The sequence below is a fragment of the Pseudorasbora parva genome, chromosome 11 (genome assembly GCF_024679245.1).
Source record: "Pseudorasbora parva isolate DD20220531a chromosome 11, ASM2467924v1, whole genome shotgun sequence".
NCBI lineage: Eukaryota > Metazoa > Chordata > Actinopteri > Cypriniformes > Gobionidae > Pseudorasbora > Pseudorasbora parva.
Window position 1 is genome coordinate 26048389 of NC_090182.1, and position 288358 is coordinate 26336746.

Sequence of the window (288358 nt, forward strand, 5' to 3'; positions counted from 1 at the left end):
TTCACAGGATTTGAATTCATGATATCAACAATACAATTTTCACAAGCTAAAATGCTATTCTTGATATCATAAAATGCTATTCTTGATAGCCAGCAGCCATATCACCCTGTAGCCCAAGACTGGTTTCCCACTGAAGCTAAGCAGGGCTGAGCCTGGTCAGTACCTGAATGGGAGACCAAATGGGAAAACCAGGTTTCTGCTGGTAGAGATGTTAGTGAGGCCAGCAGGGGGCGCTCAACCTGTGGTCTGTGTGGGTCCTAACACCCCAGTACAGTGATGGGGACACTATACTGTCAATGAGCATCATCCTTCGGATGAGACGTTAAACTGAGGTCCTGACTCTCTGTGGTCGTTAAAAATCCCAGGATGTCCATCGATAAAAAGTAGGGGTGTAACCCCGGCATCCTGGCCAAATTTGCCCATTGGCCTGTCCATCATGGCCTCCTAATAATCCCCATATAATGACTGGCGTAATCACTCTGTCTCCTTTCCACCAATCAGCTGGTGTGTGGTGAGCGTTCTGGCGCAATATGGCTGCCGTAGCATCATCCAGGTGGGTTCTGCACATTGGTGGCTGAGAAGATTCCCCACTTTTATATGTAAAGCGCTTTGGGTGTCTAGGAAAGTGCTATAAATATGTAATGAATTATTATTATTATTATCAACAATTGAATTTCAGCTATGTAAAAACGAATTCTTGATTTCGGTAATTGTATGTATTTTCATAAGTTAAATGTCATCATAGGCTGCCATTCAAATCCAGTTCTAATCCAGTTCTTGATATCAACAATGTAATTGCTATAGTAACAATGTTAATTTCTGATATCATGATTGTGATTGTTACTAGTAAGAAAGCCATGTTAGATATCTAAAATTATATTGATATCAACAATTAAATTATTGATATCAGAAATGCACATTTTTTATATGAGGAATTGAATTGTTCATATCAAGAATTTAATTGTTGATTTCAACGATTCAGTTCCTGAATGGCATATCTAATGACATTTCATTAATTAAAATACAATTACTGATATCAATAATTTATATCAATAGTTTTTACTAGTACTAGTTTCAATTGTTGATATCAAGAATTGAAATCCAGTGAATGAATAAAAGTCAAAACGGCTTGCCATATTTACAGCGCTATGAGAACTCTAGACTAAAAACTGCTCAAGCAAGCACTGAACAAAAAATGGTGTAAATGATTATATATGCTATTGGATGAAATAAACAATACTTATTTTATATTGTAAAGAAAACCATGATGGTATTAGGGATGATAATGAACTCACAAATGATTCATTGTAATGTGATATTTTTGCAAAGTTGGAGAGGCTTTCAGAATGAACTCTTTACAGAATGAAGTTTAAGGACAACCACTGAACTGAAGGTGGTCTTTGGTTGTAACTGATAGAAAGCCCCAGAAAAGAAAAAGAGTCCATTTGCACCAAACAAATAAGAAATCAACAGTAAAATCCACACATACTGTCTTCATAGTCTTCCCATGCACATAAAAGTTTATGAAGTTGCTCTTATTCCAGACATGCTGTCTAGCCCAACTGTTCTGTTCTGAATTTGTAGGATCCATACGTACAAAGAACCCTGTGTGATTTTCAGTGTTCATCTCTAGGCTATTTTATTTTATTTTATTTTTTACGTTTTAGGAAATTCTTCAACAAGACTCCTTATTAAATATACGGAATGACTGCACTGGGCTCTCTGAACAAACATTAATGACTTCCAATAAATATACTATGTAGCAATATTGTTATGAACAGCACGATGACATAATTCTCCTTGTGGAAATAAAAAATGTGAAAACATATATGAATCATAATTTAAACTATTTTAAGCACTGTCCCGGTTGTCGCCAAACCATTTGGGACACACATTTAGTTATTTTCAAGTTTCCAAGGGAAATGTTGTAAATCTGTCCCACTGACAGCATTTTCTCCTCAGATAAAACATAAGACAGTCAGACGAGATCTCACTCAGCTGAATCCTTTTAAAAACTCCATCTCTATCCATTGGAGACTTAGACTTTCAACAGACTCACATAACATGACGATAAAATACTAACAAATAGATTAATAAATAGCCTAGCCAAACTTAGAGAGTGTGATTTCTTCTTAAAATTGTAGCCTATGTTCTGGCAAATCATGAGGCTTTCTTTAGCAGGGCTATGGTAGGTTAGGCTATATAATAATTTAGTAGGCTAAATATCATGCAGAGGCTTTATTCTAAACAAACATTGCTCGTTTTATTCAATCATTAAAAGTAATTCACGTAAATGGACAGAAATGTGATGTTATTCAGTTTTGTCTTCAGCTGGTAGACACGACGCAAACAAACAATATAGGCTACATTACCTGGTGAATACTGCCCTCTAGAGGTATTTGTGTAATGGTGCTGATAATTTATAATGAATGCTGGCTGGCTGGGTATGATTAATCATTTAGTATTTAAAAAAGAAAGGGTAAAAGGAAAAGAAAAGGTCTGTGCCATATGTCAGAAAACGTGTTCGTCCAGCATTACCTTTAGTTTCGAGCGAGTCGCTCTTACAGCAAATCGACCAGCAGAGGGCGTCGCTGTGCTGTGCATTGAGTCTCCAAACCAACTTCTTCCTTTCTTTATTGCGTGCACCTGCAACAGCAACGCGTTAGCAGAACACATGGAACAAATAGGTATCATAATTGATTGCCTGTTAAATATCAGAGAAACCAACTGTAACAGTCATTCATACTTTCTTTGTCATTCTGAAAGTGTTTTAATTTGTGTTCATGCTTACATTTTACTGAACTTAGGCGTCTATCAATGATATCAGTCAATATAGAATTGTTCTGGTCATAAATCAAATATTCAATATATTCGATTTCTTGATGACATCATTCTTGATGATTTATACTTTTAATCTATCATTCAAAAATAACATAATTGAAGTAAAACTATTAAAATTGGGGGGAAATCACATTATGAAATAAATGCTTTTCTCAAAAACACATTGGCCATAATTATTGGCACCCTGTTATTAATTATTTCTTGCAACCTCCTTTTGCCAGGATAACAGCTCCGAGTCTTGTTCTATAATGCCTAATGAGTTTGGAGAACAGCTGACAAGACATCAGAGACCATTCCTCAATACAGAATCCAGATCCTTCTGATTCCTAGATCCATTTTGGTGCGTCTTTTCTTCAGCTTACGCCCTCCATTTTATATAGGATTCAGGTCAAGGGGCTGGGATGGTCATGGCAGAAGATCAGTGACACATTTGTGTGTTGATTTTGATGTTTGTTTTGGATCATTGTTCTGATGGAATTTTGTTTATAGGGCCCGGATAGCCCATTATAAGATTTCTAGCAGAGGCCGACAGGTTTAGATTTATGTATCTGTTGGTATTTGCTAATCCATGATACCATGTGTCTGAACGAGATGTCCAAGACCTCAAACAAAACAAAAAATCAGTGGTATATTTAACTCTGGACATGGACTACATTTTATTTCTGATGATTGCACCAAACCCATGGGTTTTCTGCCAAAAAAAGCTCCTTTTTGTAGTTTCATCTGAGCAAAGAAACAGGTCCCTTTTGAAGTTCCAGCCGTGTCTCTGAATATGCTTAAGTTTGTTTCTGGATGAACATGAATTATTTTTCTTGAAACTCCCAAAACAACATGTGCACTCTAAAAAAAAAGCCCAGTGGTTGGGTTAAATGTTTGCTTAAAACAACCCAATCACTGGGTTAAAGCAACCGAATTGTTGGGTTTGTCCACATTCAATTTATAGGGGTTGTTTGATTTTTTCCCCTTTTCTTTAGGCTTTCTGACCCCAAAACTCAAGCAATATGTTATTCTCCATCTGTAATCATTGGAGAGTCTTTGTCCACTTGAACTCTCCTCCTCGACCTGCATTAAGACAATATAGACACATGTCGTCTTCCATGCAGATTCCTAACATATTTAGTTGATTGTAACTTCTTAATTATTGCCATGATGTTGGAAATGGGGATTTTTTTAAATGCTTTAGCTATTTTCCTACAGCCACTTTCTATTTTGTGAAACAATCTTTTGCTGCACATCAGAACTATTCCTTGGTTTTACTCATTGTGATGAATGATTAAGGGAATTTGGCCTTTCCTTATATTTATACTCCTGTGAAACAAGATGTCATAGGTAGACAGTTTCATGTTCCTTGTCACCCAGGGTACTAAAAAAATAAATATTAATGGGAATATACTTCAGAGATATTTTACTCGTACATTTTTTAGTGGTCCCAATAATTGGGGCCAACGTGTTTGGGAGAAAAATGTTGTTAAAGTCGGCTATAGGTTACTTAAACTGTAGCAGATATATTTGTAATAAACTGAAGCAGTTATGATTATCAGTCTCACTGTTGCTGAAACATCAGTTCAAGGTGAAACACAGTTCCTTAATGTGTTCAAAGGTCAGTCATTATCACAGAGGAATCGCATTAAATATTGTTTTGGGATGTTTACTTTACAACGGTTGTAGCATAAAACGGCACAGAGCATAAAGGTTTTCTCTTTGCATAATCACAAATCTGTCAAAAACTGTACTTTTGCATATAGCTCACTCTATCATTCAGACATGAGATGAGACATGAATTTATGGATTGCCTCTTTGAAAACTGATTGTGTACTGTTTAAAAAAAGTAAAACATTATTGTTAATTGTATAATACATTTTTATGACATCATATTAGTTGAAAGACTTAATAAAATTATTGTTTATTTATATAAAAATTTATTTTTTAAATTACATCTTAAATTAGAAATGCTGGAACCCATTAATATTTTAAATAGACATTAATAAAAATGTTTATTTAAAAAATATATTTAATAGTTTTAAGTGATGTCACCACATCTAGAACAAGAAGTATTTACTGTAAACTACCCAAATATTGCCTATATATATATATATATATATATATATATATATATATATATATATATATATATATATATATATATATATACATTTTATATATGTTGAAAATAAGTTAATGCTATTCTTTGAATAATATAAAAGCCAACCTAACCAAAGAATAGCCAAGTCTGCTTATTTTACATTAATTTGTTTAGCACGTTTAATCAATTTTATATGGGCTTTTAATATATATATATATATATATATATATATATATATATATATATATATATATATATATATATATATATATATATATATATATATATATATATATATATATATATATTCTCTGTGTATTGAATGTAAAATAAATTCTGGTTCTTCGTAAAACATCTGAAAATTCTGACCATCTGAAAAGTCAATACGCACTAATTTGTACATGAAATGTAGCCTGTCCTTTCAAACATCCAAGACAAGACAGTCAAGCCTGAACAAGCTACTGTCTGCATATGTTAATGATTAAAATACCTCAGAATCCTCGCAGTAAAATGAATTAACAACTCGTTAAATCTTTCGACTACATGGCGACACGCACGACACACTGTCGTCGCATGGGTACTGTAGGTGATACCTGACATTTCCATAAACCGGAATTAGCTGTGAAGTGTGACCCGAGAGTGTCATGGTGTGAGGGATGCGGAATGTTAAAAGTTCGCCTTACTTCAAGACACCTTCTCCCGCTTTGCACCTCTTTTACAAGAGTATCCTTTAACAAATACGCCATGGACTCTGGAGGCGAGAAAGTGGCATGGGTACTATGCAGATGTGGCGTTCCCATATCCACAGGTTTAGCTTCATTAGAGAGACGAGAGCAGTAAAACTTCAAGCGACAATTAATGGCTGAATGATGCTGCCTGCCTAGAAGCACGTCCCAGATATTTCACTTTTATGATTGACAATTTTAACAATACAATTAAATGTTTATTATTGGTATTATTACTACTACTATAATTTTAACACAGTTATAATAGCCTACTTGTATAAATAAATACAATTATAAATGTATAATAAAATAAAATGCATTACAATTAACATTAAGACAAATGTTGTTACTATCAAATATAATTATAATAAAAGTTAAGTACATTTTGCTTGTTTGAACTTAAAAAAAACACGTCAAAATGAACAAAACAGGTTTCAAATCGACTGCTTTGAGAATAGAAAATTATATTGAACTGAATATTTTTCCTAGAATAATGTATTGCTTTGATTCCTTAAGTCATATAGGCTAGAGCAGGTATGAATATGAATATCAGTGAAGTCTGAGGTGATGCGAAAATCTGGCGCTAGGGGAATCTGTGAGGGCTTGGTTGTGTTATTGGCTACTCATTTGAATGCAAATCGAGAGGTTTTGAAGTCGTGGCTGACGTCAGGAGGGCTTGGTTATACCTTTGCCACCACCAACTTGACAACAGAGTCACATCATGTTTGATTGAAGCACGTCAAGGACTACGTCGCGTGACCTGGAGATCATTTTGGACTACCACCCTTGAGATAAATAGTAAAAGATTTAAGTCAGGCCTTGTTGTTAAGAGACATTTGGCTTGATGCATGGCTGGCATGTTGCCTTAAAAAAAGTTATTTTAGGGGTTTCTTTCGAATCATGTACGTTGGATACCTTTTGGATAAAGAGGGAAGCATGTATCACCAAGGAGCTGTACGACGATCTGGCATCAGTCTTCCACCACAAAATTTTGTCTCCACATCCCAGTATTCAGATTTTACCGGATACCATCATGTGCCCAACATGGACACACACGCACAGTCAGCAGGGGCATGGGGGGCTCCTTACGGCGCACCGAGAGAGGACTGGGGCGCCTACAGCCTCGGACCTCCAAACACCATTTCTGCACCTATGAGCAATTCATCCCCGGGACAAGTTTCCTACTGCTCGCCTGATTATAATGCCATGCACGGCCCTGGGTCAGCAGTGCTGGCTCCACCACCTGAAAACATTTCTGTGGCCCAACTTTCCCCTGAGAGAGAAAGGCGTAATTCCTATCAGTGGATGAGCAAAACCGTCCAGTCGTCATCAACCGGTAAGGGCCAACAGATGTCTTTAAAAACAAACAAAAAAACAACAAAAAAGAAGAAGAAAAGAAACAAACAAACAAAGAAATAGAAAAAAGACGGTGCTGTAGTTAGTGATAAAAACAACCTGAAAATAGAAAATGACAGACTTCGAAATATTTGCTTTCTATTATTTTGGTTTAGTGGCTAAATCCTGAAATTATAGGGGGAAAAATAATTGACACGTGGGCAAATCGTGCAAAATGCAACAAACAATGGTGAAACTATGATTATTTATAGGATAGCTACTCTCCACTAACTGCACATCTGACAAAATATTACGAAATGGCTTCTTTCTTTTTTTTCTTTTTTTTTAAGAACTGTCCTTCTGCCCTCCACAATAATTTTCGAAAAACGCGTTCCGTTCCAGAAACGGGAATATATTATATTAGCCTACATTTGTTTCATTTGGAAAAAATGAACGCATGGGAAATACTTGTGGCAAAATGAAGGTGTTGGGAATTGGCGCCAGGGTCACTTGTAATGCTAATTTGCGACTCCTGTAAACGAGATGTGAGGTCTACTTTTCCTGTTACATTGTCTCAGGTTTTGAGGGTTATCTGTCATATTCAGGCGGAGACTTTTTCAACACCTTTTTTTCCCACTTTGATATGCAGCAGCGCGTCGTCCTCTGCCTCTGTTCGCGAGGGTTATATTCCCTCAAATAGTGACACATTTCACAACAAATAAAGTTCTACCGTCTCCGGCGCATAGACGGCAAACAACTGCGGGGAAAAAAATCTTATAAAGAAAACAATCGCCTTAATGTAAATAAGTTAAATTATGCCTTTATAAATCTACAGTTTAAATAAATCAATGTTTTGGAAATGACACGTGAGGTTATATTGTCATATTTTACATTGGATGTTAGACTAAGTGTTCGCAGCTATATCTACCCTATCATTCAAAACACTATTAATTAGCCACGTTCTTTATTCGTTCATAATTTTTTTCAAAGGTAGCTAATCTGTAGTCTACAAAAACAAGTGTAGCATGCTCGACTTGGGGAAAAGATTTTTGATGTTATCTCCTTGTGATTCTTTGTAAGACGTGTGTTGTCTCTTAACACATCAATGGCGTTTGGGTAATGTCTTTGGGTCTCTTTGTTCTGCAGTTTGTTCAGAAACATCTCCTCAAAGAAGATCAGAAGCTCAATTTGAATATCTAGCGATGTAGCTAATCTGGTTCATAGCCTACAACTGACTAAATATTGCAAATATGATTATAGTTAAAATGTTATTGAGTGTAAATGCAACAACAAAAGTTGACTAAGAGATAGAAGTAGGCTACCTAAAAAATGTTAGCAAATTAAATAACACAATGCAAGTTTTTCCTATGCCTTAAAATGTCATTATAATGGCACGCATTTTACGCAGAATGATTACTTGATTTCACTTTGTCTCAATTGTCATTTCTTTTACGACATTACATTCATATTTTGAATGACTATTCGTTCATTTTAGGCAAAACGAGAACGAAGGAGAAATATCGAGTGGTTTACACAGACCACCAGAGACTGGAGCTGGAGAAAGAGTTTCATTTTAATCGCTACATCACAATCAGAAGAAAATCAGAATTGGCAGTACACCTCGGGCTTTCAGAGAGACAGGTAGGCCTAACATTACTTCCATTTAGATTTTCACTTATAGGAAAAAGATTTATCTCACAAACAATTCGACTTAGCCTATTTCTTTATATAACCGCAGCCTATCATTTGTCTTCTCAGGTAAAGATCTGGTTTCAGAACCGCAGAGCTAAGGAAAGGAAATTAATCAAAAAGAAAATGGGTCAGTCTGACGGAAGCGGAGGATCAGTCCACAGCGATCCAGGTTCTGTCAGTCCCCTACCGGTACCAGGGTCACTGAGTCCATCAGATATACACGGTTCTATGTACCCACCCCAAGGAATGAACGCCTTACCGTCTATGAGGAACATACAGCAAGTTACTGTCACTCAGTGAACTCGAACTTGGAACGTCCAACTTTAACTGAGCACTCCAACACGCTGAAAGGACAGAACCGAAGCGGACCACTCACGTGGTCAAAAAGGATTACTTTGTAATGAACTATTACATGACAAGCATCAAGGCGCGCGTTGTGGATTACCACAGATGAATCGCGTCTTAAATGCAACGAAATGCTGGAGGCTCTTCAAATATTGTTTTTATAGAATAGTTTTTAAAATTAAGAAACAAAAAACATACAAAAACCTTGTTCGTCTGACCCAGAGACTTAATATTTTAATGGTTTGTTTGTGTTTGCTCAATTAAGATATAAATATCATGTTCTGTATGTGGTGAGTGTATCTAAATGTTTGTAAATAAAATAAAAACTAGGCCTACAGTACAGCGTTTTTTTTGGGATGTATAAGGATCCTGACACTGGAACTGTTCAACTTTTATTGCCTGTGTAAACCAAATGACCTGCGATGGCAGGCTGTTCTATGCTCCAGTTTGTGTCCAAAGCGCACGTCGTTCACTTTCTCTTCACAGGGGTGATGTGCAGGTGTCACACCTGATACGGGTATAACGTTTGATTCCAGCAATGTGTAAATAAAATGTTTTGCAATAACTTTTATTGTGTCTTGATATATCATTAAACGAAGAGGCCCACTGCTTGACCGACAGCAGGTTGGCTATTTACTTTTAATTTACCTTTTAAATTTGAGAACTCCGCTTACAACTTTTGGGCTTGTAAGGCTGAGCATTTGAGCAATTTATAAAGTGCATATAAGCTATAGCCTATAGCCTAAACATATATTTCTGTATGAATGACGGATGTATTGAAATTGGATGATTATACAAACCCACCAAACAAAAAGAGGCTTTTGGGGTGGTCGTATTGTTTATGCAACCCAATTGCTGAGTAGGTTTTAGTTAACAATTTTTCCACAAAAAAACCAAAAGGCGAATAATGACTTTACAATAAATTGTGGAAACAGCTCTGTGTCATTTTAACTTATTTAGTTATCTTTTTCATGTCAGATGAAAAACATTATAACAAATCAACAGTTTGCAGTTGATATTCCCCTGCCTTGCATTAAACGGCAATAAATGACACATTTTAGCCTGGTGTTCCATGACTGTGATTTATGCACAAATCCCTTTGATATGAGACTTGTATAGCCTACAACAAACTATTGGCTACCGTAACATCCAATTAACCTGTAGCAAAAAGTAGCCTATGTCAGGAAAACACACAAAACAGGCATTTTAGCATACCTATCTCAGAAGACTTGACAGAAGGCCCTACCCAAAAAGGAAAATCATACAATGCCAAAATTTTGTTAAAGGCTATTATTCATTGCAGTAAAAACAGGCTATTTTTCCGTGGAAATGTTCAGTGTTGATAACATTCATCAAACTCAACAATTCAACAATGTTACCCACGAAAAAGAAAGAAAGAAAAAACAGGATAAAATATATTTTCCTTAATTTAGGCTAGCCTACTAGAAATATAAATCCCCATATTTGCTCACAAAACTACTGCAAGAAGACTTGATTTAGACTAAATTTGCAACTCTAAACATTCTGGTGTTTAAAATTATGTCTATTTGATCTTATAACCCCTATACGTGCCAATAGAATAGAAGGCCAATAGAAATTGCTCACAAATAAACTAGAATAAAATAGCCCCATTAGCCTACGTAATTTCTCCTCTTGACATTTGACCATCAATAAGCATTTTAAGCACCTCGCTTTATTAATTAAAACTTTTATTTAAGATGTTCGGGAGCTTATTTTGTACCAGATTCGTGTACAGTGCCAATGGACGCTGACCCTCGCGTGCAGTGCGATGACGCTCACGCTCCCTGTGCAGCACTGGTGGTGTGATGATGTCATCGGCGCTGTGCCAGAGACGTCATGAGCGTCCTACTGCCCAACATGGCGGACTTTGATACCATTTATGAGTTAGAAGAAGAAGAAGAGAGAATTGTGAGTGAAGAGCATCTCGTCAGATACTGTCCAGAGCCTGTGGTGATGCGTGGGGCTGGTCACATCACCGTGTAAGCGCATGAATGCGGCAGCACTGCTTTTAGTCACTGTTAGGTCATGTCTGTTTGTGTAGCCTCCATGCTAAGCTCACTGCATGTTTTTGTCGCTAAGTTGTGGAATCAAAATACACGTAGGTCGGGCAGGTCCAGCTGGATCCTGACAGTGATTTTAAGCGGAAGAATCATCCCTAGTTACCAGAAGTCTTGTTGTTAGCTCAGAGATTTATGGTTTTATTGCTGTCTGTGGATAAAGGCTGCCCCGTAACCACACTCAAACTCATTAGGATCTTCGCTTTAATTTGAAGTTGTGGGTAACTGTACTGTTGAGGTAAACCTTAGAGATAATATTTTAAATAAATCACTATTGTGGAACAGCGCAACTGTCAGTTATGCACATATTTCAGAAATGGTATCATCAAAATCTGGCTGTTTCTGCAAGGTTTGAGGTAATGAATTAAATAATGAGGTAAACAACATAATATTTGTACGTTACACGAAACAGCAGTGCAGCACAATATTGGATTATAATCAGACATCACCCAGTACAGTTAAACAGCTTTTAGGTTTCCTGGTGTTTTAAGTCAAATGTAGAAACTGAATTTTCTCACTCTGTTGTGTCTATGTGCTGTTTAAGTCTTTAAAGGGTCTAATTCAGCTGAACCCAACGTTCTTCTGTCATTGCACACAAAGCCTTTGTTTGGAAGCCTGTTTCTACCACATAAGAAAATAAATCATGCTTTGGTGATGCATAATTATGACATGGAAAAGAAAATATATAATTATGATACTTTTAAACTTTTTATTTCATAATTATACCCTTTTTTTCAATTTCAATATTACATTTCATAATTATGGCATAATATTATGACTATTTATCTATTTATTACTTCTGTCTCATAATTAACATCTCTTTTGATTTTATATCATAATCCCATTAATGATTTCCCAAAGTGTGACAGAAATGGGCTTCCGTACCTTTTCACCATAATTATAACCTTTTAAATATCTGTTTTCAGGTTTGGACTAAGCAACAAATTTGATTCAGAGTTTCCTTCTGTTCTCACAGGAAAGGTAATGATCTCTAAATCGTATCTATAAAGTAAATCATGCTTGTTGGTGTGAATAAAATATCTTTCCCCTTATACCATTATTCACCATGCTATAATCTTTTGATTAATAGAGAATCCTCTGATGAAGTCTCTTAAATGGTTTTAATTCAGGCATGCTGCGTGTTTGCCACAGAATCTGTCAATAAGTAAACCGTCCAGAGCTCCAGCAGGCAGGGATCGCAGCGCTGGGAGGACGCGGCTCCCAGTTACAAAATAATGAAAGAAAGACTGCCATTCACAAGAATGGGATGCTTCCTGGGTCGGACGCAGAAATACAAAAAGGCTGCAGGGGGAAGAGCAGGCCGAGGGAAGTGCGGGGCAATAAAACGGAGCTCCAGTATTGTGACCCAGGGTGACATGTGATGGATGAGGTCAGAATTATGATGACTGAAGGGAGCAGATCAGGCCTGCTGGGCTTTATTCTGAGTTCTTTTGCTGTTTGCAAAGAGACCTTTGCATCCTGTCATAAAAGATTACGACCCCGGTTTTATGGTGTACATACCCAGAGAGGAATGAGCAGCCATTCAGGTTGTTTAGACGGTGCAGCCACAGGCCACGGGCTTATCTCATCTTTTTGTCCTCCCTTTGCCCTGAGTGTGTCAGAGCTCAGTTGGCAAGTTTCAAGCGTGCAATTGCAAGATCACCAGAGAGCATCTGCAAACATTAAGTTTTTCTTTAAAAAAAATACATCCTATGACTATGGTATTCCTTTTATTTTTCTCATTAGTTCTTGTTTTAATTGTACTATTTATATTGCATAAAATGATTTTTGAATTTTTATTTATTACTGGTAATGCACAAAGAAACTATATGACATACTACAGTCTCTTTGTTTCTCACCCATCTACTCAAGGTTGCTCCAGAGGAGTTCAAGACGAGTGTCAATCGAATAAACGCATGCCTGAAGAAGAACTTACCGGTCAATGTGAAATGGCTGCTCTGCGGCTGCCTGTGCTGTTGCTGTACAGTGGGCTGCAGTCTTTGGCCTGTCATATGTCTCAATAAGAGAGTGAGTCCTTTTTTAGACACGTCCTGTCCTTCCCCCATTAATCCATATCACTTATTCCATATTTGAACAACTGAGAAATAAACCCGCTCAGTAAGGAGGCAAGTAACAAGCGTCAGCTTTTTAATGGAGTGTGAATTTGATATATGTCAGAAGGCATGGCTTGTTGAATTATATGCTGTGGAAAGGTGGTGATTTTACAGCTACAAATTTTAAGTTATTGGCCATGACGTGCAGCTTACAAGGTGCTTAACTACGAGCTCTGCTCCATAAATGGCTCTGAAGTCTTCATGCCCTGAGAGTTTTATTGCCATTTGTTAAACATGTGCTTGAAGAGTTTGACGGGTGATTAGTGTAAAGCCCTGTGTGCGTGCATCTATCTTTGTTTGTGTATTAATTATTTCTTTGCGTTCGTTTTTTTCAGACGCGAAGATCCCTTCAGAAATTGTTAGAATGGGAGAACAACAGATTATATCACAAGGTGAGTTCATTGCAGGACTGATCATAAAGATAAGAGCAGCAGACCATCTCCAATTTAGCCGCCATGTTAAGAGGTGTTTAAGTCTTGGTGTGTGGTGGATAACAATCATTAAAATGGCTGCTAACATTTGACCCTGTCAAATGCTTGTTGCCCTCGCAGCCATCTTGGTCTGATGCATTGATATAGTGCGCAGGCTGACCAGACTGTGGAAAGGTCAGCAGTAAAAAGCAACGTTCGTTTTTGTTGTGTCTCGAAGCTTTGATTGACAGGCAGTAGCGGTGCAGACATGTTAAGGAAAGTCCTCTAAGCGCTGGCCACTGCTTGACCTCCGCTAACCCTTGTGTGTAAAGTGTCTGAGCATCTGAAGTGCTTGCGTCTATGTTGAATATCTTCCGCACGGCTTTGTCTAACCCGTGTCTTCCTGCGTCTCGCCTTCAGCTGGGGCTGCACTGGAAACTCAGCAGGAGAAAATGTGAGAGCAACAACATGATGGAATATGTAAGTTCATGGCTGTTTTTTGTGAAACTTTGATAGCAGTAATTCAAAGAAAATAACGATTCAATTTGACCAAATTGCTTGCAAATGTGACACAAAATTAAATGTGCTACATAAATTTAAAATCTAGTTTTCCATCCGGAAAACTCAGTCAGTCAAAACAATTCAGCCTCAGACTTGCTTGTCAGTTTGTGATAAGAATCATAATTTATAGTATTGTTATTGTAATTAATTACAAAAAATATTTGGTTGTTTTAAAATATGAGATCCAATTTTAAGGTTGAATCGGCTTTAAGGGAACATTTGTTTTAGTGACCATAATCAACAGTATAATTATATATGTTTAGAAGGGGGAGAGGGTTAAACAGTACTTTCAGAACTGTGATATTTATATGGCACAACCATGTTTACAACCATGTTCATTATGGTTACAGCCAGTGACCACATCAAATAAAATATATATATATATATATATATATATATATATATATATATATATATATATATATATATATATATATATATATATATATATATATATATATATATATATATATATACTAAATACAAAACACCCTAGTTTATGCTGTCATTCAAAAGTTTGGGGTCAGTAAGATTAAAAAAAAAAAAAAAAAATTAAAAGCTACCAAGCTCTTATGTTCTGAAGTCAATACTTTTAGTTACTGCTGATTTGGTGCTCAATACTCTCTTTGTGATTAATGTGCTGCTTTTATATTGTGTGGAAACTGTACTATTTTAGGATTGCTTGATGAATAGAAACTTCAAAAACAGCATATTCTTTGGTAACAAACATTTTTACTGTCACTTCTGATCAATTTAATGCATCCTTGATAAATATAAAAAGTAAAAATGTATTTAAAAAAAATGTTTACTGATCCCAAAATGTTGAAAATGTTAAAAGCTAATGTAAACACAATGAACTGAAGCAATCATTATCAAGCAGTTCTGTAACTTGACACACAAAGACTTTTTCTATTTATATCAAGTTTTATTTGTTGTTTTTTTGGTCTGGTGACCTGCAGAGTATAAGGTTGTAAATCATGAGGCTGGTGATTTTTAACCCCCAATTGTTCTTGCTTAACAGTGTTTTTTTTCTACAGGTTATTCTTATAGAGTTCGTACCAAAATATCCTATATTCAGACCTGACTAATGGACTTTTGCTGGATCCTTGTGGAAGGCCCTTCATTCCTCTCCTTAGTGCCTTGTATATATGTTGGATTGAGGGTCTTTACTGGGTTTCTACAAGACCCATTTTCCCAGTACCTTGTACAGTAGAATTCGCAACACTGTCACTTTGCTTTAGAGCAGATTTTGCACATTTCCTGATGTAGTAGAAGCGCTCCTGTGTTGCACTCAGATGTTTTGTTATATATAACAAGAGTGATTGGAACAAAGCAAACTGATACTGTTTAAAAGTGCATTTACCCCAAAGAGCCATCAAGTCCTTCCCACATACTATGTTATGGTATTGTTGTTAAGAACAAGGCACCTTACGGTGTGAATTTGCCTTATGTTAAAGGACAACTGTTTTTAGCTGAGTCAGAAGTGTGTAGTGTGTTGTTTTCAGAGTGTAATGGCTAGCATTGGGACTTTTTGAAGCTATGTTTTAACTAGCTTAAAGGAATTGTCAGCACCATGATCTTCTGGCCCTTTTGCGCTCGTCTACTACACGGGGAAGTCAACAAACGGACTTGTAAATATCATGGACGGGATGTACAGTGTGGTATGTCATGTTTACATTATGTAACTTAGCTGGTTATTAGTTTTTCGCCAATATATTATTGTAGCATAATTTGTTTATAAGCTGTCTCTGTAACTTTACAGTTGATATGGACCTGTTTACCCAGTAAGCCATAAAATATACGTACAAAATGCCACTCGAGTTAGGGCTGAAAATTGCACTTGAGCACACAAGGACAAGCTAATAGTCCTGGAGGTTTTTGATATTGTTTAACAATGTCATTGTGGTGTGTTTAAAAACGATAACATTTGCCAATCAAGCAAAATTTGTTACCAAGAACAATGTGTCATTCATTTCACACCAAGTGAAATTTATCTATTCAAGTTTTTGTTGGAATGTTATTTTTACCCTGTATTTTTTCCTTGGTTTCGTTTCATCTTGGAGTGTGTGTTCATGGATGCTGTTACGCTCCGGAGTTGACTGCAGATGCAGCATTGTAAATGTAATGGTTACAACTGCCCCTCATGTGTTTTCTATACCTGCACGACTTCTTTGCTGCATATACTGTAGACAACACTGCATTAGTCGAGTGCCTCTCTAGATGGTCTTGAGAGGAGCTGAGCTTAAGAGGAATGATTCTTTGCCTAGCAATCAAACCGAGAGAAAGGAATCTGCTCTGTGCTGGTTCTGTTAAAGTACCTGTAAATGTTTGTCCCTACCAACTCATATGGAAAGCTTCAATAAATTCCTGATTTTGATGTTTTTGAAAATTCTTTCTATGTATACTGTGGGCATATTTACAAATAATAAAGTATGGGAACACATAATTATTGATATTTATATATTTTTACACTACATACTGTATAATGGTGGTAATTCATTATTCTGCAAATTGTTTATTTTTATGCAAGCCCTTGATATTTAAAAAAATGTTGCTGGTATTTTCTATATGCTTGCATTTAAAATAATTTCTTAATTTTTAAGGCTTTTTTACTTAAATTGATTGCTTTAATGGCTGACTAATAGTAGACATACAAATTAACTTTGAATTGACATTAATAAACAATCAGATTTGTACTGTACAGTAACAGCTCAGATCTAGAACCAAAAGTACAACAAAAACCCATTGGTTTACTTACAGCGGGGTGTGAAGAGGTGTGTGAAGAACTCACATTGAACGTGAATGAACGTTGCAGACAAAAAACAGCTACATTTGAGGAAATCTTTCCTCTTTCACTTGTGTTTTATGTATTTTAAGATATTAGACAAGTTTTGCAAAAATAAAAGCTTGAACTTTATATGGCCTCTAGGGGGCAGGCTAAGACACAAAAATGGACCATAAATGTATGAAATTTTAAAATGTGGCCTTAAAAATATCTGCAGATTTCTTCTACGTTTGGAAAATGTACATTTTAGCCACTATTTATTATTTGGTAATTATCTTTGAAATATGTAATCTGAAATCCAGTCAGTTAAATCAACATATCCTTTTGTGTGTGTCACAGATGTAGTTCACGTTCTCAGCAGGTGCCTGATGAGTTTTGCACATCTTCAAATAGACAATCAGAGTTTACCATCATGACAAAATAACATCTCACATCAAATTCAACAATGAACACACCACACATGCTATTCTTTCACAGCTGGCAACCTATTGCATTAGTTTAGCCTGTCAGCAGGAATTAATGCCATTTAATCCTTGGTTCATAGTTCAAGACTTAAATTCAAACAGCACAGGGTTTATTTATATCCTCCACAGGTCCCCTGTGTGACGGCATGTCATGCACTCGCCCTTCAAACTGCTCATATTGTGTGATACTCAACAAGCAAAGCCACTGTTATTGCCTAGGAATCCCAGAGGGACTATAATGAATGATTTGGAAGACGAGTGAAATATGGGTGTTTCACATAAACTCATGATTAACAGGGGGGAAAAAAGCTACAAAGTATAAGCCAAACAGGGTTCAAATGTTGAACTACATACTGTAGAATAAGCCTCAGCTGATGGCATGCACAGTTATACGAAATATTTGGAGATCTATAAGAGCTAATAAAAATAATGTTATACTGGACTCTATTAGGTCCATTATGCTATGGATCAGTTCAGAGATTGAAAACAGCCACTGCCTTGAACAAATACATACTAAAATAAAACAAAATCTTTATTTTGTCATCATAATAATCCTTTTACATTGCTTTGCTTATCCAAAGAACATCGCAATTCACTAAAATGCATTAAAAAGTAAAAGGGTTAAACATACAGATATCAGACGGAAACCAACAAAGCATTCAAATAAACATTCTTCAGATGATGAAAGGCCAAAGATAACGAATGGCATTTTTGGTATACAGGCAATTAAGGCAGGTGTAGATCAGTGTGTTTGTACATATTTATATCCAAGGCACCTAAGAGATACATTCTTTAAAAAGTCAAACGAGTTGTGGTTTTAAAAACTGTCCATACTATCACCCCAAAAGCGACTACATAGTTTTACACTAGTGTAACTATTCTCAAAACTTATAACAGTAAAAAGTGCCGGCCATCAACATAAAAATGTGATATGGTCCAACTCCAGGTTGTCAAAGTTACTTATTTATCACCTTGCTACCGACCACTTGATGTCAATCATAAACCATCTAAAAGATTATTACTGGTTAACAAGACGTCTTAAAGTTTCATACTAAAATATATCCAAGCAAGGGACATGATAAATATCCCAGTTTAAAATAGGAAGTCCTGTATCCTTAAGTGTGGTTCACCATCACAGCTCAACAAAAAGCTTTGTGAAAAACTAAATGCTTACAGTGGATTAAATAATATCAATCTTTTATCTGGATTTAAATCTAGATCAATGATTGCTAACAGACTTCCCATATATTTCACCCTGTCCTTAAGAGAGGATGCAATAACAGTCAATACATCTCTTCTCCAGAATTAGACTTGTGCATGTATCTTGTGGTAGACCCAGTAACAGTAATAGAGTTCAGGCTAGTCTTTAAACCAGGCTGCCGGGCCAGGAGACCACGGTCAATGTGACTTTGTTCTTCTGCAGTTTCAGCATTGGGATCAATGAGGAGTTATTCATGCCAACTGTAGTGAGTCCATTCACAGCCACAATCTCATCACCACACCTGCAAGAGAGCACGAGAGAGTCTCAGTAAACAAAGCATTTCATTTTATAGACTCGTTGCACAATTAAGAATGTCTTTCATAGAAACTTCTCAAGGAACAAAAATTAAATTATATCAAAAGCAATGCTAGCCCAAGAAAATGTTCATTTATGTGGTAACACTTTACAATAAGGTTTCATAAGTTAACAATATTTAACAAAAACTGTTAATTTCAACATTTACTAATAATTTTTTACATTTACTAATACATTATAAAATCCAATGTTGTATTTGTTACCATTAATTAATGCACTGTGAACTAACACAAACAAGCAATGAACAGCTGTATTTTTATTACCTAACATTAACAAAAATGAACAAATACAGTAAAAAAATGACCAGCTCATGTTTAGTTCATGTTAAATCATGTTTAATACATTAATGTTAACAAATAAAACCTTATTGTAAAGTGTTACTGAAAAAGCCACTCATGCTCACCCACGATACGTAATATGTGAAATATTATAATAAAAAACATTTTGATTATATTTCCAAATATAATTTATTCCTGTGATGCCAAAGAGAAAATTAATGATCTTTCAAAAATCATTCTAATATGCTGATTTGATGCCTAAAGAAACATCATCATCATCATTAATTTTGAAATAAGTTGTGCTACTTCATATTTTTGTATATACAGAACATATTTTAGCACTTTGAGATTTTGTTTAATATAAAGTGCATTATAAATAAAATTTATTATTATTATTATTATTATATTTTTTCTGATACATTATTTTCAGAATTGTTTGGTGAATAGAAAGTAAAAAAACAACAACAACTAAAAACATCCTTGCTAAATATAGGTATTAATTTGTTTAAAAAAATAAAACTGTACAGAGACCTTAAACGTTTGAACTGTAATGTGTATCAAATGTTGTTAAAAAAGAGGGCGAGAGACTCACTTGAGCCGTCCATCAAAGTGAGCTGGAGTTCCAGGCACTATGGTCTTAATGAAGAAGGGCTGCTGGCCATGACTCTCCTCATATCCTCCCACGATACTGAAACCCCAGCTCTCACTGTTGGTCTTCATCAGCATAATATCACGACACCAGTGGATGTAGCTTGAGATTAAAAAGAAATGCACAAATTGTGAATTTTGCCCATGTTTAACCCCATGAGCATAACTAGGCTAAAAGTTAGAAAAAGAGGACATCAAATTGAATATCACTTAATCATCGACATCAGAACATACGTAGAGGGCAAAGAAATATTAAGGCCCACCCTAGGAATGCACCGATACCCCTTTTTCCAGAATGAATCCATATAAATTATTAGTCTTAATTATTTTAGCAAATATACGTTTCCTTCAGTTATTTTAATGCTTGATTATGCCTGTTAAAATGTATTGTAAAAGCTTTATTTAGTTTTCTAAACTGTTGACATTTCATTAGAATCGCTCCATCATATTTCATCTACAGCGACACAGTAATCATATTAGTCTTTCCTGTAATGTAGGGAACTACATGTTATTTATAAATCATGTAATAGTTATGTTTTTACTTAGGCTACATATAGGGTTTAGTTTTAATCTACAGTGTTCTTGCAACAGAAGTGCGCGCACTTTCTCCCCTTACTGTCAAATAACAATAATAACATAATAATAATGTGCATCATTTTACTTTCTTTGCTATTGACATATCCTACCGAACTAGGCACTTTTCAGCGATGTCTGTGAAAAAGAGAAGTGTGCTCGACATGCTTGTGCATCTATGCTGCTGCTGTGTGCTCAGTCCACTTAGTGTGCTTTACTTCGCAGCTCGTGTACAGGCTTAAGTATTGAATTTATGCTCAATGTTCTGTTAATTAAATTCATTCACTTCATAGACACCTTTAAAATCTCTGATCTCTCCATATCTCTTTTGTCAGTGTTTCTTTGTCTGGACAAAAACGCCGTACCGTACACATGCTGCTTGGTATCAAGTTTTTGGAATCGGAGGACTTTATTGCGTATATAAGAGCATCCAACCCACATCCCTAGCCCAATACCTGGGAAGGCCTAGCCAGCGGGTCCAGAGAGGAACCCAGGTAACGTCATCCTCTTTGTGCACCTCCAGCGTTTCCATGTCTTCTCTAGTGCTGGATTCTCCATCTTGTTCCTCCTCATCCGTGAAGGTTTGGATGACTCGCAGTGTAACTGTGTTCTGAGCTGTCTGGGCCTTTAGGACGGTCACCGCCTCATTGTAGGTTAGTTGGGTCAGGTCAATGCCATTTATACTCAGCAGTACATCACCTGAGCAACCGTAGCCATGACAACGCACAGTTAACACAAGCATTTTGTAAGTTGCTTAGAGAAATAAGCATTTTACAAGGAGTCATGAGGAAAATGACCTGTTTTGACGGTGCCGTCTCTGTGCAGGCAGCCCACCGGCTGCACACTAGTGATGTAGACGGGCAAACGGCTGCGGCAGTCTCTCCCACCCGCAATGGTGATGCCCAGAGAGAGTCGAGGTTCCTTCTTTAGACTCACCGTCTTCTCTTGACTGGAGAACCCTCCTGGAGGCTCCTGAACCCACATAATGCACATTAAAACAATTGCACAATACAATACAAAAAAAAGGCAAAGCCATGTGTTAGTGTGACTTTGTACAATTGTAATCAATTAATAAATACAGTAAAACATTAATGTTGTAATTTTTTTTTTTTCAATTTTAGAAGTAACTTTCAAAATTCATATTTTAGTGTATTGTAAAATGTATTTTATTCCAGTGAAGGCAAAGCTTAATTTTCAGCATCATTATTCCAGTCATATGATCCTTCAGAAAGCATTAATATGCTGATTTGGTGCTCAATACTTAATTACGAATGTATTAATTACTATTAATATTGAAAACAGTTGTGTGGTTTAATATTTCTGAGGAAACGGTGATATATTTATTCATATTCTTGTACTCTGATATGAAGGAGATTTTTTTGTTTAAAATTTAAATGTTTCACTGTCACGTTTGCTCAATTTAATGTTTTTTTTTTGTTGAGGAATAAAAGAAAAAAAACTTTCTTAAAAAAAAAAAAAAAACACTTATTGACCCCACACATTCATATACACATTAAGGGGACTATGATTGGTCTTTCATTATGAGCATGGTCTGAAAGACAGAATTTATGTTTTAATCCTTCAAATATTTGACCAAGTATTTTGTGTAGACTGTACCTCGACTGCACAAAGACCAGTGTTAGCTTAATCATAGCTGTGTACGTAAGCGTACTTCATTAATAGTAACTGAGTGTTCCATATAGTTCAGTACTTGGGGGTTGAGTGAAAAGTGAAACTTTAAGACATGTGCATGACTCCTGCGGTGAAAACATTTGTAAAAACAAACATCCCAGATCCTGCTGCGAAGCAGAGAAATGTGTTAATGTGACGCGTTGCCATCGTAACTCATAGATTGTGGCAAAACGCTCTCCTTCAGCCATCTTCTCCCAGTCTCACTGGAGACCCCCAGACCTCCATAGGGGGAGGGGCAGCCTCTTCCTACCCAGCAGGGAGCCTCTTCCTCCCAGCGTGAACTCAAGCTTCAACTCCACAGGTGAAAGCTAACTGTCACCAGCTTTGATCCCCAGCTACAAACAAACACAGTGGCTGCAGCAGCTCAGAGAGCAGCACCCTAAGCCTTTTGATCAGGGACGAGTCCTAGAGAGAGAGGGGGGCATCTGCTTTCATCTCCCACTACCCAGCCTGTGTTTGCTGCCACTGCCTTCAGCTGGTGAGGAAGTGTCACAAAAGCAGGGTGTGACTAGTCTCTGGGTGAAAAGTCTCCTTGCGCGCACACACATACGCAGACTTCGGCTACAGTAGCACAACGAATGAAACATGCAACCCATTTTGCAAATGAGCACATACAACTGTATCTACAATACGATTATTTTTTGATGCTTTTTATAAGTCTGGGTCTTGTATTGTATAATAACCTCAAAGTATAAAATACAACCTTATAATATGCAAAACATTGCAATACATGTCATAATTTAATAAAATGCAAAGCATGAAGATATTATAATTCATGATAGTCACTGTAAAATGAATGAGAGATTCAGCATGTCAGAGAGACTTCAATTGAACGCTTCACTTTTAGCCAGAGTTGCATCTCAAAAATAATTTAAGTGTAAAATTATATTTATTACATTGTATTTATATATATAAATAAATGAATATTATATTTATTTTAGTGCTGTCAATTGAATAGAAAATATTAATCAAACATTTTCTGTAATTAATTGCAATTAAAGAGTTTTTAATATTTTTATATTGTAATAATTTCATAGTTACTCTCCAAATTAATGTGGAAACAACTTAAAGACATTATATTTTAAATATTTGTTATAATACCTTTTTTGAATGAAGGCCAGTATCAATGCTACTGATACCGCTACTGATGTCTCTAGGAAACATTAAATGATAGACATTCAACATTACAGTATAATTGAAAGCCATCAATTTATTAGGCGTTAAAAAACTTTTAATTTAAGTGAACTTTATAATGGCATACATTATAAATTAATTATAGATTTCTCTGTTATCTGATCTGATGTGCTGTGACACGCATCTCATTTTCTCACAACTCTTTAACTTCATTTAAAACATTATTTAACTCATTTAAAATACTCTGACGCCTGTCTGTGCGCATGGAACTGACTTGTGTCTTTCTGTGCATGGTGTGTCTCAGGACATTCATAGACAGTGCGTTCTCTTTCGCGCTTGAATGGTTTTAAAGCATTTGCATGAATAAAATGTAACGTTAACCAAAGGATGACAGAAAAAAAACAGATGCTGCGTTAATTGTGTTAAATATTTTACGCTAATTTTGACAACAAAATAGTTTTTATGCTAATTTTGACAGCACTGATTCCTTTTTATGATATATATTTGAAGAGTTCAGATGCAAAAGCCTCTAAAAAAACATTTAAAAGTTTGGTTTCGTAAGATTTTTTTTGTTTTGTTTGGAAAAAAACCCCCAAAATTCAGCAAGGATTGTTTTGAAATTTCTATTCAAAGAATCCTGAATTTTTCTTGGTTTCCACAAAAACAAGCAGAATAAGAAAACATGTTTCTATAGTACACAAATCAGCATATTAGAATGATTTCTGAAGGATCATGTGACACTTAAGACTCGAGTAATGGCTGCCAAAAATTCTGCTTTGCCTTCAAAGGAATAAATTACATTTGAAGATATATTCAAATCTGTTATTTTGAATTGTAATATTTCACAGTAGTATTGTTCTTATTTACTGTATTTCTGATCCAATTAATGGTGAACATGAGAAACTTCTTTCAAAAAAAAAATTAAAAATCTTACCCCAAATCTTAATTTTTATAAAAAAATATAGTATAAAAATAACAGTGGAGGCAGGACAGAAAATAATAGGAAGTGAAAATGGAATGGGATTGGGAGCAAAACTTAACTTGAATCACCCAAGTAAGCTTAACACTAGGCCACAGTTTAGTCTACTGCCTTTTACCTTCATGTATTCAGAGCGTCGTTTGAAATATTGTGTTTCGGGGACTTTCCTGGCCCCTCGGCTCTGTCCCTCACCACCCTCCTCGGAGAGATCAGGAAGTCTCATCACTACGAAGTTCACACGCATTTCACTTGCCTGCCACAAACATAACAATCTCTTACATTTACTACAAAACTTAAAATCCTCTGAAATAATTTGCAAGTAACCTCATTATTAGTAGTATTAGATTAAGACATCCACTTTTTCTCTCTAAAGTTTGTCACTTTCTGTACCTGTATGATCTGAGCTGCACTCTCTGGGGTGCCATGTCTCAGGTCCTGTCCGTTGATGCCTAGCACTTTGTCATTGTTCCTCAATTTGCCATCTTTTGCAGCCAGTCCTCCAGGCAGCAGGTCTAGGATGAAGACTCCTGGCTCCTCAGACTTACGGATAAGTTTGATTCCTAATGGTTCAGAGCGCTCACGCTTTACCAGGGTGACCTGGATGACGATGCCATGGTTCTGGTTTGGATTGGGTGACTGCGATGGGGGAGAAGCTGAGGGTTGAGCGAGATGTTCAGGCCGAGGCTTGAAGCCCTTCTCCTGCATGACAGTTAGCCTGAGGCGGGAACATGACTGCCGAAGCACAGCAATGGCACGACAATGGGGAATGGATGCCAAACTGACATCATTAACCTGCAAAGATCAAATTGTTAGTTTGAGGTCGCAGTGAAATAGAAGCAGAGGCAGATCATTTCTTAATCAAAAATCACATACATTTGGTGACATTATGAAACATGTTAAGATTACATTTTAAAAACATATACACTGATATATTTTGTTGGGTCCCCCTTCTTCTGCCAAAACAGCCCTGCTGACCCATCAATGTTTGGACTCCACTAGACCCCTGATGGTGTGCTGTTGTATCTGGCACCAATTTGTTAGCAGTTGATCCTTTAAGTCTTGTAAGTGGGGCCTCCATGGATCTGACTTGTTTGTTCAGCACATCCCACAGATGCTTGATTGGCTTGAGCTCTGTGGAATTTGGAGGCCAAGCCAACACCTCAAACCAAACCTAAACCAATTATGCTTTGTGGCAGTGCACATTATCCTGCTGAAAGAGGCCACAGCCACCAGGAAAGGGTGTACTGTTTCCATGAAAGGGTGTACATGGTCTGTAACAATGCTTAGGTAGGTGCTAAATGTCAAAGTAACATCCACATGGATGGCAGGACCCAAAGTTTCCCAGCAGAACATTACCCAAAGCATCACACTGCCTCTGCCAGCCTGCCTTCTTGTCATAGTGCATTCTGGTGCCATGTGTTCCCCAGATGAACCTAGCCATCCATGTGATGTTAAAAAACAAAAAAACAACGGATTTGTCAGACAAGGCCACCTTCTTCTGTTGCTCCGTGGTTCAGTTCTGATGCTCACGTGCCCACTGGTGGAGCTGTGGCTCGGCTGTGAACTGGGGACAACATGAGCACCCTAAATGGTCTGTGGCTATGCAGCCCATACACAACAAACTGTGATGCACTGTGTATTCTGACACCTTTCTATCAGAACCAGCATTAACTTCTTTAATTAGAGCTAAAGTAGCTCATCTTTTTGATTGGACTACACGGGCCAGCCTTCGCTTCCAGCGTGCATCAATGAGCCTGGGCCATCCATGACCCTGTCGCTGCCTCACCGGTTCACCACTGTTCATTTTTTGGCCCACTTTTGATAGATACTGACCACTGCAGACTGGGAAGACCACACAAGAGGTGCAGTTTTGGAGACACTCTGACCCAGTTGTCTTGCTATCACAATTTTGCCCTTGTCAAACTCGCTCAAATTCTTACGCTTGCCCATTTTTCCTGCTTTTAACACAACAATTTTGTGGACAAAATGTTCACTTACCAGCTTATATATCCCACCCACTAACAGGTGCTGTGATGAAGAGATAATCAGTGTTATTCACTTCGCCTATCAGTGGTCATAATGTTAGGATATACTGTAGTTTGGGTGTGTTTTATGTAAATGACTTGCCTCTGGCACGCAGTCGCTCATTTAGAAGGCTCCGAATTCATGAACATTAGAACATTGTTAAGAACAAATTCATGTGTGTACATAAATTCAGAAGTTTTCTTGAGAAGTTCAAATGTGCGTATAAAAACAAATAGTGTACGTTTTCACAAACAAATGATTCATCAGTGACTTTCGTTCTAAAAATTGTCTACTTTTTTTTTTTTAGGAAAAACAAACCACTCGTACGCAAAAAATAAATAAAATAAACATTATAAACATGCCTTATAAATATGTTACGATGAAATTTTAAACAGCTATAAATCCTAAAAAGGCCTCATTAAAAGAGTAAGAAAATGTGCTGTAGCTCAAGCTGTGAGAAAGTATTGCATAAAGACGCAGATACGCGCTTGTACAGCTGGCTAATCAGAGGTGTGTAATGTCTGTATAAAAGGTGTTTATTGTGTTTGAACTTGTTTTGAGGATGGCACTCTTAGCATTTTAAATAATTTTTAAAATAACACTTGATTGTATTCGTCTGAAAGAAGAATGTCATATACAACTAAGATGACTTTGGGGTGAGTAAATCAGGGGCTAATTTTAGTTAAAAGTTTAAATGTGCGTATAAATGTGAATAGTGTACGCAGTTATTAATGAATGAGACCCAATGTTTTTTTGTACACTCAATCTTTCTTTACTGCCTTGACAAGTCATGTTGACTTTGAAGGTTAATGTGTAACCTTTAGTCATTGACTTCTTTTAAATTCTAGGTCCACTTACAATGTTATCAAGATTTTTACATCAAAGAACGTCCTATTTTCTAACCCTCATTATTTTGAAAACTTCCAATGTTTAAAAATATCTTGTTATAAAGTCGAAACTATTTGTCACAACTAGGGCTGGGACAACGCGTCGACGTCATCGATGACGTCGACGCAAAAAATACGTCTACGCAAAATATGCGCGTCGATTCGTCAGACTCAAAATAAAGATGGCGGCGCCGGAGAGTAGTAGCAACCATAGATATACATAATAAAGTATATTATGTAATTAAGTATATTATCTATTATGTATATCTATGGTAGCAACACGAGTGGCTCCTCAGACTTTCAGAAGTGCAAGGCTTGCGGGTTGGCCACAGTCTATGGGGTTGGCGCGCTGTGCGCACGGAGCATCACAGGCATGCGCGCACGCGTTTTGTTGTCACGGCTACATAAACAAATTTCTGCACACAGGAAGACAGATGTTTTGGTAATATTTGATGTATTTTAATCACAAAAACAAACGTTTGCATCAAGTGAAAGCATCGGACACATTGGCTACGTTACCTACATAATAAGCTGTTTTAAATTTAAAATGTTCAATGTCTAATCGCGCTGATGTGACCGAGGGTGTCCATCCTCTAAGTGAGCAGTTTCATCCCAGGACTATTCCGGTTTTAAACGGAGTATTGGCGCCCGTAATGCACTCTACATGTAACTTTTTTCACTGTCATGCCGCGGATGCGCGTGGCGTTTCTGTTGCGGGTCAGCCACGGGGCTGTGTGGCGTTTTCTCTGCCTTTGCACACTAGAAGCGTGTCTGACGCGGCGCTGCTGCTGCTATTGATGCGGAGGGAAGCCCTATTCCTAATGTTAAACATAAATAGCCTACTGATACAGCAAAGACAACGTCGGGAGTAGCCCATATCTATGGTATTGACGGCAAAATAGGCTACAGAATATTTCGTTCTGTATTGACAGTTGCAATATTTCAAAATCGATAATTGTCGTTTTTTATTATTACAATTAGGCCTATATCTGCATTTATGTAAACCTACAGACTTTCAAACATGAAAATGTAATTTAATAATATGTATTCGTGTCAAAATGATATATAAACATCTTTTCCTATTCTATTTTGCCTGGAGACGCTCCCAACACGCGTAAAAATAGGCGCTCTTCTATTTCTAGCATGCACGCGTTTTCCGCGCGTCACAGTCAGTGTGCAGAACCTGTTAACATGGGAGCCGAAACAAAAACGGACACGCCACGCAGCCGAGACGCTCACGCTTGCAGTGTGTCCCTGGATTTGATTAACCAACTTGTTGATATTTAATCGATGGGCATAGCCTGTAGGCTGAGTTGCATACATAGAAAAATCGTATAATATGTTTCTTTGTTGTAGGTTAATACTTATTTATTTGTGTGTGTGTGTGTGTGTGTGTGTGTGTGTGTGTGTGTGTGTAGCCTACTTTATGTTTTCAAGGTTTTATTGAATGCATTGCTCTTGTATAGTCTTACTATGGAATTTTAAGAGCAATAAACATATATTGCAATGTTAAGGAATTCGTTTTTTCATTCAGATAATTAAATCAACATGCATAAATTGCTATTAGGCAATTAATGGGGAGATAATCGGTAATCGAATCGAATCGTAACCGAATCGGACAGGAAAAATGAATCGTTAGATTAATCGATGCATCGAAAAAATAATCGCTAGATTAATCGTTTAAAAAATAATCGTTTATCCCAGCCCTAGTCACAACCAAGGTTTATAAAGCATAAGTACTTGGAGTTACAAGAGTTATAGTTGACAGGATAACTTATGGTGTTGTGTAAACAGAACTATGATTGACTCTGTACCTGTAATGTGACAAAATCCAAAAATCTTTTGGCTGCTTGGTTTCAATAGAAAAAAAACATTTGGGCTAACAAGGAAGTTTTGAAACTTACAGGATATTTTTATAGTACAATGACCTTAAGTCAAAATATTTCTCATATAATGACCCATTTAAGATCCAACCAGTATGTTTTGTTCTCTTTAAAGAACACCATATTAATCCTAAATTAATGCTTTTATAAATGCTTCTGTACCAAAAAAGTCTTCCTGCCTAAGGCTTGGAACAGCCCTTTGTGATAATCAATGTCATGTTGAGCCAGAAGGGGAAAGGAGAGATTCCATTTCAAGAAATAAGATATGCAAGCCATCCACAGATCTCTTTACAGGGCATGGCTCCCTAAAAAAAAGTAAAAGGAGCTCCGCTTGGGATACAGATCATCCTAGGGCTGTCAGTTGGCCTTATTTAGATTTTCATATATATGATCTCAGAGAAATCAAGATGAGCTGGAGGCATTCATAACCAAGGTTGAATTTGAATGTGAAGCCAGTCATGCTGGTTTGCTTTCCTACACTGCATTCCAGGACTACCAGGGGAAGAAATCCTAGGAGAACGAAGGATTGTGGGAACAAGAATGCAAATTTGCTGAACTGAACTGAATTGTAATTGAGGAGCAATATTGTGTAACTTAGCTTTTTAAACGTGCCTTCATTAATTTGGTGCTAAATTAAAAAGTCTCACAAAAACAACAGCATCACATTTTGTGAAAATTCATCTGAATCATGAAATAAAGATTCTATTCAATAGTAAAAAAAAAAAAGTATGCAGGTCATTCAATGTATTTTGCCATGCCAAAATGGTGTAAAATGGGGTTTCACTAAATGTTGGAGAGAATCTTTGTGCTCATATTAACCATACATATTTTGATACACTTCCTATTACAGAATTTGTATACTTAGCTGCAAAACATTACAATTTAACATAGTCAAAAAAAAGATCCAATTTTCCCGACATTTAGGAAAGCAGGGTCCTGTGACCTATATCGAGCAATAGTAGTTTCAGAACCCCATCCACAGAACCAGAAGTGAGGGGTGGGGCTTAAACAGTCATAATTGTGTCTATTCATATATGTAATTTTGTCAAATATATGCTGTTTTCACTCAGACTGGGTAAACCCAGCCTGATCTGCCTGTGATTTGATTTTGCCCCGCAACTCAGTCTGGAAACCTGTGGATTCATTTTTTACTGCTTCTGTTATACACTTTTGCGGGAACCAATCAGAGACTGGCTTATCCACTTGGCGTGCTATTGGCGGGTTTAACACGATGACAGATAGAGAAACGATGGGTCGTTGCTCATTGATCACTCCTTTTGGGGTCTTAATGGTTGAAGGACTATCCAATTGAGTATGGCGTTATTTGAATAATGCCAGTTGATCACGCCTCTTGTCTTGTGCAGTAGAAAATACAGAGCAGACTCCCCAGACCAGTGTTAAATTTTAAAGTTGTCATGAACTGACTTTTTAAAATATTTGTATACTGTTGTCTGAGGTCAACTAATGATGTTCGTGCATTTTTTACATTCAAAAACATCATAACCAATAAGTAAAAGGCTATTTTCTACACTGGCTTTGAGGCTCTCTCCAAAATGTTGGGTTTTGATTGGCGTGCCGCACTGGAGACTTGGAACGCCCACGGCTAGGATTGGATAACATTTGCATATTTAATGAGCTTAAGATCCCCTCTCAGTCCACATGAGGGAGAAGCGGCAAACGGAATGATTTTCTTGATCACAGGGCTCGTAAACGTCTTTATCAAACAAACACAATGATTTATTTCTCATCCACCCGCGATTGATTGGACTATCAGTCAATATATGCGTGAACCGCGTGCACACACATACACGTGCGTGTGTGCAAATATCCCACAGTGAACTGAAGTGAACATGTCTTCCCCACGTGAGCTGGAACTTCATTAAAAATAACGTTCAACCACACATTCCTAATATTAGGATCCAAAGGAAGCTTATCCAGCGACTGTGTTCTTCCACAAGCAGGAATAGCGCAATATCTTGCCATTTTTTTCAGCATGTTTATTGTTGTTGGCTATCTAGCATGAGCAGATCACCTCCATGAGTCGGTGGGCGAGGCTACTGAATTAGACGTGCTGTAGAGGCGTGTTTCGTAGCGCTAAGACATAAGAATGAAGCACAGGACCGTTTTCTGGGCCTGGTGTCTATAAAAGCTTTTCTTTGTCTAACAAGGACGTTTTCAGCTCTTTTTTTTTAAACTTGAGGCTTTTCTTATATTACCATGACCTTTTATATATCAAAAGCTCAAGGGAAAGTTGATTTCTCAATTCATCACCCCTTTAAATTGAGTTGGTCTGCTGATAGCCAGACAAGTTTTCACATGAATTTTGATCGAATCGATGTCTGCAATATTTAATAAAAATACTTTTAAATAAAGTCACTTTTCTGTTCATATAATATACATGATTTACAATGATCAACATTTTAAAACATAGCCTACTGATCATGCTTAATATCAATGAATACAAAGATTTATGCTTCACTATATAGTTTATAGTTCATGGAAACTATACACGGTTTTTATTTTAAAAATATTAATAAATGTATAACGTTGTAAAGCGTTTCCAATTTGACTATAGATTAGTATAATATTCATGGTATTATTATACTGTAGTTTATTGTTACTTCAACAATACTACAACTTTTTTAACATTTTAAAAATATATTAGGCCTGCCTAATACATTTGTAACATGTTATAAAGTGTTTCCAATTTGACTCTATATTCAATCGTATTATTTTTATTGATAATAATAGACAGAGAATGTGACATTTCTATTTTTCAAATATCAAATAAAAATAACGATTTAATAAAAGGACTTAAAGTGAAACGCGTTTCTCTGAAAGAAAACAAATAGGACAAATAAAATATTTATAAAATAATAGGTTTAAAACTAATTTAAATGGCGCACAATAACAAATAAAAACAAACATGCAAAAAAGTTATTTTAAAACAAAAACTTGACTCTTAAGCCCATATCACAGAATTTCTGCAGAAATGCTTGAAGATTAAAGTGTTTTCATCCCTGATAACGAAATGAATACGTTTTTATCAATTAATAATAATTAATATTAAGACAAATAATATATTTTGACAAATGTAAAAAAGCTCTAATAATAAAAAGTGAAACACTTGAAAAGATTAAATTGTTTTCATCCCGGAAAACAAAATGAATATGCTTTATTAAATGATAATTATTTAATATTAAGACAAATAATATCTTTTGACAAATGCAAAAAAACTTTAATGACAAAAGGTGAAAGACGTAAACAGATTCAATATTCGTTCACCACATTTATCATGACAGAAATATCACACACAACTCAACATATTCTCCTTCATGCTTCTGTTTACATCTCACTGGCTTAAATGCATGTTTCTCTTGTTCAATTGAAAAGTAAATTTATTAGGGGCCAAGCACCGAAGGTGTGAAGGCACCTATTGAAACCGTTAGTGTTCCTATTCTTCTTCTTCCGCCATGGGAGTCTATGGCAGCCCATAGAATCGTATGGTAAAAAGTTGTGAAATTTGGCACACTCATAGAGGCCAGTCTGAGCACTATACTGAGACTATAGCAAATTTGGTGTCTCTAACTCAATCCCTCTAGCGCCACCACCTGTCCAAAGTTTCACTCATGTTTATGCTGATAACTTTTGACTCATAAGGGTTAGAAACAAAATTCACCCTACGACTAAGAATGACGTCATTTTCCAGTATGCAAATTTCCCCACCATTTTAAATTAACCGAAAAACCTACTTTTGCAAACTTGTCCTAGACGGTTCATCCAATTTGCACAAAAATTGAACCAGATCATCTTCAGACCACGCCGACAAAAAATCTTTCAAATAATGTTGATTCGTCAAATCTTTTTTGATAGACGCGCAAAAACATTTTACATAACGTTTGTGAAAACACACTCAAGGCAATATCTTCGCAACGCTTTATCGTATTCAAACCAAACTTGGTACATGTCATCACAAGCATGACCTGAGGCAACATGCAGCGTTTCGGTACAGCGACACCTACTGGTCCGGAGATATGAAAAATGCCTATTTTTGCTTATAACTTCTGAACCATTTATCCAAAAATCATAAAATTGGTCTCTTTAGATTCCAGGCATCATGGTGAGTCGAATGATATCCAATTTTACCATGTCGGCCATTTTGGCTGTCGGCCATTTTGAATTGTGTGCTAAAATGCTGTATTTTATGAACGCATGAACGGATTGTTACGAAACTTGGTATGGGTCACCACCACAATGCCTTGAAGTAGCCTGAGAAGTTTCGAAACAGCGCCACCTAGTGGAGATTTTTTTCTCTCCAAACGCTTATAACTTTGCGTGTGGTTGACATGTTTTGATGGGAGTATGTTTTTTGGTCTCCTGAATCCTTGCTGAGTCCAACGATACCAGGTTTCGGCATATGGTTTGCGCAGCGTTGTAATTTAGCGCTTAAAAAACATTTGCTGATATCTTCGAAACCGCTAGTCCGATCGAGACGAAACCAGTCTTAGAAGTTCGGAAACATAGGTCGACAACTAACTGCTTTTGCTCAAATCTTAAAATATTGATAGTTAGGGGTAGTAAAATCCAATCAAAGTCAGGTGTCAGTCATTTTTTTACGTGTTTTTTCATATAAATGTCTATAGCTCCAAAACAAAATGAGATATTTTCACCAAACTTGACACACATATGTATGGGCTCACTATGAGGACACGTAAAAAAATGGTGGGATTGTGCCTCTTGGTGGCTCTATAATAAAACAAAACATGAAATTCCCATTGACTTCAAAGCAGTATTATGGTTTAAAATGCTAATGCTATAATTTACGAATGCATTAGCGTATCGTTACAAAACTCGGTATGTGTCTTCCACTCCATGTCCTGAAGATACTCAAAAAAATTTGGGGCAGCGCAACCTTGTGGTCAAAAGATGTATTCAAATGTACAGAAATGCGAATAACTTTTGATTAAATTAACCCATTGTAATGAAACTGGTCATAGTACATTGAATGGCTCATGCCGAGAACATGGATACCAATTTTACCATATTTTGCAAACCTGTCTTTCCTCCATCTACTTTTTCAAACTCATCCTAGACCGTTTGTCAGATTTTCACCAAAATTGAACCGTATCGTCTTCAGACCATGCCGACAAATAGTTACGGATTTCATGTTTATATAGTTTTCATATACCACTGCAACAGAGTTGAGCCATGATGCAAAAATGACTCTTGAGGCTGCATCTCTGCAATGCTTTGACATATTGACACCAAACTTTGCATGTGTCATTGTCTCCTCAATCTGACTACACCACATCAGTTTCATAATAGTGCCACCTATTGGTCGAAAGTGATAAACCATTAAATCATTATTATAGACTGTATTTAAAATTGTACTGCTATTTTTCCTAAAATCAACTTAATTAGTCTTGTCTTCTTATTTGCGCTTGGCCCCGATAATGGCTGCTTGCAGCTATATTTTAAAAGTATTGTTGTCAAATATTGTAGCCATTGAGCAGATTCAAATCCATATGAAAACTATATGGTATATGGTATAGCACCGCTCACTTCCGGTTCTGTGGATGGGGTTCTGAAACTGGTGTGCTGCGGGTCTGCAGTTGGATATTTCTCAAATTCAGGGATGTGACTGCAATGTAAACGTAATGATGCTGGGGTATGTACACTGACAACATGAAAACCGGATGAAACGAGAGATAAAACCTGAGAAGAATATCTGATGAGTTTAAATCCATAGTGACTGATAAAACAGACATGGTGGTGTGGCAAGCAGAGATATGCCTCACCTCTAGAATATGATCTCCTGGAGCCAGCTTGCCATCTCGAGCAGCCAGTGAATCACGCACAATCTCCTGAATGACAATGTTTCCCAAGGGTGTGTCCTTTCCTCCCACTATCCGCAATCCCAAATCCTCATTTGTATCCTCTCGAAACAGCTCCACCACAGTCGCCTCTGCCACAAGACTGGACCTCAGATGAGTGTCTGGGAAAGCAACAGACCATAAGGAACCTGATTTACAAATGCTTACAACTACAATGCTTACAACTACAAAGTATTACAACATATAACAGTAACTCATGCAGTTTGTTTATAGCTGCTATGGAATTAGTCATTTATCTAAGGAAGCACACACATGTATGATGTAATTTTCCCATGAGATAATGCGATAGTTACTAGGCAACTTTATGACTAACAGCATTTCCATTAACCCAGACGACAGGTCGAGACACCCTCCAGGTGTTTTTAGAGAGCTTTAAACAGATACAAGTTTGATTGAATCTCCATGAGTATACCTGTTATCAGACAGTGACAATTGTTGGGTTTAATGGCATAATGCATTTCGCTGCAATATTAATAACGTCCTGGCACACCTCAGCCACAAAAAAAAGGGCCACATGAATATTGGTTTACCCAAATGTAAACACAGCTGCAAATCAATTTGCTCTCCCTTTCAGCTTCTGTGCTACATTCTTCTCACCTTTCCTCCCGAACTATCACAAACAAAAAAACTACCACAACCCCCTCTCCCCCACAAAGAATGTGCTTTATTTTTTTCCTACATCTAATCCTTACCAGAAGGTGTATAGTACAGAGAAAACAGATATTATTAATGTAGAGATACAGTGAAGTTACACTTTTAGCCATTACAGATAAGCCTAGCCAATATTTACTTTTTTTTGCAATAACCGATAAATGGATACCCAACTAAATTCATTGAAAATAAAACAAACTAAAAGCAGTCATTTCAAATTTTATTAAATGCTATACAAAAAAAAGTGGATATTTAATGTGAGCTTTCCCAAATAATATATGTAATAGTGTTTTTATTAAATTAGTCTTGTTAATGATAAACCTTAAGTGAGCATCAAGACAGCAAAACTAATTTAGGGGATGGGGTAAGGATACAAATTAATTATTAAAAAATGTGCAATGTCGTTCGATAACTGTTTTGGTTTGTTTGGCTATCACCAGACCAGACCAAGCTCAATCTTTTAAGACTGAAGGTCTGGGGAGCCTGCTATGTATTTTCTACTACAAGTGAATGTAGAGGTATGATCAATGGGCATAGTTCAAATGACTCTGTACACAATTGGATAGTCTTTCAACCAATCATACCAACAATCCATCACTTCTCTAGCCATCATTGTGTTAAGCCCGCCAATAGTGCAGCAGGTGGATAAGCCGGTTTGTGATTGGTCCCCAGTCTACATTTTGGTTAGCCTGACAAGCCAGACCCACATCAAGATGTTTGGTCTGGAAACTCACCATAGACAGGGCTCAATCCGAGGGGCGGGATAAATGGTTGTCTTTCAAACTCCCTCTGCACGCGATAGGATAGCGCTACACCAACCAGAGCAACGAAGGTGAAACAGAGCTCGTTGATAGATTAAACATTCACCGTATCCGGTCGGCTGAACTCCGAACACATCTTCCCTTTTTAAGAATGACTTCAGTGCCGTTCTTTGTTCTTTTCTCGGAAAAAAGCTTAACTCCAAGTCTTCCAGAATCGCAGTCAAAGCTGATTCGAAAAACCGCTGCCGTTTGCCAGTTTCTGTGTTTATTAGATTAAGAAGTACGCAAACGCAACTCGGCCGTCTTCATTATGGCCCCGCCTGCCGACTCTATACACGATGTGATTGGCCTGTCCAGATTGTGAGGAATACAGCTCAGAAGGGTATTGAGAGTTCCTAGACGACACTTGCGGGCAGATTAAATTTGCTGCCGCTAGGGTGCGTCTAGATTTCTAGGCTACGTTTTGGTACCAATATTCCCAAAACATTATGTAAATAATGCTAATTTGAATTGCACTTGATATATCATAACTGCTTACACATGGATCAGCTAAAGCTCATTAAAGGGTTCTGTAACAATATTTGATGGACAGGGTACAAGAAAAACAGAAAGTGATGCTATACCATCTTCCCCCTCCTCAAAGGCTGGGTTGACCAGTCCAGGTTCTGAGGGTCCACTGAGTTGAGCTGTGCGTGCAATTGTTGGGGTAGATTTCACGTCGGCTAAATCTCCATCTGATTTGCTTCCTTTAAACTCATTCCAGGAAGGTCTCTTTTTTTTCTCCGCCTCCTCCCTGAGTCGTTTGAAGGCAGGACATCTGAAAAAGAGAGAATTGGAGCACAGTAAAACAGAGAGAACTTTACTCTCATTACTCAGTGGCCTGCCGTTAATTAACCTACAAGACATTCATTACCAGATGGCAGCCGCGGTAACTAAAAATATCCTAAACATGCACCATTGCTGACTACTGCTGTGGATCTGCCGTATTCAGGAGTCAGCAGAAAACAGAAGCGAAAAACAAATCAATGCTTAATTGTTTCAGTGCAAAGCTACATAGCAGTTATCTGTTATGTTAGATGAACATGCTCAGGGAGTGGGAATTCTCAGTACAGAAACAAGACGAGCTATGCAGATGAAGAACTGAACAGGCTTTTCTGCTGCATTGCAGGGATGGTATTGGTCAAAAAATTAGCAGAATCAGGTCTAATCTACGTTTCACCATGTCAATACCTCCATTCTCATCCCACAGCTGCTACTTCTCTGTTTACGTTGGGCCGTTCCTGCACACATGAGCTATCAGCCAAATAACCTTTACTCCATGGCATGCTATTACATCACAGAAGATAAGTATGATAAAACGGCAAAAGGAACCCCATGTTAGGGAGATGAACGCTGAGGCACAGGGTCATACTAGTGTTCCATTAATGCCAAAGTCATGGATTTTACTCCCAGAGACTTTTTTTTCTTTTTTGCATACCATGTGACCCAGATCATCAACTATGGCTTTGCATTTAGTGGATAAACCTTCAAGCAAATTATTATTTTTTTAAATATTTAATCTTATAGGAGTGTGGAAAGGAACTAAGTTTGTACAAGGGAAAAGTTGTGAGTAGGGATGAACTCTTACTACTACTTAAATCCCGTACCTTAACAGACACAAATGAAATGTCAACTCCCATGTGTTTCTGGCAAACGGTGAACAGGTTGAACTATCTGCAGACATTTTATAGTAATCACTCATGTGGTTCCTAATTAACTGCATTATTTAAGAGAGTCACTCAGTTCTTTCAGTTAGTCTGTCATATGGTCCAGTTACGTCTATTCTTTAATCCTGTTCAGCTCTCTCAAATCTCTCTGTTCACATGAAACCTGGATAAGTGGAATTCCACAAATTTTTGAGCAGCTCTCTTAATAGCTACAGAAATACAACATGTGCATATTTATCCAGACTCTTCATAATTTATTTCATTTCTACAGAATGATATCCACATTATCTCTGTCTACATCTCTTTTCAAGTATGCCTTGGTGCCTTAGTGATATGTAAACATTTCCATTTCAAAAAGTTGTGGCACGCACTAACCTGTTGTGCAGATGGGGCTGCAGCTCACATCGCTGCATGATCTGCTGGCACTCGCTGCGGAACGGGCACAACACAGTCAGTTTGTCCAATAGGTTGCGCACCAGCAGACTGGAGGCTCGGCACTGTTGTAGCTGAAGCCTCTGGCGGTCAACTGGACAGAAGTCTTGGTCGTGCAGGAAGTTGCTGAGGCACTGGAAGCAGTATGTGTGGCCGCATGGCGTGTCCATGGGCTGCAATAGAGGCTGCAGGCAGATGTGGCACACCAGCTCATCATCCACTTCATCCTGATATTCAAACAGGTGACTGTCCTGACATTCATGACACTGTCCACATTCCTTACACACCCGCGCCCACGTTACACCACCTGCCAGTGGAGACGCCTTCGACTCCATCATGGCCTGAAGAAGTAAAGCTGGACGTCTGCAGGGCTGGAGAGTTTATGCCTCTTTCTCAGCTTGCAAACTCTACATCAGATTCATCAGATGAGAAGCAATCAAATATGTCCCATCCAAGAAGAGTACAAACTGCTAGCTGCTTCATCTACACCCAAGTTTCTGTTGGAAAAGAGAACAAAGAAAAACTGAAGCTCACGTCTGGCATTTTCTTTTTTTGGCTCATGCCGGCTGGACAGGAAATGACATGGATCCACTTAACAGTAACAATATGGGGAGAGGGCTGCAGCTGTATCCTTTCTGCGAGTTTCCTCCTCAACAGCAATCCGAGTTTGGCTAACTATAACTGTCCAAGTCATTAAACTGTTTAAGCACTGTAAAATCACAAGACATCAGTCAAAACTCACCTACTTGGTCAAACAAAGAAGCTGCTCTAAAAAAAGTAAGATCTCAAAATAATAGTGTAGAGAAATAAGATTGTTGGTAATAACTCCTGCATGTCCGATCTGCAGTGGGCGTCTTTCCTCTGTGAGCCAATCTCTGCTAAATCCATCTACAATGAATGTTTTTGTACTGTAACCTTAAATATATCACACATTCAAGATATCATATGGTGTGACTCCCTGACAATATTTATGAATAATCCATGATATTTGTAAAAAACACAAAAAAAAACACCTTAAACCTTGAAGAGTATACATTTTACAATGAAGATTAAACCGTGAAAATTAATTTTATTTTAAGGAAAAATACATTTTTCAAAAATACAAAAACCACATATAAACATAAATTAAAAATGGTATTTAAGTTTTTTAAACAAATACAAAGTTGTTTAATGGGTTTTTAATTAAATATTTTATCATGGACACTCTTATGTGTCAATGTCAGACCCTTATAATAATACTATAAAATAATCTCCTTTAGAACACAATAAATATTGTTGTATTATGGTAATAATACAACACCAAAAATTCCCATTCTATAAAAACAATTAATGGCACAATACAATGACAATTAACAACCGGCACTTCAAAGGATGAGCAAAACAAACACTGTCCGCCATGAATGTGAGGTAGTAAATCTTAATCATTATTCCAACCCACCTCAGACGGCAGTGCAGTTACACTCCCAGCAGCCACTGCATGAAAACAAGAAACTCAAGCCCAACAGCTGCGCTGGCCGCCTGCAGCCTGACTGAAACCAGAGCCCGTCATCTCAACAAGGGACAGAGTGTGTTTGTGCGTGTGAGTGTGTGTATGCAAGGACATGCAATTAAAGGGGAGCTCAACAGACTGGCGAGAAACGTTCCTAGTCCGGCTGTGTCGACTCAGGAGGAGGGGTTGAGAGCGTGCATTTGTGTGTGTGTGTGTGTGACGGAGGATGAGGGGGAGTGTAGAATGCTGATGTGGTACCAGTGCAGGCAGAGCATTCTAAGAACCAAGCTCAACCTCTGGCCAATTACAATGTATTATGCACGTGTGTGTGTGTGTGTGTGTGTGTGTGTGTGTGTGTGCGTGTGTGTGTGTGTGTGTGTGTGTGTGTGTGGTCTAAGGTCAAGCAGGACATATTTATCTCTCTTACTGCCCTTCTTCCTATTTTACTGATAACTGAAACAGTAATTCACATGCTAAAAATAATATTCCTAAACTACATTTAAATAAGTGGCAACTCAAGTAAAAATAATTACTTTACAATATATTATATTAGTCAACATTGGATACTTAATTTTTTTAAATATTTACATTTCCCTTCAAGTAAAGATCTTTATAATAAAATATTTTTTAATAACTGTTAAAATGCAATAATTAATAGTATAAATGTAAAAATAGAATAGGATTTAAATATTGGACAGATATGAATGTCAATTTACATAAATTCCCTTAAAGATGCACTATGCAACTTTCCGTCCGCTAGAGTCTCCGATTTCAAAACAAAGGTGGAGTATGATGACACCAAGTTTGAGCACAGCATCTTGGGACGTGGTCTTCACCTCACAGCCGGTGGAAAATAAGACTCGGGCACAAATCACGTTCATGGATGCGGTTATTAACGTTACTGTAGTATGAAGCAGAGCAGGACCGAGTGTTGTGGAGCTGAGCATGGCTGCTGGAGCGATTGTTACACAAACACCCGCCAACAGCGATATCATTTCACCGTCATCATCCGGGTGTAGAGCCAGAAGACGCAAATGAGAACTCACACGTGCTGAGAGAAGATTTATCGGTGCACTCATCCGAGAGCGTGCACTCGTCTCACAGTGCGAAAATATTGAGTTATCTTTTAAGTCTTGCGCTTGAACAGACAAGCTCACACAAAAAGTATGTCAACATGTCCATCTTGATGAGTATCCTAGCAGACATAGTCTGCATATGCCTTAAGAGAAATTTATACAGTCGAGAAAGATGATGCATATCCCTGCATTAGGTCTTAAAAGGGCAGTAACCTTTACTCTGTTTAATGTCAAACAAAAGATAAGGACATCACTCACTGCTCTTGATTGAATAGCTTGTGTAAGTTTTAATTTGTAAGTTTTAATTAATAGGATTAATCTTTAATTTAAACAGTGAAATATGCAAATATTTTACGTTTGATTACTTTATTCAATTTCTCTACCTAATTTCATTAGAATCTTTGCAAAATAGTATTTATTTGGGCTGCTGCTTGTTGCTGCTTGTATTTAAGTTATTTGTTCTTATTTTCTTTATTTTTATTTGACAGAAGTCCTTTTCTCCCTGAACAAAGCAAATACAAAATTGTACTGAAACTGTGAACCTAAAACCGTGATACAAACCGAACCGTGAGCAATCTGTACTGTTACACCCATAGCATAATGTATGTGAGAGGGTGCCTCAACATTTTCTAAATTTTTAAAGGCTGCCCTGACTGAAAAAAGGCTGAAAAAAGACACACTTTTTTGTCATTCCGATTGTAAGATTCAGTGGGCTGTTTACATGAGACGTTATATAAACCGATCTGGGATGCGTATTGCAGACCGGCCTTCTGGGTGCTGCACGCGCTGTTGTTTACAGTAACAGTGGCTGACAGGCTTGGAGGATCGGAGTGACGTGGAGCAAGAAAAATGAGAGATGGTGAAGAAAATTCAGTGCTCACGACCAGCTCGAAGGACACCGATATCGTTGACAAGGTAGTTCGCTCAACTTCAGTGGTTTGGAGATATTTTGGCTATCCCATCCAACATAAAACAGAGCAACGTACGTGGATGCTTATCATAGGTTCACCACGCGGAATATAATTATAAAATTATCGTGTTGCTTTGAAGTTCTTCCATATAACTGAGCTCAACACAGTGGTAAAGCTAAAATTATATCTACATTAACTACATTCACACACAGGCTTATCATCTTGTTAGTCGTAGTGGATGACTTACAAGCTTACTTTACCAAACTTTAATCACTAAAACATCGGACTTGTATATCGCTATCCACAGTTAACTGTCGCCATCCTAAATGAACTTGTCTCTTGTGTGATACCCAAAATTTTTAATATTCCTATCTAATATGATTTATGACTTGCAGGGTTGCCAGAATAATAATTATACACTGTTTAATAATAGGCCAGAGGAGAAATGGCCTTTTTCTCCATCATGCCCTGGTGGAGTTTTGGTTCCTTGCCACTGTCGCCTTTGGCTTGGCTTGCTCAGTTGGGGACACTAAAATTATGATCCAAGTTATTCAACTAAATATACAAATTAAATGTATTAATTCGTTCATATTTAATTCTATAAACTACACAAATCAAACTAGCCAAATCAAATTTTGTTGCAATATTGTCCTGTTTAACACTGTGAAGCTGCTTTGAAACAATCGTCATTGTAAAAGCGTTGATTGATTGATATATTGATTGTTTTCTACATCTTTCACTCAGGAGCAAAAATATGCCTTTAAACTTTGAATAAATAAAGATTTTACATTTATCGTGATATTTATCGATATCGACTGATATGGAAAATTATATCGCAATAATTTTTTGGGCCATATCGCCCAGCCCTAGGGCAAATTAATTGTTGTCTCAGTGCATGCATTGTTTTAGTTTGACAGGATCGCCTCTAGCTTAGCTTAGCTTAAGGAATGGAATCCTATGTTGCAGGCTAGCATGTCCCGAGTAAAAGTGATCAAAAAAAACCCACCTAATTTCTTCTTGTGGTCTGCATATTTACAACGAGTACAAATAGCGATCCAGATTAAGACTAGGCTATTTTCTAGGCAGATATTGACTTGGGATAATATTATATATAATACTATGAAGCACAGGCAAAGCACTGCTACCTCGGCGCAGAGATATCACGGCTCTCATCCGCACATCCTACAGCTGTTGAGCAATCGCAATGTGTTGCGTGATATCTTTGTTTTCAGGCCGCCAAAACTCTTTATTCATGTAAATGAATGGCAAAAACAGTTTCAGTTTTTCATTGGAAACTGTGTCGTCTAAAGTAAACCATACCTGAGACAATAAAATGTATTGTTTTCAAAAACATGCACTTTGAGAACAATTTTCAAAGTTTGCATTTTCAGGCCACCAAAATACAAAATGAACGGTCAAATTGCATACTGTTTCCAATTTATGGGGGCCACACTGATTTTTGAAAACGGTGTCGTGTAAACAGCACAAAAAGGAGCACACAACTAAAAACAGTGCTGGAAGATCATCACTCATCCACAAGAATTGTTATTACTTGTTTATTCTATGTACTTTGGCATTTACAAGTTCTTATGTTCAGTAAAATATATTTTTTTGGACGCCTGGTTAATTGTTTCGAAATAAATGGCTAGCCTACCACAAACCCGATTCCAAAAAATTTAGGACACTGTACAGATTGTGAATTAAAACAAGTTTAAGAATAGGAATGTTGTCCCATTCTTGTCTAATACAGGCTTCTAGTAGCTCAGCTGTCTTAGGTCTTCTTTGTCGCAGCTTCCTCTTTGTGATGCGTCAAATGTTTACTGACTTCTGATCTGGACTGCAGGCTGGCCATTTCAGTACCCGGATCCTCCTTCTACACAGCCTTGATGTTGTAATTGATGTAGTATGTGGTCTGGCATTGTCATGTTGGAAAATGCAAGGTCTTCCCTGAAAGAGACGACGTCTGGATGGGAGATTATGTTGTTCTAGAACTTTGATATACCTTTCAGCATTGATGCTGCTTTTCCAGATGTGTGAGCAGCGCATGCCACATACCATCAGAGATGCAGGCTTCTGAACTGAGAGCTGATAACAACTTGGGTTGTCCTTGTCCTATTTAGTCTGGATGACATGGCATCCCAGTTTTCCAAAAAGAACTTCCAATTTTGATTCGTCTGACCAGAGAACAGTTTTCCACAGTACATTTTAAATGAGCCTTGGCCCAGAGCCAAAACAACGGCTTCTGGATCATATTTAGATATGGTTGCTTGTTTGACCTATAGAGTTTTAGCCGGCAACGGCGAATGGCACAGTAGATTGTGTTTACTAACAATGTTTTCTGGAAGTATTCCTGAGCCCATGTTGTGATTTCCATTACAGTAGCATTCATACAGTAGTAGTGATTACAGTGCCGTCTAAGGGCCCGAAGATCATGGGCATCCAGTATGGATATGTATTTCCGGCCTTGACCCTTACGCGCACAGAATGTTCCAGATTCTCTGAATCTTTGGATGATATTTTTAACTGTAGATGACGATAACTTCAAACTCATTGGAATTTTTCTCTGAGAAACTCCTTTCTGATATTGCTCCAGTATCCCCCCCAGCAGCATTGGGGGAATTGGTGATCCTCTGCCCATCTTGACTTCTGAGAGACTCTTTACCCAATCATGTTGCCAATTGACCTAATACACTGCAAATTGATCCTCCTTATATGTACATTTCACTTTTCCGGCCTCTTATTGCTATCTGTCCCAACTTTTTAGGAATGTCTAGCTCTAATGAAATCCAAAATGAGCCAATATTTGGCATGACATTTCAAAATGTCTCCCTTTCAACATTTGATATGTTATCCATATTAGTATATGAGATTTGTAAACTATAGCATTCCTTTTTTCAATCACAATTTGTACAGTGTCCCAACTTTTTTGGAATTGGGTTTGTAAAACATTGCATGATTTGAAGACATAATACATTTAAAATACGTAACTACGGTGCGCTTGCTTTTTGTTGTGTGTATGCTGCACTTTCTGTGCTTGAACTGCATACACCTCAAAAACCAGAGCAAAATTGTGCACTCTGATGATTTTGCTTGATCAACAATCAATAAGTTAGCAATTCATTTATTATCGCCAATTAATCGATCTTTGATTATTGGTTAGCAACCCTTATTCTCCTTAACATGACTATAATTGTTTGTTTATTTGTATCTGCCAGAATTTTAATATTGGTTCTGTTCTGTTGTACATTTAATAATATGATGCACTGTGGAAAAATACTGACTGATGCTTGCCAATGTAAAATTCCTCACAACAATGCCAAGGGTGAGCTAGGCTGTTGCTATGGTATTCTGAATGGTAGCAACTGAATACATATAGAACAATATCATCACAAGATAAGGTTTGGGCAATTTCAGTGCAAATCTAAAGGACTTTGTTGTCCATTTTATCATGCCAAAATGTATAACTTTGGCTTAAGGTATAGTGGATTAGTAAACACCAGTAATTAACAGCAGCCTTGATAAACATTCTATTAGCATAAAGCCCTGAACCTTGGGGCAGAGTGATGTTTACACTTAAAATTATTTCCACACTTGTCCACTGAAGCGGTGACCCTGGCTAAGATAGATGGATTCACCCCATAGCCTCATGGGAGTATCTTACACACTGGAGACAAGCAGCTTGTCAATCTTTCCTGTCCTGTTATGATGCAGTTTGTGAACCTCTCAAGGTTGAACTCCACTACAAAAAGCAACAAAGCAAAACTTAGTTATTCCACTAAGTCCACACACCTCCCTGAGTACACTTACCTGTTTATGTATTGAACAGTCACATGGACCGTTTCAAAGTCCATATAGTTTTTTCCCATGTTAAGATTATCTGGGTGCTGATATCATAATAAATTAACACTATTCCTGTCCACTGCCTACACAACAAATGGTAAATCAAAGAAAATGTGAACACCCAGTCTGAAACGCTCTCACCTACCCAACTCAACCAGGGGCCATGAATCATTCAGACACACCCTCACATAATGAATACAACGGCAATGGCACAGCTCCGACAGAATGACTTAGCTTGGAAAGTATGAAAATATACTGCTGTACAGTCACCTGGAGTTTTTCTTTATTGTCCTTTAAGCCAATAGGAACAAGAAGGCTGATTAAACGTAGCCTACTTCATCTGTTAATGCATGCACTAAATCAACATTTCAAGGCTTAAAGAGGCAGTTCACACAAAATGAAAAAAGTTTAATCATTTACTCCCCTCATGCCATTCCAAAACTTTTCTTTTATCTGTGAAACACAAAAGAACAAGGAAAGGAGGCATAATACTAGGTACTGACAGCTTCAGTCACCATTCACTTTCATTGCATCTATGCTGTCAACATTTCATTTTCTGTTCTACATTTAAAAAAAAGTCATACTGTACACAACTGACGTACACTAAGAAGAGGAAATTATGGCAGAATTAACTTTAACTTCAGGACAAACTACCCATTTAATCTTGAACCAGATGTGTTCAACAGCCAGTAGAACAACACATAAACCTTCTTTGAGAAAGAAACAATCACACTATGTATATATATATATATATATGTGTGTGTGTGTGTGTGTGTGTGTACCAAACAGCCAGCAGAATAAAACAAACAGTACAACATTTTGTTTAGTATGTTTACCTTTAGAGGTCTATTTGCGTTGTTTCTAAAAGGAGACTCCACCTTCTAGAGGGGGGTAACTTCAGCCGTTTTAGTCTGATATAATAACAGCATTGTTTAAAGCACACATTATGTGAAACTTTAATACCACGTATCATCTGATATGAAATAATCTGACTTTTTTTAAACCTTCTGAAATTGGTCTTCGTGACCAATCTGACCTACACGTCGCAGGTAGATGTGACACACGAGAAAGCAGCCATAAATCATTCATCAATCAGCTGACGTGAGATTCTGATGGTAACATGGACAACCGAGTGCCCTTGAATTAGCCTAACATGTTCGGCGAAGAAGCACTACAATTAAAGCATTTGTTTCTTTACATAACTCGGCATCGGTACCTTCATCTCACCAAACAACCAACCTCCTATAAACACCTACAACGTGTCCGAGGTATGTCAGAAGCGGTGCAAATTAATGTTCGCTTTGCTGTCCTTTAACCTTCAGTGGTTCGCATTCAGTGATAATAAGAAACATAAGTAGCTTACAGCACAAGTTTAAGCAAAACATGTGAGATTAGTCTATTGTGTAAGAAAAGAGACGCGTAGGATATTTCGCGCTCAAGACCGAAACTCGTCTTACCTGTGCGGTTTTTCCGGAAGTAATAAAACAAAGACGCTGTCGAAATATAAAACAAACCGTCGCGACTTCGTCTAAACTCCAATATATGAATATCTCATAATTTCCATTCTCATGTTCTGATAACTGAACGCCAGATATTAATAAACCGTAGGCGACGCAACCATCATGAGTTTCAGACAAACAAGTCGGATCTGACGCCTCTTACACAGGAAGGGGAGAAATTCACCTTTGGACTCAGCGTGTGGCGTGCAGGTGCAGCAGAGGTGTGTAACGCAGGAGAAATGCTTAATTTGTCAAAAATGTGACGTCAGGATAACTTTAAAACGTTGTTTATAAATACAATACGCAGAAAGGCACAAGTTTTGCCTCAATGTGAGCATGTTGTTGTCCACCATAGCTAATTTGTCACAATGAGAACCTGTTCGAAACTGTATTATAACAACATTTAAACTTTTTAAAATAATAAACACAAAATATTTTTTAGCCAACGGTAGCAGTGGGACAGTTTGTGCAAGTGCACCAAACAATAGGCTATTCAAAATAGTAGCCTACTCAGTTAATACACAATTTATTTGGTAGCCAATACATTTTATAAACGTAAAAAATCTAAAAACGTATATAAACGGTCTCAATAAAAGTGTGATTTGAAGCTTAAACACCCAGTCCTGAAAACAGTTCAACATTTGAGTTGACTTTCATTATATAATCTAGTTGATATGATCTTTCAAAGATCATAGCTATGTTTTCCATCTAGTTGTATTGGGCTCACTTCTTGACTAAACAGCTGTAGCAAAATATGCTCGATTAGGTTTTATTTTCAATTGAATGTCCTAATATTTTTCTCAATCAAAAGAGTGTGTGAAAATTAGCCCAGCCTCTTATGTACTCAAATCCTCAATGGATTAAGTCATGCAGCTTTCTCAGAGATTTGGTTAATGTGCAGTATCATCTTTGTCTTCTGATTTACTGCAGTTATGAATTTTGTGCAGTCTCCAAATGTTTTGACAGTAGTGCTAATGTTTTGTGTCAGCAATTCATTTGCGGCTGTGAGTATAGCTGAAGTTTAAATTCGGAAAACACTTGTATGGGCATCATTCATTTTAGCATAATGCACTTGTTCAAATGTTAAGTGTCCTCGTTCAAACAATTCATGTGTATAATAGTTTTATGGGTGCATAATTAACAAATTAATCACAATGGCCGTTGCTAAATTCTCTGAGTGGTAGCAACACTCAAATGAAACCTTTCATAATAACTATACATTTACGTGAATAGCTTCTGTGTGTTAATTATTCTCTCCTACTAGAAATCAGAGAGTGGAAGAAGTCCCCCTAAATGATGTACAATAAAGTAATAATTCTTTGTTTGTGATCCTGCCAGTTAAAAGGTCTTTGACACTTGGACAGTGTTGGCCTCTACCCCCTGCAGGATGCAAGGGAAGTCTCCCCTCATAAAACCTCTGCGCTGAGGCTTGTTCCCTCTGTGATTTATACCCCTGTAAGTCCAGCACAGACAATGCTGATCAAACCAATAAGTGTTCAACTAGACGTTTCTTTGTTTCATCTATTCCTCAAAATACGGTACCAGCAGCCTAAACGTTATAAATTGATAAGAATCAGGGCCACACCTTAAGGTATATTATGACAAACAAAAGGTTGTTTAATGACATAAATGTGTTTAAATTGGCTAAATGTTGAATGTAACCCAACAATACACAATCTACATGGACAAACATCACATAACCAAATTAGATTGATCAAAAGCGAGCTGATGCAATAGGATCCAGGCAGACAAACAATGATGATGCCAAATATCAAATTTAATTAAGGAATAACACATTTATTAAGTAAAAATATAGAGATAAACTAAGTTTTTAATATCTAAAGTATATCTAACTGATGAAGATTGTGAAGATCAGAGTATAGAGAAAGAAGGAGTCAGAAGAAGTAGGATCTTTGCAGAATGAAAGGAGAGGTAAAAGAAACAAAGCAAAAGTAAAGAGCAAAATAAGAGCAACAAATATATATGCAGAATAATTACATCTTCTTAAACTTATGTTTTGGTCAAATAAGAAAATGTAAAACAGACTTATTCATAATGTCATATTTGGTGTAAAGACTAGGTTGGCAGGACTGGGGGAATGTCAAACATGGAAAATAGATGCAGGTTTTGACACCTTTAGGACCTTTAAGAGAATATCGGAGATCTTGCATTATCCCATGTCTGCTGAAATTTAATTTTAATACAAAGGTAGACCACCTAATGAATTCTGATGGAAAATAAACCCACTCAATCTTACAGCACAAGAGACACCAAATAATCATACAAATCAGAGAATAGCAGAATATAATAAAATAAAATAAAAGCCATACTGTAGACAACTGAAGTACACTAGGAAGAGGAAATGATGGCAGAATTAACTTTAACTTCAGGACAAACTATCCATTTAATGTTTAACCAGATGTGTTCAACAACCAGTAGAACAACACATAAAACTTAACACAAAAATAAATAAATATATATACACACACATACATATATACAGTGCCTTGCGAAAATATTCGACCCCCTTAAACTTTGCGAACTTTTACCACATTTCAGGCTTCAAACATAATGATATGATATGAAACATATGAAATGATATGATTAACAAATCAATAACTGAAAAATTGGGCGTGCAAAATTATTCGGCCCCTTTACTTTCAGTGCAGCAATCTCTCTCGAGAAGTTCAGTGAGGATCTCTGAATGATCCAATGTTGACCTAAATGACTAATGATGATAAATAGAACCCACCTGTGTGTAATCAAGTCTCCGTATAAATGCACCTGCACTGTGATAGTCTCAGAGGCCTGTTTAAAGTGCAGAGAGCATCATGAAGAACAAGGAACACACCAGACAGGTCCGAGATACTGTTGTGGAGAAGTTTAAAGCCGGATTTGGATACAAAAAGATTTCCCAAGCTTTAAACATCCCAAGGAGCACTGTGCAAGCGATAATATTGAAATGGAAGGAGTATCAGACCACTGAAAATCTACCAAGACCTAGCCGTCCCTCTAAACTTTCAGCTCATACAAGGAGAAGACTGATCAGAGATGCAGCCAATAGGCCCATGATCACTCTGGATGAACTGCAGAGATCTACAGCTGAGGTGGGAGACTCTGTCCAAAGGACAACAATCAGTCGTATACTGCACAAATCTGGCCTTTATGGAAGAGTGGCAAGAAGAAAAAAGTTTTGTCTAAAGTTTGACACAATCCACCTGGGAGACACACCAAACATGTGGAAGAAGGTTCTCTGGTCAGAAGAAACCAAAATTGAACTTTTTAGCAACAATGCAAAACGTTATGTTTGGCGTAAAGCAACACAGCTCATCACCCTGAACACACCATCCCCACTGTCAAACATGGTGGTGGCAGAATCATGGTTTGGGCCTGCTTTTCTTCAGCAGGGACAGGGAAGATGGTTAAAATTGATGGGAAGATGGATGGAGCCAAATACAGGACCATTCTGGAAAAAAACCTGATGGAGTCTGCAAAAGACCTGAGACTGGGACGGAGATTTGTCTTCCAACAAGACAATGATCCAAAACATAAAGCAAAATCTACAATGGAATGGTTCAAAAATAAACATATCCAGGTGTTAGAATGGCCAAGTCAAAGTCCAGACCTGAATCCAATCGAGAATCTGTGGAAAGAACTGAAAACTGCTGTTCACAAACGCTCTCCATCCAACCTCACTGAGCTCGAGCTGTTCTGCAAGGAGGAATGGGCAAAAATTTCAGTCTCTCGATGTGCAAAACTGATAGAGACATACCCCAAGCGACTTACAGCTGTAATAGCAGCAAAAGGTGGCGCTACAAAGTATTAACTTAAGGGGGCCGAATAATTATGCACGCCCAATTTTTCAGTTTTTGATTTGTTAAAAAAGTTTGAAATATCCAATAAATTTCGTTCCACTTCTTGATTGTGTCCCACTTGTTGTTGATTCTTCACAAAAATTACAGTTTCATATCATTATGTTTGAAGCCTGAAATGTGGCAAAAATTATATATATAATTAATGAATTATATAATACGAATTAAGACATTATCATAAACATTGACCATTTTGAATACACCAGAGCGAAAATAAAATCGTTTGCCTGTGCCATTGCAGAGATCAGCTGTCCTAGTGCCACATTTGTGCAGCTGTTCCCAGATGTTTACACTTACATTGGATAGGTGAATGAAAAGCTAATCGTCTGGGCTGGTAAGTGGTAATAAGCTTTTTCAATTGATTTCTATGTGTTTTATCTATAACCTGATTACCATTTAGTTGTATCTGATATTGGCTTAATACATAAAATGTGAATATAACAGAAATGCATTTTCCAGCATTAGTATAGCCTCTAAGGTCATGGAATCTAAAACATTCCAGTTGTGACCCTGGCAGTTGACGGGAAAGTCTGCCTGTATGAAGACACTAACGTGAAAGGACACGAAAAACAACAATAGCAACAATGAGTAACAGACTGACCCTTTTGCTGAATCAGTCCTATTGGCTCCTCTGTTTGAGCACAACTACCACAAATAAGAATGAACCTGTTTGTCTTTCCTGGGATCGGTAAACATCCTCAACACAAACAGCAGTGTGAGAGAAGAAAGTCACACCACCAGGGCAGCTGCACTCTCACTGTATGTGTCTTTTGATGTCTGTAGGAGGGAACTGATAATGAAGGCTCTTACGTCTTAATTCTTCTTAATAATTGTCTGTTGTTGGGCCATGAACAGGAATTAGACTTATAAACACATCAATATATATATATATATATATATATATATATATATATATATATATATATATATATATATATATAATTTTATTATCCATTCATCCATTTTCCAAACGCTTGTCCTAGAAGGATAGTGAGCTTATCACAGATTTTATTTTTTCCACTTTACAAACCGCTTTTCCTCAATGGATTGCCAGTCCATAACAGATATTTTATTTTTCATTGATAATTAAGAGCATGTTTTGCTTTGATTGCATGAGTGCCTTGTCATCAGAACAGAAATGTCTTTGCTAGATTATTGAATTATCACTGATGTAATTTGTGTGTATGACCTCTCTTTCCTGTAACAGTATAATGTGTGCAAACCAACATACATAATTACACATAAACATGTGCACTCATGGTTATCCACTGTGTCCTGCATGTCACTTAGACCTGGTGCAGGTGCAGTGAATATTACAGCTCTGTTGCTAGGAGGACCAATGAAAGCACATTAACTCCACAGGCAGTTCCCCCATTTTATTCACCAGACTCCCCCTCCTCCCTCCACCAGACAGCCAGGCATCTGTTACAGGCTGAAGCTTGCACCCCCAGACTTCAGGCTCTGTCTGGCATCCACATGCAGGCCCTAAATCAGTGCCTAGGGAGCACGCAGACGCAGACCACCCCCGCTATGCTTTAGTTTGACATTTGAGTGTCACTTTAACAATCTCCAACCATCAAATTGAGCAAATGTATTTAAAATACAGTCTGCTATGTTGGTGTAGAGCATGTTCTTTAACTGGTTATTTTGTCCTGAAGTTCTGGCAAAGTTAATTTCACTAAAATGAAATGTAGATTAGTTGCATGCATTAGGTAAATGGGAACATGATGATCTCTGTTTTCAAGCCATAAATAATGTCCTCTGCTCATGCAAAAAGTATCTAATTTGAGCCTAAAGTACTTTGCTCAGTGAGGCAAGTGTGCTGTGTTAACTTTTCACTCCACTTCACTCCAAAGCGAAATGGCTAATTGCCCATCTGCCATTCCTCCTGTAGCTATCTGGTTCTCCTTGAAGACATCACCTCCGGGGCTGTGTTTGCTTGTTTGTACCTGTCATGTGGGCCTGCTTGTCCACCCAGCATGCCACTTGGTAACATCTTATCAGTTCCTTAAAGATCAAAGACCCACGGTGATCTTTATCAGCTGATATACCTCCCCTCCTAATTCACTCTGCCTCAATCAAAGTTCCAAAACTGTGTATACCATGCCTTTAAGCACTTTAGCCTTTCCTCTTCTTATCAACAGAGAAGGGTTTTCATTCTTTACAGTCCAATAAGGCCTTGGAACAAGAGAAAGAGACCAGACTGACCTGTGTCTTCACAGTTACATAGAAGAGCCCATTAGGGTTAACAGGGGGGTTAATTCAACATTGTAAATCTGAGCATGCTATGTACACTCCTGGTCGCTCTGTGAAGTGATTCATGTAATTTGTTATTTATTATGCTATAAATTTGAACACTTGTGACTTTCTCCTAGTGGATGGAATTGTTTTCGTTTAATCTGCTGTAATTTTTCAACCATAAAATTTGAAATCAAATGGCTTAATAGAGCTTTTTTTATCCTCATTAAAGGCTTTTTAACTTTTTCTATGCTTGTATTCCCTGGCAGGTCCTCAAGTATGTTTGAAAGCAATCCAGACTGAACATTAATGCATTTATGGATGAGAAGACAGTGCAGACAGTCTAGGGGTAAGTTACCAAAGTCACGACCTAGCCCTGACCTGAGTTAAGGAAGTGGTCATGCAGCTTTGGACAAAGCTGTGGAGGAGAGAGACCGAGAGGCCAGGCGGTCGTGCCTGAACAATAGCTGCTGCACATTCAGCCTGGGAGTTACACAAAGGCCAGAGCTGCCCCCTTCACCCTAGTCACACCTCACCATAGAGCTGGCATTTCACACTCTTCTGTGAACAGCCATTCAATCAAACTACTGTTTAACTTGTTTTTTTTGTGTTCATCTCGATATCATCTGTTAGACCATGAACTATATTGCTATGTGCGTTCTCAATTATCATGTAGGTTTTGAAAAAACTGTTTCTTGGTGGTAACAAGGCGAAAGGGTAATTGCCTTTCCTTGATAATATACAATAGAAATGTTTTTACAAGCTTATATTATGTGCTGTTGTTTTGATTATGGTAGAAGTAGCATTTGATTCAGATTGAAGTATTCAAATGTAGTCAAGAAAATCCAATAACGCAACAGTTACCGTTTATTAAATACATTTTAGATTAGGTTTAATGTGAAGGTGTTGGGTGTAGTTGATGGGTACAAATAAGTACCGTTCAAAAGTTTGGGGTCAGTAAGACTGTTTTAATGTTTTTGAAAGAAATCTTGTATGTTCACCAAAGCTGCTGTTGTTAAAAAATTCAGTAAAAATAGTAATATTGTGAAGCATAATTACAATTTTAAAAACCTTTTAATATATTTGAAAATAAATTGTATTATTTTATTATTAAATGTTAATATATTTAACATTTTAATTTATTAAAGCTTAATTCTCAGCAGCCGTTACTCAGTCAGTGACACGGTCCTTCAGAAATCATTCTAATATGCTGAAGAAACATTTTTTATTATTATTACTATTATTATTATTCATTATTAATATAAATAATATATATTATTTTAACGTGGAACATTTTATAGATTTTTTTTTCATTATACTGTTATAATTATAATTATAACAGTATAATTTCATTACTTTTCATTAATTTCATACTGTTATATATGTATAGTGTATGGTCAGTAGTGACATGGTGGTCTTGGGGGTACTATTAAAATGGTGTATTACAAAGTACCACGGTATCACCATGTAATACAAAATTTAAAATAAGCTAAAAAAGTGGTTGATTTATGATTTATCTGTATCAGTACCAGGCACTGCATGCATAAGTCCCATTAGGACCACAGAAAGGCCCATATAAGCAGGTACTGGCGCAGACCACAGCCGTGAGCAGAAGATGCTCATAGTTTCATGGGGCCGACTGCTCTGTAGGGTGTCGGAGGCCCTAAAAGATTCTTTGTCTGGGTCGAGTGCCCTATGGCAAGACCTAAGAGGAGGACTCTACAAGCCCCCCCTCCTTGTTACTCAATGGACTACTCCACCCCATTACCTGTCCCGGCTCTGGATCAAGGTGTGGGGGCTGCATATCAAACAGTTTCTGACCTTTGATGTTCAGAGAAACACAAACACTGATCTGACCCGAGTCGTAACAGCTTATTTGTCCCCTTTAGTCATTCATAGCCTCCTTGTTGAATGTCTAAGCCTTCAAAGGCTCTTCTCTATTGGTCTGGCTTACAGTAGCCATGCTGGCTTTAAGAGGTCTGTGACCCACTATGTCGAAGGTCTGGAGGGAGGCCATCTGGCTTCCTGCTAGATTTGATATTGATTTATTGGTTGTACATGTGAAGATAGGAGAACAGCAGCTGCTAGGAGCCCAGGCCTATCTTGTACTTTGCAAGCCTGTATAACTAACTGGCTCTCCTGAAAGCTTCTCAGTGTTCAAGTAACAGTAATTATTCTTCGTAACCTAAATAGCCTATCAGGAAATTTTCCAAACTTTTTGTCAGCCAAACACTTTTGACCTAAAATATTTACTTCTGACTTTTTAAAGTTAATTTGAAAGATTTTAAGTTAATGTTTCAATCATTTAACTACAGTTTTGCCTGTTTTGGTATAAAATAACATTTAACATAAAATAGATAAATAAATAAATTCCAGTATGTTTTAACCCTGTTAAAATTAATATTTATTTTAGATTTTATAAAAATATATTTTATTGTAAGAAGAAGTTTATTTACTTCCTGTTCTTCTTAAAAAATATTTATTCATTCATTATTCATTGCAATTAGGCTGTATATTATACTTGCATATAATTATTGGAGAATCTTAATATACTTAAACATTATAAAACATAAAAATCAATACAGCCAATACATTAAAGAGATTTTCAGTAAAGAATATTTCCTTTCAGTGGAACTTGTGTTTGTCAACTTTCTGCAGTCTTCCCAGATGAAGGGTGTCAGGTTTTCCAGATTATCTCCACAACCCCTCTATCTTCCCCCTCCTCCCGTCCCACCTGGCAGTAGGCTGTGATGTGGCTGTGTTCTTGATAATGAGGTGAGAACTTTATTGCTCATGTCTCTGGTCTGGCACCAGTTTGCTAGAAGAGGCCTGCTTCCATTACAGCACTGACTGACAAAGAGCGCCCTCTTGATGCTGTACATTCACAACAGATTATATCATGCAGGGCGAGGAGTTGAGAAGACCCCTAAATAGTTTAAAATGACTTTACATTGTTTAAATAAAAAAGTTTATATTGCAGAGGACATTTAATCAGTCATTTATCAGTATACATTTTTATCATATATATTAAAGAGGATGAGAAAGAGAGCCTATTGCTTGAGTCAGTCTCTCTTCCTCCAGCACTCCATTTCAAAGCCAGGGATCAAGGGTAGACTTGCGCATGGCATACAGTGAATTACAATAGCTTTCCCCTCTGCTCGCAGCCCCCTTAGGTATAGAGAAGAGCAAGACAAAGGAGCTCTGAAAGTTCCCGGGTTAATAAGTCCAGGACACACAGTCAGTGCGGGAGTCAGGAAGGATACTGTGTGAATTCAGGAGGAAGTCAGTGCCCTATCCACTATAGTAGATGCAGATCACAGAGGAGGCGGGTTATGATAGGTAAAAGTGAATAAACAAAGGTGAGAACATGATTGAGAGACACATTAAAGGGGCCCGAAAAGATCTTTTCTCTCGGTAGCACACAATGTGTCCATCTTGTCAAGTGGCTCGTCCACTAATTGATAAGATCCAGCACATGCGCACACTTCACACCTGATCTTTCATAAGCATCACTCCATTATCTTGTAATTGGAGCCGCATGCATATGACAGGAAGATCAAAGGAGTCCTCCTTGTCACGTACAAAGAAAGTGCCGGGACTTTTACTGCTTCTGAGGGCTGACAATTCACTCATTCTCACTGCGGTCAGATCACAATGACAGTCAACATGACTGTAAATATTGAAAGTGTAAATATAGTAACTCCCTGAGAAGGATGTTTACAGGTCACCATTTATGCTGCAATATGATAAACCTTGGTTAACTTGAGTGGTGCTTGGTGATGTTGAATTGATACTGAACCGATTGCAACATGTCCCGCACTGTACCAGCCCCCCAGCACAATTCTGTAACATAGGGGCTCTTTTGAACAGACTGTCATTTCCTTCTCGGGGCACTGTTATTCCAGTAGCCTTTGTGAAAAAGCCAAGTGGCCCAGCTACAGACAGGAGGTGGGCTCTTCACAGGCAGCTGAGGTTGTCGACTCAGCAGGGGAGGGAGGCGCACATCGCAGGGGGATACAGGCTGAAAACAAACACTAGCCTGAACAGGAAAGGAACTACAAGAGCCTGCTGGGAAATTAGGGGGACTCATGTGCTCATTTTCATACATAGGGCAACATGCTACAATGTGGCATCCTTGATCGTGTTGTCGTAAAAGGGTCTGAAGGTATGACTGGCATGAAGTTGTTTACCTAACTCACAGTTTGCTACATTTGAAGACAAACCAGTGTCTGCTTTGACAATAAAGCACACCCCACTTTTATGTGTACTTTACTTGAATATTCTAAGCGATGCAATGAAAGCCATAATATTCATGAACAAGATGGGTTCACTTAACTGATACGGCTGTAAATACAATCAGTGCTTTTGTCATAAAACAATGCTGCTTTTTTATATTGTGAATTGCGCAGCTAATAATACTGTGGTGATATCCATGCACTAATAATAGCATATTAATAATATAAGTAAAAACATTTTCCTCATATGCATCCCCTTACTAATATTAATTATTTACATGCATCAATTCATCATAACAGATGTTAACACATTTATTTTTGTTTGTTTTAAATGAAGGTACTCTTAAACTAACTGGTTGTGGGTAAAGACTGCCATCTGTTGGCTGTCTGACTGTGGATCATCATAGGACATTGTTACCTGATTTTTTTCTATAGATGGAAGTATGAGTATATTTATTGAACTTCCTAAAAGCAAAATATATCATGAAAATTAGCATTTGTATTTACACAATGACAATTATATACATATATAAATACATATATAAAATTATTGTAAATTCAAATGAACAAAGTATGTTAATTTGTATATTGAAATATGCAGTTAAATTATCATTCAAAGGTTGGGGCAGTATATGCTTTTTCAATGTGTTTGAAAGTCTTTCATTCATTCATTCATTTTTCATTTATTCCAGGCAATGGCACAAAAAGTACAAGGTAGACAAATTATAATTTAAGTCATATCGTGCAAGGAAAACAAAAAACAAAACAAAACAGAATATACAGTATTCAAATATGACGATCGAATTCTGCCTGAAAGGGAGTGGGAAGAAGACTACTTATTTAATCCCACCCCAGTTACACATTTAGTGATTAATAATTAATCCTTCATTGTTATATTTCTCACGGATTACTTACAAATGTTATATCATGGTGGCGTTACCACAAGTAACAACTAATTTTTATAACACCAGTTTATACTAACAATGTAATTGGAATAAGCAATAGCAACAATAGTAATGGACAATATACCAACGATGGTAAGAAAACACTAAGCACATGTTAACACTATGAGACAGAGTACAACATCACTTTAACTATAATGTAATAGAAATAAACAAATAAAATTATCTTTCATGCTAATAAAGTCAGCATTTATATAAAACACAGAAATACAGTTAAATATTATTACAATTAAAAAACTCTCTTTGAATATATTCAATATTTATTTATATATTACAATGTATTCCTGTGATGGTAAATCAGAATTTTTAGCACCATTACTCGAGTTTTCAGACACATAATCCTGCAGAAATCATTGATTTGCTGCAATTTAATTTGGTTCAAATGAATGCATCAGGTTTATAAAAGTATCCATTTAATTTTAATAAATCTTACTGACCACAAAATAACATGGAAGTGTATGTGTATGTAGAGCTGTGATAGGTAGGCTAAATGTTTTATATGAACTTTTCTATGGAAATCTTTTATCTTGCATATTTCAATTTTATAATTTATAAAATACAGCTACATGAAACCACATTTTGTCAAAAATATAAGTATTAGTGTAATATGATCATTACTTAGGAAAACTTCAAAAATGCTGAACCAAACCATGCACACAGAAAAAAAATTGTGCTTCAGTGATACCTTATAAAGAACCTGTTATGCCCTTCAGTGCAAATAATACAAATAATCTGTTAAACCCCTGTATAGTTCTTTGAAGTTTCTCTAACTCTCTCTTAGTCTCTTAGTTTAGTTGGAGAAATTATTAAAAATGACATTAAAATACAGGGTATTTCCTGAAGATAACATGGTTCTCAACCTTTATGCCCCCAAGCCCATCTTATAAGGAAATATTCCAGGGCCCCCACGTGTGACTTTTTAAACTCGGAAAAGCATAAAAGTTAAAAACAGCTTTTGCCATTGTTGTAAATTTCCATAGCAAACATATGAGAGTGGAGTAACATATCTAAAATCTAAGGAGGAGAATGGGGTGTTGGAGGGATGCAATGTGGAAGGAGGAATACAAATGGAGAGAAAGATCATGATTGGCTGTAGTCTTTGGTTCTAGCACCATTTGACAGGTTCTGTGTAGCCCCTTTAAATATGTGCTAAAGAGTGAATTGAACCCCTTTTAGTGCTATTTAGCATCATTTTTATGTGGACTATTGCAAAGACTTTCATCTGTTTATATTTGATTTCATATAATTATTTGAGCTTTATTTTATGTACAGCTGATTTTTTATAATTATTAATCTCCAGTTCAACAATTGAAGATTCAACATAACAACATAACGTATTTTGGGGGGGCAAAGACTGCTATCTGCTGGTAACTTACTGGTACTTTTCTATTGCCACACTATATCAGGCAGTCACTGCCAGTATTAGCTACTACAATAAAGAATTCCTACAATAGCCAACAACAGCTACAATAGCAGCTTCAGGACCACAGTTACTATATAGGACCCTAGATTTTTTGTTGTTGACATTTTAAATATGTCAGCAGTCTCCAGTTATTATTTAACTGTCCAAAAACTATTAATTGTGCTTCTAGATGTTGTAAGCTGGTAGGTTTTTGTTTTAAAATCTTTTTAATTTATTAACATATTCCTACTAATAAACACTAGTTTGCAGAACAATTGTAGTGTCAGTCAAACATTAGATATCATCACATACACAGAAAATTGTCTTTCTTTCCAAGAAAACTGAATTTAAAACCAGAATATTGCTCATATTTAAATAAACTAGGTTAGGCTATCAATTAAATGTACACAATTAAACAACTAAATCATTCCTGAAAAATGAATACATTGAATAATAAGTGCTAAAAATAGTATAACTGATATATACATAAAAAGCAGTCTCCTGTATTACAGGAATTCTTTATTCATCGCTGCCAAGAACAGGTGTTATTCGGAAGAAACAGTGATCGGTTCTTAAAAAAATATATGCTCAGATTTACCTAGAATATGTGTGGGAGAGGTATTTCAGACATTGAGTTCTAGATTCCATGTTATCCTCCATTGCAAATTTCATAGTTTACAGAGTGGGATTGTCTGCATATGGTTTAAAATATAAATTATATCCCCAATAGGGAACCTCTTCACACCGAAACCAGCAGCACTCATTTCCTTCCATCTATAGCTTTTTGACGGCTATTGAATTGATTTAGGAGAAGGGGTTCAATCTTCAACTGGCTGGGAGGAGCCGCCACTGGGTGGTCATGTGACCTGTCAGTGGGTGGTGGGAGCTGCCAGTCTCATTCTGGGTGGTCACGTGATCTGCCGGTGGGCGGGCTGGTGGCTGCCAGTCTCAGCCGCTGCTGAGCTATGAGTATAAAATGTTCTCTTTCACTCTCGCTGCATGGAAATACAATATTTTAATATCATAAATATACTCTTAGGAATCTATTATTTTGTATGATTGATAAATTTAGAATGGTTTGTCACTAATAAGGCAGTCAAATGTGCGTGATCATGACTGGGTGCTGACGCTTGACTGGCCACGTCCAACCAGCGGCTGTCGAGCTACGAGTATAACGCGTTCTCTATCACTGAAACTACAATGAAAAACATACTTTTATGATCGTGAATATAATCTTAGGAATCCATTATTGTGAATGATAGACGTTTTAGACGGGTTTCTCACTAATAAGGCAGTCAAATGAGCGTGATCATGACTGGGTGCTGACGCTTGACTGGCCACGTCCAACCAGCCGCTGTCGAGTATAACGCGTTCTTTATCACTGAAACTACAATGAAAAACATACTTTTATTATTGTGAATATAGTCTTAGGAATCCATTATTGTGAATGATAGACGTTTTAGACGGGTTTCTCACTAATAAGGCAGTCAAATGTGCGTGATCATGACTGGGTGCTGACGCTTGACTGGCCACGTCCAACCAGCCGCTGTCGAGCTACGAGTAACGCGTTCTCTATCACTGAAACTACAATGAAAAACATACTTTTATGATCGTGAATATAATCTTAGGAATCCATTTTGTTGAATGAGCATGCAACCAAATATGCGCTTGCATAAACCCCGCCTTACCCAAAATATCGACCATGTGACCGGCCGCTGAACGACACATTGCGCTGCAGCTGGATGGTAAACAAAACAGTTAGTGTGTTCATTTAGTTATTTTTCTCTTTCGACGGCTGGAGAATAGAAGAAGAAATCGTTCTTATAAAGTATGGCCATTGTCAAAAAGGACGATCGACTGACTGGTTCTCAAAGTTTACTGTGCGTCGGTTTTGCTGGGATTTTTAGCAAAACTGTAACGTCACCACTGGAAGTCGTAAAAATTTTGAGCCAAATAGGAACATTTCACTGTAAACGCGGTTTTCTGCACAGTTTTGTTTTTATTTGTCAGAATGAGGGAGTTAGAGCATTTTGGAAGGGTAATATGGTTTCCTGTTTACGGTTATTCCCCTACAGTGCTATTCACTTGGCAACTTACAAAAGGCAAGTATTAGATATTATAATTTTTCATGAATGAATGCTTGATAATAAGCGTAAATGTCCCATGTGCATTGTTTAATGTTAGCTGTTCAATCGGTTGTGTTGGTAAACAAAGACAACAGGAAGTTGATGTGTTAGCTTGCTAGCGTTCAAAAGTTGACGAGTGAACATAATTTAATTATAAATGTATATACTAACAAGAGGTGACTCATTTAAATGTACGTTACTTAATAAATTACATTTGTCAGGTAATTAAGATAAATACTTTTACTTGAACCTCCTTGCTTCATTAGCATAGCTTTTATTTCTATAGCGGGTTTACATTAGTTCATCTCGTAACACATCACGCCTTCGTCTCCTAACCAATCACGTAGCTCAGAAAACTAGCGCGTTGATGTGGCGTCATCCTGAACCCATAACCAGAGGGCTACCGTGGGCGTGGCCTTAATTCTGTAAAATCATAAAATGTGTGCGTTTGTAAAAAACCATAGACACGGGTGCGGTGTCAATCTCAGCTGTAGTGTTTTCGTGGACATTGCACTTGGCAACGCCTTTCACTTCAGCCTGTGCCTGGCGGGCCTGTCCATAAACAGAAGTACATCTTGTCACGTGTATTTTCCACATGCTGCATGGATGAACGGAGACACCGGAAACAGTTTTAGATAGACCCGTACATAGTGTTCCAGTATTCCAGGAAAACGCGTGGAGGGTGTATTGCGACCTGTTTTGAACACACTATTCCTGTAAAAAGAATACGTGTGTACCTCTCGAATGCAAATGTATGTTGTTGGTTAATATTAATAATCATTGTGTTGTGACAATTTTTAGTAAAGGATATCATTTTCTAGTACTGCTGTTAATACTATCTATATAATAATGTAATAATGAACACTAACCTACATCTTAATAACACAAAATAACAATGCTTAACATGAACTGATGAAATGATAACAACTGAACTGACTACTTTTTAAATTATAATTATATTTGTAAAATTTACGTAAACTTTTCAGTAATTCATACACTAAGAAAAAAAATCGCACTGGACTAAAAAATGTACTGCCAGAAAGTTTGGCTTTTTAGTATAAATATGTTAGCCCTACTGTTACCTGTAAGCTACTGTGCTCCAAAACAACAACAAATTAAGTTCTCATTTACAAGATATAAGCATTCAAAATTAGTCTTTCACTTTCGCCAATATATAGATATGTTATTTTGATGAAATCGCTGTGCACAGCTCTTGACAGCTTTTCTGTTCAATCAAATGCTCTCTAGAATCTAAAGTGCTGCCCCATACATTATAGCACAGAGCAGATCATGTGCACAAGTTGGCACAGACCAGAAAACACATCAGACCCATTTCCATTTTGCCTTTAAATACTTTATTTTAAAGTGATATGGAGGAGAAACAGGTAGAAAGGGATATGGAGGAGAGACTAGCATGAAACAGATCTAAACGGCTTTGGCAGAGCTGTGATATAAACAAAACACTATTGTCTATTTTAAATAGGGGATGAGAGTTATATGTCCTGCCCTGTCTTCCTGTTTCAGTGGAAATTATGTCAACACATTGTTTCATTCTGCATATTTCAAGGCACTTATCATAGACCGTAACTTATTTATGTTCAAGCATTTAAGCCCATTTAGCACACTTTTATGCACTTTCAGTCTTGTGGACTTACAATGGCTGCCAGTGGGTGTCTGCTAACTTCATGAGACCGCAGTGTGCCTCATTTGTCATTTAAGATGCCCTTTGCAGTCAGTATGCACACTTGATGCTCACTTCTGCTGAGCCTGCACTAGGGCTGCATGATTAATTGAAATCGATTAAACGCTGCTCCGTCTGAAGCACTGCAAGTTGCTTTTTAATAACGTTTGTTTGAAAAAACAAAAAAGGCGTTTAATAGCATGCTTTAACTTCATATCGTCAGTCGAGTGTTTGATATTTCCTTTATGTGAGCTGATGTGGCTTCTTATCACTGAATGTGGCAGACGATTGTGATAAAGTCTATATCGATTAGCACTGCATTATAATACATTTTATTATTATGAAAATACCCGAGAAGGCTTGAAGAACTAAAATACACCGTTGTCACGATCGTGTCTCTGTTTAAACAAAGCATTTCTATCTTCTTTTTATTCAGCGGCATAGCGTTGACTTCACATTAGGGATTTCCTGTAGGGTAAACCCAGCCTGATCTGCCAGCGATTTACTACTGCTTCTGTTACACTTTTGTGGGAACCAATCACAGACTGGCTTATCCACTTGGCATGCTATTGCGGGTTTAACATGATGGATAGAGAAGCTATGGGTCGTTGCCCGTTGATCACGCCTCTAGTGGTCTGATTGGTTGAAGGGCTATCTAATTGCATACAGAGTCATTTGAATTATGCTTATCACGCCATGTGTCGGATTGGTTGAAGGACTATTGCATCCAATTGAGTCATTTGAATAATGCATGTTTATTTGTGCAGTAGAAAATACAGAGCAGACTCCCCAGACCAATGTTCAATCTTAAATTGTGCTTGGTCCATTGATTGCCAGACAAGGGCTGCGTCCGAAACTTCGGAGGACATTTCAAGGCAGGAAGGCATCGAGGCACGTCCGAATCTAATATTAGCTTCACTTCCTGTCTCCTGAGATACCTTCATCTGATCGATTTATGAAGGCAGGATACATGTATCCTTCGCTGCCTTTGATATCCCACAATCCTGTGCTATCCATTCAGTGACAATTGAGCTGGGGGAAAAAGATGGCGTCCAAAAGTTGCGTTTGCTGGTCAGTTTGTGTATAAATGTATGTTTTCTTCTGATGTCATTTATAGTGAGAAATCTCTAATGTAGTAATTAAATGTGTTTAGTTCTCACCAAAGCTCTCTCTATTTTGCTGTAGACCATTAAACCGTTACACTGCCCTAGAAGTCTGTCCGAAATTAGTTTCGTGAGGTGCCTTCATGCACAAAATGCTCCCTTACAAGTCATTGTCTGATAAAGCAGCAAGGCAACAAGTCAGCTGCCTAGGTTTTTGGACGCAGCCAAGCTTTCCTGCCATTATATTACTTCTCTCTTCTAGCTTCTAGTTTTATTTTTAAATTATTATTATTATATTTATTATCAAATAAAAACATTATCGTAATAGTGATATTTCATATATACACACACACACACACACACACACACACACACACACACACACACACACACACACACACACACACACACACACACACACACACACACACACACACACACACACACACACACACACACACACACACACACACACACACACAGTGGGTACAGAAAGTATTCAGACCCGTATTCACTCTGTTATATTGCAGTCATTTGGTTAAATTATTTAAGTTAATTTTTTTCTCATTAATGTACACACAGCACCCCATATTAACAGAAAAACAGAATTGTTTTTGCAGATTTATTAAAAAAGAGAAACTGAAATATCAAATGGTCCCAAGTATTCAGACCCTTTGCTCAGTATTTAGTAGAAGCACCCTTTTGGTCTAATACAGCCATGAGTCTTTTTGGGAAAGATGTTTTTCACACCTGGATTGGGGGATCCTCTGCCCTTACTCCTTGCAGATCCTCTCCAGTTCTGTCAGGTTAGAAGGTAAATGTTGGTGGACAGCCATTTTCAGGTCTCTTTAGAGATGCTCAATCCGGTTTAAGTCAGGGCTCTGTCTGCACCATTGCAGCTGAAAAACACCCCCACAGCATGATGCTGCCACCACGATGCTTCACTGTTGGGACTGTATTCGACAGGTGATATTTTTCTCCACACATACTGCTTAGAATTAAGGCCAAAAAGTTCTATCAAACCAGAGAATCTTATTTCTCACCATATTGGAGTCATTCAGGTGTTTTTATTAGCGAACTTTCATGTGTCTTGCACTGAGGAGAGTCTTGGTCGGGCCAATGGACTGATAGAGGGCTGCAGTGATGGTTGACTTTCTACAACTTTCTCCCATCTCTTGACTGCATCTCTGAAGCTCATCCACAGTGATCTTTGAATTCTTCTTCATCTCTCACCTAGGCTCTTCTTCCCCAATAGCTGAGTTTGCCTGGACGGCCAGCTCTAGGAAGGGTTCTGGTCATCCCAAACGTCTTCCATTTAAGGGTTATAGAGGCCACTGTGCTCTTAGGAACCTTAAGTGCAACATAATTTTTTTTGTAACCGTGGCCAGATCTGTGCCTTGCCACTATTCTGTCTCTGAGCTCTTTAGGTAGTTAATTTGACCTCATGATTCTCATTTGCTCTGACATGCACGGTGAACTGTAAGGTCTTATATAGACAGGTGTGTGGCTTTCCTAATCAAGTCCAATCAGTATTATCAAACACAGGTGGACTCAAGTGAAGGTGTAGAACCATCTCAAGGCTGTTCAGAAGAAATGGACAGCACCTGAGTTAAACTCACTCATATAGAGACACTCATATAGTGTTACAGCAAAGGGTCTGAATGCTTAGGACCATGTGATGTTTAAGTTTTTCTTTTTTAATAAATCTGCAAAAATGTCAACAATTCTGTGTTTTTCTGCCAATATAGGTAGGGTGCTGTATGTACATTAATGAGAAAAAAAAGACCCTTAATGGTTTTAGCAAATAGCTGCAATATAAAAAAGAGTGAAAAATGTAAGGGGGTCTGAATACTTCCCGTACTCCCTGTATATATAGGTAATTATATATAGGTAATTAGTCTTAATATATAAGCACAAAATATTCACAAAAGTATAACAAGACTGTAGTGTTTAGGGTGCCATTTGGGACAGGGCCTGACTAAACCTACCTTTAGATCAGTAGGTATTTAAATATCATGAGAATATATCAGTTAGATGTGTCTGGTAGATAAGTCTGGTACTCTACACTTATCAAAAATGCTTACTGTACATTTTATTTCTATTTTTGGCAGTATTGTCCACCTTCACATTGATGAACTGGGTGATATCTCACAATGGAGAGCCATAGTAGCCGGTGGGCTGGCAGGTATATCTGCCGCTCTAGCAACATATCCGTTGGAGGTGGTTGAAACCAGACTTATTGCTCAGAATTGCAAAGAACCAACATACAGAGGGCTGCTGCATTCTCTCTCCAGCATCTACAGAAATGAAGGACTTCATGCTCTCTACCGGGGTTTTTCCCTCACAGTGTTAGGTATGTATTTGTTCAGACACTGTTTAGACCTCAGAATCATTCATTTACGCTAAATCTGAATTCAGACATCAAAACCAAGCTCATAGCCTTCTAATTAATAAAAGTTTTACAATTGTTAAAAAGTTGATGGAACTTAATGTTTGGATTACTGTGGAATAGGCGCTGTTCCATTCTCTGTTGGCTGCTATGCGGTATATGTCAATTTGGATAAGCTGTGGCAGGAGCGTCATGTTCGCTTCACGTCTTTGCAGAACTTCATCAATGGCTGTCTTGCGGCAGGAGTCGCTCAGACTCTCTCCTTCCCCTTTGAAACTGTTAAAAAGAAGATGCAGGTAAGAACAGGTGTAGTGTTATGTATTACCACAAGGGGGCAATGGTACCAATATCACAGACGTCCTTAAAAAAAAGTATATATATCATTTATTTTTATGAATAGCCTTTGCAACAGGTCACACAGGACAATGTTGGACACCATTATGTAGGACAAAAGGCCCTGCAGCAGCTGAGAATGTACATAGCATCCAGTATCTGCCTATGCCAAAGATAAATTGTCTAAAGATATCTGACCTTTAACACACACAACAAACATAGTGGTACAGCTGATCTAGTTCCTATATGTTTTGATTTGCTTTACAAACAGCCAAACTAGAAATGACAAGTTCTACTTTTTTTCTTTTGCAAGTTAAATTGCATTGTCAGAAATAAACAGAACAAAGCTGTTAAATATTTTGAGACTTTCAGTTTGGTGCTTAAAAAAGTATCGGTAAAACTTTACAAAGAGGTTTCCACTACTTAAGTTAACATAAGAATTAACAATACTTCTACAGCATTCATTAATCTTAGTTAAAATTTCAACATTTATATTATTAAAATCAAAAGTTGTATTTGTTAACATTAGTTAATCCACTGTAAATAAACACGAGCAAACAATGAACAGCTTTTTTATTAACTAATTAACAAAGATTAATAAATAATATAACAAATGTATGGCTCATTGTAAGGTTATGTTAGTTAATACATTAACGAATGTTAACAAATGAAACCTTATTGTATAGTGTTACCAACGTTTCTATTGACACAATCAACACAGCCTACGGAAAACACATCAAGAAGGTTTAAGGGTAGGTGAGTGTAGGAAAATGTGTTTCCGTAGCGCAGTCATTGCAAAACAAATGTACATGAATTGAATACAAATATTTTAATAATGTCAGTATTCTCTTATCCAAGTATTTTTTAATGATTAGGAATGTTTCTCAAATCTTTATTTTAGGCCCAGAGTCTTCTTTTGCCCCATTGTGGAGGAGTTGATGTCCATTTTAATGGAATGATAGACTGCTTCAGACAAGTCATCAAGAACAAGGGTGTCATGGCTCTTTGGAGTGGCCTTACAGCCAACATGGTGAAGGTGATGTCTGTTTTATGTGCTTGTGTGGTGAGAGAGATAAATATAACCCAATCCCCGTGAAAATGGTCATGCAAATTTCGATCTGTCATTTACAAAAAAAACTGTCAGGGTTGTATATTATACAAATATATTGCTCCTTGCAGTCTATGAAATTAATACAACAGATAGTAACATGAGTTTCTTGAGCTGGCTCTGCATTAAATAGCGTGCTCAAGTGTCTTCGGTGGTTGTTTATGGAAATACTTTATATAAATAATGTATTTCTGCTATCTTGTTTTCTTTTATTCATTACAGATTGTCCCGTATTTTGGTCTGCTCTTCAGCTGCTTTGAGATGTGTAAGCAAGTCTGCCTTTACCGGAATGGCTATATCATTTCTCCACTAAGCTACAAACTGAAACCAGGCGTGGACCAAAGCCTGGGCCCATATGAACTGCAGGAGTTTAAGCGCTACCTGAGAAACAGAAAATCACAAAAAGCACAGGAATCCATAGGAAACCGCTGGTAACTAATCCCAAGAGTTTTCATGAATAAACAGTACTCTGAGAAGTGCATTGATATTAAGCATTTGTACTGCTGGAATGCACAGTGTATTGTTCAAAGTGGTACTTTGTGCAGTATATTTGATTATTACAAATGGTTTACCTCCTGTTGTATTTAACATCCGATATGGTATTTTAAGGATTCTGCACATACATACTTGAAGCACAGTCTGTTATGCACATTCTACAGTACCTCAAAAACCTCAGACAGGCCCTTAAAGGAAAGTAGTGCGTCTACGAGGTATTATTAAAGGTGCCCTTTCATTTCAACATTTACATGTATTGCTTTTAGATTTACACTCCATTAAAAAGTGTAAGAACCATCTAATCACTCAGGAAAATATGTTGAACATAATTTCAACCGTAAAGAGCAATGCCTTTGTCAAACAAAGTATTAGTCTTATACTGGATTTTAGCTCTTTGGCCTTTTTAAAGGTTTTCTGTTATTTATGAACCGCATGCTCAGGACCATACATGGTCATATTGTGCAGTTTTGGCATTGGCTCATGTGATCATATACAATGATTCTGAATCTGCATTGTAATGGAATATCCTGCTGAACTGGACACATGGTAACCCAACAATTAACAACTGATTTATGGTTTTCGATTATATCATTAAGATCTTAAAGCACATTGTAAAAAGTATTTGCAATAAACATCTTAGTCCTTGTTCAACTTATTGTTGTAAACTCTCTGTTGATTATATAATACAAACACAATTGAATTATATGAGAAGAAATGGCAGTGATTGAGATAGTATTGATTTTGTATTGTCTGCTGTAGTCACGTGTGTCCAAAATGGATCACTGGCTTTGCCACACAGTCAAAAGTCATGTGAAGGACTTTGCACTGACATGTCGGCCTGTTTCCTTTCACACACATGCCCTTGGAGATCATTAACTGGAGACGGACAGCAATCTAGCTGGTAAAAAACATGCATGCTATGTCACCTTGGAGAACTGCTTCGTGGCTTTGACAGCTGAAAGAAAAAAAAACTGGATAATCCTGATTCTCTTGCTGTATTGGACTCACATGTCAGTGTGTATCAAAATCAGTGCAGAATGTATGCTTTTTTTGTTGTTGTTACGTTATAAATAGTATTAGTCATGAATTATTGGAAACCAAACTTTCTCTTAAAAAAAAACTTCCTGTTGTCATTTACGCTTTCCACCTTGAAAAGGCTTAAGGTTACCTTTCGAGCCATTCATCTCCGTCATCACGCGATGGCCCCGCCTTCTGGAATTTGTGACGTTTGTCTACAGTCCAATCAAATCTTGAAGCGTTGGATACGTATTTCTCTCGCGAGACGAACCATTTAAAACCGTTGCTTCAACTTTTCAATCGGCCATTTCGAATCAGCCGGCATTCCACATTAGTCCTGTGGCAGAGCGGGATATACCTCTTCAAGCAACACCACTCTTAACACCATCAAACAATGAATGAGACCGCCATCTCTTTCGCCAAGGACTTCTTGGCCGGTGGTATTGCCGCTGCTGTCTCTAAAACCGCCGTTGCCCCCATTGAGAGAGTCAAGCTGCTGCTTCAGGTAACGTTATATGTGTGATGTGATTATCGGATTTATTATATAATCCCAGATTTAAAAATATTAGAATGGGAGAAAATGTAATACAACCAGCTCAGTGTAATCCTATAACTGATAATGGTTCAAATAAAATGTGATAGTATTTTCAGATTTTAAAATGCAGTTGTACACTGAATGGCGATTAGCCATATAACGTTAATAGTACGTTATAACGCATGTACAATAGTAAACGTCTGATGATACGGCGAACCATGTCAATAGCGGGTGTTTCTAATATAATTTGAGCCGTTTAATAACTGAACTGGTCGTCAAATATTTCGTTAGAGGATCGGCTAACGTTAGGCCTTGAGTGCTTGTAACCTTTAGCTACCCTCCTCGAGAGCAACTTGAGAAATGTCTCGATCGACAACCATTTAGCGCCCATACGACTGGAATTTAACAGCGCTAAATGAGCTTGTTGCTTTTACTGTGGCTTTGAGAAGAGACTTTATTTCTTTTAAAACTCTTCCGTGAAACACTGTGAACCAGCATCTTCACTCATCGCGCCAAGGTCGCGAGAAGGGGAGGCGAGGCCTGTGAATAGCTAACGTAGGCCTTTATTGCTAGCTTGCAAGCTAACGTTCGCGTCCTAGGACGAAACATCCGCTATTAGGAGGACACTCTGTTCTATGGGCGTATCATGATAAAGCTTTGATATAATGTTAAATAGTTCCACCTCATACACCATTTTAAACGAATTTAAGTTTTTATGTGAATGCCTCTCATTTTTACAGAAACTTTTTCCCGGAAGATATCGCGTGTTTCGCGTCGTCGGCTTCTTTCGTTTCGCATAATCACGCTTTAGCGGTTCCTCGTTTCTGTTAAACCATCGCCATTTTATACAATTTCTCGGTTAATTTAGTTTTATTTGCTTTAGTTTGACATTTGTAATCTCAGATGCTTGCATTAATTAATTCACGGTTTCATTGTGCTTACATTGACTTTCTCTTATGTTTACAGGTGCAACATGCTAGCAAACAGATTACAGCGGATATGCAGTACAAGGGCATTGTAGACTGCGTGGTTCGTATTCCCAAGGAGCAGGGCTTCCTGTCGTTCTGGAGAGGAAACTTGGCCAATGTCATCAGATACTTCCCCACCCAGGCCCTCAACTTTGCTTTCAAGGACAAGTACAAGAAGGTATTCCTTGATGGCGTGGACAAGCGCACCCAGTTCTGGAGGTACTTCGCTGGTAACCTGGCCTCAGGTGGTGCTGCCGGTGCTACATCCCTATGCTTTGTGTACCCCCTCGACTTTGCCAGAACCCGTCTGGCCGCCGACGTCGGCAAGGCTGGAGCACAAAGAGAGTTCTCTGGCCTGGGTAACTGCTTGGCAAAGATCTTCAAGTCTGATGGTCTCAAAGGATTGTACCAGGGCTTCAATGTATCTGTGCAGGGTATCATCATTTACAGAGCCGCCTACTTCGGCATCTATGACACAGCTAAGGGTGAGTCCACGCTGCGTTTAAGGCATCATATTCAGTGTGTGTGCAATTGATGCATTAATTACATCTGCTCCTTTGTCTTTAGGTATGCTGCCAGATCCCAAGAACACCCACATTGTTGTCAGCTGGATGATTGCTCAGTCTGTGACTGCTGTTGCTGGTCTTGCATCCTACCCCTTCGACACAGTCCGTCGTCGTATGATGATGCAGTCTGGACGCAAAGGAGGCAAGTTACTGCTTTGCTTTTAATGTTTCTAGTACAATTTGACTTGGTAAAGTAGTGAATTAATTTTTCTTTTTCTATTGCAGCCGACATCATGTACAGTGGCACAATTGACTGCTGGAAGAAGATCTCTCGTGATGAGGGTGGCAAGGCTTTCTTCAAGGGAGCTTGGTCCAATGTTCTCAGAGGCATGGGTGGTGCCTTTGTGCTAGTCTTGTATGATGAGCTGAAGAAGGTCATGTAACTGTTTCCTGTCCACCATTCAATGTGAGATGTTTAACTGTAACATATCTTGTACATTTGGAAGGACTCTCAAATTCCGCCTTATTTATAGGGACCAGCTAGTATGTCAGTACTAGTTGTACTGGGGAAATTGTTTTTGCGGTTTTCTTTTGCCCCATTCATCTTTTTCTCTTTGTTCCCCTCACCATACTGTCATTCCCAGAAAGAAAGAATGCCAGGTACTAAAATCTACCTGTTTTCCAGCCGGTCTGTTTTTAGTCAATGTATCAATAAAGACCCACTGAATGAACCTAAACCATAACTTGTCTTTTCTCGTTGTATAACAGGTGTTGTAAATGATTCTGCCACTTGGATTGCTTCTGCCTTGCTCTAAATACAAAAAACGGTTGAACTGTCACCGCCCTTTTAAAAATCCGCACCAGTTGTCATAAGTGTCAAGGTGTATATTCAAAGGCTAGACTTCACACATGCCTCTAGACATTTTCCCAGATGACGTGCAGTATTTTGTTTCTTTAGATGCAACCTCATACCCTGTTGGCCTTCCAGAGTTGTGCTTGAGTCTGAGCCAAGGACAGCTGAGGAGACACTTGTGCCACTCATAATTCACTCCTTAAACTCATGATTTATTTGAGGCCTACATGTTTTGGTGTAGTGTAATCCAAATGTCAATGTATAATTTGTGCTTATATCATGCCTCTGCATTTTTACATTTGAGATGGGTTTTTCTTTTTGAGGTTTTGGTTGCTAAAGTTATTAAGTATATCTGCAAAGCTTATAGAGCAGTGGTTCCCAAAACGTTTGAATACCAGTGCACGTTTTGCATGTATCCCTCATCTAACACCTGATTCAACTTAATAGCTCAGTGGAGACTGGAAGACTTGAATTAGGTGTGTCTAATGAGGGAGACATACAAAATGTGTAGTGGTGAGGGGTCCCCAGGACAGGTTTGGTTTAGTCACATGAAACTAAAAGGGTGAATTTGCTGAAGCTTAAGCTGATCAGAAGGTCCCAGTGTTGCAGGTAAAGCCTAATGTTAGTAACTAGAATGAAACTAACAATTTTGAGGCTAATGGCTCTCAAGTGATTCACTTGGAGAATGTGGCACAAGTATGCCCTCTTGTACTTAACCTTGGTGACCTCTTGGCAGATATCAAGCTAGTCGTAAATTAGCACACTAATCTGCCCTTGTATCACCTTCACTTCAAGTGTGTTGAGTTCCAGAGTGATATTTACAGGATGAAAATTAGTTTTTTAAAAACAAATCTAAATGAATTTACCACCTGTCCTGGCACTTCTTTTGTCAGTTACGTGCGAATTCGTTTAAAAGAACAAATTCAGTTTCCATAATGGATCGTGTATGCGTTAACACTGAGCCGATTACACAAGAGCCGGACTCGCCAATGCATGTTCACGCTTGGTCGTGACGTAATTCCGGGGAAGGCGGTTGAAACTTGCGCTGGCTGGCAGCAGGCTCTTCTACTAGCAGATCACATGACTTGTACAGATTCGGTCGTATGGTTCTATTTTTATGGGCTTAATCTCTGGCTGGCTTTGACAGCAACCTCTATTCCATGTGACTGTAGCGGTTTAATCATATGCCAGCTGTCTGAATTAACCTGTCCCAAGAATCCATTTCTCCTCTGCTAACTGGATCGTTGAGGCTGATAAACAAGGAAAGTGGTGGTACTTTACCAGAAACTATGAGGCTTTTGATTCGTCTCAGTGACCCGGTCACACACACACACACACACACATCGTTCAGTGGTCCTTTTTACAGGCTAAAAGGTTAAGACAATAACGAGTTGTCCGTTATGAATTTGGAATGTAATATTAGCACAGTGATAGTCTCTTGGCCGGTTTCACGGATAAGGCTTTAGCCTATAGAACTCCTGAGAGCAACTTGCACGGATATATCTTAAAATATGGTCGTGCCATTGTTTTATCTCAAGAACACCGGTAAACTACTACTCCCCCTCCCCCCTCGAAATTTCGAAAGATTTTAAGAATTTTATTGTTGGCAATAGCTTAACTTTTGTCTTATCTCACAAGCATGTGATCTTTGGTTATAATGTTAAAGACCAATGTTCAAAGGATGCTGATTTCATATCCACAAATGCAAGTTTAGGCTATAAATGGCAAGGCCAATTTCATAATGTTTGAGAAGGGAGATTAAACTGCAGATGTAAAGCCAAATCCGAATAACTGCATAACAATTATCTTTAAGTAGACACTAGATTACAAAATGTTTGATTGATGTAGGCCTAATAAGACAGGGTCTTTGAGGTGGACTCCCTCAACTTCAACGTGAAATGTAGAAAATCTCTCTCTCTCTCTCTCTCTCTCTCTCTCTCTCTCTCTCAATTCAATTCAGCTTTATTGGCATGACTGTCGGATAGTACAATGTTGCCAAAGCATTAAACATGTAACAAGTTATACAGGTATAGATATCTAAATACAAAATATAATTAAAGAAGAAAAAAAAACATATACATTGCTATATTGTAAATATATTATGACATAACTCAATCGGTTGTAAAATACAGGGTAAATGGCTACAGAGAGCAGTGAAGATACTAAAGAGGGTTCAGCCTTTGTCCCTCGTGATATGGCAGGGGGACACTGTTCTGCCAAGTGGATACATTTCTCTTTTTCTCCTAAGATATAACACAGTTTGGCGATGTCACTTGCTTGCTGGAGGCTCTCTCTCTCTCTCGCCAATGTTCTTATTCATTTTTTTTGTTAGCCTTGTTGCATGTTGTACAGGTGCTGGTCATATAATTAGACTATCATCAAAATGTATTTCACTAATTCATTCATTACATTTATTTTAATTTTGATGATTAACTGACAACTAAAGAAAACCCCAAATTCAGTATCTCAGAAAATGTGAATATTGTGGAACGGTTCAAAATTGTAGACACCTGGTGCCACACTCTAATCAGCTATTTACTCAAAACACCTGCAAAGGCCTTTAAATGGTCTCTCAGTCTCTGTAGGCTCCACAATCATGGGGAAGACTGCTGACTTGACAGTCGTCCAAAAGATGGCCACTGACACGGTGCAAAAAAGTGTACAAACAATATAACCACACTGTTTTAGAAATTTTAGAGCACTTCATGCGTCCTGCTGCTAACTTTATGGAGATGCAGATTTCATTTTCCAACAGGACTTGGCACCTGCACACAGTGCCAAAACAACCAGTACTGGGTTAAAGGACGCCTGCCTTAACCCCATAGAGAAGCTATGGGGTATTGTGAAAGGGAAGATGGCGACATGCCAGACCCAGCAATGCTGAAGGCTACAATCAGAGCAACCAGGGCTCTCATAACACCTGAGCAGTGCCACAGAACGATCGACTCCATGCCACGCCGCATTTCTGCAGTAATTCAGGCAAAAGGAGCCCCAAGTATTGAGTGCTGTACATGCTCATACTTCTCAGTTGGCTAGCATTTTAAAAATCTTTTCTTTGTATTGGTCTTAAGTAATATTCTAATTTTGAGATAACGAATTTGGGATTTTCCTTAGTGGTCAGATATCCTCAAAACAAAAAATACATTTGAAATGTATATCAGTCTGTGTGTAATGATTGATTTATAATCTACATCAGTGGTCCTGCAGAGTTTCAAATTGTCTCAAACTAGAAGTTTCTAGTATCCCTAATAAGACCTTTATTAGCTGGTTCAGGTGTTTATCTGGGGTTGGAGCTAAACTTTGCAGGACAATGGCCCTCCATGATCAGGATTGGACACCCCTGATATACACGCTTCACTGTTTGAATGGAATTGGTTAAACTTCTTGATGATACTCTATATCAGGGCTATTCAAATCTTACCCTGGAGGGCCAATGCACTGCGGAGTTTAGCTCCAACCCTAAACAAACACACCCATCTGTGATTTTCTAATGATCCTAAAGACATTGATTAGCATGTTCAGGTGTGCTTGATTAAGGTTGGAGCTAAACTCTGCACTGCATTGGCCCTCCAGGGTAAGATTTGAATAACCCTGCTCTATATGACCAGCACCTGTAGTCACATTTTAATGTGGTCGTCATCTTTCGGCTGTTCCCTTCAGGGGTTGCCACAGTGAATCATCTGCCTCCATCTAGTCCCATCCTCTGTATCCTCTTCTGTCAGACCGACTACCTTCATGTCCTCCTCCACCTCTCTAGACTTTCCTCCATCTGCTCCCTGCTCACTATCACCATGTCATCTGCAAACATCATAGTCCATGGAGATTCCTGTCTGATTCCTTGTTTCCACTACTCTTTCCCACAACTTCATAGTATGGCTCATCAGCTTAATACCTCTGTAGTTTCCACAACTCTGCACATCTCCCTTGTTCTTAAAAATCAGCACCAAAACACTTCTCCATTCCTCAGGCATCCTCTCACTCTCTAAAACCTTGTTGAACATGTTGTCATCAATATTATGATATTCAGATTTCATCCAATTTAATTTCAACACGTTCTATCAAGTCATGTCAAGTTTTATTGATAGCGCACAAGTTTAACACAACCGTAGTTGATCCAAAGTGCTTTACAATATACAATAAAATGAATCAATAAGATAAAGAGAAAAGGAGTCGGGGAAAAACAAAACAAAATAGAAATCAGGTATCAAAAACAATCAAAATGTGTATATACAGTACATTAAACACCAGATAAAGTACATACTACATACACAACAGCATCACTAAAAACACTGGATTTAAAAGCATCTAGTGATGGCGAGCCCCTGATGTTCAAAGGTAGACTGTTCCAGAGCCTTGGGCGACTACAGCAAAAGCTTGATCACCTTTAGATTTACAGCATGAATGAGGAACAGATAAAAGTAACTGGTCACATAGGGACAACGGGTACCACTATGCCACCCAGTGGATAGCGCGCCGCTATGGCACCCTCAGAACATTTTAATAGGGGTGGCCAGAGAAGGCCACAGCAAAATCTTGGGGAATCAAAAAATTCAGTGTAATGTGTGTTATACTTGTTTATGTTTCTGGTTAATGTAACAATATGACTTTAAAGCCACAGTCCGTAACTTTTTTGGTTAAAAATATTCCAAAATCAATTTGTCAGGTGTGAAGGTGATGGATCATTTGTAGCCTCTTCTTACAGCAGCTGGAATGTATTTAAATATGTCAGTGTGTGCAAACAACTGGTGTGTGTTGATTGACAACTCACACATACACCTCAAAACATTAGATTATTCTGCGCTGATACCGTAATTCAACACTGAACATTTTTTACTGAGGAAAAGTTAACTTATAACATACATTACTTCCCTATAAGTCACTACTGTATGGCATACATACAGGCCTGGTTCCAGAATCATTTCACTGAAGGTGCTTCTGAATTTACTGAGGGTGCTCTAGTAAAGTGCAGATAAGCAACGGCTCTACCAGGCTACAATGAGGAGTAATTTATCAATAATTGGAATTTCAAAAATATTATGCTACAAATTGCTTGAATGCGTTTTAACATGTAATCTTCCTGAGAACCAGATTTTTGTTTTGTTTTGTGAATTTAGAATATATAAAATATATAAAATATAAAATAAAAATATTTTTCCCCAGTCATTATTGTTTGGAGCATAAAACACAAATGTATTATTCTTTTTTTTTTATCCCTTTGCTATAGGCCCTATGATATATATCCTCTACCAGAAACACTTTATTGTTAAAATTAATAGACAAACAATGGGATTTTTTTTTTCATTCACCAATCAATTTTTATGCTTCAAGTTTTTTTTTTATCCAAACTTTGTATAAAGATGATTCTCAATGTTATGAAAGGTAGCCTACAGAATAATTTGATATACGATTTTATGCAATATGTAAACATAAATGCCATTTCCATAGGCAATGCATCTATATCTAATTTGCATGTGTTTTGGGACAATATGTAATGTTTAATAATATATTCATAAGAATAGACTTATGCAGACCTATGTTTTCAGAGAAAATCGCTTGTTCTCTATAAAGGCAAAACCTTTATTTTGGGTCTCGGGGATATTTCTGTCTCGTGCAAGTTGCATTCATATTTAGATGTCAATTCCGAAACTTTGCAGCATGCAATTGGCCGTCGAACAATTGTTTTATTTAATGAATAACTGTAGCCTCGAACGTGAGCCCAGATCTACGAACACTAAAATGGGGTTGCTTGTCAGTTCATCGCGATTTCACAAAGCTCCGTTATAAAAATGTTGTCAACAATAAATCTTACTTATTTGTGTCTTTACTTTGTTTGTTAATAAGAGGTTTCGCGTGCCGCATGAACTGAATAAAAAAGTGCTGTTTTTAGTGGTGAGATTCTGCGCGCGTTCGAGAGATCAACAACTATATATGTGATTGGCTGGCTACTCTCCGTTGCAGAAACACGCTGTAGATGCATTTGACGCTCTTCAGAACTCGGACACAAAATTGCAAATCTGCCAAAGGGCAGCTGAAACAGCTACTCTGGTGGCGTCAATCAATCTACAATCTGTGTTTTGTGGGCGGCTGCAGTGGGTGTTGCATTTTTTATTTCACTTCATAAACTAAATTGAATTTACATTTAGTATTCAAATTAATAGTAGCCTACCCGCTGCAAAATCATACTAGGGTTAGCCAGAGTTCATGGCCACCACTTGGGGGCGTCCCACCGCACTTCCTTTTCTGTGGCTGCAATTCTGAAACTGTGGTGCTGCAGCTGGACATTATTGGAGAACTAGAGTAAGCTAGCCTTCACAGTAAACGGTGTTTCGACACCTGATTCGTTCATAAATTGTACTGTAGCCTACCATTTATTGCATATAGAGAACAGATTAAAAAAGATTTAGCAGAAAAGTTTTTTAGGCAGGGAGTGCAAAATACTAGCAACGACATCTTCAGGTGCACCGCAAGTTCCTCATACCATAACCACTTGCCTTATTTTCCGGTAGGCTAGCCTATGCGGTTTGAGTCTTTTCTGTCTAAATGAAAGCGGAAGGAAAGGATGGTGTTGCGTTTAAAATGACGAATGAAGAACGCTAATGTGAAGGTATTTCTTTCTGAACCTGGACATTTTTAAAAATGTACACTTGGCGATGCTTTCTCGCCATTATATTTGTACTGGTTTACTTCTCCGAGGTTGGACAAATATGGACACAAGCTTTCTTTTGTATTTTATGCTTTTTAAACCTTCCTTTCGAAAAACAAGACCGTGAAGCAAGCACCCAGACGGATACACTTGAGGAAACGGCACGAGAGGTAACATTGCCTTCCTGTATGAGTAGGCTATGATGTGAGAATATTAAGAATCGTTCTGTCATTATTGTTATTATTACTTTGAACATGTGTATGGAGTGATTGAATTGTCCTGCTGGAAAATCTAACTTTTGGTACGTGTTTTAAAACATGTTTTCTACGGTGGTCATCAGCTGTTTGAGATATCATGTTCCAAAAACCAGCTTGGCTACTTTGGAACAAGCTGGACAAGCAGTGTGATAGAAGACATCTGTAATGGTTATTGTAAATGGATAAATAACAATAAAGTCAACTTTTAGGCAGACCTGTGAGAAGAACATGCGGCATATCGTCACTCGGCTCAGAATGATTAAACGCTTTGATTACTTATTCCGGTTCTCACGTCCAGGTCACTTTTTGCTACTTAATTCTGTTTGTAGGGTCTTCCAGAAAGCAAAAGGATAACCCAAAGCTCTTCCTGACCTCATTTCTGTATTCTGTATGATATCACCAGTTTAATCCCTTGCACCTTAATCCTCCTGTTTTAGTCGAAGAAAGATCGCAGTGTTGGTGCCATTGATGAGATTGATACCACCGGAACTGGACAAATTGTGTCTCATGCAGGGCAATATCCAAATGTAAAGAAGTCACTCCTCCTTGGTAAATCATGTTTTTCCACAAGCTTCACCCTCATTATGCCTATCTAGCATGTCTGGAGATTAATGAATCGGAGATCAGTTTTTTTTTTTCTTGAGCCATGACAAATTTTGATATTTGTTCTAAAGATGACACCAGAAATGCAGGATCAGAAAATATGTTAACATTCTTATAGGATCATGTGCCCTCTCTTTTAGAAAATGTAATTTTTAAAGCTAAAAAATATTTTTAATTTAAAAGTGATAAAAGCATATATGGCATTAAAGTGAGATCACTGCAGTTGTGCATGTCATGATTACATTTTGTTTTTCTTTTGTAGTGTTTAAAAGTGCCTATACTCACTTGGTCAAGCCATGGTACACTGCCCCAGAACTTGACAACAGTCAGCCCCTTTATAGGGCACTAGAGACGGAGTATAATTTAGTTGTGGAGAAAATTATTTGCAAGGCCATGAACATTGATCTATCTACTACCAGTGTGGGTTGTATTAGGATCTTTACTAACCACCTGCATAATGCAAAACAGTCAGACGGGTAAGCATGGTTTTCTTTAGCCTGATATACTGCATAATATTCTGGTGTGAGTGACACCACTGTATTGTTATGATTTTGTGAACTTCCTTCATTTTCTATTTTATACTTAAAGGAACACGCCACCGTTTTTAGAAATAGGGCTTATTCAACTTCTTTCCTACATTTAGATATGTAGGCAAATGCATTTTTGTCTCAGTACATGTATTGTTTTAGTTTGGCAGGGTCGCCGCTAGCTTAGCTTAGCATAATGAATAGAATCCTATGTTGCCAGCTAGCATGTCCCAAGTAAAAGTGATCAAAAAACAAAAACACCTGCCTAATTACTTCTTGTGGCCTGCATATTCACAAAGCGTACAAATAGCGATGCAGATTAAAGACTAGGTGATTTCCTAGGCAGATAATGACTTGGGACTATATTATGGGGAAGCACAGGCGAAGCACTGCTACTTTAGGCGCAGAGATATAAAGTAGCAGTGCTTCGCCTGTGCTTCCCCCTAATATAGTCCCAAGTCAATATCTACATAGGAAATCACCTAGTCTTAATCTGCATCGCTATTTGTACTCGTTGTGAATATTCAGGCCACAAGAAGTCATTTGGTGCCGTTTGTTTTTGGATCATTTTTACTCGGGACATGCTAGCTGGCAAAATAGGATTCCATTCATTATGCTAAGCTAAGCTAGTGGCAACCCTGCCAAACAAACAATGCAAGCACTGAGACAAAAATGCATTTGCCCACATATCTAAATGTAGGAAAGAAGTTGAATAAACCCTATTTCTAAAAACAGTGGAATGTTCCTTTAATCCTTTTTAGAGGCCATAAGCAGAACTCGGTCTTATGATTCTATTGCTTATGTTTTAAAAGCAATTCATTTCTGCCAAAACTGATCAACTTTACATTCAAAACTATGAGTAATGACCTGATGCATTTCCAGGAATACAGCTATTAAAATAAAAACCAACCTGTTTCTGTTTCAGTTCCCCAGTGTTCAGTTCAAGGTCAGAGGAAATGGCAGTTCTCAGAACTTTCTCTCAAGCTCTGGTGCGAAATCTTTTCCCTGAGTCTCTCTGGAAAGCAACTCTCTACCAGTGTGTTCTAACTGAGATTGTAGCTACCAAAGGTTAGTCCTACTTACCTTTGTGCTAAATACTTTCTAATTATCAGAACATTCCAATCAGCTATCTGGTAACAGCTAACTTTTGTAGCAGTAATTATTTGGTCTAGGACAATCTGAAACAAACATTACTTTTTTATTCATTGCATCAAGGATTGTCTCAACATGTCTTCACTACTTCTACAGACTTGTTCATCCACATTTTTATGTGTAAATACGTAGGGGATCGAAAGAAACTAATCTTTTATCTTTTTCTCAATAGTTATGACAACAGTGTTTTTTCGTCTAACTGCCTCCAATATCATATTTTAAAGGGTTGGTTCACCCAAAAATGAAATTTATGTCATTAATGACTCACCCTAATGTCGTTCCACACCCGTAAGACCCGTTCATCTTCGGAACTCAATTTAAGATATTTTATATTTAGTCTGGGAGCGTATACAAGTATATGCACACTATACTGTCCATGTCCAGAAAGGGAATAAAAACATCATCAAAGTAGTCCATATGTGACATCAGTTAGTTAATTAGATTCTCTTGAAGCATTGAAAATAACAAAAACTACAACTTAATTCAGCATTGTCTTCTCTTCCGCATTTGTTTTCAAACCTCAAATAAAGATTCAAACGGTCATGAATCGGCATTTTGATTCATGATTTGGATCGCGTAACAAACTGCCAAACTACTGAAACCACGTGACATTGGCGATCCGAATCATGAATGACCCGCAAACACATAACAAAGTAGGCGAGGCCACGGCGCAGTCATTACGCTGGACGCTGGACTTCGGGAGCAATGGTTACAATTTGTGTTTTATTCAGTTCCTGCTGATTAAAATGCAAATTTAGCCATCTGTGCTGCACATTTCATGGAAGACAGCTTTAAGAATCTTCAAGAGTTCAATACTGGATTTGCTCAAAGGCTCATACTAAAAGATGAAGCAGTTCCCACATTAAAGGCAAAAGCTGCTGTTTATGGGCCTAAACCTATAAGTACGTACATGTATTTTACATGTGTAGTTTCTGTGTGTGTTTTGGTTGCATCAAGACCAACGCGGGCTACGCTAGGCAGCTAACTAATTTGTTTCATACTTCTCAAACAACTGGCTACAAACACCAACAAACTTCTATGTAATCACACCCGCAAACATTGTTTATTTATTTATGTATTTTTGACGTTTCTGTTATTAGTGTATTCAGATACAGTAAAACTTTAACCAGAATATGAAAAGATAACTAACAGCAGTGACAGTGACACTACAAAAATACTTGAAATACGAAAATGCTTACCATTCACTAACGTCCATTAAAAGCCTTGCGTGCAGAGGTTCTGCTTGATCTTCATTCCGCTATTTGGGTCTGATTCGGGTTCAAATTGTTATGGCAATATTGACGCCATTATTTACCTTTTACAGTCTGTTATTTACACCGCAGATGTGACTTCTGCCCGTAATGGTAAGGGGTGTGGCATTTCCAGACAACCTGTGCTTGGCACATCAGCTAATAAAAATACATAAAGCTACATTTGGCCATTTAACCAATCTAAGACATTGCGTTTTTTGGAGGGATGGGCTTCATAGAACGGAAGCAAACGAGCCGTTCAAAGGACAGTGGAGACAGCGGTGTGGAATAAAGGTAAAATATAAGAAAAATACGTTTAAAAAAGAAAAAAGTATTAAGACATGTTATACTGCGCCCCATGAACACAACCAAGCCTGGAAAAACACCACGGAACCACCCCTTTAACCAATACAGCGTTTGTTTACACAAATATTTGATTGTTGGAGCCTCTAAATTGTCTTTCACAAAAACCTTTTAATGTTTTTGAAATGGGTCTCACACCAAGGCAGTATTTATTTGATCAAAAATACAGTAAACTATTATAACAATTTAAAATAACTAAAATTAAATAATGAAATTTACTAATGATGCAAAGCTAAATTTTCAACATCATTACTCCAGTCTTCAGTGTCACAATCTGTTAGAAATCATTCTAATATTCAGATTTAGTGCCAATTGTAATACATATTTTCAGGATTCTTGATTTTCATGGAAATCAATCTTACACTTTAAAAAAAAGGTAAAAAGCTGTCACTGGGGCAGTACAAAAATGAAAAGGTACATCTTTGTACCTTATTTACCCCTAAATGGTTCATAGTACCTTAGTTTTAGTTTAAATAGTACCTTTTATTACCTCAGGGTACTGCCTCAGTGACAGCTTAGTACCTTTTTTTCCAAGAGTGTATACTGACCCCACACAATGTTCATTTTGTGCTGTACTAATTGTATTGTGTATTTTCTACTAATAAAGTGATTCTTTGTTACTCCTGCTGTCCATGTCTAGCACTCGATGTGCTTGTGACATGCCTCTGTAATCCAGACAACCTGAATCAGATGGTGGTTTTGCAGTTGGATAGAGTAACCCCTAAAAGCTCAATAGGAGACCTGGTAAACTCGGATGTGGAAGGCACAACATCCTCTGTGGGAAGTGAAGAAGCAGGAAGGTAAGTCATCTAAAAAAAAAAGTCTAAGAATATTTATCATATCAATTTCATTTGGGGGCATCACTCTGTTCTTAAACTTGTGGATTGAAATTCCACAGACTGACAGATGAAGCAGAGGACGGTCGGACTGAAGACATAAAAGGAAAGAAGAAGGGTGATGCATCTTTCGCTTTCATCTCAGTCATTTGATTTATGAGCAGTATGTGTGCATAAATAATGTAATAAAGTGTAATTGAATTTCTTTTCTCTTTTTTCTAAGCAGTCAATAGAATCAAAGAACAGATTTCTAAATTGGTTAATAAGGTCAATCCAAAGAAAGCCTACAAGAAAAAATATAAGAATAAGGATCAAGTGCTTTTACAGAGGGCTTTATCAGCACGTAGATCTGCTGTTATTGAAGATGATGGTGCAAGCAGCAGAGAGGGCTCCTTTAAAAGCGGCTTGGACTCTGATAATGTATGAAATATACCATCAAATGTTAATATTAAATTGATTTACAAAATTTTCGGTGCGACTGATGCTGCCTGTGCTTTCTTTTAAAAGGACAGTGAAACTGATGTTTACCAAACAATTGTCCAAGAGGATATGATGGAATTTAAGCTTTCCTATGAGATGTGGCGGGTGGGAAACTGGGCAGTCCATGTTAAAAATGTAAGGCATATTTTAAAACAAAGAAAGCTAAACAATGTGCAATCTAAAGTGTTGAATATTTTAATAATAATTACGAAAAAACACTGTCTTAGGTTCAAAAAGAAGATGAAGAGCTGTGTTTCACGGTTCACCTGGAGGAGAGAAATAACCCTGAGAATCTCCACTGGGATGTGAAAAAGACCCAGTCAGATATACTTGATTTTCATAGCCTCTGGCAGGTGAGAGAAGAAATGGAGAGGAATCTTCAAAGCATCGGTTCTATGCTATTATAGTCATTTAATATTTGACTATTTTTTCTTTTTTGAAAGGATACTTCCACTTTACCCTCTATATCTGCAATATTAGAGAACACAAAAAAAGAACTTGATGAAGCATACGCAGAGGAAGTTCGATCAGCTTTTGAGCACTTTTTACAGGTAACGGCAGTCACACACACCATCTAGAATCTAAGAGGGAGTTTGCAGTTGAATGCCAGTAATAAATACCTGGAAATGTTTCCCCCTAATTTCTCTCCAGGAGCTGGTTTCTGATGCAAAACTTGGTCACACTCAGTCTGTATTTAAGTTCTTGGGCCCTTTTGCACAGCTGTGGAGTGATAATGCATATGAGGGAGGTGTTTGGAGTCTTCTGAATGGACTTGCAAGCTTCCTCACTCCTAGCCAAGAAGAGGAAGAGGTAAGAACAGATTTTAGGTCAATAGCTTTAAAACAATCTGATGATGCATTTAAAAAGTTTGGGGTCATATATTAGAATGGAATATATATGAATCTGAATGATCATGTGACACTGAAGACTGAAGTAATGATGCTGAAAATTCAGCTTACACTATCCCAAATATTTCCAACAATGGTTAACGGTGCTCTAGAATGAGTTGAAACAATATGTTAATTGTTCTCTGATATCTACATAGAGGGTATGTGGCTTATTTAAGGGCAAAAATGGTCCAGATACAGTTTTACAGGTCCATTTACAACCCTATATATCGTCCCTAGGATGTAATGCTCTGTTTTTGCCTTATTTGGAAGAGTCATGAATATTAATGTTGAGCTCTGCTCGGATTGGCTTATTTCAGCAGCTCACAGCAGTTCAGCTGTTTAGCGAAGCGGCTCGTGAGTCCTGACCGTCCTGACAGAACACAGACCGACTGAATGACACTTTAAGCAGAACATCTCAAATGGAGATTGATAAAATGCAGCCTACTTGTTTATTGGTGTTTTCAGATCATCGGCGCACGAGAAAGGGCACTCGTTTGTGCGGTTGCCAGATTTCAGTCATTTAAGTCCCCCAAACAGAGGTTTTCCGTGAAAAGAATACATCCGGTGTTTTACCTAAACATGTCCAAAATGGCAACCATATGCACAAGAACAAGCTCTCGCGCACAGATGATCTGAAAACACCAGAAAACAAGTAAGCTGCATCTAAGAAGTCTCCATTTGAGGTGTTCTGCTTAAAGTGTCATTCAGTCTACATTTTAGACTTTTTTCGTCAACGATATTGCATATTTATATAACGTTAGTCACAATGTAGGCTTCGCAGTGACTGTGATGTACTCTTAATACAAGCATGCAAAAACATCATACTTCAGTTCTCAAAAATATAAATGTATAACTTATATTTTTACAAAATTAATAGCCTTGTTTAAATGACTTATTGTTTAACTTATATGGTGGAAAAGGTGACGTTTGCTATAAGGATCGAGTGAATGATCTGTAAGCAACGTATCTATGGTTGTATTTTGTAATGCAAAATAATATTAACCTTTGTCATTAGACACACTATTTAGTTTTGTATGGGACTTGGTGTTTCCTATTTTTACTGTACTAGCATCTTGCGTCATCTAGACAATGCGGTCCCTCTAAGAAACTTTCAGTTTAATCAGAAATTGTTTAAACAACTAGTCAATAAGTTGATAAATAACTACTTACTGCTTGCAGGAATACAGTTGCCCCTTTCTTCAGTTTAAGACGCTGAGCGAAGCTTGCTTGAAATGGGCGAACAAACGAACGATTTGTTGTGGTGTCTGATTATAATAAACCTTAACCATGACTGCTGACATATGAAAAGTCCTCACGTCTCCTGCACAGCCTGGATCATAATGTGTCCGAGCTACCATTTTTGCTATCCTCAAGTGTCGTTTGATGATTCGGCTTAGTCAGTTCCGCCTGACAATGAACATGTTTGGACAGATGCAAATGTTGGGAATGTGCATATAAATGATCCCCAACGCTTGATTTCTCTGGGTTTAATCTATCTATGTGGGGGGCGTGGTTATGGTGGATTGTTTATTCAATAATTCAAGAAGGTCCTTGTACTCTTTCTAACTTGTACTCAGCCTTAAACTAACATATAGTTCTTGTAATTGTGTAACTATAGCATCTGTTACAATAAGGGTTTATGTACAAAGCAAGACCATAGACAGCTCCTCATTACCATGCAGGCCAATTTTTTTTTCTTTTTTAATCTATAGCATTTTTTTATGAAACATAGCAACACAGTTAGAAACTATAGCTACAACATGCAACAGGTGTAATATACATCTTTAGTGAAATATCTAATCCCTTAACTGATTATATACAAACCTAATTCCAAAAAGTTGGGACACTGTACAAATTGTGCATAAAAAAGGAATGCAATAATTTACAAATCTCATAAACTTATATTTTATTCACAATAGAATATAGATAACATATCTAATGTTGAAAATAAAACATTTTGAAATGTCAAATGCCAAATATTGGCTCATTTTGGATTTCATGAGAGCTAAACTAATTACCCGGCTAAAAATCTATAGGCCAAAAAAGAAGTCATATCTAAACTTAGGTGTTTTCTCTGGGCCAAGGCCCATTTAAAATGGACTGGCAAAGTGGAAAACTTTTCTGTGGTCAGACGAATCAAAATTTAAAGTTTTTTTTTTTTTTTTGGAAAACTGAGATGCCATGTTATCCAGACTAAAGAGGACAAGGACAACGCTCAGTTCAGAAGCCTGCATCTGTGATGGTATGGGATTACATGAGTGCATGTGGCATGGGCAGTTTAAATATATCTGGAAAGGCACCATAAATGCTGAAAGGTATATCCAAGTTCTAGAACAACATATGCTCCCATCCAGATGGTGTCTCTTTCAGGGAAGATCTTGCATTTTTCAACATGACAATGCAAGTGGACATACTGCATCAAGATCCTGTAGAAAATATTTGGCACATCATAAAGAGGAAGATGCGACAAAGAAGAACTAAGACAGTTGAGCAACTAGAAGCCTGTATTAGACAAGAATTGGACAACATTCCTATTCCTAAACTTGAGCAACTTGTGTCCTCAGTCCCTAGACGTTTGCAGTCAGTTTTAAAAAGAAGAGGGGATACCACACAGTAGTAAACATGGCCATGTCCCAACTTTTTTGAGATGTGTTGAGGATATTGATAATGATAAAAATCATTTCTGTTTGGCTCAGGGGACCAACCCACGTGTGCTGCATATTTTTATGACTCATCCACGCTGAATACCGAGCCTCTGAATGATCAATCGGGAGAAATGTTATACCTACGGAAAGCGGAGATTCTACTCTTTACGGTGCAGTTTACAGCATATAGATTGGATTAGCGGTTCAATTAGGTTTAACTTATGTTAAGTTATTAAATATTTTAGAACAATCAGGGTTTTTTTTAGCTGCGGACGGCTGTCTCTGTCTTTAAGGGTTAAGAGTAAAATGTAGATGTGCCAGTACTGTGTAACGGTGAAAACTGCCCCAATCTAAGCACTAGTCTAGATTACTGCAAAGTGCAAAAGCCTCTCATACCAGCCACTAAGAGAATGCACATTATAACATAACTTTCAAACCACTCAAATGTATTCCTTTACAACGGCTGTGGAGGTGAAGAGTCAAGACCCCAACTCCCATGATTCCACACTCATTCACGCTGTCATCAAGCTACGATTGTTTTGAATAAGCGACCTCTAGCGGCAAAACTTACATACTGTGCCTTAAGCATATGATACTTCTTTCAAAAACATTGAACAGTCTTAACCTCAAACTTATATCAATATTCTATATATTGGATCAACACATACTTCAAGATTTAATATCTTGTACAAATATCTATAGTTACAGTACACCTAAACAGTACCTTTATCTTCAATTATCAGAGTAGAGTGTAAATTATTGAGAATACTGCCACCCTCTGGTGATTTAGGTCATTTACTGTTACTATGTTTTTTTTCCCAGTGCAGTAACTGCAGAGAAGAGGGTAAACTTGATGAAGCAGGAGCCTCAACAGATCATGCTGGACCGACAGCACAGCCAGCCTGCATTGACTCAGTTGAAGAGCTAAAGGGGGGCATTATGGAAGGGCCATTGGCTACAAACATACAGTTTTGTACCCCTCATGAAGAGACTGACCCCTTAAGAAACAGAAAACCAGATATACAAGACACCAATCAGATCTCTGATCCTGGTTTGGGTTTTGATGTGCTTCCTGAGAGTCTAGCTGAGAGCTTAGATATCTTTGTTAATAGGTCAAAATTAGTAATTCCCACAGTACACTCCAGTGATATCTCAAGCTCCGTCGTGAGCCATGGTGAAGACTTACAGGCTTTGTCTATCTCAGGTGATGGCTTTAAAATTGCCCAGACTGGCGGCAAAACAAACAAAAAAGAAAAATTAACCCACAAAAAGTCAAATGGATCACAAAAGTTCAAAGTAAAAGAGAAAACTGGACAGTTCAAGGATGAGATGACAAATCAGCCTTCGGCTCAGAAAAAGGAAGCCCAGAGCAATTGGGAGCAGGTTGAGGCCACCAAAGCCATGTTTGATTTACTGAAGGAAATAACTGGTATGATGTAACTCCTTGTTCTGTTTGGCTTTTATGATGGCCAAGAACTGAAACTAAAAACTGATTTTCTTTGCCTTTTTATTTGTGTCTTAACCTTTTTAGGTAACTCAGTCCTCATTAATATTGTTGATGCCATTCTAAAACCAGTCCAGCCTTTGGTAAAGAAGTAAGTATCTAATAGCAAAGTTATTCAAATACCAAATTTGTTTAGCTGTAGATTTGTTTAGCGGTAGATGTGAAGATGAACTTAAGCTTTCGTCCCATGCAGGAAAATAAACAACTTTTTAAAAAGGATGCATCCTACCGAAGATCAGCTTGCAACCTACATTGATACTTTCCGGGAGAAGATATGGCCAAATGGAAACGTGCCCCAACAGCCGCCATGTGACAGTGAGGAGAAGAAAGAGACCAAGGAAAGGGCTTTGCAGCTTATAAATTCAAAATGTACGTACAAGATTTGCATCAGTACCTGAGATGTATAAAAATACATCAGTACACCCCCCCCAACACCACACACACACACACACTTTAAATGATTCCTTCATTTTTGTAATTGTCGTGGTGGTTTTAGATTCAAAATTTCTAATCCTCAAGAAGACTGATGTGGAAACGGTGTTTAAGATTTTCCAGGACACTGAGGAGAACAAGAAACTGGTTTATGTAAGATCTCGAGCTATGATTATTATTATTCATCTTTCTTAGTTAAAGTTAATTTTGAAATGTATTCAGAGGTTAACCAAATTCACATTTATATTCTTTCTGTGTGTCTGTAGAGGCTGCTTTCCTATGTCCTAAGGGAGTTCCTGCCTGGAGAACCTGCTTTCTGTTCAATAGCTAATCTGACTGTGAAGGACTGTGTTTCATAAAAGAAACATGTATTTTATTATTTTAGTAATTTTACATAGTTTTTAAATGTGCATTATTTAAAATGTTATATGGATATTCTTTAAAGATGCATTCTGATACACCTCAGTGAGGTCATGAGCAGCAAAATTCAGCTAAAAAATAACATTCAGCAAAAATGTTAACCCCGGTTTACTTTAGCTACTGTGATTTATGGTCCACTTCAATAATATTACAATATCTTAAGTTAACTTTTTGTTTTGTTCCTTAAAATTGTGCACTGTGAAGAACTGTTTTTCTATTTTTAAAACAGCACACATTACTCAAAATCAACAAAATCAAAATCAATAAAATCATCAAGTCAATGTGCTTCTGATTATGATTTTACAACAAGACGTACAGGGTCTGTGAGGAATGTATATGAATATTAAAATTGCCAATAAATAGTTATTTTACTACTAACTGCTAGTCGTTTAATTTATTGCACCATATTAAATTGTAATAAAAACCCAAAAATATAAAGGGTACTATTTTGTCACACATTCGACTGCACGTTGCAATATTAAATGTTTGCTAATCTGTACCTGTACCTACTGTCAAAACCATGACGTAACTGTTAGCCCGCTACAACTGCGCGTGTTCAGAGGGTTTTCTTACTTTTCTATGAAAGACTAACCATGTATGTTTATTATATAAAAACAACAACAACAACACTGTAATTATTAATATTAGTACTCCTATAGTATTTAGCTGTTTTTTCTTAAACCCCGATTAAGTTTACGGGTTTGTGAACGAGTTAACTTTTATTTGAGCAGTTGCTTCTCCCCCACTGTATGTTGGTATAATCCAGTCCCAGAGAGACGGGCTTAGTTGAGAAAACAGGCTGGAGGATCCAAGCAAGCGAAAGGCTAACGTCGATATTTAACCAAATCGACTAAACCGACGTCCGCAAAACAAAAAATATTTAACCTAATTCAAAACAGCGACGCCGATACCTTATGTTTACGTCTCGGCTATCCATTTAAACCATGTCAACCCCAGCAAGACGGCGTCTGATGAGAGATTTTAAACGGTAAGCGACAGAGAAAATGCTAAAGGCCCATTTGGTGCTTTATGGACACCGGCTGCTCTCTGTCTTTAACATGGCGACTTTTTCCACATAAAAACCATTTATTAACGACACTCTCCGATAATGTATTTTGGACGTCAACTTTGTGGTATTTGGTGTTGTCGTAATGTAGGTAACGTTATAGTATGTAATGTAACTCCTCTGTATGACTTGTTTTTCAGTCTTCAGGAGGATCCTCCAGCCGGAGTTAGCGGAGCCCCGTCGGAAAACAACATCATGGTCTGGAACGCTGTCATTTTTGGGTTTGTATCAGTTGCTCTTAATGACCGCGATACACAGTTAACAGAAACCATTGGCATCTCAGCCAATTTCGAGGTCTGTGAGATTCAGCTTGTTAACGGTAATATAAGCAGTTTTAAATAGGCAGATGGCCAGTGGTCCCCCATAAGAGGTGCTGGTTATTTGATCTTTGTCTTGTGGTGAAGGAAACTGCTTTATAATGTCATATCCGTAGACTGTTGTGCCTTGTTATTTTTGGATTAGAGTAATGCGCAGGGCTCTTACACGTTGGCCAGTGATTTTGGCTTTGTTTCTTGCTGTCATGCCAAAGTGTTATGTGTAACCTGACATGTTGACCCATTTCTTCTACCTACAGCCCTGAAGGAACACCATTTGAAGATGGTAAGTCAAAAAAACACAAGCTTCAGTCTTTACAGTAGCATTATCTTACGGGAATCAATTATTATGTGGATTTGGTGCTCAAAAGTATTTGTTATTTGTTGAAAACAGTTATCCTGATTGCTTTTTTTGTACAAAAAAAGTTATCCTGCTTGCTTTTTTTTGTACAAAAAAAGAAGAAAAAAGTGATGCTTGTTTTCAGTTTGATGAATATAAATCTTTTGCAACATATAAATGTCTTTGCTGTCACTTTAAATGTAATGTCCTTTCCTTTCTAAATAAGTCATTTCTTTCTTAAAAACAAAACAACTACATTGACAGCTGAGTAAGTATTGTGCTTTGGGTTCTACAACACTGTTGGCAACTGCTTATACATGGCACTTTGTAACTGTGTACCACTATTTGGCATGGTATAATTATTTTGTTTACAACTGGCAAGGTTTTGCTTCATATTTTATTTTTCTGCTTGTCATAGGAACTTTCAAACTTACAATAGAATTTACAGAAGAATATCCAAACAAACCTCCCACAGTCCGGTTTGTCTCCAAAATGTTTCACCCTAATGGTAAGTTTTACAAACGTGCAGTAATTTTTGTATTTATAAATTCCTTGTGCTTTAGATTACTTAAAGGACAACTCCGGTGAGAAATGAACCTAGGGGTAATTAACAGATGGTTACCGAGTAGATCGTTCTCTGGGGTGCGTTTTCTTGAAAATAGAATGTAAAGAGTTTTATCTCTAAAAACAGATTAGCTTATAACGCTAGTCTATGGGGCACAGGGTAGAGACAGGGTGGTAAAATTAAATCGCTAGTTTATACCACTAAAAAGGCTCAAAATAGCCTCACACTAACACGGCAGCATAATGAGGGTCCCTACATGCAAACCGAAGCATTGAGAACTTTGTAAGAGTACAAACAGTTTAATAAGAAGATACGTTGTAAACATAGTGCCTTACGCGTTCACGGACAGGCACCATCTCGATGAATCGATCTACGAGCGCTGTTCTAAGTGAGCTGGTCGATAGGAATTAAGTTTGTGAAATGTAATAACATGGACATTTTTATTTTTATTTATTTATTTTCTCTGTTGTGTTCAGTGTTTTCTTCCGGAAACAACGGACCATATGAGATTCCAAGTCACAGTTCATCACTTAGCAGAGCTCTCGTCGCTCGATGAGTCGAGACTGTTTTCCAAGAATATGCCTGTTCGTGAACGCGAAATGCGCTCTGTTTATAAAGTGTCTTCTTATTAAACTGTTTGTACTCTTACAAAGTTCTCAATGCTTCAGTTTGCATGTTGGGACCCTCATTATGCTACTGTGTTAGTGTGAGGCTATTTTTAGCCTTGTTAGTGGTATTAACTAGCGATTTAATTTCACTACTCTGTGCCCCATAGACTAGTGTTATAAGCTAATCTGTTTTTAAAGATAAAACTCTTTACATTCGATTTCCATGAAAACGCATCCCAGAGAACGATCTACTCTGCAACCATCTGTTAATTACCCCTAGGTTCATTTCTCACCGGAGTTGTCCTTTAAAGGGATAGTTCACCCAAAATAAATCATTCTGTCATAATTTACTCACCTTCGAACCTGTACAAGGTTCTTTCTTCTGAAGAGCACAAAATAAGTTATTTTGAAGAATATGGGTAACCAAACAATTGATGGACTCCATTGACTTCCATAGGATGGGGGAAAAAAATACTATGGAAGTAGGTGAGGGTTCATCAACTGTTTGGTTAAGGGGGGGGTGAAATGCTGTTTCATGCATACTGAGCTTTTTACACTGTTAAAGACTTGGATTCCCATCCTAAACATAGACAAAGTTTCAAAAACTACTGTTGGACGTTTGATGGAGTATTTCTTTGTCAAATATACTCCTTCTGGTTTCTCACAAGTTTTGGAGAGTTTTTTTTCGAGTGTGGGTCGGCTTGACTTTAATAGAGCAGAAGGTCCTTGTATGGGCCGTACGGGCTCTTCTCCCGGTAGGGTGCGCGCGTGACTAGAGCGAGAGAGGAAATGCACGCCCATAAACACTCTCAGCTGCAGATCCAGTCGCCCGTGAACACTTATGACGCGCCGCGCTCCACTTTATTCTTATGGGTGACATCAAGCGACTTCAGCGCTTCAGCACAGCATTCCGGGAATTTGCATTTGAACCGATTTGAACGCAGAAATGATGGGAAGCTTCACAACATCACTTTAGCTGCCTCGCAAAGTGGATTTTCACGGTCACTGCTGTCACAGGACTTCACCAAATCATACCAAAGAAGTGTGTTTTTGACGGAGCGGTCCCAGCGATAAAGGTTCGGTCCTGCTTTGGAAGCAGCCGTTGAGTAAAACTGCTTCAAATGTCTGTGCTGTTGGCTATCGTCGCGTGAGTAAACATCAGTAAACGACACGATCGTGTGCTTCGTCATGCAAATGCGCTAACGTTACTCCATTGTTGTTCTATGTATAACGTTACACTAGTCTGACGTGCAAAACCGTTTTGCTTGCTACTGCTAAGGTTTAGTCGCATACAATAGTCCATAAACCGAATCATGTCCTCATAAACTGCGAGTAAAGACACACAAATGTTGTCAGGCCACTAAATACAGTACATACCACAGAGACGGACGTCCTGCTGCTGCTGTTTCTCCTGTTCAATTTATTTCAGCCTCCGAATCTGATTCTGGATCATATATCTATTAGCTAAGATCGATAGCCATGGGTTTCTCCACGCTTGAGGACGTCACCGCTTTGTGCGCTCGTCATTCTTTAGCTCCGCCCACTCGATACGCCTCCAGGCACTCGTTTTTTTCCGGAAAGACTCGGTACAGCCTATATTTCTTTTATAAATATAATAAAACTAAAGACTTTTCGGAGATATGAAGGATGCAATACTACTCTATAGGTACTCAAGATTGACTGAAACTGAGTGTTTCACCCCCACTTTAACTATTTTCTTCAAAATATATCCTTTATTGTGCATCAGATTAAAGACATTAAGATGGGTTTTGGAAAACTTGAGGGAGAGTAAATGATGCCTTTCACTTTTCGCAGTCAGAATTTCCATTTTTGGGATCCCTTTAACTCTCTTTAAGGTGCACATATATCACATGTATGTGACAATGCAGCATAAAATCGAATTGTCTTTCTGTGTGTTTAGTTTATGCAGATGGTAGTATATGTTTGGACATTCTTCAGAATCGCTGGAGTCCAACATATGATGTTTCTTCAATTTTAACCTCAATACAGGTATGTCTGCACTTCTTTCTGCTTTTTTGCTCAGGCTAAATGTTTTATTTGACATGTTTTTTGCAGCTTTTCTTTCTGTCTTTGATGGTACCATTATTGAAAAAAATGTGAGGATATTTATTAGAGGTTATTAACATGCCTTTCACTTGTCACAGTCTTTACTGGATGAGCCGAACCCAAACAGCCCTGCCAACAGCCAGGCAGCTCAGCTGTATCAGGAAAACAAGAGAGAGTATGAAAAACGTGTGTCGGCCATTGTGGAACAGAGCTGGCGTGACTGTTGACCCTCCTTAAAGTTCCCAAACGAACAATAGTCCGCCTCAGCCAATGAGAGGAAAGCCACCTTGAAAAGATTAAAATAAAACACATCATGTTTTGAATCATTCTCCACTTAATCGGTAGAATTGTATGTTCTGTAGCCGTTGCAAGATTAGAGTGCTGTTGTGTTGTGGTCTCCCTCTTCATGCAGAACCTTATCTTGGATGAGGACAAACCTTAATTTAACAAAATATTGTTGCCAGGGTTACTTGTTTTATTTGGCCTGCTCTCATTTTTTTGTCATCTTATTTCTTTGGTTTTATAAGTTCCTGATTTAATTTCTGTTATTAACATGTTGAAATCCAAGTTGGATTATCCTTGATTGAATGTAGAGATTCCGTTGTGTCTCTGCAAAAGTGTCATACCGATTGTCGCTTAACTTGCTGTTCAGAGTTCCAAATTAAATGGCAAGGACATTAAAGATGATTGATACATCGTCTTGTATGGAAAGCTTACATGTTTCAGAAAAAATGTCTTTGTCTGCACTTGGACAAACTGACTTTTTAAACCCCACTTAAAAATTGCAATGTACCAAATGGCCCTTTTTATCAAGTGCAAGTGGTTCTTTTAATTTGACAGTTCAAAGTGATGTTTAAGGTTTTGCCTATTGACACTGACTGTATGTTAGTTTGTCAGCAGTAATTGTTTGAAGGTACATAGTGATCGGTCAGAAAAGAACATAAATTGGCATCTTGAAGGGATTTCTTTTGTTCTGTATTCACTATTTTCTGTCTGCTGCACCCCAGTTGCATGGTTTTCTTTCTCATTTTTTTAAGTTCCATAAAAGTGCCGTATATTTTTCACATTGAATTGCTACTCCAACCTTATGGATGTGATGCTGTAATGCAGTGTCCATTTATACTAATTCAAATCTTCATTTTTCTAATTTACCAAGAGTGTCGGATTTGCACTAGTAACCCATGTAAGAAACTGTACATTTTCTCACTTCTTGTAAATAAACCGTAAAATAAACTCTATGGTGTTTTTTTTTTTCTTGAACAAAAAAAAGATTAGCAATTGCATTTTATTAAATAAAGTAGAAAACTGACTATGACCAGACTAAATTTAATACGTCAAAACAAGCAGGCTGGTTGACAGTATTTGCAACAGCAAACAGCTTTACAGGGATTGCTGCTCGGGCATTATCATTCAGAGATAAATTTTTCCTTACACAATCAACAACCAGTAAGTGACAAAAATATATGTTTAGTAATTACTTCAAGGATATTTTTATATAAGTGTTTATCTTACAACAGATGAAAGACTGAGTGATATATTGTACAGTGTAATAGCATAAAATGGGATGTCATGTGCTGCCACTTTTTATATCCATGTCAATAAATATCATAAGATGCATATGACAGATTTTAGTGAGCAAGGATTTGAGTGTGGCCTTAGATTAGAGTTCTTCTTTTCTTTCATACGGCCTCGATCTAACCTACAGCAAATCTGGACAAAATGGTTAAGGAAAGAAAAAAGGTACACATTGTAGACATCAAGAACTGATAGGTTTTCCAGGCTTCAGTCCACCCTTTTTTACACTTTTTTAGGGCCCAAGCCCTGAAAGGGCGAAGAGCCCTATTGTTCTTCTAAGGATTATTATTATTATTATTATTATCTTTTCGCCTTTTGGGCATTTTTGGGGCCCTTCCCATGCTCGAAAACTCTTGAAACTTTGCACACGCATCGGAATGCGCGGCCAACAGGGTCTGGCAGAGGCCTTTGACCCGGGCGTGGCAGGGGGGCTCAACAGCGCCCCCTTGAAAAACTGGGTCTATATATTAAACACACTTGCACGTACATGTATGAAACTCGGTACACTAATAGATCTCATCAGGCCGAACAACTTCCGCACTCATAGTCATAAGCTTCGCCCAACAGGAAGTGAGCTATTATGGGTTGTTCGGAAAACGCATGCTCTGGAATTTGCGATACTCCTCCTAGACGATTCACCCGATCAGCACCAAACTCGGTCAGCATGAAGTCAACACACTGAGGATGCCAAATTGCGAGCAACTTTTTGAAACCTCAAACGGTTTGGCCGTGGCGAAGAGACGAATTTATGGCGAGAAAAGGGAAACAGGAAGTGTGTTATAACTTTTGCATACATTAATTCATTTTGATGAAACTTCAGCTGTGCGTTCGTTGTAAGAGGCCGATCACATGGATATGACTTTTGTGAGTCAAAGTTATAGCGCCACCAATTGCCAGCAGGAAGTGTGCCACTTTTGTCCAAAGTGGGGGGGTTAGTTTTATCTGCAGTCACCAAACTCGGTATATATATTGTACATTTCGAGCCCGACAACTTTCTAATTTACAGTCATTAGCTCTGACCAACAGGAAGTCAGATAATTTGGTTGGAAGATAACAAGAAGTGGCAAAACGAGCTCTGAGTTTTTACCTTCTCCTCAAAAGCGATTCATTCAATCTCCTCCAAACTCGGACAACATGAAGTAAATATACAGAAGATGCTAAAATGCGAACGGTTATTGGATATCTCAAACGGTGTTCCCGTAGCAAAAGCCTAAAAAACACAAAATAGGGACACAAGTGCCTGGTTCATAAATAAGGCTATACTCCCACCGGCTGGTTATTCTATATATCACACTGGCTGTTTTTCTGTTTTTTCAACACTTATGCTCTCCCTTAAATGACCAGTAGAGGGCAATATTGTATAAGTTTTCAAGCAAAAAACCTTGCCTCTGTGTGTGTGTGTGAATGGTTTTCTAACCTGGTGGGGACTTAAACCTGAATGCACACAGACTCATGGGACTTCCCAATGGGTACAAAAGCTTATAAATCAGACAGAATGAGTTCTTTTGAAGAAAGTTTTGTGTGATGGGTAGGTTTAGGGGCAGGAGCAGTGTAGGATGACAGAATATATGGTTTGTACAGCATAAAAACCATTACATCTATGAGTCCCCAGAAAGATAGTGAACCAGACATGAGTGTGTGTGTATGTGTGTGTGTTTGTGGGTGGGTGTGTGTGTGTTGTGGATGGGGGATGGTGGATGGACTTAACTGATAAGAGTTGCCTGCAGCATACTTCAGCATTACTACTGTGTGTGTGTGTTCGTGTGTGCGTGCGTGCGTGCGTGTGTGTGTGTGTGTGTGTGTGTGTTCTTTTTTCTAGCCTGGTGGGGACTTCAACCTGAATGCACACAGACTCATGGGGACACGTGTCACTGATTTCTACAGTGTGTGTGTGTGTGTGTGTGTGTGTGTGTGTGTGTGTGTGTGTGTGTGTGTGTGTGTGTGTGTGTGTGTGTGTGTGTGTGTGTGTGTGAGCCACTCTTCTGTCTAAAAAGATTACCTCTCAATGCTGTGCTCTGGCCTGCATTCAAGGATAAAAAAATATATTCTGGGTTTGAATAAAAAAATGAATGTATAAAACCAGTTTATTTGTAGGGCATTGACAATATTGTTTTATATAATTAGTTAAATAATTGTGTTAATACAAATAATTATTAATAAAAAATATAAATATAAAAAAACATTACCAACAAAAGAAAAAACCCATTTAATTGTCTTTAAAAAAAAAAAAAGTAGTGTGTGTAACTTAAAAAATGAGAAGATTAATGCCTTTTGTTTAAGGACAAAAATGAGAACCAATGAGCTACCGGCATATAGAATAACCAGAAGTTGGAAGTGTATCCTTATTTAGTAACCTGGTTGGATATGTCCAAGGGAACACTGTTTTGAAGATTAAATTATTGTTGTTATTGAAAAACAGTGTTTTCAGACAGTGAAATAAAAACAATGTTCGCTCACTGTTTAGATTTTGTGTCTGTCATTCCCCTCCCCCCTCCCTCTCCCTCTCTCAGGATCACTCTATGTGTGTGTGTGGAGGGGGTCTCTCTCCCTCTCTCAGGATCACTCTATTTGTGTGTGTGTGTGTGTGTGTGTGTGGAGGGGGTCTCTCTCACTCTGTGTGTGTCGCCTTGTTTTTTGTTTTTTTTCATAATTTAACCCTTTCATATCATAGGCTATATCAGCAATTTCTATCACTTTATTGTGAAAAATAAGTTTAAAAAAATGTATTATATATATATATATATATATATATATATATATATATATATATATATATATAACACTGGTCTTCTGAACTTACAATATTTTGAGCTGCAAAAAATGCATTTGCACATAATTGAAAGTGACCTATTATATCCTAATACTTTTAATTGTTTTCTATCACATGAGCTTTAAAGAAGGTCATGTGCTGTGTTTCCAAAGATCACGTATGACACCTCTTTAAACTAATAATTTATTGATAGAATTCAAATGGATTAAAAAAATAATTTCACATGATCTTATAAAAGTGGCTGTTTATAATAAACTTCTATAAATGATATGCACGCATATTACTCTTACCTGACACTGATATTATAATCATTGTTGCGGTCTCTGTGATTTGGCTTAATTTATTTTTAAGAGAAGTGTAAGGATAATACAACTTCAGCATTTGGACAGTATTCTGCACTCATTTTGAAATTGACATTTGACATCACCTGTCATAAAATTAAAGAATAAAATGTAATTGATCTCAGAGATGTGACTGTTGTGGTTCCTGGTCATAGCAGCACCAGTTGCTGCAGTTAATGAGGTGAATTCAAATGACTTTGACATAGTCCCTTTATTTATTTTTTCCCATATTAAATGCCTATTGGCCTGCTGTGCACAGTTAAGCTGATGCCACCGGGGTGGCGGTGCCCCCGGCTTGGGCCCGCCATCGCTGCTCGCAGCTTTAATTTTTTATTACTCTCTTCAGAAATAAATTTACAGGAAATGTAAAAAGTAAAACTGCTTATCTTTTATTAATAATCATCTGTTGGATTCTCAGCAGAGGCCTGTTGAGCCCAGTCATTGTGAAGCCTGAGGTTTCACCAGTTCATATCGTCCCACCTGCCCTTCCTGTAAAAGCTGACCAATCAGTTGTTCCTTCTGGACTCTGCGGCTAACCACAAGAAAGCGTAGTCGGCCCTGTCCGTACGATTTGCTGCGCAGCCCGTACCTTTGGGATATCTGGTGGATCTGCCGGCGCTCTTCGTTGTTGAGCTCCGTGGAGAAGCGCAGATCATCTTGACGGTCTGAACATGCATAATTCCGAATTATTTCCTCAATATCGCGCTTAGTCAGCTGATTACCTTGCCTGTCCATGTCCATACCGAGTCCTTCCCTGGTAAACTGCTCTTTGACTTTGATGGGTTCAGCAATGCCCTCTCCTTCTCTACCCAAACCACCACCCGTCCAGCCCATCTTACGGAGTAGCTGGTTACCAATGTTGTCCTCCTTGATCTCCTGCCGCAAGGATTCCTCACCAGAAAGAGCCATGATTTGATTTCGGGAAATTGCATCCACATGGCCCTCCTTCCTGAGGTTGGACTTCACCACAGCTTGTGTACGTCGAAGTGTGGCAAGGGCCTCCTCTGCTGCAATATGCTTCACTGTCTTTTTTGGCCCAACACCTGCAGCCACATACTTACCATCTAGGTAAACTTCGCACTGCCAGCGATGGTCTGGCAGAACTGTGAATTTGTAGTCAGCAATTACTTTATTAAATTGAGCAGTGTCATTTATTATGCAAATAGCGTTATCAGAGTTTTCAAGAATGACCAATTCACCCAGCATTGTTTTCTTGCTGCTTTGCTGGGTGTATCGACCACTGGGCTGGTCCGAAATATGTTTTCCTCCAGAAAAAAGCTGCTGCTCTGGTTGGCGAGCAGTCTGGTTCATTCGCAACTTCCTCACCGCCTCCTCCGCCGCTGCATGTTTCGAGCTCTTCTTGGTCCCTCTGGCTTGTGCTACCAGCTCACCCTGCAAATACACACTACAGAGCCATAAATTGCTGTTGAGAACCGGGTCAAAAGTGTAATCAATTTTCATGCGGTTGAAGGCAGCCGAGTTGTTGAGTATACAGATGGCATCGTGTGCGTTCTCCATGAGTACGAATTCTGTCCAGTGTTTGCTTCGGTCAGGCTCATACTGGCCCTTGGTACTTGGGGACGGCTTGTCTTCAGGGTTGCGAAGAGGCGGGGGGAGGGTTGGGTTTGGAGAGTTAACTTGGCACACCACCATGTCATTGACGCAAGTACGCTTGTACTGCCGTTGCAAGACACGGACTTCCACCGGCTTCAGGAACAGCTTGACAGCCTGTTCTGACGCTCTGTCTCGGGCACCGTTTTTGCTCCCAGAGTACCCCGTGGCAAGGTACACACACTGACACCTCAGTTCACATGCATATCCGTCAGTGGGTACTTTTCTGTTCTTAGGAAGGTCAGCGGGTGGAATATCTCTTAAATTGACATAGATGTACTCTGGATTCGTCTTGCAAGCCTGAATGCTGCGGCTAAGTATGAAATTGTAGTTTGGGCTGTCGGGTCCACTCATGAATGCAGGATCTCTGAGGGTGATGAGAACGGCTGATGATACTCTGGTAATAAGCCTCTGTTTTTCGTCAATTGTTGCTGCGGGTAAACAAGTCGGCAGAGAGGGTGTAGGGAGAAGGCCGCCTTTGCTTGGAGCGTCATATACCCTGCTGAAAGTCTTGCTGGAGGTTGGCCTATCCTGATGTCCAAATCCCAGTCCACATCGTCCGCTATCCCAGGCTCCAGACCGTCCAGCACCTTGGTATCCCTCAACTCGGCCTGGTTGTGAGAATGATTCCGACTGTCTGGAATTATGAGCCTCATATCTAGCAGTGTACTCCTGCTGCACTTTGCACATGAAGTTCGAGGGGGAGCCTCTGCTGCCATAGCCAAGCCCACCTGTGCCGCCCGTGGCCACGTCCCTGGTTCTGTGCTCCGGCCAAGAATCATAACCGTACCTCTCCATCTCAAGGGAGGCAGAGGAGGAAGAAGGGCCATTGTCATGGTTACCATTATATGGCTGTTGATCTGGTTCCCTCTGTCTTACTTCATTCATCTCACCCCTCCTGCGCTCCTTCTCATTTTCTTTTTCGTCAGTTTCTCCAATTCCACTGCCACTACTCCCACCACTCACAAAGTGTACTGGCTGAAATCGAGGTCTGGAAGTGAATTTTGACAGAGGCATCTTCGTCGAGGGCTCTTCACCTAGGATATGAAAGCATATATGATTAAAATAGTTTACATGCAAATATAATAATTAATACTGCTGTTTTGTTTAAATACCGAAAAAAAATTATATATTTTAATTGATGCATAAATAGATAGATAGATAGATAGATAGATAGATAGATAGATAGATAGATAGATAGATAGATAGATAGATAGATAGATAGAAGGGGTGGGCGATATCTGGATATTTAAAATATATCTGGATATTTTTTCAACTCGATATGGATTTGGACATATCGTATATATCGATATATTGTTTATATTTAATTCTGATTCTGCCACTTTGCTTGTTTGCCTTCCCTGTGCTGTGCTCGCCCCCGCTCGCGCGCCTCCCGCCTCGTTGCTTTTGTTCTCCCGCCCCTCGCATGTCGTCTCATTGAACTCGGTGGCGTCCGCAACCAGGTGAGGATTAGTTATCATGTTGACAAGCGCGCGCGTTGTTCAGGACTCAGTTTAGAGACCATGTTTTCCTTCTAACACAACTGCTTGCTAAAATTCATAAAGAAATATTAATGTTCATCATAGTTCACCCACAGTCAGGTGATTGACACTATTGGTGCGAGACGCGGTAGCAATCATGTCAGTTTATGATTTGTGTCTATATGATCGCATGGTTTTCGGTTAAAATGTCAAAATGATCGCATATCATTTGAAAACATTTAAAAAGTATTGCAATATCATTACTATTATTATTTTGTCAGCTTTATCACGGGATTATGATGAATAGGTCTATTCATGTTTTAACCAAGAGGGAAAAACGCTTCATCCCGGGTGTCCTGAGACACGCGGTGCTCTTCTGTCAGTTGTACTGTATCATATTATCATATAGCCTACCTTCTGACATTCATATTTCGTTCTGTAACTGGAAAAGAAGTTAAATTCAGCTCATGTGTAGCCTACATGATCCGCATGATGAGTTTGAATTTTGTCAAACTTATGACAAACATCACTGTTTGAATTTTGATACAAATTTAACAGGAAATGGTGTTATGACAAAATCAGTTTATTTATATATCAGTCATTCCCCCATCTTTCTGCAAAATGCTTACTGTTTACTTTAAGTGTAAAAAAGGGAGTCTTTGATTCATCTTTTGAAAGCATGAAATAAATGAAAAGAAGGCAATATTATTTATTTTCTTTTACAGTTAAATTATTATTATTTATGTAATCAGGGAGTTTTTTTTTTTTAAATGTCGCAAAAGCACTTTGTTCCTACATGAACTGACTACCTCTTTGCACTTCAATAAAAAAAGAAAAGAATTTGTGGTATTTGGCATTTGTTTTTGCTGTAGTTTTTAGGGGGTTATTTTTCCTGTAACGATATCGAGATATATATCGTATATCGAGATATAGAAAAATATATCGAGATATATTTTTTGCTCCATAGCGCCCAGCCCTAATAGATAGGCGTAATTTGCGGGTGGGACGGGTGGGACATGTCTCCACCACTTTTTGAAACATCTTGCTTCACAAATGAACCCAACTAATACAAACACAACATCTCTGGTTAACTAGAAGACCATCATTTCATTTGTTTGTTAGATAAGAGACGATCTGGCGCTCGTTGCCGCTGTTATCAGTGGTGCAGATTTCTCTTGTGGCTCATACAGGCAGTCTTCACAGAGACGAGCGCTTTAATCTAACGCTTAACGCCAGTGCAGAGACTTTCTATTTGTTCCGAAATCATGCACGCCAAAGCTCATTTTGACATATATTCCACGAGAGTGCACACTCGTATACTATTTATATGCATTTTCTTGAGACTGTCCCACCCACTTTTTAAAACAAAGTTACGCCACTGGATAGATTGATTGATTGATTGATTGATTGATTTCAGGTATTGACAGACTTACTTCCATCAGATGAAAATGGTCTCTTGTTTGATTCAGCATTCGGGACTAGTTCATATGAGGGCATTTCACCAACATCAATCCCTTCTGCCATCTCAAGCACTTTGTGCATTAATTGGGACCCATACCTGCACCCCAAAAAAAGAACAGTTATAGTATTGGTTGGCATTACGAATACAAAACTTTACAATTAATGTAGGCTGTATAAATAAGGCATAAACTTGATATGCAAAATATAGCATAACATAAACTTGGTCATGATGACTTACACTAAGTATATGCACTCAAACTTCTGTGAAAAAAAGGCCCAATTATCACGATATTCAATCAAATCCCCACCTGCATCCCAGGAAAACATGGTTAACCCACACCATCGACAGGGCCAGCAGCTTATCAAGAGCATTTCCCTCGTACTCTTCAGCGTGTTTCGCTATGAACTGACGTCTAGCGGACCACTGCTTGTCACTCTCGAAATGCTGACGGTAGTCATCGATATTACAGGTCCGATTGCGTTGACCAGCGGGTTTACTTGAAACACGCGGGTGCGTTGAATGATGTCTGATCATCCCGGTGTTTGATGATAGCAAGCAGCTAACCGGAAACAACGTAGTGCGCACAGAGCATGCTGGGCAGGGTTGCCAGGTCTTCAGGGGGTTAGCTTCACGGGGACTACAAAAACTACCCGCGTCGACAGTGTGAAAGTAACAACACTTGGCAAAACACTGATGCTGGTAAAACGGCCCAATGTTACGATACACCCAAAGACAAAGTAGAACAAAATATCACTCTATTGCTCAATAATCACGCAGACACTTGTAACGTAAAAATCAATATCAATATGATGATTCATTTACTATTGACAACATAAACAATACAGATCAAAACAGTCTGGATTCACGAATTTAACTTTAGCTTATTTCTCACTTTTTTTCTTCTTCTTTTTTAAATAGCACATCTGTGATTCTTTATAAAGAATTATAATCTACAACGTTCGTCAAGAATCCACTTCGCCATATTTTGTGTTTTTTCCCCTCGTGCAAGCTCTCTGGATGAAAAAGTGACGCAGTAGTATATTTTCATTCTCTCACACTATTCTTCAGCTTTGTCATTCTGCTAATGCGCATTTACGGTGAACTACGCGCTGGTGTGCATATCATATCGCTAGGCTATGTGAAGCTTACCATTGTCGTATAGCAGCTCTGTTTAGGTGCTCTTGAGTGCGCAAAGCCCCTGCACATAAAGTAAACTGGAGCTTTCACTGACAGTGCTAAAGCTAATCCAATCATGAAAACAGAGACGCATTCACGAATTCGCACTGCTCAAGACACTTGATAACATTTATTTGATCTGAGCTTAGAATTTAAATGTTTTTTTTTCTTCTATAGGCTGCAAACACTTACTGTCCCTGTACGTTGCATGCCTAATTACCATAACAACAGCAAATTTTGCATAATTACATGTAAACTTGACCCAAACCCTAATCCTATGTAACCATAACCCTATAGGCGTTAATTAATATTACTCCTATATAATTACACTGTAACAATGACATTTAGAAATAAACCTTTTATTTTAAGATGTCCTTGTAATTGAGTAAAAATAATTTACAACATGCATTTACAATAGGGTTAGTTGCATGTAATTATGCATGATTTACTGTTACAGTAAGTGCACATATAAACACACTATTTATGCAAACAAATAAACTGCTCCACTGCATCTACATAAAGTCATGATGAAGCATGAGGAAAGACTTTGGGAGTGGTTTCAAATAACAATCCAATGTTTATTTATTGCCACCATCACCACAGCCAGAAGAAAAAAACAACCAAAAAATCAAATCAAATCAAATATACAAATAATAACAATAATATAATTACAAGAACTGTGTTACTCCCTGATATTTTACAACACTAATTCACATACAAAAATAACCTAAAACACTATTAAACCGAGTTCCCATGATAAAGGCAGAAGAAATAAACATGACAGTTTAAAAGGATCAGACCAATGCTTGATTTCAGCGTCATTGTGTTAATTTTAGTAACTATACAAGGCCTTTAGACCATGTTTAACATTATACAGCTAATTCCTTTTACACAGGTATTTGTAAAAATTATTGTCTATGGCTCATGAAATGAAGTTGTGTTTGGTATCTGCATCTATTCCTGAGTGTCTCTCCTCCTGACTTGCTCCTCACCGTCACTGGCTGTAGAATCTATTCGAGGTTGATATCAGCCCTGGAATAAAAAATACATTATTTTAACAATGGCTTTTACACATATATATATCCCATAACCATTCTGTCTTAACATTAGAAAAAAAATGTACGTTGATACTTACACTTCTGCTCAGTAAGAGAATGCACAAGGATGCAGTTAGAAGACAAGAAAATTGTGCTCTTTAGCATATTTCATAGCAGTGTCACTTAAAAAAACAGACATATGCTCCTCATTTTAAATACTGAAAAACAGAAATCTCACCAGCTGGTTTGGGTGACATTAGAACCAGAGGGAGTTCAGCAGTAATATCACTGTGAAAAGAAGATGACTGAGTAATCTCACTGCTCACAAAGATAAAACACAAACCACCATGTACTTCTGGATTTACTTTCATTGTTGTTTAATGACAAGGTAACTAAGCAGACTGTTTCTCATTAAGTAGTTGCGTTGTGGGCATCATCGAGGGAAATATTTACCACAATGGCAGAACAAAAGTCATTAGAGAAAGAAGGTAAAATGACTCTTCATTATGACTCTCCAATGACATTAAGATGAAAGAAAATATGAAGATCCAAACCTTAATGTGAGGCTTCCCAAGAGACCACCTCCCATCACCAGAGTAATCTTAATTTTGTAGGAGACAATGATGCCTTGCATTTGCTTATCCATATCAGGTTGCAGACTGCAGAGAGAGAGAGAGAGAGAGAGAGAGAGAGAGAGAGAGAGAGAGAGAGAGAGAGAGAGAGAGAGAGAGAGAGAGAGAGAGAGAGAGAGAGAGAGATGCAAATGAGTCGCCTTGTTTTTCTGTCATTTTATAAATAAAAGTGGTGTTTTTTTGTAACATAGAGTGTAGTAGAAAAATATAGACCTGTTATTTAGACTATGAACATTAAAATCTGTTTAATGTTTTTTTTAAAATGAGGATTAACTGACATTGTTGAAGAAGCCAAGTTGGTATCTTCATCTTTCAGTTTGCCATCCAGTGCAAGTCCAAGTCTCTCTCTGTTATTGGCCAGCAGAGGAGTGACTCTGTATTCCTTTTCAAAGGTGCTGTTTGCATTAATTTGGTCTCTGGTACAAAAGATCTCAAAAAGTTCAGATATCAAAAAAAATAAAAATAAAAATTTTCACAACATATGAAAGGTGTATAATACTGAAACCCCAAAATAGTTTAAAGATCCTCTGACAACTTCACAAAAATGCGATGTGGAGGTCTTTGCACTCACCCAAATTCTTCATTCAGGACACATTTGTGGTATTTGTCCGCTGAGTAAAGCACTACATCTGTAATTTGGTAAACTGAAACACACAATGAGCTTAAGTTTATTTAAGATCATTGTAGGAAATGCATACACTTCTACTTTAAGACAATAACGAATCATTCTTAAAGGGTTAGTTCACCCAAAAATAAAACTGATGTCATTAATGACTCACCCTAATGTTGTTCCACACCCGTAAGACCTCCGTTCATCTTCAGAACACAGTTTAAGATATTTTATATTTAGTCTGAGAGCGTATCAAGGTGTATACACACTATACTGTCCATGTCCAGAAAGGGAATAAAAACATCATCAAAGTAGTCCATATGTGACATCAGTTAGTTATTAGAATCTCTTGAAGCATTGAAAATAACAAAAACTACAACTTTATTCAGCATTGTCTTCTCTTCCTTGTTCATGTTCAATCTTTAAATAAAGATTCAAACGGTTGTGAATCAGTGAATCGTTCAATGATTCGGATCGCATGCCAAACTGCCAAACTGCTGAAATCACGTGGCATTGGCGATCCGAATCATTGATCGATGTATTGTCGATGCTTCAAGAGATTCTAATTAACTAACTGATGTCACATATGGACTACTTTGATGATGTTTTTATTCCCTTTCTGGACATGGACAGTATAGTGTGTATAAACTTCGATACGCTCTCGGACCAAATATAAAATATTTTAAACAGTGTTCCGAAGATGAACGGAGGTCTTACGGGTGTGGAACGACATTAGGGTGAGTCATTAATGACATCAATTTCATTTTTGGGTGAACTAACCCTTTAAGTTGCTTAAATGGATAAGGAATTGCTATTTTGTTTATTAATATGAATTATAAAAATACTTACTACTGATTTTGACTTTCTTCACTATTTTACTGGTCTCATTGTTCACTTTGACTTTGATAGGAATGGGATCACCGTGATAGTAGAGCTAAAAGGATGAAACAAGTGCAGTAAATAAAGAGACAAAACTGCATATGATGGGGGGTGGGAAAAATCAAAATTTCAACAAACATATAAACCACTATACCTCCTTCTCCATGGAGGCTTCCACGTGAATTGGTTTGTCTGCCGTGATGAACTGTTTGTTGAGATTGGTCTTGGGTCCCGCTGTTATCTCACTTGGTGCATATTGGATTTTGCGGATGATCAAACGGCAAGTGTCCCTGTATTGGCAGAGGTACCATAATCAGTGTGAAAATGTGTTCATTTCTTTCTATTGTATCTCTATGTTAAAATGGATTAGTACATACTTCTTGTCAACTTTCTCATCTAAGTTGTCTGCTTCATGTGCAATATAGGCTTTGACTTCATAGTCAACCCCACATGGCTGTAAAAGTAAACAAAAATACATATAAAAGATATATAGTTAACTGTTTGTGATTGCATTTGTGTGCATTTCTGCTATTGTACCTTCCCATCGTCCTCTGGTGCTGGCTGAAGGGACACCGAGCATGGAAGATGTACTGGAATCTGAGACAGAACAGGAGAGACACAAATGAAGGACGTCCTTGTCGATTGTTTTACTCAAATACTCAAAACAGATGAATAAGTGTGGATTTACATCAAAAGTGAAGGGATGTCCTTGATCTCCAGCTTTCTTCAAAAGCGCTTCTTGCATTGATGTATTTGGGGGCTTGGTTCCCTCAAAGGGATACATTTGAATGCGCTTTATCCAGATGTCTTTCCTAAAGGAAACTCCAATCACATCCAGATCCTCTTTTCCATAGCGGAAGGCACATACGAGCTGTACCCACACTGAAAAAATGTAATTTAATATTTATAAGAAGTGTCTAAATGAATTCAATTACAAACACATTTTCATAATTGCAATGTATTAAGTTGAATCATACCTTTCCTGTCATTAAGAGCTGAAGGATCAATCTTGAGCACCCCATCTGAGAAGGGAATTAATATTATTTTTTAAATATTGCACATTAATACCAAAGTGCTGTGTATATAAATGCAGACAGCTTCTCAGATTCTTGAGGAATAATACAGTTTTCAATGTAAAGTGGAATGTACCAATTGAATCAACACTTTCCACATGGTCCACAAAGTCTCTTCGCCCCAAATAAAGGCAAATCTGTAATAAATAATCACTGAGATTATTATTGTGTGCTTGTATCTTAAAAATAATTTGAGAGCATGTACTATGGAGCAGGTGACAAGTAATGGGAGGTGTAAGCAGTATAAAGAGAAACTTACCGAACCATTTCCACTAGTCTTCTTGTAAACCCTGTAAAAAATAACAAACATGATAGATTAGATAGATAGACAGACAGACAGACAGACAGATAGATAGATAGATAGATAGATAGATAGATAGATAGATAGATAGATAGATAGATAGATAGATAGATAGATAGATAGATAGATAGATAGATAGATAGATAGATAGATAGATAGATAGATAGATAGATAGATAGATAGATAGATAGATAGATAGATAGATAGATAGATGGACTGATTTTGATTGTAATTTTGTGTAATTTTGATTGTAATAAGAAATATATTTTTTTGCTGAGGGGGGCTTCCAGTGTTGAGAGAGAAATTACATATTTCACCTTTAAATACATAATAAGAGTATTATGAATATGTAATCTCAGTGGTGCAATGGTAACCTAAAATCAAGGCAATTCTTTTGGTTGTGTGTTACTACTCAAACTAGCCTGTGCTGCGATTAATCCAAACAACATTACTCAATTTAAGTCTCAAAAGGTAATAACATGTTATGCAATCACTGCCGCATATTTACTGTTTATCACAGGTAATAAACAGACATCAGACAGAAGCTTGTTTCACATGTTGAATACTTAATTAGCGCTCTATGCTGGGAACAGGATGCCTTTGAGGCAGAACCTAATTTCACCAAGTGCAACATGTTCCTGGAATTTTGTTGATCGTGTAACAACAAATCAACCAGTCAGATTTGAGGGACAAGTTAACAGTTTATGTCAAGTTTAGGCTTACAACTAGGGTTAGATGCTTTTAATTACCCTTTGATTTTAGGGATCATTTAGGTTTCGGGGTAGGGATATAGTTATGATGACATTTTTGGACTGGGATTTTGTTCCCGGATCAGCAGACTTTGGAACACGTCTAACCTGGCAAAATCGGGACGTGCTTCTTTGAGTCTATACTGAAGGTAGTTATGATTTAACTCCCAGTCGAATAGAGAAACTTGCAATGCTGGCTGTTACACATGGCTGAAACTAATATGTTCTCTTTGGTCTCTTAAAAAAACCCTGTATTTTAAATATCAATATCTTTTGATATGACTTGCTAGTCTGCATGAGGTGATTAGTCATCTGCATATGCTAAGCTTTGCACTGTTACACTTAAACTCTTGTGGTAATCCTGTCAATCCATTCTAAAAGGGATTTCTTATAATCTGGTAATCCACTGGGATTGAAGACCAAAAAGACTTCTGCAGATTTAATACTACTAGTGAACAGGTTGCAGGAGTATTACACAAAGTCTGCTTAATCAAGAGAGGTGTCATAAATGTGAAACAAATATTGAATAGTCTGTATAGGATATGGACAAGTCATGATGCCTCTCAGTTGTCTGTATGATGTTTATGTAATGAACGTATGAATTATTTGTAAAATGTTGGGATAAATGAATATGCGCAAACTTACTTTGTCATGGTTATGGAAAGTCAGGTGAAACTTTCTGAAATAAGAAATGACATTGTTAGTGTGTAAAATGTGCCAGCAGAGGGCAGTAGTTTAATTTAGCAACATTTAAAAGAACCTGTCCTGAATTGAGTACAGTATTTGGAAAACCATTCATGTTTTGTTGTCCTGCTGAGATTTCAATCCACTAGAGCTAATCAGGGAAGAGGAGATTAGCATAACGATAGACGGCTTCATAATCCTCCACAGAAGCCGCACTCAGGATTAGCTCTTATCTGTTTTTAATGTGTCTCTGTGAACGAGGCCAACTATTTCAAACCTCAGAAGAGCTAGCAAAACATCTGTGATATATTATTAGTCAGGGGACATTAAATCTTTTCTCAAGTGCAGTCAAGATGCAAATTTATTTATCAAATTTAGATGACTCTTGTGATTAATTGTGGATATTCTTGATATAGATGACTGTATTTTTTCAGGTTAAAGTTATACTAGCATCAGAATTAGGTTCAGGAATAACTGGGAAGCAAACCACTGACCATAAAGCATAAAGCATATAACACTGCTCCTCAGGTCTCTGTTGTAGTTAAGTCAAGTCAAGTAACCTTTATTTATATAGCGCTTTTTACAACGCCGATTGCTTCAAAGCAGTTTCACAGTGTTAAACAGGAGAATACTGCAACATAATTTGTTTCGACTCTACAGCCATACTTGAGAAAAAGGTGATGGCATCCAGCTCATATAATTATCATATAGTACCAATGCGGTCAGATGAGTGATAGTGGAAACTGTTGGAATATAGTTAAGCACATTTTATGCCACAACTCAAACTACCTAAAGCAAGAATTAGACAAAAAAGACAAAATGTATGCAAAAATTAGGGCACTCAACCACAAAAATAAATTATATATATGGTTGAGTGGTATTGTATTTTTTTTATAAAATAATTTTTCTGTCACCCCACCTCCATAAACAGAAAATGTATTTATTGCATGTTCTCACCAAAAAGTGACATTTTTGAGCCACATGGTTCTTAATTTGTTTCCTCTTTTTGTGAATCTTCTAAAAGAAGACATGAATGCTGATGTTCACACTGAACAATCTCATATAAATTCAATCTCATACACACAATGAAATGGAGTGTCAAAATTGTACCTTTAGAGACACAACATCTTGTCATTGGGGCAGTACCCTCAAAAGGACATCTTTGTACTTTTTTACTCCTAAAAGGTGCATATTAGCACCATAGAGAACAAAGACATACATTAAGATACTCCTATGAACCTTTTTGTGTTAAAATAAGTCCTTTTAAGGGTACTGCAGTGACAAGCTGTTGTACCACTAAAGGTACAATTTTGTGTATAAACAATCTCATATAGTGTAAATTCAATCTCATAGAAATCCAAATCAACTGTCTAATCACTTGCACCTCAAAATCTATGTGTGTTTTTTCTGTGTAATGACAGTCCAAATTTTCTTACCTTATCCTGGACAGTGTCCTCTGCTTTGCTCTTGATTGTTGCACGTGAGGACCGTTCTGTAGCTGGAGTTGTTGGTTGGCTAGTGTGTTCCCCGTTGTCTGGTCTGCCTTTATAGTGCAAACTCTCCTCCCTCTCTTTGGCTTACACAGCCCACGTTATAAAATGCTCATTTTAGTTCCAATCCTATTAGTTCATTAGTCCTCAACTTTTTTCGGGCTACAATGTGCATAAAAATAAACACAGAATTGGACTTACAGATTAGCTATTGAACAGTGGATGGTATGAATGAGAGGGTCAGCCTCAGGGTCATTTGGTTGGATGACAGAACTGTAATAATACGGTTATATCTCTCATCATAGAGCTCCACCTCTAACATATTATGTGTCCATTTAGGGCATGTACTCACCATGGCCACAATTTTCAGTCATGAGACCAGAATAACTGCTCCTAAAGCTTCATAACAGTACTTTCATCTTTAGATGAGCATGCAGGCATCAAAGTACACCCAGGCAGATTTAAAACTTCTGCTTGCATTTTATCATAAACATAATGGTTCTCTTGGCATTAGTCTTTTAGGGGTTTGAGAGAATGAGGGAGGTGTGAGACTATTTTAGAACATCTGCTTCTTCAAAAGCAGACTTCAAATACAAACCAAAGAATAAGACCAAAGATCAGGAATGTCAAAATTAAACTGCAAAAATGCTACCAAAAAATATTAATAATAAATAAAAATAATTCACCACATAATCAGCCATTTTTAATCAAAAATAAATAAATAACATGTAAAAATGATTTATATAATATACATATACTAACCAGGCTATTTTATACACTACTACATTATTTCTTCTGAACGACACTGCATCCGTGCCACTAGGTGTCACTATCAGTTGTTTTATATGGTGTTGCCTACTAAAACACACATTTTTTTTTTCATTTTTTTTATTACTAAAACACAAATATCTGTCACTATAGTCCAAACTTTTTCTACAGTAAAAACAAAAAACAGACTCAGTTTTGTTACTACAATATGCAATCCAAACAAGGCATCATTTTTTTTTAACCCATTTAGTCCAATTGTGATCATAAAATATTTTCATTTAAATCTAACAAAAAAGAAATTACTAAACTGCTTTAGTGCATTTGCTGCAAAAATGGAAAACATAAATTGTCTAGCTATTAGTTAATAGTGTAGCGTCAAACGGTTAGTGCAAATTGTGACCACATGACCACAGAGCTGTTGTGTTTACTTCTTTTTGAACCGTGAAAAGATGATGGCTGTAACAAATCTCCAAAACAAAAGGTTAGTAAAGTCAATTAACATAAAGACATGTCAAAGATTTTTGGTGCACTTTAAGGTGTCTAGTATATGAATTCACAATTATTCACTTTTGTTGAGCGTGGTCATAAAATGAGCAAACATGTTGATGATGGCAACAGTGACCGGTGGGATAATACAGGGCATTTAGGCACACATGTACTTACAATAAACTATAAAATTGCAGTTGTTAGAGAAGGTTGTCAAAATTACAGAGAATAATGCACTAAATTGAAAATTCAAATGTTACAAATAAGTTGATGTTTTAGAACAGGTTGCACTAATATAAATGTTATGATATATGTTACCATACAAAGTTACATTTTTAAAAAACGTTGATGATTGTATTTCTTTTTTTTAAATCTCAGTATTCCTATCAATGCTGTATGCGGGTTTTAATGTATAATTGCAGCCATAGAATGTGATAATAATTTAATTTGACTGCAGGAATATGTTAATTCAGTATACACATTATCCCACACGTCACAATTGTGTATTGCCATAAGGCAATTATTCACACACACATTAAAAAAAAAAAAAAAAAAAAAAAAAATATATATATATATATATATATATATATATATATATATATATATATATATATATATATATATATAATTGATTATTTCATGGTTATTAATCATTTGACACATCATTTGGATTTTTTAATGTCTGGGAAACTATGGGATTAAATAGGTCATAGGTCATAAACAGAAACACAATTTTGTTCTTATTTTTATTAACTGAAGTGTAGCGACTGACGTAATCGATTTGTGAAAATAAAAAAGAGAAGATCAGACAGGGACTTGGTTCTTACCACAATGCACACCTGCTGTAACAGATGGTCTAAGTTATAGGACTTGTGCTCTCTGTTCGAATGACATTTTAATATGTTTTTGATTACTATTTTGCTCTATTATCCCTGTCACTAACTACTAGTTAATCATATGAAATCTATGATTACTAAAATCAGGTAGTATAAACACATTTGCCATAGTCGACTGCACTACAGTAATCACAGAACAAAATAATAATGACAGACTGCAATTACTTTAATAACTGGAATTACATGATTTGTAAGACCACGCCATCATCTTCAATTGCTCCGTGGTCCAGGTCTGATGCTCACGTGCCTACTGTTGGTGCTTTCGGCTGTGGACAGGGGTCAGCATGGGCACCTGGACTGGTCTGCGACTATGCAGCCCCATATGCAACAAACTGCAATGCACTGTATATTCTGACACCTTTCTATCAGAACCAGTATTAAATTCTTGAGCAATTTGAGCTAAAGTAGCTTGTCTGTTTGATCAGATGACATGGGCCAGCCTTCGCCCCACGTGCATGTGCCTTGGCTGCCCATGACCCTGTCGTCGTTCACCACTGTTCCTTCCTTGAACCACTTTGATAGATACTGAACTCTGCAGACTGAGAACACCTCAGAATAGGTGCAGTTTTGAAGATGCCCTGACCTAGTCGTCTAGCCATCACAATTTGGCCCTTGTCAAACTCGCTCAAATCCTTACACGTGCCCATTTTTCCCTCTTCTAAGGGTGCTTTCACACTTGGTTCGATTGCCTGGACCGAACCTGAGTTCGATTGCCTCCCCTTTCCCCTGCCCCTGCTTGACTGTATTCATATTATATTATTTGGTTTTGAACCGGGGTTCGTTTGCGTCATTAAAGCAGCAGCTGTTTACCCAGTTGCTTAGTAAGGACAGCCAGAGTGAAGGCGGCGAAATGCATAGCATTTCTCCTGTCACTTTTATAGTTTTGAACCATTGGTTTTGTTTTCAAAGGTCTCTTGCATCTATCTGCCGCAAATACACTGCAAATGCTCTAAAGAATGTAGAAGACGAGCAGAGATGAGATCTACAGCTCTCTGCTTGCAGTATGTCAGTGACGCTCATCAGGTAAATGAGAGAAACACACACAAAACACAAATTTTATCAACTCATATGTCATTAATAGCGGTTCACTTCAGCATCGTACCGTACAAGAGTTCACCTGAAACGAACCCCAGACCACCTCTTTAAGCGGACTCGGGTGTGGTTCGCGGGTGCGCACCCGAGTTCGGAAGACCGCGTTCACATCATCCAAACAAACTGAACTCTGACGTCAATCGAACCCGGGTGTGCACCAAAAGTGCTAGTGTGAAAGCACCCTCATCAACTTTTTTTCACTTGCTGCCTGATATATCCCACCCACTAACAGGTGATGTGATGAAGAGATAATCAGTGTTATGCACTTGTCATTATGTTATGCTTGATCAATATACACTCACCTAAAGGATTATTAGGAACACCTGTTCAATTTCTCATTAATGCAATTATCTAATCAACCATCACTACCATTTCTAGGGTTTACAAAGAATGGTGTGAAAAGGGAAAAACAACCAGTATGCGGCAGTCCTGTGGGCGAAAATGCCTTGTTAATGCTAGAAGTCAGAGGAGAATGGGCTGACTGATTCAAGCTGATAGAAGAGTAACTTTGACTGAAATAACCACTCGTTACAACAGAGGTAGCCAGCAAAGCATTTGTGAAGCCACAACACGCACAACCTTGAGGCAGATGGGCTACAACAGCAGAAGACTCCACCGGTTACCACTCATCTCCACTACAAATAGGAAAAAGAGGCTACAATTTGCACAAGCTCACCAAAATTGGACAGTTGAAGACTGAAAAAATGCTGCCCGGTCTTGATGAGTCTCGATTTCTGCTGAGACATTCAGATGGTAGAGTCAGAATTTGGTGTAAACAGAATGAAAACATGAATCCATCATGCCTTGTTACCACTGTGCAGGCTGGTGGTGGTGGTGTAATGGTGTGGGGGGTGCAATTGGCACTAAGGCCCCTTAGTGCCAATTGGGCATCATTTAAATGCCACGGCCTACCTGAGCATTGTTTCTGACCATGTCCATCCCTTTATGACCACCATGTACCCATCTGATGGCTACTTCCAACAGGATAATGCACCATGTCACAAAGCTCAAATCATTTCAAATTGTTTTCTTGTACTAACACTGTACTAAAATGGCCCCAACAGTCACCAGAACTCAAACCAATAGAGCATCTTGGGAAGTGGTGGAACAGGAGCTTTGCTCCCTGGATATATATATATATATATATATATATATATATATATATAGCTGTAAATAATTTCTAAATAATCACATTAGAAAAAAATGCATGCTGACTTTGATGATGTGTGTGTTCAAGTGTGCAACAGGGCATCAGTTAGATGTGATCAAAAACACAACTGCACAGCATGTCTCTAACCTATTTACTGAGAGGTCACAAGCATCAAGCACTTCCCTGCCATTTCCTACCACACTTTGCCAAATCATGCGTGGTCCTCCACATCAGGATAAGCAAATTAGGTTCTGAAACTTTTTATAGTTTTAACGTGGTTCAAAATGTTTGATGTTACTTCCAAAATCATTTCAGTAAGACTTTACATAGAAAAAGGGCGCAAGTTACTTTTTAGCCTATTTGTTTAAGAAAATACATTTAATGATAATTGTTCATGGGGCTTTCATATGTTTGTGGTACAGACCGATTTATATTCAAAACGGCTGGTCTAAATGACAACAAATGACTTTGCTATCTCCAAGCCACAAATACTTTTACTAAGGTTCACACCAAATTTCCCAACCAACAAATTCAGTTTTCAACTAAGAACTAAACATCTTGGTTTCATTTCCTGTAGTCACAAACACTCACTCCCCATATGACTAATTTAAATGACTTATCTGGAGACTACAGACATGCAGCCTGTTATTTAAAACCGAAGAAGAAATCATGTATGATTTAAAAAAATGTAAGATGATTTTAGCTCCCCCTCCCCAGTAAAACAGAACAAAGTGGTTTATTTTTAAAGAAAAGTTAGTTCGTTCTCATGTGCTTGGCTTTTACACATGATCCTCTTTCCTAATGTCTTATCTCCACACAGCAAAACAGAGAAAAGACACAAACACCGTTTTTGACCTCAAGATTCAAAACATTTTCTTTTGATACTCGCTACACACTTTTTAAAACTCAGATAGAAACTAGACTAGACCTGCTGAATATTATACTAAGATTTTCAATCTAAACAGCTATTTAAATAGCCAAACATTTATATTTAAACATCAGGGATCTATCTTTAGAGACAGCAAATCCTCTTCCATCACATGTTTGTTTCTCATAATACTTTGGAATAAGCAGGTAATGCTCTTTGCTAGTCTGATCTTTGTTGGTCTTAATGGCTCACTCTGAATTAGCGGCCAATGCAGTCAAATATCAATGTGATTAAAATTAAGCTCTAACTCCGCTTGTGCTAGGATTGGGGAGTTGTAGCATGCGGTTTGTGTCACGATCCATCTCAATAGTGTAAGTTTGCCAAGAAAAATTCTGGAAAAAGTTCTTTGTCCGTGTTCGGTGCTAACAAAGGCAGGTTTTCCCACAGGCGGAAGAGAAGCAACAGATTTAGTAACTGTATGAAATGCTGGGCACTAAGAGCATGTCTTAGATGGCTTAGCCTCGGTTAGAGATGGACAGTAATCCATTGTGTGTTTTGTAAACATGACCCAGGGGTTAATTGGATGGACTGTACCTTCAGAAAAGCACAGAGAAAAACTGGCAGGTCAATATAGTGACCCTTAGTTATCCATGATCACTTATCGAATGAATACATTTTGGATCACAGACAGATATTAATACCAGGTGAACACTAAAAACATGTCGTCATATGTTTTTTATTAGTCTTTTTATTTAAAATGCCAAAACATTCTTCAAAGAATATCAATTTACTTGAGAAGGACTGCATAAGATACTAAAAGAATATCTTTAATACAAGCATATTAAGTCTCAATGCATTGGCAGATTTCTTCACTTGTTTTAAGTATGTACTTTCATAATGTAATGTGTTTATTAATTGCAAATTGATAGGATGATAAAAAGAATGGAGCCATTGAATGTAAATTTGTAAAATTGAGTTTGTCTTAATGGCTATTTGTTTAGGGATCAAATAGCCCATGTGGTGTCAGCAGAAAAAGAAGTCACTTCAGGGCATGAGCAGCTTATTGCATTTTTTCTCTCCTTTGGAATAAAGTGCACTGATGTTCATAATAAGATAACTGTGTGCATTAAGAAAGTAAACAGGGTCATTTTGATTTCTTGTTGACTGTGAATATTTTGCATCCCCATAATGTCGGTGCATAGGCCCCATTCACACGGCAACAAAAAAAAACATTCTTCTTAATAAGTACTTTTATCTTATTTTGATATATATATATATATATATATATATATATATATATATATATATATATATATATATATATATATATATATATATATATATATATATATATATAATATTTCTCAATTTTACTCAATTTTACAACAAACAGATATATATATATAAACAAACCCTTAAAGCTAAACTTACTTTCACTGACTACATACAAAAAGTATAGTTTGTCTTTCTTACCCACTGTTCTTCCTTGTTTATAGGTTGCAAACAGACTTTAAATGCAAAATGTTAATGTAAATCAGAACCATAAAGCCACAAGAGCAGAGGTGGTACAACTTTTTCAGTTTGTATATTCTTGGGGATCGAAAGAGAGATTATTTACATTCCATGAAGATCATTTGTCTTCATCAGTGCTTCACAAAGGAGGTGCTTTTGGCACTCTAAATGCTGGTACCTCTGAATGCTCCTACATGTTCAATAACCTGTACCCTCGTATGACCTTATGTGGTCTATTGCCACAACACTGAACAGACAACACTACGGATGAAGGGTGCGGTAGAAACTTCTTGGGACCGCTTTGCTTCCTTCATAGCTACTTAATAGTGGAAAAACAATGACTTTTTATAGCCCACACACAACAAACAGCGATTCGGGGGTGGAGTTCTCTATTTGTGTGTGGTTGAGAGGTTTGCAGAGTTTTTGCTGAGTAGTGAGGGATGGTGTTAGTCAAGCAGCTGGAAACAGAAAGAGTGAAGAAAAAGAGGGCAGGAGGAGAAGAAGAACAAAACAAGAGACGCAGAGAAAGGGGGATGATCATATCCATATGGTGGAGCTTGTGTTCTTCACTTCCTGGAGAGAGAGAGGGAGACGAAGAGAGAGGCTAGAGGAAGAGAGAGAGAGAGAGCTAGGAAGCCAACAAGGAGTGAGAGAAAAACAACTGGAAGCATAGCAAAGTAAACTAGATCATCTGAAGCTGTAAGCATATGACCGGGAGAGAACTGCAGAGACTGATTCAAAGCATGTGACCATGATTTTGTTACAATGTGATTGTGAATGGGACAGGATGATTTATTCTGAAGATCACCAGGAGGGATAGAAAGGCAGGACGTAAGAGACTGAAAGTTCCTCGGGTTAATGCACCACTGATGACGTGAGGTCACTTAGAGGAATTCAGGTTAGTGTTTTAGTTTTTTCTGCTCTGTCTTCCTCCTCTGCCATCTGGAGCTGTAAAGCACTTCCTTCCATTTGCCGGGGGACCATCCGTTCCGATTTTACATCTGCGTTACGACCCTCATGGTTTTCAATCATTTTTGTATATGGAGTCCAGATCTGATCTTGTTGGCCAGCCTATGGCTGTAGTTAACTGTCCTATACAGTAGTAGTTTGCAGACATCAGCTGAAGTTCTCAGAGGGGAGTTGCCTTGCCCTTATAAGGCGAAACCAAACGAGTGGAAAAGTATTTGAATTTGTGGTGGTAATACCCCACTGCCTTTTCATGTCTGCGCAATCTGGAGCTGGTGCTTTTCTTCACTCTTGGTTCCTCTTCTTGGAAGCATTTGCACTGAGGATGTTCGCTGCCCGACAATAGGGAGCTTTTGTAAGGAGGGTGGGCAGCATGTGTATGAGTGCTCTGTCATGAGCTCTCACAAGTGGAGTCAACTCAAGAGAGGAGGAGGCCGTCGTGAATCTGCCCTCTGGCCAAATATGCATCCTGCCTTTGCAATGCACATGCTCATGGAAGGGCAAAGAGTATAAACAAGAAGGCAGTTTGAGGCCGTAACACTGCTGGATCTGACTTTGCATGCTCGGCTTCTGACGGAGAGGGGATGACAGTGTGGACCCCCGGTTTTTGTATCACTGGAGAATGAGATGAACAGCAACAGCATCTTTCAACTAACTTCATGAACTTTATCCGCTCACATTCACACCTGTTTTTTTTGGAAATTAGACTGTAGGACAGTCTGCTAGAACACTTTTTTGAAAGCACCATGACAGCAGCGGCTTGGTACCATCGGGACATTAGCCGGGTGCAAGCTGAAGAGCTGCTGGCCCGTGCCGGGATAGATGGCAGCTTCTTGGTGAGGGACAGCGAATCTGTGCCTGGAGCCTATGCCTTGTGTCTGCTGTAAGTACAACACCTTTATGCTGCACTACACAATTTTTGTCTAGGTTTGCAGTCTGACGAGTTAAAGTTGTCAAAATTCAGAGCCAGTTTGAAGATTTTGGGCCGTCAGAGTTGACAGAAAATCATGTAGTGCTAGGAACTGACTTAATTTTTTTAGCTTCAGACTATAATACAACAGACAGGCTTTATATTTTGAGCTGATTTAATCAGCTGAGATTGTTTTAATTTGTCATGCATTTCCTAGCAATTTGACAAATGTACCCAGAATGTATTTGGCACCACACCCAGCTGTCCATCCGCAGCACTTCCGGGTGATGCACACTGACATTTTCGCATATATCGCAGTAGTTGCCAGATTCTCAAGAAGTCAATGAGCTATTGTAGCCCTCTCTCTTTAGTCTGTGCATGTAAGATGGATTTTACAGCCATGTGTCTACCTTCGCCATCAGGTTTAAGCAGAATTTTGGCAAGACTGTCACTTCGGCTACCTTTCAAATAGTTTAGTGCTGTCTATCTCAATACATTTGAGCTCCAGGAGATGAGACTTAGTCTACAGCAGCCCCTCTTGGCCCCACTTGGTCACCTTTGTTCATGCCTCAGTTTTCCCTGTTTTCCTCCTGTCTCTGGCCTCTGTAGGAGGGAATAGGCTCCAGTGACCGCACTGCTCTCGCTCCACTGCGGCCCACAGCCAGACACATTCCTGAAGGCTGAGCCCTCCAGCTTCAACTGCTCTCCCTACTTTCTTTCTTTCTCTCCCCTTTATTCTCCTTTTTGCTCGTTATCTGGTGCTGGCTCATTCTTTCCCTTGCTCTCTACCTCATCTCTTCTCTCTGAAACAGTTCACATGCAAAACATCTACTCACACAGTCGCATCTCACTTCTTCCCTGTGCTTTCTTCTCTTGTTTTAGATGACATGTAAACAATGAGCTTTCTAATTGTATCTTCATTGGGCTCAGTTAAATGTGTGCCAGGTTATGTGGCCAAATACAAATGAGCACAAATACTGGTTTATCTAACCTCTGATGGGCAGAGCAATATGATCTTGTATGATATGACACATACTGAGGACCTCAGTGACCACATTAAGAGGTTAAATTGTGTTTTACTGTGGCCTTACAGATGGTTTTAATGAGGTATTTATATATATGCTGTGTGCACAATTTGTTTCATTAAGCCACACAATGACCGATTTATTAGTACCACACTATTTGTACCATAGCTGAATTTCTATCAGTACAAGAAGAATTGTCATTGAATTGTTAAAGATGATGAACTTTATGGTAATATTAGAACAGTTTACATATATTTCTTTGATACAATATTTATGAGAGAGTTTTACTGAAGATAAGAGATTCTGTCATCTACTCACCCCCAACTTGTTCCAACCTTGTATGAATTTCTTGATTGTGACGAAAACACAAAAGAAGATATTTTGAAGAATATGGGTAACTAAACAGTTGTGGGTCATCATTGACTTGCATAGTATGAAAGAAAATTACTATGAAAGTAAATAGGGTCCATTAACTGTTTGGTTACAAACATTCTTAAAAATATCTTATTTTGTGTTTGTCAGAATCAAGAAATTCATACAGGTTTGGAAAAAAAATCTATAAATTTAAATTAAAATGTAATTTTTTGTGTGTGAACTATCCTAAGAAGATAAGGGAAAAGTTAGATGAAGAAGTACTTTATAGGGACCCATTTTTTTAAATTAAATTTTGTCATCATTTACCTAACCTCATGTCGTTTTAAATCTTTATGACTTTCTTCTTCTGTGGAACATATAAGAACAGTTTTGGTTACCTTTGTCTTCCATTGTATGGATAAAAAAACATTTCTGAAAATATTTTGTGTTTTTACAAAAGAAAGTACAGGTCATACAAGTTTGGAACGACATGAGGATGAGTAAAGGACCGAATATGTTTTTTTTTGTGAACCATACCTTTAACACAAACACAAGACAATATATTTAGAATAGCTTCATAACACTAAAAACCTATGCGGTCAGAGATGATTAGTTGATGAATAATTTTTGAACTCTGCAGAAGATGTGGGTTACTTCCCCCCTCAGAATGAAAATTCGGTTATCATTTACTCACGCTCAATGCTTTAAGTTATCGGTACCATTTATTTTAATCTGTAACGTTCACACAAGTTTGCCGGTACTCTGACCGTCTTAATGGTGTGCATATATGTAAATTACAACTGTGGCATGTTGTAGTCATAGTTTGTAAATGATTAGGTTGCTATTTTTCATAACAAATGCTATAGATACATTTAAGAAAAAAAAGTTAATATTGGCCAAAGCATGGCAATGAAGAGCCATCAGTGGTATTACCTTTAATTAAATCACCATTGTAAAAAATGCTTTAGTTAGTTAGAATTAAGAGCTTTAAAGTCTGGACCTTCTTGAATTAATAACTAAACAGTTAGTTTAGACAAAATTTGTTTAGTTTAGTCCCTATGTGTCAAATGTGTTCTAATAATGACATATATATTAGGAAAAACCTGGCTTACAGATATTAAAAGAGAGGACGGGAAATTTTCAGTATAATACTTTTTTTTTCTTCCACTAAGTTAAGTTAAGTTAAATCAAGTTAAAAAAGAATGTCCTTCTGTAGAATGAGTTAAGAATGAGTTACTCCCTTCTTTACAAGTCTTCAGAATCCTAAAAAGGACAAAAGCACTATAAATGTGGTCCATATGAGGTCACTGCATTTTGATAAACATGAGAGAATGTACATTTTTGGGTGAACTATGGCTTTTATTGTCTTTGATTCAACAATCTGTCTGTTTTTTTACATAGATTCCAGCGACATGTTCACACATACCGAATCCTCCCTGATGCGGATGGATTATTGGCTGTACAGGTGAGAAGACATAAGACTCTGCTAATCATATCCTGTTGGGCAGGGTTACTTTTTAATGAATTTTTATTTTCACATACAAATTACTTGACATTCATTGTTACTTTTACTTCTCAAAAAAGGTAGGAAATAAGAAGCAGTCTTGTCTGCTGTCTGAAGCATGCAGCTGCCTAGTTTCAAAATGACCTCAGTGGCACTTGCTCTCAATAAAATGTTTCACACAGATTCCTCCTGCACCCACGCTTCAAATCCAGTGGGGAATGACAGGAATGGGTTTGTCTGTCTGTGCGGAGATTAAAATATGTGTGACATAATTGTTTCTGGGCATGCAGCTAGATATATTTTCGTTTCTTTTTTTTTTCTTTTTTTTTTACTAATTCTTTATTATGCATGGTTAAGGCATGTTGGTGTTTCATATAAAACACTCTTCTAAAAGGGTTTGTAATTTTAAAGGTGACTTTAAAATGCCTCTTTCTTATCTTAAGCACATATTTGATACAATAACAGTCATATTAAGTTGTTTTAAGTGTTGCTTTCTGTTGTAAAAAAAAAAGAAGAGTAATTTTCTGAATATTCTCCCCCTCCTAGTGTCTGATTTCCTTTAATCGCTTTTCAAGAGCTGCACTCTTGGAAGGAAAACATGCTGCTATAGATATTTTAGGGGAAATAATTGAATGTTTTTGCCAAAATGGTTTCATCGACCATACTCTGAAAGTACAAGGTTCTAAAAAAAGCCATTCAAAGAGATGGTTATTTTATTTGTCATGATGCCTGATGGTTTAAGTATGTGTGTGCGTGCCCCTGTTTGAACAGTGGGTAGCTGGCCAGTGGCTGTTTGTGGTATGTAGAGTTTGGCAGAAGCTAGAATGAGGGCATCATAATGTAATTGTATCTTTGGTCCATAAAACGGAAAAACTTAAATGTTTTGGGAGTTACCCTACCTAGACCAACTTCGTGTTGTTGAAAACCTACCAGTTCTGCCTTCCTTTTTTAGTTTACTCAGGATATAGAGTCTCAAATAATTTTTTGCCATGAAAGTTTAATATGTCTGTCAGAATTCCAAATATTTGTAGTTTAATAAAAATGTTAGCCAGTTCTGAAATATAAGTAAAAAATGTAAAATGTTTAAAAGTATAACATTTAAAAAAGTTTCAGATCTCTCATCATACAAAATTTGTAACAAATGTTTTCATGCATTTGATGGTAAGATTTTTCCTGTTACTCTTTTAATACACTAAAGTTCCCTTATGCTGTCATGCTGTATATTTGATCTGTGAATCTATTTGTGTTGAGGTGTGTGTGTTTTTGTTTCAGGCCACGCAGGGAGTGCAGGTGAATTGTTTCCGTACTCTTGGTGATTTAGTTGTGGGGTATCAACACCCACACAAAGGTCTGGTGGCCCCTTTGCTTTACCCTGTTATGCGTGAATCAGAGCCCAACGATGAGAGCTCAGGTAAGACGGGATGGGAAGCATAGTGAATTCCAGACAAAACTTTATTTTTAAATAAAAAAATAACAGAAACGTTTGATAAAGAAGTTTGTTCAGAAGCACTTCAGTTCACTGAGTGCATACGTATATCCTCCTACTTTAGCTTTTGGATAAATGATGAAAGAATTAAAATTTCTTTAACAACTCTCGCTGTCTTGTGCTGTGTTGAAGGGACATTTTAGTATGTAGTATTTCAGAGTACACCATTATTAACTTAAATAAAACTATGCTGTGAATATTTATCTATTTTATTTTATCAATCTATTTAAGTTTTATTACATATTGTCTTGCATGAACAACAGTGCCGTCAATAAAAAGATCAAAGTATCACAAAATAATTTGTACTTCACAGTAATGTTTCTGGTTCATTTAGAATTCGACATAAACAAAAAATCACTAATCAAAGGAGTCAATAGACCTTATTCACAGCAGCGCCTTTAAAAAAAAAATGGGAATGGAAGCAAAATGTTTGCTGAATTTGGAACCGCATACTACGCTTACTATATCTTTCTGTGGTAGAAATAGAAAGAGTATTATGATAGTATGAGGTTCCGAATGTGGCTGCATCCGAAATCACATACTTCCCTACAGTGGGCGAAAAACAGTATGTGACAAAAGAAACTTGACCGAATTCACATTCACATGCAGAAAGTACCCGGATGACCTTCGTCTTCCAGTGAGATTCTGAAGTGTGCATTCGATGACACTATCCCATAAGGCCATGGAAGAGGATTTATGAATGGGAGGGTAGGCTTTGATGAACTGACACTGGTAGGTCAAGTGATAATGACAACAGGGCAATGTTGTCAATGTAGTATGTCCAGATTACATTCATAATACACACATTCATATACATACTTTTTAGCGGCCATGAAGTAATTACTTATTCAAAATAAGTACATACTCAAAAGACATAGATCTCTTCAGTGGGTTGCACTGCTATTTAATGTGGTTTTGGATAGTTCTGCTGACAAAACGAAATGTCAGTAGACAAAAAAAAACTTCAGACAACATGAGCTGTGGAAAATAAGTTGTCCAGGAGCTTCATACTACAGCTTTTTACAGCAGATGCCATTGAAAACACAGTAACCCTGCGTCCCAATTCGCCTGCTATCCATACAAAATAGTTTTCGAAAATAGATTTAGTATGTTGAAAAGTTTAGTATGTTGTAAAGAGTATTCCAAAGATACCCAGATGGTTTACTATTTCCGATCAGAATTGGAAGTGCGGATCGATGCACACTCTTGCCCGCAACCCATTGCTATTTGGACGAGGATTCGATTAAACTACACACGCGGATAAAAAGTGTTAAAATGTTTTAAACATGACGGATGTGCAAGTCAGATGGTTAAGTAGAGAGGTTTAGATGAAGGTTTGAGTGATCAATTATCAGTATTTATCCTGACGAAAAGATATTTATTCAGTGCTATCCACATTATATTTCACCTGCAGCAGCATTAAGAACTTTTGTAATTACACGTTTGGCCATTAACTTTTAAAGGCATCATTATATTTAGACTGCAAACACACAAGGAGAGTCTCTGCATTAAAGACCCACACAAGGGCAGATCAATGTGCGGCTACATTTCTCTCCCATATGGTAGGAAATTAAACTGAATGTGGAGGATTTGAACTGTGATGATTGACGGGGCAGTTTAAACGGTGATGGGACACACGTAACTAAGCAACAGAGTCCATTAAAGATGACGATGTAGTATGTCCCGAAGCTTGCATACTTTTCTGCTACACACTCAAAAGTATGTACTTTTTCTTCACAAAAGAGTATACTTTTAGGACGTAGTATAAGTAGGTGAATTGGGGCGCAGCATAAGTCTTACCCTCATAGCCTTCGAATAAGGTCTATTGTGAACTCCAAAACCACAAGTTCAAGGCTGCTTTGTAGGCTAAATCCTTTTTGATAGGTTCATTAAAAAGAAGCTGTTCAAAAGAGACTTATTAATACGGTTAAAAATATGGCTGTGTGCGCATTATATTTGATGAACCCGCATAAGGACTCCAAACTGACACAACGTTTTCTCGACTAGATTTAAACTTATTGTTGGACCATTTCATCCGCAGTCCTGTTAACAAAGTGCATATTATATTTTGTGTGTGAGGCCGCTGTGACAGTTACATTTTTAAGCTTACATACAGGTGTCTTTTCATTGAAGATGGTGATGATGAGAAGCCAGGTTCAACATTTGCCACACCCCCAGCACGCGCAAAGTCCCCTTCAGGCCACCCTACAACTTCCAGTTCAGCAGCCATTCATTTACTTCTTCAGAGGCTTCAGGAGCTCAGCCCAAATAGGTACATTCATTCAAACATGACCTATGGATCAATATCAAACTTTTCAACATCACACAACACTGTCTGTGCTCATAAATAAATGTGTGAAAGCACTATCATAATTTTTCTCAGCTCATTGTACCAATGTTTACCTCTGCAGTTTAGGCTGTGAGATCGTCCCATTACTAGATGAGTATCTGCATGGTAATGTGTGCAAGGACCTGGAGAATGTGAAAGCGGGTGCGCCAGGACTGCAACACTTTCAGTGTATCCTCAGCCGCGTGTGCGACAGCCTGCACAGGTGCCGTTTCGCTAACATCATGTCCTTTCACATGCTGCAATTATTTGAAAGAAGAACATTTGAATAATGACTGGCACATGTCCTGGCAAAAAAGTTTTCCCTGATTTGTTTATCACAGTGAGATTGACCAGACACTGTCTAGTTTGGAGACTTTGGCGAAAGTGTTTGATCATCCTAGCGGCCATCTCACCTTCCCCACAATGCAGGTACATCCCTTTGTGGTTTTACACAAACATAAGACTAATATAGTAAGCTACTATTTTTCAATCAATCCTACATGTCTTTAGTTTAAAAAAGGATTGCACGCTTTGTGGCTGAAATGGGAACCAGAACAACAAATTCAAAGTTTTATTACATGTTCAAACAATGGGATCTTTACTGGTCTTTGCAAAGACAAACATCACCATTACTATTGCTCATACTTCTTATTAGAGATTTGAGCAAACCCTTGAGCCTAAATATTAAAATTTAGTGTATATTTAGTCTTGCATCGATTGTACTACAGACTTAAATTGCTCAAATCATGTAAGTTTTCTAAGTGATCTGACTGGCGGATTTGTTTTTCCGCTGGCGGATGTTTACTTGGGTTGGAAAAAATCCTTAGACCAGTGGTTCTTGACATTTTTGATTTGAAGGCCCATCATTGTTCAACACAATATTCATTGATATTCATTCAGTTAATTCCTCTGATATTTATGTTGTAATTAATTACGTTTAAGTTGCTTGTTTTCAAACTTTTTTTATTAACACAAACTGGTGTTGATATTAATTGACCACAAATAATTTTGTGCTTTGAGAAAAGACTATAATTTTTAGTTCAGTTTACTGTACATCTTGATTGTATGTTTTAGCATTTCAATAAAGTTATATTAATATATTGATAAATGTTAACTAATTGTGTTAATATTATTAATGTATACATTTAAATTATTTTAAAGGCACAGTATGTACGTTTCTTTGCTAGAGGTTGATTATTCAAAACAATCGTAGCTTAATGATGGGCTAAATGAGTGTGGAATCATGGGAGTTGTAGTCGTGACTCTTCACCTCCACAGCCGATGGAAAGGAATCCGGGCAGAAATCATGTTCATGAATGAGCGAATGTACTAAAGTTTTATTAACGTTATGGTGGTATGAAGCAGGATGAGCCGAGAGCCCTTGGGAGTGAATGCTAGAGGCCTGCACGAAACACCAGTCTCTGAGCTTTTATAATACTGCAGTCGACCTCTTCTGCTGTTCTGCACTCTATAACAGTGATTTGGTTTCTAGTTGGTCGCCTGTCTAATAAAATACATATTAAAGTGTATTTGATGTTTCCATAGTTTCTACGGAAATCAAGGGTAGCACGGATATAACGTCATTGACACGGTCCGATTTCTCTGGATTTAAACATTGGAAATGTTTGGGATAAAGTAAACACGTCAACAAAATATATAACATTGTTCTAATGGTTTTTGTATACTTTAATCTAAAAACCTTACATATTGTGCTTTTAAGTCATCCTGCATCCCCCTTGGGAATGTTCTGAGACACCCATAGTGGCTCCCTGGTGAAAACCAGTCCCTTAGACCAGGGGTTTTCAAACTTTATGATGCCAAGGACCCCCAAATATGATGAAACCTTTATGAGGGTCCCTTCATAAAATCCATGTCTATATTTTTATGAATGGAAAAAACATTTAATCTGTTAGACAAATAGTTACATTTAGATGTTACATTATATATACAACATATTGGTTCCAAACTTAAATTAGCAATACTTACTGTTGGATGTATAAACCTGAAGAAGAACGTTTTAAATTAAAAATGATTTGTATAAGCAATTTTCACAATAAATGTATGTAAGCAGTTTACACACTGTGTAAAGAATATCGCCCTTCAACCCAACCCAGCAAGATAAAAGGGATTAGAGTGAGAAAAACTCACTAGAAAAATACAAAGCAAACATATACAATTTTGGAAAGTATGTATACGGCAAGAAAAATGTAGTGAACTATGTGAAGTAAAATGTTTGGTAGATTTGATCCATTTTTGCTTTCTCTTTTTATTCTCTGAAATTTTCTGGGGCCCCTTTAGAACCTTCTGGAGGACCCCTGGGGGTCCCCTAACCTTAGCTTGAAAACCCCTGCCTTAGACCCTATTAGGGATCAGAATATTATAGAACCTTGAGCTCTTTTGACTTGTGTCAGTAAACAATTGTATAGCAACCACTCAGAACACGTTTGCAACCTTGCAGCACACCTTAGCAACAGCATAGCAGCACTGTGCACAAACCACAGCACCCTAGAATTATATATAGGTTACTTCTGTATTTTGGGACCTATTGCTCATATATTCATGTTTTCTCATTAACTCTCTCTTCATTAGAATACAGGGAAGAGCCCTGAAGAAAACATGGATAATCTGCTTCTCAAGCTCACTACCCTGTGTAACCTGCTGTCTTCTCTGGAGAAGAGGGTAGAGACATATAAAAACAGCATGCATGAACACAAACCACATAAATGTCATCCTTCTGCATTTCCTTTTGTAATAATGATAACGATAGCATGTCTTTTTCAGGTTCTCAAAGCTTTGCAAGAAGCTGTAACCAATCACAACTTATCTTTGCAACCTGCCACTCCTCCTGAGGCAGTTACAGCTACCAAAAAGTTTGCCCGACCCAGTCCCGTCCACAGTTTTCAGGTAGCCCAATGTCTATCGTCTTCCTTGAAATGTTCATTTTTTAATTATGAGAGTGTTTGCATTTATTTATGTACATGTCAAGGTCAAGGTGGTCAGGTACGGCAGGCAAACAGTGTCGGTAGACATAGATGAAGGAGTGCTGCTGTTTGACAAGAAGTCTGGCTCATTTGGTCTGGAGACTGTCACCCACGACAGGAGTGAGTTTACCTTGCCTGAAAAACACTAACTTACTTTAGTCTCCATTATTATAATGCAAGGCTAGTAAATGCCATCTAATTCTTTTGTTTTAGTCGTGCAGTTGGTAAAGTTTCAGAGAGGCCCTGCCAAACTAAAGATGGTTGTTGACAGTCATCACAACCCGCCAAAAGAACTGGTGTTTGAGAGCATGAAGGTGAGGGGGAGAAGACTTGAATTGGCTTACCTAAAATGACCTAAATCTAAAGTACTGATGTATCTTGACCAGAAACGTGAAGCCTTCTGTCGACTGCTGCAGCTTATGAAGACTGCTCACTCTCAGCAGTCTGAGCTTGATGTCATCTCTGTGTTTGTGGGCACCTGGAATATGGGTATCAATATACAATATATAATTAGTCATAAAATATTATGGCCTCAACACCTGCAGCTAAATATTTTATTGTTGTATCTATATTTTGCCTGCAGGGGACACTCCTCCACCAGCTTCACTACAGACTTGGGTTACTTGCTGTGGTTTGGGTCTCACCCCAGATGAGTCGGTTGCCTCTCTGCCTCATGATATATATGCAGTGGGCACTCAGGACAACCCACAGGGCGAGAGAGAGTGGGTTGAACACATTAGAGCCACGCTTCGGAGTGCAACCAACATTGACTTCAAACAGGTCTAACATTATACAAATCAAAACCTTCATAGGCCAGAACACTGTTTCTTCTTATTAAGTGATCACATATCTCTATTAATCATTTGATTCCATTTAATTTTGAGTGTGTTACAATGGTGAGAGGAGATTGTGAGTGTGTTTTGTTTATCTCCTGTAGGTGGCAGTACAGTCCCTTTGGAATATCAGACTGGCTGTGTTTGTGAAACCAGAGCATGAAGGACGTATCAGTCAAGTAAACACAGCTAGTGTAAAAACTGGCCTAGGGAACACACTGGGTACAAATCTTCTTTATTAAACAAACAAACAAATACACTTACTAATGAATAAACTCTCCTTTTTCTCTCTCGTATCACCTCCTTTATATCCTTTGTCTTGTAGCCAAAGAAAAACAAACCAAGTGATAAATAAATCATCATCCTTATTATTATTATTTACGCTAGATTCATTTTTTGTCTTGGTGGTTACAGGAAATAAGGGAGCAGTAGGAGTTTCTCTTCTCTTTAATGGCACCTCAATGGGCTTTGTGAACTGCCATCTGACTTCTGGTAGTGATAAAGCACTCAGGTATTCATACACATATATCTATATTAGAGCAGTGGATCTCAAACTTACAGGACCACTAACAGCCCAAATTTCATTTACACATTACTTTTAAGGATGGAATACAGTACACTATATGACTTTTAAAATGTTATACATAACACTTAAAGGGATATAGTTTATCCAAGAATGGAAATACTGTCACCCTAAAATTATGGTCAAAACTGAAATGACTCACCCTTGTGTCGTTTCAAACCTGTAAGACCTTCATTCATCTTCACAAATGAAGATCTTTTTGATGAAATCCGAGAGCTTTCTGTCTCTACATTGACAGCTACACATCTGACACTTTCATACTTCTTACCATTCATAAAGAGATTGTAAGACTAATCTATATGAATCAAGCAGTTAAGTCCAAATCTTCTGAAGAGACTCAAACGCTTTATATGATGAAGAGATTGAATTTAGGCTTTTATTCACATATAAACACTGATCAGCAACATAAACATAAGCTAAACGTAACCTGCTTGACACAAAAGAAAAAAACTCCTGCAGAAGCTCAAGCATGCTGTGCCACACTGCTTCTTCCACATCAAGCGAACTTGCTTTAGCTTCTGTTTACCACAGCTGATGTAATATACACTCACCTAAAGGATTATTAGGAACACCATACTAATACTGTGTTTGACCACCTTTCACCTTCAGAACTGTCTTAATTCTACATGTAATTGATTCAACAAGGTGCTGAAAGCATTCTTTAGAAATGTTGGCCCATATTGATAGGATAGCATCTTGCAGTTGATGGAGATTTGTGGGATGCACATCCAGGGCACGAAGCTCCCGTTTCACCACATCCCAAAGATGCTCTATTGGGTTGAGATCTGGTGACTGTGGGGGCCTTTTTAGTACAGTGGACTCATTGTAATGTTCAAGAAACCAATTTGAAATTATTCGAGCTTTGTGACATGGTGCATTATCCTGCTGGAGGTAGCCATCAGAGGATGGGTACATGGTGGTCATAAAGGGATGGACATGGTCAGAAACAATGCTCAGGTAGGCTGTGGCATTTAAACGATGCCCAATTGGCACTAAGGGGCCTAAAGTGTGCCAAGAAAACATCCCTCACACCGTTACACCACCACCACCAGCCTGCACAGTGGTAACAAGGCATAATGGATCCTTGTTCTCATTCTGAATGTCTCAACAGAAATCGAGACTCATCAGACCAGGCAACATTTTTCCACTCTTCAACTGTCCAATTTTGGTGAGCCTGTGCAAATTGTAGCCTCTTTTTCCTATTTGTAGTGGAGATAAGTGGTACCCGGTTGAGTCTTCTGCTGTTGTAGCCCATCTGCCTCAAGGTTGTGCATGTTGTGGCTTCACAAACGCTTTGCTGCCTACCTCGGTTGTAACGAGTGGTTATTTCAGTCAAAGTTGCTCTTCTATCAGCTTGAATCAGTCGGCCCATTTTCCTCTGGCCTCTAGCATCAACAAGGCATTTTCGCTCACACGACTGCCGCATACTGGATGTTTTTCCCTTTTCACACCATTCTTTGTAATCCCTAAAAATGGTTGTGTGTGAAAATCCCAGTATCTGAGCAGATTGCGAAATACTCAGACCGGCCTGTCTGGCACCAACAACCATGCCACGCTCAAAATTTGTTAAATCACTTTTCTTTCCAATTCTGACATTCAGTTTGGAGTTCAGGTGATTTTCTTGACCAGGACCACACCCCTAAATTCATTGACACAACTGCTGTGTGATTGGTTGATTAGATAATTGCATTAATGAAAAATGAAACAGGTGTTCCTAATAATCTTTTAGGTGAGTGTATATAATGCTAATTATAATATAGATAAAATAGATATGTGAATAAAAGTCTAAATTCACTCTTTTCATCATATAAAGCAGTCGTGTCTCCTCAGAAAATTTGGACTAATCCGCTCAATTCATGTGGATTAGTTTTACGATCTATGAAATCTTGGAAGTGTCAAAGTAGTCGTTACATAGCTGCCAAATGGATTTAATAAAAAAGATCTTCATTTGCGTTAAAAAGATGAACAAAAGTCATACAGATTTATAACGATATGAAAGTGAGTAATTAATGACATAATTTTCATTTTTGTGTGAATTAACCCTTTAAAAATGACCCTTGCAATAAAAATACAATAAAAATGTATTATTATGATAATAATAATAAATTTTTTCTTGAGCACCAAATTAGCACATTAGACTTTCTAAAGCATCATCTGATACTCAAAAAAAGTATCATTTTTTAATGAACAATATTACTCTGTTATTGTCGTTTGGATCAAATTAATTTAGCCTTCATAAGCATAGGAGACTTCTTTTTTTTAAACGTATTACTGACCCCAAGCTTTTGAACGGTAGCTTAAATGAAAGTGTCTGTTTTGCAATGTTCCTCTTTCTTGTTTTAGGAGGAACCACAACTTCCAAGACATCCTCAGACTTTTGTCTCTTGGAGAAAAGCAGCTCAGCACTTTCGACATTAGCCTTCGTTTCAATCATCTCTTTTGGTGTGGAGACCTCAACTATCGTCTGGACCTGGATGCACTGGTTACACAGCTTATAACGGCTTTATTTCTGTGTAGATATTAGTCACTCCAGCTTTACTTGTTCCAGCTTTTTATGAACTGTGATCTATAGCCATTTAAACATTGCTCCAAGGAGACCCCATTAAGCGCATTGAATCATCTTAGTTGTTCTGTGAAACCTTGTGCCCACTTATATCATATATTGAAGGACACCTGTCCCTGACCGAGGTTTCTCTTTTGCAGGACATATTGAAGCATGTTTCAAAGCGAGAATTTGAAGAGCTGATGTGTGCAGACCAATTGACCAGAGAGCGACACAGAAGAAAGGCCTTTTTTAACTTTAGTAAGAACAGCATCTGCTTCTCCACTTCCATGGTCACCATAAACACGCCAATCAATAGATGAGGTTACACAGCAACATGTGGGCTAAAAAAAGCATTAACGGACACTTTTTGTTTTTGCTATCTCTGTTAAGAGGAGGAGAAGATTTTGTTTCCACCCACCTATCGGTATGAACGTGGTTCTAGAGACTGTTATCTGTGGCAGAAATACAAGTCCAGTGGGGTAAGACTTGTCTTTTTCATTTATTCTGTCGCTTCTGTTGATACTGAAATTACTCAAACATCACATTTACACTGTAAATGGTATAAATTAAATGGGGATATGATTGTGATGATCACATGTGACAACATAGGAGATTATAGTTACTTATCTTATTTTACAATATTTTGTTTTATCAAAACTATATAAACTCTCTTTAGGTGCAAGTCAATGGGCCCTCATGGTGTGACAGAGTTCTGTGGAAGTCCTACCCAGAGTGCCACATAACCTGTACCTCATATGGTATATTTTATTTCTTACACTTCTTATTCTCAAGTGTTTGTCAAATCATATAAAAAAATGAATAATGTAGCAGCCATAATGTGTTGCAGTTGTTTAGTGCTTTGTCTTAATAATACATAGTGGCTATGCAAATTCCTTTTTTGGTTTGCACTTTAGCTTGCCTCGAGGGGAGAAAATAAACCATCAGACTGCTATTTTTGTAGCATTTGTAGCTACCATGCACAGTAAAGGTTTACTTTGGGTATTATTGTAGGTCTGTGGTCCACAACCAGAGTCATATCCTGTCAGTCTGTCTGCTTTAAACATGTGAATTCAGACTCCTAACCAAAGACTTCAAACGTACAATATGCCAGTGTATATGATGACAGAACAACACTGACCAAACGCTTAGTATTTTATAACTACCTCACATTAGTATTTTAATTAACTATTTAAATGGCAGAATTCAACATGATGGGAATTAGATGTCCAATTCAGAGGATGGCTTGTATGCTTGCTGTCTCATTACATAAAAATCTCCACATTACATAAGAAATCTACACAGCAATTGCAGCATTAAGAATTGGATGAATTTTGTAAACATGTACCACAAAATGGGAAGTGTTGATAAGAACAGAGATTAGAGACTTGAATGAATAGGTAGGACTTTTTGGCATGCTCATTAAAATCGTAGGCCCTGTTTACACCTGGTATTACGATGCGTTTTGGTCTATCAGTGGGCCACTGTCCTGCAGAGTTTTGCTCAGTCCTGCCTGGAGGTTTCTAGTGTGCCTAGTAAGACCTTGATTAGCTGGAGCAGGTTTGTTTAATTGGGGTCGGAGCTACATTTTGCAGGACAGGGGTGTCAAACATTACACAAAATTTCAACAGGAAGAATCGCCTACAACTCTGTCTACAAACTACATTTCACAATAAACCACACTCAAGAAGTGATACAGGAAATAACATAAGATCACGCGTGAGACATGAATCCTTAAGCGGGACTAGATATCTTCCTGTTAAAAATGGTAGCTGACATCCAAGTTGTCTGTATGCTCATTTGCAAAAAGAAAAAAAGGAGAATATGAAGGAGAGAATGGTAGCTAGCAGAAGCCATGCTTGCTCATGTTCTGTTGCAGGTCTATGACTCCTCCCCTGAACGTGCCCTTACCCTGTGTCTTGCTCTTGCATTTGCAAGGTTGTGGCGAAAGTAATTTCCAGTCAAAATACATACTACAGGATGTCAATAGCGCAGTCAACAAGTCGCAGACAGGTCCAGGTATTTAGCATGCTAAATATCTCATCAGCATAGGCGTCGGCATGGCACTCTCAGATCGTGTCTTTGATAACACGCACTATGCAATTGTCACTCGTGGGAAGAAGTATCGATTTGCCTCCTTTTAGGCATTCGTCTGGGATTTCTACAAAACTACTGGCAAATCAGGGCTAGTGTGTACCTGTCAAAACTGACCAAAAAAATGTATGTAGTAATACAACAAATTAAAATTGATTGTTTGGTTCTGTTCATCAGGATGCACAGATGACATCTTCACTAGTGATCACTCTCCTGTTTTTGCAACTTTTGAAGTCGGTGTGATATCACAGTTTCCCAGAACAGGTATGTTTTTTCATCTTGTGTCATTGAGAATTAAGTTTTTGACCTTTAGGTAATTTCATAACTCGAGTTATATTAAGGGTTGCTGAACATGCATTTCATTAAGGAACCACCATTTCCGTTTACCACTAAACACATTTTTTTCAAGGCTGGTTTTAAAGCTGGTTTATTTTAACAGCACCCACATGAGAAAGCCCTAAAACTATTTCAGCTTTTAGAAAACAAGGGTTAGTGGACCCAGAAAGTAAACTTCTGTCATTAGTTACACACCCTTATGCCATTCCAAACCATCCAATAAACACAAATAAAAATATTTTAATAAAACCTGAGAGTTCAGAACAATCTTCAGTGTAGGGGTGTACAATGTACATTAATGAGCAAAAACATTATGATATTATAATATCACAGGTGAAGCGAATACCATTGATAAGCTCCTAACAAGGCCACATATTAAGTTCTTAGATGGTAAGAAAACAATCAGGTCTTGTAATCAACATGTTTGATGCAAAAGAAATGGGCAGGAATACAAATTCTGAGCGATTTGAAAAGGAGCTAATTGCTATGGCAAGGCGACTGGATTGGAGTATCTCTGAAACAGCTAGGCTTGTGTGTTGCTCCTGGTCAGCAGTGGTGAGAATTTACCAATAGTGGTCCGAGGAGGGACAAACCAGGTGTTGGGAGCCCAAGAGCAATGAAGACCAGCCCGTCTTGTCCGAGCCAACAGAAGGTCTACTGTTGCACAAGTCACACAAAAGGAATGATGGTTATGGGAGGAATCTGTCAAAACACTGCATATCAGCAGACCAATCAGAGTGCCTATGATGATCCCTGTTCTCTGTAGAAGGCAGTGGAAGAAGCCTGGGCTGACAAGTTTTTTAACATCACAAGGAGAGCCAAGTATATGTGTGCCGTTTACCTGGGGAAGTGATGGCGCCACTGTGGGACAATGAGTGCGTTGCTCTGAGCAATGATCGCCTAGGGAACCATGCGTCTGGCTATTCATGTAGATGTACATTTAACAAGTGCCACCTACCTAAACATTTCTGTAGACCAGGCACACCCCTTCATGACAATGGTGTTCCCTGGCAGAAGTGTCCTTTTTCAGCAGGAATGGTTTGAGGAACATGATGAAGAGCAGGTGTTGCCCTGGCATCCAAATTCCCCAGATCTCAGTTCAATTGAGCATCTGTGGAATGTGCTTAATAAAGACAATAAGTGGAAGATCCAAGCAGATCCAAACTTATTTAGTCAAAAAACGAAATAAGTTTGGATCTGCTTGGTGCCAGAAACCACAGGACACCTTCAGGGGCCTTGTAGAGTCCATGCCTCGGTGGGTCTGAGCTGTTTTGGCAGCACGTTGAGGACCAACAACATATTATTAGTCATAATGTTTTGGTTCATCTGTCTATATCGTCTATGATAATATCATGATTGTTGTTTTAACATTGTGTGATACGACATTATTGAATATGTCCCTCGCTTTTCAAAAATAACACATCTAGAGGGTGCATGCTTGCACTGCATGATTTAGTCTATTAAAATGCATTTACAATGCCCCCAATATTCAAGATAAGAGGGCAAAAATAACTCTCTTTTATGTTTATATAATTTCATATAGTTAATATCTTTTTTTCTCTCCAAATATCAACATGATAACAAATGTGATATTGATATACAACAGTTCAATTAACAATTGAACCTACTGGCAGTTTTAACTTCACTTTTTTTTTTAAATGCCATTTCAGATGGAGCTTCTTCATTTCCTCTGCATTCAAAGATTAATTTGGTTAATACTTATTTCATTTGATTTGACAGAATTTGACACAAAATTGGATGCATACATGCATTTATGTAAAAAAAAAAAAAAAAGTTTTATAAAGGTAAAAATGGCAAAAAAAATAATTTCTGTCACTGCTGCAAACTGAACCGTACAGAAAATTAAGAATATCAAAAACTTTAGATGTCAGCTGTCCAAGGCAGTCCTAAACCTGCTAAAGTAATAACACAATAAACACACTCAAAAAATGCCTCTAAGTATCGTTATCAAGAAAATCCCAGAAAAGAGATATCGTTTTTGTCAACATTGCACACCCCTACCTCAGTGGTTCTCACACATCAAACAAGGAAGTTTGAGTTTACATTTACAATAAAGTATGTGTTTGATGTACAGTATGTGCTTTGATCAGTGTTTATAGCATCAAATCTTAATTAAATTATTTTAATAAATCTTTATGAACCTTTTGACACATAAACATTTTAGTGGAATGGACTTTCAATGGAGGGAGAGAAATCTCTCACATTTTATTGAAAATAACTTTTGTTTTGAAGATGAACAAAAGTCTTATGGCATTTGGAACACTTGAGGGTGGACATGAATTTCATTTTTGGGTGAAATATCCCTTTGACAAATACACATATAGTGTCATAACCATGCCACAATCCTTTTTTCTCCATCTCTGTGGATATAGACTCAGGTTCAGAGAGAGCCAGCATTGAGCTAGAGGCGATTGAGGCTATAGTGAAAACGTCTAGCAAGGCCAAGTTTTTCATCGAGTTCCACTCCCGCTGTCTAGAAGGTATTTGGTATCTTTTGTGTAATAATCAATCAGACGAGTGATCATGCAGTGCTTTCCTGCAAGTCTGTTTCCTTTGGAAATGTCAGAAGATCATGAAATAATTGTGACAGTTCATTTTTTTGTGCTTCTCCTTCTGTTTAGAGTCTCGTCGTTCTGCCGAGAATGACTCACAGTGCTGTGAGGTGCCAGGGTTTCTCAAACTCGGCTGGTCTTCTAAACAGTTTCCCAAGGTTGTGATAGATATCATTTGGCTCAGTGTGATCATTTGAAGCTATGCCTAGTTTAATAAAAATTGGATACTTTTGGTTGGAATATCTCTTTTGCCCCTCCTTTTTTCAGTTCCACCCAGTTTTCTCGGATTTAGAGCATCTCCGGGATCAGCACTTGCTGTTGTCTGTGAAGTCATGTGATGGCTTTGAGTCATACGGTAAATGGTCAAGGTCATCATGTCTGTTTGAATGAAATATTTCTGAAACAGTGGTTTGGATTTTAGAAACCATCTCCTCATAATCAACTAAATACCACATACTCACATTTATAGTGAATTAAGGACATTTTGTTGAACTCCTTAATGCTGTTGAATCATTGATCATATGTAATGAGAGTTATGCCCTTACAGGCGAGTGCTGTGTACCTCTTCGCTCGGTAACAGGGAAATCATCGAATCCATTTGAGACATGCTTGACTCACAGAGGAGAAGAGATGGGCTCTATTCGAGGACGAATCAGGGTCTATGTACCGCCAGACCGCCGAAGGATCCGGGAAAGGGTCAATGGTGGGTTATCCACATGGCCTTTCAATATCTTTTCTTTACATTTGCCCTGTACACTTTCCCCCCTTAAATTTCTTCCTGTTTTAGATCCTCCTCTGCCCTTGATCTGTTTTTACTTTTCTATCTACCGGCTTCCTCTTTTGGCTCCTCGCTGCCTGATCTTGTCCAGATGCATCCTGACTTTTTACTAAAATATTACTCTCAGCATGATGCACTCTAAACACCCAGTGACTGTGCCACATAATATTACGAAATTTAAACAGTTTGACATGAGCCATGCCTTCTGCACATTACAGAGTGGCTCTGTATTGAGAAGGATGAGAAGGAAATTACGAAGGACCATTTGTTTCGCCCTTCTTCCTGTGCATTCCCCACCCAGTGAGTTAGCCCTAAACTAATAAAGAGTGTTTAATTAATCTACGGTAAAGTATTTTTATTCACACACTTCCACTAGTCTTTTCCATTGGATGACTTGCACTTCATGTTCCCACTGTAGAGCACCATCAGACTCGTATATGGCAGCTCCAAACAGCTACACCAATCCTGCGTACTTCATCTTTGAGGGGTTGCCTGTATTGCAGAGAGTCGAAGAGATTCCCTCATCCAGCAAAGAATCACAATCACTAGGGGCCAAAGACACTGTGATACAGCTCCCTAGAGTGACTGGAGGTCACAGCCATGTCAAAAGGTCTGCTCGGAGATCCGACTTCACAGAGATTGAGATTCCTGGCTCCTTAGCACACTATAAACCATCTTGTAAGACTCAAAATGAACTGTCGTTGACTGCATCCTCTTATCAGCTTTTCCCAGGTCCAGATGTTCCTAATACATCCCCAAATCAAAGACACGCCACTTCTTCAAATCTATCTTTACAGTTGCAGTCCCATAAGAACAATTTGACACAGGGTTCAGTATTGTCAGTCAAAAAACTCACAAACCCCTACATGAACCATTCAGGTTTTTCCCGGGACATACAGACGCAACTCAACGAAAAAGTCAGAAAGGACTATGACAGGTTACATCAAGGGCGGCCCATGCCAATGCAAAATGGACCGAAGCTATACCCCTATGTGTCCACAAGGATTCCCGTCAAAAAATCCTCAGTACCCTGGAATGAAGAGCAGCCAACTACAGCTTTGGGAGACAACTCACTTACAGCTCTCCAAATTGCTAAATCACTAAGTGAAGTGGATTTTCAGCCAGTAGACAGAAAGTACCAATCTCATGACATGTCATCTCAGCAAAGGCATCATGGATATGATTATGGTTTAGCAAGTGAGAAAAACTACAGCTGGGAGAAAGAGGTAAGCTGTGTAGCTTTCAGTTATGGGTTATGTGGGATTTTCTTTTGCCCTTTGCTTTGATAAATACATAGGCAATTTGTGTCTGCAGGTGTCAGTCCTACATGGAGCCCCAGAAACAGTGTGGGAGCTGCTCAGTACTCTGGGTTTGCAGCGTTACACGCTGGACCTCAGCCGTAATGGCTGGGATGATCTTGATTACTTCAGGTAAGGTTGATGTTGATGTGGCGAAAAATCTGAAATAGACTCACGCCCATGTGCTTTAGTTAATCAACTAGTAACCGACTCTACGCAGAAACGGTCAATACATTGCTAAGAGTGTGTTCTTTTCTTCTGCAGTGGTATTACTGAGGAGGAGTTGTGTGCAGCTGGTGTGTCTAACCCATCTCATCGACGAAGAATTTTAGAGAACCTTCCCAAGATCTGGGACTGAACATAAATTGCCTGAGAGACCATCAGGTGTCAGACTATAAATGGCAAGCTAAATATTTACATTTCTAATAAAATTTTTTATCCTCCTTTGTAATTTCAAAAGTTTAAATTCCATTCATAATAAAGCTCATCACACCAAGTATTCATTCTGTCCCTGTGGTCCTAAACATACTGTGTGCAATAAACTACAGTACAATACATTCTAACCATCCAAACAAATATCTCTTTAATTGTTTATTCTATGTCGAGCTTCTTGATACTCATACGTAGATACTGTGTATATAATAGCAAAGTCATCCCTGTCTTATCTAAGCATTAGCTGTGAAATGTTAAGTTGTAATTCAGTACCTTGTCTGAAGTGTGTATCACAACTTGTCTATATCCCAGTTTTGAGCCTAGTTACTGTATTTATTCATAAGAGACCCCAATCTATATACTACCTTTTAAAAGTGCATAAACTATCTGTTTGCTAAATGAGTCAGTTGGTCCTTTTAAGAGGAATGCCTATTTTACAGGGATGTAATTGCTGTTCTCCCATTTACTTAAGGAAGGAGATAACCTCATGGAGGTTTAATGCTAACTTGAACAAACATAAATGATTTCCAGTGTAGTCTTACATCGCTGAGCAACTGTAAATATTACCTGCAAAATCAGGTAACAGAAGAATAACTCTTCACATCTTTTCTGAACATTGAAGTTGTAACCTGATTTTCTTACAGAGATTTAATACAGAGAGTAAAATTCAGTGTAAATGTCATTTTATTTGCTTTTTATTCTTATAAAACTATAAAACTACCAAGGCCAACTAGCTACGCTCAAATGTATGACATTAACTTGACCTTAAATGAATTCTCCCACTTACATACCGGTAGTCCTATAATCTTCTTTTTTCCCAAGTAGTGCTTTATACTTGTGTTTGTATATTTGTAATTTGGTAAATTATGTAATATTATGTTGGGCATGATTGTTTTATAAAATCAGTAAAAAAAGAGTGATTAAAGTGTTTTTTTTTATTTATTTAAGTCAAATGTTACTATTAAGTGTCAATATTTAATCATATTTAAACTTAAACAAATATGGTACAGAAGGTTGTTTGTACAGAAACAGGATCTTTGAGGACTATGAGTTTGTAATGACATCAACATGTCTTAAAATGTCCAGAGATATGTATTGCAAGCATAACCTGAGAGAGAGAGAGAGAGAGAGAGAGAGAGAGAGAGAGAGAGAGAGAGAGAGAGAGAGAGAGAGAGAGAGAGAGAGAGAGAGAGAGAGAGAGAGAGAGAGAGAGAGAGAGAGAGAGAGAGAGAGAGAGAGAGAGAGAGTTGGATAAAGTTCAGCATGAGTTCACAACTTCACATCCTTGTTTGCTCTCTGGAGAATGACTTTCAGTGTGTCTGGTTATTACATCTTTGCTTATCACAAATATGCTTTCTTTCCGCTCTCTCAAAAAATTGTCCTTCCAGTAGCTTGTGACTGATCTGGACTCTTTCTATCTGCTTTGTCGTGACGCAAATGAAAGCGGGTGGACAGTATGTGTGTATTCTTCATCACTTTCCTGACTTCACCTGTCAGTCATTAGATTATTATGTAGGCCAGAGATGAAGAGTGAATCTGAACTAGCTGTATTTCCGATGACATACAGTTCACATCTCATTACTGAGGAGGCATTGTCCCACTCAAATTCCTGTACAATTTATGCACTTTCCCGTAACTCCTCTTGGACTAACCCTCAGGTCAGCACTGCAAAGGAAGTGGGTCTTACCGTACCAACACCACAAACAGCCTCCCCAGCTTTCACACAGCTGATTTTTTTTTTTTCAAGGCACATGACGTAAATTGTAATTTAATATGCTTTTATTATAGCATCCCACGGCAGGCGTTATAAGTCAAACTGATTTGAAAACTATTTCACAGATTATTCAACTACAAACTACGCAGTTTATTACCACAGCCAACATCATAAAGCCATTGTGTGAATATTCAATGTGAACTTTAACTTAGAAAGGCATAGCAATAGCAGTCATGCACCCTGTTATGACACTCTAACTGATCACTAGCAGATAAAGGTCTTCCTTGCAGTAAAGTTTTGCCCAGTACATTTAGCTTTCCAGACACTTCCATGTTCACTATTATATTGCAGATTATATTGTTTAGTATTTACCAGCACATCTGTGTTACTGATTATTTTGAATGTAGCCTACATGTTACTAAAGAATCAGTTTCGGCGTTAACTTCTGTAATACAATTTCCTCTTTGGCAACCACTCATTGATCAAATGGGAATGTGTTTTAATATTTTTTTTTTTTTACAAAATATTAACTTTAGTCTACTAAATGCAAAATTCCCATAGAACTTTTGGGAAACAAACCTAGGGCCTACATTTTTTATTATCTGTTACTGGATACTGAAAATAATAACTTCTTTGAAATTATTCATTCAACATGTGGGATGTAGGCCTATGCCTATATACACAATTGCTTATGTTTTTATTCCACACAATCACATGATGGAAGTGAAACATAGGAAGTATAAAACAAAACTAAAATGTTCTAAAATACAGTGGAATTAAAATATTAAGTTGCTGGTGTCTTTTACAATTTACCTTCAAGGATTTGATCATAAAAATGGGCTGTATCATTGAGAGGCAACATTGTTTAAAGGGCATGTGAGATTACTAATGACTTTCTACTGTCTGTGTGATGGGCATAGATGGCAGAAACTGATAAGCGCGTGATAGCTACTGAAGTGATTTTAAGCAATTCAGAAATGAGAAAAAAGTTATCTTTAAGATTTCTAAAAAATCAATACAGTTCAATATCGATATTTTGATGAAGTAGGTTACGTGTGTCGTTTTATTTAAGAAAAGTTTTTAAGAAAGAAAAACACGTGTAGCAAAACTTGCTGTCAAAGCACTAAACGCTGGCGGATTCGTTTCTGAAGGGAGAAACTCAATTTGGCGCCGATTCCCCGCCCCTCAGCTCACGCGCTCAACTTCTCCAGCGGGACGGGACCACATCAACTCGAGCGCTCCCAATCCGATATGGATCTCTTAAACATGCTGAATGGTTTTAAAAATTAGCGCCATACATCTACGTTCACGTTTTGAACTGTTAAAGCGACATGTTTACCTCGTTCAGCTGAGTGGACGGTAAGTTGAGCGCGTGCTCCCCTTTTCTCTGTGTATTTATAGTAGGCTAACGTTACCCCTACATGTGTACAGCTGTGTGCGAGAGTTTTGTTTCTTTTGCGATTTATTATTAGTTGTGTAATATGTCTGGGGGAAAAAACGAGGTTGTTTTGCAAGATATTATTTAGGTTCTAAATGTTAAGAGTTATGATAATTCTCCGTGTTTGGGTATTGTTTTAAACATGAACTCGTAAAGGTGAGTTAAAATGACACATTAGAATGTATTCTTTGTAGACACTTTTCAGTGTTGATTGTAGGCTACACTGCATTACAATGACATGTGTTGTACCTATAAGATCCTCTAAGTTTCTAAAATTGCTATACATTTGTTTTTTATTTTAACAGAAATGAATTCATTCGTAAGGAAAAGTGCCTCAGGGAATTTGTCCCTTCCTTCCACCATACCGATGTCTCTGAAAGAAGTGAATTTCAGCTGTCTCTTCAATGAGGAGTTCAAGTATATTCTGCTACCTGTGTCATACTCACTGGTGTGTTTCCTGGGACTGATACTGAACTCAGTGGCTCTGTGGATGTTTATCACTAAGATGAGGCCCTGGAAACCCAGCACAGTGTATATGTTCCATCTTGCCCTGTCAGACACACTTTACGTGCTCTCCTTGCCTATGCTCATATACTACTATGCAAACCGTAGCCATTGGCCCTTTGGTGTTTTCCTCTGTAAGATTGTGCGGTTTCTTTTCTATGCCAACTTGTACTGCAGCATCCTTTTTCTCACTTGCATCAGTGTGCACCGCTACCTTGGTATCTGTCATCCCATTCGAACTCTGACTTTGGTGAAGCCACGCCATGCTCACATGGTCTGTGGTTTTGTCTGGACGGCAGTGATAGCCTGCTTGGTGCCCAAGCTGATTTTCGTCACCACTTCTCAGAGGGGCAATGACACTTTGTGCCATGACACCAGCAGCCCAGAGGAATTTCACAACTATGTTACCTACAACTCTGTGGTAATGGTGCTGCTGTTTATTCTGCCATTTCTGGTCATCATGGTTTGCTACTGTTTGATGGCACGGGCCCTTTGCCAACCCAGAAAGGGCCTGTCCCAAAATCAGCAGAGTTTGTCCCGGAGGAAGTCCATTAAACTTATCATAGTGGTGCTGGTTGTGTTTGCAATCTGCTTTGTACCCTTCCACATAACTCGTTCCCTCTACTACGCCTACCGTATTCTAGATGCAGATTGCAAGTCCCTTAATATCGTCAACTTTGCTTACAAAATCACTCGCCCGCTTGCCAGCATGAACAGCTGTTTGGACCCTATCCTCTACTTCCTGGCAGGGGATCACTACCGCTCTAAACTTATAAGAGTTTTTACTAGACAGACTCCGAACACTCGATCTACATTGTATGTGCATGAAAACAAGCTCGGGCTGGCCTTTAAGAACCCAGATGCCGAAGTAGGCAATGAGTCGAGACTCTAGACTCACATACCCAGCCATTTTGGGTAATAATTTAAAAAGCAGTTCTGGAAGACTGCCTCAAATTTAATTAGAAATCTTAAGTGTAAAGTCACAGAGACGCACATCCAGAAGAATTCAGAACAGTCTCGTTGTAAACACTACAACATAGATAAAAGTAAAAGAATCTCTTTGGAGAAAGGATGTGGTTTGCTTCTTTTGTGCACCCCTAATGTTTTTCCCATTCAGCATGATTGCTGCTAATGTAGTTCAGAGAAACGGCAGCTCATAAAAGCACTGATGGCCAATCACTCCTATGGTTACTTGTAATGTTGAAGTTTCTCACTGTTGTTCAAGGACAGAACTTGGCAGTGTTGGGGTTCTGTCAACACAGAAAACAAAACCCACTCTATATCCCAGAGATGGACTCTGGCCTTTGACTGTTACTACAGAAATGCCAGCACAAAGCCTTTTGTGTGTTCTGTTATGTCTGAAGGTTATGTTCCTATATGGCAGGAAATGAAGGTGCTGTTAAAATGTAATTTATTTGAATTAAACCGAAAAGTTGGAAACCTTTTGAGGCAATTTTAGTGAAAAGGTGAATGGTTGTGGGGGAGGCTGAAAGTTGTGCTGCAGATATCCCTTCTTGGCTTGCTTCATTTCTCGTACAGCTGTTTTTGTCCTTTGGTGCAGAAGATCTACAGCTGTGTTGCTGTACATGTGTTTGTGTGCGTTTGTGTGTAATTGCATAGTAGAGCTTAAAGAAGGAAAGAAAAAGATTTAAGAAATCAGATCCGTTTTGGCTTAGTGCACAGTGTACTAATATTTCCCCCGGATTTAACCTCTGTAGGAATGTTTGTGAGTTTTTTTTCATGTTTAGTCTTGTAAATATTGTGACATTTATCTGGTCATGGTATTGGTTTAATTTCAAATTGTATTTACTTAATGTGTTTTATCTTTACATTGAAGTGACTGAGTTTTTTTTTGCATATTAGTCCATTTTATATGCCTCTCTGAATGAAAAAAGGGAAAAAAGACTAAACTAAGATCAATAGACTACCACATTTTTACAAACATTGTTGTTTACATTTAAGTAGGATTCATGTATCTTTTTTATTTAGAACATGCATAAATGAGTTGTAATTTAGTCTTTTATGTGCTTTTTATACTGCAAAAGTTCCCACTTTAAAATGTAAGTTATTAACTGATTATTTACAGCTTTGTTTTGAAGTGTTGTGAATTGAAATGTGAATTACTCGTGTGTTTATATCCACCCTTATATACTGTACAGTAGGAGATTGTGGGAGTCATTTGAGGACACAAATTATAAATGCAATCGTGCGTGTGTGTGTGTGTGTTTTATATATATATATATATATATATATATATATATATAAATTGTATTTTAAAAATGTTATCAAGTAGATAGAAAATATATAAAAAGCCTTTTTTGTAATTTACTTGAAAAGTGAATATATTTAATGCTTGGAACAATTAAAAAAGTCAACTATTTTAATTTTGAAATTGTCATTATCATTATTTAATGTGTCCTTTTTTGAGATTCTGAAGGAGGAGGGAGGTTCTTGGGGATTTTTTCTTTGGTCAGTAGAGGTCCCCAGAACTGTTTTCAAATGTTTTTATTGAGTGAATGCATTTCATATCATTAAGCTCTCTGCCAAATGACTTTGACTATGATAAATAAACCTGTTGGCTGCTGCTTTTGTTGTGGGGGTTTCGAGGCCATGAAAAGTGTGATATGCACAGAAGATAAAAAGTTCATGCCCAAATGAGCCAGGGCCCATGTACACAATACAAATAAATACAATTGCCAAAAAGTATGACTGTGGGCTAAGTTTAGTCTTAGGCATTTCTGTTAAAAATGGGGGAAAAAATCATTGAAATACAATTTTGAATACAATTAAATGTAAAAAAGCTTGAGTGTTGCCAAATGCAAGGTTTATTTTTTATTTTTTGTTTGTTTTGAAGTGATTTTTGTAGTAAAATACTTCTAAAGTGGTATATGTTCTCCTACAGTTAAATGTTCTTGTTAAAGAGGATATGTGATGTTCTGAGACAAATATTTAGTCCTAATCCTCCTTCCCCCTCCTGCCTCTCTCTCTCTCTCTCTCAACTGTTTTCATCCTTTCATTCTCATGCAGGGCCCAAGGACAGGGGTTGGGAGCACTGCAATACAATACTCATAAAAGACATTGAGCAATAAAATAAATGTAACTGCTGGAGAAGCATGATTTTCCCAGCCAGTTCTAGCAATAAGTAACCTTTATGTGTCTTATTTGTGCTGTGCACTGAGGTAAAAGAGAGCTTTTACACAGTCTAAAGAGAGCTGATCTCTTGGTGACAGATGCGTGTTCAGAACAACGACTTGATCAATGTCCATATTAATCTATAAGACTGCAATATAAAAAATATATATTAAAAACAAATGAGATTAACTTTTTTTTCTGTATTCCTGCCCTCTGCCCTTCATTAATATTTGTGTTTCTTTTAGGAAGAGATGGCCTATGATCCTTAGGCAGCCAGTCATATATATCTAAAAGGTAGGCGACAACATACACATCAGGTGATTGTGAGTTCATTGCCATTCATTTTTACTGTCTCACATATGCTGCTTTATTTTATATAAAGCAAACTATAAAGTAAAATAAATGCAGTAAACAACATTTAAACAAATAATGTAAATGTTTGTTTAAACATATAATAAAATAAAAATCATATTAACATTAACATTAAAGATAAAAAGGCTAGGTGAGGAGGTTGTACTTCCCAGTCATAAATTCTGTTTCTGCTTGCTGTGCCATACTTTTTATAAGCAAACTGTTCAACCTGGGATGCATGATGACTTTACTTTCATGGTCTCTCTGCTCTGTTGTTTGTCACATTTGAGAATAAACGAATGATTTCAAGGATGTGGACAAGGACTGAGATGCTGAGAGTGAAGAGGAAGAGTGACATAAAGAGGAAAGAAGTTCATTACCCGGCTGAAAAGGAGGCAAATGGCTTTCATAGTCACCATGGGAACAGGGCTTTTTCTCCCTGACAAACCTATAATAAGGTACTTCACTGGCCTAAACACAATTATTGCATGCTAAAAAGGAAATATTGCTTTCCAATGCAGTAGGTGTAGATGTTGATTTACATGGGTGTTTGAGCAGACATTTTGTATAAATGTTTAATTTACCTCTTTATTTAGATTTTGGCCACATGAAATTTCACAAGAAACTTCTTAATCCTATTACTAAATTGACAAAGTGGTGAATGAAGGGGGCACATCTATAAGAGCAATTATGTAGTTTAAACAATCATTAAAGGTTAAAGCCAAATAACCACATAATGTCAAACAAATGTGAATTTTACAATATCTCTTCTTTCCATGTTTTCATACTTTCAGAAAAAAACATTAGATTTTGCTGTTAGGAGTTTAATTATCACACAAAATGCAAAGCCAGCAGCAATTATAGTATGTATATATATATATATATATATATATATATATATATATATATATATATATATATATATATATATATATATAATCTTAATAATACTGCTTGGTTACATAATGGTAAAAGTAAAGTCAAATAGTAGAATGCTTTTATCTATGAGGGTTTATGAAAAAAAATCTAATAAGTGAATAAATGTAAATATGCCTTCATTTAAAAAAAAAAAATCTATACGATTTTAACAGTATCAAATCTTGGAATTATTTAAATGAAATCACAGTATTTTGTAAAAAAAAAAAAAAAAGCCCATACTCTGTAACGAGGGATAAAGTGCTAGTAAAATCCTAGACCTCATTCAACCAGAGGGTTACTGATCAATCTGCTCCGGGTGCAGCTGGGATCCTGGAGGCTTACAGTTGCGCTGGAGGCCGGGCTGCGTGTGACTGATGATCACACATATAGAGCTGGGAGCTATGTGTAAGGGTTACTGGGGATTAACACAGCCCAAATCAGCTGGGCCACCCCAGCCTAGACAAATTGTTTTAAACCCCATTACAGCAGCCGCACTATTTCCTTCTTATCAAGCCCCCTGCAGCTTCTCATTAATATTCCAGATATATGGCCATGCACTCTGTATCATTGTCTATTAATGAGACGGATAATCATTCATTCAATTATTAGACCGTCAGCCCACAGCCGTGCCCACCGGGTTAGCCTTGTTTCCCAGTCGGCGGGCAGGCTGTAACAGAGGGGTGCCAGTCAGGAGGTGAGGGTGATAGCAGGGATTACACCATATTAAAGCCTCTAATAAGACAAACAGCTCAGGAGGGTTAATGCAGAGAAGGTTTTGGGAGACCAGATATCTGGCTTGTTTTTTGTGTTTTTTTTTTTATGTAGAGGCTCAGCATGCTCAGCACACGCGCGGCGAGAAACTTTTGAACAATAAAACATTCCTGAGTAAACAGTTACGACCAACACTTTTAAACTATGTTATGACTTGTGTATTGACGTGCAGTTCAATGAATCCTTTCTCATCTGAAGGTTAACCCTGACCTCTGTTGGCCAGAAGCTGCTGAGAGATCAAGTGCATTGTTGATTCCTGCTGAGCAGCCCAGATCTGCTGTTCTTCTGTGAGAGCGACCGCCTGGGCCATGACAAACTTCTGAGGACAGCGATAAAATTCTCTTAATTGACATACACACGTAAGTATACATCAGAGTACCAAGCAAAGCAAGTCCGCTCACTCTCCTTGAATGAACTTCACTTCTGTACGTGGCAAGCTTTTGCTGTTAGCGGAAGATGGTCAGACGCGGTCTGAGAGGGTCAAATGGGAACGTGGAAAAGATAGGAGGTGAAATGTTAACAAAATCATAGAAAATCCTGAGCTTGATAAATTCCTGCATGTTAAATTAACAGAAGCAGAAGCGGCAGTGGGAGAGCTTTGTCGCCGGTCCATTTTCTCGGCACAAGGCGCGCGGTCCCGGGGTCAGCGAAGTTACGAAAGTAATTAAAGCGGCTTGATTCACTGCCTGCTGCAGAGAAAAGAAAGCAAGCTGTCATTCTGATTTAGAAAAATAAATTACAATTTTAATAAAGGGGTGTGGGATGGGGGTGCTCTGCTGTCTGGGAGCTTGCTTGCTTGCTTGGATGGGGAAAGGTAACAGGAGGGGGTGGTCTAAGGGTTTCTAGCTGCCTACTTATCAATAGTTGCAATTTTTTGAAACCACATCGGTATTACATTGCGGAGGCACAAGTGCCCTTAAAAAAAGAAAACCCAGGGAACATTAACATACTGATTTCATGCGCATGGCAAAGGGTCTGTGCCAATATCAGAGAGGACTCAGCACTCCTATTGTCTGCTAGAACTCTGGTCTCCTCTGATATGAAAATTCAATTATATTATAACTAGATCTCGCACTGCGTTTTGACAGTCGACGGTAGCGTTTTGCCAGCTGCATCAGTGTGGGGGACCAGAGGGCCCTGATAGCGCTGAGGCAGCCTTTCAGACATTGACATGTTTTCAGGGGACAAGATTACTTAAATGTGTCGCATTTAAGGAAGGAGAGTTAATCTAATGCATTGCCATTATCTCTCTCAGGTAATTCCAGTACCACCCCCAATCCGCGTGTTTACGTACATGCACATCCTCTCATATTCCCAATTACACTACACTGCCATCAGATTCTCTGCGGTCTCTCTGCTCACAATGCGTGTTTATTATTTTTTTTATCTAGTCATTGCCTATAAATAAACAGGAAGTTTTGGCTGACGGGAATCATTTTCTCAGCAGCAAGCAGTTTTTAAGCGACAGCTTTCATGGCTCTCTGAGAACTCAAGTTATTCAGTCTGAATGCCTTGAGAAGTGAGTTAAGTTGTCATTGAATTTTTTTGCGTTCATTAATTCTTTCACACAAGAGGAGCAGAGTGTGGAACTGTACCTTGTTAAAATGTATTGAGATTTAAAAATATATTGCTTTCCTCGTTTAACTTGGGCCCACTAAGAAGTAGTCTTCCGAAAAAGTAAATGTCAAAAAGCGACTTCAAAGAGCAAAACTCTCTGAACTATTTACAATTCCTTTGCACCATTTGCCTTTTACGAGTATAGGAAGACAAATCATGTTTTTATTCATTTATTTATTTATTTTATCCCCGTCATTCGAAATAAGATTAGATGTTTTTATTATAGTAATGTTCTAGGGGCCGGTTGCAAAAAAGTTAGTCATCACATTTTTTTTTTTCTAAAAGACTGTTCATAACTGATTTAAGTCAGTTACTTAAAAATGTAGATTGGTCTAATCTGATGCTAAAAAGTAAGCAGCTAATGCTAGAATATACACACATTCTTAACCTAAGGGCTATGTTTATGCAACTGGACCTAGGTCAGCTTAAGGCTTTAAAGAGATTGTTCACCCTAAAAAACATAGTTTGTCCATACAGCAGAAGTCAGTAGGGTCTAGTGTCATTTTGGCACCCCAAACTTCAATCACATGGACGAAAACAGTCAAAACATTCTACAAAATATTGTCTTTTGTGCGCCACAGAATAAAGAAAGTAATACTAGTGGAACTACATGAGTTATTTTTTGGGTAGCTATCCCTTAAGATATGATCGATGTATTTGAATGTATGAATTTTAAAGGGATAGATTGAGTCATCAAGAGAGCACAAAGTGAATTAGAGAATATTTTGGAGTGTAAATATAACAGAAATCTTGCAGGAGTTTCTTCCTTTCACTGGACTCCAGTGCTCATTGTGTGTGTGTGTGTGGTTCTATGTCAGAGAGGCCAAGGCACAGGAAACGCCCCCCTCTTCAGCCCACAGCCCTGAGACCTGAGAGTGGACCCCCCATTAACCCAGCACAAGAACACACATACCTGCCTCCCCTCATTAGGCTGTGTTGAAGTACATGCTCTCCCAAAAGGAGAATAGAAATCCTAATTAGTATTCTCTGCAGGGCCACAACCATTAGCACTTAATTAGCACAGAGAGCACCCCTCTTTCCGGGTGTGTTATGTTGAGTACAATATTTCTGCATATTCGCTGTATGCCTTGGCCATAAAGAGTTCGCTTTTGTTTTGCACGTGTGCTTTTAGATCTGTTTATTCTTAAATTGCAATGATTTTTTTGAACTAATCTAATTTAATATATTTAGGAGTAATATACAGGGAGAATAAAACAACATCCTCATGATACAGGAAATGTCATAGCGACTGACCCCCTGCTGACCCTCATGACTAGGTCAGTAAGTCTATTAAAATATCATATAATTTGGCCCCTTTTATCACAAGGCAAGGTTAGTTTAGGTTGCAAAAAAAAAAAAAAAAAAATATATATATATATATATATATATATATATATATATATATATATATATATATATATATATATATATATATATATGAATAAATAATTCATGATATTTTTATCATTTAGTGCACAGAGTAGGGATGCTGGAGATGAGTTTGGGGGATTTTATTCACCTTCCCCATTCCTCCTTCAGCTGTTTTCAGTCCTCGGCTCAGCCTAGGGCCGGTGCTACATTTCACTTCCTGAAACTTTAGAGGTGGAAAGCCATCATTTGACAATTTGGCCTGAATGGGGCGGCCGGCAGATTGAATGTCGTTTTCCCACCAGGCTTCTCCATCCAGCCCAGCATGAAGGGGGTTGGACGAGTAGGATTGGGTGTAATGTGCAGAGTAAAATTAGCTCTTTGATGGCAGTTAATGGTTTGAGATGAGTGCCACTGACGTAGATTTCCAGGAAGATCTCTCTTTCTTCCTGCAGCTTGCTCTCTCTTCCCCTACACACCTGTAAGATCAGACTGGGCCGGCCCTGTTGTCAAGGCTGTAATTTGTCCCTTATCAATATAATTATGCAATTCTAGTGGCCTCCTCCTGCTCAGATGGCCAGTTTTCCAGGTGACTAATCCCATACTTTAAACCCGTGGAAATCACACAGACTGGATGAGGAGCCCACCTCAGAGCAGGCCAAATTAAGTTACTTGGTTATAGCATAATTACTGGAAAATAATGTGCAATATAAGTGGCGGCAGTTAAATTCTCTATTTTTGTGTAATTGCCTCCTGTGGCATGCATGGTAATGATGTGCTTAACAGCCAACCTTTTTCAGTGTGTTGTTGTGTGTGTGTGTTGTTGTGGTCAATGTGTTGACTGCCCTTAGATGGGGCCAAGGGTGGAGTTTGCGGTAGTAGTGGTTTCTTATCTTTTCTTAATGACATGACTCTTTGCATAACAAACATAAATAAAACAGAAATTCTTGACCTCGCATATGCATAACTATGCAGTCAGATTGATCTATGAGAATTCCCTCTATATTTATGTAAGCCTTCTTTTGCCTCAGGTTGCATATTGACAGATGGGTTGCGAGGGCTGCGTTTAATGTCTTTATTAATCTGTGTCTGTCATTTTGACAAAGATGGAAATAAAACACCATTTACTGTCAGGAGCCATCAAGACGATCAGAACAACAATTAAAGGCTGTAATGGATGAGCACAGAAAGGTCATCATTTATATGGCAGGTTAGGAACATGTTTGCACTGCTTTGAATTATGTTATATGTTTTGTTAATGTTATATGTTCTTAGTTTAAAACTTAGTTTTACCCTTTTAACAAGCCCCAGTCAGGCAGTAACCCTGAGCATTGACATTCTATTTTTTTTTTTTTATTTCAGACTCTCTCAGTCGTTTCTCTCTCATGCTGTGGTGCTTTTCAGGAGCTCCAGGTCAGTTTCCCTACCAAGTTTTGTGGTCTGCCTTGTTGTCCATTCTGCTCAGCTATTTAAAAAATGTTGAATATCAACAATGGCTTTCACTGGGGCATTGTCAACTTTTGTATGAAGCAATCTTGGCTGAATGCGATGGCTCCCAGTGCAGGGAGGGCTTGGCTCAGCGCTGCTGCGGAATGGAAGACTGCAGCTCGCTTGCCCTTCTCTGTCTCGTCTCGGCTCAAAGCGGCATGGTTTGAGAATCTTACCCCGCTCTCTCCAGCTGAACAGTATGCAGGACCTTAAATGCAGAGAAGGATTTTGAAGAACGACTGTGCAACGGTGAGTGTCTTTCTGGAAAACTGCAGCTGTGGGCTGGAGTACATTTAGAGGGGAGGGGGGGCTTATTCAGGGGTAAATGGGGTGGGGTGGGGGTTTTTGTTGGATTTTGTTGACATTTCAGTTCAGAGGCTACAAAGAGTTAAAAACAAACACATTTAACTTGTCAGAGACTTCCTTTTGACAAAATTAAGTTAGGCTGTCATTCTGTTGAGTCATTTTTGTTAAAGTGAGTGTTCTCATTCTGCATCATGAAGTAATCATTGGATGATGGTACTCCCTATTCATAACCATTGCCCTATTTAATCATCAGTTTTGAGTGTTCAGATTAAAGACTTTAAACTTTCTAATATTCAACACGATTCTAAAACTTTGCCTAATTTTTTGCCTAATTTTTTGCCGAGCAAAATTGTATTGATAAAACGATGACACAAGCCACTAAAGATATGGAGCAGTGCTCTGTCTGTGCCACATGTGGTCTATACATGATGTGTGTAGCTCTGAAAGGTAGTCGAATGTCTTTGTCAGGCTGTCGCCAAGAGGAAGCAGTTAGCGTCTGCGACGTGTCCCCGCCAGTGCAACCGCAACAGCTTGTATCTGCCATTGACATGTCAGTTTCCAGGGCTTTGAGCTGTCAGCCCTACTGCGCCCTTCTCACCCTTCAGCAGTAGCGAGAGAGTGGAAGAAAGAGTGTTTGTGTGAAGGATGGCAGACTGCCATATTAGTGGCAAACGAGTATACAAGATATAAATAGAGAAAGGAAGTAATGCACATTTGGGTCATTTTAAGGGGCTCGTCATGTACTGTTCAGATTACAAAATAACTTTTCTCCCTGCCAGGTCAAAGCAGAGCAACCAAAGTGATGAGACTAATAAGTGTAAAAATGTTAGTGGGATGTTATTATTTTTAGTGTTAACAATTATTGTAAATATTACGGACAGTGTCCACCTATAAGGGTCCGGTTTAGTCCTCTGTGTATCCTCTGTGTCTCTCTCTACCAAGGTGAACAGATTCATCCCCAGGCACCCAATCCATTATCCTGTCAACAACAGCAGGTCCCTGCCACAGTTAGCAGCAACACTGGCCATAATGAAATCATCAGTAATCCCAAAACTCATCTCATCATACCCAAGGTAATTAATGCATTTGGAGGGCGATGGCTAACTCTTAATTAAATTATGCTTCTTTTAATGAGGCCTTTATGTAGAGTAAATTTATTGCCAGTATCTCCATTATCAAGTGCTCGGCGCTCAACAGAGATTCGTCATTTTCACCTCAAATCACTCGCAGATTAACGTAATGAAGCCCATGATTAATATATCAATTTATACTTGTTTGTTTCTTTCCTCAAGATTTAATAAATTACCCAGCATAATTAGTTCTTCAGGATTTTGCCACAGCCAAAACCTCAGTTCTTGCTAATAATGCATAAAGTATTATCGTTACATATTCATTTTAGAATAATTTGGAGATAACAACTTTGTGGCATTAATCATATTACAAAATTGGGAGTATTTAATTAATTAAAGATATAGCCTGCAAATTAATTGTGCATTTGCACAATATTATCTTAACTAATGAAGGTCTGACGAAGCGACTGTTTCGTTTTTAAAAGGCACCAGATTAGTGGGATCTTAATTATGTTTAAAACAAAAGCCATCTGCTTGCCACATTTGGTGCAAAGCAAAATCAGACAACTCAGCATTCTCTGCTAAACAAAAAAAGAGAAAGTTTCTATTGTTTTGGAGAAACTGTAGTACATGGAAATGATTCAAAAGATACATGGGAAATAATGAGGTTTGTAATTAGCCTTCCAGCCAATGATGACATTTCAAGGATGGCAGTTCTTGTCCATTTCTGCAAGTCTGACTGACAAAAGACAGCACAGAATTAACCAAATGCTCAAGATGCTTAATATGATATATATATATATTTTTTTTAATTTCAATTATTTTAATTCATTTTCTTGTTTTAAAATAATTAATATAGTTCCGGGCATGACACGCACGACACCCTAATAGTTTTTCTGACAGGCACTTAAACTAGAGACCTTCTAAACATCATCACAGTGCTGATGTGAAGGAGACAGAGGTGCCAACACGCTGAGAAATTCCTTCACAGATACATTCAGACGAATCTAATAACACCTCTAAACTCAAAGACAATTGCTTGTGCTATTAGAATTTGCTCAGTGATTTAATCAAAACTATATTTATAGTAATTTTCTGCTAAATTAAATCAGCTGTTTAATTGAAATTAGCTTTCACTGGGTTAGAATAAATGTAGTTAAAACTATTTTCATTTAACGCATCATGTACTAAATGGGGTTTTATTAATGTTTCACTAAAATTTTCCTCCTGAAAGTTAAAGATATTGTAGAAAAATGTTATCATTGAGGAGCAAATAGGGGCTGTGTATTCACACCATGTGCTGCAGGTCTTAATGTCTCAGCAGATGATGTGTGCACATTAGCTTCATGCTGCATTAGATGAGGAATCCTATTTATCACTGACTGGGCTAAAGAGCTTCTCAAACATGCTCAATTCCTCTGTTGCAGTGAATATCACATAAGAATATGATCGTTTTCACAGTAAACCACACACTATATATAAAACTAAGTTAGTGTGAAAATGATCATATTCTTTGTAAATGCTTAACATAAGTGGCATACATCTAAACAATTTAAAAAGGATAGTTGGAAAAAAAATCTTTATGTATGCACAACCTTTATGTGGTCATGCCTGGCTTCTATAGTAAAGAAACAGTTAATTGCAAAAAGTCTGCATGAACACAATTAGGCATGAATTGTTTTTTTGTGTTGTTTAGGAGGGACTTCATAAAGTTTGCTCCATGACAGGATCTATACCCTGCGGTGCAATAAATCACATATTGAAGATAGTACAATGTGTTTTAAATCAGTGATGCTTTTATATCCTTTTATATCTAGAGCGTGATGGACATATTTTCTTCTTTTTCAGGTAAAAGGGCTTATCTTTTCTAAAGCTGCATGATAACAAGACAAATCAGTTAATCAAAAGGCTGTGGACATCAGCGGAAGACATGAAGTGCCTTACCTGTGGTTTACCTGTACATTCCCTGCAGGTAACTGAATCTTTAATGGTGAAGAACCTCAAAGAAATGGATGTAAGAAATGTCCTTGAGAGAAATGTTTCAGTCTCTAATTCTGAAAATACTTGATTATTAATTATTATTTTAAACGAAATTAATCTTGTGTCACTCATCCACAAAAAGAAACTGCAAAATTAAATATTTTATTTTGAAATGAACGAATTGGTTTGATTGTGATGTCTAAATGTGGCTGGCATTTGAGCTTTGAACCCCACATGTTGTTCATTCGATACATCTGCAAGTCAGTCAACAACGGTTAACTTTATACAAACTTGCTGAGGACAGTGTGTGAGGAAGCAAGACTTGTCTTTTTTTTCTTTCTGGAATCTAATCCATATTTGTAATTATCTGTTAAACAAGGCTGTTTATACATTAAATTATTTGTTTCGATTGCATACTTGTTATGAATTTTCCGAAACGCGCACATTAACTAATTCTTCGATTAAAACAGCCTAAATAAATAGTTTAAAATTATAGGCTAATTTGACATCGACAAGCAGCGCGTATACATGTTTTGTTTTTATGTGTTGGTGACTCAAAATGCTTATAATAAACTGAACTAAAATAGGAAACGAAACAAAAATGGCGTTTTTTATTTTATTTTACAGCAATTTGCATATCACTGTTGGCTGCTTAATATTAATGACCGGACTCATGTTACAACTTGTATAAAACGGGATATCATTCCAATAGTTCGCAGTGACATCTGAAAGAAGGTCAGACCCAAGCCTCTGTTCTTTAATTGACCAGTGAATATTATTTTACTAGTGTCTGAACCAGAGGGGACGCAACCATTCAGCGAAATACAATAGGAATAACAGACCGTGCTGAAATTGCATCTTAATTTGCATATTCGGTTCAAAAATCATGCAAATCCCAAATGAGACGGTCTTTATTGTGCCTGCAATTGAAAAATCATTCTGTTAACCATGGTAACTCTGGCCTTATTCGTAGCCAGTGAGTTGAAACAAAAAAGTTATTAATTCATACGGTTATGACGTTTAAATTGACTCCAGAGCCGTGCCTAATGGTTCGGGAAGGCTATTTGATCTCAAAAATCGGAGGTGAAGATTAAAGACTAAAAAATAGCCTATATATTTTAGTAGGATATACTATCGTTTTGACTAGGCTCGTTGAACGTAATGAAGTTATTGCTCTAATGTTGTAGGCTACAGAATAGCCTATCGAATTACTCAAATTAAACTGTTTTCCCCCAAAATGAATATATATAGGCTATCGCACTTACATGATTTTTTAAAAGAGGCATATATATATATATATATATATATATATATATATATATATATATATATATATATATATATATATATATATATATATATATATATATGTATTATAGCTTATTGTATTTTTACTTTTAAAGTATGGGTTAAAACTACTACAATAACCGGTAAAAAAAAAATCGAAATAGGCTATTCATAAGTTTCCCATAATTCTGGCTCGAGCTAACCTATCTTAAAACATGTAGAATATATATGATCCACTTATTTTAACTCTGTAGAGCACGGACAACATATGGCTATAACAAAGTTATTCGACAAAAAAAAAAAAAAAAACATCAACAAAAAAACAACAATGTAGATTTTTTGAGGCTCTGTGCGCTTATAATGTACTTCCACTTTAATTGAGTTGAGCTAATTAACAAGTGAATCCACGGGTCCGGGGAAAAAGACTTTACATGTGATAAAGAATAGAAGTCCTGTGGTGATTTGTTATGGCATTGTTGTTCTCTCAATAGTTTATCGCGACAGACAGTCGTTAAACCATTCAGCTAATAAAAACTATCTTACATTTCTCAGGTCTGACATAAAGTAACAATGAACTGACATTTATTATGCTTTCAGTTGAAGGATTAATAATTTTAGATGTTTGCATTTGCTGTTTATTTAGTTAATTAACATATAATATATTGTATTAATCTGCTGCACGGGGCCGTTTTAGTCTATTCGGGTCATTTGAACAGTCGCTGCTTGCCTACTACACAAATGGACAATTTACTGCTCGGGGAGTGATTTTCGGAAGCCTTGCGGCTCGGAGCTCAGTGATGTCGAACACTGGAAGGCTTTCCTGGTGGTCCCCGGCCCTAGCTCACGTTAATTAGGAAATTTGGAGAACAGAAGCCATCATTACCGAGCTCCGGGTAACTGGGAGTTTTCCTTTTCCCGCGGTCTCCTACATTTCCATAAGCAGATTACAAGTGGATGTGTTCCTGAAACCACTCGGATAAATAACCGGTTTCGTGGAATATAAGTCTCCAATTAGAACTTTTGTCATATAAGGACTGGTGCACTGCCATTCACATTAATGTAAAGTGACTAATGATGTCCCAAATGACACGTTTAGCCTATTACCACTCTAATGAAACTCAAAGCGACTGAAAATATGTCCCTGTTGTTTTGATATAGTTGTTTCTCCGTGATTAATTTGTCAGTGAACATTTGTTTAGGCCTATTTCTAGCCTTCTAATCTGTTTAATGTTTTATTTGACGTGATACATTAACTTGACTGCCCCAAATATATTCGTAATTATTAGAGTTTAAATTTTTTATTAGGCCAACATTTTTGTTCTCTAGGTGTAGGCCTATTATGCAAAATTTGAAGCCTGACCTGATCGCTCTTTTAAATTGCATGCTCTAGTCTATATCATGAATTATTAATGCTTTACATATGTAAACATCGGGTCTGAATAACAGCATTGAGTAACAACACTTGCACGTGTTAAGAGCAGTTTGGAAAGTAAATAACGGAGACGGGTTGGTGTCTACATGTCCAAATCGGTCACACACGGTGAAAATTCTCTAAATGGTTGAGTCGTTAGTGTGTGGTGTTAAAAGCCCATCTTGAATATTCAGTGCTGTAATCGTTCAGTCTCAGTGGTGTTGCTGAATGTGTTAAATGTCGATGTTCTCGATGGACGGAGTGCTAATAGGCTACTGACCCTTTCGAAGGTGTAATTTCTCCACAGGAGACTGAAAACCTCTCTCAAGTAGGCTACCCAACACGTCTTAGCTAAGCCTGCTCGAGTAATTTGTAAATCCAATTGCTGATAAAACTTAGAATTAATGCAATTAGCCAAAAAAAAAAAAAAAAATCATAATATAAAAATGTATGTACTTAATTAACATATACTCAAAACTGGCGTGGCACTTCTAAAAAGTCGTTTATAGAGTTTTGTGTAGCCTATAGATAGTCATCAGTTAGACTATATTTTTTTAATACAGAACAATACAAAATTGATCCACAGGGGGGCGTTACTGTATTAATTTTGTATTATGCACTATAAGTGATAGACACTTGACAAAAAATGCGACGTGTGTTTTTAAAACACAAAACTATTTTGTTGAATGTTATTTTTTATATTAAATGAGCTTTGTGTTATTTTCAGTTCAACATGTAAAACTGCAAATACAGACTAGGTTACTACTGTGAAACGTCAAATTGAAGTTATAGTGAGACAAAGAATAGCTGCTTCAGTAGTTTATTATAATATAATACATTATTATAATTGAGTATTATAGCCTATTTATTATACGTTTTAATCAATGTTAGTTTTAAGAGCTTGAATCCCCTCAGTCTCTGTGCTAGAGGAGTAAGGCAGGGCAAAACCCAAGCTTGCATTAGCTCATAGGATTGTCATGTCGCTTAAGAAAATAAATCGAACTTTGAATTAAATATTTATTTCTTATTATTTGTCTTATCAGTAATTATAATAGTGCAGTTGTTGTGCCATATAAGAGACAACGTTTGCAGTTTATGTATGATTCCATTCAATAGGCTACAATCTAACCTGATTCTTGTCTTTTTTATTCAATACATTTAACATGCGTTTTATTTTATTTGTACATTTCCGCATGTTCCGGAGAAAGTTTGAAATTCACAATAGCCTATTTATTTAACCATATCTGGCTACTACAAAGGTAGGGTGATGCTAACATTTTCCATTGGATAACGACCGCTTTAAAACAATATTTGCAAAGTGATTACTATTGTCAAAGTGCAAAGATGCCAGTGATGTATTTTATATCCCACTTAAAGTGCATCCCGAAACTGTGGGGTCCGGGCAGCGCGCTGCTTGGATGTCGGAGTGTGATGCGCTCTGTGATTGGTCGGCGCTGAGCTCATTGTTATGCTGTCAATCCAAATCACATGGCCGAGCCTCTATTAACAGCTGAGCTTAGCGCACAACTTTTCAGAGTTCCGTGGCAGAGCAGAGCGAGACAGGCGGGACTGCTGTGGAGACATTTGAAAGTGTTTGGTGCTTTCGAATTGACCGAAATCTTAGCTCACTGAACTTTTGACTGACCCGCTACTTTATTTTGTGAGGCTCTTTAAATTTCAGCGTTGTCTTTCGAGTGCTTTTAAGGCACTACCTTGAAGTAGCCTGAATGTATAACATGATGGAAACCGAGATTAAAAGCCCCCTTCCGCAGTCCAACACGGGCTCGGCGGCGGGTGGCAAAAACAACAGTGCCAACGACCAGGACCGGGTGAAGCGGCCTATGAATGCTTTCATGGTGTGGTCTCGCGGTCAGCGGAGGAAGATGGCACAAGAGAATCCTAAAATGCACAACTCTGAGATCAGCAAGCGCCTCGGTGCTGACTGGAAACTTTTGACTGACGCCGAGAAGAGACCCTTTATTGACGAGGCCAAGCGGTTACGAGCCATGCACATGAAGGAGCACCCGGATTACAAATACCGTCCCCGCAGGAAGACCAAGACCCTGCTGAAGAAAGACAAGTATTCCTTGCCCGGAGGACTCTTGGCGCCCGGTGCCAACGCTGTCAACAGCGGCGTCTCGGTGGGCCAGCGGATGGACTACACGCACATGAACGGCTGGACGAACAGCGCGTACTCCCTCATGCAGGACCAGCTGGCCTACCCTCAGCATCCCAGCATGAATAGTCCCCAGATTCAGCAGATGCACCGGTACGACATGGCGGGACTTCAGTACCCGATGATGTCCACGGCCCAGACCTACATGAACGCGGCGTCCACGTACAGCATGTCACCAGCATACACGCAGCAAACTTCCAGCGCAATGGGTTTGGGATCCATGGCTTCAGTATGCAAGACTGAACCCAGCTCTCCTCCTCCGGCCATAACCTCTCACTCTCAGCGTGCTTGTTTGGGAGACCTGAGGGATATGATAAGCATGTACCTGCCGCCCGGAGGAGACAGCGCCGACCACTCCAGTCTACAGACCAGTCGGTTACACAGCGTTCATCCGCACTATCAAAGCGCAGGGACTGGCGTGAACGGAACGCTACCCCTAACCCACATTTGAAAGACTCCTAAAAATAAAAATAAAAAGACTATAAGTACTTCGGATACTTGAACACTTTGGTTTGCAAAAAAGAATCGAAGTTCAATTTCGTTTTTAAAAAAAGAAACTATTTTTAATGTCAATGAGTTGTCCGTTTTAAAGCATTTTATGACGACATATCGGGGACTTCAGAATAAATTGCATTGCAGAGGAGCTTTTATCATAAGCTGTAAAGCAATCAGCGTCTGTAGAAGAATATTGGACTTCTGATTTACTTGCCGTCAGAGTTTGTCTCTATGAAAAAGGCACGTGGCTTCGTGAAGAGGCTGTATTTCAAAAACAAAAAAGAACGAAAATATGGAGGGAGAGAGAATGTTCACTCATAAATGTTTACACTTATTTTTAGAATGTCGATTTTGTCCAAATCTGTGTAGTCTTCTTTTTGTTGTTCATTTATGAACTAGGTTTTATCGAAATGAAAGTGTGCTGGTCGCAAGCGCAAAGTTTGTTTTATTTATAGTGAGTTGTTTTTTTTTTAAAGCTTGTGAACCATTGTACGTCTTGTTGAAATGTTCCACTTTTGTTTGGTGAATCTTCCTTTCTGTGATGTTATGGCAGTATCATGTTAATTCATTGTGTGGGACGGAGAGTTTTTATTTAAACTGACGTTTCTACGTAAGACCATCCTATTCCTAAATGAATAAATTTGTTTTACAAAAAAGGTTTATGACTAGATATGAATTATTATTTTTTTTACTTCAGTTATAATTTGGTTGTTCGAATCGCATGTCTTCCGGGAAACCAGAATAAATTCGCTTGAACCCAAATGTAGTAGCCTAATTTGAGGCGATCGGTTAAATGAAGAGTAAATATGCGAATTCAGACACGCTCGCTACTAAGCAGTTGTCATCACGCGTGGATTGGTTTTAAGCGTTCTCATCAAACAGCAAATAGCTATTTTTATGCCTTCCAAATGCTAATTAATAAAACTGGCCTTTAAATGACTCCTATGGGCCTATAAATAAAATTCTATTAATATAGGCTAATTAATGTATAAAGTATCCCCCCTCCCATAAATATCAACTGGTGTATATATAGACTATAGCTTACTGACCTTACAATGGAACTAATATTTGTTGTTTTCATAAGATACACTTTATTGATGAGACATATCTCCCTTGCAACAATACAATTAAAAACATGCAAAATCATAAATGCATAAAAGGGACAAACATATTGTTTTACAAATGAACTTTCATGCATATATTTTCCAAAGTGTGTCATTTCCTCCTGCATTTTCAATTGCTGAGTCGCCTAGGTACACACAGTTCCTCAGAATTACTTGTATAATTATGGTTAACTAATATTTTTAATCCATTGAATTTGTCAAAGCCAGACGATGAAGCAGCCAATAAATTCAGATAATTATGTTCATCATAAGAGATTAATGCAGGGATAATTTCTGTGCTATTTCACTTTATGAGCCAAGTGTGGCCGGATTTTTGTGGGGTCAGACAGAGGTTAAATGTTTCTTATTTTGTGATTTGAATATCACACCACATATTGTCTTTTGGTCTGCTTGTCAAAGGACCGTTTTCACCCTATTTTTCTTGCTGTTAGCCAAGAAGAGGAGAAACATACAAGGCCGTTTCGGACTGCCTACTGTAATTTAGAGTGTAATTTCAACTACTGAGTCCTCAATATATAATATGTATAGTAGCCAATGTACTGTGTATGCACTCTTAAAAATAAAGATTCTTCAATGGCTCTTTACCAGATCTTTGGTTCAGCAAAAACTCTCTTCTAATAAAGACACATTTTATGGTATAGGTGATTTATTTATATATATATATATATATATATATATATATATATATATATATATATATATATATATATATATATATATATATATATATATATATATATATATATATCTAATATATATATATATCTAATATATATATATATAGAAAATCATAGATGCTTTTGAATAAAGAACTACTGAATAAAAAGTTCTAAGTGATAGTTTTAGTGAGGTTTTCCTATAACATTAGGCTGAAAAAGTGAGTGTGAACCTGTAAAGTAAACCTATATGGATTTTGAATGCTAGATTTCTAGATTTGACTTGTTTTTGAAATATCATTTGTTCATCCATTCAATAATTATCCATTCTGCAAAGCACCCTACATTTTCAGAATCCAAACAAACCCACTGATTTACATTTGGAATAACCTAATGCAATTAACATAAAAAACTTTCAGGATGTATTGCATTATAAATGCCACCTGTATTTTTAAAAGTACCGTCCTTAATTTAATCTCAACCAGGCATTTACATTATTAATGACCGGTAAATGCTCAAATAAGAGATTGTGTTCACTCTTAAAAATAAAGGTTCTAAAAGAGGATTTTCACAGCAATGCATAAAGAACCATTTTTGGTTCCCCAAAGAACCTTCAAGTGAACTGTGCTTAAAAGAGTCATATGAAGAACATTTAAAAAATCTAAAGAACCCACTTCCAGGGTTGTTAAAATCCTTCATGGAAACATCGAGGCCAATACAGAACCTTGATTTTTAAGAACTCCGATTCTGTTGTCACTTCATTTGTAATTTTTGCACTAATGGGATTTCTCATAACAGCAATATGAATCAAATTTTTTTTTTTTGAATGACACTGTCACACTTCGAAAGTATGCAACCGAAATTCTCTATTTGCACTTGACTGCTTTACAGCAGGGGATGAGTTGCACGACATAAAAGGCATTTATTCCTCAGAGCCATTGAATGCATGCACTGGCTGCTGTCTTTCCCACATTCACTGACAGGTTTGATCCATGCCTCATTGCTGTGCTTGGATTAGCCCTGTGCACCTCTATGGATGCCAACAGATTAAATGGACCTCCCTGAAATCAGCGGCAGTCTTAAGTCATTCTAGTGTGTCTGAGACTACGTATCAGCTAATCGTGCTGCCTAATTCTTAAAAAAAACTTTTTTTTTTAATTAGAGAAACAGAAGCAGTGGTGAATTTGTTGCATATGTCTGCTATGAACAGTACACCATGGTTTACTAAACAGTTTTTACATCCACAATCACAATACTTTTGAACTTGATATCCACTTGCCAGTTAAAAGGCAGGAATGTATTAAGTAAACTCATATGAGTGAAGCTGTAGGCCTGATAGCATAATGCATTTGGTCTTTTCCAGCAAAGAGTGGGGCTCTCTCATTCACTGAACCTGCTCAGCAACTCATTGGGAACTCCTCATTCCAAATCTCTAGGTGTTTTTTGTTTTTTTCGGCAGTATTGCCGTTCACGAATGTACACAGATTACAGTACGTCAGTTGAAGAAATGGGTGTGTTTGAAAAATAAAGTGAACAGGCTCTATGGTATTTCGATGGTGCCAGACTGGACTTGCTGTGGCGTTGTGTACTAAAAACAACATATCCTAGTATTGATTAGCAGGCTGGCTCAGGGCATTGCTGTCGGGCCTGTCCACTGGAGTGAGACTCATGTGGGCTGTGGGGACAGAGTGGAGTCGAGGTGTGGGGGTGAATTAATCTCCCTGAACTGGGGCAGATGTCATTGACGAGCCCCTATTAGATCAGCTCTTGCCGTGGGAAAATGGCATCCAATCCTTACGGGGTCAGGACTTTGAGCTGACCCTCAAGGTCTCATCCCACCTCAGAGAGCTGTCCATTCTCCTGCACTTTATCTAAGAGACAGGCTCACCTCTCCTGCCTATGGCTATTGTCTTGTGGAACCATTGTATGTTTGCTATTCTTGTACCTCATTATACACGTAAATCTAACCTCTTCCTCTTCTTCCAGCACGTGTCACGATTTTGGTTCCTCTCTGCATTTTATGTTCATGTATTAAATGAGTGTTGCTGCCTTGTTCACTTTAGTTTCGCTTTAGTTTACACCAGTCTTTACTCCACTTTTAAAAATAAAGTTTCCAAAATCCCATTTTTTGCAGCAATGCCATTAAAGAACCTTTCCTATAGAGAATATTTTGTACAATGGGAAGGTTCCATAGACGTTCTTCATTGAACCATAGATTATAGTTAAGAACCATTGTTTCTAAGAGTGGAGAAGCTCCAAAAGGCTGCTGACACATTTGGAATGCGAATGTCAGTGTATTTATCAGATATAAACATTGTAGAGTACAGATATAAACGATGTCAGTTGTATTTGAAGTTTAAAGATAATCCCACATCTAGTTATTGTGCCAACTTGCTTCTGTCCAATGATTCTGATTATCTATTTATCTATTTTTTATTTTATTTTTTGTTGGGGGGGGTAATTACAGTCATGGTTGCATCTCTGTGGCATTACACAACCACAAAAGAATGTAGAGAGGGAGGTTTAATGGGTGGTTGCAGCTCCAATTTAGGCTCGGCCCTGCAGTCCAGGTGCAAGTGCATTGATGTTTGTAGAGTAAATCATTCTAATTAATATAGTCTTAATACAAGGGGACAGACTCTTTTAACTGTGTCTAATGAGATGCATAAACAGGGAAGTGTATTCTGTAGGGAATATTGTATTGTACTTTGATCTCTGTTAAAGAGTTTTTATACAGTGTCATTCAATGCCATTCATGTTCCTTTTGAAATGATGTAATATTTTGTCGAGGACATGAATGTATTTTTTCTCAACATCAGGAACTCTATTGTTTCATAAATACTTGTCAACAAAGTTCCCACTAAACACCAGTTATAATAACACTTTTCCTTTATCTGTGCTAAAAACTCTGCACATTTATAATACTTGGGAATTAGGTTATTCTTTCAATGTTTCCCTATAGCTTCTCTTGTCAGTGAAAAGTAGTGGCCTGGAGGGGAATTACTGATTATGATATTTGAGTGAAACCCCTTGTAGAGCCGCGGAGCCTTAAAATGAGTGTGTGGAAATTTCCCTGAACTTGGAACTACCCTGCCCTTAACGTCTGCACTGCTCAGTTGGGTGGAGCAGGTGCTGTGAATTTCTCTGACGCAGGATGGAAACAGGTTTTAGGGTGCCTGTCTCTAACCCAGCATCTCCAAGATGGAATTGGGTGGAGTGTGAGTGACATTAGGGTAGATGGCACAGTTTTGGTGACATGTCAACCCAGGGAAATGGCATAGATTGTTCTTTATATAAGTTGTATTCAATCCAATCTCACAAGTAACTATTTTATTAGGAAACACATGATTTTCTGTAATAAAGTAAAGAAAATATTAGTAATTTATTTATTTATTTATTTATTTGATTGGGACAGTGCATGTTAATGAACACAACATGGAGTACATGCATGTAAACATGCCGGATTGTAGCCGAGGGCTAATTTCCATCCGTAGTCCCAAAAGTAATGAAGTAATGATCCCCTTAATCCCACCTCTAAACCTAACTGTTAGTGGGGCATAGATACAAATAGTCTGAATTAGCTACCAATTCACCAAAACATAGTTACACATTGCCATGAGAGTGTTTGTTTTATTGAATGATTTGTTTCATTGATTTATTTATTGTTGGTTTTTATTTATTTGTTTAGATGTTCTCCTAAAATTCCTTTAGAGAAATAATGCACATGAGAAAACTTTTGACATACAAGAGGTGGATCCTACTAACATGGATGTATACATGGATATGTATATATGGATGCTTAGTTCAGATAGTGGTCTTCAAAGAAATATTTGAGGAAATATTGAAGTCTGGTTGCATGTTTAGGTATCTGCAGAGCACAGTATGAGATGCATATACATGTTGAGATCTCTTCTGAAACAAATGCATCTGATGCTTTCAGTGTCTTTTCTTCAGGAGAAGCTGAACGCATCTATATTTGCTCTTCATTACTGAAGCACTTGAGATATCAAACATCTAATTAGAGATTTTTCTTTCCAATGGAAATTTAACAAAAAAAAAATCTTTTTTTAGTCCAAATATTTTTTGTATAGTGGAGGAAGGACAAGTTGATGTGTGATGCACAACCTTTTTGTGCATTGATAGTTAAAGCAGTTGGCAAAGTAGAGACAATACATGGGTACAGAGGTTATAGAGTTGGGGGCAGGGCTGTAAAATGGGAGATTAGGCCTCATCTAGGCCACAGATATTGATTAGTGTAGGTTGGGTCATCAAGAAGAAACAGAGATTGACAGATGAACAATGGTCTTATATCTGCGTGATGACTCCTTGTCATGTCTGTAATGTCAGGGGTTCTGAGGATGCTTTGACAGTAGGTACATTAGTCCAACTCACCAGAAATTCTCCTCAATTCCTCTCTCTTTTATCCTCTGTGTTATTGGTGAATGTCTTCACTCAGGTGAACATCTTGTAGAAGTTCTCCATGCACATGGAAATAAGACCCCGCACAGAAGTGCCTCACTCGTGTATTGATTAGTTGCCATTGCCGTTCAGCCCGTTCTATGAGAGATGTGCATTTGTGGGCCAAATGCTTATATTAGGGCATGTCTGGAGGGGTGAAAAAAATGTAATGTGCTTCCTTAATACTTCTTTTACGGAGTGCCCCACTACAGATTATTTCGCTTCAGTTTCAATAGGTGAGATGTTTCAATCAATAATGATATGATAATGTGCCACAATATTTTGTTGTTCATTGTTATTTATTTGTGTTTTATAATGTAAATGGATTAAGGGATCATTCACTAATCTTCATTTGCCAATTTTCTATACAGTGAAGTCAATGGAGACCAAAACAACATAGGACCCCATTGACATTTTTCAAAATTTCTTCTTTAGTGTTCCTCAGAGGAAAGAAAGTCATACAGGTTTGGAACAACATGAGAGTAAATAATGACAGCTGTTTTGTTTGTTTTCTGAGCAAACTATCCATTTAGTTCACTAGACGGAAAGAACAATAGCATTAGGAATTCCATTTAGGCCAAAATACTTACGCATTTGTTGTGGTATTTCATGATATAGTTAATCATCCAGTATTGTGTCCTGCTTTTAAGTATGGTACTCTTTGGTTCTCCCCTATGTTTAGCCTTTAGTATCTCAATCACAATTGCATAATATAATATATTTTGAAATGCTTTAAAGACACTCGCATACTTCAACAGCCTTATTATTTTGTCCACTTCAGCCTGTCATTCACAGCAGCACTCCAGGGTCTATTAGCATGTGAGTGAGCTTGTAGAAAGATCAGTAGCTGGTGTGACTTGCTACTTGCAAGGGTGAGAAGGAACATCAGCTAATGAGCAGTAGCTGAAGATAACAGAAAATAAACAAAACACGGCGTTAAATCTCTGAACCCAGCCCTTTCCCTCTTTCATCTCATTTAATGTTGTGTATGCCAAAATGTTGACTGCACCTATATAGGTCCCGCTTGTCAAAATAGTATTATCGTGGGTTTAAAGCTAATTAAAATGCCCTGTTTCGTGGGAAACCAGTCTGGCTTTTAACTGTGGGTTAAGGTGATATGCTTTTCACCAGTGCCTTGAAAATGTGCTATGTAGGCCAAATGAGACGTAAAGCTTTTTTTTGTGCACCCAAAAAGTTCATTCGCATCCCTCCTTCCAAACCCCCGGCAAATATCACACCTCGGATGCATAAACATGCCTGAGCTCCACACATCAAGCCACGCAGGGGGCCTGGCCGGCTATAGAGCCGCACTGTGACACCAATCAGGAATGATGGCAGCCCCCTTTGTCATGCTAACAGGAATTGCCTCTTCTCTTATTCAAATGCTCTCCTTCTCTTTCTCCCTCCCTTCATCCCTCTCTCCTTTTCTCCCTCCTCATGGGCCATGTAAATCCATACTTAGAGAGTTTGAAAAAGAGGGAGAGTGAACGAGAGAGGGAGTGAGAACTCCCTGTCCCCAGAACCGTTGATCGGTGGGCCTCTCTCCTGGGGGTCAGCGTGGCTCTCGCAGCGCCGAGCTGTTTCCATGCCCAGCCGAGCGCATTTCATATTCAAATGCTCCAATCAGGCCTGTGACCCACGGGGGGCTTTTTTACAGCCCTTGCCTCGGGTCAGCGGGTCAAGATGGTGATTTAATAGCCAGGGCGATGGGAGAAAAAAGGGAAAGGAGTGATTTAGTGACTGAATGAGTCATAAAAAAGCATTTTTCTTAAGTTGTCATGTAAATGCAAGTAGCCGGCATAAAGTTTGTCGCTTTTTCCTTTCCCCCCTCACCTGGCTTAGGCACCTGTTTGTGCTGTTTAGACTAAATTCGCTAAAGACGTGTCAGAGTGACGGTACGAAAATCAAAGGTTTAAGGTCCTTCTGTGGTGTGGTGTGTTATGGGGCAATCTTACCTGAGCATCTTGTTATTCATGTCTCAACAGGTGTGTTCGCTGCAAATTACACAGAGGTGGTATGTGCGTGTTGGCTGGTTGTCATGTACTAATTATTCTGGAGATGTGCATGTGAACACTGAATAAAATTGAGGTTTAGTTGTCTTTATTTAGTACACATCTAACGTGATGGTTTGCCCTCTGGTACACACTGTGGACACCTGTGAAAGCTACCGATAAAGCAGTTCTAGCTATAACACAGCATTAAAATATGCCAAAATTATCAGTTTTTTTGTTAGTTCACGGTGCGTTAACTAGTGTTAACAAATACAACATTTGATTTTAGTCAATTGATTTAGAAATTAACATTTACTAAGATTGATAAATGCTTCATTCTTAGTTCATGTCAACAAAAGTAGTTAACTAATGAAACAATTGTAAAATGTTAGCATTAAATTAAACAATTTCCATCCAAAAAGCTATTGTGCATTAAACGGTTTTAATGCAGGACGTGGATGCAAAGAACTGCCCGATGCGAAGCGGATGCAAATTTATTATCCTGAAAACGGAAAAAAAGTGCCTCTTGGATTTCCTTAATCTTTTCTAGATTGTCTAAAAAACGCTCTAATTTTCGAAGGGCTGATGGTGATGGGTGTTTGGACGTCTCTTGATTGGGAGTCGTTAGAACTTAGCTTAAATCCGTTGAAATGTAAAAGAGGCCTGTGTGTGAGAGGCGCTGCTCTACTCGCAGAAGCTCAGTAGCAGCCACCTCAGTGACTGACAGGTGGGTCAAAGTTGGGGATTTAAGGTGGCTCAGGGATTTGCGTGAGGCCCAATAGCCAGCCTCCTCTTTTACACTGATGCAGTGAAGTTTTCAATGCGTGATGATGTGTGAGAGAGGAAGGGAATTAAATAGAGAGAGAGACTTTGCTTAATGTTGTGTGTGTGTGCATGGGTGAGTTTTAGCTCAACCTTGAATAAGCACAGCTGTGTCAGTGCCTAGATGTGTTGTTCTCGTGGCCTGTGGAGAGAAAGAGCTCCTGCAGGTCTGCTGACTAACACCATCCTGCCTGTCTCTCTCTTTATGTCTGCCCCTTTTTTGGTTCATAGCAACAGGCAGTTGCATGACCAAGAATATGGCTGATAATAAAGGATTTTTACTGTTCTCTCACCTCCTCAAAGTGATGTCATCCATCAAGACAACCATAATAATAAAAATAAAAAAACGTTTAATGTCACATTTTGTTTTACATAGCTTTGTTTCGTTCATGGTTTTTGATGTATGCATGTCAAGCAACCTGTTCATGTTGGAATCTGTTTAACTACAGATATTTTTGTGTGTAAAAGAAGTTTGATTGGATTGCTAGTGTTCTTCTTAAAAAGTGAGAACAGCTGTAACCAATTTTTGAGTAACCCACCAGTTGAGAACTACTGCACAACAGGTACATGTTTATTTCACTGCTCATGCAAATTTGCTCATAATAATTACTATAAAGACTTTCTTAATGACCTTTTAGTACTCCACAAGCAGCATATTGAGGATTTAATGCAGTTTGACAGAGCTCAAGGGATTTGTGCTCTAGACCCTCAAAGGCTTCCTGAGTGTCATAACCCTTTGTGTAGAACCTTCTAATGGAAAGGACGGCATTGTAAGGCAGGGAATCACTGAACACTCAGGGGAGGAGAGCCTGATTTTCAGTGACTCTAAGCTGAAAACAACCACATTTTAAGAACAGTATTTTACTTTTGACACATTACTATTAATATCATAAATATACTTCTCTCTATGTATATGATGGTATAACTACAGCATTTGTTTTTTTCATATTTTTTTTATTAATAATGCACATATACAGTGGTTGAAAGTATTCAGACCCCCTTAAATTGTTCACTGTTTGTTATATTGCAGCCATTTTCTAAAATCATTTAAGTTATTTTTTTCTTATTAATGTACACACAGCATCCCATATTGACAGGAAAACACAGAATTGTTGACATTTGTGCAGGTTTATTAAAAAAGAAAAAAAAAACTCAAATATTACATGGTCCTAAGTATTCAGACCCTTTGCTGTGACACTCATATTTAACTCAGGTGCTGTCCATTTCTTCTGATCATCCTTGAGATGGTTCTACACCTTCACTTGAGTCCAGCTGTGTTTGATAATACTGATTGGACTTGATTAGGAAAGCCACACACCTGTCTATATAAGACCTTACAGTTCACAGTGCATGTCAGAGCAAATAAGAATCATGAGGTCAAATGAACTACCTGAAGAGCTCAGAGACAGAATTATGTTAAGGCACAGATCTGGCCACGGTTACAAAAAAAATCTGCTTAACTAAAAGGGTTCACCCAAAAATGAAAATTCTGTCAATAATGACTTAACTGGGGGGTCATGAATCAATACGCTGATTGATTACCGTTCAAATCTTTGTTTGCGGATTGAAAACAAACATGGAAGAGAAGACAATGCTGAATAAAGTCGTAGTTTTTGTTATTTTTGGACCAAAATGTATTTTTGATGCTTCAAGAGATTCTAATTAACTAACTGATGTCACATATGGACTACTTTGATGATGTTTTTATAACCTATCTGGAAAGGGACAGTATACCATACATACATTCAATGGAGGAAGAGAGAGCTCTCAGACTAAATATAAAATATCTTAAACTGTGTTCTGAAGATGAACGTAGGTCTTATGGGTGACAAACGACATAGAGTAAGTAATAATTGACAGAATTTTTGGGTGAACTAGCCCTTTAAGGTTCCTAAGAGCACAGTGGCCTCCATAATCCTTAAATGGAAGACGTTTGGGATGACCAGAACCCTTCCTAGAGCTGGCCGTCTGGGCAAACTGAGCTATTGGGGGAGAAGAGCGTAGGTGAGACAGAGGTAAAGAAGAATCCAAAGATCACTGTGGATGAGCTTCAGAGATGCAGTCAAGAGATGGGAGAAAGTTGTAGAAAGTCAACCATCACTGCAACCCTCCACCAGTCAGGGCTTTATGGCAGAGTGGCCTGATGGAAGCCTCTCCTCAGTGCAAGACACATTAAAAGCCCACATGGAGTTTGTTTAAAAAAACACCCGAAGTACTCCAAGCTGGTGAGAAATAAGATTCTTTGGTCTGATGAGACCAATATAGAACTTTTTGGCCTTAATTCTAAGCGGTATGCATGGAGAAAACCAGGCACTGCTCATCACCTGTCCAATACAGTCCCAACAGTGAAGCATGGTGGTGGCAGCATCATGCTGTGGGGGTGTTTTTCAGCTGCAGGGACAGGGCTACTGGTTACAATAGAGGGAAAGATGAATGCACCCAAGTACAGGGATATCTTGGACAAAACCCTTTTGCTCAAGACCTCAGACTGGGCCAGAGGTTCACCTTCCAACAAGACAATGACCCTAAGCACACAGCTAAAATAATGAAGTGGCTTCACAACAACTCTGTGGCTGTTCTTGAATGGTGCAGACAGAGCCCTGACTTAAACCAAATTGAGCAACTCTGGAGAGACCAGAAAATGGCTGTCCACCAACATTTACCATCTAACCTGACAGAACTGGAGAGGATCTGCAAGGAGGAATGGCAGAGGATCCCCAAATTCAGGTGTGAAAAACTTGTTGCATCTTTCAAAAAAAAAAAAGACTCATGGCTGTATTAGACCAAAAGGGTGCTTCTACTAAATACTGAGCAAAGGGTCTGAATACTTGGGATCATGTGATATTTCAGTTTCTCTTTTTTTAATAAATCTGCAAAAACAAATCTATTTTTCTGTCAATATGGTGTGTGTGTTTGTTAATGAGAAAAAAATTAACTTAAATGATTTAAGCAAATGGCTGCAATATAACAAAGAGTGAAAATTTTAAGGGGATCTGAATACTTTCCGTACCCACTGTGTGACTGTGTGTGTGTGTGTGTGTGTGTGTGTGTGTGTGTGTGTGTGTGTGTGTGTGTATGTTCTATACATAGATATATATATATTTTTTTATGACATAGACCTTAAACTGTTTGAATGGTATGTATTTATATATAATAAAAGCTATTCAATTGAATAATAAAAATTACATATGGAGATTTGATCTTACAGCATATTTAATAATTCTGAATCTTAAAAAAAAAATGTTTTAAGGTCAGACTACAAACACTCTTCAAAATGTTCCCATACCACTAGCTCAGTGTAATCCTAAGATCTGTCAAAGAACTTTTTTAGCTCTGTTACATGCTAGACCTCCCACGCAATAATACAGTTTTCTCATTGTGTGGTTTTCTCCAGAAAGCCTGTAAAGTCTGAGAAAATCGATCCAAACAAGCCTTAATTCTGTCATTAGGTGAGAGAGAGCCGTTCTGTGATTGGCTGCCCGTCTTCTCCATATTCAGAGGTGCTGGATGAGGCAGAGGGCCCGCTGGGAAAATGGTGTTGTAATCAGGAGCCGGCTGTGCTGCCTGATCAGGTATGAAGTCTGCTTCCACCTTCCTCAGAATCCTTCCTCATCTTCCTCTCGTCTCACTCGTGTGGTTAGCAGACCCCAATGGGAGCCTTTTCTCTGGTACTACACTGTATGACCATGAGCTGTTGATAGCTGGACGAAGAGGGGAGAACTGAGGCTGTGAGAGACTGTATGTGTGGGGTTTGGGGGAGTATCTGATGTTAGTGCTGGTAAGTTGGGTGGGGGTATTGTTTTGTTCCCACATTTGATTATTCAGGTTGGTTGAACTAAATTTCTGAACCCATAAAATTCGGATCCCCTTTGGGGGCTATTTACATATATTTTAACCCCCCCTCCTACAGTCTCCCCAGCTTCTGTCTTTCCCTCCGAATGTGAAAAAAGAGGGCAGAGCAACCAGGCCTGTCTGGTCTTTAAGATGTCACTGTGGTGTGAAATATAGGCGAACAAGCAGGGCTTTGAAACTCAAACTGAACCCACCCTCCAATCCCCCCCACCTCATACACACACACACACACACACACACACACACACACACACACACACACACACACACACACAGGCGCCCGCGCGCGCGCACACACACACACACACACACACACACACACACACACACACACACACACACACACACACACACACACACACACACACACACACACACACACACACACACACACACACACACACACACACACACACACACACACACACACACACACACACACACACACACACACACACACACACACACACACACACACACACACACACACACACACACAAAACCTTCTGTTTTACCCTCATGCATACTTTCACACAGAAACAACAAACCACCCCTCTCCCTCCATGCTGTCTTAGTTGGTGTGCGCTGTACCCACTGAGACAGATCCATCTCTGGGGTCATGTGTATGTTTGTGTGAGAACATTTGACATTGTGTTTGTGAGTTCAGTAGGCTGGTGGGGTCCAGGCACCAGGCGCAGATGTTTGGGACAGGCTGGCGAGGATGCACCTGTAGTCACTCTATCATGTGCCAAAGATTCTGGCATAATTTTAAGTATTGGACAAAACAGGTCTGTAGCAAGGTATGGGAAGAAGGAGGTAGGAATCGGCAAACGTTTTAACAAAATTGAATAAATACATAAATAAACTGAAAGTAAAAACGGCAGCCTCCTCATAGACGGGCCTGGTTCCCTCTTGTCCTTCACTGTCATCGCTCCTTCTTTTATTTTTTCCGAGCTCCTCTGTGAAAGGATTTGAGACCGATGTGATGCGCAGCATGGAGGTCTTCTGCAATCACGTAACCGCACTCCTTGTCACAAGGTTATAGCATTTTTTAATTTCACCCGGAATGGAAAAAAATATTTACTCACCCTCATTTTGTTCCAGATCTTTCTTTCACTTGTAGAATACAAAAGAACATTTTGCAAAATGTCTTAGGGTTTTTTCTTTGTCCATATAATGATTTTCACTGGGGTCCAGTGGTACTTTGGACAACATTGTACAGTTATGTATTTTGTATTTTATTTTTTTCCAAATTGCGAAAGTTTTTTATCGGTTTAGCTTTAGTTAACTATATAACCATGGTTTACATGTTGATTTTATGTGGTTTTAGCATTGTAATTTCTTTTGAGTTTTAATTATTTAAATACATTAGTAATCATTTATTAATTTAAGTACCTTTAAGCCATCTTGAGGCCTCGTTAGAAGTTTGCTGAGGCCCCCTAGTGGGTCCCAGGCCCCTGGTGGAGAACCGCTGGTCTATAGTTACACATTAAATATATATACTATTTAGCATGGGTTAAACCCTAATATGAGTGATATGACACATTGTTATTGTTGTTAAAATGTTTAAGCCAATGTTTAAGTCCAAGGCACCTTTTATGGATGTCTGGAAACTGTAACTCACTGTTAATTTTACATATACCACAAAAACTTGTCTCCTTAGATTGATTTGTCAAGGGGGCGTGAAATAGTTTAATTGTTTCAAATGAACACACTCGCGCCCCCACGTTGTGGATTAATTTTCTGACCGATGTCTCTGAGGGCCAGGTCTTAAAATTCCGCATGGGCCCAGTGCCCAGCGCCCCGCTGGAGAGATAAAGAGAACACATATGTAGCCAGGCTCAGTCACGCTCCAGTTGAGCCATCCCAGCACAGAGAGTTACAGCTGGCATGATGGGAACACTTGTTTGTTTAGGGTTGTTTTTCTGCCGAGTGCCATGGTTTGGTCGGATGGCACTTGTTTTGTGCGCTCCATCTGTGTATGTGTGTGTATGTGTTTGGTAAGTATCAGGAGGCTGGTGAGGGTAGATGGGGTGGGGGTGGGTGGCATTTAGTCAAATACTGTTCCTGGCCCCCATGTATCACCCCCCTCCCCCCAGTTCGACCGTGTTCGCTCCCCAGTGCGCAGGCAGAATGCAGCGTCAGGAGCCCAAGCACTGAGCTCCCATTGTGTATGCTAAGCAAAGCGGAATGGCCGGGTGACAAAAGAGGGAGGAGTGGGGCTGAGGGCATACAAAGCCCGGGGGAGGGATGGGATGGTGGGGGGTTGGGGGGCGTTCTGCCGCTGAGGGCTAAATAGACCCACTCTGCCCCCCAAACCCCATCCATAACCCCTGTCTCCACCTCCGACCAACACTCCTCTTTCCAACCCCTCTGGAGAAATGGGTGCCCACTTCTGAGAGACAGCAGAGCTGTAAACTTAATGAGTCTTATTCAAGAGAAATATGTTTTGAACAGTATATGAGAAGTAAAAATGTGTGAAGTATCTTGAAATGCATACACAATTTTAAATACAAGATCACTGATATTTAAACTAATGTTTAGAACTTTATATCTCACAGTATCTCATATTGTGACTATATTACAATTAATACTTTATATTTGACAGTGTGGTCATATCTTTATTTTTTAGAATTGTAACTTTTCTCTTGTGAATGCAAATGTATGTATCTGTCAAAAGTTTAAAGGTCAGTAAGATGTTTCTGAAAGAAATACTTTAATTTGTTTCTGCAAGAATGCATGAAATTGATCAAAAGTGACAGTAAAACATTTGTAATATTCCAAAATATTTCTATTTCAGATAAATGCTTTTGATGTTCGAAGAATCCTGAAAAGTATCATGGTTTCCATGAAGATATTTATCAGCACAACTATCTTCAACTTTAAAAATGTTTAAAAATGTTTCTTAAGCATCAAATCATCAGAATGATTTCTGAAGGATCATGTGACACTGGACTGGAGTAACATTATAGGGAGAAATTACATTTTAGAACATATTCCAATGCAAAAGTTATTTTAATAATATTTCACAATTCTGACTGTTTTGCATACTTATGTATTATAACTGTTGCTGTTACTGTTGTTTATAGCATGTATATTGTTTTGTGCTTTTGTTATGCAGTCGTGTGTGTGTGCGTGTGTGTGCGCGCACTATGGTCTTAAAGTAAAACATTTTAATGTAAAATTTGCACCAGGATTTGTAACAAGTGCATTTACATGTCCCAGAGTGGGTTTAACTGAGAATAAAAGCTGATCTGACTTGATTTGGCTCACAGAGGCAATTTAAGTCCCAATATATCAGTTTTACCGTCGTTTGGGCGGCTTTGGGTGCCATTCTCAATGATGACGTTCAAGTTAACATCAGAATGGCCTGCAGTCATGGAGAGCTCTGATTCTGCCCTGTGGGCTGGAAGTTCACAAAGCCAGGGGCTGGTCTTTGATGAACCCTCTTCCTCGTTCTGCCCTTCCTCTGCCCTCTCAGATGCAAGGTAACCTCAACACATCAAAGAGAGGCACCATACAGAGTCCACTTGATGCCGTTACCCCCCAAACACACACAACTCGCCCTCCTCCCCTACACATACATACTCCAGTCAGCGCATAACACTTTACATTTAAGAAAAAAAATCACCTGTCCCATCTGTTTAGCTATCTACTGGTCTCCTTTCCCTCTGTTTGTCCTGGTGCTTGTCCCTGGAAGTGGCTTGCCAGGTGACTTTCCCCGCCTTTGTGATGTGAAATAAAAATTGACTATGCTGCTGTAAGACCCTCAGGGCGACAGGTCAGGTGCCCAAGATAATATAGGACAGAGAAAGAAGCCACCACCCAAAGGTGTGTATGTGCGCCTGGCCAGAGGTGATCCTGAATGTCGCTCGTCAGCGCTTGGCAAGCCTAGCGTTCCCTCGGCAGGCATGACCCGTGGAGTCATTATCCCTCCAGGTAAATCACCTCGCAATCAGTGTCTGAAGCCCCCTGCTCTCCAGATGATTCCCCTGCTGATTGGCCTAACTGGACTCCTGTCTGAGGAACGATTACCCTGCATTGTTTTCTTTATGGCACATAGATTGAGCTGTTGTTAGCATTCACTTGATGGGTGGAGGCAGCATGCGTGAGGCCAGGAAGCGAGTATGTGCTCTGAGGTCGCTCTCACTGCGCTTGATAGGAGTAACAGAAAAGGCACAGGGGAGATTTCCTTCTAATGATTTTGAATGAGCCCTTTAATTTGAAATGGCAAACTATGATTTCTTGAACAGGAAATTGTCGCCGAGTTGGTTGAAGTTACCACCAGACCAATCAACGCTGAAACTGGAGAATGAAATGATCAAGCAATAGTTGGAACATTGTTAGGTATATTTATTTGGCATTGACACTAGAAGAGGGCACTACTTTGACACATCTTGCAAGCTACCTTTCATAAACCTCAGTTAGTGGTCAAGCCTTATTGTATTGCCATTTACTGCTTTACCTCAAACACAACAAGCTGCTCTACATTCTCAATGAGCACACCGTTGAGTTTCTCTTCTTTATTGGTAATCTCACTGGATGAACTCCTGTTAGACTGAAATGGTATTATTCACACAGTATAGAGGTTCTGTTAAACAGTGTAACTATCTACAATCAGCACAACAATGTTGCTGTAAATATCAAAAATAATATATAATTCATCTCACGATCAATCTTGGGAAACAGTGCCTTGTTTGTTTGTTTGTTTTATTTTATTATTCTTTTTTATTTAGTTTGTCCCTGTTGAATACAACAACAACATCAGGTACCAGGGTTATAAACATTGCGGGGTTCTTTAGGTAAATGGCTAGCCAATATGGGTTTTAGCTGATTCTTAAGCTTACCTCTAATATTAAATACGCTATATTGCCCAAAGTATTGAAATCATTGAATTCAGGTGTTCCAATCGCTTCCATGACCACACATGTATAAAATCAAACACCTAGGCATCCAGACGCTCCTACAGACATTTGTGAAAGAATGGGTCGCTCTCAGGTTGCACAGTGCACAAAAGTTGTCAACTTTCTGCAGAGTCAATAGCTACAGACTTCTGAACTTTGTGTGGTTTTCAAATGACCTCAAAAACAGTGAATACAGAGCTTCATGGAAGGGGTTTCCATGGCCAAGCAGCTGCATCCAAACCTTACATCACCAAGTGTAATGCAAAGCATCAGATGAAGTGGTGTAAAACACATTGCCACTGGACTCTAATATTTAGTTGTATAACCACATTTTCTGAGAACTGCTTCACATCTGTGTTGCATGGAGTCGACCAACTTCTGGCACATGTGAACAGTTATTCCAGAACAGGATGATTGAACTACATACAATAACTCCTCTGCATTTCTTGGTTTTGCCTCAAAAAACAGCATTTTTGTTGTCACCCCACAAGTTTTCTATTGGATTATGGTCCGGGGATTGGGCTGGTCACTCCCTAAACTTAATCTTGTTGGTCTAGAACCAAGATGCCGCTCGCTTACTGGTGTGTTTGGGGTTGTTGGCTGCATTTCCTCTTCGGCATAAGGCAACATGACCTCATTAAGGATTTTGATGTACTCAAACTGTAGCCTGGTCATACCAGACTCTCTTACATTTCATTTGTATACAGAGAGTCTGGCCACTCTCCATTGCCAAGCGTCCTTGAAGGCAGGAACTCTGTTGAGGTTTTTGCATATCGCATTGTTGGGTCTGGCATATCGCATCTTCCTCTTCACAATACCCCATAGATTTTCTATGAGGTTAAGGTCAGGCGAGTTTGCTGGCCAACAAAGAACAGGGATACCATGGTCCTTAAACCAGGTACTGTTTGCTTTGGCACTAGGTGCAGGTTGGAAAGTCCTGTTGGAAAATGAAATCTGTATCTCCATAAGGTTGGTCAGCAGCAGGAACCAGAAGTGCTCTAAAACTTCCTGGTGTACGGCTGCATTGACTTTGGACCTCAGAAAAAACTGTGGACCAACACCAGCAGATGCCATGGCACCGCAAACCATCACTGACTGTGGAAACTTTACACTGGACCTCAAGCAACGTGGATTGTGTCCCTCTCCTCTCTTCCTCGAGACTCTGGGACCCTGATTTCCAAAGGAAATTCAAAATTTACTTTCATCAGAGAACATAGCTTTGGACCACTCAGAAGTCCTTTTTGTCTTTACCCAGACGAGACACTTCTGACACTGTCTGTTGTTCAAGAGTGGCTTGACACAAGAAATGCGACAGCTGAAACCCATGTCTTGCATACATCTGTGCGTAGTAGTTCTTGAAGCACTGACTCGCGCTGCAGTCCACTCTTTGTGAATCTCCCCCACGTTTTTGAATGGGTTTTGTTTTACAATCCTCTCCAGGGTGCAGTTATCCCTATTGCTTGTACACTTTATTGTACCACATCTTTTCTTTCCCTTCGCCTCTCTATTAATGCACTTGGATACAGAGCTCTGTGAACAGCCAGCCTCTTTTGCAATGACCTTTTGTGTCTTGCCCTCCGTGTGCAAGGTGTTAGTGTCGTCTTTTGGACAACTGTCAAGTCAGCAGTCTTCCCAAAGATTGTGTAGCTTACAGAACTAGGCTAAGAGACCATTTGCAGGACTTTGCAGGTATTTTGAGTTAATTAGCTGATTTGGCCCCAGGCTTTTTCAATATTAAACCTTTTTACAATATTCTAATTTTTTGTTAAACTGAATTTGGGATTTTCCTTAGATTTCAGTTATAATCATCAAAATTAAAAGAAATAATAATTTGAAATATATCAGTCTGTGTGTAATGAATAAATGTAATATACAAGTTTCACTTTTTGAATGGAATTAGTGAAATAAATCAACTTTTTGAAACCACCTGTACTGTGGTTTGAATTCAGTGTTTGGGGGTCGTCTGACAAACTGTCTGCGGCCCCTAGACCCAAAAAGAACAATCTTGCTTTCATCAGTCCACAAAATATTGCGGCATTCCTCTCTAGCTCAGTAAATGTGTTCTGTGGCAAATTGCTACCTCTTGCATGTGTTGTTTTTTAACAATGGGACTTTGTGGGGGCTTCTTGCCGATAGCTTGTCTTCACATAGGCGTCTTCTAATTGTTACAGTACTCAGAGGTAACTTTAGACTTTCTTTGATCTCCCTGGAGCTGATCATTGGCATCTGAGGCCCCATCCACACGGAGATGCGTTTAGCTGTATACGTATAAATTTTGTACCGTATCAGCGTTTCGTCCACACGGATCCGGCGTTTTAGAAGCATGAATCCGATATTTCCTGAAACCGGGTCCCAAAGTGGATAAATCTGAAAATGACAATCTTCCGTTTTTGTGTGTACAGCAAATCCGTATATTTTCTGAAATGGTGATGTCAAGACACTACGTCCAGCACGGTGAAAGAGTTAAGGGATACAACTACGGTCACTGGGCATGCGCACATCAGTATTGCATCATTTAAGTACCGTATCTGCATTACTACCCTGTAATATAAAATAGCAAATGTATTTATTGTTATATTATTGTGAGATTTGGCCTCACCTCCTACCATTGCTGTACCCCGTCTAGCCACAACTCTTCTTCTTAGTTTTTAGTGTATTTCTGTGAGGGAATTACAGCGCCACACACTGGCCTGGCATGTATACTACATTGTTTTGAGTCGGTTTATCTTGTGTGGACGCAGATATTTCTTGAAACGAGGGGGAAAAAAAGATCGGATTGGGAAAGCTCTGGCTTCGTGTGGACGGGGCTTGAGTCTTTGTCATTTTGCTTATTCTTCGATCCATTTGAATTGTAGGGTTCAATTTCTTCCACTCTTTATGGTTTTGGTTGCCATTTTAAAGCATTTGATATCATTTTAGTTGAGCATCCTATCATTTTCTGCACTTCTTTATATGTTTTAACCTCTTTAATAAACTTTTTAATCAAAGTACGCTGTTCTTCAGAACAATGTCTGGAAGTCCCATTTTACTTATATTTTCAGAGAGAAATACACAGTGCCTTCGTCCTTAAATAAGGGCCACTTGTTTGACTCCAGTTTTTAAACAGAATGTATAACCTCTAACTGATCACTAATTGAATTCCACTCCTCTATTATTTTGGACACCCCCCTTTTCAATTAATGATTCAATTATACAAAATCAGCATCATGCCTGTCATCACTGTTTATTTTACATTTCCTTGTCGAAATATAATTTCTACCAAAAACTAGAAATTGATTTGGTTAGTGATGTTGGACTTCTACTATTTTTAATACAACTGTATATACCTTTAAAAACAGCCTCCTGTAAAATGGATTCATATTCACAGTCAACACTTAAAACGAGTCTTATAATTACGCTGAAATGTAATTATCTGCATTTTTCTCGCATGTAGATACGCCACAGGACAGGGTGTTTCCGTAAAAAGGAAAATGGAAACGAAAAGCTTCAGAGAAAGAGGGTCTGCAGATTATTATTAGGATTATGTATACATTATGAAACTGTGTAGCTCTTCTGTGTTTCATATGCCCATGTAAGTGAGTCTAATGGTCTGTTTGTGTGTGTGTGTGTGTTTGTATGTTTGGGGTGGGTGGCCGGGGGCATTAAGCTGGCTGTGTGAGGGAGTGTGTGTTAAAGCAGGGGGGCAGAAACCTGAGGCCACTGTGAAGCTCTGTAGACAAAAGAAATCCACGTGAGACTCAGGCACATGCAGGCTTGGCTTACCTGCTCACCTGCTCTACCTCCTCCATGAACTTTTGGCCCGGAGAGCACAACCTGCAGCCTCTTGCCACTGCAGGCCACACCCCGTCTCCCTCACTTCCTCTCGCCCCCTCTGTTTCTCCCCTCCCGTCTCTCCTCTGACCCCTTTATTCTCCTGCTCCATTCACCCCTTCATTTCCCAGCCACTTCTCTTTCCCTCGGCTTCTCTCTTACCGTCCTTTCTGTTGCATGTTTCTTTGTTAGGCCGTCCCTCTGTCCACTTTCCTAAGTATTCTTCCGTCTCTGAGTCAGTGAACCTCACTCTCTCTCTCTTTCGTAATACGCAGTTCCCCAGCTTACTGCCATCCTTTACTCTTGCGTTCACCCCACACTGGACAAACCTGACTTTCAGGTCTCATTTGTGGGCAATATCAACTGTAAGTGTGTGTGTGTGTGTGTGTGTGTGTGTGAGAGAGAGAGAGAGAGAGAGAGAGAGAGAGAGAGAGAGAGAGAGAGAGAGAGAGAGAGAGAGAGAGGGAGAGAGACAGACAGACAGACAGACAGACAGACAGATGAAGAGGTCGGGCTGGGTTTGGGCTCTTGGGTGGGGTTAAAAATGCCACACAGCTGAGCAAACCTGGGCCACCACAACATCTTGTGCTTTCTTTTTTAATCCACACTTTCTCTCGGCTGTCTGTTTGAGGAAGGAGTAGGAGGAGGAATGTTCCAGACCCATTATGGGAAAATAATAGGCCATGAATGCTGATGGTTTTCTCCCTTTGTTAGTCTTCACCTAGAATACATGAAGCAGGGCGCAGACATCACAAACACAGAGGTTCTGCATCTGGTTCACATGAAAGGCCTGTGCACGGCTGAGGTAAACACACCATTAATGAAAGGCCCGATTGACATCATTCTGCTTTGAAGTGTTGTATGGTAGTTGGGAAGTTAAGGAAGTTTAAGATCAACATCCATTCACAGAGGATTATTGCTTTATTAGAATAATAGATTTCTTTCTTTCTTTCAGAGAAGGTGGGACTTTAAAATATCTATCTATCTATCTATCTATCTATCTATCTATCTATCTATCTATCTATCTATCTATCTATCTATCTATCTATCTATCTATCTATCTATCTATCTATCTATCTATCTATCTATCTATCTATCTACAGTGGGGCAATAAAGTCTTTAGTCAGCCACCAATTGTGCAAGTTCTCCCACTTAAAAAGATGAGAGAGGTCTGTCATTTTCATCACAGGTACACTTCAACTATGAGAGACAGAAAAAGAAAAAATAATCACATTGTCTGATTTTTTAAGAATTTATTTGCAAATGTATTTTCGGAAAAATAAGTATTTGGTCACCTACAAAAAAAGCAAGATTTCTGGCTCTCACAGACCTGTAACTTCTTTAAGAGAGTCCTCTGGCCTCCACTTGTTATCTGTATTAATGGCACCTGTTTGAACTCGTTATCAGTATAAAAGACACCTGTCCACAACCTCAAACAGTCAGACTCCAAACTCCACTATGGCCAAGACCAAAGAGCTGTCAAAGGACACCAGAAACAAAATTATAGACCTGCACACGGCTGGAAAGCCTGGATTTTCAATAGGTAAGCAGCTTGCACGGCTGAACTGGTAATCTGGCATAACAGGCATTTGCCCGGTGGGCCGACGCACTTTGGGGCCGGTAGTGTTTTTATTATTATTTTTATTTTTTTGTACCACTGACAACATGCAGCGACAGCGGCCCATTGGTTTGTCTTCTGAATTGACAAGCCGAAGCAAGAGAGACCTCCCCTCCATATTAGGCGCTTTTTTTCTATTTATTTATTAGTATTTGAGCACATGGAACTGCAAAGGCGAATATCCGCACAGCGCAGACAAATGTACGCTGTGTTTAAATGCTGCTCTATACGGCACTTTGACTCCGATTTTTGTTTTATACAATCGTATGATATGGAAACATTACAGGGTTCAGCTGAAAACAGCCGCGAGCATGTATTCATGACGAGGTAAAGTGGAAAACAGCAACACACAAACGTTTCAGTTTAGCAGATCCTAAATGAATTTATTTCTGTGTAGCATAAAATAAAATAACTTGAGTCTGTTTTTTGTTCATATACTATTCAAATGGTAGCCTAACCAAAATGGCTTGGTTGCCAACACTTTTAAACATCTTATTTTGTGTTTCACAGAAGTCATACAGGTTTGGAAGGACATGATAGTGAGTAAATTATGACAGCATTTAAATTTACTTTACTGCATCCTAGCTCAAAATCATCAGTACTTTACAGCCAAGGGCATTTCTGTGTGACAAAAAAAGCAATATTAAGTTTATCTGCATTTGAAGCAAATTCGATAATATTTATAATTATTTGTCCGTGTCCTAGTTTTATTTATTTACTCCAATTTATGGCCCCAACCCTAGCAAAAACATTCACGGGGAACTCATGGCCCGGATGTGCTGGGTATGCCAGAGCCGAATTTTAGCCCCAGTCCAGCCCTGGCAGCTTGGTATGAAGAAATCAACTGTGTCAGCAATTATTAGAAAGTGGAAGACATACAAGACCACTTACAATCTCCCTTGATCTGGGGCTCTATGCAAGATCTCACCCCCTGGGATCAAAATGATCACAAGAACGGTGAGCAATAATCCCAGAACCACACGGGGGACCTAATGAATAACCTGCAGAGAGCTGGGATCAAATTAACAAAGGCGACCATCAGTAACGTACTACGCCGCCAGGGACTCAAATCCTGTAGGGCCAGACGTGCTCCCCTGCTTAAGCCAGTACATGTTTGACCCATCTGAAGTTTGCTAGAGAGCATTTGGATGACCCACAAGAGGATTTGGAGAATGTCATATGGTCAGATGAAACCAAAATAGAACTTTTTGGTAAAAAACTCAACTTGTCGTGTTTGGAGGAGAAAGAATGCTGAGTTGCACCATACCTACCATGAAGCATGGGGTGGAAACATCATGCTTTGGGGCTGTTTTTCTGCAAAGGGACCAGGGGGACTGATCCATGTAAAGGAAAGAATGAATGGGGCCATGTATCGTGAGATTTTGAGTAAAAACCTCCTTCCATCAGCAAGGGCATTGAAGATGAAACGTGGCTGGGTCTTTCAACAGACAATAATCCAAAACACACCGCCTGGGCAACGAAGGAGTGGCTTCGTAAGAAACATTTCAAGGCCCTGGAGTGACCTAGCCAGTCTCCAGATCTCAATCAATCAATCAATCAATCAATCAATCTATCTATCTATCTATCTATCTATCTATCTATCTATCTATCTATCTATCTATCTATCTATCTATCTATCTATCTATCTATCTCTCTATCTCTCTATCTATCTATCTATCTATCTATCTATCTATCTATCTATCTATCTATCTATCAAACTCACCTACCTGTAACTTTATAGTAATCCAGAAGATATTGAGTTGTTCAGGTGTGTTTAATTAGGGTTGGAACAAAACTCTGCAGGAAAGTAGCCCTCCAGGTCCAAAGATGCCCATGTTCTTTCTTAAAGACATGATTTTGAATATATATATATATATATATATATATATATATATATATATATATATATATATATATATATATATCAATATCAAGCCGAAAATAGTTTTTTAGAATAGTTTATTCACAGTATACAGTACTTTATTTAACAGAAATATAAACAAACAAATACAGTACAAACAAGAAGGCTTCCCCAAAATGTAGCCAGTGAATCTGCAGTTTTGTGTTTAGATGCTCAAAGGCTTACCCTCAGCTTGGGTGTGGGTCATTTCCTGATCTTTCTGCAGGTGGAGGCCTGAAAGACGTGCCAGTCCTGCTGCCAACTGTCCTCCGCCTCAGCCTGCAGACATGGCTTAATAGACCAATTTTTGTGACTGCACAGACGGTGCGCGTACAACAGCGCATGTGCGAGTGACTTGAACACTTGAAAACAAAGTACGCTAGATAGTGCATACGCCTCAAACGTGTATTTCCTCCAAAGGAGTATATAAAGGCTTGTGCACTCAACATGCATACTTTTTTGACCTCATTTGTAAAACTACTCAATCGTGCACCCATGACATAAACACCAATACTCCCCACCTACAAAAGGCTCCTGAAAATATGCATGATTGCCAGCCTGTCAATCACATCATGTCAACTACCTCCCATGATTCCCAGGCTGTCACGTATCTCACACAGACCTGCTTCTAAAGACATCAGAAACGAATACAGATACCCAAAAGTAATATGTCAGGTAACTATGTATAATTACTACTAACTAACTAACTAACTAACTAACTAACTAACTAACTAACTAACTAACTAACTAACTCTCTCTCTCTCACTCTCTCTCACTCACACAAACACACACACACACACACACCTCTGTTAACAAAAACACCTTACTAAGCTTGCTTTCTCGCACTCTGGTCATGTTTGAAAAATAAATGAGAGCCTGCATGTTCCTGTCAGAATCCTGATTTTAGAAATGACTTTATAATAATTATATAATAATGAGCCTCCGCCCTCAAGCTGTACGTCACAGCACACAGTGAGCAGTGCGTGAGGAGAGCCAATGTGGTAATTACAAGTTACAAACCTGTTCAGGGTGTTCTCACACTGAAGACGAGTGTAAGGGGAAGGCTATTGCAAAAAATGCTGAGTGTTATTTCTCTTTTTATTGTGGCTGACTTTACTTTTTTGAATGTACATTGTATGCGCACCAAGACTGTATTTATTTGATCAAAAATACAGTAATATTGTGATTAATATCAATGTTGAAAATAATTTTTGCTGCTTAATATTTTTTGTGGTAACCATGATCCACTGCCATTCAAAAAGGGCAAAGACACATCAAATTGTTTTTTGTTTTTTTTATTCGCTTTGGTACTATTTTCCCAAATAAGGTGTACATTTTCAAAACTATTAGTACAAAAATCCAAACTGATCACACTTTTAACAGCTCGTCATTCTTTCAAAACCTGATCTCATGCTTTCATTCAGTTGCACATATTTTCTGTCCATATTTTCATTGTTTCAAACACAAGATTATTGTATGCAATGAGAACATTTGGTTAAATCACCAACACAACTGTATGATCTTCTTTCAATTTAGTACTTTTAACAATCAGTTCATCCAACTGCAAACAATGCAATATGCATGTTTCAAATCACCCTCGTTGTTGAATTAATTAGTAACACAGACTACAGATGCCACATAAGAAAATATGCTTACATTACCTCATTTATGTAAATGAATCCATAATGTAATGAGGTTCTGGGCTCTATAACAGAGTTTGCTGCCAATAGAGTAAACTTTCTTATTGTGCCACATGACTGAATCTCTACTGTAGCTGACCTTTATAAGGGTGGAAGTCTCTACCATGGTAATCTGTTCACATGGCATACATACTGTAATGTACAATGCTATATTTGATTCCATCCGTCTTATCCATCCCTCTTACACACACACACACACACACACACACACACACACACACACACACACACACACACACACACACACACACACACACACACACACACACACACACACACACACACACACACACACACACACACACACACACTTTGAACATAGTGGCTATAATCTAAATCAAATAGTTTTTAATGTAAAAATTATTAATTATGGTCATCCATATGGAAATGGCAAACAAAGTAGAAACTAAGTCTATAGAACCAATATCTAAAGAAATCTATATGTATACCAAATGATTTTGATTAACCATTATGATCAGTTGGATTAAATAATAGACACATGTATTAAACTGAATGAGAAGAGATGGAAATCAAAAGTTTGATGGTAAGAGATTTATGAATGGTGGTTACTGTGAATGAAACATTTATGTAGATAAAACTCTTATTTTGTGTACTGAAAATTATACTTTGTGTTTTTGTGTATTGAACTAACACAATTGAAAATATGCTGAAATGTTTGACAAAAGTGAACTTTTGATGATATATTGTTCAAAATAATAGCAGTACAATGTGACTAACCAGAATAATCAAGGTTTTTCGTATATTTTTTATTGCTACGTGGCAAACAAGTTACCAGTAGGTTCAGTAGATTCTCAGAAAACAAATGAGACCCAGCATTCATGATATGCACGCTCTTAAGGCTGTGCAATTGGGCAATTAGTTGAATTAGTTGAAAGGGGTGTGTTCAAAAAAATAGCAGTGTGGCATTCAATCACTGAGGTCATCAATTTTGTGAAGAAACAGGTGTGAATCAGGTGGCCCCTATTTAAGGATGAAGCCAACACTTGTTGAACATGCATTTGAAAGCTGAGGAAAATGGGTCGTTCAAGACATTGTTCAGAAGAACAGCGTACTTTGATTAAAAAGTTGATTAGAGAGGGGAAAACCTATAAAGAGGTGCAAAAAATGATAGGCTGTTCAGCTAAAATGATCTCCAATGCCTTAAAATGGAGAGCAAAACCAGAGAGACGTGGAAGAAAACGGAAGACAACCATCAAAATGGATAGAAGAATAACCAGAATGGCAAAGGCTCAGCCAATGATCACCTCCAGGATGATCAAAGACAGTCTGGAGTTACCTGTAAGTACTGTGACAGTTAGAAGACGTCTGTGTGAAGCTAATCTATTTTCAAGAATCCCCCGCAAAGTCCCTCTGTTAAAAAAAAGGCATGTGCAGAAGAGGTTACAATTTGCCAAAGAACACATCAACTGGCCTAAAGAGAAATGGAGGAACATTTTGTGGACTGATGAGAGTAAAATTGTTCTTTTTGGGTCCAAGGGCCACAGGCAGTTTGTGAGACGACCCCCAAACTCTGAATTCAAGCCACAGTACACAGTGAAGACAGTGAAGGATGGAGGTGCAAGCATCATGATATGGGCATGTTTCTCCTACTATGGTGTTGGGCCTATTTATCGCATACCAGGGATCATGGATCAGTTTGCATATGTTAAAATACTTGAAGAGGTCATGTTGCCCTATGCTGAAGAGGACATGCCCTTGAAACGGTTGTTTCAACAAGACAATGACCCAAAACACACTAGTAAACGGGCAAAGTCTTGGTTCCAAACCAACAAAATTAATGTTATGGAGTGGCCAGCCCAATCTCCAGACCTTAATCCAATTGAGAACTTGTGGGGTGATATCAAAAATGCTGTTTCTGAAGCAAAACCAAGAAATGTGAATGAATTGTGGAATGTTGTTAAAGAATCATGGAGTGGAATAACAGCTGAGAGGTGCCACAAGTTGGTTGACTCCATGCCACACAGATGTCAAGCAGTTTTAAAAAACTGTGGTCATACAACTAAATATTAGTTTAGTGATTCACAGGATTGCTAAATCCCAGAAGAAAAAAAAAATGTTTGTACAAAATAGTTTTGAGTTTGTACAGTCAAAGGTAGACACTGCTATTTTTTTGAACACACCCCTTTCAACTAATTGCCCAATTGCACAGCCTTAAGAGTGTGCATATCATGAATGCTGGGTCTTGTTTGTTTTCTGACAATCTACTGAACCTACTGGTAACTTGTTTGCCACGTAGCAATAAAAAATATACTAAAAACCTTGATTATTCTGGTTAGTCACATTGTACTGCTATTATTTTGAACAAGACTGTATACCATATGTGTACTGCTGAGCATTAACATGTGTTTCCTGAAGCGGAAGATATGATGACTAGTTGCCTATAAGTAATGAATAACCTTTATCGGAATGTAAATGTAGGCTACATGTGTGATCAGTGTTGCCAGATTGAGTCGACGATTTAGAGCCCTACGGGCCCTGACTTTTTTACACCCCTAACCTCATACCCACTGTCGGCCGCTGACAGCTTGGTTGACACTTTAAAAAAAATTAACAAACAAACAAATTATCCAAACATTTTTCTAAATTAACTTTAATAAAGAAACTAAATGAAATATAACTACTTGTCTTGGACATTACAAACAAAGCTGAACTATTTTAATGACTGCAGGAGTGTGTCATAAGAAGGATTGTGCAGGGTCTGTGCAGGGCTCAAAGGTCACCAAAACTGCCAAAATAATGTGATGATATTTTATTGAAGAAGCCACTTTAAGTGCAAACAGTGCCCAATATAAGAGAATGGAAAAAGCACATAATTAACTGGCATTTCACGCGTTAATAACACACCACTGCCAAAATGCGTAATTCATTGATACTGTACAATAATCCGCCGACAAAAAAATAACAACAATGCACTTAGCTTTGCTCTGACAAAACTACAGTACCCTTGTGAAGTTCATAGAACATGCACTTAGTCCAGTCAAAACTGATTCATCATTGATTCAAACCTCTTTCAGCAGCTGTTGGCGTTGCTAGTTGCAGATGTCCTGAGTGTGTGTATATTATGATGGACAGGAATCATGATTATACTTATAAAGAGTCTGAGTCACAGGTGTAATCCACGTTTGAGAGTTGGTTCACTCTCCCACTCCTTTGTAGAAATGGCTTGTGTATATACTGTATGTATGCCACTTTAGCATAGCGATCACTTGAATATACATCTACGATGAGTTATCGCGCTAAAAACCTGGCTGTCATGAATGTGGTCAAATCGCTGATTGACTGAAAGTGCGTGCTCGTCCGCTGGAACCCGCCCAATCTGGCAACACCATGTGTGATTTGTGCTTTGAGTCATGTGCAGGCGCGATGGATCGCATAGTAACCAATAGGGTGTTGGAATGGTATATGTTTACACTTCTCATCCAACCACAATCAAATTCACTGGGGGGATGTTTTCTTGGCACGCTCCGGCACCGTTTAAATGCCACGGTCTACCTGAGCATTGTTTCTGACCATGTCCATCTTTTTATGACCATCATGTACACATCTGATGGCTACTTCCAGCCATAATGCACCATGTCACAAAGCTCGAATTATTTCAAATTGGTTTCTTGAACATGAAAATCCACTGACAATCCACAGTCCACTGTACTAAAATGGCCCCCACAGTCACCAGATCTCAACCCAATAGAGCATCTTTGGGATGTGGTGGAACGGGAGCTTTGTGCCCTGGATGTGCATCCCACAAATCTCCATCAACTGCAAGATGCTATCCTATTAATATAGGCCAAAATTTCTAGAGAATGCTTTCATGGCATTATCAATGTCATGTAGAATTAAGATAATCCTTTAGGTGAGTGTATATATATATATATATACACACCTGCACCTGCTCATCACGGGCTGAGCGGTCACAGCTGCTCGTCATCCGGCACCCGCTTTATAAGCGGCAGAGACAGAGGCAAGGGGAGAGATGTCTCCAGAAGACTCGGCTAACTCTTTTCTCTACTGTCCCCCCAGAGAGCAGCGTGTGACTGCCAGCCCACCACCCCAAGAGGTGACCACGGACCCACACTGCCCTGCACCTGGAACACAGCACGAAGAGCGACCAGCCGAGCACCAGCGACTTTACCACACTTTAACCAAATCACTCAATAAAATCCACCCTTCGGGGGACTCACCTGCACTCATAGTGTCGTGTGCTTCTTCACCCCGTCACAATATATATATATATATATATATGTGTGTGTGTGTGTGTGTGTGTGTAAAAATTACATGCTCAATAAGTTATGACAATATGCGTTTTTACATTATTTTAACTCGTCAAAATAAGTTTAAGGGCCCTATCTTGCACCCAGCGCAATTGACTTTGTACACCGACGCATGAGTCATTCCTATTTTGCACCCGCGCAAAGCGTGCTTTTCCCTCCACAGAAGCACATCGCTAAACTAGTGAATGAACTTGCGCTCCCTGGGCGGTTCAGCGCAAAAAATGGAGGCTTGTTCCGGCGCAAACAATCCCTGGTGCTATTTTCCTGTTCCATTAAACAATTGCGCCACTGACCAGAAAAAACCTAGTCTAAAGTCAGTGGCGCGTTGCGCGTTGTTCATTATGTTATTTTAAGGGCGCATGCTTGACCATAATGTATAGCGTGCACAACGCGCATACACGCTCATGTAATCTACACGGATGCAACAGTTATTTTTGCAAATCATAAATTGTTACACTAAAAAAATATTAACACATGAGATGACGGAAATCATTGTGGTGTGCCACAAAGATGTGAAAAAATAGGCATAAATCTAGCTTACATATTATTCAGGCTAATTGTAGTAATTAAGGATCAGACCTGTTTGCCCAATAGTTGCAAGACATATATGTATATAAGGACATCTGACAAATTGGTTTGTCCGTCAAGAATCAGGAAAAAAAATCGGCTGAAAAACTGAAAAAACTGTTTAACCGACGCCTGTTTAACCGACGCTATTTTGGGTGGGTTTCTCCCATCCCCATACAACACAACTTCTCTGTCTTTCACTGCTCTTACAAGAACATCAGTCTCCTCAGCTGTGAACCGCTCCTGGCGTGCGCCTGGTAAATACGCCATAATAATAGCAATCCATAATGGAACTTGCGCACCTGCTTTTAAAGGGAATGTTGGATGATGCTCTGATTGGTTTATTCACGTTACGCCCAAACCACACCTATGAATAATGAAGCTACTTCAGACCAACCCATTTTAGATTTGCGCCGGGCGCAAGAGCCATTTATCCCCCCAGGAAAATAGCAACAGCGCCGAGACCCGCCCACAAAGTTAATAGCGCTTCGCGCTTTGACACTTGCGTTTCAGATCGTTAAAATAGGGCCCTAAAAATGTTTAACTAAGTCAATTGTACTTATAAAGTTGAGACTGTAACTTTTTTTACAGTGTGTATATATACAGGTCCTTCTAAAAAAATTAGCATATTGTGATAAAAGTTAATTCTTTTCCATAATGTAATGATAAAAATTAAACTTTCATATTATTTTAGATTCATTGCACACCAATTGAAATATTTCAGGTCTTTTATTGTTTTAATACTGATGATTTTGGCATACAGCTCATGAAAACCCAAAATTCCTATCTCAAAGAATTAGCATATCATGAAAAGGTTCTCTAAACGAGCTATTAACCTAATCATCTGAATCAAATAATTAACTCTAAACACCTGCAAAGGATTCCTGAGGCTTTTAAAAACTCCCAGCCTGGTTCATTACTCAAAACCGCAATCATGGGTAAGACTGCCGACCCGACCCGACCCTGTCCAGAAGGCCATCATTGACACCCTCAAGCGAGAGGGTAAGACACAGAAAGAAATTTCTGAACGAATAGGCTGTTCCCAGAGTGCTGTATCAAGGCACCTCAGTGGGAAGTCTGTGGGAAGGAAAAAGTGTGGCGAAAAACGCTGCACAACGAGAAGAGGTGACCGGACCCTGAGGAAGATTGTGGAGAAGGACCGATTCCAGACCTTGGGGGACCAGCTGAAGCAGTGGACTGAGTCTGGAGTAGAAACCTCCAGAGCTAGAGGTGCTGCATTCCCCAGGTCAAGCCACTTTTGAACCAGAAACAGCGGCAAAAGCCCATGACCTGGGCTACAGAGAAGCAGCACTGGACTGTTGCTCAGTGGTCCAAAGTACTTTTTTCGGATTTCGTCATTCAAAAATCAAGGTGCCAGAGTCTGGAGGAAGACTGGGGAGAAGGAAATGTCAAAATGCCCGAAGTCCAGTGTCAAGTACCCAGTGATGGTCTGGGGTGCCATGTCATCTGCTGGTGTTGGTCCACTGTGTTTTATCAAGGGCAGGGTCAATGCAGCTAGCTATCAGGAGATTTTGGAGCACTTCATGCTTCCATCTGCTGAAAAGCTTTATGGAGATGAAGATTTCGTTTTTCAGCACGACCTGGCACCTGCTCACAGTGCCAAAACCACTGGTAATGGTTTACTGACCATGGTATTACTGTGCTCAATTGGCCTGCCAACTCTCCTGACCTGAACCCCATAGAGAATCTTTGGGATACTGTGAAGAGGAAGTGGAGAGACGCAAGACCCAACACTCTGGATGAGCTTAAGGCCGCTATCGAAGCATCCTGGGCCTCCATAACACCTCAGCAGTGCCACAGGCTGATCGCCTCCATGTATATATATATTTGTCTATATGCATATATATTATTATTTAAATACAGTTAACTGTACGTAAAATTATACTATAAAAACTCATTTTTTTCCACACATGATGAAACAAAACAGGTATCCTCATTTTCATATTTGGGAGTGATTATTTTGATTAAATATGTTTTGATTCCTCAACACATATTTTAGTAAAATGGCGTGTACGCCCAATGTGAGTCAGATAAATCTGTTTGCATTTGCTTCAAAACTAATTTCTGGATATAACTGCACGTACGTGCATGTAGTTTTGCATGTTTGTTTTGGTGTGCATAGCTGCGGTATGAACAAAGTTGTGTCTATAAGCAATAAGATTTGAATCCATGGGTGGGTGAGAGTGTTTATCTGTATTTTTTGCCTGAGCATGCATCTGTGTGTGTGTGTGTGTTTGAGTGTGTATGCATTTTGTGGCCTCTGGGTCTTCCTGTGAGTCATTCTCATGAGGTAAACCCCAGTAAAGCTGTCCTAGTCCTCTCTAATTCCTCATTAGCTCACGGCAGGCTGTCTCAGGGGGATTTGTGCTGCCTGTGTGAGTGTGTGTCCGGGTGTGTGTTAGTTTGGGCGCATGCGGTCTGAACGTGGAGAACCACAGGGCCTCTCTGTGGGAGACTGCTGTGAGCCAGGTGTGTGTCCACTGGCAGGTGCTTGTGTGAGGGGGAGGAAGTGTTTAAACGAGCTCGTTGGGTGGGTCGGCACAGCGGCGCGTTAACTAGATCACAGCTTGGGATGCTCTCCCATGTCAGTATATTATAGGCTGTTTAAACACTTCTCTGGGCTGTTGTCATTGGGGTTAACATTTACAAAAAAGTATGGTACAGTCATGAGTGTACCATAGTATGGAATAGTACGTATATTCATGTATATGGGGACTTTTTAGCACTTTTTTCTTTTTTGTAAATGGCATTCAAAGTATTTAAAAACAAAGCATATCAAGTTCTTCAGTAGTATTTATTTTGATGGTCCACTTTAGACATTAAGTAACTTTGCAACTATACAAGTCAACTTACTTTACTAACCCGAACCCTAATACCTAATCTAACTACAGTCCACTAAAACACTAATGAGAGCTAATTATCATGTTGCAAAGTTAGTAGAATGCCTAAAGGGGACCATCAAAATAATGTGTAACCATAATATATATCTTATATTTTGCAATATATGCATCTTGTAATAAACAGTGAAATATTTTAAAATAATCAAATGTTTGACTTTCAGTGATTTCGGAGTCTTGTGATGGCACACACTCATCCACCTCATCTGGCTTCTCTATCTTTAAATGCATCAGGCTCAACAGAACAAGTGAAAAGAGCCATATTTGTATATTCAGTGTTCATTTGATATTATTCTGTTTGTATTGTGTGTAAAGGGTTTCTGTTCCTGTTTGCTTTTGTCAGGGACACTGAGCCCCCCTCTTACTGGGATCATCTGTCTGCCTGGTGAACAAGCCGCGTCCTGCCCACTGCTCCCAATTCACAGATAAAATTACTCAAAAGTTACAGGTACTTAAAAGTTCATTTTTTAAACGAATCTACTAACCAAGGGGCCTTTATAACCTTCTGTTATATATTATATAAAATGCAATGTTTATTTTAAGCATGGCCTAGAATAATATGCATAGCATATTAATAATAATAATAATTTGTTACATTTATATAGCACTTTTCAAGGCACTCAAAGGATTCTCCTCAACCACCACCATTGTGCAGCATCCACCTGGATGTCAGACTGTATTAGTTCCACATACATTTATTTTGATGCTTTTTGTGATGCGTACATTGAAAAACATTAACAATTGAGCTATATGTTTTTTTACAGTATTTATTAATCATTTTGTTAGTTAATAAAAAATAGTTTGATTATAGGTCCATTAAATAATATTACCAGATACAACTTTTGAATTTAATCATGTAATCAGCAAAATTAACATTTACCAAGATGAATAAATGTTTAAGACATATTTTTGATTGTAAGTTCATTAAGTTAATATGTTGGCAGCATAAACTCTATCATATAGTCAAATGTTATCAAACATGTAAATATTCATAGATGTACAGACTCATATATTTGTACATTTTAATGTTGCCTAATAAGCTTTAATGTGGGAGAGACAACAAAACATTTAGCTGAACTTTAGCTTGGGTTTTAATTAACTTTAATAGTGCATATTTTCATTTTATCACACATAACATTTTGTGATCACAATAAAAATGTTAAATATACTTAATTCATTTTCAAATGAAAATGGCTCCCATTAAAATATAGTTTTGATATTTTTGTTTACAACTATAATTTTGAATCATGAGGCAGGTTGATCATCTCCATCAGTTCTGCTCTCTTTATCGCCAACCAGTGGAGATGAGTGGGATTCACAACTCTCGACAGCAGCTAATGTGTTTCTTTCTAGCTTTTTTTGTAGGCTACTTTATAGTTTCCGAAATCAGAAAAAAATAGTTATTAAAAATAATGTTTCACTTTTTGATATTTATAAAACAGATCGAGCAGTTATTTGTGCACTGTCTGCACTCATACAATATAGGGAAGTGCATTTACTATAACGCAAGACTCGTTTGTCTCTATTCTTGCAGATATAAGTGATGTTTTTAAACCTTATTTTTGAGCTGTATTCTTTTTATTTCTCCAGTCTGTATCGTCATACCTCCGCGTGTTTGCTGATAATTGAGTAATTACCTGTATGAGATGGCACTCCTGCCGGGAAACACAGCTAATCTCACGGACTGGCCTTCCCCACAGAACAGCATTTAGCTCAGTTAGAGGCTAAATGCTCAGTTTAACTGCACAATTTACTGTGTGCATGTGCGTTTGAATGATCACTCTCATTTCTGTCTGCATCAAATGAAGGTAGACGCAGGGAACAGTGTTTTGAACAATTTCCTTTTCTTAAAGGCTGTTTTGCGCAATCGCTTACAGATGATAAGATGATAATGGTGACAATTTAGGGAATCTATTTTGTTCAGTTCTTTACTATGGAAGAGGCTGGGAATGTCACCAAAGTGGTTGTAAAGTCCATGGAAGTGAATGTAGTGAATGTAAGAAGCAGTTTGTGCTCAAATGATTTAGCACTAGTGATAAAGTTTGTAGGTTTTTTGGAAGATCTTGGCAGTCACATAAACTGTGACTTGTAATTGACCTTAGTGGCCATGTTATTTGGAATGACATATCAATGCACAAAAATATACATTTCTTAATTAGCATTATTGTCTTGCTCAGATTTATTTTAAAGAAGTATTAAAATATTGATTTAAATTTAGTTAATTTAGTTGATTTCAATTTAGTTAAATTTAGTTTCAATAGAATTATGCTTAAAAACAACAACAAAACAACAACAAATAAACATAAATTCAATATTGTTGCAGCAATAAAAATATACTAAAATAGAAAACTATTATTTTAAATTAAAATAATTATACATGAACACAGCCTTAGATGATAATAAGAGACATTTTCTTAAAAAAAAACTATATATATATGACAAAAATATTGATTAAGAATGATTTTTCGCAATTAATCTCGCTATATGGGATTCTCTTTATTATGTTTTATTAAGTGCACTTCCTATTCCCACTTTCTAATTTAACTATACTTTCTGCACATAGTTTTAAACCATTTCATAAACAAATAAAGACATTTATTTTTCTTTGTGGGGACACAATTTATTCAGAAATGTGGTCCCTATCAGATATCCACACACACAAATCTGTGCAGTTTGGAATTTGTTCATCTTTTTCCCCCTCATGTCCCTTTCCCTGCAGATCCTGAAACATGACTGAAACCAGAACAGACCTCAATATTCAGTTACGGATGCATTTTCTAGCAATTGTCCAAAAGGGGGGCAAGAAGCTGTAAATTATATGCCACAAGGAGATCATATTAATATAACACACACACACACACACGCACACACACACACACACACACACACACACACACACACACACACACACACAAAAACCTCATACTGACATACTCAAAATAATCTCCTAGGACTTCCGTTGCATTCCCACAAGTGTCACACCCAGTCGCAACGGTAACATGAGAACGCGTTTCACAGGGTCACTGCATGGAAATGACGGGATACTCAGAGGTAGAGAACACACTGATCGATATCTCTTCCACCAAACTCAGAATGCTTGATTCTTGAGTTTGATTCAGAGCGATTCGATTCTTTAAATGAGTCTGAAGCACCCAGGGCATGTCCCCGAGACCGACGGCCTCGGCTTGTCTCTCAGCGGTTAGCCTGAGCGTTGGCACTCTGAAAGGGACAGCAATATCCACTGATGTAATGTGAGAGATAGCGATCTTTTATGCGCTGCTTTATAACTTGTGGGCGTAATGTGAGTTTGGGGGGCGTGAGGGGGTGATGAAGCAGTGTCGCTGGAATCCGCAGTGTTGTGAGAGCTTCATACCTTTCAGCTTCATTAAACCAATTTCACGCCGAAGTGAGCTAAGAGAGGAAACTCTGAGTCTCTGCCGCCGTAACAATGGCGCATTGAAGGGACGAGGCGAAAGTAAATTAGGTACCACTTCACAGACGGCAAATTAAAATCTGAAAGTTGGATAGGAAAAGTTGAGGAGGAGATGATTATGTCTTTATTGTGCTGTTCTCAATCTAAAAAAAAAAAAAAAAACTACCCAGCCTTTTAGCAAGCACCTTTGCCCCCCACCCCCCAAGACTCTCTGCTTAGAAGAAATAATGATCTATTTCTTGTGTGGTAATTGGTTTCTAAGATGCCCTTGCCAAAAAAAGCACAGATTTTTGAATCTCTTAGCCTTCCTTTCAGTCACGTAATTTGGTTCTTATCAGTGAGATATGATATCCTGAGAGAATCATATAAATTAAACATTAGTGTGGGTGCTTATTTTTGTACCGTCATTTTTGTGTCCACAAGAGTGCTCAGTGGTGTGATGTCTGTCATGGGCCCTCGTGTCAGAAACCGCTGAGCATCAGAATCTTAATATCCTTTCATTTTAAAACACTGTCACTGAGTTAAACACGTCTGACATATTAGGAAAAAACTGTATTTTATATCAGTCTCTCTCTCTCTCTCTCTCTCTCTCTCTCTCTCTCTCTCTCTCTCTCTCTCTCTCTCTCTCTCTCTCTCTCTGTGTGTGTGTGTGTGTGTGTGTGTGTGTGTGTGTGCTGTGTGCTTTCTCTGAGGCAGTAGTAATGTGACCCTGCAAAGAATAAAGGAGGCACTGTAAACAGTGCATAGTCATTAGCGGTGTGAAATCAGACACTGACAGTAGCAGGAAGAACGCTAAGAGTTCTCTGTGTACTGAACATTGGGCTGGGTGTTGGTCAGCGAGACCTCAAAAAATAAGCCGTCACAGTTTTTTTTATCAGTCTCTTCACATGTAGGTGAGAGTGGGATAAAATGGGTCACCCCACCTAATGTAGCAAGCTGTATCGTTTGTCACCATATATGTATAGAAGGGCTCATTTCATATATCTTCCTGGGATTGCAAAATTATAAGGTATTCTTTTCGAAAATTAAAGTAAATGACAATGCTTTAAAACAAGATGACATTTTTGCCAGTGGGATAATAAAACTACACTTGTTTTCCCATTTTAATTAATCAAATTTTTCTTCCTCCAATTGTTATGCTTTATATATTAATATATGCGTGCAATGTCACATAAACTTAATTGGCCCTATTATTACAAATAACCATACATTTAGGCTTAACTAGTAATGTAAACTTTGAAATATCAACTTTTCGGCATTTGATCAACACTATTACACAATGTTGAAATGATTCACTACATTGAAATATTTGTTCTTGCTTGTTTATGAAATTACAAATAAAAAAATGAACTTGAAAGTGGATTGTGGAAGTGTTTCATTTCATTTTCATTTTCATCCATATTTTTCTTTGAAATGTGAATGGTTTATGTATTCCCCCCAAATATGTATAGCCTTTGATATCGCTGAATTACCCCTAAAGTGGGGTAAGTTGTGCCACAGGACAAGTCTCTGGCCCTACATTGTAGCCACTTTCCTTTTAATCCTGTTATATTAGACATCCTGAAATCTAATTAGGTGCCTAGAAGTCAACTTACGTAAAAAGCGAGTTTAACTTTTTAAACGTTCAACCTCTCTGTATATATAGCAGTTAAATGTTGCTTTAATGACTGTTTTGTCTGGGAAATCCTCTACAGAAGCGTAATTGTTTTTGTCCGTCTGTCTGCATTGTGTGATGCTCCCTGATGATCTGTCCTGTCTCTCAGGGCCTCACACACACTTTCACACCCTCACACAAAGCTCTGACAGCAGTTAGGCTTTACTGCCCCTCGGCCCGCTGGCTTTACGAGGCAGACAGATCCCTCTCGCCGTAAACCCATCAGTCAGGAACAAAGAGGGCAGGTGCGAGCCTGGCTCGAGTGCTCACCTGCACCCAGCAGGGGATGAAGCCCATTCAGCACACCCAGAGGACATGCGCTCTCCTCCACTCCTGACTCCACTCGTGTCTCCTGCACTTCTCTGTTCCCCATCCCAAGGTCCTCGTTTTTTCTCCCAGTAATGTACATCTTATCTGCAAAGAAACCGCTGCCACACAAAGAGTCCTGAGGAGATGAGAGGGCTCGGGATTACAGTTGGAAGAGAAGGATAGACGCGTGCTTCATGCTGTTGTATAGGGTTGACAGGTGGAACAACTTTAAATGCCCTCAAGCTGTTTTACTTAGATTTTTTAATGCATTTTTCAGACTTTTACACTAACTGACTTGCATGGATTTCAAAGTCATTTATATGCTTCATTGGGAATCTAACTTATGGCTTTGGTGCTGCTAGCAGCATGCTGTATTGTTTAAAGTTCCCGTTCTTCGCGATTCCATCTTTCAAACTTTAGTTAGTGTGAAATGTTGCTGTTAGAGCATAAATAATACCTGTAAAATTATAAAGCTCAAAGTTCAATGCCAAGCGAGATATTTTATTTAACAGAAGTTTACTTTTTAAAGCCTACAGAGAACGGCCAGTTTGGACTACACCCCTAGCCTGACAAGCCAGACCCACATCAAGATGTTTGGTCTGGAAACTCACCATAGACAGGGCTCAATCCGAGGGGCGGGATAAACGGTTGTCTTTCAAACTCCCTGTGCACGCGATAGGATAGCGCTACACCAACCAGAGCAACGAAGGTGAAACAGAGCTTGTTGATAGATTAAACATTCACTGTGTCCGGTCGGCTAAACTCCGAACACATCTTCCCTTTTTAAGAATGACTTCAGTGCCGTTCTTTGTTTTTTTTCTCAGAGAAAAGCTTAACTCCAAGTCTTCCAGAGTCGCGGTCAAAGCTGATTCGAAAGACCGCCGTTCGCCAGTTTCTGTGTTTACTAAAAGCACGCAAACGCAACTCGGCCGTCCTCATTATGGCCCCGCCCACAGACTCTATACACAACGTGATTGGCTCGTCCAGATTGTGAGGAATACAGCTCAGAAGGGCTGGAAAAGCCACAGGAAAACTTTATAACCTGGACTTATAAAAAAGAAAAATCATTAGGAGGTCAGACAGTGGTCTAGTGGTTAGCACACAATGCTCATCTCTCTAATTTTACTGTCAATAAAATAGCTAAATCAGCTCATAAACCACATAAGCCATTGCAAAGGAGGAATTTAATACATATCTGCTAGAATTATATACTGGCAATATTGGACTTTTAGGCTTTACGTGTAACTACTTGCCCCACTTTAATTTTTTGAACACCAGTCTCTTTGCTGTAATAAATCTAATATAAAATATTGTTAATATTATTTCTAGATGAAAACTTACTTGCAACACTTTAATTTTCATTTTAATCATCATTGTATTGCATTGCATTGCATTTTATGTTTTGTCTCCCACAATAAAAACTACAGAGCTTTGATCATAGTGAAAACTGATATTTATACAATATGCATGTAAGTAGTCTGCTATACTATACTGTTATAAGCTATCAGAATTTCATCATACTTTTTGGACATATAAATATCTGGCAATTGCACCAGTCTATATCTTTTTAAAAAAAAATTATTTAAAAAATGTTGCTCAATTTGGGCCTCTGAAAAAGAAAAGAAGTATGAGCTCCATTATGCTCCTATATATTATACTATATGAGCCATAAAAGCCAGATGTGACATGATATTCAATAAAAAAGAGACTTCTTTGATTTTGTCTAAAGGTTCAATAAACATCTATATATATAGATGTTTATTGAACCTTTTAGACAAAATCAAAGAAGTCTCTTTATATATATATATATATATATATATATATATATATATATATATATATATATATATATATATATATATATATATAGTAGTTTTTTTTAAATATTACTTCATATGCCTTTACCAAAAAATTCTGAGTGTATTTTATTTCAGCACTTTGCCTCTATAGTTTCTCAATGCATGTAAATAGATTATTCTTATTAAGAGACAACTGAGTTGGGTTTGTTTAGTTGTTGTAAAAACAGTTTTTTGAACTTGAACCCCTTGAATTCCGTTTGAAAAGGTGAGGTGAAATCAAATTTGGGTTTTAGAACAAACAATTGTGAAACCTGCAGGGCAGAGCTCTAAAATGACTGGCAGAATTAATTATACGGCACTCCTTTTTAGCTATAATTAAAACTTAATATAATATAAATGTTGAGCTGACTGTTGACAGGCGACAGGTGCAAAAAATGGCGGGCTCGTTAGGCAGGTGATTGAAGTTGCTGGACGATTTAAAGATGTGCTTGCTCATTAATGGGGAAGCGGACACATGCACGCAACAGGAAGCAGTTGGTCAGTTAGGCTAACAGTGTGGTGAGTACGCAGAGAAGACACATGCAGGAATCAAGAGAATCAGAGAGACAGGTGGACAGCATGCAGTCACATATTAAGGGGAGCAGGCAGGAAGACGGACAGACATACCCAGGCAGGCGGGCAAGCCGGCAGACAGCGGGGGTAGGTGCCTGAGAGTCCGCTCTGTGGCAGAGTAACAGATGTGTGGTGAATCTTTAACTTTCCTCACTCCCCACTGTCACTGCATCTGTCCGCAGCCCTTCTGGGTTAGTGTAGCCCCCTCCTGTGTGAAAAAACTCAACAACAAAAACCTATCAGTGCACTTATTGATTAGCCCGTGGTGTCGGGCATGCTGATATTTAATGATCTGCAGGTCATGTGTCTTTCTGCAGGTTAATATGCTGCGTATCAACCTAATCTGTTTTCAAATCATTATTCAACAAATGTGATGAGTTTTAAATTTGGCTGTATTTATTTGATTAAAAATACAGTAAAAGCAGCAATTTTGTACATTATTTTATAATTGTAAATAAGTTGTTTCTGTTTTAATATTTGTCATTTTTTTTCAGTAATGGCCATTATTCCAGTTTTCAGTGTCACATCTTTCAGAAATCATTCTATGCTGATTTGCTGCCAAGAAACTATTCTTATGATCAAATGTTGAAAACATTGTGTTTATATGTTGTTCTGCTAAATATTTTTGTGAAAACAGTGATACATTTATCAGGATTCATTTATGAATACAAAGTTTAAAAGAACAGCAACATTAGTAACATCATAATGTCCCTAGTTACTGACATAATACATAAATATTCTGAGGAAACATTATTTGGAGTACTTCTTTATTGCACTATGCACATTTCTTAATACTAAGGCTAAAATGTGTTTTCATATCACAATTAGTAAGGACAGTATGATCACTGTATAATATAATGTCACTATTTAAAGTGTACCTAAAGTATACTTGCAATAGTTTCATTTGAGCACAATTAAATATTCTTAAGTATCTCACACTATTTACGGTTTACTAAAGTACAATTGCAGAATGTTTATATTAAGTACACATATGTAAATATATATTTGTAGTATATTTAACATAAAATAAATGTATTTCAAATAGTTTTTGGTTGAATTATTTTTCAAATGTGGTCTTTTGAACATTGAATCATCCCCTGGTGGAGTTTTGGTTCCTTGCCACTGTCTCCTTTGGCTTGGCTTGCTCAGTTGGGGACACTAAAATGATGATCCAAGTTATTCAACTAAATATACAAAAAAAATAATTTATTAGGTCTTAATTAATTATATAAACTATAATACTGATTAGAGTATTATAATTATAAGCCAACATTGTTGCTATATGATACATTTAATTAAGCTGATAACATCACTGTTTTATCCAGAACGACTGTACAGCCAAATCAAATTTTGTTTCAATATTGTCCTGTTTAACCCTGTGGAGCAGCTTTAAAACAATCATTATTGTAAAAGCGCTATATAAATAAAGTTGATTGATTGATATATAATACATTGATATATAATAGATTGAATATTTCTTGTTATATTTTATAAAACTTATTATATAAAAATGACAAGAAACAGATTGAAACTCCATCACTGAACAAAGCGACACTTGTTATAAAACAATCACATAACTACAGAGGTTGGACTCTCAAGCTTATTAGTGTGCAAAAGTGATTCAGACATCCCCTGCAGAATTAAACCAAACTGAAACAGCATCACACCTCATTGTCCCACAGTCCACCCCTTATTTAAAATAACAGATATGTCACTGACATAATACTCAATAAGTAGTGTTTTATTGTCATTTATGTGATCAGCCTAATCCCTTTAGACGTCACAGGGTAAATAGTACTGGGACTATCTCTCCCTTGCGCCCTCTTACTCCCCCCTTAGCGCCATGGTTTATTTTAATTGAAAATTAGCAAAACAAAACATGGGCAAGAGGCTCCCTGAATGGGGGCCCTTTCTCTGGGAGCTCCTGGGCCGTTGAATAATGCATATGGGAGAGAGTAAACAGCAGCAGCGGGCCTGGCCCTCGAACAATGGCCAGCTCTGAGCTCAGCCAGGGCGCCTGATTTTATTACTGACCTGTCAATCCTCCCCCCAGCCTGGGAAGCGTGGGACCGCGGCCAGGCAGCAGCTGCTGACCGGCCAGCGCTGACCTGTGCGCTTAGGCGAACTGGATTTCACCACACGCCCACCGGCCCGACCCCGCATACCTCCACAGCCGGAACACGGTTACGTGTATCCCAGCATGCCCGGTGAAGTCACGTGGACACGGACACATGAAACTGTTGCTGTGCCAAAAAAAGAAAAAGATTGAATTAGACCAGTGTTTTTGTTTTGTTTATTGGTGATAATAAAAGAGAAGAATAAACATGTACTATATAACAAAAAACTAAAGATTTAATGTACACCATATATTATATAATGTTAATTATATATTATTAACATCTATATAAAATATAAACATCCTGTATACTTTATTTATTTATGAATTCTGTACTGTAATACATTTATTTTCCATCTTAACATACAACCTTCTCATACAACAATAATGTGAGGTAAATATCATTATTAACCTCAAATTATTGTTGTATGAGAGGGTGGACAGCAGGAAACAGGGGTTATTTTTAAACCCCAGTTAAATCAGAATAAATTTGATCCAGATTTTTTACATGAAAAAACAAATTCATTTGCAAATGAATGCAAAACGTGTTAAATTTTTCATTAACATAGAGGAGTTTTGGACACTTCTGTCTGTCCACCACTTTTTATTCCCCTACATCCATTGAGATTCCACGCTTGCCTCTTGGCTTTGGCCTGCTGTGGTTGCCACGGCAACCGCTAAATTGGTTAGCAGGATGAGTAATGATATGACGTGGTGGAAATGGAAGGTCCCGACAAAGAACTTATTACAGCTGCACCTTTTTATAACATTCCATTGTTGTCAAGTGCTCCCAATATTAACCTGCCTCTGCCAGGGTTTCCCGGGCCTGAAACAGTGCACGTGCATATTGTCAAGTCTACAGAGAGAACAGAGTGTGAAAGAGAGAGAGGAGTGGGAGGAGGGCCATATCTCTCTCTTCACCACTCTCTCCCCTCTCATCAGCTTAACACTGGGCCGTATGCAGAACGTATGTAAATCACTTTTGGACTAACAATGCTGAGGTAGTAAAATATTGATGGAGATCAACATAAATTTGTTTTATACCCTGAAAAAAGTTTTCAACTTTGATAATAATAAGAAATGTTTCTCGAGCAGCAAATCAGCAAAATTGAATGATTTCTGAAGGATCATGTGACACTGAAGACTGGAGTTATGAACATTTCAGCTTTGCCATCACAGGAATAAGTTACATTTTAGAGTTAAACTGTATTAATAATTCACTGTTTAACTGTATTCTTTATCAAATAAATGCAACCTTAGGGAGCATAAGCTAATTCAATGAAAAACTTTAATTTACTTTCTTCTTTTAAAGTACATCTTTCGTAAAACGAACTAAATGCCCACAAATTCTATATCCTAGAATAGAGTCTCAACAGGGTCCTCCAAATGCTGGCTTGCATGAAATCCCTTAAATGTAAACTTAAAGAAAATATATAACATGGAATGCTTCTGATTGGTCATATGATTGGTTATATGACTGCTACACCATACAAATGATCGTATAGCCCCAGACAATCCATTTCCTACTGTGCATTATTTTATTTTACTGAAGTTTATGAAGTATATATGTATGAAGCCGAAGGGTCTTGTATCACCCTGAATGGGTTTAATGTTCTAATAATGACTGGATATGACTATACAATATCCCTTACATAATGACCTAGAAACTCTAAAAGAAACTGATTATAGAAATGTTCACATGTTTTGCTCCATAGAATCAGATTTGTTTAATGTATCACCTCTCCCTCCCCCACCCGCCCCCATTTTCTCGTTCCCAACACCCAGTGAAGGCTACAGTATTCACTTGTGAAAAGTCCACACAAGCATCTTGCTAGAGATGGAAAATACATTGAGAGAGAGAGAGAGAGAGAGAGAGAGAGAGAGAGAGAGAGAGAGAGAGAGAGAGAGATGGGGGGGATTAGGTGGAAGTGATAGAGCTGGCGCAGGATGTTTGAGTGTTTGCTCTTGCTTTAACAACATCCTCTGTGCAGACACACAGGCAGGCAGTGAGATGGGGACAGAGATAGAAGACTGCAGTGGGCCTGGTCCGCTGCCTGACCCATTGTTCTACTTATCTCTGTCCTGGTCTATCTGCTGGGCCAGGGGCTATTGAGGAGTGGGCAGGGGGATGGATGACCAGTGATAATAAGACAAAGACAAGTGCTCCTGCCTTATTCAGAAACTGCAGGGAAGTACTGGCCCTAATTAGTAAATCAACATACTGGTGTTGATGCTCACTTATCCTAGTAGGCTGGATCGGGCTGGGATGTAAACCTGCCTGTTGGAAGATACGGAGGGGGTCTAATTGAAAAAAAATTATGTCTAATTGAACATAAGGTTTGGATTTTTAGTCTGCTGTTTGAAAAGAGGAGCCTGGAAGAAATGTGTTAAACTTTCCAGTCAACAAAAGGTTCCTTATAGTGAAAAAATGGTTATTTTAAGAAATGTTCACTGAAAGTTTATTTGGGGAATTAAAAATAGACTGTAAAAAAATTATTTAGAAGAAAAGTTACTTGGTTGCCTCAATTTTTCTATTTCAATAAACTTAAAATTTTAAGGCAACCAGGTTACTTACTTTTTTTAATTAAACCAACAAACATTTTTTACAGTGTGGTTCTTCATGGCATTGCAGCAAAACACCCTCTTGGAACCTTTTTTAGAGTGCAGTAAAACCTTAAAGTAATAGTTCACCCAAAAATGTAAATTCACCCTCAAGTTTATCTAGACATGTATGAGCTCCTTTCTTCTGCTGAACACAAGAGAAGATATTTTGAAGAATACGGGTAACCAAACAGTTGACTTCCATAGTATGGAAAAATATTGGTCAGGAACATTCTTTAGAATATCTTCTTTTGTGCTCAGCAGAAGAAAAAACATTTAGGGACGACTTGAGAATGAGAAAATTATGACAGAGTTTTCATTTTTGAATGAACTATTCTTTTATGTTATCTATGTGTATTTGGATTGAAGAAGTTTGAAATTTGAGATTATTTTTGAACATAATCAGGGGATCACATTTCCTTTATCAATCACAATGTTTTAGCAGGAAGGGGTTAAAGGGGCTCTCGTCACCCATCAATGTCAGTGTGGGAAACCGCATCCATCAAATAAAGGGCAGACTGGTGCATGTGGCTCAGGTAACATGGTAGGGAAGGTGAGAGAGAGAGAGAGAGAGAGAGAGAGAGAGAGAGAGAGAGAGAGAGAGAGAGAGAGAGAGAGAGAGAGAGAGAGAGAGAGAGAGAGAGAGAGAGAGAGAGTAACCCTGACCCTGAGGTGTCTTAGGCGGTCTCCCCCCACTCTCTCTGTTTGTGTGGGGCGTATTGCTTTGGACCTGTGAGAATGTGCCTCCTCAACAGGGTCACTGGTCCTGGAAGGACACTTCCACCCTCACACATAGCCCAAGAGACAGAAGGGAATATGCTGCGTGCTATAGGAATTCCCTTACCATGATTTATTATTTAAGTATACTATTGTTTGACTGCAAAGATGTTCACATCCCTTCCCAATTTTATTTGGTAATTGATTTAAAATTAAAATTGGGTAATTTGACAAGCACAGTTATTTTAAATGTATGGAAAGTACTAGGCCTGTGGCGATCAAGAATTTTGTGCTGATGATTAATTGTCATCCACATAATGATTTAATTCAGTTTTTTTGTTTGTTTTTTCAACTTGAAATCGTACATAGTAATAAAACGTACAATATTTGAAGTAATCCATGATTTACGATTTACTTCAATGTTGTGAAGATTATAATATAATAATACCGTCTGATTAATCAATAATCATGAAATGGCTACACTTTGTACAAGCCTTTCACTTTTTACAAATTTCTGTAAAAATACAACCTCATGCTTATAAATTATGTACTAATATTAATATTCATAAATTTTTAAATTTTACTAAAATAATGAATACAAGGATTTAGTAATGGATAAGAACAATAAATAATCAAATGGATAAATGTGTTAATTAAAAAAAAACAATAAACAGTAAACAAATTAAACTTCCAATGCCATGCCATAACTTAATACAATGAATATGTACAGGGTTGGATGTAAAAGTATTTAAAAATCTAAATATTAGATGGTGTGTCCAACAGAATTAAAGTCTAAAATTATTTTATAGTTTTGTAAAATTACATGGTCCCAATATCAGAAAATTAGATTTTGAGAAGTTTATGCAGTAAACAAGTACTTAAAGGAATAGTTCACCCAAAAATGAACATTCTGTCATCATTTTCTCACCCTCATGTTGTTCCAAACCCGTATGAGTTTCTTTCTTCTGCTGAACACAAAAGAAGATATTTGGAAGAATGTTTGAAACCAAGCAGATGGAAAAACCATTCACTATCATAGTAGGGAAAAATACTATGGTAGTGAATGGTTGTTCTTTCTGCTTTGTTACAAACTTTCTTTAAAATATATTCTTCAGCAGAAGAAAATTATACAGGTTTGGTGAGTAAATGATGACAGAATTTTCATTTTTGGGTGAACTATCCCTTTAAGCGTTGATTTTATATGCGGGTTTCTCAATAATCTCTGAGAAAGAAGACATGTCATTTTTAAGTGCTACCAGCATCATTACAGGCAGTCAGAAATGCATTTGTGCTGAGGCACTGTTGATCAGTTTTGAGCATACTGAATCTATCACGATAAGCAGGCTCTTGCCTTACACCTGCTGATATTTAGATAAGATTAAATTTTAAGAGGAGAGGGTTTAGACAGGTGGGGGCAGGGATGCTCATGGCAGGGCAGAAAGAACAACATCTTGTCTGCTTGAGCATGAGTGCAAAGCCTGGGGGTCACGAGGTCCTGTTTACCTGTGGCAGGTATTTCCTCTATGGGCTGATAAGAGCCGACCAGGGGAAGTGCTCCGTCACAGGTGAGTGGAAAGAGCTGGGGAAGCCAGCTTTGCTGCTTAGAAGCGCAAACTCTGACACACAAACTCATTGTGTAACCATGCCGGGGGCACAAGTAAGTTACACCTAAACACACATATATATGCTCACAACTTTTTGGGAGTAAGTAACTAGCCGAACTAAAAGTTGCAACGCTACTCACTTTACGTTTTCAATAGCGTGACAGTATCAAGCTAACGTTACTTATATAACGAGCAGAAGTGTAGAATATAGCCAAATGAACTCACCTAAACGGTCCTCTCTTTTTTAGCCTATATGTAGCGTTTTATATTCGATTCATTTGAGTAAATCTGCTAAACGTAGCCCCCCTTTCATTTGTAGCGGTTGGAAGTCTGATTTATTATAGTATATCAGTTTTGACTTAATCGGCACTGTAGCTTTCATAATAGCGTAAGAAAGTCTGATTCATTCATTTGAATCGTTTCGTCCTGATCTAGAAGCCCATTGGAATGCCCAATTCATTATATTGAATCGGTTCGTACGGCTCATTTAAATGAACGGATTCACAAACATGATTCATGAACATTCGATTCCCTGTACTCTATCATCATGCTTTCGACTTGGTTATGCAAATGTTTTTGTTGTATTTAAAGTATGAACATGTTTGTTAATTTTGATACTGTTCATAAATTTGATAGGCTACTGTTCATAAATTAAATGTGTGCAAATTTGTCTCAGATTATTTTTTTTTAATTCTATAATTTATTTGGACAGATGAAAATATATATATAGCCGTCTTACTACCTTCTTTTAGCAAATGTTTGTTTGTAGTGCAAGTTATAGTAAATTAGTCCGGTTTTCAAAAAATAATGCTTTGAGGTCTGGAATTGTGTAATATGTAGAACACCCCAGTGTTTTATGGCCATACAAAACTGCAGGTTGACTAGTATAATTATTGATATCACTGAGCCTGGCACTGCAAGGTTATCCCATCCACAGGCCTCTGATGTGGCCCATGTCAGAGTTTGAAACGGTTTGCAGAGCAGGTGAGGCACAACGGATGGATGGAGACTGCTTGTTTATTTTCACTCTGCCCTTCCTCTTCCTCCATTACCCGAGCTCTGGGTGCTCCGCTTGCCCTCAGGTGCTGAGAGGAGGCGGTGAGCCTGAACATGTTAACAAGGGAGGATCCCACAGTCGTATTGAGAGACACGCTGCCCTCCTGAATGGAGCTTTCAGCGAGAAGTGTGGAACAGACCACAAGACAAACTATTTTACTGCCCTGAAAATAAAGAGTGGCATTAATGAGTAGCAAATGATTAGCCAGTGCAGTTTTTATGTTAGCTGTACATCCCCATCGTGTTATGGTCCATTTCACTACTTTAATTGGTAATTAATTATCTGAATAAACCTTAATGAACATATTGTTAATTAAATAAATGTTTATGATATCCTGTGACTGGACTGGAATAACATTTATCCTATATAAATGTTTTATGCAGATCATTACAAAAACAAGCCCCAAGTTAGTAATATATGATGGGAAATCAGCCATTTTAATCAGCATAATGTTGCCTGTCAATGACATACACCCAACAAAAAAATGGTGCTATATAGTACTAAAAGTGGTCCTTTGGTTTGTAATCACAGGGGAACTACTTTAAGTGCTGTATAGCAGCAATCTGATTCAGTGGTTCTTCATCGGTTCTTCACCAGTTCTTTGGGATGACTGAGGTGCTATATAGCACCGTTACCATATATACCCCTTTTCCACCAGAATGAACCGGGTGCTAGTTCGGAGCCAGTGCTAGTGTCAGTTCTAAGTTGGTTTAACTTGAGAGCCTTCTAAGAACCATTTGGTTTTCCACATGCTAAAAGCCACAACAGAGCCAGGTCTTACGTCATGCCAGAGTCCTGCACGGGTCCATCCCAGACTCGTTAATATTTGCCCGTTACATGATCCGTGCCCGCAATAAATCAAACACGCTAAAATCATTCCAATTAAAATGTTTTTTTAAATTTTTATCTTGCACGTCTCTCAACATCACAACAGCGTCATGAATGGGCTAAAGAAACAGGCTAAAGTGCCTTTATAGACTCGTTGTCAACTATTTTAAATACTCCTCTCACCAACTTTTTCACTTCATCCATTGCTAATCCTGCAACGCTCGCTCTATCTGGGCTACGAGAGGCATCAACAAAAGTCGCAGTGGTGGTGACGTGATGGATCAAATGGCATATCGTTGTTGCGTGTATGTGTAAAAGTAATTTGGACATACACATTATAAAACAGTATGTTTGGGGGGGAAGAAGGACGACCGGATCGTTTCAGGATCCAGCCAGGGTATTCTCACAAAAATGCATATAAATAGTACGAGTGTGCAATGTCGTGGAATGTATACGCCAAAACTCATTTTGGCGTGTCTATGGCACGCTGTTTTTTGCGTGCATATGATACGCATTTTATGGCGTATCATACATACGAACCCCCCATCCCACCACCCTAAACCTACCCAAGCGCGTGTAATATATACGCCCCACCACCCTAAACCTACCCAAGCGCATGTCATATATACGCCATAAAGAGCGTACCATATGCACGCCAAAATGAGTTTTGGCGTATACATTCCACGACATTGCACACAGTAACGCTGCCACGCACACGCATAATAAAACATAAACACAACTCAACGTAAAATCCAGGTCTGGTGATATCTCGTCCTTATATGCCGCCGAGCTCCCTCATGAGAAGATTTGAGACCGGTGTGGCTCACAGGTGACGCTCATTCGCCATCACGCCCCGGTGTAGTGCCGAATTCTGACCCTGCCAGATAATTACCCCCCTACTATTGGTAGGTTTAGGGTTAGTTGTGGGGGAGGGGTTAGGATTAGGGGTGGGGTTAGGATTAGGCAATCAGGGTTTCAAATGGCAGGGGGTCAAAATTCGGCACAACACCGGTCTCGCTCGCTCCTTCCCCACAGCACAGAAAAATATTGCACATATTTTTCATCCGCGCTTAAATGTCACAATCCACCCGTTTTAGCCACTTTTATGCCCGCGGGTACCCGACCCTTTGCAAGACTCTACTGCTAGCGAGGCAGCGGGAAACACACACACACACACACACACACACACACACACACACACACACACACACACACACACACACACACACACACACACACACACACACATACACACAAACACACACACACACACACACACACACACACACACACACATAATTTCCAGGCATGTTCTATCTAATTCATCAACGCTGCGCAGACCAACCCGCATATGATATCCAAATACTGCGCGAGCGATTCAAAAGCATAAGGAGTCATTTGCTCTCGTTGTTACTTTGATGTCATACGGCGATGTCACAGCGCAGATGCATCTCGAACGAGCCTTCCATCAACAATGCCGAATGTTGCGTTACTACTGATTGGACATCGTAAATCATCGTCATCAAAACACAGCATTCATGCAGTTCACAGTAATTTGTATAGACGATGATTATTAACGAGCAGCAGCTATTAGCTCCATTAGCTGCTATTTAAAAAATGGCGGATCTCAAGTTTGTGTTCATCTTGCTGACCCCGCCCCTAGCGCCTGACGTAAGCGGTTCTTACTTGCAGCCCAGCAATGCTTTGGTGCTACTTAAGAACCACTTTTCCTGGCTCGGAGCTGGTGCTTTGGCTATGGAAACACAAAGAACAGATTTGAAACCAGACTCTGGCTCTGAACTAGCACCAGCACTGCCTTGGTCGAAAAGGGGTAATACAGAACCTGTTAAGCTCTGTATGGTTCTTCAGAGGTTCTTTGGGGTGATAAAGGTGCTATACAGCACCACTGCTGTCCAAAGAAGCTTTCAAGCCCCTTTAAAGGTTCTTAACACTCCAAATAACTACTGTTGGTGCCGTTTAGCACCATTATTGAGGAAGAAATCAAATGCGATATGGCACCGCTTATGAGTTCTAGATAGCACCATTTAAAAGAGGTGCTGTAGAGCACCTTTAAAGATATGGTGCTATTTGGCAACAAAAGTGGTTAACCTTAGCCTGACAAGCCAGACCCACATCAAGATGTTTGGTCTGGAAACTCACCATAGACAGGGCTCAATCCGAGGGGCGGGATAAACGGTTGTCTTTCAAACTCCCTCTGCACGCGATAGAATAGCGCTACAACCAACCAGAGCAACGAAGGTGAAGCAGAGCGAGTTGAAAGATTAAACTTTCGCTGTATCCGGTGAGCAAAACTCAGAACACATCTTCCCTTTTAAAGAATGACTTCAGTGCGGTTTTTTGTTCTTAGAGAAAGCTTAACTTTCAAGTCTTCCAGAGTCGCGGTCAAAGCTGATTTGAAAGACCGCCGTTCGCTAGTTTCTGTGTTTACTAGAAGCACGCAAACGCAACTCGGCCATCGTTATGTTAAGCCCCGCCCATCGGCTCTATACACGATGTGATTGGCCTGACCAGAGTTTGGCATTTACAGCTCTGAAGTGTATTGAGAATTCGCTAGACGAAACTCGCGGCAGATTTGCTTTAGATTTGCTGCCGCTAGGGTGCGTCTAGATTTCTAAGCTAGGTTACCCTATGATTACAAGCCCAGAATCACTTTAAGTGCCAAATAGCACCATTTTTTTTAAGTGTATCCACATTACCCTCAATTTCCGGTCATTTCCAATTAGACAAAACTTTTACATACTAGCGTATCAGAAAGAACTTTATTTTTAATAACAGTAAAACAGTAGCCTGACGTGGTCATACTCAATTCTAGTCAGAATATGAGTCTGAAACCGCTCCATTGGGCTGTGATTATGGGGCGTGTTTCAACCGAACCAGGAAAGACATCAATTGGATAGACCTTTGTAGGTCTATCCAATTGATTTCTTTCCTGGTTCGGTTAAAACACGCCTCATAATCACAGCCCAATGGAGCAAACCAATCAGAGCAACGAAGCAACGCATTGTCAAATGTCAACAGACAGAGTTCAACTGCACTGTGTTGCCAAGTCCGCGTTTTTTTCCGCGATTGTTTTCTATGTCCGCGGGTTGAAGCGACTATTATGTGATATATAGATCCATGAGTGTGAATTTTAGCAGGCAACCTTGCCAAAATAACACACATTTTACCCCCCAAACACCATTTTTTTTCCCCGGAGAACCCCCCGAGAAGCTATTGTTTAGGGCTAGTAGTTGGCGGATTTTGTTGTAAAAACTTGGCAACCCTGTCTGCACAAGCGCTGGAATAAACGATCTTTGCCGGTGTTGTACAAAAATAAAAGAATTTATTTATACACAGAGTTACCCAACATGATCAACATCTTTGAGAGAAATTGTGAAGGTGAATGCATATACAAAAGCTCTCCGTTTAGGATTCCAGTAAATATAATCCAAGCTCCTTTGATGATGTGCATGATTACGTTACTGTTTATCATCTGTCCGTCATCGTCTAAAGCCCGCCCTGATGATTTCATTGGTCCGAACAGTTTCTGTTCGGAGATAATTACTCCTCTATGGACCAATGCCAGACCGAACTGCCCGACCTAAAAATGTTGTGGGCGGGGCTAAGTTCGGCTGGCATCCAGGCTAGTAAAACAGCATTTTCTCCACCAAATGATTTAAAATGAATTGCATTCCATGTAGCACCCCCCTTTTTTAGTCTGGTCTAGTCCTTGTTTCACAAATTTTGTGCTCACCTGATGATCATGTGCTGATCCCTTTATTTTGAACTCCTTCCCTCTTGTCTTTGCTGGTTTGTTGTATGTTGTATTCGGTGTGCGCACGTCTTTCTTGTTGATCTGGCCAAGGCAGTTCTAGATTTAGTGTCTCCTATATTTCTAGCTTTGAATTTATTTATTTAGTCTTGTTTCAAGTTTCAGTCTTTATTGGGCTCTAGTTTTTTCCAGGTTTTATTTGAATGTCTTTTGTTTTTCTCTTTTCTTGATCTGGTTATAGTTAGTTTATCATTTGTTTTCTGGGGTTCTAATTTTGCCAGTTTTTATTTATTTTCACTTTTTTCATTTTTTTATCCTTTTCCTGCCTTTTTTGGGGATTCCCTGCCTGCGGGTTCCTTCTGGTAGCTAGACTAGTTCTAAAACTGTGAGCAGTAAGTAACAGATATCTGCTTCATTGCACCGTGCCCTGCCCTGTCTGGTCAGTCCTCACTGGTTCTTCAGCCTGCTGTACCCTGGTGCTGCTTCCAGCAGTCAACCGCATCTGTCCTGTCATTGTTCCCCGTTGGCCCTGCTGTTTGGACTGTCACTCCACTACCCTATTGTGTCTTGTTAACTGTCCCGTCAATAAATTGTCTTTGATCACTCTACATCTGGGTCCTCCATTTCAGAATACCTGACACAAATAAATGATTGTTTATTTCTGATGTTTCCCCCCCACTACAGTCTAAGCTGGTAGCAAAATGGCCTCAAATCTCAAAATTGACAAGTGCATTAAAAAAAACCCATAAAGGACAGAACATCATATTTCAAGAAGAGATTTGAGAAATACATTAACTTTAGTTAAGAAATATGAAAGAGTAGGCTGAGAATTTTTGCTTATAAATAACAAACTTTCCAAAAAATAAATAAATACAATTAATGTAATTCAAACACAGAAAAATAGGCTGTCAAAATTGAACCGTTAGGGGTACAACAGTTTGTCGCTGGGGCAGTACCCTTAAAAGGACAATCTTTGTACCATTTTTATCTCAAAAAGGTTCATAGTAGTACCTTAAGGTATACACATTTGTACTCAAAGATACTAATATGCACCTTTTAGGAGTAAAAAGGTACAAAGATGTCCTTTTAAGGGTACTGCCCCAGTGACAAGCTGTTGTACCCCTAAAGGTTCGATTTTAACACCCTATTTTTCTGTGTGAACAAGGATTAGGAGTTTTAAAAAAAACATGGTTTTGCTTGTCTTTATTTATATTACATAATTTAGCACCCTAACTGTAAGCACGCAGCAGATTATTTCATCAGCAGGTTGTCGTCATTAAAATCATGTTCAGCATTACTCTGGGGGAACAAGGATGTCACAAGTAAAGTCTGCATGTGTGAACTGATGACTAAATATAATAGCATAGTTCTACAGTATACCATAATGTACCACATAGGCTATTACATTTACATTTACCATGGGTGCAAAAGAGTTGTCTTTTCTTTTAATTTATTTGAAATAACATTGAACATTTCAATGCTATTTTGACTTCCAGATAAGTGGAAGGCAAGGTGCTCTGAATGACTTTTAAGAGACTTTTTATGAGCAGCAGAGAGTCCACTAATGGGAATATGGGAATAGATCGGCTCTGTAGTAAAAATGCTTCATCATATATTTGTAGATGATTTCAGAAATTATGAATTAGTCGACCTGAATTGGACAGAGGTGAGAATTGTTAGCGAGCACTTTTTCCTCCTCAGGCTCTCCTGCCTTCTGCAGATCCGCTCATTATAAGCAAAGAGCAGAGGAAGCTTGCAGCAGCCATTGTGGCCGATCGGAACCTGAAGCACCCTCCATAAGCAGGAGAGCAGCATCGTAGGCAACACAGCACCCCACTTCAAACCTCCTAAAACCCCATTTTTAGGCCCTACAGCTGCCCCAGCTCTGCAAGAGCACTTAGCCATGTCATTCTATCCGCTTCTCTGGACCGGAGGACACAGGCGCGGTTTTGTGTGCCGCCGTCTCTGATATGACTCCAGAAATGGAAATGAGGCCATGGATCTTCATTAGAAGAGGCAGGTGTCCCCTAGCCTGCCCAGGTGAAGACGCTGGGAGGAGTGGGCTGGGGGGAAGGGGCTCCTCACGATGGCTGGCGGCCCTCGTTTCGGCCCCTCGGCCCCCCTACCCCCACGACACTTAATTGCCCGTGTAATGAGCTACTGGTGAATGGGCTTACTTGTGTGGAGGTACTTGAGAAGTCCATGCATTAGGGGTACCTCCTGCAGCTCCTAATCTCAGAGCCCGTATACAGAGAGTGCCGCGTATGAAACGCCAGAGAGAAAGACACTCACCTCTCCTCTGCATCACTCTTGTTTGCGTTCGCCCCCACCTCCAGCCCCTCTGCTTTGTCTCCAGGTTCATGCTGGTGAAATTGGCAAGGCTTTGAAACCTGTGTAAGCGAGGCAACCTTAAAGGCCCTTCAAGGCAGATGAGGATCCTGGAGTGTGAGAAGTTTTCTTGTGACAGGACACCTGTTTCTGGCTCATATCTTGTCTTTCCGTGCTTCAGGGTGCAGAACACCTGCACACAGACAATAATGTGCTCGTTTACTGCAAAACTCATCCGGATCAAACATCACATGACATTGAAAATCTGCACTGCTAACTATGGCAGGTAGAAATCTATCTCTCTTTTTGTGTGTGTGTCTATAATATTTCAAATCGTGAAATGTGTTCTGAATACTCAAAATAATCTAATAGGTTTATTTATTTATTTCATAGCTAATTTTGAATGCGTACGATTTTATTAGTATGTTTACGTACAGTCTGCTTATGCGCCACCCACTGATGGTTATATTTAGGGGTGGACTTTAATGCTTACTTTTCTCCAAAAGCCATACGTTTTTATTTTAATCACAATGTACAAATTAACACAAAATCGCCTCCTCGTAAAATAGCTACATTTTCTTGTTAGATCAGGTTGGGATATTTTGGAGCCCACAATGTGCATTAAAGGGTTAGTTCACCCCAAAATTAAAATTCTCTCATTAATTGCTTAACCTAATGTCGTTCCACACACTCTAAAGACCTCCGTTCATCTCCAGAACACAAATGAAGATTTTTTGTTGTTGAAATCAGATGGCTCAGAAAGGCCTTCATTGACACCAGTGTAATTTCCTCTCTCAAGAACCATTAAAGATGTCGTTACAAAGCCCATCTCACTACAGTTATTCTACAATAAATGTATGAAGCCACGAGGATAGTTTTTGTGCGCAAAAAAACTAAATAACGACTTATATAGTGATTGATTTCAAAACAAAGATTCAAACGGTTATGAATCCGCGTATCGATTCAAGATTCGGATCGCCAACACAAAAACTATTCTCGTCGCTTCATAAAATTATTGTAAAACCACTGTAGTGAGATGGGCTTTGTAACGACGTCTTTAGTGGGTTTTATGGGTCTTGAGAGAGGAAATGACATTGGTGTCAATGAAGGCCTTTCTGAGCCATCGGAGTTCAACAAAAATATCTTCATTTGTGTTCCAAAGATGAACAAAGGTCTTACGGGTGTCGAACGACATTAGGGTAAACAATTAATGAGAGAATTTTCATTTTTGGGTGAACTAACCCTTTAATGACCTCTATTCCCCAAAATACTTCAAATGAAATCAAACAATGAACCAATGTGGAGGAAACCAATTTATTGCATAAAGTGCTATATAAATGACTACTTTTATCCACCTGACTATGATCAGATGCTTTTTAACTGCTGTTTTCTCACTGTCATTTTTGTTGTAATTTGTTTGTTTGTTGAGAGGAATATTTACCTACTGTATGTCCTAAATGGCACTACCAGCACCATTGGTGACGTTGGGATGTTTGCTAACAGTTTACTGGTGCTCAGGTATCTCAAAATTCGTCAAAGAACGAAAAAGAACTCTGCTATGAGTATATTGGGTTTTAGGAGTAATCATCCAGCTCTTCTCACGCTGTTTGCTGTACGGTCCCCTCGGTCCCTCCGCAGGGTGCCTGACAAATAAGGTGCTGTTATTGGGCTCCTTCTCAGGGCTGGGGGTTAATGATTAGTGCTGTTGGGGGTTAAAGCCCAGAGATAGGGCCTTTCTCCTGTGCCTCAACAGATGTTGGTGGGCCTTTAATGTGGTTATCAGGATGAAGGGCCTTCTCAGGCCTGCTCTTCCATTGTGTGCTGTCGCATTCCAGGGCTCAGCCACGGCAACAGGGCATCATGGGAGCACAGCCAGGGCTCCCGCTGGGCCACTGTGGGCCCGAGTTCTGACAGCCAGGGCAGCCCCCTCTCCCACACTGCATCCACACTACTAATCACACACTATTCTTCACACCTCCTGCTTCCTCCACACACACACACTCTGTTCCTCTGCCATCTTGCCCTTTCCCACACCACCTTTTATGGGGTAATTCATGGGCAAAATGTCTAAAAATGCTCCTTTTACAGTTCACCCTTAGATGAGCTAATTCCCTGAGGGCTGTTTAAAGTGTTTACTTCACACCCCAGCGTCCATAAAGTCATGCTGTCCACCTAATTTATTTTATTTAGTTATATGTGTGCATTATGCATGAAGGTCCTATATTTTCATACGTATGAAAATTGTACCATTCAAAAGTTTAAGGTTAGTATGTTTTTGAAACAAGTCTCAAGGGTGCATTTATTTGATCAAAACCTGAAAACTGTAATATAGTGAAATATTCTAGCAATATAAAAGAATGTTTTTTATATTTTAAAATGTAATGCGTCACGTGATTGTTCAGAAATCACTCTAATATGTGGATTTGGTGCTCAAAAAACATTTCTTATCAATGTTGAACAGCTGTGCCGCTACATTTTTTTAAAAATGGAAACTGATGGAATTTAATGGAATTTTTTAAAAGTGAAATTGTTTCAAGATTCTATGATAAACAGAAAGTTAAAAAGAAGAGCATTTATTTGAAATATAATGTGATTTTTTATGTACCATTATACATTATACCTTAATGCCACTTGATGAATAAATGTATTAATTCTTACAGACCCAAAACTTTTGAATGATAGTGTATATATATATATATATATATATATATATATATATATATATATATATATATATATATATATATATACTAGAGTAAAAAAAATCAGAGTTTAATGATTTTTTACTTTTCTTCAGAGTAAAGTAAAAACATAAAAAAATGGTTTAAATTTTTTTAATCAAATGAATGCATCCTTGATATATATATATATATATATATATATATATATATATATATATATATATATATATATATATATATATACAGATAAATATATATATACAGATATATATATAAATATCTGTATATATATATTTATCTATATATATATATATATATATATATATATATATAATATATATATATATATATATATATATATATATATCAAGGATGCATTAAATTGGTCCAAAAAATGTTTTAATGTTTTTTATTAATGTTTTTACTTTACTCTGGCAGAGAGTAAAAAAATCATTTTGTATGTGACTGTGTCTAACAATTGCGGCATTATGTTTCATAACTGATTTTATATGTCATAATCCAACTTCATTTCTTATTCTAAACTTGTTTGGTCTTGACTACCAGAGCACAATAAAGCTGCATCCATAATATAATGAAATAATTAGCAAAATATTTGAGTGGAGAGCACATCAAGTCGCAGAACCAATGTAAACTTTCCATAAGTATTTTGTCAACTTACCTTATATATTTCTATATATTCATATATGAATTCAGTGGCATCAATGGCACTTTCATGTGTCATGTACCGTCAGAGAGTTAGCAGCTGTTGGCTTGTTTGTATACAGATGCATGGAGCTCGTAATGATAATTACCCTGCAGCTGCACTCCAGGGCCCTGGGCTGCAGTTTCTCACCGTGCCATCATTGTGTCTCTGCGCAGAGCAAGAATGTGGGAAAGTGAAGTAATTAAAGTATTCTGTAACCCAATTAAGCAAAATACCCCCCAGCACCATCAGCAGGCCAGGATTACACACTCAGAGAGGCCATCGCTTCACCCAGCCTTTCTCCCACTGATACCTGCTGCCACCCCCACAGTGTTTAAAGACTAGTTTAGTTAGGGCGGTGTTGAACAACTGACTTGTCAAGCAAAGACAGTGTTTGACAGCCATCCTGCTTTGGCTAGAGAGTTTCAGGAGGAAGGATTGCTGGAAGAGATCAGTGGGAGCCACTGAGTGAGCAGAGGAAATTAGGTAAGTCTCTCTCCTCCGTTGAGTAGAGCTATTCATTAGCGCTCTGATTTATACATCCTTCTGCTTTAATCTGCAGCCAGGCCAGTGAAGATGGATGGGTGACAGTTCTATCGGTCACAGCGATTCAGCACTCAGTCACCACGGAGACAAGCAGTGAAACCGGGAATGTTGAAAGCCCACAACCTGAGAAAAAATAGATATTACAGAAGAGAAAGAAACCAGAAACTGATAAATACAGTTGCCACTTTCCACGAATCAGGTCCCATTAGGGTGCCATTCATGTTTTTTGTTTTTTTGTTATTAGCAGGCACAAATCTCATGCTTTTGTGCTGTAAGAAAAGATATTTTAAATAATTTTTAGCTCAAATAAATTAACTTAGCATGAAAAGTATAGGTTTTAAACACATCACTTGATGGCTACCCTTCATTAAAATGGTGATAGCCCTTATTTAGGCAAAATGTGCAACCCTGTTATCCATTCTTTCCTTTAAATATATATATATACATTACAGACAGTTCCATCGGTCACAGCGATTCAGCACTCATGATTATTTAACGCTTATTTGTTTAGCTTTTTTAAAACATTCTACATATTGAATGTTTATTATTATTATATTGAAAATTGGTTTAGACGTGCCTTTTGTTTTGGGAACAGTGCAACTCTCACTTAAAATGAATAAAAAATAAAACAGCTGAAGTAAAAGATATTTTGAAATCATGAAGTGGACAAACAACCTTTTCTTAAGCCTAAACTCTGACCAAGTGTTTCAGGTCTTATTTTTTGTACCTTATTTTTGGAAAATGTCAATAAATCTGATACCCATCTCTTCTATTCAGATCCCAAAATGAGATCTTGTCTAATTGTCTGCTCTGGAATAAATAAGCAACACATATATTGGTTAAGTATCTCTTTGTTGAGTTGCTCTATCCTGCCCGTTTGCTGGGCAGTGTGTTTGAAAAGAGTGAACAATGACAGTCCACAATGAAGGTGCTCAATTAACTGTATAACCCAGCCATCAATTAAGACATCAATTACCAGGTTGATTGATGGGGCTAAATGATGCGATTCATTTTCTCCATCCAGCGGAAAAACACTGGAAGCCGCTTAGCTGCAATATATGAAAATTAGTTGATGAATTTTATATTCATTCCATGTTGGCCCGATAAGACAAAGTCAAGAACATGTTGCATAAATAATACAAGATATTATGAAACTACTCCACATTTAAAATATTATAGTGCATTTTTTAAATATTTCTCATATAGAAAAAACTAATTTAAATGGCTCTAAAAGTTATGTTAATATCCTACTCAATATGCTTGAGCTCTAAAATAAAAAAAGACCTTTTTTCTTTAGCAGTTACTTGCATTACAATACATCTGACTGCATTCAAAAGGTAATGGTTAGGCGACAAAAACGTATTGTGTACCAGTGCATTCCTTTTGCTACTATGAGTAAGTTATTTAGATGATATAGCAAATTGTTGTAAGAACATTTGAAGTGTTTCTATTTTATATGCCAACAAATGTAGAGTTTGTGATTCTGAAGATTTTTTTGTATAACAAACCTTTTAATTTCATTTGATTATAAATATAAATGAGTGTTTGTTGAATCACACAAGCTGACATAATTCACTTGATTTCCTTACAATTTTGTGTTAATCTCCATACAAAATACAATAATAGGAACAGAATAAAAATATCCTCACCAACTCACAAAATATTAAAGATAGCATTCGTTTTTATCCTAGTGCTTTATATTAAATTTATATTTTATATGAATATCTTTCCTGTTATTCTAATCATCTTACTTGAGCTGAAATTTTTATCACTTATTAGCTTTTTTTCTTCATTAGCAATTTGACAAATGCCCCCTTTTTTAACATCCCCATATCATTCTGCTTGACTTTCCCCCGGTTTTGAATTCGGTTATTGATTGCCTGTTCTGTTTCACTTAGAAAAGGTTGATAAAAGGAGGTTTTCACTTTCTCTATTGGATGTGACAGCTCCCTAACAAGAATAATGGAAAGGCTCCATTCACAGGCAAATCAGCCCAATTCAGCGTGCCCCTACACACTCAATGGAGGAGTCACAACCCTTCCCTGCCCATTCCATCACAACCATCTCTCTTCAGCACCCCTCAAACTTAGCACAGCTCTTCCAGCGGACAACATTCCTCTCTGTCAACCTCTCCGCCCGGCCATTAAGCGGATAAATTTGTCAATAAGCGCATGATGAATTTTTTTAAAAAGACAACTAAATAGATGACAGCCATCAGCTGATTTTCCCGGCCTGTCCGCAACAGCTGACGATGCTTTGAAAGTCTCTCAGGACAGTTTCTGTTGGGATATACATTTGGCTTTTTAAGACGGCAAATTGCGTGCTTAAACAAATCCTTTCAATCCATTGTAAATCAGCATTTCCCAAACACAGAAATTACACAGCCTCTAACGAAATACGATATCATTCCTTTGACAATCTAATACCTTGGATTCATTAAGAGAAACCCTAACCCTCCATCTCGCTTGCGCAAAACAGCATCCTTTAAGCTGCATGTAATGACAAGAGGCCAACCCCCTGGAATTCCTCTGCTTGGCTGTACAGCAGCCAGGTGACAGCACACAGGTGTGAGAGCAGGCTGGATCCAGAAAACCAGCGGCGGGCTTGTTCACAGGGGATTAAGGTATCAGAATTAACCTGGCTGGAGAGAGGTCATGCTACTGGGCTCAAGCTTGTGTAAGGAAGTGCTGTAGAGTGAGACTAAGCTTCCCACGACCTGTTAGCTGTGAACTGATGGCATCCGGTTTAAGTTAAGTTGGTTAATAAGAGAAATAGCTCCCCTATTAGTCTACTAAAGTAATATGAATGACTGCAGCACGATATTTAGGCTACACCTGACTTTTATTGGTAATTTGATCATTTTCTCTAATGCAGATTAAAAAAAAGAAATCTCACTTAAAAAATAATAAACCCGTTTCGCACTCTTTTTAACCCAGGGTATCATCTTTTTAAACCTCTCTTTTAATGCTATGAAATGCCTCGGAGCGGAGTTAGCAAAAACAAAAACAACAATCATAAATTGAAATGCGCTTGATTCATTAAATATTCATGCAATTTAAGTCACAGAACATATACAGTCAGAAACAATAAAGTTATCACTGTTTCAATAGTAGGGCTACAGCCATAAACAATATTAACATGAGTATAAAAAATGGGTGACAACACAATGCCATAAACCCTAAAATGACTGTAAAAATTATGATTTAAACAGCTTAAAAAATATATAGTAAGTTTAAAACAAAGCTTTTATAAAATGATAAGCCCCACATTGCCACATTCTTATTTTAAAGGCGCAATGAAATTCACATTTTTAAAAATGCAGTGCTTATAATAGATGATTTATCCATGCATATTATGGGACACTCTGCAGTCTTGTCAACACAAGACCACAAGTGCAAATGAAATGTGCCAGGACAGGGCCCTGGCATTCAGATCCGCATCCATGCAGTTAGCGACGCCCAACTTCCTACGATCCAGTCAATTCCCGAAAGGACGAAATCAAATCCCGTCCTACATTTTTCTCATTCCAGAAGCCTTTTCACTTGGATATACATCACATTAGGGAAGAAAAGACTATCACAACTTCTGTTTCATGCTGACTTTAACCTTCATTTAGTCTATTTAATTCTTTGTGATAATAAGCATGCCACAAATGCTGTCGATTGAACATGTATTGAACATGGAATTCCTTTAACAACAAGGGTTTCTTCATTTAAAAGATGGTAGAGTATCTTTCAAAAAAAAAAGAGAACGGTTGCCCTATCTCTGTTCTGTTCTGTTAATTTATGGCCATATGTTTAAACCGTAGCTTTGAAACACACACACCCAACACACATACACACACACTCCATAGAAGCGCACAGAGGATCATCTAGGCTTAGCTTGATTCTTTGTCGATTAGACATGTTGTTGGATTTTGACTCTCCTAAGCACACACAGTCCTCTGTTTCCTGCCATGATTTCTCGCCCTGTCCTGAAAAGCGACTATGAGGAATCCACGTCCCGTTCTGAATGCACACTTGTTCCTACTCTCGATTGGCCATTCAGCCCCCTCTAAGGAGACAAGCCCCAATCACAATATTGTCAAGGCTCTGTTGGTTTTCTGGTTCAAATCCTTGTTCACGCTGTTTGCTGAGTACTCATCTGCTGTGACAGCCTTCAGACAAACAGAGGCTCCTGAAAGAGGTCTTCCACAAGCAGATCCTTCCTGCTGGGCAGTGGCTGAAACGGCCCTTTCTCTCGCCATCAAGTGGAACCCAGCCTTTTGAGTCGGCCCCTGGGAGCCCCACATTGAGGCGGGCCACGGGCCAGCGCTTCGCCCCTCGGGCCTTGGGCCACCCTCACGTTGTTCCAGGACACCTGTGCCCACCTACCCCCATCGTGGGAACCCTCGGCAGTGAACCTTGTTACCTTAATCAGCTGGGGGCTGAAACCAGAGACCGATTTAGACACATTATTTTTAATCCTGTGTTGTGGTGCAGACACAAAGCGACAAACCGACTCTCAACAAAAGTTTTTGGACTTTTCTAAACAATTTCAGGTACTTAATAATTGGCAGAAATCACACTGAATGAAGAAACGGGTTATCATTTTAGAAGTTGACCCACTTCTTTGCCCCCCTTACCACCCCCAGATGAGGCACCAACTAAATCTCCATGGCACACTGCAGAAAAATGGCATCAATTAATCAGCATTCATGAACCGTTTACTTGAGCCTCCTTTTGTTTGAAGCAGGGTTTAATCCAGACAGAGGCCTGGCTGTTTGGATCCCCGCAGACAGCAGCAGTCGGACCATTGTACGCTCACATCCACTGGCACTACACAAATTCTCATTCCCTCACACTCTCATTTGCTCATTTGTCATCGACGACAACGCTCTCAACTTTCTAGCAATGACAGCTATATTCTTTCTCGCGCCGATGCAAAGGTGAACTTAAAGCGAGCTAAATGTAATTAGATTACATTTATGTGACAGATTACACTCAGACACAAGTATCAGTCTCCTTTTCCAGTCGGAAGTCGTCCGCGCTGGTTCGCGGGGCCAGAAAAGGCAGGAAGTTCTCTCTCTGCGTATTTCTCTCCCTCCTTCTTACCGAATGCCAGCTTCGCCAATTCACTCCGCCGCATGTGTGAAGACATCTGTCCATATTCCAAATCTCCCATTTTGGTGCAAATGATCCTCCTTGAAGGAAGCAATTTTTACAATGTGGCAATTCTTAGATTTCCATCAAGGCTCAGTGCCTTTGCCTTTCGCCTCACCGAAGAAGCAAGTTTAATTGGAAGGCTGCATTTAAAGTCATTCCACAATTATACAATTATACTGAAGATGCATGTCTGCATGTTGCTCAGTTTGCACCAATTTACTGCACTTTCTGCACAGTTAAGACTAGCGCTCCTTTCAGTGGATGCAAATTCCCCTCATTTGGCTCCAAATGAAGCATAATTGCTCATATTCAAGCAAACACCTTGCTATGAGAGGTTCTTCCTAGTTAGTTCATATTAAATCTGAGGAGAATGAAAAAAATCCCAAAATCCATTTGCGCACACGTGCCAGCTGGATCATTCTGTTTGGGGGAATGATGAGGAAATGGATGATGCAATTGAGCACATTGAACATTAAACATCCTGCTAGCACTTTTGATTCAGCAACCGCCGTCTCCAAACTTCCCTGTATGTTCCTAAATGCCAATTAAAGAAGTAAAAACTGAATTTATCCATCAAGTTGGTTTCATTTAGATTTCACTTAAAACATTCCGCAAAAGTGAATCAAAAGCGATTGTATTTTGCCATCAAGGATGACACAGCATCCCAATTAGTCCAAATGCAGACGTTGTTTCCTCTTTAGCCGTAAAACGGAATGGAATTATATCACCCAGACGTTCCATCATCAAAGTATACTCTAGCCTTTCCTCTCTTTTGTTTCGAATGCCGCAAGTTAGAGAGGGTCTCGTTATTCAAAAGACCCAAAGTATCTGAAGTGGCAGCACAAGCACACTGCCGACAATGGCTTACAAGAGTCTGTTTTAATTCATACCCTCTTTTTAAAAAAGGGGGACAGCACAACAAACCGTTGACCCACTGATATACAATTAAGAGTGATGCGGCAGTTAATGCTACAAGCAACTCTGTTTAACAGTCTGTCTTTGACCCACTGCCACTGAATAAATATAATGCAAAGAGCGAGAGACCGAACGACAGAATGGGAGCCAGGGAGATTTTAAGCCACAGATAAGTAGTTAAAGACCTTTATAGAGTATAACACCATTATCCTTGCTGAATAAAAATAGGATTTAGTGTTTTTTCCACTTAATTTGAATCAAAAGAATCCCCACCTTACATATTGCACTGGTAATGTAATGGAGAGAGAATCACAAAAAGGCTTTGTGGTTCTGACACCTCCTATAGTGGGCCTGTGTTGTCCCGCGAGCAAAAGGGAGAGCAGGCTTTTTCTTCTTTGCCTTGCTATCTGCTAACACATTCTAATTGATGCCGCTGCATTCCTGCACTGGGCGCATTCAATGAATAACGAGTGACGGACTCAATGCCCATGAATTAGTCCCTTCTAAGAGAAGCAGTAAAACAGCCCCCCTGCCCCCGGCCCTAGATCTCCCCCTCTAGCCACGGAGCTCCCCTCAATCCCGGGCCAAAGCCTGCTCCAGCTTCACCGCACATTAAAGTGCCACTATTGTGCATCGATGCAACCCACAAAAGCTGTCCATCTCTCCGAGGCCTCTAAAGCCTGGACTCACACAGACTGGAGTGACAATCTCCGCGACTCCCCCCGGCCCCCTTCCCACCCTCACTCTTCCCAATAAACCCCCTAATCCCACCCCTTCTACCAACGCGCACACACACGTGTGCGAGCAAGTTGTGCTCTCTCTCCCTCGGTTGCCTCTGCCGCGTACAAAGCATCAATCTGTCTTCGGTGTTGGCACCCTCGGCCTTTTGTCCAATCTGCAGGTGTCTATGAAAGCAGCTATGGTTGCCCTAGACCCACGGCTCGCCACGCCTCGTCCAAGGACAGGAACTGCTGACAAAGACCCAGTGTGGGAATGAGGGATGAGTACAGGGAGAGAAAGTGAGGGAGCTCCCCTAAAATTGATGTCTGGGGATGTCTTGCAACTTTTAGGAAGTCCTGTAAACAGAGAGTAACTTGTTAGAGTGACTAGAGCTCAGTGTGACTTTAAGAAGAAGATATAGTGATGGAATGCCAGATATAAATGGCCCTTTTTCTTAAATACTCAAAAGCCTGGAAAATCGGTATAAATTAAATTTACAAGTCAAATTAGAAAAATATATACATTCTTTAACGACTTAACTAACAGATGCTAGTAATAAGCTAAAAACTACACACAAAACATTGAGCCATCATAAAATGTAAATGCTCAAAAGACTGGACTTTTTTTAATGAATGAAACTTTTTTAAACCAAATGTAATATTTAAAATATATTTCCCAATAAGTAATATTATATATATGTGTGTGTGTGTGTGTGTGTGTGTGTGTGCGTGTGCGTGTGCGTGTGTGTGTGCGTGTGTGTGTGTGTATTAACATATAGTGAGACATCCTACTAATGAAACAGTGAACCATCATTGGAATTAATGAAATATAAAGTAATAAAACGAAAGCATTATCAGCTTTCATTAACATAAAGTGTGCATGTCTTTGGAGAATTACCCTATTTAAGATTACAATAAAAACAGTTTTTAAGTACAATAAAACATGAAATGCCTTTATAAATGCTTACACATTTAATTTAGCCAACAAAAAAATTACTCACCATATTTCTTGCGCTATTTTTAGCCCTAAATATTTATCTTTTCCACCACAGCCAACTAGTTTGTAAAAGCCCCTATGATGTGAAATGTCTCCCAGAATGAAGTCTGAACCTACAATCACAGAACTTGTATACCAGTAATCAGCTGAGCCTCCACTTACTGCATTAGTACGCCATCGTGTGGAAATTTAGCATAATCATATTCTAAGCACGAGCTATAGGCTACTTTTCTTAAAATTTCACCCGAAAAACTTTGAAAAATATTTTCATGCCACGACTACTATAGTTAACTAAAACCACAATAAATAAATACAAATAAATAAATTGATTAATTAATAATAAAATAAAATAAAAATCAGCTAGTTGCCAAGGCAACATCTCATTTTCATTTAGGTTAACTTAATGTACTAAAAATACAAAAAAAAAACGAAACTGAAAAATACAAAGAACACATAAACATAAAAAAACGATATAAAGCAAAATTACACAGTAAAAATATTAATACAAACCTATAAGAGTATCTCAGCAATAGCCTACTGAAATAGAGTTTCATGGTTAATTTTGTATATATATATATTGTATATTATTATTATTATTATTATTATTTATTATTTTATTTATTGCTTTTACTTCATTCCACAACAGTGTCATATACATAAGAAAATATAAACGGCTAGAAAAAGACAAACTATGAATGCAGGCTCTGAATTTATTTATTTTTATTTATTTATAAATAAATAAAGCTTTTAAATGTAAAGTTGCATAATAACATTTCTGTCCAGTCTGCTCTCTACAATGCAAATGTCTTCTTCCCTTCTTCAGTGGTTGGAAACTGTACAGTAGACTATACGCCATGGTCCACTAGGGGGCCTCAATAAAATTCCAAGAGAGGTTCTTGCAACATAACATGTGACATTCTTTTACATGAACTGAACTTTTTTTTTTTTACTACAGTGTGCAGCCTTACCCAAAAAAATGTGAAATTTTAATTTGTCAATTCAACAATTGTTAGCTGATATAAAACATTATCGACAAATGAATCTCCTCCAGGGGAGACCTACAGGTTTCTCTCTCTGCGTTTAAAAGATTTGCACTCGAGGCTTGCCTCCTTTCTAAGGAAAGAAGGACACTCGTCTAATCCGCACCATTCGTTTCTGCAGTGTCCGAGGCGCTGTACATGATGGACGCTTGGGGTGATGACTACGAGCCGGAGAACATGGAGGATGAGCAGACAGAATTTTCTCCTTCGCACACGTCACTGTTTGACGATGATTCTAATGAGCTTCGGTAAATTGTGCTATTCTCTCCCTCCAAACGGGCAGGATAGACGTGGTTATCCATCTTTCAAAGAGATATTGAATATGATTACTCATGCTGTAGACAAGCTAGGGCTAGAATGGGACAGCGAGCCGGATCAAAATCAGGCCAAATCAAAACCGATTTTTGACCAGCCGCACACCAGCCCCGTAAGCCTCTCCCCTTTTTTTCAAAGACCTTAAAATCTTCGGTCAGAAAATCTTACATGGCTGCTGAACAGGCACTTAATTCTACCACCATGCTCCAAGATTATCAAACTGTAATACTCATATTTGTCTGTCTCAATGAATTCGTGCTTACCGAGTATTTATGCATGGGTTCTTGGCTATTTCTGTATCTGTCGTGCCCACTGGATAGAGGAGTCAGACCAAGACTTCTGTGCTCAGAACTCAGTGTTTATTTTAACAATCTTTCTGCTGTGCCTCTACATCGTAGTAACCACCCGATTACCTCGTGCGTTGCTTCTCTCATCTCTCCCGCACTTCCCCCCTTATACCTTTTCTCCCTCTCGCGATATCTCGCATACAATCTAACTTTATTTAAACCTTCCCATTTCACTTCTCCCTCTCGCGATATCTTGCGTATAAACTAACTTTATTTAAACCTTCCCATTTCACTTCTTACAAAACATACTTGCTTAAGGAGCGTGACTGTCATGACCCTGGGCTGATCGGTCCGTTCATGTCCTGTCTCTGTCATGTGTTTGTGTTTTGGAGCACTTGGGCTTGCTTTAAGTCACCTTGTGCTTTGCTGTCACTGTGGTGTCTGGTCCCACCCCCTTGTTATTCCACTCATTACCTCGTTATTGTTTCACTCTTTTCACCTGTGCTGTACCTATAAGATCTCCTATTTAAGTCCCTCTTGTGTGTTGTCTTGTGCCAGTTCGTTGTTTGGTGTGGCTGTGCAAGCACTCCTCTTGTCTGGTACTCTGGTATTCTCTGATTCTGGATTTCTGTCCTGTCTTTGTGAGACCAAGCTTTAAGGACTGTTTGCCTTTGGATCTTCTTCTTTTAGTTTTGTTTTTTTCTGCTACGCTTCTGTTTTCTTTAGGTGGATTCCCTCTGCATCTGGCCCTGGTCTCGCTCTCTAACGCTGCCCACAGATCTCCTTTGCTGCCCTGCTTCACGTGCCATCTGAGCGCCGCCAGCCCTGCCTACTCTGTGCCTCGTGCTGCGCTTCTCCGCCTGGTTGATAGTCCTAATATTCTTCGGCAGAAGGCTCTGCTATTGACTCTTGTGTTGCCTTTTTGGATTTTTTTGTCTGGTCCTGTCCAGATTTTGATAAGACTTGTGACTCCTCTGTTCTGCTGTATCTATCTGGACTATTGTTAGCCCGTTTGGGTTGTTCCTGTTGTTTCAATAAACTGTATTTTGGTGCCTGCAGACTGAGTCCGTGTCCCGATCTGACATTGACCAGGGAGAGGGTCTGACTCCAGAGGCTGGTAAGGAGCTCAGACAAGCTACTGACTTGGCACTTAGAGCTACCAACCTTACTGAACCGGCGAAAGGCAAGTCCATGGAGGGAATGGTTTCAATGGAGTGCCATCTTTGGCTTACTCTTAGAAAAGGTTTCTTTTAGATGCCTCCATGTCTAAGGACGGCTTATTTGGAGAGTTTGTTACTGTTGTGGTGGAACAATTTTGAGCAGCAAAACAGCAGTCTGCTGTTTTTTTGCCAGCACATCCCACGCAGGTCTAGGGAGGTCAAGAGTCAACCACCTACAGTTTGTTGGCGCTCTTATTTTTATTTCCAAGACTTCAGAGTCTCTCCCTCATTCTTCAGCTCCTTTAAGGGTTACTTCAGCGATTAGCATATGGATTTGTATCAGTAGAAACCCTGGAGTATATTCAAATTATTGTGCCCCCTAATCCTCCTTCCCTTCCCCTTTCAGTATTTAATTGTAGTGTCTGTTCTCCAACTGAACTGATTTTATGAAAAGAAACGCTATGATAAAGTGATCCAGTGGCTTTGGGAATGGCCTGACAGGGCAGCGTAGCATTCTGGGAATAGTTGTCTTTCATCCCCATGAGACAAAAATACATTTTCTGTCTTTTATCAGTCTAGAAGACACAAAATTCAAAAATAATTTCACATTTCTACTACATTAATGACCCAGTTTAAATACAGATTCATCTTCCAAGCGCTGAAGTACCTCTTTAAGCAAGTAGCCTTGATAAGCTTGGAGCATGGCCATAGAATAACCTCCTTCCAGAGACTGGGGTCCAAGGACGCGTCCACCGGTTTGTCTGCAGCAAAACACATGGATAGACTTGAGTTTGACGGCCAAGGACTCTCGTTCTCAGGTTCCCAGCAACACTATCCCGATTCCTCTTCGGGGCCAGGCCCTCCGTTGGAGAGTTTGTATGAACTGCGCAAACGTATTCGCCGCTCTCATTGTGGCCTCCTTGCTCCGGTCTTAACTGTCCCGCGGCAAACAGAGCCTCATCCGGTTTTAGGCTGAGCCATCTCGACAAGCAACATTTCGGTTACTCAGAGCTTTCCAGCCTTCTGAGTTTTGGGAAAAGCTAGTGTCATACGCGGATGACTCGTTCATGACACTGTCGATGTGGATGTTGAGCGATTGGATAGCTTCCTGTTTCAGGAGATTCCAACCACTCAGGTGCCTCTGGGCCCTATGAAGAGAGATCAGACTATAACAATAAGTTAATTAGCTGTGGTCACTCCACATGTGCTTCCTGTTTTTGCAGATACCAAAGGTACTCTGCTGTCAGAGTATGTATTGACACCTGCTGTCCAACAGGTTCCAAAAATAGAACGGTTAATGCCCTTGGCAGTGTACAGAGTACTACAGAGTACCGAGGGCATAACCAATAAAGCATTCTTCCGTTTGGACTGGCTCTGGCACCTCAAACATTCACAGAAAAAATGTACTCCGCCCTGTTGCGGCTCCAGGGCATTCGGATTGCGAACAATCTAGACAATCAGACGTATTACTCACAGGCTGGGAAGAGCAGTCTATCAGGGATGTCAGACTTTTGGACTCTGGAAAGCACATAGTTTGGAGATGCTGGCAGTGTTTGTGGCACTCAAACTATTCTTACTCTATCTGAGGGGTTGTCACACACTGGTCAGGATGGACAACATGTGGTCTCGTACATGAATCGCCAAGGAGGACAACGTTCCATTCAGGCTGGCAAAGTGTGTCTTTATTTGGGCGCAGACCAGGTTCCTGTCAGTCAGAGTGGTTCACATTCAAGGTCATCTGAATTTGACCTACTCTCAAAACAGGGCTTGATACTAGAGACCAGCAATCCCCCGGGAGTACCGCAGGACCCAGCACAACCAAGTGCGGCGTGGGACAATATTTGATGGGTGAATGCGGGTGCGGGCGGCAAGATATTATTGGGTGCGGGTTGCGGGAAAATAAAAATATTTGCGGGACTCCCACAAAGTTGAAATATCTAACAAAATAAAATAACTAGAAACAAATAAACCTAATAAAATAAAATAAAACCGATTTACAGGCGCATGGTTGGAAGCTAACTCTTGCGTGGTTCATAGGCGCAGAACAGCCAAGCCTACCACACAGTGGCAAAATGTCTACACCGCATGACGCTGGTGAATCACTTAGTGCTACAGATATTAGTATGTTATTAATGTAAGGAACATGACAAACTACTGGTCTATTTTGTTATTAAGGAATAAAGTTGTTTTTTTCTTCATTTGCTTAAAGTTTTTTAAGCTCTCCGTGAGGGGTTCCCCTCAAACCCAGGGTATAATTTGGCATCCCCGTCTCGAGTGGCCACAAGCTCTGTGACAAATGGCTGAAGCCAAAGTCTTTGTGCGTGGAGACCCTACCCCATTTTGGAGGTTCTGCCCACATTTGAGTTCATGCTCCATTTCGGAGATCTCCAGTCTGCAGTTATACCTATTCGTAAACAAGCAAAAGGCTAAACCGGCAGGCAAGTGCAGTGAGTTAAAAAAAAAAGTTTTAGTTGACTTTGTGTTCAAAGTCAATGAGCAAACACACTCCTTTTCTACACAATGCTACAAGAAATGCTAACCCCTAACCTATCCTACACCTGACCTGGAAAGTGACTGCATGGTGGGATATGCGCTGAATAGCATGGTAAAGAAAGTTCCAGTTCAGGAGATAAGTGGTTAATAAGATTATTCGATATGAGATCACATAGCCGGGCAGTTCGGTAACTACCCAACTGGAGCTCACCGGACAATGGGACCTTTTAAGTTGCACTCCCAGAGTCCCTCCTACCCTGCAAATTTTGAGCCGGGGGATGCCCCCATTGCTTAGAACAAAGTGATGGAGTACATACTTTCCCACGCGCAGTGCTGGGACGACTCGAAGGAGAGCTTGCGGGGGATCCTCGCTTATAACACTGAACGGAGGTTCAAACTCCAGTCCGGACACCAGTGGCCATGAACTCTGTGACAACTGGCTGAGGCCCGAGCCAAGTCCTTGCACAATCCTGAATTCAGTTCTCTTTCAAGCTTATTGTGCTTGCATGGTAAATTACACACACGATTATGGCAAAATAAATGCAGTCTGTTATGTCCTACATGAATTTAAATAGTTGGGAGCAAAATGTAGGGGCCTATGCCCAAGCAACAAAAAAAAAAGAAAAAAGAATAGCCTATAATAAAAGATAATGAATTTCAAACCTGAACCAAACATATTTTTATTCAAATATTAACAGTCTGTCATTAGTCTTTAGTCTGCCACAAAAAACAACATTAAAATCATGAACTCAAATGTCATTGTGAAAAAAAAAAAAAACAATGAATATCAGAATATGAAAAAAGGTGCATATCAGACATCCCTGTATAGCCTAACGCTAATAAGCTTAAAAGAAAATAACGAAATAATTATGTAGTGAAGTGTTTTTTTTTTTGTACACAGTGCAGCGAACAATCAATCGTTCCTTTTACGCGTGCATCACTGTCCTCCTCATGCCCCCTGCACTCTCTTCATCAAAGCTTCAAACAAAAAGGGGACACAAGGTCGTATATTGTCTTTGTCTTGGTGCATAGATTAATTCATTTACAGTAGCTGCAGAGGTGTTTCTGCTTTTTAGCAGTGTGTTGGGGTTCGTACACCAGCCATGCCAACGGAATAAATGAAAATTAGCTTATCGATGCAAATCTAAATTCACGCTTAATCGCCTACCGTATATTTTGTAGAACTTAAATCAGCACTAGGTAACTTTTCGACCTTCATAATATATTTTCAAGACTCTTGTGTGATGATACATCGACAATAGGTTGAATGACACGTCTGCCATAGCCTGATGGGGTCTGTTTCGTTTTTAATCGTACTTTTAAACTTCAGGTTTCGGGTAGTAACCCGAGAACAAAAAGAACTACAAAATTCGACTGCTTTTCGTGCATATACGTCACTTCCACCAACACCCACACTTCCTTACATTCAGACGTGTGAGCCCAACTTTGTTCGTCGGATAATATGTCCGAAGCAGCACAGACAAATAAGAAAGAAAAGGTTTTGTTGGAGGAAAGCAATAAGAGGAAACGAAAAAGTGATGTGATAAAAGGCAGGACGAGGATCAACATTGGACGTTTGAAAAAAATAAAACCCATGAAATTATATTCATATGACATGCTGAAACATATGCCACTGACTGTACCTGGATGAAGACATTTCACACGCTCCGCCAGAAGACACGCTCCTCCTGCAGTGTTCAGGGGAACTGTTAGTGCTGCACCAACCCGCGGGGCCGCTTTTATGAAATTTTTTGGCCTGCCCTGCACCACTGTATATATTTTTACAACCCACTCTGCACCCGCGACCATTAAATAGACATACGGGGTCCGCGGGTTATGAGACGACCCGCGCATCACTAGTTCAGGGCTATCAGGGTTGTCATGTCAACAAATGCACACGCGATGGCATCCCGTGTTGTAGGATGACAGAGTTTATGACAGTAGTTGAGGACATTATTTTTTCCCAACTGTAGGGGGACCCCGAGAGTAAAAGTTACCCAGTGCTGTTTAAAAAATATGCTGCAGCCAAGCCCATGAGCAGCCGGCGGGGGCTAGTTGCTTGGTGACTCAACCTCCGCTCTGCAGACAGTTTTTAATCGGACAATTACTATTTAAGATTTTCCTTTACTATCTTTTTCGGGACAATTTGGGCCAGATTCAGGGGCGTAGCCATCTTTTCAGAAGTGAGGGGGACAGAAATGTTGTAATACCATTTTTTTTTTTGGGACCAATATAATTTATCACATCTCTTGCTTTTAATTGGCCAAGATATCAAATACACTGCTGAACAACAACCACTAATTAATATCTATATTATTCTCCTATTTTTTATGCAAATTTTATGATTGGTTTATATAGGCCTACAACAAACACTTGTGCATTAAGACTCCATAGATTTTATGCAATGTAAAATATATATATATATATATATATATATATATATATATATATATATATATATATATATATATATATATATATATATATATATATATATATATTCTGATGTAAACCATGCTGTTCTCTATGTGAAGATATAGTAAAGTGTAATTTATTCCTGTGATCAAAGCTGAATTTATCATCATTACTCCAGTCTTCAGTGTCACATGATCCTTCACTAATCATTCTCAGATGAGGATCTGATGATCAACATACATTTATGATTATTATCAGTTGTGCTGCTCATGGTGATGCTTAATTTTTGTGGAAACCATCTAAACATTTGTGGTTAAATTATAAAAGAGAGAAATTAATACTTTTGTTGATCAGACATGCATTAAATTGATCACAAGTGATATTTTTAATATTACAAAAGATAATTTATTTAATAAATGCAAATAAATGCTGCCAATTGAACTTTCTATTCATTAAAGAATCCTGAAAAATAACATGTAGGCTATCATGGTTTCCACAAAATTTTTAAGCAGCACAACTGTTTTTAACACAGATAATAATCATAAATGTTTCTTGATTATAAAATCATCATATGAGAATGATGAAGGATCGTGTAAAGACTGGAGTAATGATGATAAATTCAGCTTTGATCACAGGAATAAATTACTATATATTCACATAGGGAAAAAGCTGTTTTAATTTGTAATAATATTTCAAAATATTCATGTTTTAACTATTTTTGATTACATAAATGCAGCCTTGGTGAGTAGAAGATACTAAACATTAAAAGCTGCATTATTCATGATATCCTACTTTAAAGTAGGCAGGCTATCATATGAATAATGCAGCTTTTAATGTCAATAATTATTGTCAATAAGTAGCCTAGATGACTTGAAAACACACATATAAAGCATATATTGTCGCAATCGTCTGATTGTCGTCGTCACGTTTCATCACTCATAACGATTGTTTTCCTTCAGCTGCAGCTCCAGCGTGACAGTAGGCCTACTACTTCTACGAATCCACTTTCGGACTTTCTATGAGAGCGCCCTCCTCAGATTCGAATAAAATTACAGGTCATGCATAGATTATTTTTTGTCTCTGATTTTAAATGTATTCACTCACATTGGTTTCTATGTAAATACACTTGCCCGTGACCTCAAGAAGCGCGCTATCAACCGAGATTAGGCTAGAGAAAGCGGTCTTTAGTGTCCTTGTTAACTTGCCCGCCCCTGCGGTGGTAACGCCGGTCGAATCTCGCTCGGAGCAGGTCGACTGGTCGGTGAGACCCAGGTGAGACCCAGTAAAAGTGCGGGGGACAAAATAGCCTACATTTTATTAAAAGTGAGGGGACGTTCCCACCCGTCCCCCGCGTCATCTACGCCCATGGGAATTCCGTTTGTTTCTGGATTATTAGTTTGATTTTTAAAATGTCCAACTTTCAAGCTATGAGTCATAGAAACTGGTGTATTAAACACATTTTCTCTCATATAATATTAGCAATCTTAAATTGTTCCCAGCATTAGTCGTAATTGCATTTTTACTAGTGATAATTCAATAGAGCTCTCTGAATGAGTTCTTACCCGTAAAAATGCAATTACAGTACGTAGCGCTGGGAAAAATTTAAGATAAACTGGCTAAGTTGCCAAAGTAAAGGGCGAATTAAATTAATGTCCACATTTTTCCTCCCTTCTGCCGTTTTGCGCATTTTGGGCAGAAGCAACGTGTGGACGCGTTTGATTAATTTTTGTATTATTTTCGGTGGAAAAATAATTCCACCGAAAATAATAGTCTAATAATAATAATAATAATAATAATAATAATAATAGTAATAATGACACAGAAACCACAAATCTCATTAAAAAAAACGTCAAAATTAAGTTTGTAGCTATTTAATAAATTATTCAGATTGGATGTGTGATCACGTGCTCTACTCATGCACGTGCATTTTAGTTGCTATAGTGACGCGTGTTATGAATTCTGAATACAAATATATACACACGCTAACCGATTTCTATCTGTTGGTTTGATTCACCAATTCACACACTTGCAGAATATTTTCTGTGCTGCTGATTTTGCAATCTTGAAGCAAATTTCTGAGAGACTTTTATTATTGAAGAACATCGGAAGATAATATCCTTTATAACGTTATATTTTTTTTCATATTATCTTTTAATTTATTGTTCTTTTCTTATTTTAGAAGGACTTTGGAGTTTTATTTAATTTTTTTGTCTTATTTTATTTTATTATAAATTGTATTTTGGGAGGAGTATTTCTAAGGAGAGTTGTAGGTTATTGTATTGTATTTTGTATTGTGTTGTGTTTTTTATTGCAGTTTGGACTCGAAGGATGTCGATGGCTCACATGATGGGTGAAAGAGGAGGTGAGTGTGCTTTTGGTTTTCACTTGTTTATGGTTTGTTTGATGTTGTACAGTGATTGACTACATTAATGTGAAGAAAATTGTGTAACGTTAAGGTTAAAAAAAAACCAATGTTCTCAGCGTAGTGATCACATGTATTTGTTTCCTTGCATATGAAATAAAACTTTTCAATTTGAGTAACGTAACTATAGTAACAATATTTGTAATTGATCACTGACATTGTTTATCGATTAATATCGAAACATTACCAACTAACGTTATGTGATGTGTGAAATATTCCAGACTCAGGCCGCTCTAGATCCAGAAGAGCTGCTTTCTCTCAGACGGCTGGTCAGGAGATTTGGAGACCCTGTTCTGATGACCGCGATCTGCTGCCAGACCCGACCCAGATCCAGGCGCTTCCTAGATATTTAGCACCCCCGTCTCTGTCTGAGTTTTCTGTTTCTGTGTCCACAGGTCAGGCTGACAGGACACGGCAGAGCGGCAGCCAACAGAGCTCAGATGATGATGAACATCCACTCACTTCATCTTCATCTTCATCTAAATGCTCTTGCATGGGTCAGAATAGTATTTTAATAAATAAGTTATTTCTCCATTTCTATTTCTAATTTCAATGGCTGATTTGATGTCTAAAATTTTCCAGACTCAGGTCACTCCAGATCGGACAGCTTTGATTGGTCGTGCCCTCCGCTGCCAGGTCAAGTTCCTGTCGAGCCAACAGGGACTTCTAATGGCCGAAATGTTCAGGGTGCCATGGAGGATTCTCCCCTGAACAAGATCTCAACAGGTGAGACTGAAATAAGGCTGGCCAGTGTAAAGTGTACAGACAGAGATTTTGCTATTTCATGCATAACTGCTTTAAGTTTTTATCATGGTAATGTCCGTTCACATTTACTGTTGCTCAGCACAACTTCGCTGAAATTTTCTTTGTTTTTTTTCAAAGAAATATTTTAATTGGACATTCGTCTAACATTTTCAGAACATCTAAAGAACATTCAAAAGTAAAGTTCCCATAATGAAAAAGTATAAACTAGAATATTCCTTTAACCAAGAAAAAATATATTTTTGAAAATAGACGTTCTTAACATTCAGGGAACATTTAATTTTAATATTAGCGATCTTAAATTGTTCCCAGTGTTACTAGTCATAATGGCATTTTTACCAGTGAGAATTCAGTTGTAGACATTTAGCACCTCTGTCTCTGTCTGAGTTTTCTGTTTCTGTGTCCACAGGTCAGGCTGACAGGACGCTGCAGAGCCGCAGCCAACAGAGCTCAGATGATGATGAACATCCATTCTCTTCATCTTCATCTTCATCTAAATGCTCTTGCATTGGTAAGAATAGGCTTTTAATAAAGAAGTTATTGCTCCGTTTTTATTTCTGTTTTCGATGGCTGATTTGATGTCTGAAATTTTCCCGACTCTCAGGCCATTTCGGATCCAGAAGATCTGCTTCCACAGATTCTTCGCCGAACATCATGTCAGCCTTGTCCCTGAGCAGCAGAGGCTCATTCAACGTCATTTGGAGGTGGAGTGGCGATGGATTGGACAGCCGAAGCGAACAGGGCAGGTCTGACAGCTTTGATTGGTCATGCCCTCCGCTGCCAGGTCAAGTTCCTGTCAAGCCAACAGGGACTTCTAATGGCCGAAATGTTCAGGCGGCCATGGAGGATTCTTCCCTGAACAAGATCTCAACAGGTGAGACTGAAATAAGGCTGGCCAGTGTAAAGTGTACAGACAGAGATTTTGCTATTTCATGCATTACTGCTTTAAGTTTTTATCATGCTAATGTCCGTTCACATTTACTGTTGCTCAGAAAATTTTCGCTAAAATTATTATTATTATTTTTTAGAAATACTTTAATTGGACATTCGTCAGAACATTCAAAAGTAATGTTCCCATAAGGCAAAATTATAAAATAGAATGTTCCTTTAACAAAAAAAAAAAAAATTGAAACACTGAAAAAACTGGACGTTTTGAACATTCAGTGAACATTTAGAAATAACGCTTTCTTAATTTAATGTTAACATTAGCAAAATGTTCTCAATAAGCCAAAATAAATTTTTGAGCAAGTTCATAACCAGCCAGTGTTCAAAATGATCTTCTTACCTTAGTCCGATTCACAGCGGTAAGCTTGGAATAATGTTTTATAATTTGAGTGGTACTGGTGGGTTTCCGCAAAAAATTCGAGCATGTCGTTGCGTCATTACGTCACATCTGTATAAAGAAGGAGTCCGGCTAGTAGTAGTATCGCGTGTGAGGATGCTGCAGGTGGCGGATCATTTATAGCCTTTACTCACAGCAGCTGGAATATTTAAACTTGTCATTTTGATGGCAGATTGTAATCCAAAAAAGGTCCAAACGACAATCATCAGTGACAACTGGAGATTCACCCGTAGTCAAAAGTAAAAGATTCGTCTGAAACGCTAATACACGCTAAATACATGGAGTCACGTAATACTGATGTTTTTATCATGAACAATTTGAGAACAAAGTTTTGCGGGGGAAATTTTAATTTTTTGCCACAAATTTAATGGAATTGTTTTTAGATACTTCACCTTTAAATTCATGTTTTTATAATTTGTGGAATTGTTCATTTGCAAAGCTTTAATTATTCATCACAGCCCCTAAGCTAACTGAGTAGCTACGATCAATTCATTCAGTTTATTGACACCCTTCAGTCAAAAATATAGGCGTTTAATTCAGATGTATTTCTTTGATTTGATTTTAAAGAATCCATCAGAACAGTGAAGGCAAAGTTTTGAAGTTTTATTTTATTCATATAGCCTAAAGATTATTTTATTTGGATAATTTTGTTTTATTACCATACAATATTCCTAACACTTCTACCTCCGTAATATTTCAGCCCGGATCGGCACATGACAGATTAGCTAAACTGTTAATAACTTAAATAATCTGTTAAACGTGTTTTGAGGAAAAATAGTGCTTATGATCAAATTAGATGATCTTAAATTGTTCCCAGTGTTACTAGTCATAATGGCATTTTTACCAGTGAGAATTCAGTTGTAGACATTTAGCACCTCTGTCTCTGTCTGAGTTTTCTGTTTCTGTGTCCACAGGTCAGGCTGACAGGACGCTGCAGAGCGGCAGCCAACAGAGCTCAGATGATGATGAACATCCATTCTCTTCATCTTCATCTTCATCTAAATGCTCTTGCATTGGTAAGAATAGGCTTTTAATAAAGAAGTTATGGCTCCGTTTCTATTTCTGTTTTCAATGGCTGATTTGATGTCTGAAATTTTCCCCACTCAGGCCATTTCGGATCCAGAAGATCTGCTTCCACAGATTCTTCGCCGGACATCATGTCATCCTTGTCCCTGAGCAGCAGAGGCTCATTCAACGTCATTTGGAGGTGGAGTGGCGATGGATTGGACAGCCGAAGCGAACAGGGCAGGTCTGACAGCTTTGATTGGTCGTGCCCTCCGCTGCCAAGTTCAGTTCCTGTCGAGCCAACAGGGACTTCTAATGGCCGAAATGTTCAGGCGGCCATGGAGGATTCTTCCCTGAACAAGATCTCAACAGGTGAGACTGAAATAAGGCTGGCCAGTGTAAAGTGTACAGACAGAGATTTTGCTATTTCATGCATAACTGCTTTAAGTTTTTATCATGCTAATGTCCGTTCACATTTACTGTTGCTCAGCACAACTTCACTGATTTTGTTTTTGTTTTTTTTAAAAGAAATATTTTAATTGGATATTCGTCTAACATTTTCAGAACATTCAGAGAACATTCAAAATCTAATTCTCAATAAGCCATGAACTCAGTGGTCCTTGTGCTGTCTGACACACACCCGAAACATGCGCACAGAAAGCCGCTTCTCAGACGGCAAACAATCCAGAATAGAATTCTATTTCAAGACTTTTTGCTTTTGAATTGTCAAATACACAGAAAATTGTCAAACTGGCTGTCATATTACAGAGTTGGTTATGGCATAAATAACACATAGCTATGCATTTAAAAATTAACGTTTATTTAAATATATTGTATTTAATATAACATAAATATATTATATTTGCCATTACCAGAACTGATTTGGTCAAATGAAACCAAAAAGATCAGATAAAGCAAGAAAAATAACTATATTGTGACCACTATAATTTGTAAAATAAGATTTTGGGACATTTATGCAGGCATTATCTAGAGGTCAGGAGGATAGCTTGGAAGTATTTCCATTACTTTGGATTTATAACATTACAGATGAGAATTTAAAAGTAAAATGTAAGTTATGTCATTATATCGTTGCTTAATTCGTCATTCAAATGAAAATCTTAATTTCAGAAAATCCTACAGAACGTGGGAAAGGGAAAAGAATTCGTTCTTTCTTCAAGAGGGTATGGAAGGCTCTGAAGAGTCCTGTCTGCTGCTGTTGTCTCAGTAGTGCTGTGGATGTTGTGGAGCCTTTTACCCCTGATCCTGAGCCATCATCATCTGCGTCAGATCACTCCAGCATCAAGCCAAATGATGGTAAATCGCTGATCATTATTTCTCCAACATCATTTTAAACAGTATTGTCATCTTGTTTTTCACTGAAAATAATGCTTATAGCTTGTTTTGAGGAAATATTATTAATATTTTTTTTTAGGTCATATATTTCTCATAATTTTCTCTTTGTTTTTCAGAGTCTTTTGAGTCTCTCTATACTGTGGGAGAGATGCTTGGATCCGGAGAATTTGGCAGCGTGTACAAGGGAACACGCAAATTTGATGGCAAAAAGGTAAATCTGACTGAATTGTTCAAACATTTTGCTCTTGAATGCATCAAAACATATTTAAAACTAACTTTCTTTTTTTGTTGCAGGTTGCCATCAAGCAGCTAAGCAAGACTGAAAACAATCGTTATCTTTTTATTGTAAGTTGGCCAAAACCTGAATATGTATTTAGTCGTTTCAGTGCAGATTACTGTAGTTAATACACCCGTAGAAAGCATTAAGTGTAAATGTGACTGACAAATAAGCCTAGAGGCACCAAATAACTTTGAGCTGAAAAGGCTCTTTGGAACGTATCTAAAAATATACTTTTAAAAAAGGACTTTTAAAGATACTTTGATATGTTTTCTTCAGATTTTTACTCAGCTAACCTTCTGATTACTATTTTTCTCTAGCCTGGGCATCCCAAACCTCTCGTTACAGAAGTGGCGCTGCTGCTGATGATGAGGCGAAAACCCATAAGCCCGCTCATCACACAGCTATACGAGTGGTTTGAACATCCTGGAAAATTCACTCTTGTTATGGAGTTCCCCGAGCCTTGCATGAGCTTGCGGGACTACATCGTTCGTAAACCCGTCCTGTATGAACCCACAGCACAGTTCATCATGCGACAGGCTCTGCTGGCAGTACAGGTCTGCATCAAGCATGGTGTTTTTCATAATGACATTCATGCGCAGAATTTCCTGTTAAATGAAAGGACGTTGGAGCTCAAGCTGATAGACTTTGGCTGCGGTCAGCTATTTAGTAGTGATGGCTACGAGAGCAAAACATACGTTGGTGAGCATTTTGAGAATGTGAAAACCTGAATGTAGTGACTTATTATTTAATGCTTTAAAAAAAAGCTTATCAATGTGCAAATGTCTTCTTTACAGGACTACCGTATTACTATCCACCTGAAGTCTTAACAGAACCTCGTTTCCACGCCATACCAGCAAATGTTTGGGCTCTAGGAGTGCTGTTGTACACTATGGTGCACGTATCTCATCCTTTTGCCAATTGGAAAGAAATCAGACGAGCCAAAATTCCATTTCTGTACTACCACTTATCCAATAGTGAGTGAATCAAAATGACAACATTGATAACACACACACACACACACACACACACGCACACACACAGAAAGCAAAGGCTCTGAACAGAGACAGTTAAAGATGAAGTATGTAAGATTTTTTTATATATAGCACAACGTATAGCGAGAGTTTGGGGCTAATGTAGCAGGCGCAGCCATGGGAAAAGAAATTTAGCTCAAGAAGTGAAAGCCAAAATTCGCTGCATTTATACCTTAAACAGGTCATGAACATGTCAAAGTGAACATAGCATTGTGATACAAAGCACGCTTCAATAAAATAATAATAATAATAATATTAATAATAATAGATTTTATTTATAATGCACTTTTCATTCCGAAGAATCTCAAAGTGCAACAAAGGGAAAAAATAACAAAAAAATTAATAACACAATTAATCAACCAACACAGAAAACTGAACAGAAACAGAGCTGATGGTGAACAGAAAACAGAGCTGATGATATATCATAGTCATGCTCCGTTCAGAAGGATACATTTTAATAAAGACAAATGCAACACAGCTAAAAGTATTCCTAATATGTTGACTCTTAAACAAGAGCTGTGTTTGTGATGTTGGGGAAGACGTAATGCACAAAAGGGGCCGTGCAAGGTTTTTTGAAAATATTATTTATTTTTGTAATTCCGCCCTGTGCCACTAGTGTCACAGAAACTACATACTTCACTTAAAGTAAAGCTAAAGAACATTTTACAGTATAATAATCATGTTTTAGATGCTGTTTTCATGGATACATGACTAACTCCTTATTCAAATTTGTACAGAATACAGGGATCTGATTTGCCAGTGCCTAGCCCGGGATCCAACTAAACGGCCGACGTTAGAGCAGATGTCACAACATAAATGGATGAGATGACCTACTGTAGATTGGAGAAGTTCAGGAGATTGACTCGATCAGTGATTTCAGCAGGTGTGAGGAAGTGTAACAGACAGAGTAGGATTATTATCATTTGTCTTATTTCAAATTTGCGTTCTTGTTATAGTCAAGTCACCTTCATTTATAAAGTGCTTTATACAATACAGATCATTTTAAAGCGGCTTTACTGTAATAAACAGGAAAATATACAGTGTAATAAACTCTAAAAATCATTCATGAGTTGACTTGTTCATATAATCTTTGTATTGAATAGGAAACAACATGCTTGCTGTGGAGGAGGGCTTGAGCTCGAGACTTGAGCCGAAGCCTGATGTCCAACCCCAACCTGACTGGGAACTCAGAGCCTGTCCACGTCTGAGCAAGAACACGAGAGACTGCAAGACTGGGAAGAAGTCATCAGTCATCCCAGCCACATTTGCTTTCATTTTAAACGTCAAGACAAGTCATCTTTATTTATATAGCGCCTTATATACAACCGATCTTTACTCACAGCAGCTGGAATATTTAAACTTGTCATTTTGATGGCGGATTGTAATCCAGAAAGGTCCAAACGACAATCATCAGTGACAACTGGAGATTCACCCGTAGTCAAAAGTAAAAGATTCGTCTGAAACCTGCAGGAAACGCTAATACACGCTAAATACATGGAGTCACGCAATACTGATGTTTTTATCATGAACAAATTGAGAACAAAGTTTTGCGGGGGAAATTTTATTTTTTTCTCAAATTTAATAGAATTGTTTTTAGATACTTCACCTTTAAATTCACGTTTTATAATTCGTGGAATTGTTAATTTGCAAAGCTTTAATTATTCATCATAGCCCCTAAGCTAACTGAGTAGCTACAATCAATTCATTCAGTTTATTGACACCCCTTCAGTCAAAAATATAGGCGTTTAATTCAGATGTATTTCTTTGATTCTGTTATTTGATTTAAAATAATTCATTGAAAAAGTAAAGTCAAACTTTCGAAGTATTATTTTATTCATATAGTGAATTTTAATTTGATGTATGATTTTGCTTTACTACCGTACAGTAATCTGAACGTTTCTACTTCTGTTAAACGTCATCAGTTGCTGCCCAATACTGTTCCATTTCAAAGCTTACATCTAGCCAAGAATAGTTTAAATCCCCGGATGTGTCCTTGATCTGCCCCTTTTATCGAGGATTTATCGAGAGGTGACTTTAGCAGACTTGAGACAGACAGGTATCCCAGAATGCATCTCGTGCCAAACAACAAGTGTCAATAGCAGATGAGAAACCCTAGCCTGACAAGCCAGACCCACATTAAGATGTTTGGTCTGGAAACTCACCATAGACAGGGCTCAATCAGAGGGGCGGGATAAACGGTTGTCTTTCAAACTCCCTGTGCACGCGATAGGATAGCGCTACACCAACCAGAGCAACGAAGGTGAAACAGAGCTAGTTGACAGATAAAACTTTCACCGTATCCGTTCGGCAAAACTCAGAACACATCTTCCCTTTTTAAGAATGACTTCAGTGCCGTTCTTTGTTCTTTCTCAGAGAAAAGCTTAACTCCAAGTCTTCCAGAGTCGCAGTCAAAGCTGATTCGAAAGACCGCCGTTCGCTAGTTTCTGTGTTTACTAGAAGCACGCAAACACAACTCGGCCGTCATCATATTAAGCCCCGCCCACCGACTCTATACACGATGTGATTGGCCCGACCAGAGTTTGGCGTTTACAGCTCAGAAGTGAATTGAGAGTTGCTAGACGACACTCGTAGCAGATTAGATTTGCTGCTGCTAGGGTGCGTCTAGATTTCTAGGCTAGAGAAACCCAGCGTAATTAAAACTTACTACTGTTAATGTGTCACGAAATGTTCTTGTTTAAAGTTCAAACCTGTGGTTTATTCATAAAGAGATCGCCTATTTAAATTTGATCTGCCGTTTTTAGAGTTGTGAGATCCAGACGATCAGCAGGCGCTCAGCGCTCTTTAACCCCGCCGAGAGCAGCCTTTCCTCGGCTAGTTCTTCGGATATTTGCCGCTGACTAGGGCAAAGTGAAGTTTCATAACTTTGTATTTTTAGGCTTGTATAACTGTTGTAGCCTAGCACTGACTTTGTATGTTTGACTGGATTGTTTGCTTTATTTCTTGTATAGCTTCTTATACCTTTATAATGGCTATTTGATCTTACATAAACTGACATTTAACAAAGACTCAATTGTTGCTTTTTTATGTCATATTTAATTTATTGCATTGATAAATATATATGCACACCTATTGTCTGAACCACATATTAATATTTCAAATATTTTTTAATAAAAAAAAGTAAACAAAAAGCGGCAGGGTTGTTTTTTATATTTTGTTTTGTTATAAATATACATGCAGTGAAGATAATAAAGGTACGCTTTACCTGAACCACATTTGTGTGGTTATTAATATGTTTAAGATCATTTTAAATTTAAATGGTGTTTTATGACTGCAGTTTAAATTACACTCAGGGCCATTTTTTGGGATTTCCGCCAGGATTTGGCCTACCCAAATTGAAAAGATTCCCATACACACATACAGTGGTCTAGGTTCAACATTTTGGTGTCATTTTACAGGAAACCCTTTGAGGTTACATAAAACACTGCTAAAAGTCATAAACATGGAAGTATATGTTGTCTAAGCTCAGCTGTAATAACCCCCCCAAAAAGTAGGCGCTTTTTGATTTTTTTCTCCATAAATTCATTTTTGAAAGTGTGTAACTCAGGCCCTGTGTGCCCTAGGAACCTGCAGACAGTTTGGGCTATTTCATATAGTGAAATATATGAATATATATTTTTAAGTTGTTAAAAATGCTCTTGCTTTTAAGTTGTGAGTTAATTAGTGTGTAATATTTTACAAGGTCAGGACATTTTAAGAGCTTAAAATTGTGAGTGAAGAAATAGATTATGAGTGTGATGTGATGGGTTGATGTGCGCATGCGCTCATTCCAGAAGAAGTGCCCATTCTCCAAATACTCGGGGTAAAAAAACTTACCAAAACTTATTCGAAATTATTTCCCGAAGGAGTGTATTTGGCACAGAAATACACCATCATGTACACCCAACTTGTTTTTTATATTATTATCATTAATATTTTTTTCGCCATGTTTAGCATGAGAACTCTTTACCTGCATGTGTAAATAAGTCAGAATGCATGAAATAGCATTAGACCCCCTTTTAAGGCAATAGAATAGCCTAGGTCTAAAATGAATTCTCATGTGGGCAGGGTTTCTTAGGACAAGTGTAATTATGGTCTTTTTCCATTGTGTTGGTACATTGTGAAAATGGCAGGTGTCAGGAAGGCAGGTAGGTGTCAGTTCAAATGCATGTTCTTAATAGAAAAGCACAGATGTCATCTGGACCTGTGGCCTTATTGACATTGATTTGGGTCCTGGGTCCTCATTTCTACCCGGACACCAGTTGGTGAAACATTCACTTAAAGGTGAAGGTCTCACTGAAGGGGCTCACCAGAGTGCCGGACGCCATTGGCTATTGCAAGTGCAATAGTGTGATTCTAAAAGGGGTCAGGAATTTTCGCAGAAAGGAGTTTTATATCAGGAGCCGGTCGTGCAGGTTATGAGTTTCTTCCGTCTCAGAGCAGCTCTGTTCAGAATTTCTGCTCCACAAGAACTTTTCCCCCCAGATATATTAGGTAAATCTTTTATAAATCTATGTCAATACTGAAGAATACATCAATACATTTCTAAATATGTGAATTGTTGTCATTTCAAATAAAAGCTTAAACCCTCACTTTTTTTTGTTGCATGTTTTGATGTTATGTTCAAGATATTACAGTGGCTGTATAATTTCTATTGTGAAAAAGTGGCCAATATTAAAGATTAGGTGGACATTTTAATTAAAGGTTGTTTCACAACAAGTTCACACTTAGAAATGATCAGAGAATAACGTGCGTATTTGGCGTGCTGTCCAAGGGGGGGCTCCAAGTTTGGAATTTTGTCCCAAACCCAGAGTACTCCTCCTGTATCTCTGATTAGGATGGTTAACCAAGCAAGTGCGAGGAGACAAGTGGTGGTGGGATGCAGAAAACTGTTGAGGAACATAGGGAGTCGGCTCTCTTTCTTAAAGGGGTGGTTCCGTGTTTTTTTTTCTAGGCTTGGTTGTGTTCATGGGGCGCAGTATAACATGTCTTAATACTTCTTTTTTTTTAAACACCGTATTTTTCTCATATTTTACCTTTATTCCACACCGCTGTCTCCACTGTCCTTTGAACGGCTTGTTTGTTTCCTGCTTTTATGAAGCCCATCCCTCCGAAAAATGCAATGGTCTTAGACTGGTTAGATGGCCAAATGTAGCTTCTTGTCTTTTTATTGGCTGAAGTGCCAAGCACAGGTTGTCCGGAAACACCACACCCCTTACCATTACATGCAGAAGACACATCTGCAGTGACTGGCAAGGGTTTATGATGTCACCAACCCGGGAAGAAGCTTGTTGTAGTCCAAACCGGCCGTTTTTGTAATAAACTGCCATAAATTTGCAGACATCTTTAAATGAGATTTAACAAGGATGAATTCCTAGTCATAATCACATTGTAGATATCTTAATCACAAATTCGATCAAAATTGCAGAATATCTGGAATTGGAAATTCGACTGGTCAGAACTAAATTATGAATGCTAAAATGGATGCTGAAATGCTGAAACGGCTTGCCATGCAGATTCGACTATGGGAGCAGTACAATTGAGATATCTTATAATATAATTGTGACTAGTTGAAACTGAATTATATATCTAATTGGCTTTACGTATGTGTGATGCATCACTTGAAGATATCTATATGATGTTCTAGTTGATGATCAGAATGAAATTCAAAACCAAACTGAATTGGTTTGGTTTTGTCAACTTGAAACTAATCCTGTTACCCTCAGTTTGTTCAACTGCTCAATTGAACAAGGGCCTATACCATGATGGTAATGTTATAGGCCCTTGTTCAATAATACCAAATGCTTTACCTTTGGTTTATAAGTCATTTAAAGGCTATTATTCACTAAGGTTTAATTTTATTACCACCAAAACATCGAATTGATTGATGAATCTTCAAAACAATCAACCGATTACTCGATTACAAAAACAAATGTCTGTTACATCCCATAATGTGATTATTGAAATAATTTCTAAATGCACCTGCATTGTTTTGCATTTTGTGACTTTCAGTAGAATTAAAGACACATCGTCCAAGCATATATTTTATCATTGAAGATTTTGTCACACCCCTAATAACCTCGTAATTTCCCAACAAAGTTGTGGCCAGTAAAAATGCTGAGTAGCCAGCAACATTGAAAACCACTAGCTACAGTAGCTTGTGAGCAAAAAAGTTTATGTCAAGCCATTGGACAGACAGACAGACAGAAAAAACAGACAGACAAACAGATAGACAGAAAGACAGACAGACAGACAGACAGACAGACAGACAGACAGACAGACAGACAGACAGACAGACAGATAGACAGAAAGACAGACAGACAGACAGACAGAAAAAACAGACAGACAGACAGACAGACAGACAGACAGACAGAAAAAACAGACAGACAGACAGACAGACAGACAGACAGACAGACAGACAGACAGATAGACAGAAAGACAGACAGACAGACAGACAGACAGACAGAAAAAACAGACAGACAGACAGACAGACAGACAGACAGACAGACAGACAGACAGACAGACAGACAGACAGATAGACAGACAGACAGACAGACAGATAGATAGATAGATAGATAGATAGATAGATAGATAGATAGATAGATAGATAGATAGATAGATAGATAGATAGATAGATAGATAGATAGATAGATAGATAGATAGATAGATAGTCATAAACATTTATTTTGCAATTCCTAGTTCTCCTAGTTATGTAAATATATAAAGTGCTTGCAATCTAAACATGAACCACGTGGTGGTGCTACAACAGAGTTTATCAACAAGCTTACTCCTTCGTGAGTGAAGGGGTGAGAGAGGGCGTCCGTTATTCAGTAGGCTACTTTTGGTAAAAAATGAACTTAATCCCAGAAATGAACACGTAGTATTATTAATGATTCATGTAGTCTATGTATTTGCAATACCACTGACACAGTGATTCACAACATCGACATGAAATAGGCTACGTTAGATATTTTTAATGCATGTAACAATGCGATTAAATACTACCATACACTAGTCAACAAAATAAATGTATTATATATATATAAGCCTATATGTATTCGTTTTTCATGACTCATTTGACTTTGACCTTGATTCTATGCTGGATTTTCCATGCTTTAACCTAATATGTACTGCTGCAGTAGGCTAAACGAAACAATAGCCAATTTCCTTCCTAATCTTACTACGACAATGACTATAGGTCAACAATTAAACAAAACAAAAAAATTCACGACTACTACTACCAACGTTCATTTCAAATGAGCAAGTTTCTCAAAAGTGATACGCTTTTTGAAGCTGCAATAGATGCTTGCCTAAAAAACACATTTCCCAGAAACCTTGCGTCATGACGGCACCGAGGGGCGGGGCTTGTTGTCGTAGCGGCACTTGCGTTATGAGAGTAAAATGTGTTTGACAGGAATCTGAACGAGAGGAGGGGGCGGCAGCACACGAGTGGAAATCCGCACCTTCAAGAGATCGCCATCACTTCCCCCCCCCTCGTCAATCTCCAGGCGCGTGCAGACCGTTAACCGCGGGGAGGCGAATGCGGTGAATTATTTGGAGGCTCAGCAACAGGGCACACAGAGTACAGGATGCCGCTGACTCTATCAACCCCGCGCGCGGGGAGCTCCCGCGACTAGCGCCGCGCAAAGTATCCAAAAGGAGAATGCGAATATGGAAACGATGTAACTTCACCGCCGCATTGCATATAGCTCGGGGAAACAGGTTAGAAAGTAGATAGCTAAATAGGGCGCATTTCGCCGTCATACATGTAAACTTACTCATCAGCAAGCTCAACTAGCCTGTAGTTGGCTGCAACAAAAGGAACAGCTGCTCGACAGTGTCTTCAGATACCAAAGAAGACAGAAGAATTAAAGATGTTACGGAGGACGCTCAACCGTTTGGTATGTATGGCACTCCAGTATTACTTTAAACGCAGGCGGCTAACGAAGATGTAACTAACGATCACAGTCTGACAACAGGCGCATGTCAATGAAACATCTCAAATGGTGCATAAGTGTAGCATTTATTTAAAAAACTAGGGAGCCACCCTGCTGGAAGCTGGTCTGGCTAATCTCAAAGAGTTTTTCAACACCACCAAAGCAGTAATTACTTAAGGTATGCAGGCAACTTCCTGGTAACATGGACCAGCTGTTGCTAAGTGAGGCGTTTTTAACATCTATTCAACACATGAGTTTAAAGGGTTTAGCAGCCGTAAAATATATATATTTTTTGTGAAGTTGGCGGTTGTTTCAAAGGCTTTTGATTTGGCTATAGGGTTAGGACAGGCATCTTAGTAGGTTTGAGAGACTGGCGACGCCTCTGCTGTGGTGAAGATAATCGTTTTAGACAGCGCGTATAAATGTGTCCTGCCAGTATATATTTTTTAAGTTGAGCTGCATTCCTGATAGTGTTAATCAAATAATACTGCTCAGTCTTGCAAGCTAAGCCCTTTACGTTTTGTACTTGAATCCAATAATTAATTTCCTAATGCCCTTCATTGCTGTCGCAACCTTTTAGATGGTAACTTTATTTGGGCACGTGATGCAGTAATTCTGCTCTTACCACATAATTGCAGAGCACCAGGGCAGTGCTGGGGAGGAGCTCTTGGAGTTTAATGCTGGGTCTACGTTGAAGCCTTTTTAGTCGAAGCTGTTTTAGTGGGAGTTCTTGTAATCAAATTTCACTCTTTTTCTTTTCGTTCCTCAATTATTGTTGTACTTCACCATTACAAACAATGAATTTACGGTGCAGTCCATATCCTTAAAGTAATCAAAATGGACAATTATTTTTTAAATTAAATATTGCAGCTTTTATTATAAATGATTTTTCCGTGCACATTATTATTTTGGTAATTCATGTGCCTTCGTGATTTTTAATCAAACCAACTTCCCATCTCTCTTCTTTTTCTCTTATGATGTTAACTTGCACAAGGGCAGGACAACCTGTCACTAACATGACCATCACAGCAATGGCAAACCACAATGATCAATCAATTCCCCATGGCGAAATGAAGTTCTGCCCATTTTTAAAAAAAAACTTGTTTGAGAAGGTTTTTCATTTTGTCCACAACAGGGAAGAAAAGTATTTCGCAAATTCTGTTTCATTCCGACATTAAAGGGTCACCGAAAACTAAAAATGTTTTCACTCATTTACCCATGTCAATTCAAAACCATTTGACGTTATTTCTTCTGATATGAAGAATCATTTCATTATATGAAGATAAAAATATGCAGTGAAGGTTTCCATTCAAGAAAGAACTCTAGCTTTGGAACAACATGATGATGGTTTTCATTTCGGATGCACTGTCCCTTTAATTTGGTTTCATTAGCCCTAATTTATTGTAACGTTTCAGTTATATGAAATGTAAATTTTCTGACTGTAAATTTTCTTTCTAAATGTAAATTGACATCCTTGCTTGCTTAGTCTTTTTCTATTTACATACATAGCCACTTCTCAGACAGCGTGCGAATGCTGAATTGAGCTCTCCTTCACATCTTTTTGTGCTTGAACCAAGCTGCAGCACTCCTCTCAGAAACTGAAGCCTTCGCACTTTGATCGCCCCCAGGTGGCCGGTCCCAGTATAGCCGCCCCTCTTTGTTTTCTAATGGACTCGAGGCAAACTAAACAATCAAATTACACTTCAAATATTTTCCCGCCAAAGTTTGTTTATGTCATTGTAGGCAGTTATCATCACGAGGATTTCATTTCAAGTGTTCGGTTTTTAAATAAGTTTAGTTTTAGTTAGATATTTGATGCTATAAATACGGGGGGGTGTGACCTCATGATTGAGTGAAGTTGTCACTGAGGCATTAATGGACTTTTTTTGGGATTTTTGGGAGCGGATTGGAGCTTTAGCTTTAATTTCTACATTTCCATAACACTAGGGCTGAAACGATTCCTTGAGAAACACGAATTGGTGGGTAAAGTAAAAAAAAAGTAACATTCTCAAAATTATGGCTGGATGGGAAATAAATCTTTTAATAATGACGCGGGACTCTCATTTCATGGTAAAAGGCATTCTTTGTCATTCTTTAACTTTCGGTTTCATCTAATTTCAAGACCAGAGGCTGCAACGCGAGAGAGACCGGCATCAACACTGGTCTCGCTATTTTTAAATGAAGACGAATGTGTGTTGAGATGCGATTCTGATTATTTAAGCTTCATTTGTGGCAGTTTGTGGACTCACGCGTCAGCTGAAGATAGACCAGCACTCAAAATACATAGGCTAATCATGAATGGAGTTTGCACATAAATCACTGTTATTGTGACATGTTTGTGAAATGTTTAATGGGACTTTTTCAGAGCTGTGTGCTTTCATTGATTTGTGTAATTTAAAATCTCAATGGTATCTCTCATTTTCAGAAATACCATTTTTAATAATTTTTCTAAAAAGGAAACAAATTAGTTGTTCATTTTAAGATACCCGTCTTATTTTCTCTTGTTTATTAACTTGCTCTTTAATAAAGAAAAAAGTACTTATCCGATTAATCGATGGAAAACTACTCGATTACTAAAATATTCGATAGCTACAGCCCTTTTTCACACAAACATAATTGATTGTTCTGCATATGTGAGAGTGTTGGTGGGCTTTTGATATCGCGGCTGTACCGAAATCACTACTGTGCAGACTCCGGTCCCAAGATATCAGCGCCGTGTGGGGTGTCTGAAAGCTTTAACTCTGGTAAGCAGAAACGGATGAAGTCGCGTCGTCCATATTTTTTTTAAGTTCTATGGCTTGAAAGGACATTTATTTACACAAAATTACATCCAAAAATGCAAGTCTCTGTGAGTATCCAACTGTAATAAATAACATAGTCTGTTGTATGATATTTTAAGTGAAAATAAACAGAAATGCAGTGCTATTTTACATTTGATTATTCTTTTTCTCTAGCTGAAAATTAGTGTTAGACTTACCTGAAAAACACAGGAAGCAATGTTTATTTTATTTGTATGTTTGTTCTATTCTATATGTGCTGTTGCTTGTAATTTGATTATTTGCTCTTATTTTATTACTGACAGTTTACTTGTCTTTAGCTATATTTGAAATATGAATTAGGCTAGTAGATTTTGGTGTCACAACCTTAGTAATTACGGAGCCTTGTTGACAAGCGCTATTTACACTAGCTCCGCCCAGCAATGCCTGGTTCAGCCAACAACCAAGATTAAAAAAAAGATGTGATTGTTATAACATCTCCAGTGGCATAATAGATTGTACGGTTTATGCAACTAGCTTTTGACGAGATAGCCCTAGGGTTGAATCTGCCTTTTGACGAGCTCGCTCCTCTCCCTTTTCCATCACATGCATGATCATTCGAATATACTCCAGGGTTTAGCATAAAAATTAGCATATGGCTTTGCATCAGTAGAAACCCTGGAGTATAGTCAAATGATTGTGCTTCCCCCCCCTCATATCCCCCTGAGACGAGAGATTTAAGCATTTTATTTCTGAAAAAAATTCCTCCCGTGACGCGTTAGCGAGAGGCTAAAGACTACAGCCAGCAGAGGGAGCCATTTCCTCATGTTTTCAACCCGCACATGGGGGATGAGAGGTCGCACTCACAGCAAAGGTCGCAGCTGCCAGCATTAATTTAAACGGATTCTAAGCAATGTAAGTGTTTTAACTTCTCAAATTAATTCCTATGAAAGTTAAGCTTACAAAGGCATGAACTGAAAATGCGCCAGACTGAACTCACGTTGTGAATGTATGCCGCGAATGTGGTCGCGATTACCTCAGCTCTCATCACGAGAGCTCATCAGCTCATTTATGACATTAAATGTAGTCTGACTCCTGCAGCGTTAGTCCTGTGAGACTCAAGCAACAGGCAACTCGATCGTTATATTGAACACACACATTCAGTATTTAATTGTAGTGCCTGTTCTCTCAGTCACAGTAATCCAGTAGTGGTGGCTTTGGGAATGGCCTCACAGGAGAGCGAAGCATTCTGGGAGTTGTAGTCTTTCATCCTCATGAGACAAAAATACATTTTCTGTCTTTTCTCAGTCTAGAAGGCACCAAATTCAAAAATAATTTCACATTTCTACTACAATAATGACCCAGTTTAAATACAGATTCATCTTTCCAGCGCTGAAGTACCCCTTTAAGCATGCAGCTACAACATGCACTTTTACATGCATGTCTTTGGTTGGTGCAAATTTGTCATCCCCCCCCCCCCCCCCCACCACAAGACTTTGCACACACATAGCTCTGATGGCACTGACTTTAGCCATTTCTTTTATGATGAGCTGCTTTACTATCTTGTCTCTTTTTTTTTATAGTGTAACTCTCCAATAACTTGTTGGTGGCATTAGGCTAAATCGTGCTGCTGGCAGCATGAGAGCTATAGATACCAGGAGTAATAGACCAATATAATGATAGCATGCTCTGATATTCCCACAGGTCTTGTAGTATTACTGAAGTCAGCATATTCTCAGGCCCTGCTATAGTGTTTGCTTCAAGTATCTTTTTGTATTGCTCGTAAATAACGTTTGCGTGGCCACTGTGCCTGTAGTAAACAGTGTTGTTAATGTTATTGCAGTTTTTCAATAGTTGTCCATGTTATCTGGGAAGGGTGCCTTCAATTTGAAAATCAAAGTTTGCCTGAGCTTTATAGGTGGGAATCTTCTAACTGCATTCTTGGGAAAGTCATTAAAAATAGTGTTTGGAGGGTGGTGTTGAGACCTGTTTTGGGAAAATCCTGTTGGTATAGTCTCTGACAGGAATGCAAAATCTTGGTCGGTTTGATGTTTTCTTGAAGATAGTGGCCTGTTGTGTCCTGGCTTTGGTCTGGAGGAAATGTGATAGCATTCAAGTTCGAATCTCTTTTGCAAAAATGAAAGTATAATATAAACATATTCAGATGGTTTAATTGTTCACTTGTTGAGTACTGGTCCATTTTTTTGCAGCCTAATAGGGCTGCACCATAATGGTTAAACTGATAAACGATTATTTTGCCCAAATTATAGGCCCAATTGCGATTATTAATCACAGTTATTCTCGTTTGAGAAATTTCTTTACATTTCATCAAAATTCTTTCCCTTTCACTTGAGCACAAATCAGGAGAACTTGTACGCAAGGTTTATTATTATTTTATGGTTTCCTGATTCATTATATTTAGATACAGTAACACACTCTTCATTATGAAAACTAGTAAAACCTTAAGAAGCTTCCCTCAAAAGCAAAAATTCCTAAAAATCATTTAAACTTTTTTCCTCCCATTAAAACAGCCAAATACTTTGTATTGTAAAACACAGAGCTAGCATAAGTGCATTAATTCAGAAACCACAATCGCAAACAATATAAGTCTAGATTCATATTTAAATTTATTACAGTTTAATACAGATGCTTACAGTTTGCTTACAGATTTGTGGCCTTGCAACCTTGTGAAGGAACACAGATGGGCTGTATCACACTAACACTTTTATTTGAGCAGATTATCACAATGAACATTCTTAAACTTCAACATACATGTTTGTCTTTAGATCACTGATGCTTATTGTTGCCAGGTTGGAACGATTAAGGAAAATGTCGGGCTGAAATGTTTCTATTTTAATAAAAAAAAAGCTCTAATTGGGACACACTTGTGTTAAACTAGCAACCTCAAGCTTGAGAGCTTATGGAGGTTTGTTAAACGGCAGCACGTGTAGAAATACATGAATGTTCACCAGATGACTTGAATAGCTATGTTTGGAAAGAATCATTGGGTGCGTTTACATGGACACCAGTAAGCTGATAACTTAAAAAAAATCAGCTTATTGAAATAACCAGTTTTCCCCGTTTACATGCGAACCAGTAAACAGACAACGCAAGTTAACCACGTTTACATGACTTGTATAAACCGGGTTATTCCTTGTAGTGACGTCAAAAATAATAACGTCCGCATATCTGAGTTTTTCAAATGTTACGTCAGTTGTGATGTTAAATAAAGCGTGCGCCGTGTCAGCGGGAGATTTACGGCTCATATTATCCCTTATGCAGTTATGCAGCGTTTTGACTGAACCTCTTCTAGGCTACTTCTGCTGCATGAGAAAAGAGAACACCTCTTTACAATTTTCTGGGTCTTAAACGAGTCTGCGTTTGTGATATATGTCCTTATTTCATGCAAAACGCTAGCGCGCTCTGTCTGGATGCATTTAAATCTGTTCTAAGTTTGCTTTTTTGTCACCTATCACACATGTGCCACTCCAATAAGCTTACAGGAAGCAGGTTAATGCGTTTACATCGAGGTAAGAGGAAGAAAACTACCTGCCCCGACCAGTTTATGTTTACGCCGTTTATGACATTACTCCGATAAAAGAAAACGGGTTACCGCGTTTACATGACCATGTTCATTGTCGGCTTATTCGGCATAATCGGCTTAATAACGTGCATGTAAATGCACCCATTGTTGAATGAGTAGGATGTTTTTGTTGGGGGATTGAAAGATAATTACAATTTCAATTTCGGTGTTCGTTTTTGCTAGCCTGACGTGGTCATACTCATAGACAGTAAAAGAAATGGACAGAGCGATCCCATTGACGTTAACGGCGAAATAATGAAGTCAACCTAGGAGCACTCACTTCCTGATGGCTGAGCGAACTGCGCCGGCTCAGACTGAGCTTGACGACGTAGATGTGACGTGAGCCTCCTGTCTGACAGCTGTAGGTCTTCTAGTAGATGTGGAAAGTGAAAGCTGAATCACATTGTTTAAATATTTTCTCCCGTTGCTTTTGGCTCACTATGGGCTTCTCCCCATTCTTCTCCCTTGACTTTATCAGACTTTGTCTCCACGTCCCCCCGACTGTCTCATAGACAGTAAAAGATTGCCTGCGAGCGTCTCCTCAGGTCTATACGGTAATTTCTCAACTGTGCGACAGAGTCGTGTTGGTTATGACGTAATCGTTAGCCTATTTTTACAAAAACAGCTTCTGCGGGCGATAGTGTAAGATACAAGGTAACGGAGCCTTTTATGCATTGTCGTGTTTCTTTAGAAATAAACAATGGACAAATGGAGTCTGTAAACGTCTCAGATGTAAAGTTATTCACTGTCAAAGTGACTCAAAAATGAATGGGAGTCAATGGGATGCTAACAGCAGGTGATGGCTTGGTTAGCAATGGCAGCCCCTAGGGGTGGAACGCTTTTCGAGCGCTAGATTACCCCCTTGGTCATACTCAATTCTAGTCAGAATATGAGTCTGAAACTGCTCCATTGGGCTGTGATTATGAGGCGTGTTTCAACCGAACTAGGAAAGACATCAATTGGACAGACCTACAACCAATCAGAGCAACGAAGGGACGCATAACGTTACTTGTCAAATGTCAACAGAGCTCAACTGCACTGTGATGCCAAGTCCGCATTTTTTCCGCGGGTTCTTTTCTATGTCTGCGGGTTGAAGCGACTATTATGTGATATATAGACCCTGGAGTGCGAATTTTAGCAGGCAACATTGCCACAATAACACACATTTTGCTCCCCAAACGCCATTTTTTCACCGGAGAACCCCCCTAGTAGTTGCCGCGTTTTGTTGTAAAAACTTGGCAACCCTGTCTGCACGCGCGCTGAAATCAGGCTGGAATACACGATCATTTCTGAGAGAAATTGTAATGGTGAATGCATACAAACAAGCTCTCCGTTTAGGATTCAAACAAACATAATCCAAGCCCCTTTGATGACGTGCATGATTACATTACTGTTGATCATCTGTCCGTCATCATCTAAAGCCCGCCCTGATGATTTCATTGGTCCGAACAGTTTCTGTTTGGGGATAATTACTCCTCTATGGAGCAAGGCCAGACCGAATTGCCCGACCTAAAATTTTTGTGGGCGGGGCTAAGTTCGGCTGGCATCCAGGCTACATTTTTGCATTTATAAGAACACAAACCTTTTTTCCAGGAACCATAAATAGAAGAAATCTCCACATTCCAACTTTTTTGACCAATTTAGTGTAAAATAATAATGTTACTTTTATTCTGATTATTACAGTCTTGGGAAACATCTTGGAATGCTGCTTTCCTGAAGGACCTCATAAAAATAATAGCTGGATGCGCTGCCGGTTTCAGAGTGAAACTTGGCACTTTTGCGTGCACACAGTTTGTGGTTCAGTGAAGCACTGTATCATGGGCTGCATGTGTGTGGATTAGCAGTGCTTTTCTGGAGCTTATATTTATTTAAATAAATCGCAGCATGCTTGGTTTGACAGACGTATTAAGCTATTTCATAATATCAATTTATTTCGATATATTGTGCATCTCTATTTTGTTACCAATGCAAGATAGCAGGAATGACAAAGAACAATCTGAGTTTATTTGTTTCAGTTAGACTTCAGAGTAGCTGTTGACACATCTGCTGTACGTCAGGTCCTGTTTGACAGGATTTTGTTATCTGGTGTGCTGTCACTTTTTTCTCGGAGCATTTATAGCGGGTCCTTCCTCTTCAGTAGTTAAAGGTGAAGTCAGAGAGCTTCCTTTGGTGCATATGATGCTCTCTTAGGAAAGACTTTGCCTCTTTGAAGCAAACCCCTGAGGAGATCTGAAGATGGAGCTGTGTGGATGTTATTAACCATGGCTTAGCCAAAGAACATTGCAAATGTTTGATGTGTGAGGGTCCTTTTTCTCTACTCTCTGTAGGTTTCCACAATCTGCAATCATTTGTTTAATAATTTCTGCAATATTGCGAAACATCTGTGGGATGTTTCGTTTTCCCTTTATACTATATTTTTCATTTTATTCTTGGGTGGGTTTTTTGTGTGTGGAAACAATGTAAAAATGTGTGTGGGTGAATGTGAGCTACAGGGAAATAACATGAACTCGGATTCAAACTCTGGTGACTTGTACTTTCAATTGGCTGCATCACAACTGTAGCATTGTTGTGATGAAATGGAAGTAGCAACAGAAATTTCTCCTGGGATGTGACGTACACACAAGTAAAATGGATTATCCAAAAAGAAAAGAAAATCAAGTTATGAATGAGATTTTAGTAACACTTTAGTTTAGGGTCCAATTCTTATATTAAGTAGTTGTTTATTAGCATGCAGTACATATACATGCCTTATTCTACATGACTATATACTATATCCCTTAATCCTGTCAATACCTAAACTTAACAACCACCTTACCAACTATTAGGAGTTATCTGAGGCAGAAGTATTTAAAGGTAGGAAAGGTATTTGTTTGACAGTGTTGTGCAAGTTACTTCCAAACTGTAATATATTATAGATTACTTACTACTGCTATTTAAAAGTAATTCATTACACTACAATATTACTGTCTCAGAATTGTAATGCGTTACATTACTCCTGTATTACTTTTGAGTTACTTTCACCAAAATAACTACAGAAGTAGCTCTTAACATTATAAGATGTAGACAGAGAGCATTTTACATCCAGTAGAAGGCGATATGATGAAGAATAATGACATGGGCCATCCAGGCTAACAATAGAGAATTGGCAAAAAAGTGAATGCTCAAGACAATGCAAGAAATCATGACGATCCATCTCTGTTATAAGTATTATTTTAAAGGTAAAGTGATTATCTGGCAATATCTGGGAATAGCTTAGGTCTGTTCATAGACACAACAGAACTAAGTTATGACAATATGCGCATTTGTTATTTTCTTATTGTTGCGACATAGTTGCGAGATAGCCTAGTTATTTCGGTTTTAGAAAAAGGTTGTATTTGACTGCATTTGCATTTGACTAGCCTACGTTCTTGTCCTCATCTCTGATAAACTAAGCAATACGCATCCATCTCGCGAATGTACAGTAGGGATGAGACGGTGTGGACATTTTCCCACCGGTTAATCAAAGTGTGATGACATCACCGGTATCTGGGCTTTTAAATCACTAGTCTATTTAACCGAAAGGAACATGCGCACTGCCGCTTGGGCATTAATAACGGGAGGAGTGGATGCAAAGCGAGTGCTTTCAATGAATTCCTATAAAAGTTAAGCTTCCATATGAACTGAAAACGCGCCAGTGCGCGCACACAGTGAATGACAGCTCGTTAGTAAATGCGCGCTCTGTCTGCGGCCAAGCAGATTTTTAGTTTCGGTTTAAAATTAGCCTATTATTCTTAATGAAATACACAACACAATGACAAACCCCCTTTAATAGGCGCTTTTACATTTTACTTTGAAACCAAATCTTCCGCGATCATCTGTCAGCTCAAGATCACATTTTCGGTTCATGCTTCCGTTTTTATTTGAACGGCCTGTTCTCTAACTGAACTAAATTACTTTATTGCTATAAAAAATCTAAACGACGGTGTCACGGTGTGCAGTAGTCTTATTCTGTCATCTTCACCCAAGTGTTGTTTATAGGCATTAGGCCTATAGTTTGGCTCTGCAGCGCGCGTCTTGTCTCTCGTCCGTTCTTCGATGCGCTTGCCGTTGTGCTATTCTTTGAAACGACAGAGCCTTTAAACCTTCTTTAGCCACTTTTCCACCGGCCAGCGCGAGCACAGAGACTGAAATCATGCCTGCGGTACTTCTGTAAAATCCGCAATAAACACGTACGCCTTCACTGGACTATGTCACACCATATCCAAAAGTACACCAGCAAGAGGGAGATGAATTGAAGTACTGAATTGAAGGAAAATGAAGTAAATCGTTATACAAAAATATATCAGAAGCTGTCAGTTAGTATTTAATTACTAACCTGGACACCACACGCGGCTATTGAATGACCACGAACAGGTAATAACTTGCATTTTTCATGCGTTAATGTATCACGCCTTTTTTTCCTTTTCCTTTTTATTGTATTTCTTTTCTTTTTGGGGGGGGGGGGGGGGGGGGGTAACGCACGCGTTACTGGAAATGTACCGAGTAAAATATTACTGAAAATTGATTAGTAATGCCTTACACTACTGCGTTACAGCAAAAAGTAATACGTTACTGTAATGTATTACTTTTGTAATGCGTTACTCCCAACACTGTTGTTTGATATGGTAACGAGCTAGTTATATTTATAAGGCATAGAAAACGGGTAGCATCATGTTTTTTCAATAACATCAGTTATACTGTGATGAAGATGAATTTGGTGTGAGATTCATAACATATACTGTGTTTTGCATGTAAGAGTTTCCATGATGAAAGCATTGTTGATTAGTAGTAGCTAAAGCTAACTTAGCTCTAAAAAAGCTCCTGGATGCGGTGTACTAGCTTTTACAGATGCATTTTGTTATCTAAAGTTAATTTTGCGAAATTCAACACAACAGTGATCAACTTGAGCTAAACATATTGAGTATTTATCATCTCTACTAATGGCTAAGTGTATAAAATTGTAACTTTATGCTAAGTAATGTTATGTTAGCTATATTAGGCAGCTTCATGTGCTCTTGATACATGCTTCATGAAAACATAAACCAAAAAAATGTATAATCAAAATGAAAGATTACCTGTCCAGCAGAAATTCAGCCAGCAAAGAGTCTTTTTTCAGGTCCCTCAGTTCTCACCATCGCTGAAAAGCCACGCAGATATTTATTCGTGTTTGATTTCTTTGTTTATCCAAAGACTTTCTGTGCATTGCCTTTTCTCGTACTGTCTTCCTTCTTTTTGCATCGTTTGCCTTCGCTGACTGTAAAACCCTGCACTGTGAATTTTAAATGCTCTTTCTCTTCCATTATTTTGCCTAGGTTTCTTGCCTCTTGAACTGCTCAAATCAAACGAGTGCGCGCATGTGTGGGCAGATCCTGTAGCGAAAGCGGTGGTCGCCATGGTAGCTAGAGAGAGTGACAGTCGCCCAAGCCAATCATTTGTTTCGTCCCGAACGAAAATAATAAGCGGTATTTATTGCAGATTAAAAAGTCTAGAGTCACTCGTTTTTTATACTCTCCTTTTCAGAGTACTTAAATTTTAATAATGTATTGACATATAAAGAAAGTTTAAACAAATTTGGACAAAAGTGTTTTAGATCAGTCTGTCCTACCCTACTTTTAATAGTTGGTATATAGTGAGAATTGAGCTCTAAAGTGTGACTGACATTTTGATTAAACATTACGATCCATTACACACATTCACAAAATAAATAAGTAAAAATTTTATTTAATGCACTTAAAAACCAACCAGTTGACCATGCAAGTCCCACAGAATTCTGGGATATTGAAAACTTGATGCATGTGCATCATAAGCAAAATGTGCTGTCTAGCTTTTCCCCTCTGTATAAAGGCAATGTAGAGTACTACTATTGATGATGAGATGATTTGCAGGAATTTGTATGGTATTGTTTTTCAATATTTCAGAGATTTTGAACCCATCAGGTGCTTTCAGTTCATCTTGTGATTGGCTGTCTTGTCTGTGCTTTGTCCGAGTAGCCTGGCTTACTGTCACGCAAGGACTGCTCAGTCCTGCTTTACTCCTCTGCCTCCACTGTGGTGTGTCCTAGCTGCTAATCAGTCGTGCCGTCTGGCTGTGCCTGCAAAGAATGTTTTTTGGGTGTCCGGATGGTGCAGGAGTGAATCATAAACAGAAGTCGCCAGCCTCGGGGAGCCTGGTGTGCAGGTTTGTTGGAAGCAGCTGCTGTCAGGCGGCTCTCCCAACACTCATGCATGCGCTCTGAGGAGAAGCGGCTCTGTGTGTGAAGTGTCAAATGCCCATCTTTATGAGGTGTTACCATAATCCCAGTTGATTATGTCTCTAGTGAATGTAAACGAGTGGAAAATCAGGTGTGTGCTGATTGTCAATCTGTACGTAATGTCTTGCAGTTTTAAAATAGGGTTGGGTATTGGGAACCGGTTCCATTTTAAAACCAGGTCCAAAGAAATGTGGATTCTATAGGACACGTGTTTATCGATTCTTGTGTGTGCATTTGAATGTGATTTTTGACTATTCAAGCACAAGGAGATGCGAAAGAGCTGCGCACTAGGGATGCTCCGAATGATCAGATGCAGATCGATATTGGCATGATCATCACATTCTATGACTTGATCCGGAGCCACTAAATTAGGCCGATCTCGCCAATCGATCACAATTTGATGACGTCAGACTTTAGCGCCACAGTCATGTTATTACGTGCAGTCTCAAGAAACCATTCGTTTTTAAGCCTTGCGATTTAAGAACAAGTGATTTAAAACGGCTCGCATGCAGTTAGCACTGACACAGTGCTCATTTGAATCTGAGAGATGGGTTCTGAGTGCAGTAAGCGCGCCCTTAAAGCTGCTGCTCATACGCCGTGTGAGTACTTTTAAACATCCCTGTCTTTGCGAGTATCTTCATAAACACTGTCTTAAGTGGATGTAAATGCATTTGGTGTTAAAGTGAAAGCAGGCTAATAAAGCTGCCGCCGTCCTTGCCGGTCATGTTATTCAAATAGTCTCTCATTGCACTTAAAGGTCCACTGAAATCAAAATTTTCGTTTTTTAGCTTTTACTATGACTGTGTTAGCCCTAAAGTTATGAATAAGCTGGTATGTTCCAAAACTATGACACAATTTGCATTTAGGAGATATAAGCATTCAAAATTTACAGTCTCCCATTTCCTTTAAAACGAATCTCAGATTTTGGTGACATCATCGCAGACTTCACTTTCTCGTCAAATCTTCTGTCCAATCAAAATGCTCTCTAGAATCTAAAGCCTGCCCCCTTACACTGCTGAAACTGCTGCTGAAATTGGTCAGTTGTTTACACACATTTACTAATTTCTACGTGGTGAAAGGCACATAGCACACTATAAATGTGATACGAAATGATGCAGTGTAAATATGCTTTCATTTGAGGCGAATAAAGTCTGTTTTCACGTTAGTTTCACGCACTGCCTCAGCGCACACACCCCAACGGCTCTGGTCTAAATTTAGACTACAGACACTAGAGCGCAGCGCGGATCATATATGCGCGAGTCCGCGCTGACAACAAACATATCGACCCATTTGAATTCTGCACAGAATGCTGCATTTCAAAATCGATATGGAGGAGATTATGATGGTAAACAGTTAGAGAAAACTGGCTTTACCAAACTGAGAAAGGTCCGCTCTTGCGCTCTAGTCAAACTGTATATTAACAAAATGCTATTGGCTGTTTCAAAAAAGGGGAGGAGCTGCTAACAGCTGAAGCCGTTTCAGGGGAAATTACGTCAACACATTGAATAATGCGGCGCGTTCCAAAGCATTTCAGTGGGCCTTTAAATAACTTTTGTGAAGAATATGCACTGTTTTTGTAGCTTAGAAATCTAGACGCACCCTAGCGGCAGCAAATCTAATCTGCCGCGAGTGTCGTCTAGCAACTCTCAATAAATTTCTGAGCTGTAAAAACCAAACTCTGGTCAGGCCAATCACGTCGTTTATAGAGTCGGTGGGCGGGGCTTAACATAATGAAGGCAGAGTTGCGCTTGCGTGCTTCTAGTAAACACAGAAGCTGGCGAATGGCGGTCTTTCGGGTCTGCTTTGACCACGACTCGGGAAGACTTGGAGTTAAGCTTTTCTCTGAGAAAAGAACAAAGGGAAAATGTGTTCGGAGTTTTGCCGACCGGATATGGTGAATGTTTAATCTGTCAACTAGCTCCGCTTCACGTTGCTCTGGTTGGTTGCAGGGCTATCCAATCGCGTGCAGAGGGAGTTTGAAAGACAACCGTTTATCCGCCCCTCAGATTGAGCCCTGTCAATGGTGAGTTTCCAGACCAAACATCTTGATGTGGGTCTGGCTTGTCAGGCTACTGTTTATGTAGATTTATGTTATATTTATATTTCTAGTGCTTGATGTTTAGCGCTCAAGAGTTGATGGTTAGTGTCTATTCCGCAAATATTTTGGATGCAAAGAGGACTATACTACCTCCCCAAAATGCTTAAAAAACTAAAATTTATACAGAGAATCCTGCCTTACCTACTTAAGTAGGACATAGGAAGGAAGCACACAAATACTCAGCTCATTTTTGTTTTAGTCTACTCATTTAGTTCATTTAGGAGTTGCAGTGTTTCTATTTGTTTTTGTCCTCAGTCACGTATTGGATAATGTTTAATTACACCTTATGGGTTGTAATTATGTTCAGTTTGACATTAAGTCTAGTAGGCTCTTTAATAAGCCAGAGTATCCTAATATGGGTAGTGTTTTGCATAAGCCCTGTTTTTTAAACACCTATTAAAATGTTAATTGTTAAATTAATATTTGATGTGCTTATTTGCGCTCAATTAAAACAACAACCTATAACATTACTGTAAATAACATCTATGGTATTACTTATCTGTAAAAATCAAATCAGCATTGGCCGCTCATGAAGAAAAAAAAGAAAAAGTAATCTGTATCGGCTGCAAAAACCCAGAGTTCTCTTTTGCGTCGCTTTGCACTTGAATAGACAAATACATAAATTAATGTCAAAATATCCTCGCTAGCACAGTCAGTTTTGTCTTAAACACATGTAAACCTCGATTAAATGCTGAAATCATGAAAAATAAGTTAATCATGGCTTTCAACAAATATTAAGCAGCACAACTGTTTTAACAATATTAGAAATGTAGCTTTACCTCCAAATCAGCATATTAGAATGATTTCTGAAGGATCATGTGACGTTGAAGACTGGAGTGATCATTTTATTTCTGTTTAGATTTAAATGTACTCTTAAGAGCATATGATAGGATCATTATTGCAGTGATTTTTATGTTTCTAGCATGTTATATGTTTGACAACAGTTCTTCTAACCCTAATTGATGGATTGTGTAGCTTTTAATTTCTTAAAAAGCCATTAACACATGTAGTAACTAGCAAGACAAATTTGGCCATATTCCAGGATGACAATGTCAAGATTCATCTGGCTAAAACTGTGAAAGAATGTTTGAGATGGAGCATGAAGGATCATTTTCACACATGAATTAGCAGCTCTTAAATTCATTGAAGGTCTTTGGGATGTGCTGGAGTAGACTTTACAGAGTGCTGGACTCTTTCATTGTCAACACAAGAGCTTGACCAAAAATGGATCCTGCTCTTGATGAGAATAACATCACAACATGTATTTACATTTAAGTGTTGTATCAATTTTTGGGTTAAGAACTTTAGTATTTAAGTAGTATTTAAAATCAAACAGCAGCTTTTGGTCCAGGCAGTGTATATTAAAATAGAAAACATTTACTTTGAAATAATATTTCAGAATGTTACTGTTACTTTTTACCTTTTGATTAAATAAACATAGTCTTGGTGAGCACAAAATACTTCATTCAAACACATTAAAGCCCCCAAATACCAGACCCTTGAACTTTTGAACAGTAGTGTACAAAAGTAGGTTTATTTTACACTTATTCATAGAAGCCTATATTGCAAAAATGAAATGCTGCAGAATTACACTCAGTGATGAAACTAGCCTATTTCTGCTGTGAAGCACTGTTTATGTGTGCAGTGTAAATGCTGTGCAGTGCTTTTGTTCTAGTGATTCTTGCTTGTTTTCTTAAATTATAAATACATCTTTAGGTTTCAGCGCCATAGTTTGATGGTAAAAGGATGTGCCTGGGGTACTTGTAACACATTCCAGTTTAAAGTTAGTGAATCCATGCTGTCCAAAATGGGGTTTCACACTGACAGTTGTTTGTCTGAGTTAGTAACAGTAACTAATTATAGCCTTGTATATATTACGCTGTGGGAAGTACTTTAAAATTAAAAACAAATATTTGTGTTTTTATGCTCATGTTTTGACAATACAGTTCAGTCTTTTTAAAAATAATCTGTGCAGTGTTCCTGGTATTTTGTGTAAGCTGTTCTTCTCAGAAAGCCTAGTATTATGGGCAGAAGACCTGGCTTTATTTGTTCTAAAGCCACTTAATCACCTAGAAATGTTCCTGAGTTAGATTCTAAAGCTCCGTCTCAGACCTCCGTCGCCTGACCATCACAAACAGCCCCTAATCACCACGTCCACCTGTTGAAGGGGTAGTTAAACTGGTGATAACCATGTTGATGGTGTGACGGGCTTTTCGGGATAAGTGGCGGAGGGTGAGGGGCCCACATTGGCCTGCCTGGACCAGTGATTTATTGGCCTTGTTTCATCAGGAGAGCCACGTATTGATTAAAGTCCTGCTCCGTTTTGCTGCCATTTGTCTTGTCCCTCTCGAACTGGCTGGCAGACAGAAATGCTTATGCTGACTACTACTTCTTTCCCTCTTTCTTTTGCTCTCTCTCTCTCTCTCTCTCTCTCTCTCTCTCTCTCTCTCTCTCTCTCTCTCTCTCTCTCTCTCTCTCTCTCTCTCTCTCTCTCTCTCTCTCTCTCTCTCTCTCTCTCTCTCTCTCTCTCTCTCTCTCTCTCTCTCTCTCTCTCTCTCTCTCTCTCTCTCTCTCTCTCTCTCTCATATTGCAATTCGGCACCCCATAATGAAAACGCAGCCAGCCGCACAAGGCTGAACTGCACATCCCATCAGAGTCAGGATGGGTGAGAGAAAACAGTGCAGAAAGCAGGCAAGCGCATGTGCAGATCTACCTGTTGTATCCCTCCGTTACCTTCAATGTATAATAGACAGGCTTTCAGAGGCAGATTGCCACAGCGAGAGCGTTGGAGATCAAGGAGCGTCTGGGTCCATCTCTAAAAGCAAGGCTGAATTCTCAGTTTGTCATTTTAAATAATTTACATGCCTCGTTTTTAAAATTCTCCTCATAGCGTTCCTCCCTTTCCAGCTGTATATCGTCACCAGGCTTGCGGACTTGAAATGCATTCCTGTCATGATATATTTATAAAGCCTCATCCTGAGACTCCCTGTGTTGTGCCCTAGCTACCGGCAATACCCCAAGAGCTCTCGCACCACTGTGTGAAGAGCATAATGAAAAGTGTGAGTGTGTGAAAGGGTAACAGAAAATGCAGGTTTGGTGTTTCTTGGTACTTCCGCTTCTACATGTAAAAAAAAAAAAAAAAAAAAGGAACCAGCAAAAGGACCCATTATACGGCCTTGATGCACACTCGTACACAGAGTTCCTGGTTAAATAACAGACTGCAATGAGAACCGGATGAGCCCACGCTGGAGCTTTCCCATCAGTTCGCTGCAGGGACAGGGAGAGAAATGAAACCATCTCACCGGTGCCTGCAGCTCAAAAGGCTTGCCGCCTTAGCAACTTGGATGCTCCGTAGCGCACATTAGTTTCCTTTTGCCGTTACACTTTTCTGACAGATCTAGCTTTTCCTCTGTCCCTTTAAACACAATTTGCTGTAATTAATTGAATGGAAATTAAAGTCCATTATGCTCAATGTGTAGTAAAAGATAATGGCATCAGAGCCACAAGAGCTGAGATGCAGATTTTTTTTGCATGTCAGCATTTAGATGCAAATATCCGATGTTGAATGGTAGCTAGAACGACTCTCCCTTTTCCATCACTCCTTTCTCTGTCCCTCCTCCTTCCTCTTCCCTCCTCCCATGCAAAGATGGAGAAACGGTAAGTACCTAAATTAACACCACAGTGCTAATGTCCCTCTAAGGTTGCTCAATTGCTTGTATGCAATCTCTTGCACCAGAGTCATTTTGCGCTTTTATATTATTTCGAAAACAACAATGAAAATATAATTATGATATAAATGTTTTTCTCCAATGCGTGTTGGCCAAATTATGACACCCATAGAAATTCTTATGAGTAAAATATCTCTGAAGTAAGGATGTTAACGATTAAGCGAGAAAGATCATGCTTGGGACCATTTTTCAGCTAGGGTGACACCTTCATCATGACTTTGTTTGTATTCGCAGCCTTTTTTGTGCAAATGTCAGTTGTAATATTGTGTTTATTTTGTTTAGGCCTAGCATTTATATCTGAATTCTCAGATATATGCAATACACAACTAATAATGACTATGACTGCGACTCTAATATTATGTAACATTATAAAGAGAACAATATTGTAATAAAACATTGTGAATTATTTGGGTTTAGTTGCGGTTTTTAGCCATAGACCGTTTCAGCGGGATGTTACAGAAACCGTGCATCGACAGCAGGAGTTACACATTCCGAGTCGGACATAACTTGTACATTCGTGTCATTTTGTGCAGATATTATTTGTAATATTATGTTTATTTTGTATACATCTGATTTATCTCATATAGGATGAGTTTCATTCTATATTCATGAGTTCATGAGTTAAATAACACGCTAGCACAGCATTTCAGTTTATGTGTTCATTCAGTGTCTGCAGCTCAAACAGCAATGCAGGATTATAATGACTATGATTGGGACATATTGCATAACATTAATGAGAACACTATTTAAATAAATCGTTGTGATTTCAATGGGTTTAGTTGCCATTTTCAGCTCGTTATTCGGGAAAAGTGTGTCCACACATTCTGAATGACACATCTGAGGCGGCATTGGTTGTGTGCTGTTATATTTGATTATTAACTAAGTAATTTAATAAATGATCAATCACATCGACTCATTTTACAATCCTACTAGTCCTTTATTTAGACAAAAAACCCTTCTCATCCATTTGGTGAGAAGCATTGCCTTTTGCGCAGCATTTGCACACCCTGTCATGCTGTTGGCTAGAAGCCATGTTGCAGTGTTAAGGCTAACAATTAATTGATTGTTAATTTAAAGGACCGCTGATCATGGGAATTTGCGTAAATTGTAAATTTTTAACACACTAAGCACATGTGACTAGGAGCATGAAATTGTCCAGTCATGACATATAAGAGGAAACGCAAAGGCCAAATTCCCTTAATCTATGTGTTTTTTCTTCTTTTCATATTTTCATCAACATTTAAAAAACAGTTTAATAAATGCTGTTGTTACTTTACCTTCATTGTTGTCTTTTTTTTTTTGTCTAAAAATCTTTTCTTGCTAAGCATCAGTGGTTGATCTTGCAATTTAAGCTGAAAAACATTTCATAGCTTTTCGTACTTCGTGTTTTAAAGACAACATGAAGCAGCATTCACAGCTCGGAACGAGGACTCTTGGAGGGACATGGTGTTAGAACAGGACTTTTGATTGGATCAAAATGGATTTGCAGATACATGTATGGAATAAAACACGCCGGCAGGGTTTATTTTCTGTTTTAATTATTTGCTGTCTGTACATTTTTACTGCTTATTACATGACTGCAAAAATAGATTAGCAAATCTACCCGAGATTGATTTGTTCAAATTTATTTGTTACATGAAAAGAATAGGAAGATGGATGAGACGAGAATGACACTAACACAACTACAGCCAATGAGTTAACTGAGACAGTGGATTGAAGCAGTCATTATACAAAATATTTGATTGTAGTGCCAAGATTTACCAAGCGGATTCACATATTCGAAGGGAGAAGAAATTATGAAATGTTAAAAACATTTTCCCACATTGGACCTGATGAATTTTGTAGAGTAAGGGACAGCATGAAAGTGTTTTCTTGGAGTGTCATAATGTCTTTAATCATGATTAATGAATGTAATGATGCCTGTTTTATCTCCGTAATGTTCATAAACAAGTTCCTAGTCTCACTGACAGCAAGCTGTCATCACAAGTCTGTTTTTTCTTTGTGCAGACAACAGCACACTGTCTTCCTGTTGTTTTCTCTTCCTCAGCTTTTCCTTAAACTTTCACCTCTCTCACATCCCTCTGTAATCTCACATGTCTCTGCAGACTCCGTCTGAGAACTGGGCTTGAGCCAAGTAAACGCAGACCAGTTGCATTTTCACTTGCACTTCAGGGCAAGAACAGGCAAGTTTTTTGGAACACACATCCTTTCAGTTGGAAAAGGGAAAGCAGAAAAAAGGTCTCAAGATAAAGCAATCAGCATTGACATCGCTTGCTGAAAGCCATCAGTGAAAACTGATCTCACACTTCATTCGAGCGTGCAAGACCCAAAATTCCTAGATTAGTTTACTTTCTACTTCTGTCCTTTTTCATCTCTCTGTCATTGAGACCATGTTAATATAGGCCAGGCCACAGCACAATGTGTCTACTGCTGCACTGCTGCTCAGACTTCTCTCACTAGCAGTCTTCACTTCACTGTGTCGTGGTGCTATTAATATCCCACCGGTGCCACCCTGTATTCTGCATGTGATGGAGAATAAAAGACTCAGGAGTCAGTACCACAAAGCATTGTGGGATCTACTATACTCGTGGTGTCTACTATCGGTATAGAATATGATTAATGACGGTGGTTAAGCCTTTTATTCAGGTTTATTATCAGGTAATGTGCGGAACGTACAGAAGCAGCAGCTGAAGTGCTGACAGATTGATAATTAAATCTAGCTGTGTAAATGTAGTTGATGTCGAAAATAATGTGGGTTTTATTTCGATTTTTGTGGGAACCTCAGCACTCCCTTGCATAACTATGGAAAAACTGTAGACAGATAGCTTGATTGTTGAATGTTTTGCTGCGCTTCTATTATAAACCACAGAGCTGGCACAGTAAGTGCTGTCCACAACATTCATAACAGTTCAGAGACAGAGGGATCATAATTGGATATGTTTCTATACATCATCTTTTGATACGTTTACAGTGTCTGACTTTCTTGTGCACTGGTAAAGGCAGGCCCACTCATTTGGTGCAAATTTAGCTCCTGTAATTATTTTAAACTTGTCAGCTTGGCAACTGGAAAAAAAGAATTAAGAATGACTTTAAATAGTCTCATTAGTGTCAAATGAGAGTGGATTCAAATGTTAAAATATTTTTATATTATTAAATTGTTTAATATAATATTAACTATATAATTTAAGTTATACTTTTCATGTAAAAAAGTAGCCTGACGAGCCAGACCCACATCAAGATGTTTGGTCTGGAAACTCAATCCGAGGGGCGGGATAAACGGTTGTCTTTCAAACTCCCTCTGCACGCGATAAGATAGCGCTACTACTAACCAGAGCAATGTGAAGCGGAGCTAGTTGACAGATTAAACTTTCGCTGTATCCGGTCGGCAAAACTGAACACATCTTCCCTTTTTAAGAATGACTTCAGTACCGTTCTTTTCTCAAAGAAAGGCTTAACTCCAAGCCTTCCGGAGTTGCGGTCAAAGCTGTTTCAAAAGACCGCCGTTTGCCAACTTCTGTTTACAAGTAGCGCACGGATGTTGTCCACAACTCTGCCGTCATTAAGCCCCGCCCACCGACTCTATACACGATGTGATTGGCCTGACCAGAGTTTGCTGTTTCCAGCTCAGAATTATATTGAGATTTGCTAGACTACACTCGTGGCAAAATGGATTTGCTGCCGCTAGGGTGCGTCTAGATTTCTAGGCTAGTAAAAAGTGTATATATTTATAATTAATATTTTCAAGTGGTTTTAAAATGCATATTAATTGGGTCATGAACTGTTTTTTTTATACTGCTGTCTGATGTCAACTTATGACATTCTCATGGTTTTTACTTTCAAAAACATCATCATAATGAATAAGTAACAAGCTATTTTCTACCCTGGTTTTGAGCCTAGCTCCTGGAACAGTTTTTATGGGCGTACTGCACCTTTTCAGTTTTTTGGGGGGGTTTAGTTTCTCAATCCTCATTCCTGTTGGATCGAATATGAAAGGCAGAGCATTTTTTTTTTTTTTTATCTTATCGTGTCTGCAAAGCAGTCTCTTGTTTACAAAAGAATCCACAGTGAAATGAAGAGAACAAACACGCAATGTTTTACCCACGTGAGCTGGATCTTCATTAAAAATAAAGTTAAACCTCATTTCTAATATTGGAACAGAAGGAAGCTTATGCAATGACTGTGTTCGTCCACAACCAGGCACTGCACACTATTTTGCAATGTTCAATGGCATGTTTATTGCTTGGATGTCTGATCCGGTTTAGCTCCACGTAGGCCTATGCTATTTATTTATAACTTGTCATGCGCGAATTTGTGGGCGGGGCTACAGAATTAAGCGTTATTCTTCTTCTTCGGTTGAGGCGCCGTTTGACTGCTCCCTGATGTCACAGGGTAGCAAATTCGTAGATTGATCGTTTGCTGAACCAATAAAAGTCAATAAAAGCTTCTCTTTGACTAACAAGGAAGTTTTCAGATCTGAAACGAACAGGATATACTTATATTACGATAATATATATATGAAGCTCAAAGGAAAGTTGATTTCTCAATTTATGACTTTAAGTGAAATTATAGATTAAAAATAGCAAAAAAAATTGTAAATCATCTTTGAAACGATGTATCATCAAGAGTGTTTAAATTTGAGTGAAGCTGGTATTGATTCTTGTAAATGATTTTGTTGATTTTATGAATTGATAAACCCTATGCACCATGCTTGGGTCTCTAAAACATTCCCTTTTGGACTTGCTCAACTTCGCCCTGCTGTTAGCATCAGGTTATGTTTAAGAGCAGTGAGTGGGTGTTGTATGGTTTAATATAGCCTGTATAAAGCCCCTTACACTTTACTCCAAGTCTCTAAAGCCGAGCAGTTATTTTAAGCACTCAATCCTTTTCTTTTCCCCCCAATCAGTGCTCTTAATTACTAGGTCCTTTTTCAGTGTTGCAACAGTCTTGTTCCTCTGGCTACCTTCCTCTATCAATGTTCGGCTGTTCAGATGAAGCATCCTTGCATATTCGAGTATGCAAATTAATATGCAAAGTCAGTAGTAGACCATTTGCTTTGCCATTTGTTTGTGGTTGTAACTACCGAAGTGGGCCGGTCACATGCAGTGTCTCATCACCGCTGGGCCACGAGATCTCCTCTGACATCCACTTTCAGTAGTATTTAGAAGCTCGTTGTTCACTCAGTCATTCACACGCGACTTGAGCCTGTTCATCTGATCTCAGTCTGTCACTGTCACTTTGATGCCCTGTCTCCTTGTCCTATTTTCTTACTAAAGATTGCTTGCTGTTCTGAATGTCAGTGGTGCAGTATCACTGTAGATATCAACTACTTTATTAGTCACTGTTTTCATTTGCTTGTCTTGTTTTATTGTGTAATGCAGTGAATCTGGTTCATATAGGTTTCTGGAAGGGTGAAGGGATTGAGCATTGATGGACGATCAAGGGCTGTGTCTTTCTACATGGCTGCTGAGGCCATTTGAAATGCAAAATATGCATTTACTCAAAAAAAGAATGAGGAAGTTCATTGTATGGAAATCCCCTTTTAGGTGAACCAAATTGCCTTGTCACCATCTGTAGGACACACAATTAGACAATTTTTTTTTTATTGTTTACACTGCCTACAAAAAGTATTCACAAGCCCTTCAGGGCCTTCTGACAGGAAGACTTAAAGGGATATTGCACTCTGAAATTAAAATAAGGTCATGTTTTACTCACCCTGATGTGGTTCCAAAGACCTTTCATCTTTTTCGGATTTTCAAAAGGAGAAATTTTGAAAAACGTCCTGCACGTGCTTCTCCATATATTGTCAGTGGATGGAGACCAGGCTAAAACTTACAAAAAGGATACAAACGTATCACGGAATGACACAATGAGACGCGCGCCATATATGGAAACTGTTCAGGAGGCATGCTAGAAGGTTTTGTGCGTCCCTGTGCGTGCGAGCCGTCAGCAGCCATTGTGAGAAATCAGGCTCAATAAAAAACAGATGTCACGTGACTCTATTGAGTCTACTCTTCTATAAAGTAAATAATTAGAAATAATACTACTAATAAGGTAAACCTCCTCAAGTGAATGTTGTGTACTGATTGCCAATTACGAGTAAGCGTGAGCGGCTTCGGATGGCTCGCACACGCATTCCCAGGAACACGCAAAACTTTATACACTCTAAAAAATGTTTGGGTTTAAAAATGGACAAACACAGAAATTGGGTTGTTTGAATGGGTCCATTCACTGGGTTCAACCTACCCAATTTCTGTGTTTGTCCATTTTCAACCCAACTTGGGTTGTTTTTAACCCCACATTTTTTAGAGTGTAGTATGACTCCTGGACACTTTCCATATATGGCACGTGTCTCATTTGTGTCATTACGTGATACTTTTGTATCCTTTTCTGTAAAATTTTAGCCTGGTCTCCATTCACTGCCATTATATGGAGGAGCAAGTGCAGGACATTTTTAAAAAATTCTCGTTTTGAGGTACAAAAAAGATCGAAGGACATAGAGCATTGGATCAACAGCAGGGTGAGTCAAAGATGACTTTATATTAATTTCAGGGTGAACTATCCCTTTAAGGGAGGGATGTTATGTGTTATGATGATGCATTTGACACCAGAAGTGCAGTGTTTATCCAAAATTATCAACTGTGGCGTCATCAGACCGTAGACACTTCTCCCAGGTGGTTTCAGGTGTCAGGTTTACATGTTTTCTGGCATACTGTAGGTGAGATGTAAAATGACATGTGATGTGACTGGTGAAGTAGTTTTCTCTCCAATCTGAAACTTGTAACTCGATGGTTTCTTGCACTATCACTTTTCAAGGAGAGCCTGCTCTCGGTAGATTTACAGCTGTGCTGTACTCTTTCCATTACTTAATTATTAATTTAACTCAGAGGGTGTCCAAACTGCGGCACGCCGCCCATTCTCATGCGGCCTGGGGATGTTTTAAAAATAGAACAAAATTTGGCCTATTATTGTGAAATTATATGAAATTCGGAACACTTGGTTTATCTGTCTCTTACAGCCGAATCACAACGCTATTCCTCCACTAGTATTTTCTCTTTGCAGGTGCCGTCTGGTTCATCCACTGGTTGCTTTCTGAGCCCACTGTGTTTCTGTTCTGTGTATGTGAAAGTGTATTATTAAAAGCACTATAGAAATGGATTTTTAGTGTTATGCAAATTGAACCTGGAAATGTGAACCTGTTATTGATCCTTGTGATTGATAATGGTTTTAGACAAACTGAGATGTGAGTCTCTTAAAAACATGTCCTTATTGACTTCAGCAACTTCACCCTGCTGTTCCTCAAAACGTGTCAAAGGGTGATGATTATTTTATATACAGTGTGCACTAATTATTGAAAACAGTTTTAGGCTTTCAGACTTGCACTTCTTTTGCGCACCTGGGATCCTTTGACATCAGAGTTCGGTTTGTTTGGATGATTTGAAAGCTGTTTTCCAAACTCGTGTGCACCAACTGCGGCATGGTTTGCTGCAAAATGAAGGCAGTAATATTAAATCACGGAAGTGAACCGCTATTGATGACTCGTGTTTGATAAAACTCTGTGTTCTCACTCACTTTCCTGACAAGCGCAACGGACACGCACTGCAAACGGAGAGAATTTAAATCTAATTTCTGCCCGCCTTCAGCAGAAATGGACTCCTGCATTCTTTAGAACATTCGCAGTACATTTGTGCCAGATAGATGCAGGAGGTGTTATATGCTGACGCTTGGGAAAACAAAAGCAAAGGTTAAAAATCCAAAATATAAGTGAGATGAGCAACACTCCTGCATTGTAGCAAGCAAAAGGGGTAAACTGCTGCTGCATGGATGCAAACGCACCGCGGTTCGGACCAAAATAATACAGTCCATTGGGGTAGCAATCGAACTGAATGTGAAAAGCACCCTTACTTGTTGTAAGATTTTTAGAATGTATTGCTCAAGTTATGCTCACCAAGACTGCATTTATTATATCAGAAATACAGTAAACTTTCAATAATATTGTGAAATATTTTACAGTATTGTGAAATATTACAATTTTAAATAAGTTTCCATTTATTTCTGAGATGGCAAAGCTGATTTTTTTTTTTTAAAGCAGCCATTGCTTTAGGTGTATTAGCTGGTTGCTAAGGTCTTCTGAGTGGCTATTAGCATGTTGCTATGCATTTCCAATGATGGTCTAGGAGAGCCTACCTCCTTACTCCTGTTTAAATATGTGGAATTTTTTTTTTTTTTTTTTTTTCGCCAGGCAAAAATCATACATAGAGTCACTTGGAAAAGTAATAGAACAGCAATACAGTCTGAGGTGTCGTTTATGTCTGTATTATGTTCTGGAGTTTAATACTTAAATAGTTTAATATAAAATCATTAAGCATTAGCAGTCATACATATAAAATGTCATTAAAAATGTAACATGCCTTCCTGCCAAACACAGAGAAATGATATGATTTACAGCAATCAATTGTTAATTCACCTGTTATTGCATACACAGCAGTTTGGTGGATAGAGGTCACACTATCACTTTCATCTTTCAATCCTCTTTTTATTTAGCGCTGAGAAACACTGAACGTGAGGTGCAACAGCTTCGGGTTCAGGATGTGTATTTATAAGTGAAATATCATAGACCATTTGCCGTCCCATTGCTCAACAGCGATGTAATCAATCATTTGCTGAGAGAGTTACCCCATCAGAAGCTGACTCTGTGTTTTTCTGCAACTTTAAAACGTTTCATCAGAATATTCATTACAGTTCCAGGTGCCTAGGCGGCAGGAGCAGCTCAGCTTGGCAATTTTGTCAAGAAGCCTCATTTATTTTACCTGGAAATAAAATATAAGGCCTTAAAAGCAAAAATAGGCATGGGAATCATGAGCCATGACTGTGCAATCTGTGGTTTGTCCATTTATCAAAGGTAGCTATTTAAAAAAACAAAAAAACAAGCACAGGATTTTCTGTTAATTTTTAGTGTGATAAAGTGGTCAATTGTGAGCATATCAGGCAAATCTTTTAACACGGGGGACAGATACATTTTTGGGGGTGAACTAACCCTTTAATAATCTGCTTCAGGTGTTTTTTTAGCTGAGCTTTGCAGGAAGGTAGATCCCCAGAAATGTTTGGGCACCCCTAAAACATATGGACCTTTTTTTTGGAGCTTGAAAAAAAATAAAATAAAAATAAAAACGCTGCTTTGAAATTTACCTTTTGTGTGTTCAGAGGAGAAATGACAATAAATGAGTTTGACATTTTTTTTGAGGAACTTCTCTAAGATGGACTAAGCATTTTCCCGCAGTCATGGCACACTTCTGCTTTCTTCTGATTTGAGTGTCGGACTCAAACACGTAGTAAGCTGTCTGCATCTGAGTAAGTGGTCGGCAGCTGTAATGCTGGCACAGACTGAATGCTGCTTTATGTTTCCATTGAATCACAGCACTCTTAAGCCTAGGACAACTGCTGTGCTTGTGCATTTATTTGAAACTGTGTAAACATGATGTCTTTTAAGTCTAATTTGATATAGTAATGATACGGTTTACTCAATTCCCCAACGTCATGTTTATTCAATGGAGACTGTGTTGGGTCCCAATTGAACAAACAGTGTTTGTGTTATTGATCCTGCATTATTTCAGACAGTAAGGGAGAGTGGGGTAAGCTGTGCCACATTCTATTGATTTGACCTCTAGTCAAGGAGAAAAGAGTGCCTCAGATTCTCTAATGAAAATTGTTGTTGACGAGAGCAATGTAAATATATATTTTCTGCATTTAGATGTAGTGTTGTAGTCATGACTACCTAATCCGTGACCGAGTCAAGACCAAAGACCCAAGACCAAAGACCAAGACCAATGTGTGTTGAGGCAAGGCTTGTGGGGTTGAGACCAAGAAAAGACCAAGACCAAGACCAATGCAGGCCGAGACTGTGTCAAGACCAGACCAGTACCAGTAAATTCATAAAGATCCACATTACTGCCTGAGAAATTACTTATTTTTAATCAATTGACGTAATTAGAATAAGACACTATATAGATAGTTGTTATACCAATAAAAAGAAATCATTAACTACAAAATTCAACTTTGCACTTCAGAGGTGGTACTGAAGATACCTCTGAAATGGTAAATTACAAGTGCATAAATAATTTTGAGAATAATGTTTATACATATTTTTTTGTATTTAATGTTTGTTGAAAAGCAATATGATGTTTGCAGTTGTACTCAAATATGTGAAAACGGCTCTCTTGCTCTTGATATTGCTTAAAGGATCACTGCGAAAAGGTGGGATGGGTATTGTGTGGAAAGAAGCAAAGGTTTGCATAAATGGGGAAGTGTCATTAGGCGGATTTAAAAGTAGCTCATTTGAAAACTAGCAATGCACACACACACACACAGGTGACATGGATAGCGATACCGACAGCAGCAGTTACAGCGGTTCGGAGACATGTTCTTGGTTCACACGTTGGCAATGTTTACAACAGAGAGATGAGATGAGGGATGAGTACAGCGAATGAGAGAGTTCTGAGATCATAAGTGGCATGCAGGCAGCAGGAAGAACAGAGATCGCTCTGAATGTCATTCAGCTCTTTAAATCAGCATAATTCAGTAAATATTAGTCTGAAATATTATTCTGTATGATGAAATATTTTGCAAACGTGATAGTAAATCTATATTTGTCCAAATATGCACACTGTTTGGCAAGGTAAACAACGCGCCGACGTGGTTATGCTCTCATGAGAGAACATGAACCACCCACGAACACATGCTTGCGATGCGAGGGGAGTGGGTGCCCACGGAGATGTACTCGGTGGGGGAGCCTCACTGTAATCCTCAGGTCACCCAGGCTTATCAGCCAAAGTAGCCCCTTTTCTGCTGCAACAGAAAAGAAACTAGATCGGGGTATAAGCAAAGGGGTTTGAGGTTTCATAGTCTTGACCGCGCATCTGAAGCGCAGAGCGATGCGTGCTGGGTTGCTGTGACAACCCGCGCTGTCACTCGGCAGCTAGAATAAATCTATATTTGTCCAAATATACACACCGTTTCACAAAGAGCCAGAATACACGTGGTTTAGTGCATGTCTTTGACCACAAATAAAACGGAGAAGTCATGGCTTTGGATTCTTGTTGA

At 38.4% G+C, this 288358-nt stretch overlaps 14 protein-coding genes and 2 long non-coding RNA genes across 30 annotated transcripts in view; 13 read left to right on the forward strand and 3 right to left on the reverse strand.

The window, feature by feature from the left end:
• The first annotated feature begins 6549 nt into the window (after positions 1 to 6549).
• On the forward strand, positions 6550 to 9104 carry cdx4 (caudal type homeobox 4). Its single transcript, XM_067456584.1, has 3 exons — positions 6550 to 6985; positions 8480 to 8625; positions 8743 to 9104. The coding sequence occupies exons 1-3, from the start codon at positions 6550 to 6552 to the stop codon at positions 8974 to 8976; spliced, it is 816 nt and encodes a 271-aa protein (XP_067312685.1). The 3' UTR covers positions 8977 to 9104.
• A 1724-nt stretch (positions 9105 to 10828) lies between these two features.
• Positions 10829 to 16561, forward strand: chic1 (cysteine-rich hydrophobic domain 1). Its single transcript, XM_067457591.1, has 6 exons — positions 10829 to 11021; positions 12026 to 12080; positions 12972 to 13127; positions 13549 to 13605; positions 14044 to 14103; positions 15222 to 16561. The coding sequence occupies exons 1-6, from the start codon at positions 10879 to 10881 to the stop codon at positions 15270 to 15272; spliced, it is 522 nt and encodes a 173-aa protein (XP_067313692.1). The 5' UTR covers positions 10829 to 10878; the 3' UTR covers positions 15273 to 16561.
• A 1383-nt stretch (positions 16562 to 17944) lies between these two features.
• Positions 17945 to 47594, reverse strand: lnx2b (ligand of numb-protein X 2b). Of its 3 annotated transcripts, none has more exons than XM_067457595.1 (10): positions 47552 to 47594; positions 38496 to 39049; positions 37038 to 37231; positions 34907 to 35103; positions 24704 to 25105; positions 24432 to 24566; positions 21306 to 21480; positions 20964 to 21207; positions 19880 to 20038; positions 17945 to 18935 (listed from the first exon to the last, which is right to left on the reverse strand). In XM_067457595.1, the coding sequence occupies exons 2-10, from the start codon at positions 38888 to 38890 to the stop codon at positions 18800 to 18802; spliced, it is 2037 nt and encodes a 678-aa protein (XP_067313696.1). In that variant the 5' UTR covers positions 38891 to 39049; positions 47552 to 47594; the 3' UTR covers positions 17945 to 18799. The 3 variants fall into 3 exon arrangements, with proteins under 3 accessions (XP_067313696.1, XP_067313695.1, XP_067313693.1); XM_067457594.1 differs by lacking the exon at positions 47552 to 47594 and adding an exon at positions 47326 to 47520; XM_067457592.1 differs by lacking the exon at positions 47552 to 47594 and adding an exon at positions 39991 to 40223.
• On the forward strand, positions 46678 to 56225 carry LOC137092983 (uncharacterized). 3 transcript variants are annotated; one of them, XR_010908377.1, is made up of 4 exons: positions 46678 to 47136; positions 51481 to 51573; positions 53747 to 53826; positions 56136 to 56225. It is a non-coding gene; the product is annotated as an uncharacterized lncRNA (long non-coding RNA). The 3 variants fall into 3 exon arrangements; XR_010908375.1 differs by lacking the exon at positions 56136 to 56225 and having other exon boundaries at positions 53747 to 54390; XR_010908376.1 differs by lacking the exons at positions 46678 to 47136; positions 56136 to 56225 and adding an exon at positions 48704 to 48822 and having other exon boundaries at positions 53747 to 54390.
• A 5527-nt stretch (positions 56226 to 61752) lies between these two features.
• On the forward strand, positions 61753 to 69966 carry slc25a43 (solute carrier family 25 member 43). 2 transcript variants are annotated; one of them, XM_067457596.1, is made up of 5 exons: positions 61753 to 62178; positions 67098 to 67339; positions 67499 to 67671; positions 68610 to 68744; positions 69039 to 69966. In XM_067457596.1, exons 1-5 carry the CDS (start codon positions 61907 to 61909, stop codon positions 69249 to 69251), a joined length of 1035 nt encoding a protein of 344 aa, XP_067313697.1. In that variant the 5' UTR covers positions 61753 to 61906; the 3' UTR covers positions 69252 to 69966. The 2 variants fall into 2 exon arrangements, with proteins under 2 accessions (XP_067313697.1, XP_067313698.1); XM_067457597.1 differs by lacking the exon at positions 61753 to 62178 and adding an exon at positions 62239 to 62954.
• Positions 69967 to 70626: 660 nt separating this feature from the next.
• slc25a5 (solute carrier family 25 member 5) lies at positions 70627 to 73074 on the forward strand. Its single transcript, XM_067457598.1, has 4 exons — positions 70627 to 70833; positions 71830 to 72316; positions 72399 to 72539; positions 72623 to 73074. Exons 1-4 carry the CDS (start codon positions 70723 to 70725, stop codon positions 72778 to 72780), a joined length of 897 nt encoding a protein of 298 aa, XP_067313699.1. The 5' UTR covers positions 70627 to 70722; the 3' UTR covers positions 72781 to 73074.
• Positions 73075 to 79284: 6210 nt separating this feature from the next.
• Positions 79285 to 91473, forward strand: si:rp71-46j2.7 (sorting nexin-25). The gene is made up of 17 exons (XM_067457601.1): positions 79285 to 79487; positions 79697 to 80003; positions 80528 to 80639; positions 80956 to 81169; positions 82146 to 82288; positions 84626 to 84785; positions 84884 to 84939; positions 85048 to 85241; positions 85329 to 85436; positions 85529 to 85654; positions 85745 to 85852; positions 85953 to 86111; positions 89659 to 90265; positions 90368 to 90431; positions 90534 to 90709; positions 90837 to 90925; positions 91039 to 91473. The coding sequence occupies exons 2-17, from the start codon at positions 79827 to 79829 to the stop codon at positions 91129 to 91131; spliced, it is 2586 nt and encodes an 861-aa protein (XP_067313702.1). The 5' UTR covers positions 79285 to 79487; positions 79697 to 79826; the 3' UTR covers positions 91132 to 91473.
• A 473-nt stretch (positions 91474 to 91946) lies between these two features.
• On the forward strand, positions 91947 to 97385 carry ube2a (ubiquitin-conjugating enzyme E2A (RAD6 homolog)). The gene is made up of 6 exons (XM_067457602.1): positions 91947 to 92180; positions 92399 to 92479; positions 92833 to 92858; positions 93331 to 93420; positions 96007 to 96095; positions 96251 to 97385. Exons 1-6 carry the CDS (start codon positions 92137 to 92139, stop codon positions 96377 to 96379), a joined length of 459 nt encoding a protein of 152 aa, XP_067313703.1. The 5' UTR covers positions 91947 to 92136; the 3' UTR covers positions 96380 to 97385.
• Positions 97386 to 101202: 3817 nt separating this feature from the next.
• nkrf (NFKB repressing factor) lies at positions 101203 to 106698 on the reverse strand. Of its 3 annotated transcripts, none has more exons than XM_067457606.1 (3): positions 106542 to 106698; positions 105364 to 105488; positions 101203 to 103486 (listed from the first exon to the last, which is right to left on the reverse strand). In XM_067457606.1, the coding sequence occupies exons 2-3, from the start codon at positions 105470 to 105472 to the stop codon at positions 101277 to 101279; spliced, it is 2319 nt and encodes a 772-aa protein (XP_067313707.1). In that variant the 5' UTR covers positions 105473 to 105488; positions 106542 to 106698; the 3' UTR covers positions 101203 to 101276. The 3 variants fall into 3 exon arrangements, with proteins under 3 accessions (XP_067313707.1, XP_067313704.1, XP_067313705.1); XM_067457603.1 differs by lacking the exon at positions 106542 to 106698 and adding an exon at positions 105700 to 106528; XM_067457604.1 differs by lacking the exon at positions 106542 to 106698 and adding an exon at positions 105630 to 105744.
• A 473-nt stretch (positions 106699 to 107171) lies between these two features.
• On the reverse strand, positions 107172 to 112511 carry arr3b (arrestin 3b, retinal (X-arrestin)). Its single transcript, XM_067457607.1, has 14 exons — positions 112495 to 112511; positions 111059 to 111089; positions 110876 to 110936; positions 110704 to 110748; positions 110415 to 110608; positions 110264 to 110323; positions 110104 to 110180; positions 109881 to 110016; positions 109697 to 109781; positions 108809 to 108881; positions 108516 to 108653; positions 108160 to 108264; positions 107704 to 107893; positions 107172 to 107600 (listed from the first exon to the last, which is right to left on the reverse strand). Exons 1-13 carry the CDS (start codon positions 112500 to 112502, stop codon positions 107812 to 107814), a joined length of 1095 nt encoding a protein of 364 aa, XP_067313708.1. The 5' UTR covers positions 112503 to 112511; the 3' UTR covers positions 107172 to 107600; positions 107704 to 107811.
• An 8688-nt stretch (positions 112512 to 121199) lies between these two features.
• inppl1b (inositol polyphosphate phosphatase-like 1b) lies at positions 121200 to 144640 on the forward strand. The gene is made up of 27 exons (XM_067457608.1): positions 121200 to 122644; positions 125452 to 125515; positions 126827 to 126965; positions 129174 to 129312; positions 129452 to 129592; positions 129711 to 129798; positions 131959 to 132048; positions 132151 to 132273; positions 132356 to 132470; positions 132564 to 132664; positions 132737 to 132839; positions 132934 to 133130; positions 133288 to 133405; positions 133598 to 133694; positions 136110 to 136248; positions 136470 to 136569; positions 136702 to 136790; positions 136988 to 137069; positions 138580 to 138666; positions 141132 to 141239; positions 141381 to 141469; positions 141579 to 141666; positions 141859 to 142014; positions 142308 to 142389; positions 142508 to 143315; positions 143404 to 143519; positions 143652 to 144640. The coding sequence occupies exons 1-27, from the start codon at positions 122508 to 122510 to the stop codon at positions 143743 to 143745; spliced, it is 3690 nt and encodes a 1229-aa protein (XP_067313709.1). The 5' UTR covers positions 121200 to 122507; the 3' UTR covers positions 143746 to 144640.
• A 2085-nt stretch (positions 144641 to 146725) lies between these two features.
• On the forward strand, positions 146726 to 149695 carry p2ry4 (pyrimidinergic receptor P2Y4). 2 transcript variants are annotated; one of them, XM_067457611.1, is made up of 2 exons: positions 146726 to 146892; positions 147277 to 149695. In XM_067457611.1, exon 2 carries the CDS (start codon positions 147279 to 147281, stop codon positions 148365 to 148367), a length of 1089 nt encoding a protein of 362 aa, XP_067313712.1. In that variant the 5' UTR covers positions 146726 to 146892; positions 147277 to 147278; the 3' UTR covers positions 148368 to 149695. The 2 variants fall into 2 exon arrangements, with proteins under 2 accessions (XP_067313712.1, XP_067313713.1); XM_067457612.1 differs by lacking the exon at positions 146726 to 146892 and adding an exon at positions 147066 to 147127.
• Positions 149696 to 156773: 7078 nt separating this feature from the next.
• On the forward strand, positions 156774 to 196954 carry LOC137092996 (uncharacterized). Of its 3 annotated transcripts, XR_010908379.1 has the most exons (7): positions 156774 to 156842; positions 156995 to 157045; positions 157163 to 157369; positions 158369 to 158499; positions 160345 to 160468; positions 178346 to 178468; positions 181549 to 182099. It is a non-coding gene; the product is annotated as an uncharacterized lncRNA (long non-coding RNA). The 3 variants fall into 3 exon arrangements; XR_010908380.1 differs by lacking the exon at positions 178346 to 178468 and having other exon boundaries at positions 156778 to 156842; positions 181549 to 182096; XR_010908378.1 differs by lacking the exons at positions 178346 to 178468; positions 181549 to 182099 and adding an exon at positions 196719 to 196954 and having other exon boundaries at positions 156784 to 156842.
• On the forward strand, positions 164249 to 167530 carry sox3 (SRY-box transcription factor 3). Its single transcript, XM_067457609.1, has one exon. The coding sequence runs from the start codon at positions 164902 to 164904 to the stop codon at positions 165799 to 165801; it is 900 nt and encodes a 299-aa protein (XP_067313710.1). The 5' UTR covers positions 164249 to 164901; the 3' UTR covers positions 165802 to 167530.
• A 39216-nt stretch (positions 196955 to 236170) lies between the features above and the next one.
• Positions 236171 to 251749, forward strand: LOC137092084 (uncharacterized). The gene is made up of 17 exons (XM_067456357.1): positions 236171 to 236277; positions 237190 to 237272; positions 237358 to 237494; positions 237691 to 237814; positions 245014 to 245061; positions 245517 to 245618; positions 245704 to 245847; positions 246293 to 246394; positions 246488 to 246757; positions 248140 to 248241; positions 248333 to 248602; positions 249359 to 249544; positions 249700 to 249794; positions 249878 to 249928; positions 250181 to 250562; positions 250658 to 250837; positions 251632 to 251749. Exons 1-17 carry the CDS (start codon positions 236171 to 236173, stop codon positions 251721 to 251723), a joined length of 2475 nt encoding a protein of 824 aa, XP_067312458.1. The 3' UTR covers positions 251724 to 251749.
• A 6536-nt stretch (positions 251750 to 258285) lies between these two features.
• atp11c (ATPase phospholipid transporting 11C) overlaps positions 258286 to 288358 on the forward strand; it is an 82494-nt gene continuing 52421 nt past the window's right edge. For all 5 annotated transcript variants that reach the window (XR_010908381.1, XM_067457615.1, XM_067457614.1 and 2 more), the window contains exon 1: positions 258286 to 258792. Coding sequence is in view for 4 of the 5 variants with exons in the window: in XM_067457615.1 (XP_067313716.1) it covers positions 258766 to 258792 (27 nt within the window). In the remaining variant the exon portion in view is untranslated. The remainder of the gene's footprint in view (positions 258793 to 288358) is intronic.

Bases quoted from the DNA above. Each gene is read 5' to 3' on its own strand.
- slc25a5 (XM_067457598.1), top strand. From the start codon at position 70,723: ATGAATGAGACCGCCATCTCTTTCGCCAAGGACTTCTTGGCCGGTGGT. The intron at 72,317-72,398 runs GTGAGTCCACGC...CTTTGTCTTTAG, and splicing joins CATCTATGACACAGCTAAGG to GTATGCTGCCAGATCCCAAG. The intron at 72,540-72,622 runs GCAAGTTACTGC...TTTCTATTGCAG, and splicing joins GCAGTCTGGACGCAAAGGAG to CCGACATCATGTACAGTGGC.
- chic1 (XM_067457591.1), top strand. From the start codon at position 10,879: ATGAGCGTCCTACTGCCCAACATGGCGGACTTTGATACCATTTATGAG. The intron at 12,081-12,971 runs GTAATGATCTCT...CATCTACTCAAG, and splicing joins CTTCTGTTCTCACAGGAAAG to GTTGCTCCAGAGGAGTTCAA. The intron at 13,606-14,043 runs GTGAGTTCATTG...TCTCGCCTTCAG, and splicing joins ACAACAGATTATATCACAAG to CTGGGGCTGCACTGGAAACT.
- nkrf (XM_067457603.1), bottom strand. From the start codon at position 105,926: ATGATCAGACATCATTCAACGCACCCGCGTGTTTCAAGTAAACCCGCT. The intron at 105,489-105,699 runs GTGGGGATTTGA...TTTGGGGTGCAG, and splicing joins CATGTTTTCCTGGGATGCAG to GTATGGGTCCCAATTAATGC. The intron at 103,487-105,363 runs GTAAGTCTGTCA...TTCATATCCTAG, and splicing joins ACCATTTTCATCTGATGGAA to GTGAAGAGCCCTCGACGAAG.
- ube2a (XM_067457602.1), top strand. From the start codon at position 92,137: ATGTCAACCCCAGCAAGACGGCGTCTGATGAGAGATTTTAAACG. The intron at 92,859-93,330 runs GTAAGTCAAAAA...TGCTTGTCATAG, and splicing joins AGGAACACCATTTGAAGATG to GAACTTTCAAACTTACAATA. The intron at 93,421-96,006 runs GTAAGTTTTACA...CTGTGTGTTTAG, and splicing joins CAAAATGTTTCACCCTAATG to TTTATGCAGATGGTAGTATA.
- inppl1b (XM_067457608.1), top strand. From the start codon at position 122,508: ATGACAGCAGCGGCTTGGTACCATCGGGACATTAGCCGGGTGCAAGCT. The intron at 125,516-126,826 runs GTGAGAAGACAT...TTTTTGTTTCAG, and splicing joins ATGGATTATTGGCTGTACAG to GCCACGCAGGGAGTGCAGGT. The intron at 143,316-143,403 runs GTAAGCTGTGTA...TTGTGTCTGCAG, and splicing joins ACTACAGCTGGGAGAAAGAG to GTGTCAGTCCTACATGGAGC.
- p2ry4 (XM_067457611.1), top strand. From the start codon at position 147,279: ATGAATTCATTCGTAAGGAAAAGTGCCTCAGGGAATTTGTCCCTTCCT.
- arr3b (XM_067457607.1), bottom strand. The intron at 108,654-108,808 runs GTGAGTGCAAAG...CTTTTGTACCAG, and splicing joins GTCCTGAATGAAGAATTTGG to AGACCAAATTAATGCAAACA. The intron at 107,894-108,159 runs GTTTGGATCTTC...TTCTTTTCACAG, and splicing joins TTGGGAAGCCTCACATTAAG to TGATATTACTGCTGAACTCC.
- slc25a43 (XM_067457596.1), top strand. From the start codon at position 61,907: ATGGCCATTGTCAAAAAGGACGATCGACTGACTGGTTCTCAAAGTTTA. The intron at 62,179-67,097 runs GCAAGTATTAGA...TATTTTTGGCAG, and splicing joins CACTTGGCAACTTACAAAAG to TATTGTCCACCTTCACATTG. The intron at 68,745-69,038 runs GTGATGTCTGTT...TATTCATTACAG, and splicing joins TTACAGCCAACATGGTGAAG to ATTGTCCCGTATTTTGGTCT.
- si:rp71-46j2.7 (XM_067457601.1), top strand. From the start codon at position 79,827: ATGTACACTTGGCGATGCTTTCTCGCCATTATATTTGTACTGGTTTAC. The intron at 84,786-84,883 runs GTAAGTCATCTA...GAAATTCCACAG, and splicing joins GGAAGTGAAGAAGCAGGAAG to ACTGACAGATGAAGCAGAGG. The intron at 85,242-85,328 runs GTATGAAATATA...TTCTTTTAAAAG, and splicing joins GCGGCTTGGACTCTGATAAT to GACAGTGAAACTGATGTTTA.
- LOC137092084 (XM_067456357.1), top strand. From the start codon at position 236,171: ATGGACGCTTGGGGTGATGACTACGAGCCGGAGAACATGGAGGATGAG. The intron at 237,273-237,357 runs GTGAGACCAAGC...TGTTTTCTTTAG, and splicing joins TGGATTTCTGTCCTGTCTTT to GTGGATTCCCTCTGCATCTG. The intron at 245,848-246,292 runs GTGAGACTGAAA...CTGTGTCCACAG, and splicing joins CCTGAACAAGATCTCAACAG to GTCAGGCTGACAGGACGCTG.
- lnx2b (XM_067457595.1), bottom strand. From the start codon at position 38,890: ATGATGGAGTCGAAGGCGTCTCCACTGGCAGGTGGTGTAACGTGGGCG. The intron at 37,232-38,495 runs GTTAGTGCGTGC...TCTCTTTTTCAG, and splicing joins CAGCCCCATCTGCACAACAG to ATGTCCTGCCTTCAAACGAC. The intron at 24,567-24,703 runs GTACAGAAAGTG...TGTTTGTGGCAG, and splicing joins GTGCAGCTCAGATCATACAG to GCAAGTGAAATGCGTGTGAA.
- sox3 (XM_067457609.1), top strand. From the start codon at position 164,902: ATGTATAACATGATGGAAACCGAGATTAAAAGCCCCCTTCCGCAGTCC.
- cdx4 (XM_067456584.1), top strand. From the start codon at position 6,550: ATGTACGTTGGATACCTTTTGGATAAAGAGGGAAGCATGTATCACCAA. The intron at 6,986-8,479 runs GTAAGGGCCAAC...CGTTCATTTTAG, and splicing joins CGTCCAGTCGTCATCAACCG to GCAAAACGAGAACGAAGGAG. The intron at 8,626-8,742 runs GTAGGCCTAACA...TTGTCTTCTCAG, and splicing joins TCGGGCTTTCAGAGAGACAG to GTAAAGATCTGGTTTCAGAA.